The sequence below is a fragment of the Onychostoma macrolepis genome, chromosome 16, assembly GCF_012432095.1.
Source record: "Onychostoma macrolepis isolate SWU-2019 chromosome 16, ASM1243209v1, whole genome shotgun sequence".
NCBI classification, from domain to species: Eukaryota; Metazoa; Chordata; class Actinopteri; order Cypriniformes; family Cyprinidae; genus Onychostoma; species Onychostoma macrolepis.
Window position 1 is genome coordinate 21,520,851 of NC_081170.1, and position 222,367 is coordinate 21,743,217.

The 222,367-nt window shown below is 36.7% G+C and overlaps 9 protein-coding genes across 20 annotated transcripts; 1 reads left to right on the forward strand and 8 right to left on the reverse strand.

Moving 5' to 3' along the window:
* Window positions 1-27,512: 27,512 nt before the first annotated feature.
* Window positions 27,513-54,866, reverse strand: ankib1b (ankyrin repeat and IBR domain containing 1b). Its single transcript, XM_058746900.1, has 20 exons — window positions 54,677-54,866; window positions 51,255-51,519; window positions 48,846-49,146; window positions 47,723-47,905; window positions 47,414-47,531; window positions 45,433-45,641; window positions 43,647-43,735; window positions 43,395-43,539; window positions 40,824-40,990; window positions 39,859-39,947; window positions 39,605-39,735; window positions 38,416-38,550; window positions 38,191-38,277; window positions 37,830-37,896; window positions 37,437-37,582; window positions 37,176-37,354; window positions 36,103-36,154; window positions 33,779-33,890; window positions 30,761-30,804; window positions 27,513-30,668 (listed from the first exon to the last, which is right to left on the reverse strand). The coding sequence occupies exons 2-20, from the start codon at window positions 51,440-51,442 to the stop codon at window positions 29,898-29,900; spliced, it is 3,213 nt and encodes a 1,070-aa protein (XP_058602883.1). The 5' UTR covers window positions 51,443-51,519; window positions 54,677-54,866; the 3' UTR covers window positions 27,513-29,897.
* A 3,460-nt stretch (window positions 54,867-58,326) lies between these two features.
* On the reverse strand, window positions 58,327-59,978 carry fabp4b (fatty acid binding protein 4b). 2 transcript variants are annotated; one of them, XM_058746842.1, is made up of 5 exons: window positions 59,791-59,978; window positions 59,166-59,246; window positions 58,837-59,012; window positions 58,617-58,718; window positions 58,327-58,462 (listed from the first exon to the last, which is right to left on the reverse strand). In XM_058746842.1, exons 2-5 carry the CDS (start codon window positions 59,236-59,238, stop codon window positions 58,409-58,411), a joined length of 405 nt encoding a protein of 134 aa, XP_058602825.1. In that variant the 5' UTR covers window positions 59,239-59,246; window positions 59,791-59,978; the 3' UTR covers window positions 58,327-58,408. The 2 variants fall into 2 exon arrangements, with proteins under 2 accessions (XP_058602825.1, XP_058602824.1); XM_058746841.1 differs by lacking the exon at window positions 59,791-59,978 and having other exon boundaries at window positions 59,166-59,615.
* Window positions 59,979-62,666: 2,688 nt separating this feature from the next.
* stmn2a (stathmin 2a) lies at window positions 62,667-70,124 on the reverse strand. Its single transcript, XM_058746209.1, has 5 exons — window positions 69,933-70,124; window positions 67,666-67,761; window positions 66,416-66,591; window positions 66,031-66,222; window positions 62,667-64,141 (listed from the first exon to the last, which is right to left on the reverse strand). Exons 1-5 carry the CDS (start codon window positions 69,949-69,951, stop codon window positions 64,082-64,084), a joined length of 543 nt encoding a protein of 180 aa, XP_058602192.1. The 5' UTR covers window positions 69,952-70,124; the 3' UTR covers window positions 62,667-64,081.
* A 2,491-nt stretch (window positions 70,125-72,615) lies between these two features.
* Window positions 72,616-77,474, reverse strand: upp1 (uridine phosphorylase 1). The gene is made up of 8 exons (XM_058746208.1): window positions 77,308-77,474; window positions 77,096-77,146; window positions 76,610-76,721; window positions 76,361-76,519; window positions 75,461-75,575; window positions 75,104-75,313; window positions 74,870-75,016; window positions 72,616-74,623 (listed from the first exon to the last, which is right to left on the reverse strand). The coding sequence occupies exons 2-8, from the start codon at window positions 77,131-77,133 to the stop codon at window positions 74,475-74,477; spliced, it is 930 nt and encodes a 309-aa protein (XP_058602191.1). The 5' UTR covers window positions 77,134-77,146; window positions 77,308-77,474; the 3' UTR covers window positions 72,616-74,474.
* An 872-nt stretch (window positions 77,475-78,346) lies between these two features.
* Window positions 78,347-83,781, reverse strand: gra (granulito). Of its 5 annotated transcripts, XM_058746215.1 has the most exons (9): window positions 83,643-83,712; window positions 83,363-83,430; window positions 82,609-82,721; window positions 81,441-81,517; window positions 81,272-81,312; window positions 81,069-81,144; window positions 80,812-80,921; window positions 80,620-80,675; window positions 78,347-80,488 (listed from the first exon to the last, which is right to left on the reverse strand). In XM_058746215.1, exons 3-9 carry the CDS (start codon window positions 82,662-82,664, stop codon window positions 80,479-80,481), a joined length of 426 nt encoding a protein of 141 aa, XP_058602198.1. In that variant the 5' UTR covers window positions 82,665-82,721; window positions 83,363-83,430; window positions 83,643-83,712; the 3' UTR covers window positions 78,347-80,478. The 5 variants fall into 5 exon arrangements, with proteins under 5 accessions (XP_058602198.1, XP_058602197.1, XP_058602194.1 ...); XM_058746214.1 differs by lacking the exon at window positions 83,363-83,430 and having other exon boundaries at window positions 83,643-83,781; XM_058746211.1 differs by lacking the exon at window positions 83,363-83,430 and having other exon boundaries at window positions 82,609-82,741; window positions 83,643-83,768.
* On the reverse strand, window positions 82,609-89,748 carry rbm12bb (RNA binding motif protein 12Bb). 5 transcript variants are annotated; one of them, XR_009266303.1, is made up of 4 exons: window positions 89,731-89,748; window positions 83,643-86,500; window positions 83,363-83,408; window positions 82,609-82,741 (listed from the first exon to the last, which is right to left on the reverse strand). XR_009266303.1 is itself a non-coding variant. In XM_058746204.1 (2 exons), the coding sequence occupies exon 2, from the start codon at window positions 86,476-86,478 to the stop codon at window positions 84,571-84,573; it is 1,908 nt and encodes a 635-aa protein (XP_058602187.1). In that variant the 5' UTR covers window positions 86,479-86,500; window positions 89,731-89,748; the 3' UTR covers window positions 82,609-84,570. The 5 variants fall into 5 exon arrangements, 2 of the variants coding, with proteins under 2 accessions (XP_058602187.1, XP_058602189.1); XR_009266302.1 differs by having other exon boundaries at window positions 83,363-83,430; XR_009266301.1 differs by having other exon boundaries at window positions 83,363-86,500.
* Window positions 89,749-89,753: 5 nt separating this feature from the next.
* On the forward strand, window positions 89,754-122,962 carry setd2 (SET domain containing 2, histone lysine methyltransferase). The gene is made up of 22 exons (XM_058746203.1): window positions 89,754-92,363; window positions 94,629-94,760; window positions 96,008-96,029; window positions 96,118-100,082; window positions 100,236-100,367; window positions 101,281-101,409; window positions 101,490-101,613; window positions 101,732-101,809; window positions 102,208-102,305; window positions 102,413-102,557; window positions 103,148-103,282; window positions 103,376-103,504; window positions 103,748-104,911; window positions 105,788-105,836; window positions 105,937-106,219; window positions 108,861-109,608; window positions 111,288-111,413; window positions 115,123-115,259; window positions 115,466-115,577; window positions 117,763-117,837; window positions 117,949-118,050; window positions 122,439-122,962. The coding sequence occupies exons 2-22, from the start codon at window positions 94,723-94,725 to the stop codon at window positions 122,598-122,600; spliced, it is 7,953 nt and encodes a 2,650-aa protein (XP_058602186.1). The 5' UTR covers window positions 89,754-92,363; window positions 94,629-94,722; the 3' UTR covers window positions 122,601-122,962.
* Window positions 122,963-127,051: 4,089 nt separating this feature from the next.
* On the reverse strand, window positions 127,052-141,038 carry nradd (neurotrophin receptor associated death domain). Its single transcript, XM_058746207.1, has 6 exons — window positions 140,660-141,038; window positions 134,438-134,570; window positions 133,947-134,315; window positions 131,155-131,386; window positions 130,830-130,972; window positions 127,052-128,835 (listed from the first exon to the last, which is right to left on the reverse strand). The coding sequence occupies exons 1-6, from the start codon at window positions 140,702-140,704 to the stop codon at window positions 128,522-128,524; spliced, it is 1,236 nt and encodes a 411-aa protein (XP_058602190.1). The 5' UTR covers window positions 140,705-141,038; the 3' UTR covers window positions 127,052-128,521.
* Window positions 141,039-145,010: 3,972 nt separating this feature from the next.
* Window positions 145,011-221,162, reverse strand: nbeal2 (neurobeachin-like 2). 3 transcript variants are annotated; one of them, XM_058746200.1, is made up of 55 exons: window positions 220,744-221,162; window positions 199,577-199,665; window positions 198,669-198,830; window positions 198,386-198,467; window positions 197,756-197,868; window positions 196,241-196,323; window positions 194,533-194,618; window positions 194,086-194,398; window positions 191,937-192,043; window positions 190,348-190,434; window positions 187,282-187,365; window positions 186,226-186,324; window positions 184,270-184,901; window positions 183,429-183,561; window positions 182,696-182,815; window positions 182,268-182,610; window positions 182,084-182,166; window positions 180,174-180,266; window positions 179,803-179,974; window positions 178,465-178,598; window positions 176,681-176,840; window positions 176,407-176,509; window positions 176,147-176,297; window positions 174,839-174,997; window positions 174,555-174,714; window positions 174,382-174,470; window positions 172,380-173,069; window positions 170,922-171,097; window positions 170,117-170,273; window positions 168,932-169,078; window positions 164,654-164,971; window positions 163,013-163,162; window positions 162,628-162,785; window positions 161,641-161,765; window positions 161,309-161,426; window positions 160,016-160,176; window positions 159,124-159,257; window positions 158,887-158,994; window positions 158,589-158,684; window positions 157,926-158,050; window positions 157,588-157,728; window positions 156,880-157,010; window positions 156,679-156,788; window positions 155,587-155,704; window positions 155,403-155,500; window positions 154,873-154,986; window positions 154,644-154,730; window positions 153,656-153,765; window positions 153,062-153,234; window positions 152,367-152,461; window positions 151,359-151,475; window positions 151,091-151,252; window positions 150,705-150,853; window positions 149,354-149,489; window positions 145,011-148,377 (listed from the first exon to the last, which is right to left on the reverse strand). In XM_058746200.1, the coding sequence occupies exons 1-55, from the start codon at window positions 220,792-220,794 to the stop codon at window positions 148,270-148,272; spliced, it is 8,400 nt and encodes a 2,799-aa protein (XP_058602183.1). In that variant the 5' UTR covers window positions 220,795-221,162; the 3' UTR covers window positions 145,011-148,269. The 3 variants fall into 3 exon arrangements, with proteins under 3 accessions (XP_058602183.1, XP_058602184.1, XP_058602185.1); XM_058746201.1 differs by lacking the exon at window positions 220,744-221,162 and adding an exon at window positions 201,439-201,642; XM_058746202.1 differs by lacking the exon at window positions 190,348-190,434.
* Window positions 221,163-222,367: the final 1,205 nt, after the last annotated feature.

Here is a 222,367-nt window from a genome sequence, read left to right on the forward strand (position 1 = left end):
CCTCGCGACAGCCCCTCCCTGGCGAATTCCTCTGAGGAAAGATCTGCTTTCTCAGAGACGGGGCACCCTTTGGCACCCGCGTCCAGACCTCTGGAAACTCCATGTCTGGTCCCTGGACGGGACGCGGAGGTTCTAGGTGACTTACCCCCTGAGGTACTTAACACCATCGCTTCGGCACGTGCACCGTCTACGAGACGTGCTTACACCTTGAAGTGGAACCTGTTCGTCGAGTGGTGTGCTTCTCGCCGAGGAGACCCCCGAAGATGTTCGATCGGTGTCGTGCTTTCCTTCCTGCAGCAAGGGTTGGAGCGTAGGCTGTCTCCCTCCACCCTCAAAGTTCATGCTGCCGCTATTTCTGCATGCCACGTCTGTGGGTAAGCACGACCTGGTCGTCAGGTTACTTAGGGGGGCGAGACGGTTAAATCCTCCTCGACCTCCCTCCATACCCTCTTGGGACCTTGCTCTGGTGCTTCGAGCACTCCAAATTGCTCCCTTCGAGCCTTTGCAGTCAGCAGTCTTAAAGATTCTGTCTATGAAGACTTTGTTGCTGGTTGCATTGGCCTCCATCAAGAGGGTAGGGGACCTGCAGGCATTTTCGGTCAACGAATCGTGCCTAGAGTTCGGGCCGGGTGACAGCCACGTGGTACTCAGACCCCAGCCTGGCTATGTGCCCAAGGTTCCTACCACTCCCTTCAGGGATCAGGTAGTGAGCCTGCAAGCGCTGCCCCCGGAGGAGGCAGACCCAGCCCTGGCCTTGCTCTGTCCAGTTCGTGCCTTGCGACTGTACATAGACAGAACTCGAAGCCTCAGGGCCAGCAGAAGGGAAAGGCTGTCTCCAAGCAGAGGATGGCCCACTGGATAGTGGATGCCATCGCCTTGGCTTACCAAGCACAAGGCGTGCCCTGCCCGCTCAGGTTGCATGCCCACTCTACGAGAGGCGTGGTATCCTCCTGGGCACTGGCTCGTGGTGCCTCACTGACAGATATTTGTAGAGCTGCGGGCTGGGCGACATCTAACACGTTCGCTAGGTTTTATAGCCTTCGTGTCGAGCCGGTCTCCTCCCGTGTTCTCACCTCAGGTCAGAGGCACGGAGAGGTCCCGGCTTAGTGTCGGCGGCTTAGTGTCGGCTTGCTGCGTTACATAGGGATGGGCGATATGGCCTAAAAAATTTATCACGATAATTTCAGGTATTTATTGCGATAACGATACCAATGACGATAATATATATATACTAACTGGGGGAAAATCCGGTCCCGTTCCACTCCCGGAAGAATTACTCTCATTCCCTCCCACTCCCGTTTTTTTTTTAAATTAATAAATTTTTTTTAATTAATTTATTTTTGGCCGAAATCTGTCAGTTTCAGTAAAAATATAGTACAGATCACAGCGTGCCCACCTTAGTTGAATAAAAACCCAAAATGTAGTTTTTTTATTATATTGAACTGAAAGCCAGTTTATGCAAAGTGTAGGCTACGTTGCACACATTCAATTTTATGTAAATCATTCATGCTAACACACACGTTTTCTATTTGAATTTTGTTTTTTCATTTGAAAGTAGACATTTCACTCTCTATAGATATATTTTTCAAAGACGGAAGTTTCTCGCTCAGAGACCTAAAGCGCACCCTGTTTGCTTTAAAGCGCAATGTTTCGTTGTTATTCTTAGTGTACACAAATAAACGTAGAGTCTTTACAGATTCGAAAGATGTTTTAGGCTACTTTTATCTGTATGACCAAAAATTACAGATATTTTAAAAGCAAGTGAGCGCACCGGCGCCTGTCCTGCAGCGAGCGCGCTATTCAGCTTCCACTCTCCACACAAACACTTCAATAGCACACATTTCTCTAGGTTAACACCATATTGAGCGGCCATGTAAAGTTGCTACTACATACATCTTTCAGATGAAAAGCCATATTTGAGGTCGATGAACGATCGTGTGTATTACCACATAGACCAGCCGTTAACGATCTGTCCGTCACGGACTGCGTCATTCACGCAGCCACACCAAAGCAAACAGGAGGAGAGCGAGACAGGGCAACTAGTTCCGAATTAAAATATACAGTTTATAGTTTATTTATATAAAAGGTATATTTGTGTATAAAGTTGGGTATCATTACTATTCCCGGTCCCGCCCACTCCTGATGACATTTTTTCCTGTACCGTCCCAATCACGTGATTCGTAGCGATTTTGTTTCCCATCCCGCGGGATTCTCGTGACCCGTGGGATTCCCGACAAAATGTCAGCCTCTACTCCGCATCTGATTTTCTATAATCAAACCAGTTCCAAATTGTGGAGGTAGCTCAACAAGCTCCTCCTCAGCCTCACGTCCGCCTTCTGCCATGCTTGTTTTCACTCCGCTCGTGAACAGTGAATCGGTCGCGCACAAAACTACGTCATCAACTAGACTTATCGTTATTATCGCGAGGAGACAAATTTTTATCATGAGGAGAATTTTCAACGGTATATCGCAAACGATAAGATATCGCCCATTCCTAGCGTTACATACGCTTATTGCTCCAGAGAGTCCCTACAAGGCAGACCCTGTTGAGTCCTCCGATCACCCTTCGGCAGCCAGACATGGCGGAGCGTCTGGCGCCAGGCCTTTACTCCGTTGTATCCTTGAGAACCGGATTTAGGCTAGGTTCCATATGTGTGACCCTACGGGGATCCCATATGGGGTTTTCCACAGGTTACTTCTAAACAAACCCGTGTCTTTCCCTCTGGGAGAACCCACCTCTCGTCAGGTTGGAGTCACCCCAGTACTTCCATATGTAGTACAGCCCTACGGGGGTTAGTCCATATGCACTTCTCCACATAACTCCTTCTGGGAAGGATGTGGCTTCCGCAGCGTTCCTTTCCAGTGAAAGGGTACACTTTCCCAGTGTTATCCAAGGTCTCACTGAATGGGTTTTGGGGAACAGCAGTGATCGACACTCTCTGTGGTTGCCCTGTCTCACCGTCCTTAAGCAAGGGGTACAGGAGGCTTTCTACAGAGCGCTGGAAGGGGGCAGCTCCTGTGGCGCTTTGGTAGGGATTCCTATTCGTCGGTCAGTCCGACGTACGTCTCCGTTCCCTCCTTCAGGGAACGAGGGTTACCTATGTAACCGAGACGTTCTTAAAAGCTGATAAAAGCATCACAATAATCCAAATGACTCCAGTCAATCAAATAGCATCTCGTGAAGTGAAAAACTACATGTTTGTAAGAAACAAATCCTTCATTAAGGCATTTTAATTTTAAACCAAAATTCCAATCCAAAATCTATAATCCATAACAAATGCTTCCTCCAGTGAATAAAGTCCACCCCCTGTTGTCCTCTCACATCAAAATTCACTGGCAACTCTTTTGGACAGCATATTTCTCTCCTGATTCAGATGAGACTGAAATATTGATAGAGGGTTTGTATTTTAGACAGAAAGAACATTTGAAGCTAAAACGCATTAATGATGGATTTGTTTCTTTCAAACATCAGCTGTTTGGACTCTCATTCTGACGGCACCCATTCACTGCATAGGATCCATGTGTGCAAGTGATGTAATAATTAATGTAAATTTCTCCAAATCTGTTCTAATGAAAAAACAAACTCATCTACATTTTGGATGGCCTGAAGGTGAGCGAATTTTCAGCAGATTTTCTATTTTGGGTGAAAACTGTCCTTTACATTAATGTGTTCTTTATAACTCAGCCAAGAGGTCCTTATGCAACATTTATCCTCTATTGCTCATTTCTTTATGCAATACAAATTTACATTCAAAACATACAAAGTTGATCTTTGGTATACAGAGGAAGTCAAAACATCTTTGAGCTTGTGTTTATCCCACATCTGCATGCGTATGAATGAAAGTGAATGGAGAGCATACTCTTGAGTGAACGTGGCATAAGTATGGCTGTATGCCTGATTCTATGCACCTGTTAGTAATGGGTACAGTTGAAATATCCAAACTTGTTAATTAGAAGAAGGCTGTATTTGACTGTAAAATTCAGTGGTTAAAGAAATACATCTAAGTGCCACATTGCTCGGAAATTTTCATTCCAAATCCTGTCAAACTTCATCAAATATGTCATATTTATTCTCTCCTCATTCAGAGTTCATGGTGTACATTACCTTTCCACTGCTGCAGTTTTTGTTTTGGACCCCTCAGTCATCATGGGGAATAACCAGAGAGATGTTATAATTAAATGTTTACAACACCTCTCATTCCATCATAGTCACTTTATCTGTATGGTAAATGTTCTCGTATTTGTCGGTTTGTTGAAGCTGGAAATAATCCAGAGGTTATTTTGCTCTATATCATGCATTAGGTTTCTTCTGTTGTATTGTATACAGATGTTCCTCCATATGGAAAAACCACAAAGTGGCTTCTGGGAATTAATTGGAATCAAACTCCATATGTATATTTTCATTCTAAAGCAAGACGTATCAGATTACCTTTTCATTTTGAGAATCACAACATGTAAAAGTATTAAGGGATTGGGTCACACATGTAGCAGTTTAAGCATGTTAAAGGTCGAATGGCTAATGTTACATTTCATTAGTGCCACTAGTTGAAATATGCTTGAGACTAATAGTCACTTCCCGCTTAATTTTATGAGGCCTGCCAATTTACTCAGCAGTCACAAGAAGGTGAATGAAATGAGAATTAGGGAAAGTCTCATGAGTGAAAGTCTGAGGCGCACAGCCACGCTCGGCTCGTTGAGCAAGAGCAGCCACCGGTGGCTGAGAGGTGTAAGTGCAGGTGTGAAAGCCTCAGCCAGGTCATGAACACTGAGATTTTATCATTGTGTCGATGTGGCATCTGACTCACTGTGTAACGGTGTTCTTCACACTCTCCCTCTTTAAACCCGATGGGCTTCAGTTTTCCATTCTCACATTACACTTGTGTGCTGCTTTTATGAAGCGTGAAACAGATTTTTATTGACTACCTGTGCCAGGCGTGGAGGTCTGAAGTGGGGTTCACATTTCAGCTGCTCCGACTGATGTAGTGGCTCTGGTGCTGCCCCGTGTCACACTACTGTTGTTGCTCTATTTGAGTTTTTCTGTTTTTGACTAACAATAATACCTTTTTAATATGAATGAAACAATATTCATTTTATATACACGCACAAACACATCTGGTTCTTTGTCTATCTTTCTATCTATCTATCTATCTATCTATCTATGTATGTATCTATCTATCTATCTATCTATCTATCTGTCTGTCTGTCTGTCTGTCTGTCTGAATATTTCTCGTCTATTTATTTCTCATCTTTCTGTCTGTATTTCTATCTGTTTCTTGTCTGTCTGTCTGTCAGTTTCTCATCTGTCTGCCTATCTGTTTCATGTCTGTCAGTTTCTCGTCTGTCTGCCTGTCTGTTTCTTATCAATCTGTCTGTCTGTCTGTTTCTCATCTGTCCTGTCTGTCTGTCTGTCTGTCTGTCTGTCTGTTTCTCATCTGTCCTGTCTGTCTGTCTGTCTGTCTGTTTCTCATCTTCCTGTCTGCCTGTCTGTTTCTTATCAATCTGTCTGTCTATCTGTTTCTCATCTGTCTGTCTGTCTGTCTGTCTGTCTGTTTCTCATCTGTCTCTCTGTTTGCCTGTCTGTCTGCCTATCTATCTGTTCTTCGTTTGTCTCCGTCTTTTTATCTGTTTCTCATCTGTCTGTCTGTCTGTCTTTCTGTTTGTTTCATATCTTTCTGTCTGCCTGTCTGTTTCTCATTTGTCTGTATAGCAGGTGGTCTGTATTTTGTCTGTCTGTCTGTCTGTCTGAATGTTTCTCATCTCTGCTTCTCTGTCTGCCTGCCTGTCTGTCTAGTCTTTCTATCTTTTCTCTTCTTTCTGTCTGTTTCTCTTCTTTCTGTTGGTCTATCTGTTTCTCATCTGTCTGTCTGTCTGTCTGCCTGCCTGTCAGTCTGTCTACCTATCTATCTGTTTCTTGTCTGTCTGACTGTCCATTTCTTGTCTATTTATCTTTCTGCCTGTCTGTCAGTTTCTTGTTTGTCTGCCTGTCTGTTTCTCATCTGTCTGCCTGCCTATCTATGTGATTCTTGTCTGTCTGACTGTCCACTTCTTGTCTATTTATCTGTCTGTCTGTCTGTCTGTCTGTCTATTTGTTTCTCATTTGTCTGTTTTCAATTCAAGTTTATTTGTATAGCGCTTTTTACAATACAAATCGTTGCAAAGCAGCTTTACAGAAAATTAAGTCTCTACAATATATTTATATATTGTAGAAACTTAATATATTTAACTTATGGCAAAATTTGGTAATTCTGTATAATGTCTGAGGGGTTGGCATCATCTCTTCTCAGGTGTTTGGTCATCTCAGATCATTTAAGGGTTGGATCCAGACTGAAGCTTCTGTAATTCCTAGTCCATGGGATGTTAATCCCGTGGCAAAAACAGAGAAACAAACAGAGACATAATTAGCGTAGCTGCTGTTCCATCCAAGCAAAAATGATTTGTTCAACCCAAGCTAAAGAATAATAATGTGCATTTGAGCAGATATAACTGCAGTACAAGATTATATATTATGCATTATGTGAATGCTTGGCTAAAGAGATGTGTCTTTAATCTAGATTTAAACAGAGAGAGTGTGTCTGAACCCCGAACGTTATCAAGAAGGCTATTCCAGAGTTTGGGAGCCAAATGTGAAAAAGCTCTACCTCCTTTAGTGGACTTTGCTATCCTAGGTACTACCAAAAGTCCAGAGTTTTGCGACCATAGGGAGCGGGTTGGATTGTAGCTTGGTAGAAGACTAGTTAGGTACACAGGAGCTAAACCATTTAGGGCCTTATAGGCAAGTAATAATATTTTGTAACTGATACGGAACTTAATAGGGAGCCAGTGCAGAGACCGTAAAATTGGGGTAATATGATCATAGTTTCTTGACCTGGTAAGGACTCTAGCCGCTGCATTTTGGACTACCTGTAGCTTGTTTATTGAAGATGCAGGACAACCAGCTAGCAGTGCATTACAATAGTCCAGTCTAGAGGTCATGAATGCATGAATTAGCTTTTCTGCATCGGAAACAGGTAACATGTTTCATAGCTTGGCAAAGTTTCTAAGATGGAAGAATGCTGTTTTTGTAACATTGGAAATATGATTTTCAAAAGACAAGTTGCTGTCTAATATAACACCCAGATTTTTGACTGTAGAGGAAGTAACAGTACATCCGTCTAGTTGCAAATTGATTCTGTGTATTGTTTTTTGGTCTAATGAGTAATATCTCTGTCTTATCTGAATTTAATAGGAGAAAATTATTGGTCATCCAATCTTTTACATTTTTAACACACTCTGTTAGCTTAGATAATTTAGAAGTTTCATCTGGTCTTGTTGAAATATATAGTTGAGTATCATCAGTATAACAATGGAAACTAATCCCGTATTTTCTAATAATATTACCAAGGACAGATCCTTGTGGTACTCCATACTTTACTGGTGATAATTGAGATGACTCCCCTTTTAAATAAACAAAGTGGTAGCGATCTGACAGGTAGGATCTAAACCATTTTAAAGCCTGCCCTTGAATACCCGTATAGTTTTGTAATCGATCTATGAGTATGTCATGATCTATAGTGTCGAACACAGCACTAAGATCAAGTAAAACTAGCAATGAGATGCAGCCTTGGTCTGACGCAAGAAGCAAGTCATTTGTAATTTTAACAAGTGAATTGAATTTTTCAATTTGATGGAGGCAACAGCTTCTAATGTATTAGAGAAGATAGTGCCCATGTTGCTAGTCATTTCGTCTAGTTCATGTGTATTTATGGGTACACAGAGCAGCTGAGATAAATTAGGCAGGTTATTTGTGAATCTGTCTTTAGTGGTTGGAACAATAGTTCTGCCCAGACGATAACGCGGAGCCATATAGTTAATATCAATAATACGCAGCATGCACAATACAAGGAAATGGTCAGTAACATCATGACTTTGAGGTACGATATCTATATCAGTAAGATCAATTCCATGTGATATAATTAAATCTAGTGTATGATTAAAACGATGAGTGGGCCCGGTGACATTTTGCTTGATTCCAAAAGAGTTTATTAGGTCAATAAACACAAGTCCTAACGCATCAGTTGTATTATCAACGTCAATGTTAAAATCTCCGACAATTAGTGCTTTATCAACATTAACCAATAGGTCTGAGAGGAAATCAGCAAATTCTTTTAGAAAATCTGTATATGGCCCTGGCGGTCTATACACAGTAGCCAGAGCAAGAGATAGGACAGATTTCTTTTGCAAATCTGACAGTGTAACATTAAGCAGTAGTATTTCGAATGATTTAAACCTGTATCCTGTTTTCTGAGTAACATTGAGAATATCACTACATATTGTTGCAACACCGCCGCCACGACCAGTCTGACGGGGCTCATGCTTGTAACAGTAGCTTGGTGGAGTAGACTCATTTAGACCAATATAATCATTTGGTTTAAGCCAGGTTTCAGCAAAACAGAGTACATCAAAACTATTATCTGTGATCATTTCATTTACAAAAACTGCTTTGGGTGTGAGTGACCTAATGTTTAGGAGCCAAAGCTTTAAAAATAGTTTTTGATCATTTATTTTGCATTTTTCTGGTTTAATTACGATCAGATTTTTTCTAGATCCTGCATTAAACTTATATTTGGACCTCACTCTTCGGGGAACAGACACAGTCTTTATAGATTGGACAACGCAAGTACTTCTATCATTTAAGTGGGTAGAACAAAAGTCATCATAGCAGTTATTTGAGAATTTGCTTACTAGTCATGTGAAGCGTAGCATCCTGGAGATGTTGTCTGACAGGAGTTCCGCTCCGACTCTGCTGGGGTGCAGGTCATCAGCACAGAAAAGCCTAGGACGCTCCCAGAAAAGATTCCAATTATTAACAAAGAGCAGTTTCTGTTCTTTACACCATGACAATAACCATTCGTTTAAAGCAAAAAGTCTACTGAACCTTTTGTGTCCTCGTCGATACGTGGGAAGTGGTCCTGACACGATGATCGTCTTCACGGGCGATGTGCTGCGTACCGTCTCGATCAGGCTCCTGAAGTCTCTCTTCAGTGTCTCTGTCCACAGTTGTAAAGTTGCATGAAAAAATCCCTGGTCGCGGGTTGCGGTTTTTTGGGCTTATTTAAAAAAATATGGTTGCTTTTTACAGAAATCTGACAAGAAACTTTGTTTCTTTATTTATGTTCGCCGTATTCTCCAATGCATTGATTGACACTCTGTCTGCTCGCAGTTAATAGGCAACCAGTGCAATAATATAAGTGCCGTAGTGTAATTTGCCATATGTTCTGCCTCCTTATTGGATAAAAATCACATTCAAAAAGAAGGCGCGTGACGCTGTAATCCAAACGATGATAGAAGTAGACGCAGAGGAGTGGGATGGCTTTTTTTTTTTGGCCTAATTTTTACAATGTTTTTGTAATGTATTCATTATCACGGGCGTCGGGCTGTAATAAAAAACAAGTAGTCATAACCTAATACTAAGAGTAAATACATCTGGTTTGAATAGCCTGGTATGGCAAGATGTCTTAAAATGTAGGCCATTTCTTTTTTTTACATTTAAACTTAGACCACATTATTAAATTACCTTTTGACTTCATGAATACACATAAATGACAGCTTAACGATTTATCTTTTTTATAATATTTTTTAATAATATTATATAATATAATATTTTCTTTTTAATATAATATATATTATAATTTAATATATAATTTAATATAATATTTTTATGTATTTTTCTATCATATTTATTTGGCATTTAGTTTTTTATGTCATTTATTTGATAGTTATGTATACATTATTTTATTTTAAATGGTAAATGTTTTTGACCTCAAAATAAAGCTCTTTCCCTCTGTATATGGCTGTGGGGATGAATAGTTTTGTGGTGCTTGGAATTCTTTATAATTAATTACAAAACAAATATCGCCACATTGATGGCTCAAGAAGGTGTAATTGTTCAAATAACATATTGTTTCATTTTAAAATAAAATTTAAAAAAAAATTTTTTTTAAATTGTAACCAAGTGTTTTTCAAGTGTAATATTTCTGTAAAGGCTAGGGACAAAAAAAATGACATTTCCATAGAATGACCCCTATATATTTTAGGCTATAAATATGTGGCTATGTAACAGCTCCCCTTTGAAGCTCTTGTGTTTTTCTCCTTTTCCATCTCTCCAATCCTATTCTGCTCACAGGTGATCAGTAGCCCCTCACTGAAGAACAAAAGATCCAGCGGGCGGGGTTGGATCCACATCCAGGGGGTGGAGACTGGTAGGTTTAGGGAGATTAGCGGCAACCACGCTGGCGATGCTTAATAATAAGGAAATCAACATAAAACTAGTGATAACAATGCGCTCTGATTGTTTTTGTTGTAGAATGCGATAGGGGATATATTCACACGTTATAGAAACAAAAATGATGGTGTATAAAATTGATTTTAAGATAGAAAATAGACGATAAAGAATTACCTTGACAGAGCTCAAACTCAGAACACATCACTCAGCAACAAAAAAGTGTCTGTCTGTCTGTCAAGCTGGTGGTCTGTTTCTCGTCTCTGTCTGTTAATAGTCTATTTATATGTCTTTCTGCCTGCCTGTTTGTCTATTTGTTTCTTATCTGCCTGCCTGCCTGTCTGTCTAGTCTTTCTCTCTGTTTCTCTTCTTTCTGTCTATCTGTCTGTTTCTCCGTCTGTCTGTTTCTCATCTATTAACACCTTAACAACAGCATTCAGAACACTTTAGCAATATCTAACACATTAGCCGTCAACTAGCAACCACATAGCAAGGCATGCATAATTATAACCTACAAAAAGCGTATATGACCTGCAAACATTAAATGTCTCTTCAAACTGCTGAAGTACTCAAACTGCATTCCAACTTTCCTTGTCTAATTTCTAGTTCTTCAGAGGTTTTGAATTCATACAGTCAGACGGTAAAACAGAGCAATAATAGTTGGCCAGTGACACTGCAAATTTTGTGCTTTCTCATCGTTTAGTCTGAGACCACCCAAATCTTGTCTCGGAAATAAAGCACGTCTGAGGTTGCAGTTATTCGGAAATTAGGTCAACCTCCAGTTCAACCCTCTTACCAGTGTTTCCACAATACGCAATGCCCTGTCCAAACCTGAATTAGATATGAGTTATGGGCGTGAGAGATGTATGGTTGTCTCCTTCTGTTTTGCAATCAGATGCATCATGAAGCATGAATCAGGTGGCTACAGTTGGTTAGGTGAATTGTGAGTGTTATTATAAAGATAAATGTGATTGAGGAGGAGCGAGACGATTGCTAATGTGCAAAACTCACCAATGCATGGTCATAAAATACAATATTCCCACTGCCTGTTTCCTTTCAAATGTCCTGGATTTCATCACTCCTGTCTCTGATCATCTCTCCCTGATGGAGCAGAAACAAAGAGGGAGTGAAGGATCTCATCCATCCTGTGAAGGAGAAGATGACAGCCAAGCACCACAGGGGAGGTCACTTCTCAACCGCTCAAGGAAGAAATAAAAAGAAAACAGATGCCATAAGAAAGTTACAGATGGGCAATCAAGCACTTTAAAACTCTACATGAGAGCCAGCTTTCGAAGGAAAGTTTTTGTCAAGGCCCCATTGTTCTGTCAGACATAATTCAATGTCAGTTTACCATCACTCTCTGGACCTGCCATTAGACTACATATAAGTGAACGTTAATAATGCTTTAAAAATACATTTTAGAGCTTTTAGTTGATTAAAAATGTAAAAAGAAGAAGAAGAATTATATGTGTCAATTTCATATGCATGTATTTCTTTAGAAAAACCGCCAAATGAGAATAATTCAAATACATTATTTTGATCAATGGGTCAAAGTTTGGCTATTTAGTATGATACAGTTCACAGTATTTATATATATATATAACAAAAAAAATTCATAAATTTAATTAAAAATATTTTTGCATTATATTTCAAGTCTTTAGAAACAGTTAACTCTTTTAACATCTGTATCTGCCATCACACTCAAACAGTGCATCCTCTGCTTAGTAACTATAAACATTTTGCAAAATACATTTTTGAAACCAGTATGAAATGCTACTCAAGCAGTATTTAATAAGGTTTCAATAAATGTGGACATAGTCTTTCATTCCAGTCTCCATCTGTTCCATGACAACAATTACCGTTTGTTCATTTTTTCACATTTATGGTTTACTATTTTTGATCAAAGAAATTACATATTAGATGTTTACAGTATATTGTTTAGATTATATTGATTACAGTGCATGGTTATAGCTCATAACAAATAGAACAAATGTCAATGACTGCTCAAGGCTTGATTTGATTCCCATACAAACAGTAAGGTTTTGTTGAAGACATGGAACAGCAGCAGCTGAGCAGTTTTATTTGTTCTTACCAAATGGTTCTCCATCTGCTTTGATCACCAGGACAAAACAAAATAATAAGAATGTTTCCTGTCTTTCCTTTGTTGAACCACACATTTACAACCACACAGATTTACACTCCATTGTCATAAAAAGACAAAGGCAATGGCAGTGGTTTCTGACACCATGGGGCTTTTGTTCACATTAGGAAGGACCTACATCAGTGATTCCTAACTGCTGGTACATCAGTACTTTCAGCTCTATTAAAAGGAAATTATGACACACAAGACCGTTATCTTTTAGCTTATATGAAATTAATATTTAAAATACAAAACTGATTTATTCTCTTTTTATTCCTGATCTTTTCTAAGCATCTTCTTTCTCACTTCCTGACATTCACTAAGGTGTCAGTATTTCCACTGTAGCCACAGAAACCCGATCATGAGAAACCCCACTAAACCTGCACACAAAGACTTCAGTGATTTAAAGTTATTCGTTGTGGTGTACAACAAAGACCAGAGAACTATTTTTGTCTCAATATGAGTAAAAAGATTTTCTCACAGGCCATACTGAACAATCTGCTATCGGAAGTTCAACTTTGTCCCATCAGACACATAAATATGAAATATGATCTATTCTGAAATCAACATCTGTGAACAAGTTATTGAACAATCTTCTAGCTAACCATCTTATGGGTGAAAATGAAAAGAAATTTCCAAGAGATTAAAAAAAAGGATGCCTGTGGAATCACTCATAGTTCAGTCTTATAGGACTATTTCCCACATCAGTTTCACAAGCTTATAATGAATCACGTCAATGATTCATTACAGTACAGTGATTATTGTTGGCTCTGATGAAAAACTGCTTCAGATATTCCTCACTTGGATGGTCTTTTTAGATAAATGCATCAATTACATTATTAGGTGAGATAATAACACGGTAATAATACTTTTATAATAGTCTTATAAGAACACTTTTGTTAAACTCCATATAAAACTCTGAGCTAAAGCAAGTTATGTCCACTTTTAGACACAAAGAACAAGACTTTTGTATTCTGAGGGTTTAAGTCCAACTGTCATTAGGCATTTTATAGAAATTGAGGTGGATTTTGTGCTAAAACTAAGACTGGAGAGATTATATTTTTTCTCGTCATCATTCTCAGCCTGACCTGTGCAAAATGCTTCCTGTGTCCCATGATCCGCCCATCTCATAATCCATGTGGTGCGTCTCTGAAAGCTGACAGCTGACCGAAGGTCGAAGATAGGACAGAAGAGCCAATTTGAATTCATTTATTCAGCAAGTGTGTGCAGAGCTCCCTCTCTAGAGAAACTCATTGAACCGCTTAACGGAAACTGGAAGCTGCTGTTGGCCTGAATGAGATGATGACCACGACGTCAGGTGCTGCAGCTGTGAGAAAGTCCCAGAATTAGACCAGTGACTGATGAGTCTCACTAAATGCTTTACTTTCCTCGAAAACTCCCAGAAATCATCATCTTTTTTGTATTTGTGTGAATGCACATTTCACACACTGTAAAAAGTGATAAGTTGACTTAACTTAAAAAAAATTGAGGAAACCCGTTGCCTTAAATTTTTTAAGTAAACGATCATTTAAAAAATAAGTTAAGTGAATTATCAAGTTCGCTTAACTTTTTTTTATTATTATTATTATTATTTAATCATTTTAAGGCAACGGGTTTCCTAAATTTTTTTAAGTTAAGTCAACTTATCACTTTTTACAGTGCATGAATATCTAATCTAAAATGTTTATACACTGATCAGCCACAGCTACAAAACCACCTGCCTAATATTGCCAAAACAGCTCTGATGCATTGACTCCACAAGACCTCTGAAGGTGTTCTGTGGTATCTGGCACCAAGATATTAGCAGAAGATCCTGTTGAGCAGTTCTTGCAAGGTGGGGCCTCCATGGATCGGATTTGCACAATCAGTTTGAGATATGGGGAACTTGTTGATCAAGGAGAACTATTTGTCATGTTCCTTAACGCATTCCTTAATTTCTGAAGTGTGGCAGGATGCATTATCTTGCTGAGAGAGGCCACTGCCATCAGGGAACACGATGAAGAAATGTACCACAACAATCTTTAGGTAGGTGCTATGAGTTAATGGAACATCCAAATGAATGCCAGGACACCAAGGTTTTCCAGCAGAAGATTGTCCAGAGCATAACACTGGCTCCATCAGCCTGCCTTCTTCCCATAGTGCATCTTGCTGTCACCTCTTCCCCAGCTAAACAACGCGCACATACACACCCAGTCATCCACCATGCAAAATAATATCGCAAGATATTAATGTAATAACAATGTTTTTTGAAGAAGACTAAAAAAACAATTTGATTGTTTGAAATAATTCAATCAGTCAATAATGTTGGGGACTGATCTGCTTGAGTTGTGTGAGCTGAAGCTGAACAGTACTGAGGTGCTTTCCCAGCAAGGAACTCACTCAAACACATCACATACATATGGGATTAAACAGGTATACACCCAACATAAACATATTAATACAACCTACACTTGCACAAAATGACACAAATCACCACCTTGGAAATATATCTGCATTCTGAGCGGTTTTGAGATATTGAGCTTCAAAGTTTTTGCATTCAATATGGCAAAAATTATATGGGGAACAAGTCTCGTTCATACATAAAAATGACAGAGACCCTAAAAGTATTCTAAATGTATTGTATCAAAATCCTCTTAAATTTGTAAACGGGGATTTTTGGAACAGGTCAAATGCAGATAGAACCTTCTAATTCTTTAAAAGAAAAAGAAAAATCACTTTCCACTTGGACTTTCCTATCTTGCAAAACATTAATCGAAGCAATAATTTTCAAGAAACACAAACAGTTTACTTATCATTTGTTTTAAAACATCAAATTAGTGTTGTAACTGTGTCGACGTGTATATGAGAAAGCTAAATTCAATGCTTTCTATTACATTTATTTCATATTTTAGGATAAAAAAAGTTTCTTTGTTCAAACAAAGTGCTAAATATTTTGTCCAGTGCAGATATTAAGTTTAGATAGGAATATGGTGGGTGATGGAATATGGTGAGGAACCGTTAGTTTAAGTTTCCTTTGGTTTAGACAGAAAGCAGCTACTGTAATACATCTGACCAGGACTTTATTCCACAGAAAGTGGGACAGGTAAAATGGCTTTTTCTTTAGAGATCAATATGTCCGAAATAACATGCTAATGTTAATTGTTGTAATTAAGACCCCATCAATTAAATAGTTGACTATTTGAACTTTAAGGCATAATATTGTACAATTTAAGACATTGTAAAGGTCATTGTCCGTCCGAAATTTCTGCAAAAAAATAAATACGAGCTCACGTTGTGTCAATCACGTTTACACACTGCCTCCGAAACTTTCGTCCGTCATAAAAAAATTTGTATCAGGTTCGATTTTCTGCATTTTCGTATCCGTAGCATGTATTTCATAGGAAAGGATGAAGAATACGAAAATAAGAAAACAGAAAAACGCACGAGAAAATTTCGGACTCAGTGTGCAATGAACTGCTTAAGACTGTAAAAACTGCAAGAAAACAGACAGTGCTTCAGCAAGTTTAATAAACATTGAACGAAATTTTCACTGACTATATTTAATTTAAAAATATTTTATATTCAAATAGGCCTATTTCACATTTAATCTTTCCTGCTGTCACAGAGCAATGACAAGGAAAGCTGATCCTGATTGGTCCTTTTGTCTGCATTCGAAGTGCTGATTGGCTCCCCAATAGAACAAAGTTAGAGTTCGATATTGTAGATAAAACCTTTTTGTTTTCTAAATAAACAGCCTCAAAACTTCATATAATGTAATAACTTGTCATAGAATATGTGAATAACTCAATTTTAACAAAAATGTCAGCTAGAACCTTATAATATCAACGTGACAAAATTAGCAAGTCAATTAAACCTAAATTACGTACAATTTAAACTAAGTAACATTGTGAATCTGCTCTTTGCGAAACACTAAAACACAACGAATAACTTAAGCATAAAGAATTTCATGTTGTTTTTGTTTATGATTAAATGTTTATATGTGTTTCAATTAATAATTAACTATTTGAATTTTAAAAATGTATTATTTCTACAGAAACACAAAAGAAGATATAATGGACCACATTAACTTTAATTGCATGCACACACACACATACTTGCATTTGTGGTTTACATTTGGTTACACTTTATTTTAAGGTGGCCTTGTTATAGTGCAATTATACAATTATATACAAGTACTGACTACCGGTAATATTAATTAACAACATGTACATGGGTTGGGGTTAAGATTAGAGTTTGGTTGGGGTTAGTTGCTTGTAATTGTGCATAATGTACCGTTATTACTATAGTAAGCAACGTGTAAAAACACTCTAATAAAAAATAATGTACAAAAGCTGTCACTGGGCAGTAACAGTATTTTCTCAGTGACAGCATTTATACCTTTTATTCTGAGAATGAAGGACACTGTAAAATAAAGTGTCACACAGCATTTATTTATTTATTTTCAAAATATCTTTCACAAGAAAGAACGTCGTACAGGTTTGGAATGATATGAGGTTGAGTAAATGATAACCAAACTTTCATTTATTCCATTAAAACCTGGAGCCAGACTGGTGCATCAATGTGGTAAATGTGTATACATTGAAAGGGAAAGCACAAACCTTAAGTAGTTCCAACAAATTTTAAACATCTGTCAATTTAGTTCTCCTCCATCAAATTATCAAGCTTTCAGTGATGGACCCCCATGATCAGATCAGCAGCGCTTCCACCATGAAACTATATTCTCAGTGAGTCACAGAAGCATGTGGCCTCAACTTAATACATGGAGATCTCCTTCATATTACTCCAAACATGTGTGTTGATTTTTCTGTCCTCTCTGCATGTGGTCGCTGTAAGATTGGGCTGGTTTTGCCCATGTAACAGTCCTGCTCTGTGGTAACTGCTCTGAGAACGCATGGAGCAGGACTAACACTGCGTCCCTATCTAAACCACATGTGCTTGCCATTTCCCCATATGGCTGGTGTTAGAGAGCAGAAGGTATGACCCAGGTAGTTTACATACAGGATTTAGTTTTTCCCTGCAGAGAATGATCTCCTGGTACCTTCACAGGAGTCCAGGAGACATAAATCAGTTATTACACATTGCCCTTTGAAAAGCATTGTAATCTTTCAGCTCTAGACGCTATAGACATCAGTCATTTCAGATGTCTTTACAGTGATATTTCTTCAAAACGTCAAAGCTCTCCAAACAACTCTGTCAATCTCTGTTGATACAATAAGTGGTTTTTAAACTTTTTGATGCCAAATATTCTTTCACTTCCTAAAATAAAATGTTTAAAATTAGTACTTTTATTCACCAAGAATGCATTAAATTGATTTTAAAAAATGACAGCAAAACCATTTACAAAAGTTTCCTATTTAAAATAAATGATGTCATGGTGTACACAACTATTTTAAGCAGCACAACTGTTCTCAATAATAATAATAATAATAATAATAATACATTTCTTGAGCACCAGAACAGCGCATTTAAAATGATTTCTTAAGGAGCATATGACATGGGTGCTGAAAGTTATAAAATACATTTTAAAATCTATATTTAAACGGTTATTTAAATTGCAATAATAGTTCACAATATTACTGTTTTTACTGTATTTTTGATCAAATAAATGCAGCCTTTGTGTGCATAAGAGACTTTTTTTAAAAATCAGTTAAAATCTTCTCAAAATGTTTGGACAGCGGTGTATACAGGATAGATAGATAGATAGATAGATAGATAGATAGATAGATAGATAGATAGATAGATAGATAGATAGATAGATAGATAGATAGATAGATAGATAGATAGATAGATAGATAGATAGATAGATAGATAAAAACGTGCAAGGAAGTTGTTATTGTAAAATGTTACATTAAAAAGACAACAAAATTAATTGCTTCTGAAATTAAACAGCTGTCTTTATACTGCCCTTGTAAGAAATGTTTAAAAGTATTATCTGGAACTGTATACCTTTTTCATTTTTATTGCTAAAAATAAGTGCTTTCAATAGAATGCAATAATTATTATTGCAAATAATGATAATTATTTATCCATTTTAACCATATATTTATATATACATACATATATGTGTGTGTGTATATATATATATATATATATATATATATATATACACACACACACACATATATATACATATATATATATATATACACACATATATATGTGTGTGTGTGTGTGTGTGTGTATATATATATATACATACATACACATATATATATATATACATATATATACATACACATATATATATACACACACACACACACACACACACATATATATATATATATATACACACATACACACATATATATACACACATACATACATATACACACACATACATACACACACACATACATATATATATATATATATATATATATATATACACACTGCCTCTCAAAAGTTTGGGATCAGTAACATTTTTAATGTTTTTTAAGGGAGTCTCTTCTGCTCATCAAGGCTGTATTTTTTCAATCAAAACTACAGAAGAAAAAAAACAGTAATATTGTGAAATCTTATTGCAATTTCTAATATTGGTTTCCTATTTTAATATACTTTAAAATAGAATTTATTTCTATGACGCAGCGCTGAATTTTCAGCATCATTACTCCAGTCTTCAGTGTCACATGATTCTTCAGAAATCATTCTAATATGCTGTTTTATTATGAGTGTTGAAACAGTATTAATTTCTTTAAAAAAAAAAAAAAAAGAGAGAAAAAAAAATATTTTAAAGTATGTTAAAATAGAAAACTGTTATTTTAAATTGCAATAATATTTCACAAAATAAGTTTTTTTCATTTATTTACACACTTTTACACACACACACACACACATATATATATATATATATATATATATATATATATATATAGTGGTGTGAAGAAGTGTTGGCCCCCTTCCTGATTTTTTTTTTTTTTTGCATGTTTGTCACACTTTAATGTTTCAGATCATCAAACAAATGTAAATATTAATCAAAGATAACACAAGTAAACACAACATGCAGTTTTTAAATGAAATTTTTTATTATGATCGGAAAACAAAATCCAAACCCACATGGCCCTGTGTGAAAAACTGCTTGCCCCCTAAATCTAATAACTGGTTGTGCCGCCCTTAGCAGCAACAACTGCAATCAAGCATTTGCGATAACTGGCAGTGAGTCTTTCACATCGCTGTGGAGGAATTTTGGCCCACTCTTCTTTGCAGAATTGTTTTAATTCAGCCACATTGGAGGGTTTTCGAGCATGAACCGCCTTTTTAAGGTCATGCCACAGCATCTCAATAGGATTCAGGTCAGGACTTTGACTTGGCCACTCCAAAGTCTTCATTTTGTTTTTCTTCAGCCATTCAGAGGTGGATTTGCTGCTGTGTTTTGGATCATTGTCCTGCTGCAGAACCCAAGTTCGCTTCAGCTTGAGGTCACGAACTGATGGCCGGACATTCTCCTTCAGGACTTTCTGATAGAGTGCAGAATTCATGGTTCCATCAATTATGGCAAGTCATCCAGGTTCTGAAGCTGCAAAGCAGCACCACGTTTGACTGTTGGTATGATGTTCTTTTTATGAAATGCTGTGTTGGTTTTACGCCAGATGTAACGGGACACACACCTTCCAAAAAGTTCAAGTTTTGTCGCATCAGTCCACAGAATATTTGCCCAAAAGTCTTGGCAATACAATATATATATATATATATATATATATATATATATATATGTGTGTGTGTGTGTGTGTGTGTGTGTGTGTGTGTGTGTGTACTGGCTTTTGTGGTTTACGGGGACAAAATTTGTATAATGACATGGGTATGACAGAGGTATTACAATTTGAAGGTGGTTTATGAGGACACTGCCTATGTCCCCGTAAATCAAAAGGCTTAAAAAAACATACTAAATGGTGTTTTTTTGATAATCTAAAAATGCAGACAGTTTCCTGTAAGGGGTAGGTTTAGGTGTATGGTTGGTGTAGGACAATAGCACATACAGTTTGTACAGTATAAAAACCATTACGCCTATAGAGAGTCCCCACAAGGATAGCAAACCAGACATGAGTGTGAGTGTGTGTGTGTGTGTAGGTTTTTTGGGGGTTTTTCTCCTGGTGAATATCTTATGATCACATTTTATTTTAAGGTTCAAACTATTAACTGTGACTTTTTCCTCAGTGATCTCCTAATTTGCAGCTTATTAATAGCTAGTAAAGTAGTTGTTTAGGTATGGGGTAGCATTAAGGATCTAAAATATTGTCATGCAGAATAAGGCATTTATGTGTGCTTTATAAGTACTAAACAACGAATATGTTAGTGCACGCTAGTTAAAAGTAAGAATTGGTCCTTAAAATAAAGTGTTAATGTTATTACACATTTCTTAAGAATGTGTAATGACATAACATTCAGAAATAGATCCACTAACTATACTTTTGAAAAAGCATGTTTAGAGTTTTACTTTACCTGGTTCTTTTTTCCTCAGTGGATGAATTTGTGCGTGCTTTGCTGCAGGTTTCTCAATGTAACAAAGTCTGGCAGGTATAAGATATTCAGTTTCTTTGCCCAGGCACATCCATTGTGTGGTAATCGTGTTGTCACTATGACCAGTAATCCAACACTAACCATGATTCAGGACAACATCTTGAGCTCCATCTCCAGGGGCTTGGCATTACCTGTGGGCCTCTCAGTTGGTGTCTACAACACTTTTGCTTTTTCTTCCCACCAACTGTGCCACTTATTTTGGGTACCCTGTGAAATTTAAGAGTCAGGTAACCAAAATGGCATTCAAAGGAGTGTCCATAAATCATCCATTCTGCTCCAGACAACAAGTGGGTGTAATGATGGCAGAAGTCTGACCACTTCTTTTTCACATAGCTTGAAGATTGCGATAGAAGTGGAGCAAGAATTATGTTCCTCATTATGTTTCTCATTAACAAATCTGCTTTATTAAATGCATTGCATAAATCATTTTATTTATGATGACAACACAAGTCTTGTTCTCAGGACTGGGATTAATTATACAAACATTTAGTCTCTGGCCTTAATGGCGTCAGTACAGTCTTTGAAGAAAACAAATAAGTCCCTGGATATCAATGGACTTTTGAAAGAAATGTGCAATGCATTTATCACAATGTTTCAGCCTAGATTTGTCTTTGTCTTGTCATTTTTTCTACAACTCCAAAAGAGCAACTACTGAGACCTTATACCTGCGATGTAAACCACCTGTTCCCAGGCAGTCATTGAGGCGGATTTCACTGACATTCTGAACCCTGTCTCTGTGGATATTTCTATCCTCTATGGAGATTGAATTTTACCAGAGGCTGGTAGCAGTATAGTCATGGCTCCATTTGCAAAATCTATGGAAATGACTGCCTAAAGGGACACACAACAAAGACCCATTATATATTTTTCACAAATTGTTTTCAGTTTCTAATCCATTACGTCTGAAAAGTATAGTTCACACAAAAAATGAAAATACCACTGTCATGTTGTTCCAAACTTTCATCTCAATTTTAAGAAGTGTTTTCTCAAAATTTCAACATTGTAATACTACTGATAAACACATTCATTTTTATTTATCATTAATTGATTAATTATTTAATTAAATAGTTATTTAATCATTACTATGTCTTTGGAGGGCTTTTATCTTTCAAACACATTAAACTGCACAAATTCACATTATTTCTTATATTTACATGTAATGCAGTGTACCCAAATTGTTTTGTCAGCCAAACCTTTCACCTATAAATTTACTTGGAAAAAAACCCCTGAGATTTTAAGGTAATAAGTTAATAATTAAGTAACACCTTTGCATATTCATGGTTTGAAAGCAATCGAAAAGCAGTCTAATTATATTACCTTAAATATGTAATGGATTATGTTACTAAGTACAATTTTTGTCACATAATTTGGAGTCAGCAATGTAGTACAATTTGTAAGTTATCTACCCAGCAGATGTCTTCAGAAGGCCTAGTCACGTGGACCATTTTTACAGTGTTTTTGAATCCTTTTCAAACCTTAAAGCTTCGGACTTAATGATGTTGAAGCCTGCTTCCACCACAGAATAAAAAATAAACTGACTTTTTTCTCAGAATTGTAAAATGTTAAGTTATAAAGTTCTGAGAAATAAAGTCCTGCAGCCCAGTTCTAGAATAAATAGCCGCTTTTCCACTATCGGGCCGAACGGTTCTCTTTGCTTAACCGTTCCGTTCCGTTCCGTGCCAGTCAGCACGGATACGGTTTCGTTTTCCACTGCGGGGCTGATAACGGATCTCTTTGGAATGCAATTCAAATGCGTCAGTCGTTGCCATGGTAACACAAGTGTTTACATATGATATGAGGTGTAAATAACCACCGCGTTATGGAGGATGATCAGAAATGTCTTTAGATTTTATTATTAATTTGTGTTTACATTGCTCAAAATAGCGGCTTAGCAAGCAAAGGAGAAACTAGCAGCCAGGCAACAGACAAGTGACAGATCCCGAGTGGCGAGGTCACGCACACGCACTCTACCAGCACGGTTCAGCACGGTTGTCTAACCGGGCCGAGAACGGTTTGTAATCGTGCCGCGCCGTACCAGGCTCACGTGGAAAAACAACTGGAACCGTACCTGACCGTTCTTAGAACCGTTCGGCCGATAGTGGAAAAGCGGCTGACTTTTTTCTCAGAATTACATGATAAAAACTCGCATTTGTGAGTTATAAAGTCAATATTGCATGTTATAAACTTGTAATTGTGAGAAAAAAACTCAGAATTGAGAGTTTAAATCTCATAATTGTAACTTTTGTTCACAGAAGTGCAAGATATAAACTCGCAATTCTGAGAACACGTGAGTCTTTTTTCCCCTCAGAATTGGACTTTATAACTCGCAATTGCTAGTTTAAATCTGATAATTCTGAGAAAAAGGACGAAAAAAAAAAAGGCAGAATTGCGAGTTATCTCACAATTATCACTTCATTTCTCAGAATTGCGACTTTATTTCTCAGAATTTATCTTTCGCAATTCTTATATCAGTTTTTTCTCGCAATTGCGAATTTATATCACTCAGTTCTGAGAAAATTTTTTGTTAAATTGTAATCTCGCAATTGCAAGGAAAAAAGTCAGAATTGTGAGATAAAAGCTGCAATGGCCTTTTTTTATTATTATTCAGTGGCAGAAACGGACTTCCAAACCATGAAAGAGATCATGGAAAAACTGAAATAGAGAAGTATGCTAGTTACGGCCTTAAGTACTCAATGGTATCACAAAAAACAAAATTAATAAAATAAAATAAAATAAATTAATTTAAAAAAAAACAATAACCCAAAAACAAATGGCAAGTAAATACACACATTGTAACTGAAACTTAATGGAATAGGCCTGCTAAATTTGCCAACAACTTTATCTATCCTGACACACAATATGGAATATTTAGTACTCAACTAGTGTTCATTTTGTCAGCTATTTCAATTTTAGTCTTAGTCCCGTGTTAAAATGTCCTTGTTAATTTTTATCATATTTAGTCAACCTTATCCTATTTAGTTTTAGTCGACTAAAAGTCTCAACATTTTAGTCTAGTTTTAGTCAAAGAAAACCTGAAGTATTTTGGTCTAGTTTCAGTCAATGAAAACTTGACATTTTAGCAATAAGATTATTATTAATTAAGAGTACAGTATTAGTTTTGGCAGCCATTTTTAGTTTAATCTTAGTCTTACTCAAATGTACATTTTAGTTATCACATTTAGACAACCTTGTCCTGTTTTTGTTTAGTCAAATTTAAGTCAATGAAATGTATGAGTATTTTAGTCAGGTTTTAGTCAATGAAATCCTAGTCACATTTTCTCATTCTGTATAATGTTTAAACTGATGAAAAATGATGTTTGCTCAAGATTATAATCGTAATGATTGTTGTCATTTGAGAAATTTACTTTTGCATTTCAGGTATGATTTGTGAAATGTTTCACCAGTAAGCACAAATCCATAGGATGTGGACACATACATGGTGTATTTTACCTAATCTAGTGTACTGATTTATTAGGCTTTTTATTATATAAATTAATACCAAAGACTTATGCAATCTCTCTGTCTACAATATGAAAACAGCTAAAACTAACGATACAACAGTGAAATTCCTAGTAATTCCACTAAGTCCAAATTGCAATATAGCCTATTTCTCTATTAAAACAACAGCGGCTGAGTAAGTGCATTTATACACCAACCACAGTCGCAACAATGCAGTCGAGATCTCAGGCTGAGTCACACTTGATCGCTAAACTCATGCTTATTTGTCGGTGTTTTCAGATCATCGTCGGCGGCGCTCCCGCAATGAGGAGCGAGCGCGTGCGCACGGTTTGAGAGATATGGTTTGCCAGATTGCTTACAATAAGCAAAACACCTGGCAGAAAATGTATCCTTGTAACAGTGAAGCTCTGATTCGGGGATTTGAACTCTTATTATCTGGCAACCGCACTCATGAAAGCTCGCGCTGTACACAGCAAAATTTCCAGTGTTGTTAAGAGTTGTTTTTATGGTGTTAATTTTCCAGTGTTGAAAAGTGTTGATTCTGGTGTTGATTTGAACGACATGAACACTTGCAGTGTAAATCAGTATTCAGAGTCCGTGTTATTATAGCGAGTTGACATAATTGACACTGGCTCTATAGAGCAGTCAGCAATAAGATTTTGTCCCCTTTTTTTGACGAAAATAAAAAAAGGTTTTTGGTTTTTAGTTTTTTTGAATACATTTTAGTCTCGTCTTATTTCGTCGACTAAATTGCATGTTGTTATAGTCATAGTTATCGTTTATTGACCTCATTATCGTTTCATCTTAGTCTCGTTTTAGTCATAGGGAAAAAGCTGGTCAACGAACATTTCGTTAACGAAATGAACACTATACTCAATATTAGTCTCACAGGATGTGTAGTCATAAACCAGATAAGCTCTTTGGGATTTCGCTCAGACAAGTATTCATTCTTATTCATTTATCTGTCTGCTTTTCTGTTGTGTAATTAAATGATGCCTCACACTCACAGCCAGTAAAGTTTGGATAATCCTTACAATAACATCCTCCAGCGAGGTGCCTTGTCTGGGCTATCCGTTTAAACGTCATGAGGAGGACTCGGGGTCAACCACTCTATATCTCTCATATAACAGTGACCATTCAGATGGTCTGTAAAACTTCATTCTCGATTACTAATGGATCTCTTAGTAAGGGTCAGGCACTACACTTCTCAGTTCACTGTGGCTCTTTGAAGTTTAAAGATGTTCTTGAATCATATAGAGTCTCAAAATGAAATAATACTAGAAAGTAAACAAATAAATGAATCCAAACGCAAACCTTTTAATGAAAAAAATTTGGATGAGTGTTGCATGAATGACAACGGTTCAGCCCAGTTATAGAATCAAAGTGATTTTCATGGGAGAATTATTGTTTCTAGAATTTCAAAAGAGCGCAAAATCCTTCCTTTGGAATCAATTCCAGCTGAGCCAGTGAAAAGTCTTTGTGCTACACCGGAGACCAAAACAAACGACTGTCAAACGATTTTATAATCATACACCGTTATAAATAGCCCCATGCAAACATGAGGGATGCATCTCCATAAATACAGAAATACAATAGCAGCAATTTCATGTGCCTTTCAAAACTACATGATTTACCTTGAATTCGTTTTGACTGTGGGAATCTAATGCAGGATGTTCTGCTGACATGTTTTAATGGCCTCTTGAGGAACCTTTGAGTTCCTCCTCCTCCTCCTCTAAATGATGTCTTGAATTGCTTCCATGAGTCTGGGATGGAGAGTGCCAAAAATGCTTGCCAGTAACACAGTGCCAGAGCGATTCAAAGAAAAGAAACAAAACCTTCCCTCATTCTCTGGGAACTTACTACTCTCTACTGGACCGCTGGTGCATGACATCTATTATAGCGCTTGAAAGTACTTTCATCTGTCACTTTTCATCTGTTTTTGTCACTTTCACCTACAAAACAAAAACACTTATCTAATTTTATGAATAATTTGTAATATAATCAAAAGTAAATTTGATAATAAAGCATCTACTAAGCATAAATTGCAGAAATGGAGACCAATCTTGAAGACCAATAGTACATTTTATCACATATTTAATAAAACTTAGTGTGCAAAGGGAACACGGTTATTGATTATAGGCTAAAATAAAAGTTTTTGGACACCTAAGTAACAAATAACTATGTCAGAATGTAATTGCATAACAACACATTTTAGACCTTTTCTCAGAAGTAATTTCACTTTTCTGAGCCATTTTATTAGTTCTAACTGTTGTCAGTCTTTTAAGTGTTGTCAAGTTTTAAATGTTGATTATTTTAGTGGACGTCTGAATTCATTTCTCATCAAAATTCCTAGCAGTAGTTCAACACATCACAAATACTGTTTTATCATTTAAAATCTAACAACCTTTGCTTGAACATTGTGCATGCTTCTTTCTAAAAAACAATGCTTGGTTTATTACCGCATTATCTAAAATATCTTTAGTGATAATTCTTTCAATGCATGTTTAAATGTGGCTTACAGATCCAAATGTTTTTGAGATACTGTAGTATTGCCAGTGAGTAATGGAAAGTCCTAAATCGGACATTCAGATCACAAGATGACACAGCCTCCCTCATAAAACTGACCCCAGTTCAAACAGCAGTTTGCAAATATAGAAATTTCCTCCCATCTGACATTTAATTCAGCAAAGTCACTGTGCTTGTGACCTTCTGGCATTCCCCAAACTTTTTGACCCTTTGGCAAGTCAATAAATAGAGACTTCATTTATGCATTCTGCATATGCCTGATATAAAAGTACTACATAAACTGACCCCACATATTATATTAATAATATAACATTTCTTTACATAAACCTGCTGTTTTACTAGATTCACTTTATGAGAACTTGCAGTCAAAGAAATCAGGGATTAAAAATGTTTTGCCTGAAAGTGTCATTATATTTGCACCCACTAGAGGTGCTAATGCTCAAGACAAGATGACACTGTAAAACATTTCCACTTGAATTCCAATTAATCTTATTTGTAGCCTCACCTTGCCTTTACATAGTTTTTATTAAACACCTCATTATTATTATTATTATTATTATTATTATTGCACCTGGGATTTCAGTGTATGTTATGTTCAAAGAATACTACCACTTTTACAACTGAACTTGTCTTAGCAACTTTATTAAGATTCACACTCAAATCGGTCCAATTCATTGGCCAAACATCACACATTTGTATTTTCCATATAAATTGGGAATGTATCAAGTAAAGATTATGAAAGTGCAAATACCATTTCAAGGATTAGGTGCTTAACAATATAAAATCTGTAATGGGTTACAAAATGTGCTTTTCTCCCCCCAACAAACAATAGCCACCCAATACCCCAAACAATAGCCTTGACACTTAAACGGTCTTTTGTCAAGAAAACATGATCTAGTTTTATTTTAATTACTTAATGCACAGCATACTGTCACATACAGGACAACTTCTGTCATTCACTTTTTTTGTTTTTTGTTTTGTCATGTTTGGACAGATCTACCATATGCTTCATTTAAACAGACATTAGCTCCACCTCCACCTTTGGCGACATACATTAGTCTGAAGAAATACTGCGATTTAGTGAGCTTAACCCATTCTGATCACACATACAAACTGTACATACAGAAAAAAATTCATGTGTGCACTCCCCCAAACTTTGACGAATGGAATGATACCAAAATACCACTTAACGGTCAGGTTTGCCTTCATTTTCAGTTTATGCAGTGCAACACTGCATTCGAACATTAGGTCAGAATCAACACACATATGACATCAAGCCCACAGTAAAACATCAGGCGCCTGCTCACTCAAAATCGCCAATATAACGGCAAACCTATGAGCTAAACCGTGTTATTCCATAGCTGTAATTTTGTGCAAATTTTCTGAAGTGCTTAAAACTTAGTGCTGCTGTGATTTAGTGGTTTTAAGTTGGGCAGGTGTTCGCAATGAAAATCGAAGCAAATCAAAAACATTCTGTTAATTTGTTTAAATGGCTTTGAAGAATTATTTCAGCAGACATGTTTTAAGTAATAAGCAAATATTGAAAAGTGGCACTGTTATTACAGTTTGATATATACATAAAAATATATATTGGCATTCATCAATTTTTTTCGTCATCACCAACTTTACCTTCATCTTCATTCATTTTTAAGGACATTCAATTGTAAATAAATAGAAAATTTATTTCCATAATTTATTGTAGAGAAATACCACAGTTAAATTAATCGTAAAAAAATCTTAATTGTGGGTGAGTTCCACCATATGTAGAAATGTAAATCTGAAGCTAAAACAGCTTCTGGCCAACACAATGAAATGCCTTTTCCTCTACCGAAAGATATAGGGATCTTAGATATTCTTAGAGGAGAAAATGTGGTAATACATTTTTGAAAAAAAAAATAATAATAATTAGAAGTTTCTATTAGAGATGCACCAGGAAAACATCTACGGATTTTTACATTTTTAAATTTGAGAATTTGATTTTTACATGTGGCCATGTGGAAACCACATCTTAACACACAATGAATAGTATCTCATTAAATATAGATCAATTTAATCCGTAAATGTGTCCGAGTTCATTTAAATAACTGCTTTAAAAACAACCCGGTAGAAGGGGCCAGAGGCATGCTAAAGGACAACCAAACATGTATAAAAATGTCTTTTAAAAAACATTGAGCTCAGTTTGCTTAACCACCACCTGAAAGTACAAGTACGATGTGTATTGGATCTTCCCACACTCTGGGCTCTGAGCACAAGAGAGCGGCTATAAATAAAGAGAAGTTTCACAGAAAAGGCACTGTGATAAGTTGCAAAGACAAAACGTTTTCCACATCCGGCGCGGAGCTCCTGAACCGAGTTTAAACTCGCCGGTACTTTCCGTACTAATTAGCCAGTGACGGATTACAGTGATTACGTTTGACCAGAAAAAGAAAAGTCGACTGCAACTAGAATTACTGTTGTTTTAGTTTCTGTGATTATCAGCCCAGCTCTTCTGAGCGTGATGCTTTTGTGTACTTCTCTAATACTACAGGTCTAGTTTAAAGGAAGGATAGTGTACTCGATAAGGCGGCTAGGCCCTCAGCAGCAGGCACGATCAACACACCGTCCACTTGGCGAGTGCTAGCCAGTGTTTTTTGGCACCTACAGTATCTTTTACATCCTTTTTAATCAGGCAAACTCGCGCTGAATACCGTCCTGTTCTATACAGTAGATTTTTCGGACTACCTAACTTCCTGTCGCACCTTCATAGCTCTTTCTGGTTCGGTTGTTGACTCTTTTAAAAGTGTTTAACACTCCAGGAACGGAACGAGTTTTTTAGTGAGCAAACAACACATGCCTCGTAAGCACAAAGGCCTGAGCGAGTACTAAGCGAGTACTCAAAAACGGTTTCGATTTCTACATATCTGACAATACAAAGCTTCTCGTCATGATTAATCTTGTTCCTCGGGTTCAGCTACTTCATCAAAAAAAGTGCCTTAGCTAGTAAGTGAAGTCAGTATTTCATACAAGATGTACTTGACCCTCCCATTCAGAGGAGCTACTGCTAGGCTGGTCGGGGTCTGAGTCACATTTTGGGGTGTCGGAGTGACACGGGTTCAAACCACTCGGAGTTTCGCCCAACTCGACAGACAAAGCAGGAGGCACCGGACACATATCGAGACCTACCAGGTCTAACTGTGTCGGCCTGATGGGCTCACGCTCGATAGCGGAGTCGAACTCATGCTCTGCCTCTCTATCGCCCCCCGGTGTCCACTGTGGAACGGCACACTCGGTCGGCTCTGTTGTCATTCTCGCCGACTGAACGCCAAAATCACCTGCTGAAGGAACCAAACTTATATTCTGCGGATTCATGTCGTGAAACCAAGCCATGATGTTGCCTAGAAGGTTGGCGTTGTCTGAATTGAAATCAGAGGTTTCTGTATGTCCCAAAGGAGCTTGGAAGGGGCCCTCAGTGGACTCACAGGAAGGATTGTTGAGATTGTCATAACGCAGAGGGACATTCTGGCCACTGATATTACCGAGCTTCTTTAGGCTGTCACCCACCTCTAACAGCTCGGAGCTGCTCAGGGCAGCACGGGGCACGTCTATCCCGCACAGCACCGGGTCCAGCCGTGTGGGCAGGGATGTTCCGATGGCCCCCAGAGATGCTTCGTTTGCGAGGATCTCTTGAGCATCAACACCAGCACCGCCTGCAGTCAGCCCAGACTCCTGCAGAGAAAGCTGGATGGCCAACAAGATATTCGGATCATCCTCATCTAGAGAACTGTGAGGCTGAAGGGAATAAGACCAGACTCAGTTATACTCCCAGCTGAGGATTTGTGACTTTCCACCACAAAAACTCTGTTAAAAGGGTATCAACTCACCATGGGCAAACCTGGTCTCTGACCACCACCAATTTCTAGTGCGTCTGCAAGAGAAGAGAGAAATGGAAAATCTTTTGTTTAGTTGGATTACTTGTGCAGTTTTGCTTTTTTTATAGCAAGGAATATCTACTCACTGCAAAATCATTGATATCAATAGTGATGGTGTGAAAAACGCAAGGATTTGCAACCCACTGCAAGCCACACTGAGTATTTCCTTCAGCCATAAATTATACATTGGCAGCATGACCTTGAGTATTATTTGTTATCATTTGTTAAATACATCAGTTAAAATGAACTAACAATGAACAGCATTTCTTAACATTTATTAATACATTTTAAAATCAAAAGTTAAATCTGTTAACATTAATTAAAGCATGGGAACTAACATTAATATGAACATTTTTATTAAGTAACATTAACAAAGGTTAACAAATGCTGTAGAAATATATTGCTCATTGCTAAATCATGTTAGTTAAATTAGACCTTACTGCAAAGAGCTCCAGTCTGCATCTGTCTATCCAAATATACATGGCAAATATTTGATGTAATTGAGGGATTAAATACTCATCGTGTTGTATTTCGGAGCACAAGTGCACATGACTGAGGCCAACTGTAGGCTGATTATTGTGTATACATGATGGACAAACCTGAGCTACAACAGCATTATCTAGGTTCATTAGTCTGACTTCACAGAAATCAGACATAAGATTCAGTGTTTCCCATACACTGATTTATTTGTTGGTGGCCCACCACAGTATCAAGACTGGCCACCAAAAATAGATTTTCCAAAAGGCTTTAACTTCATTGAATAAACATGAGCACTGCACGTTTCAAAATCAAAACACGGCGTGGGCGTTTTAATATCACTGTATCTCTGAAGGAAACCGACTGTCTTCAGAAAATTTTCGATGTCATTTTCATTTCATCTTGCATGTAATGCCTGATAAAGCAGCGTTTGTGAGTGGAGAGCTGCTTTGTGTACAGCCGATACCGTGGAAACCACTATTTCTGCCACTTCAAAAGCGCCTCCTGCTGGCAGAGAATAAATTTGCATAATATATTTTTCCCTCCAGGGGAAGTGCCGCCACACATAGAGTGTAAGTCTGTGGGAAACACTGAGATTTCAGTCAAATTACCTTGAATGTATGAAATCAAACATGTAAATGTATTTATTTTGAACTATCTTTTATGAAAAAAATATGTGCATTTACCTGTACTGAATGCACACTTATAGTGTTATTCAAATCTTAAAAATATATTTTAAAAGTTGCACTGCAGTTATTATAATATAAATTAAATAAAAGACCATTTGAATGTACTTACTTTTTCATGACTGTTTCTTATCACACTTGCACTAATGTCGAATGAAATGTTTTATATTTGAAATCATTGTACTTGATTATAATTTTACCTATAGTGTTATTTTACATTTAAAGTTAAGGTAATTTAGTTGCTATTTAGTTGCTAATTAGCAAACCTCTTATTAACACTTTGGCTGTTTGTTTGTACTAATAAAGCACATATTCTGATAACATTCATGATAACACGCGCAGCACGTTTTGTTTCAATGGCGCAACATCTGAGTCCTTCCTTGTCAGCAGCGGAGTCAAAACAAGGTTGTGACCTCGCGCCGACGCTCTTCGGCATCTTCTCCATGCTCCTCCAGTACGCCTTTAAGGACTGCAGCGAGGCAGCGGCCATGACCAGACTGAACCAGATGGTCTGGAACAACACCAACCTCACAGTGAAGACCAAGCTGCACGTCTACAAGGCCTGCGCGCTTAGCACACTCCTCTATAGTAGTGAGACATGGACCATTCACGCGAGGCATGAGAAGAAACTCAACAGCTTTCATCTGAGGTGCCTGCGGAGTATTCTGCACATCCAGTGGCAGGACAAAGTACCTAACACAGAGGTTCTGGTATGCGCCAGCATGAGAAGCATGTCTGCCATACTTAGTGAGAAGCGCCTTCGTTGGCTCGGCCACATCAGGAGAATGGTCTCTGGCCGCATTCCCAGGGACCTATTGTATGGCGAACTGGCAGAGGGCTCACGACAAATTGGACGTCCACGACTGTGCTACAAAGATATCTGCAAGGAAGACATGAAGCTGTCCGATATCAACATCGGCACGTGGGAGAACTGTGCAGAAGATTGCTCCGCCTGGCATTTCACTGTCAGACAGGACGTACAGAAAGCCGAGGAAACCAGGAATAAAAAAAACCTTGCTGCAAAGACAGCCAAGAGGAAGGAAAAGCAACTGCAGCCTCAGCTGGCATCATCATCGTTTATCTGCAGAAAATGCAGCAGATTGCCATTCAAGAATTGGGCTTTATAGCCACTCGCGAAGGTGCAGATAGATGGAATTTCATCAAACTGGAAGCCACACCATCGTCTCCTGAAGACGGAAGGATGCCAACTGAATCCTACCCAATATCTAAACTTAACAATTACCTTAATAACTACTAATAAGCAGCATATTAGGAGTTTATTGAGGCAAAAGTCATAGTTAATGGTTTGTTAATAGTAAGAATTGGACCTTAAAATAAAGTGTGATCAAAGTTAATATATTTAAAATGTACTAAATAGCAACTTCATCAGTAAAAATGTGTAACTACAATTCTACTTAAACGTATACTTATCACACGTTTCAATAGAAAATACATTAAAGTATATTTTAGTTTTCATAAATGCTTGTCAGTACATTTGGCAGTACACTTCAGCCTACTCAAAGACAAAAGAAGTGTTTTGGATTTGGATTCAGTCAGAATTACAGACTTGCAAAGTGTTGGCCTGACAGACATCTTTTCTTAAACAATGAGGAAGAAATTCACCCCATTCATTTGTGGTTATAAATGGGTTTATGGTACAATTTCTGCTGACTCCAGTGTGCAGAGGACAGCAAAAAAAAAACTGAAACTTTACCTGCAGCTGCTTCAACTACGGAGCACCACAATGCATATATGTATATAGCAGCAAATATGGGCACCAAAATGAAAACACATTCACAAAACGTACCTAAAGTGCTGTGGCCTGGGTCATCAGGGTCGGGTGTGTTGCTGCGGAGGCTGGCCATGTCTCCTCTCCTGCGCTGCCTGTGTCTGCGTCTGTACTGGAACTCAGCATACGCCTACAACACAAAACCGCACACAACACCATTTCAAAGCTGCTTCAAGACAAGTACCAACATTCCCACTGGACCCTGTGAATAAAAGTCAGAATCTCAGAGGAACCCTACACCTCTCTACAGGAATTCTGCTGTGCGGCAGCATCAAAGTTCAGGGCTGTTGGCATCGTCATGTCAGAATAACAGACAGACGCTTTGAGTAAAGTCAAAAAGCCTTTTAAAGGAGTAGTTCAAAACAAAAATGAAAATTATGGCATTATTACTCACCTTGTCATTTAAAACTCTTAAGGATCATTTTTAATAATATATAAAAATCTCACAAGCCTACAATATGGCTTCAGAAGATGTAAATAATAGCTTGTATAATATAATATAATAATATGATATGACATGTTATTGGTGTTTTATGTCCTTAAAGCTCCAATCTCATTCATACTACACTGCCAGTCAAAAGTTTTTGAACAGTAAGATTTTCAATGTTTTTTAAATAAGTCACTTCTGCTTATCAAGCCTGCATTTATTTGATCCAAAGTACAGCAAAAACAACACAATTCTGAAATATGTTTACTATTTAAAATAACAGTTTTCTATTTGAATAGATTTTAAAATGTAATTTATTTCTGTGATTTCAAAGCTGAATTTTTAGCATCATTACTCCAGTTACATGATCCTTCAGAAATTATTCTAATATTCTGATTTGCTGCTCAAAAAACATTTATTATTATTATTTTCAAAACACCCGAGTACAATTTTTTCAGGTTTCTTTGATGAATAGAAAGTTCAGAAGAACAGCATTTATCTGAAAAAGAAATCTTTTGTAACTTTATTAATGTCTTTACCATCACTTTTGATCAATTTAAAGCATCCTTGCTACATAAAAGTATTAATTTCTATAGACGTTATGTAATGTTTAACCCACTTCATGTTGTCAATAACAACAAATTAAATATATTTTCTTTTTCTTTGCATCTACATATCAATATGATACAAGATTATCCTATTTAAATAAATGTGATAAACGAATTAGGTCAAAAGTAATCTAAAAGTAATCAAAAAGTAGTCTGATTATATAACCAACAAATGTGTAATGTAATGGATTAAGTTACTAATTACAGCTTTTGTTGTATCAACTTGTAATTTGGAATCAGTAACGGATTATAATTTAAGTAATCTACCCAGCTCTGTGTGTCAGTATGATCTTGATCTATTTAAGATTTAATTACCAATCATAACTATTCTGCACTTCTTCCAACTTTATTTTTCACCAAAGGTCGACAAACTCCCAAAAATAAAAAAAAGTCTTAAATTTAACCAAACCGAAGCTGCATGCAGTAAGCATGCAATAACAGCAGCAAACTCAAAGAAAATATACATTTAGGAAAAACATTCCATAGAAGTACCGCTCAAGCATCAATAATAAAAAAGTTGAATAAAGTGCATCACTATTATTCCTCTTTCTACAAGCCATAAATCCAGAGCAAAATGAAACTGTGCCATAGCCTGCATACATGATTTCAAAAGAAGAGCAGCGACTAGCAATACAGACTGAAGTGGTAGCCTGGTTCACCTTGGAACGTCTGCAAAAACGCATATTTCATGACCTTTCATGGAACAGTCAAAGCAAAAAGCAGGAAACTGCCTTTTGAAGTTACAACACCAAAGGCATCTTTTAGAAGACCATGTCGGGATACATTAACAGAAAAGAAAAAGATCTCGCTTTTCAGATGACGTTAAAACGACATCAGAATTCTTAATCTGGAGTGCACAGCAATCGTTTGAAATATATGAACAGCTGCAATAGAGTATGAACAGAAAAACTAAAACATGCAACCAAAAAAAAAGTGGACAATGACATTAGTGATGGAGTGTACATGATAGGTGCCATTCCACTGTTTATTTAGCCGTTCCTGAGATGGGATCTAATGAGGATTCTTTAATACCTGCGGATGGCTTCCTGTATACTGACAGTGCTCTCTCGGATCAATTCCTCCGAGAAAGGCATGATTCCTCTGGATCTTTAGATTAGAACAAAATAGCGGCACACTGTTTAACATTACAGGTCTTTACACATTCACAACTGCTGCAACAAGACTACATCTTGTTCTATAGGTCGATATGCACTGCCAAAACTTCAGGCACCATACACCAGCTAAGTAGATTTAACAAAGACACAAGCTATTCCCAAAGTCTCAAAACAAACCAAACAAACAGTTACCTCAGGAGAAGCGAAACCCAAGTACTCCCAGTCCCATGTTCCACCAGCAAAACTGCAAACGCAAACAAAAAAGTAGGTTCCATGTGATCTATACACTGTTAGACTGCAAAGGTGCAGTTGTGTTACAAATGAAAAGTCAGTTTTAGGAAATACAATACTATTGTTAAAATACAGTATTAAATCAAAACCCTATTGACCCTATTTACCTTAAAAGGAATAGTTCACCCAAAAATGAAAATTCTGTCAATTACTCACCATTATGTCATTCCAAACCCATAAGACCTTCGTATATTTTCGGAAGACAAATTATGATATTTTTGATGAAATCCAAGAGCTTTCTGACCCTCCATAGACGGCAACACAACTGAAACGTTCAAGGCCCAGAAAGGTATAAGGACATTGTTAAAATAGTCCATGTCACATCAGTGGTTCAACCGTAATGTTATAAAGCTACAAGAATAAATTTTTGTGCGCAAAGAGAATAAAAATAACGAATTTATTCAACAATTTCTCATCTTGCGTGTCAGTCTTCGTTCACGAGAGTACCACGTTTTGTTTTCAATCAGGAATGCACATGCATGCGTTGTACTCTCGTGAATGTGCGGTGGAGACTGACACGGAAGAGAAGACATTGTTAAATAAATTAATTATTTTTCTTTTCTTTGCACACAAAAAGTATTCTTATAGCTTTATAGCATTACGGTTGAACCACTGACTATTTTAACGATGTCCATGTGACATCAGTGGTGTGACATCATCCTACCTTTCGTCTCAGTTCCGTTGATGTATATAGAGGATCAGAAAGCTCTCAGATTTGCGGGTTTTGAACAACATGAGGGTGAGTAATTAAAGACATAATTTTCATTTTCAGGTGAACTATCCCTTTAACTTCATAGAAATGTGTTTTCTATGTCTTTGAAAAATATGGTTTAAAACTGGTTTCATATGGTTTTTAACAAAAGTTTAAATTTTCTAAAATTGTTTACTATGACCATCAAATATATTTTTCAAGGTTTCTATTTTGCTTTTCAGTCTATTTTTAAGCAGTCTGTAATTCAGGAAGAGACTCTTACCTGCGACGAGGGGCTTCGGGCGAATCATTGGGAGCCACACCTCTTGCCACGGAGGCCAGAAACTCCTGCCTCTTTTGCTGCACCAGGCAGGCAGCGCGGATTATCTTATGACGAGGCGTGCGGAGGTAAGGCCGGTTGACTTTCTGTGCAAGATCTTCAGTCACCATTTCCAAGTCAGTCTAACAAGAGGAATAAGAATATTAAGTCGTCGCTAACTCCACAGTAAGCATTTCCCATAACTACCATGTGTGTGTTACTAACCTGCATAAGTTCAAATATTTCCTTTTTTGTGCTTTTGGGCTCCAAAAAGAACCCATAAGGGTAAGAGCACTTGAGAATACGACGAGTCTTAAGTAGTTCATGCACTGCATCTTCAATGAAAGTAGTATCTGGAGGGCCGCCTTCTCCTGCAACAACACAGTAATACAATATAGGAGTTAAAATCTAATTTAAAAAAAAGTCTACAACAAGTATTAAACCTGGTCTACTGATAATGGAGAAGGAATCACTATGTGAATGGAAAAGCAAGTTAATTCTCTATAGAGTACTTCTACTCTGTAAATTTTACAGACTGATACAAGGTTGACCACACATTAACATAGCTTAGAAATAATTTATTAACATTGATTAAATGCTTGAGGTTTTGCATCTTACTTCCACTCAGAACTTTGCTAAGCTGTTCCATCTTGTCTTTGGCTGTCTTAAGCAGGCGTTCTTCCAGCTGCAGGAAAAGATAATACAGATAAAAACCATTTGAATCATCATGTCACAACTAATGTCAGTCCACAGAATGCCAAATGTCTGTTTACTGACCATATGATACATAAACGCCAGGTAAAAAAAACAAAAACGGTGGGTGGTTATTTGGTTTAAATTGTATCCAGATGATTTCTTCCAGTCAAGGTGGTTTTTGGCCAGACTAAGCTACATTTTGAACCAGACTTCATGGCATTTATTCAACGACTATTTGAAACTATTTCAAATCAGGCAGATCTTTGTAGACTTTTTTTTGTACCTGGTAGCTGTGCTCGTGATTCTTAAACCGTGTGTAATAGTGCATGAAGCGATCCAATTCCTGGAAGTTCTTGTGTTTCTTCTCAGCCTGCAAAATACAAAACAAACAAGCAAGCTCAGGCCCAACCATACTCAGTTGTGAGATCCTTTTCTTTCCTCATTATTGAAAACTCTATAACAACTCTTACAGACAAAACAGCATGAGCATGCATGTAGGAATATGTACCTCAACAGTCATCTCTTTAGACTGCTCCTCCACTTGCTGAATGACCTCATAGCGTGTGCAGCGGTAGTAACCTCCCGTAGAGGAACTGTGTTTTTTCCACTCTTCCAGACAGATCCAACAGAAATCATACTTGCACTGTACACAAATACATTCTTGATTAACAACACCTACATTAAAACTAACCATTGGTCTACTTTTATTATGTCACTAGCAAATGCATATAGCAGTCTAGCAGGCAGCACACTGGGAGTTGTGGGATTCTGACAGCAAGGATTAAGTGTGTTGCTAGGAAACAATCTCTCACTTTTTATTTTTGGAGTGCTAGTATTTGCAATGTCTTTCCCTGTTTAGTAACCTTGTTGCAGGATTAACAAGATTGAATTAACAGTAATGCATTCCTTCCTAAGGCACACACATTTCTTGTTCTTTAATCAAAGAGATTTATCAAGATTTTCTCATCAATTATTTTAAAAATGATTTAACATCCATCCACTGTTGCAGAGGCAGAACTTTAGAAACAAATTTTAATCTTAATAACATTCAACTATGATTGTCCTAACATAAAAAGCCATAACGACAAGCAGCAAAGCTTAAATTCAATGCTCTCATATAATCCTCACTGACCCTTCCAATCAGGTTTTCATCCAAAATTCCAGTTTTGACACTCTTGATTTACCCGTTTCAAGGCTCACAGCCATATTGGTACAATTACCTCTTGGTTTACTTTTTACTGGAAGATAATATTTCATTTCCTTTGAGAAACACAACTCTCACACTCAGGGAGTCCCCCAGGGTTCTGTTCTTGGCCCCTTCGCTTTCATAATCTACAAACTTTTATTTGTCATATCACCAACCATCACGGTCTCAGTTATCACTGCTTTGCTGAGATTTATTTTACCACCTCTTCTGATAAACACCCTCCCACTCATTTCAGTCAGTGGCACTGGGAATTGTCTTAAACTTAACACAAACAAAGGAGATTTAAAAGTAAGTGGGCCGAAACTCAGATTTGTGTATCGATTTTAAAGTTTTTGTCAATCCCTTTCAAACTTCCTTGGTATCATGTTTGACCCTTTGTTCACACAAACTCTCTTGTCAACCCTGCATTCTACAACTCTGAAAAACTCCATGACTCCACCCCATTCTTAACCTGGTATATACATAAATCTATTATTATAACACAAATAACCTTGGCACATTGCATGTGGTTACAGCCCTCATTCTTCTGAATGGGAGATTTGCAGTTGGCACAGGATTTGGAGTTGGTGAGTAACCACAGGCAGTTGGCAGCATCTTCATACGCCTCACTTACACCTGCCACTGAAATGGAAAAAGACAGAAATAAAGTTGCTTGAGGTCCAAAACCATTTTTGGACAGGTAGGAACATTACTTTAGGATATTTATCTTAGTAGTCACTGAGAAGTACAGCAAAACAAGCTCACATTCTTCTGGTTTCATATCAGTGACTTTCTGGAGCCACATCTTCCAAGTATGGCAGTCACATGGTTCATGGGCCTCTCCATGGCACTCCCTGTGGGGAAAAACACCAGTGTGACGTCAGGCCTAAGCATGAAGGAAATTCCATTTCTAGTGAATATTTTATTTCTATTCCATGCATTTTAGTTGTTGGTGGTGGAGTGGCTTGTGGGGATAAATGTGTGTGTCAAACATGAGTGAAAGATTAACTTATGCTAACATATGAACATGGCGTAACATAAATTTTTCGATCTGTTCCTTGTACCCTCCAGGTTCAGGAGTTTGAGATGTTCTGGTTTAACATTTAGCATTGGATTTTCCCAGATATCTACTACCCAATTAGGACAGAATGGTGACCTACCAGCTGAGAACCACTGAAATAAAACAATGCTGGCAGACTGTTGACCACAGAGGCCTTTTAAAATGGCAGCTTCTTACGTATTAGATTCAGTCCATATTTACTCAGACAGATTAAATGTGTTAGAGAGGGGAGGGTGTTTTGACTCAAATGTAATGCTCAGATCTGGCACAGGCAGTGATGAGATACGAGCCCACTGTGTGGGTGTGTGTATATGTCTATGTGTTTGTGTGTTGGGGACATAAGGACCAGAGCTGTGGGAAAGAGAAACTCAGCCAGCTGCATCACCAGAGACCACTGTGAGCAGAACATTCATACAAACACACATTCTTCCTTCATTTATATATGTATGTAACACGTGTGATCTTTTCGACAATGTCTCTAACATAATTTGCACTGCTAAAATAAATAAGTGCAGAATATGAGTCCATTACAAATATGATTAATATTATTTCAGTACTATTAATATCTGTCCTTTAAATCATGTTAAATCATGCAGTGAACTGGAGATTTCGTTCAGAATTATAAATGGTATAATGGCTTGAGAGATTTGCTTCAGTGACTGGCGCTGACCAACAAAAAAGATGGCCCTTGCCACAGTCCACCGCAGGGGCCTGGAGGTGAGGAAAACTGAGCGGGTCAGAGGTGCTGGCACCTGGCCCCTGTCCAGCCAATCGCACTGCTCTATCACAGCCAGCCCGCGGGCACCACCGGATGGCAGGATTATTCTCCACAAATGCCTGAGGAAGAACAAGAAAAAGAGTAAAGAGGAGGATGGAGAAAAATAGAGGAGAAAGCAAGCGAAGGGGCATTTAATACGCAAAACACCGCCTTATTCTTTTAATATGTGGCTCTCTGCAATTCTCTGATTCTGATGTGAAATTACTAAACTGCGTATTTGACCATTTTAGATGGCAACATGCAACATTCATGTCCTCTTTTGGACATGAACAACAAAAATTGGAATAGAATAGTGAATTCTTTACTTAATGGTTTCTGGCTCTAGTAAAATAGCCTTGAAGGACTTTAGTGCTAATTTTAAAATAATAAATTAAAGCAAGAAAACAGAATCACTGGTTATAAGAACAACAAACCAGCAAGAGATACAAAAAGCTAGATAAGGGGTAACCTAAAATAGAATAAAAAGTTAACTAGCTGCTGATTAACATTAAAAATATATAAACTTACATTGTTATATTATACTACTCTATAGTTCAACAATATTGTGAAAATATTACAATTTAAAATAACTGGTTTCTATTTTAATCTATTTTAAAATCTTCAGCATCACATGATCCTTCAGTAAACCAGTAAATTGCCTTCATTGCTTTCATCTCGCTTGTGATTTTTGAGAGTGTGCGGACTTTTTTCTAGTATTTTACATGATTCTTACATGAAATCATTCTAATATGCTGATTGGTGAATAATTTCTTATTATTTTCATGTTGAAGACAGTTGTGCTGCTGAATATTTCTGTGGAAACAATGATACATTTTAATCTGGATCCTTTGATGAATATAAAGTTAAAAATAACAGCATTTACCTGAAATGAAAATAATTTGCAATCAACTTTTAAATTACTTTTGATCAACTGAATTCATTCTTGCTGAATAAAAATAATAACACCTTTTTAAATAAATGTTATTGACCCCAAACTTCTGAATTGTAGTGTGTTAACACTGAAAATATTTTATTACCAAAGTCTCTCAAGACAAGTCATGTCACTCTGCGGCCATCTTTGAAACGCCTCTCGGGCATGCTAGCGCAGCTCCTATCTCTTTGAATGGGGAAACATCAAATTCTCCAAAACTGTTCACTAAGCTTATGATTCAATTTCATATTTGAAATCACCAAAGAAATCTGACAACAACTGTATCATAAAATGTTGTTTATTTTGCTCAAATGGCGTTATAAAAAGCTTATTTTTCAGGCTAGATCAGCCAGCCACATCTTGGGTATTCTTTAGTCTTTGCTATTACGGTAACACTTTACAATAAGGTTCATTAGTTAAACATTAGTTAATGTATTAACTAACATGAACTAACCATGAGCAATACATTTCTTACTATATTTACTAATCTTCGCTAACGTTAGTTAATAAAAATACAGATGTTGTTAGTTCATGTTAGTTCACAGTGCATTACCTAATGTTAACAAGATTTTAATAATGTATTATTAAATGTTGAAATTAACATTAACAAAGATTAATAAACGCTGTATAAGTGCAGTTCATTATTAGTTCATGTTAACTAATGTAGTTAACTAATGAACCTTATTGTAAAGTGTTACCGCTATTACCTTTAAGCTTAATATCAATAAAATTTGAACACAATAAAATAATTTTAACTTGTCAAAATTTCACATTTATATATTTATTTATATTTATTTGGTAAGTACATGTATGTAATAGGCAGGACAAAGTACAGTCCAGGTTTCCCAAGATTTATTCTGCAATAAAATGATCAACTGGCTGTACATTATTCCTTAAATATAATCATTGTCAGATGAAATTAAATGATTTATGAATTTCTGTCATGTAAAAGTTTGAGAATTTGCCATAAAACTTTGCTGGTTAAACAACTAATCAGCTAAACAACTAAATCAACTAAACTAAAAATATTTTGTCCTTTCCGGTTCATCTAATTTGCTGAGTCTTGTTATGATGCTGGGATCAGAGTTAATTTTTTACCAGAAGTCCGTTAGTACAGTCTGACCCTAAAAATGGCTACAACAGAGCTCAGACGCCCCTGTGGAAGATTCAACATCACCATGGCAACATAATGAAAGGCTTGGGACTCCACAGCGTGAGAAGCGTCATTCTCAGACATTCTCAGATGAGAGCCGCCATTGTTACAGTTACTTCAACCCTCTCAGCTCCCATTTCAATGCTCTACCGTTCTGGACTGACTTCACAATAACACTAAAAGCATAAACTCCGCTGAGAGGACTGATGTGTGTGACTGGAAAACCACCTATGAACGCAGAATCACAGGGTTTGAATCAAAACTGGGGCCTAACATCGACTGGCTGCTGAATTGCTTAATCTATCTTCCCGTTTAACTCACAATATCACTAAATAATACAATTACAACAGTATCTACGAACATAATTAAGACTAATGTGCATCTAATCATGTAATTATACCTTGATGTCAAACTGCAGATAACGTTTGTCCATCTCTCTGGACACAATGCTCTCAATGACCTCAACAGGAACCAGCTGGAAGCAGTCATAGGCTGGGCAGAAGATATTGTGGGCCTCCCCCTCCTGAATCTTCATATTCAGAAAACTGCCAAGGGCAAAGCACACATGATCGTTACAGCAGTAGTGAGAACTGACGGTGATTGTAATGTGACTAAAGTACTGAATCAAAGTCTCCAAAGAAAACACCCTCACCTTTCCCAACATCCTCTGCAGAACTCATGACCACATGGAATATCAACAGGCTCCTCAAACATGGAGGCTGCACACATACAAATGCCACACTGACAGAGGAGAACAAAACAACATTTGTGAGAAAATATCTACATAATATACCAAGCTATCAAATACATTCTATACATGAAGCAGTATAAAAAGCATCAGAATAATAAACGTTTGATAAAACGACCTTTGCCCATTTAATCTCATGACAAACTACACTATCCAAGAAATTTAGTCAAACTCCGCATGCCTATTCAATGATTTATCAAGTTAGTTTCTAGCATAGACTGTTACTTTATTGTGAAAGTGGTGATCATGCCCACGTTTGTCGACTACAGGGTCTTTTTATTGATACATGAAAGAACCGATTGTGTTACGACATACTGAGACTGATCGCTCATGAACCAAGCTCGCTTCACAAAGCAACAGGTCTCTTGGAAATTATAGTCAATACTGTGTGACATGTTGGTAAGTTTGTGTCCAAATCAACTATACTTGATTTTTAACTAATCTGTCATTTTAGATTACGCTCCAAAAGCACTTTTAGCACTCAGGGTTCGTACACATTTTTACCAATAAATTTCCATTATTTTTTTTCATGACTTTTGAGACCATATTCATGAACTAATGTTCCATTATTTTACAATAAGAATAAAAATGCATTCAAATTTATCATAGCATATGTTAACTAAAATAAATGACTATTAATGCTACCTGTTTGCTTTCTATTTGTTTTAATAATAAGAGCAAGCTGCAACTGCGCCAGACGTTATTCCACGTAGAGAACATATCACATCACATCACTGAATATTGTAATTTACTTAACCAATATTATCAGTTAAACCCAAGACCTGAATTTCGTTTTGAAAACTGTTTTGATCTAACAGCAGCTACAGTATTCAGGTACAAAAATCTAATAAACTGTAAATTAAAAACAGATTAAAGTTACAAAAGTTATTCAGTCAAGAGCAGTGAGTGATTTTCTGTCTTTTGTTGTTTGATGAACATTAATGACAGACAGCACAGCTTTATTAAGCTGCTGTCACACGACACAGCGAAATAACTCGTATGACACTTGCGAAGCGCACAGAAAACTGCCTTTTAAAAAGACTTTAAAAGATGCAAATGATACATCTTTGTGACAATGCAACAATGACACTATTAGGCAAGTGACAGTTGTCAACTGTCCTAAAACGTGAGTGAAAGTTTTGTATCGCAGTGTGTAGCAGCTCTTGTAATGCAGACGAGATGTGCCGATGTGAAGCAACTTCGAGAGAGTGAAAGAGAGAAGACGCTGTACAGCTGAATCACTCACGTGGTTTTCAAATTACTTGTTTAATCTGACAGTTTGTGTATATTTATTTAGTCATCTAACCTAAATATGCAAAATATGGAGAAAATGTTGTTAGAGCAACATTTTCATATGCAAAAAATATTTAGGATTATCTGTAGGTTAAAGTTCAACCTTGGTATGAATATGGATTTATAGATATGCACTGTGTAACAAGATTTTGAACAGAAACATTTATGTTTGGTATCCTTCGTACAATACTTATTAAGAGGTAGTAGTAGAGGTAAATGTATTTTCAGGGGCACAATGGTTGTGAATGACTGATACAGTTTATGAGATTTGAACCTCCAACCTATCAGTAGCCCAGATCAAACCCCATGGCTACACCATTAAGACTAACTATTGTATATCACTCTGCACAGAGGAGGCTGTACAATCACTAATAGAGGACCAAATCTGATCCCTCACCAAGGAGCGATCATCATCAGCAGGGGTCAGGCTGATCTCGTCCGGGGAGGTGATGGATGACCGAGTGGTGCGAGGCGTACGGGGCGAGGGCAGGGTGTCCCAGGTGTTGTAGCCTCTGGGCGGGGGAGTTGGCATCTGAACGCCTGAGCGCTGACAACAGTTTTCAGCATTAGACATCCAAGCTTCCAGGAGTTTCTCTCTGTCCCAGTCTAAATTTCAAAGGGAAACTTGGGTCAGTATGCATGGAGAGAGAGAAAAGAAAAAAAAAAAAAAAGCTGAGTTCAAGAGTTTCAACAAGACTGTTCTTCTGGGTAGGTTGTGTTCACACAGGATATGAGAGCACTTGATTGTCTTGATATGAAACCTGCCAGTCACGGCTGGTATACTCCCACATGGGAGGAAAAAAAGGAAGTGAAGTATGCTTTTAGCAATAATAAGTAACCATTAAAAATGCATGTTAAAACATTCAATACTTAAAAGGTGTAAAGACATTCACTTCTTTTTTAGGCTGCAGTTTCCTCTTCTTCTTGTTCAAGGGGTGGTGGCGACATATAAAAAGGACATATACTTTGATATCTTTGAATTAACATATCGGTCAACATCAATGAAGTGTGCTGGGGTAAGAAAAGATAAGAAATGGCACTTCCCAGAGGAAATCCTGGAGACAGATTCCAGATGCTGAAAGCCAGATAACAGTCTAAAGTCATAACAAAACACATAAACAAATAAAACTTTCTTCCAAAGAAAGAGGCAAGATTTTCCCAAATGTAACCTGCTAGCCAAATTGTTTGTGCTCTACCATCGTAGTTTCAGGAGTCAAGAGTGTGAATTTGGGTTTAAGATTAAAAGAAGGTGAAACTGCATATTTGAGCCTCAGCTGGCGGTCTCCAGAGAGGCCGTGGCAATAATAGCAGCGCACATGAATCAGAGCTCTGCCCTTTTCTCCCATGGGCTCTAGTCATCTGGAACAAGGCCTGCTAGACAGGCTGCTCACATAATTGGAGATTATTAAAGAAAGCACTGATCCAATTATGAATCTTGTGCCAGAGAGTTTAGCAGCTCTAAACATGAGTGCTCTTGTAAAATTAAGGGGAAGGAAACATCTAGGTCTGCTTTGTGAGCATGGATGCTTTTCAGATCTCTCCAAGGACAATACCATACCTGTTTCCTACAGCTGTTGTAAATGCACATGAGGCTATGTTCTTCATGAGTTAGAAACTGGAAGGATTGCGTCAGAACGAACCTAATAAGTAGGCCTGCACAGAATATATGCCCACAGATTTACAGAGAATTCAAATGGCCATCCCACACAAAGTTCTACAAATTGCCTGCCCCTTGAATGTTTGTTTGCTAAATAATAGTCGGAAGCATGATATCCATAATAGTCAGAAGCACTGTATCCGTTCAAACCAAATTACAAGCCTTATCGGGTTTTTGAATCAGGTGGATGTGGAATGAAACAAGAAAAATATGTTTGATGATTCTAGGTTAAAAAATAAAAGATAAAGTGTCGTAAGTAATTCATAGTAAGTAAGATGTTGTTGTAGTAGTTAAGTTTAGGCATGGGGTCAGGTTAAGGGATCTAGAATATGGTCATGCAGAATAAGGCATTAATATGTGCTTTTTAAGTACTAATAAACAGCCAATATGCTAGTAATATGCATGCTAATAAGCAACTTGTTAATAGTAAATAGTGTTCCCTATTCTAAAGTTGTTAAGTTTAGGTAATGGGTAGGATTAGGGATGTAGAATATGGTCATGCAGAATATGTGCTTTATAACTACTAATAAACAGCCAATATGTTAATAATAGGCATGCTAATAAGCAACTAGTTAATGAAAATTGGTCACTATACTAAAGTGTTACCAGCAAACCAAACCAAACCGAGTTTTCAGCTACCAACTCAACAAATTTTACAAAAATTCTATTTGAGCCAGCCAACAGCAGTGAATATATCTTTGAGTGTTTGACACAATCGTACCATGAGCTCGAAGAAGAGCCTCTGCAGTGAAGAGAGGAGCTTGCAACATATCTGCCGTCTCCACTATCAGCATGTCCTTTAGTCTCCTGAGGTCCTGCACTCGCAAACCTTCATAAAACTGAAACACAGTAACAAGGTTACGTGTTAAACATTGAATCATAGCCAAATCAGTATTCAGACATCAACATCAAACTCTATTATATATTTTGGTGTAAAAAATGCAGATTAAAATCTGACACATCTGGACACCAGGGCTTGAGGCAAATGTTAATGTCACAAGACATTCCAGAGTTTATTTGGAGAGCTCACCTCCCTGCGGTCTAAGGCTGCATACTCTGCCTCAATATCCTCTGCATGGGGGTCAGTGGAGAAGACCATCTGAGACTCCAGATTGAGCGCAAGCTCCTTATGGTGCTGCCTTTCTGCACAGTCACATGGGGTCTCCTTATTTTCATTCTCTGCAAACAGGTCTGCACCACGCTTCACCAGAAACTGCAGAAAGAGGGAAATACTGTTAATATACAGAGGAAAGATCGATAGATTAACGGGGTCATGACATGAGGAACCAAATTTTCCTGAATAAAAATTTCCTATGAAGATAGCATACAATACCTTTTGGAACATACGCAATTATACACAAATAGCAATACACAAACGAAATGTAGATGTGGAAGAATTGTCAAGTCAAAGTTTTTTTGTGTGTTTGAGTTCAGGTAAAGTATTGAAGATGCATTGCAGGAAGTTTCAAAACGTAAATCAGTTATATTTTACAATAAAATTTCTATATGTTAATGCAACAATCAACATGAAACAATTAATAAAAATGTTACAGCATTTATTTTTAACTTTTCAAGATGTATAAACTAGTTAACATTAGTTCACCTCACCTGTTATGAACATAAACTAACAATGAACAATAGTATATTTATTAGTAACAATTTATTTTAGGGTCTCTTAACTAGTTGCTTATTAGCATGCATATTACTACAATATTAGCCATTTATGTATTAATATTAGCATGCTGTTCAATGCATGCATGTATAATGTATTAACTTATGTTAACCTCATTGAACCTCATTATAAAGTGTTGCCCAATAAGCACTTTTTTAGAATAAAAACTTTTTAATCATTTCTATTGTCAAAACAAAGATCCCCAAATGTTCCTGATCAGCGATCTCAATTTCAAATCACCTTGTGTCAACTAGCCAGGTGGTCAAAAAAGGTAACCAAATGACTGGAGATAGGGGTGTGCAATATGATATTAACATGAACAATTAAAATGTCTCCAGAGATTGCTAGTGCTGCACCTATTCTGGTGTAGTCAGGTGCTGTGTCCAAAAACTGTTCCCTATTCTCTAGAGTTCACTATATGGAAAGAGTACTGTGAATCTGTGCATGTATCGACACTGTTATACAATTGTGCGATATGTACCTCCACACACATCTTCATCCCTGAGGCAGCAGCGTAGTGTAGTGGTGTGTTTTTCTTGTTATCGGTGGCACTGATATCAGCACTCTCATATTCACCACGGTCCAGTTTGGCGCCGGTCCACTTTAGGATCATCTGGAGGCACTCAGCCCGTCTGCGTTCATCTTCATAGGGACGGGCCAGTCGCGGCTGTAGCGCCCCTTCAGATAGCAAGATATTTGGCCCCATGCATAGCACATGCAGTGTGGTCTCATTGTGCATGTTACGTTTGTTGGGGTTCCCATCTTTGCTGAAGAGGAAGGACCTGTGAAATTATGGCATGGTGGATGACAAATGAAAGAAATTAGCAGTCATTGGTTCTCAACTGGTTTTGCTTTAAGAAACCAGATTTTAGGGATGTGTTGATAATGAAATTCTGACAATAAAAAAGTACCAATGATTATTTTTACAAAACCCCACCCCACCCCCATATAGAACATATAACTTTCCAAAAGAAAACTAACATGAGTCTCTTTCCAACAGCTATACATTTTGAGCAATACTGGCCTGCTGATTCAGACCCAGAATCTTCAGCACATTTGCAGTTGAAACAGCTGTTTTGCCTTAAAATAACTTTCAAAGACTGACCCCTAAAATTCCACACTTTTTAGGCCAAAGAGTTTCACACTGGGCAGGAAAAACAGCAGAATGTGATGATTTGTGTACATCACAAAACAGTTTGAAAGCAAGAACCAAGGAAATCTTGTATCATTTATAAAAGACTGTTTGGAGCCCGACAGATAGGCCTGTGTATGTGTGTCAGATTCAAATGTTTTGCGGGTCACTGACATAAAAGTGTCTGCAATAAGGAAATGGAATAATTTTGCTTAAAACCAAATTCTTCAAAATCTTCTCTCTGTAATCATGTTGGTTTCATCTGGCTTTGAAAATATATATACCATCTCCAAAAACGGTTATAGTTTAATGACTCTAAAAATGTCATGATTTATTAAATGCATAGTTCACCCAAAAATGCAAATTCTGTCATTAATTACTCACCCTCATGTCGTTCCAAACCCGTAAGACCTTTGTTCACCTTCAGAACACAAATTAAGATATTTTTGATGAAATTCGAGAGCTTTCTGACCCTGCATAGACAGCAACGTAACTGAAATGTTCCCAAGCCCAGAAATGTAGTAAGGACATCAGTAAAACAGTTCATGTGACATCAGTGGTTCAATCGTAATTTTACAAAGTTACGAGAATACTTTTTGTGCGCGAAGAAACAAAAATAAAGATTTTATTCACCAATTCTTCTCCATTTTGGTCTGTCACCATTTTGGAGAGTACCACGATGCATGCGCGTGTTTTAATCTGCATGTAAACAACAAACAATGCAAAAAAATGGCGGAAGACGGTAACTCAGGTGAGAAGAACTGATCAATAAAGTCATTACTTTTGTTTTCTTTAAGCACAAAAAGTATTCTTGTAGCTTTGTAAAATTACAGTTTAACCACTGCTGTCACATGGACTATTTTACCATTTCAGTTGTGTTGCCGTCTATTCAGGGTCAGAAAGCTCTCAGATTTCATCAAAAATATCTTAATTTGTGTTCTGAAGATGAACGAAGGTCTTACTGGTTTGAAACGACATGAGGGTGAGTAATTAATGACAGAATTTACATTTTTGGGTGAACTATCCCTTTAATCATCAAGTTAAAAAAATAATTTAATGGGGAGTCATAATCATTATATAAAAAATGTTTTTAAATATATTTACCCTATGAAAAAAAGTATGAATTCTAATGAATTCTTAATTCATAAATATCATTACATCTTCAGGTAGCTGCCCAACATCACATTTAACTAAAATTGTCATGAAAATGAAAATCGTTATGGTATAATTTCTTGTTTAATGTTTTCTTTTGCATTTTTTCAAGTTGGTTGGAACCCATGATTTGGCAGACAAATGTTTTTAACAATTCCTAAATTTACAGTAACATTTTAATAAGCAGTGAAGCAGAATATTTTTATAAGAAATAATATTAAACTACCTAATATGGTTTTCAGTCTATACCCAAAAATATCAAAAAGAATTTTCATTCAGAAATTTAAAATATTCTCATCATAGAAGGTTTATTCAAGATATTTTATGTTACTTGCATTTTTAATGTATTTTAATAAATTGACATGAGACAACAAAACAGTGTTATTAACCCATTAATCAAAGCTAAAGATAAATAAAAACTATGAAATACAAAAAAACTTTTGTTTTTTTATTTTTGAATGAATATTTGCATCAAAATAAGAAACCAAACCATAAAGTCAATCATTAAACGTCTGGAAATCAGAAAGCCTCTTGGTTATGATAGCTTAAATAAAAACTAAGTAGAATACCAAAATGCTAAATATTACTGGACAAGCTGTGTCTTACCTGAGTATGCGCGTCATGGCATGTCTGGCAGCATAATGGAGCGGGGTGTTATGTTGGTACGGTTCCCCATATGAGGTGTTAGGGTCCAAAGACTCTTTGAACTGAGGGTTGCCCTCGTAGAGCTGATAGGCCAGAACCTCATCTCCACTGATCAGTGCTTTACGGAACTTGGTGGCCGTGTTCCCCATCTCTCGCTTCCCAGCTCTCCAGAACGATCAGACCTCTTCAGCCTGTGGGTCCACAGATAGCCAGCATTGTGCGCTTCCTGGAATACAAGAATAAAGCAAAGAATGTGTCCACTGTACTTCATCAGATAGGAGTCAGCTACATCATATAGTAAACATCGGAAAAAAACTCCAACTCCACCACAAGGCATGTTAATAAGCAAAACTCAAGCCAAAGGAAAATAAATCCTATTTGAAGTTGTGATAAATGTATAACCTTTACAACCACGTGCAGTAAAAATATGCAGGAACAGGCCTGAAGTACTTATTAGAAGCAAACTGACTCCCCACCATTACCAAACAGCACTTACAAAACAAAATCACGTGTTTAACCACATGAGAGGCCTGACAGAAGCAGATGCTAAACATGTCCCACTTCACATGTGTGCCCTTTAGAAGACCTGCAAGAGCGTAGTCGCTTCTAAGAGCTGATCTAAAACAAGCGTATCTATGCCAATCCTTGTCAACCTTCCAGAGAGAAAAATTAAAACAGGTCTTGGATCAGAAGCAGACGGCTAATTGTCTCAACACACTGACTCATTCTCCACAGGAGCTTGCGAGGAACGAAACAGACTTCCTCCAGGAACACTAGGGGCTTCCGGCTCCCTTCGCCAACTGCTGTCAACCTACTGCGAGCAGGTTCTGTCGAGGGGCAGGATTCAGCAGGGCAAAAGTTATGTCCCCACAAATGCCATCTGTCAACATGGACACCTGAGGTGTCGGCTGTATTCATATTTACACCGACTTTGTGAATATAGTATCCCAACAGCAGAAAAAATAAATGGGGCCATTTACAAACACTGACTCAATTTCATCACAGACAGGCAACCTCATGGGTAAAACACAACTCGTCTGGCCTAGTTTCATGGTTAACCTCTTTTGGGTGGTCTTGCTTTGGTTTATATAGAACAATAAGTGTGAACTATATTTTAAAGAGGGGTGTCAAAATGTTAAAGGGATGGTCCATGCAAAAATTACAATTCTGTCACAATTTACTCATCTTGATGTTTTTTTCAAACCTGTTTGACTTTCTTCTGTGAAATACGTGGGGGGGGGTCAGAATTACAACTCTCTCCTGAGATTTGGAGACAGATTACAGGGGGTTAATAATGACTATATAAAGACGGCAGCATCATTATGTTATTTTTAGATCGGTAGGTCCATTAGTAAAATCTGTTGACTTTAGCAATCTTTGTTGCATTATATGCAACTGGTTACTGTTAAAAAAATGGGAAAAAGCACTTTTCAAGTTTTTTTTTGTCTCCAAAGTTTGCATGCCTGTACCTCAAGAAGACGTTTTAGATATCTTAATGACATTTTAGATTTTGGGTCTTAACAAACTTCATTTAAGGCTCTAACTGTTTTCACTCCAGCGATATTGGAATCTCAATTGTTAAATTGTACACACTGTCAATGGTCAAAAACAAAATGTGGGTCACTTTGCATTCAGCTTATACTTTTATCTTTTAAAGATTAATATCTGAAGAACAAATAATTTTGAAACTAGAAATGTATCTTGTTTCCCTGTATCAAAACAATTACATAGAACATACCTGTCTGAGAGCCATAAATATACTTTTTCCAAAGTTTGAGTGCCTGTAAATCAGGAAGTATTAAAAATATCTCTTAATAAACTTAGTAAAGTTCTTAGAATAAAGTTCTTAATAAACTTTTCTTTTGTAATCTCCATTTTTAAGGCCCTGTATGGTTCAATCCCAGAGACAAAGCCCAATGTGACTCAATGTTCAATTTGTGGAATTTTACCCATTTTCGATGTGTGGTCACTTTGTATATGGCTGATACACACTGAAAAGTGTTTTTTTCTCAATTTTGAACAGTCACAACTGGCAAAAAAAGCAACAAAGCTTGCTAAAATTGTAATTTTGACCCTGCAGGGCACTGTAATAGACTTGTCATGTTTAACCTTACAAAAACATATTGCCATGGTAACCATAGTTTCCACCATAAAATGAGAGTTATGTTATGAGTTTGAGAGTTAGTATTACATAAAACCACAATAATTTCAAAATCCCTCATAAAAAAAGTGCACTCACTAAGTTTTTGTTTATTAGATGCTTAGCACCAGCTGTACTTGTTGAATATGTGTAGTGCGAGATGTGAAATGGAGACTTGTTCGTTTTGCACACGTTCATATAATGTACATTTTTGGATTCAATTTCAATCATTTTTGTGTGCAAAATAAGCTTTTAATTATTATTGCCATCTCTGTCAATTGCATAAGGCTAGTCACGTGATGTAAGCATGGCAGCACCCACAAGTGGGCGACCCTCTCCATGTAGAATAAAACAGCTTTTTCTAGAAGCCCAAGTTATGTTGGGCCTTCGCCTTATGTGGATCATTTGAATAAAATTTCTCAAGTGTTTCTCTATGTGTAACTTTTTTTATTAGCATAAAAAGCGCAAAAGAGAGAGATCACAAAACACTTCTGTCACAGTTCGAAGCATACATCTATTACAGCTCTACGGTAGCAACAATAGCTGTAGTAACTATGGCATTTTGGCGCGGAAACTATGGTTACCATGGTAACTTTTGCAAGGGTATTATGATTCGTTAACGTTTAATTTCTCCAGTTGAGAGTGAAATGCTCAGCATGCAGGAAGTCAGCTGTTGTGTGTGTGCTGCTCCAGATTCTTTGCGCTGTTTATAGCCAAACGTCAATTTCCTAGAAGGGGCTGGGCGACGTGTTTACAGCGTCTATTTACACACACATTACATAGATTACACACTCGAATCACGAGAAAATAGCCACTGGACTGTGCGGTCATGTTTTGCAAAACATTATTATTTACGTTGACAAAAATAGTCACCGGGGCGTGTTTTCAGCTGAGTAGCTGGCCACTGTTTCTAATAGCTGGATGGTTTTATTTTCCGTGCATTCTTTAAGGGGCATCTGTTACTTGTAATTATAAAATCAATACAGGAGCTGTCCGCTTTTCTAGCTCGTTTATGCTCAGACCAGTCATGATAACTGAGTTAGCTTGGCAACATGACATTATCCAGATGTTACATCAGATACAGAGTGTTTATATGCATAACTATAACAAATAAATGCAATTTCATCGCTGCCAACCAGTCGTTTTGATGTTATGAGATATAAACGTATTAATAATAATGCATGTCGTTCCAAACAAGTCTTTTCTCCGATGAAGCACAATAAAATTTAGGTAACCAACTTACCCAATTAGCACGACGATAGCGGTCGTTATTCCTCTTTCTGACCCTGAATAATTTAGCGCTTATCTGACGAAACTGTGTTGACTCTAAATAAAAATCTGCCTCTCGCCTTTGTTGTGAACAGTCCTCGGCCGCCGTGAAGCGCTCCTCAATCACGCCGTTGCCTTCTCTGAAATTCAGTATTTCAAAATAAAAGCCCCATCCGTTGCGCTGCCGTTAGAAAAGTACCGAGCGCCGAAAAACAGGTAAAGGAAAGGTGGTCTTATTTTGAATTATGACTTTTCGGAACTTTAGGTACTTTTCCCCACACACAACAGACACTCGAACGTGTTGCTAAAAAGCGAAATATGTTCAAAGTTTACTGTTTATTCGTTTAATTTACGGTTGCACATATTTTAGTGTATATATATATACTAAAATATATATATTATTTTTATGACATCAGTTGCTAAAATAATTTATTACATTACATGACATATGCTAAGTTAGCATAGTTTTAATGAAAAGACAATAACTTTCATAACTATACTATTTTGGCCGAAATGTTTCTAAAAGAAAATAATCTTTAAGTAGGCTAACGTTACACACTTTGCTTTTGCTTTGCATATTAAAAAAATAATTAAATGTTAAATTAGATAAATAAACGTCAGTTAATGACTTCCACTGGAGTAACTTAACGTTTGGCCAGCTGCCCTATGCTATTTTATGAAATTAATTAATCATGTTGGAACAGTTAAAATCGCTGTAATAATTAAATTCCGTTTATGCGTTTAGCTAACAACTTGCAATATGCTGGTAATTAAGAAACAAACTCATCAAACTCACTTTGAATTTACATACTATTACTATTGCAAAAGTTCATTTTATTGTTCCCTTAGCAGTGAATGTGCAATGGTAATAGGGATTTGCTTTAAAGGGCCTCCTTTCATGTCTGTAGGTGCCATAAAAATGATTAAAAGTTAGGCTACATAAAAGTTAATGGTTTAAAAGTCATTTCAACTTTAATCCTTTAGGAACTATTTTAATAAATATCAGTGTTGCATCAAGTCTTAATTGTTATTTAGATATTTTTCATCTCATCTTCGCCTCAAATGTAAAGTATAGCATCACCAGAATTGCCCTTTAGACCAAAATTATGACGCAATTCAATAGACATAAAACTACATAGAATAATCGTTTTGTTTCGAAAATAAAAGACAAAAAAAATTGTGTTTAACTGTGTGCATATTCTACATAATAATTTCCGTAACTAAATTAAATGTTAAACCTAATGCAATAGAGATTATATTGAGAACATGATAATGTTGAAATTAAACACCAGATGGCAGTGTTGTAAGAACAAATGTATTCCTCATACATCCCGTTGTAAATATGTTTCAAGTTGAAAATACATCAAATGCAGTAATATTGTTTGATTTTGAGAACATTATAAATTGCTATGTATAGTTAACTGTGTAGCCTATCGTTTCTTTATTATTCTTTTCTTTATTATTAACTTAAGAGACTCCATACTTCACGCTGAAGGCGCAAAACAGCAATTTACCAGTCTCCTGTTTAATTAGGGTGAATGGAGAAATTTTGAACTTTCTTTTCACTGTCAAATTCTGAAGTTCACTGTGTACACATCAGATACACATTGCCTAGTGTCACAGATTCACATGGTCAATGCAGTAAAATAGCAAACATTTGCCTCTGAAACATTAAGCATAAGTTGTTGGTATTATATCAGTCAAGCTCTTATCTATGAGCCCTGTTTCAGTTTTAAGTTGCTCCCAACATCCTGCTGCAGTGTAATATTATCAAATTCCCTGAAATTTTAAGCTCATGGAAAAATTTAAGGACATTCTTAAAATGGTGTCCCTTACAAGTAAAGCCTAGGAAACAATGGACCTTTGAGAGAAAATGCCACAGAGAAAATTCAAGGCTTCACTTTCTCAGACTTAAATCTGTCTCATGACCCTATAAAGCTTGCATCATTTGATATATCACTGACTGAAGCCGTACAGAAATACAGCATTTTTGGAATTTATTCAAAGCAATTATTACAATAATAATAATAATAATTATTATTATTAAATTACACACACACACACACACACATATATATATATATATATATATATACAATATTTATATAATATCACGACTCTATAAAGCTTGCATTATTTGATATAACACTGAAGCTGTACAGAAATACAGTATTTTTGGAATTTATGCAAATTAATTATTTTTATTATTATTATTATTAATAATAATAAATAATAAAAAAACAATATCATGACCATATAAAGCATGCATCATTTGACATAACACTGAAGCTTTACAGAAATAAAGCATTTTTAGAATTTATGCAAAGGAATAATAATTATTATTATTATTCTTATTAAATAATATAAAAACAATCTATAATAACCTATATATGGTTACCTATATAAACTTGCATCATTTGATATATCAGATTATTATTATACAGAAATACTGCTATTTTGTAGGTTTTTATGCAATGTAATAATAATAATAATAATATAACATTGGTTCCCAGAAAGCTAATTAAAAGCATATCAATGCTGGTCCTGCTGAATGCATATTAATCCTTACAAATAAATCTAAATCCTCTTTCACACCACATGCTTTAATATAAATTGCATTATAAGACTCAGTAAGATTAGGATCACAAAAGAAGAATATATATTTTAGAAGCAGAGGTTTGCAAGGAGCACATGGTCAGCCACTCCAGCTGCTAAAGTAGTGCTAATCCTGGGGGTATTGAGGTTATTAGACTCAGGAAAGCATTGTGAACTGGACCGCTGAGGATTAACACATCACATGTTCACCGGGCACCAGGACCTGCTGATGAATGCTGCTCGGATCACATCTTTTTATGGTTGCTATTGGATGTCAAGCATCTTGCCATGGCAGCCATTGGAAGTTTCAATTTTAACGTTTAATAGTAAACGGTGTGGGCTGTTCTGCAGGCCTATAGGCAGCACATACCTGCATGGCAGTTGCAGTTTAATGGAAATTATATATGATATTTATTCTAGAGCTGTAATGTTGCATTGGCTGCACTGTAAAAGTGATAAGTTGACTTAACTTAAAAAAAATTGAGGAAACCCGTTGCCTTAAAATTATTAAGTAAATAATATTTTTTTAAAGTTAAGTGAACTTGACAATTCACTTAACTTATTTTTTTAATTATAATTGACTTAAAAATTTTAATGCAACGGGTTTCCTAAATTTTTGTAAGTTAAGTCAACTTATCACTTTTTACAGTGTGCCTTTGAACAAACTAAGGAGAGAATGAGAAATCTGCATTGACCTCTAAACTTGCATTGGAACTCACTCTAGTTCTTTCTTGTAAGCTTAGTGATTAGTATTTTACTGGGTCCAAATACAAATGAAAGTGTCTGCTATAGTATTATCTCATTATAATTATGTTATGCTGTGTTATGTAATAATGTTACTCAACTAGTAATTTCATGTCATAATTTTCCAATTCCTCAGCTCTTTGATAACACCTTTCATTCTTATATAGGAACAAAAATTGTTTATATCCAATAAATCATCAGTCAAATTAATAAAAACACATTTTTTAGTATTTTTTTATTTTGTTTTTAAAGCAAAAAATTGCAACAAAGCAATTCATTTTCCACATCAAATCAGTCAAATTCAACCATATTAAAATCTAATGAGGTCTTTAATCGGTCTTAAAGTCCAGAGTTTGTGCATCTTTCATCATGCATCTTTTTCATATGTCCTGATAGCGACCACGTCATCCATGATACATTTCTGAAGAGATCAAACGGAGGAATAGAGACAAAGACAGAGAGAGATTAGCAGCATGCTCAATAATGGATGCAACACTGAAAAACCTAATCAAAGCTGATGTATAAAAGGTCAAATGAATTTATCTTAATATTGTGCAGATGGCTTGTACACATACCGCTATCATTTTGGAGTCTTGAATCTCTCTTTCAATTATTGTGGTCTTCCCCTCCCAGGTCTGCTTCTGAATAAGTTTGCCATCTTCAAGGCTCATAGTAGTCTGAAGAGAATGAAAATAAAGGCACACAAATAGGCTCAAAAATAATAAACTACTTTCCACAAACACTTTTTAAAATAGAAGAGTCTATATTATATTATTATTATTTTTAAACCCTTACCCTGACTTTCCTGTCATCTGCTGTTGTCTCATCAAATTCTTCATCTAATTTGAATTTGATTTCCAGTGTCTTGAAGGTAGTGACAGCTTTCATAGAGAAGAACCCCTGCTCATCCACAGCAATCGACAGACTGGGTTTTGCTAGGTTAGCCATTTGCCTAGAAGCAAAACCAGCACCTGTGTACAAATACAGATTTGCTTGTAATACAGATAATGGCATTACTGGTATTACAACAGGTGGACTAATGCAGCTGGACAAAAAGCTGCCTCCTGACATAAGTAATATACATAATAATAAAACATAGTTACGTATGAATGAATGTATCTTACCTACAGCCTTCATGTATTCATCAAAATTGTCACTTGAAGTCATTTTCCATTTACCAACGAACTGCTCAACCATTGTTATTTCTATGTTCAGTATTGAATAAAAACAAAGAAATAACTGGAGGATTAAAACACAAGATTTTTTTTGTTTTTGTTTTTTGTTCAATGTGCATATAAAGTGTTGCAAAGGCTCAGTCCAGAACAGAGCGAAATTTAAAGAGTGCACGGATAAGAATCTCCGCTCACTGACCAATCAGTAAAATCGCTGTGATATTTGAGGATTTGATTGGTTAAAAGCTTTTGAAAGGCGAGGGTTTGATAGATCGATATTTGAATATTAGATTAGGTAAAAATTCAAACTATATAAAACAAAGTTATTTATAAATAGGTATAGTAAAATGTTGATTGTGCAAATAATAATAACAATATGTTTAACTTGACATCTTTAAACAAAAGTGGAGTTTTGTTGAAGTAGGAACGTCCATCAGTCTAGTTTTGAGATGACAGACACTTCAAATGCAAAACTGAATCTTTGTTCTTGATGGTTATTAACACTGAATTTATAGTTTGAATCTGCAGTTAATCAGTCCATGAATCGGTAGCATTTATCTAAGCACAACAAACCCACAGTAGTTGGACTGTTGAATGTAGGCTCCTTCTCGCTGTCCAAGTTTAGTTAAAAACAAAAACGGCGCCATCTGCTGATGATTAATAGTAAAGCAAATCTACAATATACAGAATTTCCAGCAGTTTTATAGTCCTGACATTAAAGAGCATGATACTCAGACATGAGGGCTATTAGTTGATTTCACATATGTCAAACAAAAATAATGTTCACATTTGGTATTTAGTCCTGTCCCTGCCATCACAAGCAACAACAATACAGATCCACATCAATCCCCTGCTGAAAAAACCAATAGAACCCTCCCAAAACACAATAGAAATTGTATTGGTTTTAATGGAAACTATAATGGTGTCTACTGGTATGTGATGGATTCTATTGGTGGGATGTTAAATCCTATTGGAAAAAATGCCCAAAACACACTACAAAAAGGAATTTTGTAATGGTTTATAATGATAATTTAATGGAAACCATTGGAATTTCTGTGATGGTTTCTATTGGGCTTCTATTGTTATTTTTTTTTAGCAGGGTCTTCAGTCATAACTCACAATCCTATAATCAATCTGAGAAATGGCTACTTTCAAATGTTATAATCAAATTAATTCAGCCATGTTATTGTAAAATTTTACCATAAAATCTACCGATTAAAGAGTTTGATTCACTATATCTGTGCTTTTGTGGGAGTAACTGAATTATTATTTGTCTTCCCAACAGCTAAAGTGCAACCGCTCTCAGCTCTAATGCAAATATTGAGGTTCTGTAGGCTAATTTAAATAAACATCCATAAATAAATAGGCCTATTGGAATTCAAATTCCTCCAGAGTCTTATTTCAGGTAGTCTAATATTATTATATTTTGATAATAATGATTCATTTAATTACATAGCTTTTTATTCATCTCCAAGACAACAATGGAAGTCTGGTGGTTATGTAAACTGAAGTGATTAGAATCCATTTAAGTTTATTGATTCTCTCAGCACATTTCATTAGCATACACTGTAAAAAGTGAAAGTTGACTTAACCCGTTGCCTTAAAATTATTAAGTACATAATAATTTTTTTTTTTTGAAAGTTAAGTGAACTTGACAATTCAATTAACTTATTTTTTTAAATTATCATTTACTTGTTGGCAATGGGTTTCCTCAATTTTTTTAAGTTAAGTCAACTTATGACTTTTTACAGTGTATGAAGAGTTCATTTGCAAAAACAGAAAAAATGTCATTGTGCATTCCAATTCATCTCAATCAAACTGCAGCTGGGTTATTTTGATTAGGTAAAAAATAACTAAAACCACTAGCTAACTAACACAATAAAAACATGATAGCATAATAAAAAACATGATTTTTGAAAGATTTTTGAAAATAGACTCTTCATATGGTGTCATGATTGCGTTGTATACTCATTAAAGCTCTCATTTCATGGTGAACCTAAACATGACATGTTATGTTTGGAGCGGAGGAGCACTGACATGGAGCTCAGTGGCAATTATTAATTCATTAAACACAGACATTACTTCCCCTTAATTAGTCATGTAAACACTGTTGTCCAGTTTCTGACCTACCAGATGACTCCATTTAATAATTAATTACAACCAAGCGTGGCTGTCTTTTGTATTGTAAATAGTCCTTAAAAAGGTGTTAGCATGTACAGCAAATAAGATTTGCTAGTGTTTATGTCTGTACTCCCTTCACAAGCAATTTGTTGTGCAGCACATGAAAAAAGGACAGAGACTTTAGGGGATGTTATATAGTGTACATACAAACAATTATGTGGTAAGATGTGACCGGAAATACAGAATGAAACCATAATTAAGTAGGCCTATGCGATATTGCACAAAGGTCTTTGAGTGCAAATATTTGCACTGAATGGAACAATAATTAGTTTAAAGAATCTGTAGAGAGGGGAAACAGAAGAAAAAAAAGAAGAAAATGTAGAGCACTAAGAGGCTTCTTGCAGAGGCTGATTGTTTTATTGCTTGTTCTGCTGCACTAGTAGAGCTGAATCAATTACTGCCGACCACATATTTTCCCACAGGCTGGAAGCTGCTGAGACAGCTGGTGCAGTTGGAAAAAAGAGAACATTCCTATCAAAAGGTTACTTATTTATCCCTCTAAAATGATGCATAATTAAAAAATAAATAATTATATAAAATAAGAAAAGAAAAAGATTATTTGCCAGAATGATTTGGGATAGAAATAGAATAACCTATCATACAAGGCAATGCAAAACAGATATACATCGATCTATCTTTATATTGTATTTCATTAAAGTAAGAATAATAGTCATCAAAATATACTGAGCAAGGAAAGAAAATAACAAAGCTAAAACTAAAAATAAAATATTTAATTTATTTAATGAATAAATTAAATTTAATTAAAAAATTATTATTTTTTGCTTCTGGCAACTTTGTTTTATGGTATTAATTTATTCTTTTCTCTGTATGCTGAGAGGAGATTTGAGTGGGTGATTTGGAATTCATTTCTTTGCTTTACACCAAATTAATAAATTAATAGTCTTCACTTTTAATAGCAAGCATATTTTTGTGGAAACTATTTTTTTAATAGAAATTATTCTTCACTGCAACTGGTGTAAGCTTATATATATATATATATATATATATATATATATATATATATGTGTGTGTGTGTGTGTGTGTGTGTATGTATATATGTTGTGTTGTTTGAAGGGAAAAGAAAATCAATGGTACATCACCATAACACCCAAATAATTAAATGAAACAAATAAATTAGAAGAAGAAATTCTGTTCTCAAGCATATTATGTTAATAAGCTTAGCCCATGTGTTATAATAGTTTTACTGTCATCTGCTGGTGAAGCGTTGTAATGACATTAACAGAAGCTTCATAAAAAGCAAACAACACAGTATAGCCTACCATGTTCACAGAACCCCAAACCTTTATTTTCACCAAAGTTAGCACACACAGAAATGAGAGGGGGGGAAAAGACAATTTTGGCAGCCGAAGACACTTCAAGCATATTTATAGAGGAGACAGTGATTTGAAAAACAAATCCAAATAATCATAATCAATCAGTGCATATTCCGCATCACTTCATTTCCAGAGAGAAAGGACACAAATGCTCGGTCAACCTAACGTGGACACACACACACTTACACACACTCACTCCCATCGCACAAAAATCAACCAAATAGAAAATAGTCACACGTCAAAGGCTGTAGTTGGGAGTATATGAGGATACATTCAGCTGGTAAAGATGTTACCTATTTTATCAAGCCAGACAGATGCCAGAACATTCAGAGATATACGACTCCCTTAATTACACCGCTGCACTAATGAAGATGTCTACTCCTGCTAGAGACAGATGACAAACATCAGCCTTGAGTGCCGAAGGCCTGAATCAATGTAGAGGAACGGGGCAGGTCAACGAAAAGAAAACCTCGCTCATAGGGAGCAACGGGGTAGGAACCAGCTTGTTATTATTTCCTTTTCTTTTGTAATATAACGCAGGCTATGTCAAGCTGTCTAGACTCTCGTCCAAAGGGTCCAGAAAGGGTGCAGTGTTTCCAAACATCAGCCAACAAAACAGTATGTTTGCAGAGGTCGACATGCAGATGTGCGTAACATTTCAAGAAAGTGATATTTCATTTCATGTAAGATAATAAGCAAAGAAACTAAAAACACATTTTGCTTACAAATGAAACACTATTAACATGTTTTTATTTGTCTCAGTACTCATATTTCAAGCTATTTGTTCAGGAAAATGTCTTGATCATGCTGTATATAAACGTAAGTGCACTATATATTCATGAGTCTGGGTAGGTTTGCGTTTCAAAATGGAAATCTGGGGCCTGAGCACTGAAGCTTTTTGCATTCTTCACAATTACACCAAACTTCACATCATTTAACACTGCAAACGTAAGCGGGCAGCTTACTCACAACATCAAAAACCTTTCACATGATCAAACCAGACGTGCCTCAACCAAAACAACTGAGAAATCGACAAATAATAATGAAAGAATCAACGTAATGTATCGTGGAGATTTGATACATTTGATTTGTTGTCATTCAATCTGATAGACAGAAAGATAGATAGAGAGAAAGAGTGAGAGATAAAAAAAAGATGTATTTACAAAATAATACTTGTGTCTTCCCATTACTCTATGAAATCAAGCAAGACCGTTCAAACAGTATACGAGTGTGATACTAGTTGTTCTGACTGGTGTTTACCAGTGGTTGTGTGTGAGTGTGTGTGTGTGTGTGTGTGAGCAGGATAGGATGACGGGTTGGCTGATGAAGGGTATGAGGAGGAGGAGGATAACTTCACGCTATTAGTTCTTCCCTCAGCTCCTTGTTCCTGCGGACAATTGCAGCATGTCGCTCCTGAAAGGGGCAAAACAAACATAGGATCACAATTCTGATTATTCATTTGAGACTGATATTTGAAAATAATTACTACCTACCCAAGTAACTAACTAATGGTGTTTCATTATTTAATGAATCCACGTTTTTGAATGAATCACTCGATTGAGTGATCAAAAGACAGTTGTTCCTGAATGAATCACCTGTTCAAACGAATCAGTTGACTGAATGACATTAAAGTGCCCCTATTATGGATTTTTGAAAATTACCTTTTATGAAAATATCCTGCAAAGTTTTAAATCTGAAAGTGCATCGTGTGTAAAGTTATTGTCTCTCAAAAGAAAGAGTCGACTCTGAACAATCGAAAGAGTCGTTTTTAAAACAAATCCCAAGCTGTTTCATATTGACATCAAAGTGAAACATTAGCATATTGCCCGCCCACTTGTTGGTCTTTTTGCTGTTGGTGTTTCGCAAATTCATTCTTTGCCACTAGGTGCTGCTTTTGGAGCTTTAAAAATAGCTGTTTCTCTGGTAACGCTGTACACAAAGCAGCACTGCGCTCACAAACACTGCTTTATCAGGCATTACAGGCATAATGAAATGAAAATGAGACCAATCGGACCAATCACCACAGATTACCGTCACGCAAAGGAAAGGTTTGGAAAAATGAATTGTTGAGCGAATCGTTTGGCAGTCGTTGAGCAAATAAGGTAAAAATAAATGCTTATTATAAGACAATGAAAGTGTTTTTTGACCTTGCATGCATGTCAACCTGTTGCTGGGGACTCCCAAAACCAAAATATGAACCTTTCATAATCCATAATAGGGGCACTTTGGCCATCCACGGCCACGCACCGCTCGCATTACGTAATTTCCGTCATCAGGAGGGCTCGCGGACAGCCGCGCACCCAGTACACGTGCAGACAATTTTTTGAGAACTCGCGGACGGTGCACGTACAACAATGCATGTGCAAGAAAAAGGCAGCAGAGATTGTACTGCACATGTGTCGAACTCGGCAATCCGTGATCATACGCAGATGAGTATGCAGTATGCTTTGAAAGCTGTGTGGACGCGACTGCATGCGAGACACATCCGGACACGAAACGTGAAGTATACCCGGGCCATGACAGCGACTTGATGCCACCTACTGGTGGTTTTACTTTTATATTTAAAGTAGCCTATTCGTTTCACAATTTAAAAAAAAAAAACATTAATATTTATCATTTTTTCAATGCCGAATCAAAGTACTGTATTTATTTCTAAAGCTATTGTTTGTCATGTCTACTTAACGCTTTTATCGATTGACTTATACATTGCTTTAATTTATTGGCACATCAGGTAATTGGATTAAAAAATTGGGTCCCACTTTATATTAGGTGTCCATAACTACTATGTACTTACATTTAAATGAATAATTTGGTACAATGCACTTTTTGTTTACATACATGTTTTTACATTGTACTTATATTTTAAAAATACCTGCATGTAATTACATTTGTAATTAATTTCTGAAATTGCATTTATAATTACACTGTTGAACACAATAAGTGCATTGTACTTTTTTTTTTTTATTTGATGCAAGTACATAGCAGTTAAGGCCACTTAATATAAAGTGGGACCAAAACCGTAATTGCTTGACAGCTCTAATATATGCAATAATGTTCTAAAAGTTAAACTCAATAAAGAAATATTAAATAATCTTATAAATAATGAAAAAAAAAAAAATATATATATATATATATATATATATATATATATATATATATATATATATATATATATATATATATATATATATATATATATATATATATATATATATATATATATATATATATATATATATATATATATATATATATATATATATATATATATATATATATGTTATATAAAGTGTTTTGCTCACCTTCTCTTGCAGGCGTTCCATCATGGCTGCCAGTTGGGCCTCACGATTTTCCTTGTTCTGCTCCATCTTCAGAATGAGCTTTTCCTCTGCCATCTTGCTGAAGTTGCTGTTTTCCTCCATGGCTTTGAGCAGCACATCCCTCTCGTGCTCACGTTTCTCAGCCAGAGCTTTGAGCACCTGAGCTTCCTGGGACTGTTGGGGAAATTCATTATATGCATGAGCATCCAAACATAAAGGCGTGGAAGGGCATACAGTTCCTCAAGGTTAAATGGATTCTAATGTGGTTGACCGGTATTTATTGATTCATGTACATTGGTCTGTGGTAATAAAATTGTAAGCTGCATAGTTACAGCTATTAAGCTTTGATGCATTCAGTCCCACTGACCCTCCTGCGGTTCTCAGCAGCCTCCAGCTTCTTCTGGATGTCCTCCAGTGACATATCCCTCTTCTTTGGAGGAGAGGTGATGCTGTGGGCCCCGTCTGACACCGGTGAGGGTGGTTTCAGAATCACCTCGAAGGCCTGGCCTGAGGCCCTTTTGTTTATTGGCTTTACTTCCATATCTACAAGACAACGACCAATTCCAAATGACCTTACTTAATAAAATGATTTAGTACATCATAATTATTGCATACAAAGTCATACTTATTAGATAAAGAATTAGATACTAAGTCATAATTATGAGAAAAAGGTCTCAATAATGACTTACTGATGACATGTCATAATTATGACTTCTTATGCCATTATTATGACTTGCTCGCATAATCTTACTGACTTAATCTGACATTTATCTCAATTATGACCCAGTATGTCATAATCTGACTTATGTTATAATTTAGAACTTTAATTATAGATTTTTTTTTTATCTCAATTTAAAATTTTGGTTTAATTTTGACTCTTAATTATAATTATAAAAATAATTATAAATATAATTATAATCATAATTATAGTTTACCAGATCATGATTTTTTCTTGTGTGGCGCAAAAATTGGGCTTTCATAGATTATTCATATTTCTAATTTCATAATTAATCAAGATTCTGCAGGAAATTATCAACATTTTAAATGTTTTTTGCGTTTATTGTCATAAAAAGTTGAAATTGACATAATATGTAAAAATTATGACATACTAAGTCAATTTTTATCATTATTATGACTTTTCATTTCATAATTTAGACTGCCATAATAGCAACTTTATCTCATAATTATGACTTAGTATGTTATCATTTTGACTTTAATTATGAATTATCATTTCACTATTTGACATTTTATGTCATAATTTCAGCTTTGTATATCATAATTTTATTTTATCTCAGTTATGATTTATTAAAGCATGAATTTGTTTTAGCAGATATGGGCTTCCAAAAATAATTCATGCTTTAGTTTAAAGAATCAACCTTTTCATAAATTTAAGAGCATAATCAATAATAAAAATAAATAAATAAAAACATCAAATGTCAAATGTTCTTTTGTTTAAGCCCTATTTATATTTATTATATAAAAATAATGTTATATTAATTTAATTTATTATGTAACATTATATTAATTAAGATAAAATATCAGTTACAGCACCTCTGTTTTTTTTTTTTTTATAGTTTTCTACTGCTTCAAACCAAACTGATTTGTTCTCTCACTTACCTTCAAACTCACAGACAAGGTTGTTGCGTGTCTGTGGGCTGAAGCAGGAGCAAATGAGCGAGAGCATGGACAGCTCCTTCATCTTCTCCTTGTATGCTGGAACAACACATAATTGGCCCCTTGTTAGTCGTACACACATCCACTACTCCAGCACAAATGTGCTGAAGTTTACAGGCCAGAGCATATTGCCTGGTCTCTACAGCTCTTCAGAGGATTCAACTGGGGCCTATAACATACCCTCCACTTCAGTTTATACTCTTTATCGCTGATTGTCTGTCTCTATGATGCTTCAACTGAGTGACTGATCAACTCTGCTACTTTAGCAACATTAGCTAATTTTTGAAAGGCTATGATTATCATTGCAGCGGTGAACAATGAAAAAAAAATGGATTTAAATAGTTGAATATAAGCAGGTATTAAGTGCACAAGATTAAAATGTGGGGAATTTCCCAACACTATCACAACACTGAATTTTTTAATTTTGAAACAATTATTACTCAGAACTTGCTATTACATTTCACACACACAAGGAATTTTAAAGCTGAAAGACTGAAATACTATTTTCTTGTAAAACATACTCCAAATCTTTTTCTTCCAACTTGGAAAAATCATTTTTACAGTGCATTTTTTTCCTCAGTGGATGATAAATTAAATGCATAACACAATAAACCAGCTGGAATACAGCTAGGCAAATCCCTGGAAAACTCATATTAGCATAAAAACTGGCACAAATGGAGTCTACGGAGAGACTTTTCTACATTCAAACAAATGGAGCTTGCAGACTCATGAAAAATGCAGGAAGCACACTAATGACACTTCCCATTTCCTGCCCTCTGTAGCGTTTTACAGATTACAATCACATCTAACAGCCCATTAGCTAAAAAATTACCGTCAGACACCATGCAGACTAGGACACACTAAACAAGTGTAACTAAATAAAAATAAAAATGATGCAAGTATGATAGTCATCAATTAGTTATATGCTAGTTATATACTTCCAATGTTCAAATCACACACAGGAACCTTTTTCTTGCCAGGGTCACCTACTGGTGCCCACACAGTGTCAATACTTGTGTGTCCGGTGCTGCAAAGGCCACCATGTGCAGCATCCCACTGCTGCAGGGCTGGCCGGTCTCCCAGTCTGCGTCCGTTTGGCCTCCTGCAACTCCTCTGCTATTCTTATCAATATCAACAACCAGGCCCACAGCTCGGGAGCCTTACACTGATCAATAAACCCTGACAGAACAAGCCCACGATAGATTCGGAATGATGACTTTAAAGCTTCAGTAATTTTGCAGGCTGGCTACGCAAAGTCCCAAAAAAATGTCAATTTTTTTTTTTTAAATAACAGTGAAATCCGCCCATGCCATCTGGTCATGAAATGACTCCACAACAAAATAAAGGTGGGTTTCACTATGGGGGAAAACCAGAATAGATCAGAAATTGTATTCTTAATCTATTTTAAATGACTCAAAGCACAATGTTTTATTGATGTTGTTATATTAAAACAGTACTATGCACGTGATGAATGAGCTAGGCCTGTGTGTTGTATCTCACATGAGCCTTATTAGTTGGTTTCTGAATGCATAAAAAGGTGAATTAAAAATAAAATGGAGTGTGAATAACAATCTGTCAGCTTGGTGTATCAGTAAAGCCAGCACTCAGACTTCGTGTCTATAAAACAAGGACGATGACATCCACAACAAAAGCTGCTCTAATTGTCTAATTATTACATATAAAGCAAGAATCGCTGGTTAAATATGAGTTTTTGAGGGAAATGCTCCATGAGGAGGTATTCGCGGGGGTTTTATGGCTAGATTGTCTGGGCTGTGTTTCTTGGGTGCGGTCTTTCTGCATTATGATGCGAGGCGGCAGAAGCAGGTGCGCCATCGCCAATCACACATACACACATACCTCTCACTACGGAGAATTTTTCCTATAATATTTATTCTAATTCATAATACGAATGACATTCACTTCGTTTAGGCTGTAAACTATATTAATAGGAAAAACTGCGAAATCTAAGGTTACCATCGTAGAGCGCCTCCAACAACGCAGATACTAGTCGTACTTGTATATATAGCCTACTGTACGCACAAATAGGCTATTAATAATATAAGAAACATATTAATATAGCATTGTATATATTTGTAAGCATCATACATCTTGACAATAACGCTTTGCACAGACAGACTCAGTCTCCATTAACACGTTTACAAATGCAACAATGGATTAAGATGGCAAGTGTAAAAATGCGCATCACCTACCGATAGCTGTTTTTGCCATGGTGTCCCTTCTTGAATCCGTATTAATTTCCACAATGGTCGAGGTTTGTGCCAGTGGCGTTGAGAGCGGATGATGCTTAAGGCACTGAGTCAGCAGAGCACAATGAGGAGCGCGGAGGGATGTGAGGAATGGGAGCGGCTGACTTATGATCCAGTCCGCGCAACAGCAGATTGGCCAGCGGCAGCACTTCACTTCACTGACGTGTGGAGGAGAAAAAATCTGGCCTGCATCTGATTTTAGTGTCGTATGCGGATTTAAATACTTAAGGCATATATGTTTGCATTGGTTTATTAACAATACCTGGAATTTCCTACGAATATGGTACAAAATAGACCCCTTTTTTTCTAATTCCGACAAATGAGCAGAGAAATTATGTTCTTGATTTTCTGAAAAGGTCCTCGAGAGGTCAAACTACACGTACATGATCTGTTTAATATACTAATTAGTTGCAATTTTTACAACACTGTTGCAATTGCTTGCAATTATGATGTGTCATTTTGTAATTTCCTAAATCTTAAATGAACATTAAATAGACCGTTTGTCATTAAAAACACCATGCCAGAATGGGTAACGGTTGCAGATTTAAAGGGATAGTTCACCCAAAAATTTTAAATCTGTTATCATTTACTCACCATCAAGTTGTTCCAGTATGAGTTTCTTTCTTCTGTTGAGCAAAAAAAAAAAAAAAAAAGAAGATATTCTGGAGAATGTTGGTAGCAGAACAGTTGATGGTAGCCATTGACTTCCATAGTTTGGAAAAAATACCATGGAAGTCAATGGCTATCATCAACTTGTTATTTTTTTTTAAATTATTATTAGGCTGTTACTGACTGTGTGGACAAGCCACTTCGGGACCAAATGTTGGTTTAAGAGAGATATGTGTGAGCAGTTTTTTTTTTTTTTTTACAATAATTTGAGTAACAGGCTTGACTAGATTACAGGTGCATCTCAAATTAGAATGTCGTGGAAAAGTTCATTTATTTCAGTAATTCAACTCAAATTGTGAAACTCGTGTATTAAATAAATTCAATGCACACAGACTGAAGTAGTTTAAGTCTTTGGTTCTGTTAATTGTGATGATTTTGGCTCACATTTAACAAAAACCACTAACTAAAATTCAACAATCTCAACAAATTAGAATACTTCATAAGACCAATAAAAAAAATTAAAAACATTTTTAGTGAATTGTTGGCCTTCTGGAAAGTATGTTCATTTACTGTATATGTACTCAATACTTGGTAGGGTCTCCTTTTGCTTTAATTACTGCCTCAATTCGGCGTGGCATGGAGGTGATCAGTTTGTGGCACTGCTGAGGTGGTATGGAAGCCCAGGTTTCTTTGACAGTGGCCTTCAGCTCATCTGCATTTTTTGGTCTCTTGTTTCTCATTTTCCTCTTGATAATACAGATTCTCTATGGGGTTCAGGTCTGGTGAGTTTGCTGGCCAGTCAAGCACACCAACACCATGGTCATTTAACCAATTTTTGGTGCTTTTGGCAGTGTAGGCAGGTGCCAAATCCTGCTGGAAAATTAAATCAGCATCTTTAAAAAGCTGGTCAGCAGAAGGAAGCATGAAGTGCTCCAAAATTTCTTGGTAAACGGGTGCAGTGACTTTTTCAAAAAACACAATGGACCAACACCAGCAGATGACATTGCACCTTAAATCATCACAGACTGAGGAAACTTAACACTGGACTTCAAGCAACTTGGGCTATGAGCTTCTCCACCCTTCCTCCAGACTCTAGGACCTTGGTTTCCAAATTAAATACAAAACTTGCTCTCATCTGAAAAGAGGACTTTGGACCACTGGGCAACAGTCCAGTTCTTCTTCTCCTTAGCCCAGGTAAGACGCCTCTGACGTTGTCTGTGGTTCAGAAGCGGCTTAACAAGAGGAATTCGACAACTGTAGCCAAATTCCTTGACACGTCTGTGTGTGGTGGCTCTTGATGCCTTGACCCCAGCCTCAGTCCATTCCTTGTGAAGTTCACCCAAATTCTTGAATCGATTTTGCTTGACAATCCTCATAAGGCTGTGGTTCTCTCGGTTGGTTCTGCATCTTTTTCTTCCACACTTTTTCCTTCCACTCAACTTTCTGTTAACATGCTTGGATACAGCACTCTGTGAACAGCCAGCTTCTCTGGCAATGAATGTTTGTGGCTTACCCTCCTTGTGAAGGGTGTCAATGATTGTCTTCTGGACAACTGTCAGATCAGCAGTCTTCTCCATGATTGTGTAGCCTAGTGAACCAAACTGAGAGACCATTTTGAAGGCTCGGGAAAACTTTGCAGGTGTTTTGAGTTGATTAGCTGATTGGCATGTCACCATATTCTAATTTGTTGAGATAGTGAATTGGTGGGTTTTTGTTAAATGTGAGCCAAAATCATCACAATTAAAAGAACCAAAGACTTAAACTACTTCAGTCTGTGTGCACTGAATTTATTTAATACATGAGTTTCACAATTTGAGTTGAATTACTGAAATAAATTAACTTTTCCATGACATTCTAATTTATTGAGATGAACCGGTAGATTGGTAAATGCAATCAATCAATATTACAATTTGTGTAAACACTGAGATGGAGGAATGAGATTATTTACTTGTTTTGTATGCTGTACAAAGGACACAAGGGGTTCAAATGATGTTATTTATTTGAATTTCACAAATTTAAGGAATGTTACATTTTTGTAATTGGGAAATCATGCAGCAGCAGGAAATATATTAAAATTATGACATTGTATGATTTGACGAAAATTGTTCAATACAATCATGAATATCAAAACCACCATTCAATTTAAAAACCAAAAAAGTGAGCAGCAAAATTTGTCACATGAATACTAAAATAAATGCTTTCGAGGCAACTCAGTAAGCTCTGAGACTCAGCCAGAAGTTTCTATTAAAGAAAATGAAAATATACTCACCTTCAAGATGAGTTTGTTTCTTAATGTGAATAGATTTGGAGAAATCTAGCATTGCACCACTAATGGACCCTCTGCAGTGAATGGGTGCCATCAGATTGAGAGTCCAAACAGCTTATAAAAACATCACAATAAACCAAACCACAAGTAATCCACACGACTCCAGTCCATCACTAAACGTCTTGTGAAGTGAAAAGCTTTGTGTTTGTAAGAAACAAATCATTAAGCCGTTTAACTTTAAATTGTAGTATCTGGCCAAAATACCAGTTCATAATTCATAACTTTTCCTCCAGTGGAAAAAGTACCTGCACTGTTGTCCTCTTACGTCAAAATCCACAGAAATATTTGTTTAGAACCGTTTTTTTTTTCTTCACTGCTTGTAAACAGTGCTTGATTCTGTGCATATTTCTCTCCTGATTCAGACGAGACGACTTTTTTTCTGGAGAAAGCAATACTATGGATAGAGGAATCATATTTTAGCCGAAAGCAACAGTTTGAGGTTAAAAACGTCTTAATAGTAGATTTGTTTATTACACTTGTGGATAACTTGCATTACTTGTGGATTATTGTGATGTTTTTATTTTTGATGTTTGTTTGGACTCTCATTCTAACAAAACCCATTCACTTTAGACTAGAGGATCCATTGGAGAGCAAATGATGTAACGTTAAATTTCTCTAAATGTTCAGATGAAGAAACAAACTCATCTCCATTTTGGATGGCATGAGGTTGAGTAAATTTTCATCGAATTTCCCCATTTTTTGGTTGAATTATTCCTTTAATATTCTTTATAACATCTGCTTATTTTAATATTCTAATGTTCTTAATAGACTTTGATATTGACTTTTGATATACTAATGTTGACACATTGTAAACACGTTTTACACAGTATTTTTTTGCATTTATTTAAGAAATTGGACTTCATACAACTTTCATTTATTAAATTATTTCATCTTTGTGTTTTATTTTTCAGAGTGTTGTATAACAAAACATTCAGTTAAAGGAATAAAATAATACTTTCCATGTTAAACATTTCAAACTTAAGGAAAAATATTATGGAATACTTAATTTAATTTTAAGACATTTGTGAACATTACAGTACAACTTTACAAACAAATAGTTTGAAACATAGACCAACAAACAGAGGTTTACCGTGTTTTTAAAATGCTCTATGAACCCTTTTAATGTAACTAGTGCTAAAACCGCTTAGTTCTCTCTCATTTTCATAAAATCTTTCCCTTTTACACAACTACTTCATCAGGTAGTAGTTTTAATACAGTGCCCTTTGAAACAATAATAAATATCTGGTATTTAAGACAAATCAAATCGTCTAGAACATAATGTGCTTATTACCAATTTAAAACAAAGAAATTAAAAGGTATTACATTCAAGGAATGAGTTTGCATGAGCATGTTAGTAACTGCAGTATTAAACAGTAGAAAAATTCAAAGGTATTTCTGTTATCTTGGTCATATTGGTCATAACTTATAAGAGCTGCTTTGCCATACAGTATATTCAAAAAATCATTGTCCTGTTCAAAACTTAACTATATTTTTTTCTTACCTTCACCTGGGACTGTTCTCAGAGTTTTATTGAAGAGCTTTCAAACTAACTACCTTTTCTTAGAGGCATTCAGCTTCTTTTTAATGTAATGTCCAACCAAGACCTGAGGTCGCTGCTGGTAGTTATTCAGCACATCATGAGAGCTGGTCAGCTGGTCTCCTTTCAGTCTGTCCAGCAGTGCTACACAAACAACCGCAGCTGAAGAAACAGGAAAAAATTCTTCAATATTATCCCATAACCTTAACCCATCAGCAGGTTTAATGTGTGACAAGAGGTAAAAATCACTCTGCTGAAACAAACTGCAATAAAAGATCATAAACCTCTAGCACCCCTTTCCCATGCATAAAAGCTTTTCAGTATTAACCAAAACAACCAATGAAATATCACAATTTTGTGCAAGTATTACTCAATAACTTAAAGAAATGGTGTATTAAATTGACATACCTCGAAGATTGCTCAGTTTGCACATGGCCGCAAACACCGATGACTCCATTTCAATGTTACGAACTCCAGCGGCATAGGCTTGGGCAAGATAGCTCTGTTTATCTTCTTCGCTGTATGAGCAGAAGGCCCCATCCAGCCGAGCTTGACCTTTACCAAGACAGAGCATTCAAATGCAGCAAAGCCCAACCATGCAAAAAAAACTGACTTTGCAGTTATAAAATTTGAAAATATTACCTTCATAGAAGTCAAGGGTGCACATTGTGTTACCAATGACAGTCTCAAACTCTGCAAGGTCTTTGCCACACTGAAGCAGCTCCTCTGCAAGTTCCCCATCCAGTTCTGTGCTCCTGACCACTGGTTTACCCAGGATGATCTGCTCAAGACGAGGCTGGAACACAGAATCCACTGACTGTTTGGTAACCACCACAGTCCCTGGCTTTAATCCTGACAAAAGACAGACAGAAAAAACAGCTCAGTCAGAAACTATATTACAAAATCCATGGTTTACAACATCAGGGCGAGGTTGGGGCTGATTTTGAAAGCATGGAAACACCCTTTTGATTAAGCAGTTCAATGGTGAGAGCAGTGTACCTATTCCACCGGACGTTCCAATGCGCACTACGGTGACATCAGTGCATCGGGAATGATACAGGAGCTTGATAAGCTCATGTAACATTATAGAGATAGATGGGATGCCCATGCCATGCTAGCACACAAGGAAAATTCAATGTTAGCATTCAGACAAACTTTACTTGCAATGATGCATTTAAAAATACAAAGGCACTGTAATTAAAGGTGTTTGATGGCCACTGATACACAAAAACGCTACAACACTATTCAAAAGTTTGAGGTCAGTAAGATTTATTCAATCAAAAACAGTTAAAACAGTAAACAGTCTTCTACTTGAATATACTTGAAAATGTAACTAACTCCTGTGATGGAAAAGCTGTTATTACTCCAGTATGTTTACATGCACCCACAATAATGTTTATAATTGATTGATGGCTCTATTGGACTAAAAGCCTTCATGCTTTAATCAATCTGACTGAGCTTGATCCGAATGAAATTTCGAACTGAAAGGGGTGATGCTGACCCAACATAATCTGAACAGAAAAAATGTGCGTATGTTTATTTACATCTCTGAATATATGCTTAAAAAGCTATTCTAACATACAGATTACAGATATGTTATGCGCTGAAGTTTTCTTTGCAAACATGTAGTGCACATGTAAACAAATATTAGAACCGTGATAGATTTCTTTAGGATTCTTTGAAGAAAAAAAATAAAGTTCAAAAGAAAAGCGTTTATTTGAATTAGACATCTTTTGTAATATTATAAGTGCCTTTATTGTCACCTTTAATCAATATAATGTACCCTGCTGAATAAAAATATTCATTTCTTATGGAGAAACCCCCCCCCAAAAAAAACACCTTACTGACCCCAAATGTTTGAATGGAAGTGTACATGTGAATGAGTTTGAGTTCACTCACGCTGACAGACAGCACAGGTCCAATTTTGTACATGGCATAGCGATCAGTTCCTGCACATATATTTGGGTATTCAGCATTAGGCTCTGATAGCCCCAGTTCTCTGGCAATGTATTCAATGAAAGACTTCATCCTCCATGGACTTCCTCCTACACACACAAACTGACACAAAACGTACAATCAAGTGAGTTAGACAGACCTGGATCATTCTAAAGGAGTAAGATTTTAGTATGGAAAAGAAATTAAGTTTACTTTGACGTCTCCAAACATGGCTGGTAAGTCGTGAGTGGATGTTCCCAGGTTAAAATGGTAAAGGATGTCATCTGTCATGGAGTCTAAATGGGGATTGTTCACATATATGGACCTGTGTAGGAAAAATATAAGTTGAGCAGTTATATAAAACAGGACAGCTGCTGGTTATTGTTTATACTTTTAGGAGAACTGTTTAAAGCAACACTTTAACCACACAATATAAAGTAATAACAGTCAGGACTATGTAACTCAGGGGTCGTGAGAAAGGCGCAGACAGGAACATGATTTCCGTTTTGTAGCGCTTCTCATAGAACTAAATGAAACTTTTCCTTATGGAACAACATTGGTGTCCAGCGAATGAATGCCATTTCTCCAGTGCTCAAGTAACAAATATAAAATCCTTACATAAATTACTGGATGACATATGAAACGGAAGGGCGTAAAGTCCACGCACATATAATGAAGACAAGATTGTTTAATTCGTACCTGTCTGAGGCTCCGTTCTTCTCTTCACCCAGCGGCATTTTCAGTTTTTTCCTGAGATGGACAACATATCAACAGACCGTCACTTTTCAACGTAAACAAAATCGTCTTGTTTAACAACTAACGTTAAACCTATCCAGAATAAACAACTTTGCCTCACAGTAACGGTATTCATTAAGGAATAGAGTATCTTAACAAAGCTCAATGTTCGTTACCGTGAGGTGGATGTTTATAACGCCTCCTGATGCACTGTCCGCCGGCAAGGTCACTTGATAAAACACCGTGGGTTTCGGTCAGTTGCTGCTGGTGTACGTGACGGTATCTCACGAGCATCGTGTGTTTTCTCTCTCAAGCCCCGCCTCCTGCGGCAGGATGGGCCACAGCAGGAGCAACGGATCGGGATAGAGGCGTGGCCTCGTGCCTTCAGGCTGGACGCTGCTGTGAGAGCACCACTGACGTCATTGACAAGCCACACTGACTACTTTTTGACTGATTGAGATGACTATCGCAAGTTTCTTAATTTACCTGAAATCACATCACATTAACTATAGCTATGTTCCACCAACTTTTTATTTGTTATATCTTATGCACTATAAATATAACAGTTGACAGTGATGCGGAAAACGTTTGCCACCATCCTGATTTGTTTCGTTTATATCTCATACTAAATTGTTGAATATACACATAATCTAAAACACAGGAATCTGAATAAACCCCAAACAGTTTTTAAATTATATATGTATATATATATATATATATATATATATTTATTGTCCTTTAGCACTCTTTTATCCAAAGCGAATTACAAGAATGTGTGTGTGTGTGTTTGTATATATATATATATATATATATAGCCTGCATACACAGACACACACACACACACATAGCATCTAAAATGAAAGTTGTTTACATGTGTGTGCTGTGTGTATTATGTAGGCCTATATCTAAATACACACGTACAGTATGTTTTGAAACTATTGACGCGTATATATTTATATTCATATAATTTATATTATATATATTTAATATATAAACATAACATACTTTTCTTAAATATAGACATGCATGTGTGTTTATATAGACATAATAAATATACACAGTACACACACACACACACATATATTATGTAAACAAAAACTTTTATTTTAGATGCGATTAATCCTTTGACAGCATTAATATATATTCAATATATATTCATACACACACATACATTTTATATATATATATATATATATATATATATATTGTATATAGAAACAAAATCGTTAGCTAATACCAACTGGCCCTGTGTGAACAAGTATTTGCCCATGTAGTTACAAATTCCCAAATTTGCATGCATATGGTTCAGCTGGACTACACACAATCAGGCTTAATTCCTACCAGCCCTGTTAAACTAAATTAGCACTTAAATACAACTTTTTCAACAGCATTAAGTTGATTAGAAGGTCTCACCCTGTAACACACTATGCTAAAGGTGAAAGAGATACTGAAAATGTCGAGGAAGGGGGTGATAGATGTATATCAATCTGTAAGGGTTACAAAGCTATTTTAAAGGTTCTTGGACTCCAAGGAGCCTTTATCTCAAAATGGAAAAACTTGGCACAGAAGCGAACCGTCCCAGAAGTGTCCTACCTTCCAAAATTCCTCCAAGACCACAGCAAAGACTTATACAGGAAGTCACAAAAGACCGAAGAAACAGCAGGCCTCTCTAGCATGGATAAAGGCCACTGTTCATGACTTCGTTATCAGAAAGACACTGGCCCAAAAACAGCATCCATGGAAGAGTGGCAAGGAAAAAGCACTGCTAAACCATTAAAGCGGATTTGAATTTTGTGGAAAATCTTCTGAATTTATCACATTAAAAGCATTATGGCAATGTACTGGTGTAGGGATGCTTCAGGGCCTGGAACACGTACAAATAATTGAGAGAAATCGGTCTTCAGTCTGTAAATTGAAGCTCATGCCCAACAGGATTACGCAGCAAGATGATCCAATGCATAAGAGTAATTTCACATCTGAATCACTCCAAAAAAAAAAAACCTTAAGTGTTGGGAGTGGCCTAGTCAAAATCCTGACTTGAACACAATTGAGAAGCAGGGTCTTAAACTGGCAGTTCATGCTCAAAAACCCACCAGTGTGGTTGAAATAAAGCAGTTCTTCAACACAGACAGGTGTTGGATTATTTTTTTTTCTTCAATATAAAAAACTGTATGCATTTAGCTCAAATGTACGCATGTAAAAAAAAACAAACAAAAAAAAAAAACAATTAAGCAGCATGTAAAATAAATGTTTCTTTACTGAGTGTATTTTGTGGAATAAATCCAATTTCAAGTTGAGACAATGAGTTGACAAATTACAGTGTGATACAAAATAAAAATATTGCCTCTGCCCAGATGTGCAAATCAGGGGAAATAAAATAAAAATTAAAAAAAATCTTTGCATATGATCCAGAGTGGTCGATTATTTTAACATTTTCTCTAATACCCTTTAATAAGATAATATTATAATACTGAAAAGGCTACAGTACTGTAACAAACACTTATTTGGTGCTCCAAACCACTTCACAGCAATGAGTGAAATAAATTTAAGACATTTGCATATAAACAAAGAAATCTATTTTCAAGTGCGATGCTTGCGAGTGAAAATAGCTTACTTTACTTTAAACAAAAAAAAAAAGCTTATTATTACCCATCCACAGGCTCAATAATTGTCAAATGATAATGAGTGTTTTGCTTGCCAGTCTCATTCTCTCTATAATGTCCAGTCTTAATACAGTTAAGGAAAGTGAAAACATTTCCAATCTGACTCTCTAGTAGTGCAAGTGTAACTCAGGCATATGAACTTGCCAGAAGTCAGTCTAAAATTTAAGGTGCACTTCAATCTTTAACACTTCAAGACCAAATATCCACAAAAACTGAATTTTAACACCACAGACCATGAATCCAGAACAACTGTTTTAGAGCACAACCTACATTAGGCAAGGATCAAAAGCCTGAGTTTGACATTACAAATGTTTGATAAGGTAAAAATTAAAGTGTATGATCAAGAACGGAGAATGAGTTTACCATTACAAATTACATTAGGATGTGGAATCTTTTGCAAGGCTCAAGGCATCAGTGCTGTCAGTATCATTTAACTCTCTGTACTGTGGACTGGTCAGGAACAAGCATTGCAACACCTGTTAGACATTTTTAGAATTTCTTAGCTGTATTAATGTTTGTCTTAACATCACTTCTGTTTTCATTGAAAAGCTTTAGATGAAATGTTTTTGTACCCTTCATAACCATAAAAGTTATCAATTTAACTTGTGATCCTTTCCACTTGGTCCCCATGCAGTGCAGTTTGAGGGCAATTTAAAAAAAAAAGACTGTAAGAAATTCCCCACATTAGGCAGCCCTATGAAAAGAAGTATAAATGGATAAACTGTTAATCATCCATTAGTATATACATTAATATGTAACATAAAATAATAATGTCATCTCAGGCTCCTGCACTGGTTGTGATATTAGTTTGATGAATACACTTACAAGTCCTCATTGTTGTTGTAGTTGTTGATGAAGTATTCAGGCACATCATTTGTTCTCTAGATTGGATGAAAAGATGAAAATTGGAAAAGTTCTGCAATGCATGTTCATTATCACACACCTATAGAAAATCCTCAAAAGGTGCTTAAAAAAATCAAAGTGAAAAAAATCCAATCAAATCTGTAGATAACTCACTCCATTCTCCAAAACGATTGGATGTTCTGGTAAAAACTCAGGTTTCTTCTTAGCCATTGGACAATTTGCCAACTTGATGAGGAAGTCCCGAGTGTAGCAAATTCTTTCGGCTACAACAAAACAGTATTATTATAACAAACAACAAAAAGTATTCTTTTATCTACTTTATATTAATCAGTGAATTGTTTTTCTTCAAATTCCAGGTATAATTATCTCCCTGATACTTTTAGGAAATGTATACTGAAACAGACGCTTGCCTTTCTTCTTTGGTTGGGTGCTGGTGCTTTGAAGATGCAGGATTTCATAGAAATGCTCCACTTTAATAACATTGTCCTGTTCACAGTAAAAAAAAAACAGTCACTGGACAAAAAAGACACTCAGAGGAAAAAGACAAGTAAAAAAAGAAGGCCAGCATGTGCAATTAAATTCCAAAGTATGAAAATATTAAAATTGGTCTTACTGGCTTTTCTACCGGCTTAATTTCAGCATAGCTTTGAGGCACTATAATTGAGATATCCAAAGAAGCACACCAACACACACAGAAAAACATAATCAAACTGACATCAACTGAAATATATTAATTTGCATTTTTAATGAACAAAACCAGTGTGAACATTCATGTTTTGTACCTTGATTTATGTTCAGACGGCGCAATGGTCTCGCTGGTTCCAGATTTCTAATGATCCTCTTTGACACATCCATTTTTCTGTTTAAGGACAAAGGTTTAAGCATATTATTGTGTGGCCAGCGTTCATAAAGTAATAAATGCATGTGTTTTCTTTTAGATTTTCAACTATTTAATTTTTTTTTTGGCAAGCAACAGGGCAATATCTGGCTCTATATGGAAAGACGCAATCCACTATAGTATCAGACACACAATTTATTTTCTAATTAAATCATTCCATGTCTAAAAGCCATAAAATTAGTGATAAAATTTTGAATATTTGCTTGAGCATTCAGAAGTCAGAGTTCCCTCCCCCAACATTTACTGCTCAGTTCTGAGTAAAAGTGAAAAAATAAAAATAAGCACATAAACTAGGTTGCAGAATAATATCAGAACATCATGATATCCTATCCATGACATTATGAAGTCAGGTATATCTGTTATCATTACTCATTTTGATTACATGCATTGCTGGATTACATTAACATCAATTTTTCAAGAGGCCATATTTAAGTTTAAGTAGATATTGGTCGTTTATAGCTCAGCAACAGGTGTTTCTGGAGCTCTCATCACAGTTTAACTGGATGGTGTACAATATTATCCTGTTTTACACTAACATCAAACATATAAAATGTACAATGCATTATAACAGGCAGATTGTCACCAATCTAAGGCAGGGGATGCACTCATGTTATTTTTATATTCAGAAATATAAGAGGAAAAACCCTGGAAATTTTATGATGATAGATATTGGCAGCTTCCCTAACACACATCCACACCATCAATCTCAGTGCAGTTTTAATATTTCACACGACGAATGAGTCAGGTAAATGTAAATGTACTTTGTGAAAACCATCAAACACGTCCTGTTGAACTGTAAAAACAAAGAACGGCACATACCAATGTTAAATACGTGTAAAATACTGGAAATAAAGGTGGCGTGAACTTTATTATCTGACTCGATCGGCATCAACGGTGCTAGCTGCTAGCCACTATGACTGCGAACTTTTCCCTTGATAATGTAGTTCTTACCACATAACATCTTCACTACAGACAAAAAATTAACTCAGAAGAATTGCACAACACAATTAGTCCACAAATAAACGCCAAATTATAATACAGTGGCAACTTACAAGTTCTCACTGATAAAGCGTCCAGCCTCAGTCACCGCGCTGTCTGTCTCCGACATTTCCAAAACACATTCATTCCGCCTGAGCTCGTGATCTCTTCTGTGCGTTCATTATCACTGTGGATGAACTCACACAGCTTCACATACACACAGAATGATATTTAAAACATAATTATCCACATCTTTCATTGTTAGCTAGTTTCTGAGGGAAAAATGTTTATTTAAAGTCAGATCTCCTAAATCCAACCAAAATTATCATTAAATGCATGAAATGCTCTGTAACCACCGATGTGATGAGTTTATCTTACTGTGGGGGGAAAAAAGTATAACAAATACATGTTTCCTCGTGCTTCATATATTAAAGGTTCATCAGGGAAAGGTTTTCAGTTATGATTTGGTCGTGAGATAAATCTAAGCATTTACTAAACATTTAAATGTTCATTATAGGTAGGCTACTGGTAGTTAAACTCTCCTGAAGTTAGGTGCTTTACTGATTCTTCACCTTGTTAAATCTATTAAGAATGGTATGTTAACAAAGGCACTAAATTTATTTAACTGAGTGCTAGTGTGTTTACTTGGAAGTCCTAGGCTTTGACTACCAACCTGCTGAAAAAAACTAACTAGTTTTGATGAACAAAGACTTATTGTTGCTCCTTTCTAAACTGCTGTGTACAACTTCTTACCCAAACCTTTGCTTTGGGTTTACTTGACTACACAAAACCTTTGAACTGGCCATTCTGACCTATGACCTCACTTACCTGCTGTTTGTTACAGCAACCTCATGTCCTGCCAACCTATCATTACCTGATGATAGTAAATCACATTGCTAAAAAGAAGAAAAACAAAATGTGCATACTAGCATGTTCTGTGCATGAAATTATTGAATCTCCCAGATTAACACCAACAATTTATCCCTTTTAGGCAATCTTGGCAGTATAACCATTTTCTTTGATGTAGTGCATTATTATTATTATTATTTTTGCTTCTTCTTCGGTGTGCCAAACTCCCCAGTTACATCTACATATTTACAATACTAACCTTCTCCCGGTCCTTTTTTTAAGTGTCAGGCCCACACTTCTACCAAGGCAGTAATTATTATGATTTTTTTCTTCTTGATCCTTTGTATTGCAGTGACCTCTAGTGGTTTCTTCTTTCTCAGTCGAGCACGTGATTGTTAAAAGCCGTTGTGGGTACGAGTGTATTTGACTGCGGTTAAATACTGTGGTTTGAATCACCTGGAAAATGATTCCATGACAATGAGCTGAACACATTGAAGAACAGTCCGTTAGGCAAAAACAAAAAGACCTGAATACTGATAAACTATCTACATCGAACAGCATGCTGTGGTTGACAATATGGAATAAGCATCAACTACATAATTTATAAAATCTACATAAAATATGCATTATGTAAGTATGCTATATATATATATACATCTCAATTATTAATACTGATTTGTTGAAAATGCGTCACAATATCATTATTGGATTGCAAATGAAACCGCATCAACTGGGCAAGAAACCGATTGTAAACCACTGCAAGAAAAAACCACTGTCAGAAAGAAATCAGAAGAACAAGCTGATGCCTTTAATAGCATTAAACATGAACTGACCATTTATCTGGTTGTAGAAAGAAATGTACAATTTCACAATGTTAAGAAGATTCTTTTAGATCTGATTTTATCTGAAAACAAAATATATTGGTGACGTATTTAGTGAAATCTCAAATTGTAGTCATTACTCTGGGGGAAACTTTCAACAGCACAAATAATACTGAGTCTAGATACTGTCACTGACATGCATACAAATGCATTAGTTTCAAACAGTCAAGATATAAGGTATGAATCTAAATTAATGCAGTGTTTCATCTGCAGATTTATGAAAAGCAAGCAAAAAAAGTCTTCACTTGTTAAATCAGTGAAAAAGCACATACAACTTTAAAAAAGGAAATAAAGTAAGAAAAACATCTACACAAACAAAATTTGAATTTTCCTGGTGCCAATTGGTCGTCCATTTAATTCTTGAAGAGCAGTGAGCGCCTCTCTGTGGGTTTCGAAAGCTACCGTTGCTGAACGTTTGGGAGCTCCATTTCTATCATACAGCAAGGAGGCAGAACCTGGAATCACTCTGTATCCATAGAAGAAGTCATAAATCTCATCGATCCTTATCTGAGAGGGTAGATTGACCAATTTAAGACAAGTCGGACCGTCAAGTTGTTGGTCAGGTGATCCGTAACACTGACGTCCATTACCATCCGGTCCTGGCCCAAATGCATCATTGCGGCCAAAATTAGGCTCAAAGCGATCATGACCTCCATAACCCTGGTGCAAATTAGGCGGCATCTCACAATCATCTCGGGGCATCTGGGTGTTCGAAAAACGAGGACCATCGTTGAAAACTTCGGCTCTCTGAAAGTTCCTTTCTTGTGGGCTATCCACCAACTGGTCATTGACGCCAAACTTCTGCATCTGGCCCATCGTTATGCACTTAAGCATGACTTCGGATCCAAGAAACCTCTGTCCGTTTAGGGACTGTGCCGTCATGGCCTCCTTCTCAGATTGGAAGATCACCAAAGCCTCCCCGAGCCCAGCTCCTCTTTCATCCCGCAATAAGACAACCCTATCCTCTGAGAGCGGAAATCCATGAAAGAAGTCCATGATCTCCACCTTACGAACGTCAAATGGGAGATTGCGCACGTAGAGACACCTCAACTGCGAGTCAGGATTGTTTCGTTGAGACTGGGGCGCTTCCGCTGAACGTTTCGCCCCTTTTCCCTCTTCTCTCGAGTCAACAGACGATTCCAACAAGGTGACCATTTTCTCCTTGGAGATGGGTGACACGTACACTACCTTGTTCATCAACATTTCCTTATTATGAGCCAAGCCAGCACAATAGTCTGTGAGACTTTTAAACACCACAACAGCCGATCTGGTCCTATCATCCTTTTTTTGGGCAAAGATAATAATCTGATCATCTTTTAAAGAAACCGGCTGAAGTAACACCCTCAAATCTCTCTTTTCAACCACGTAAGGCAAATTCTCAAACATGACGCAGTACTCTTCATGAGAGGGCGATCGTGATCCTGACTTGTAGGAAATAGGAGATCGAGATCTCGCTCGCTCTAAGGATGCTCTTTTCCGACTGTCCGGTTTAATGAGACCTCCTTCTGCCAGCCACTGCTCCTCAGAGCATCTTGTTACTTGGATATACCGCGGTCCCATGTATTCTCGATCCCTCTTCAGACCTTCAACTGCATCCTGTTTGGTATTAAAGCGCACAATACTCTGTCCATTGGGCATTCCTCGGGGGTTTCTCAAAAACATAATGTCTTCAATCTGTAACCCATCGAAAAAGTTATAGACGTTTTCCTTTGTCGCAGAGAACGGCATCCCTGTTAATTTCAGATAAACCTCATCTCTCTCTGACGCGCTCCCTTCTCTCTGGTGTCGTGTCTCATTGAATGAAGATAGAGAAGGCCTGTTCCTCATCTCTTGATGATCTGGCCTTCGTATGTCTGCTCTCGGGTCCTTATTGAATGGTAGAGAACCCCGTTCCGCAGAAGGACTTTTGACAACCTCCTTGTACATGCCCCTGCTTTTTAACTCAGACCTTCTAGTGCTTTCCTCGAGAACACTCTGCATTTCTGACTTGCTACTCAGGAGCAAGTTGACGGGAGATCCCTTAATGCAGCCCCCCGAGCGTGTCATCGCTCGTCTCGCATCTTCATCAGATGCAAATATTATGAAAGCTTCCTCAAGCTCCCCACCAACTATATGAACCCCACCATCAGGGATTCTGAGCCCAGTGAAGAAATTGCGAATGTCCTCAGAACCAGCCGTGATTCTGAGTCCCTGTAATCGGATGACCACAGCCATGATGGAGCACACACAACAGGACCTGCAGACAAAAGGGGCACATACAATAGCGTTATGGCTGACTCAACTATTGCCTCCGTATCACAATATTCAAAAGAGATCCCAACTTTCATTTTCAAACCAAGGTTAAACTGCAAAGTTAAGTGAAACTGACTTCTCACAGCCAAAAAAAAAGAGAAAAAAAGCTAACAACAATAACAGCCAGTCTGCAGCAAATAACAACGTCTTTGGATCCAGAAAGACAACTTTGTTTCAAAAGATTCAGAGTAACAGGAAAGGCTTGTTTTATAACCTTCAACATCATTCTTTCAGTTTCCGCATGCAAATGTGCAAGTAATATGAACTCCATTACAACTAAAACTTATCAGCTACCACACTATCAGAGAGAAAGTACGTATCAGTTTCAAGAATTTATAGATATCGCTACTAGCATCCGTACAGCCTAAAAGTCACATATTGCATCACATTAACTGTAAAATACTTTGTACTTTTAAGCTCTGTTCTTCATAGTTTTGTAATATCCAGTTTCCAATAGAAACTTATCAACAGCAGTCAATGGAGTACATCAACTCATGAAGTATTTAAAATAACAAGGCCCTTAACATGAAGCTCAACAGCCACTTACAAACTGCACAGCCATCAAACCGAATAAAACAACAGTTCAATACACCGAACACACAATTCCACCTCACTTCAGTGCAACATATGAACTATAAATGCTTTTAAATCAGTGGTTCTCAAGAAGGGGGCCTCAGCAAACTCAGTTTTGCAAAAGGATCAATTGTTATTTACATTTTTGCCCTTTTTAGGTAGCACAGTGAAGGATAGATACAGGAAAGAATGAGGAAAGTGAGCAGGGAACAAGACTGGCAAAAGATCACAAGCTGGGACTTCTAAAATAAACAATTAATCATACTTAACATTTTAATGAATCATATTTAATCATTCAAGTCATTACAGCAAAGTACTAAAAGAAATACATTCTCTTGGACAATATGGCCTTGGAGCAAAAAGTGTGGGAACCACTGCTTTAAATGCAAACAATGAGACTCAGAAATGCAGTTTACCCTCGAGCAAACTTTCCATTTTACTGCAAATAAACACACACAAAGCTCACACCAAATGTACAGCCGAACTGTCTAGAATTAAATAAATTACAACTAGTTTCTATGAACTTCTTTTGTAGAAATTTTAAAGTAAAAAATCTTGAGGGAAAAAAATAAAATAAATTCGACTGTCAAGTCCCAATGCCACAGAGACCATCCACTAGGAAAATTAAATGAGGCGTATTTTCAGTTGCAAAACACTTAGGAAGTAAAAGGAAGGAGTCTTCCATCGACTTAACAATGAAATATCCCATTTTGCGTCAGCAATGCACGGCTGAGCTCTCATCTCCACCCCACAGAAACTACGTCTTCCGCTTAATCAGTCGGAACATAATCCGTGCTGCACGTTTCACTTTTATTTCAAGCGGTTTAATCATAACACTGGCGACTATTACAAACTTGTTTTCGACATATACACATCTGTATTTTGCGGTGAACCGCGAGCTATCTGCTTTCTGAAGCAAAACTGCGCCAAAGCTAAGTTAGCATTCACAACCATCGTCAATTTTAGCCAAATCAGCAACCCACCAGTTTTAACCAGCACACCATACGCTGATACACGATGAACATACGGTAACGTTACTCGACTTAAAAACCACCGGCAAACTGCGCAATAGCTGAAAACATTAGTGAAAACAAAGAGTGCAGCCGTCTTCGGTAACGTTAGTATCAGTAATGCTAACGTAAACCTGAGGCCCAGAATGTGACGCGCACAGTATTGATCAAACTTACACAAAACAAAGGAGATAAATCCTTTCCAAATATAAAAGAATGAGAAATTAAATAGCGCTCTGCGGTGTCGTCTGTCCGATTCAGTGACCAAGCAACAATTTCGCAGTTATGATATCTGAAGCAAAGACGATTCGCAAGAAACTAGAGCATCCGCATCTCCTCCACCACCATCTGCAGAACTACGGAAACCCGGAGGCGCTGAACCATAGATATCTATGCGCTGAACACTGAAATTCAAATAACGCTTCAAACACACAATGGACGCCTGTGTCTGACCAGTCTCGTGCCGTTTCCTGTGAATAAAGTATACAATTAAAAATAGATATGTTTACAAAATACACTACACTTTAAATATCTTGATTTAACAGATCTAAACGTGTCACGTGGTGTAACCAAGGAAAAACGCTTAATGTGACCTGAACAAAACTGGTCAGAAGGTCAAAATATGTGATAGTGACCTTGATCTCTAATTTGGTTTTCTGGTTGCATAACAAAATGGCTTCATTCAAATTGGTTAAGCTACACCATCTTTAAAGACAGATTTTCAATGTAGATATAATTCTGAAACAAATTTGCTTCACATTTTTTAAAAGAAATAATAATGAAACATTATGCCACATCCTACTTAATAGCCTTTTTGAGATTCGTTTTCTGTCAAATCTCTGGACAGTTACACAAGCTAGGCATTTTTGACTATATTATTAATTCTATATTTTACTATATTATTACAATATTTTAAATTTTACATATTTTAAAAATCTGCTTTGATGTAAATGGAAATTCTCTTTTTAGTGTCATGTATGTTTACACAGATTCCTGCTTAGTAGACAATTACTACTTATTAACTAGTATTATTTATGTATTTACTTATTTATTGGAAATTTTAAAGGATTTGAGGGGGAAAAGAAAGAAGAACAGTAAAAATGACAAATTATTGTAAAGTAAACAATTCAAACTATTTGCAAATAATATACAGCTATAATTTCTTCTCTTAACCATGATGGCACAAAATCTAATCTCAAGACATTTAAAGAATGATTATGCTTTTTTAAATCTGAATTTCAACACTCATGAGTTTTTTTATTTGTATATATATTTATATATATGTATATACACATACACACAGCGAAAAGGTAAAATTAGGTCTAATTGGAGTAAGATTTCCACACAACAGAAAGACCCAAATGGTATGTTGCTAGTGTTAATTTAATACTTAATATAAGGCTAACTGTGAAATCATTTACAATACAGTAATCATAGGCATAAGAAAAAAATAAAATTCTTATAGTTTGTCTATATCAAATTATTGTAGGGGACTAGCCCCCCTCAATGGCTATGATGGTTACGGCCCTGCTTGTTTCACGGTTCGGGCAATAACAACCAAATGACACTCATTATCTAGCTATTTACAAACCTGATTTCAGAACGGTCCTGTGAGCAGATTCCTGTAGAACTGAGATACAACAAAAGGTTACTGATTCAGTGAACACAATGATGCCCTCATTTTAACCTCTGTGGGGCTTTAGACATGATAAAGGAGTTGTCCTGGTTACCATGGCTAGCTGCCCACACTGCCTAATAATTATACAGAGCAGAGTACTGAGGTACTATATTCACAAATAAAAGTTCAGAAAATCATGAAAAAAAGAAGCATAAATAAAATACATAAGAAGAAAGAAAATACAATAAATGCCCATAATGTATCCAAACATACAGGTCTGTCATTAGGTGGGACCTGTGGTGAATTTGGAAGAGTTCTCGCTGTAAACTCAAAACAAACCATGTTTAGACAGAAAAAGCCATTTGAAGATAGCAACACAACATCAGACCTGTGGAAGCGAGAAAATATAAATATCAAATGTGGGTCTCAAGGAAAGGAAGAGGTGCAGCTGTTAATATTTTTTGTAAAGGGCTCTGTCCACTGCGGGGCACCACCTGGAACTGTCGGGATGTTTCCTACTGGAAACTCATCACAAATTTCCTCATGAAGCTGAAAGCCAGGACCTGTCAACTGAACAGTGAGATAAAGATGAGCAATAACTGACACATCATACCCTGATCAACAAGGCTCAAGTACTTGTGCATCAACACCAAACAATGATTATAAAGTAAAAATACAGTTTTTTTTAAATATTTCAATCTTTTTAACAGCCCTAATTCAGCAGAAATTGGCAATAAAGTTGCTAAGTAAATCATTGTTTTTTTTTTGGGGGGGGTTTCTATAGGCTCACTCTCAACACACACTGTTGCAAGTTAACCATGTTGTGAAATGAATAGACCACAGAAGAGACAAAGTGCAGATCATTATAAGACATGTTTATATTAGAAAAGCCAATGACCATACCTGTGGCTTGAGATGTCTGTTAGTTATTCTAGTTAGAATACCTGCCATCAAGTATATGATTAGTAACTAAACAAATTGTCTGCATTGTCTACCACGGAAAACATCAAACACAACTGCCATCACGCAATTAGACATTCAGTTAAATATTACCTATATTTCAGTGGTATCTGTGGCATCACTGCGCAAAGCATTTAACAATTTATTGACATGAAATGTATTTTAAAATACTTTATATGAGCAATGAAAAACAATGCAGGTTTAACGGTTACCAAATTCATCGAAAGAGATGATAAAACTACACACATATTAGTATAAATTAAATCTAGCTTTTATTAAGATACTGCTGAACACAACAGATTGACAAATATCTGTTAATAATAATAGTATTATTGTTATTATTATTATTCAGAGAAAAGTCATCCAAAGCTTGCAACAGGTCATGATATGCATTTCAATCTCCACATAAACCGCAAGCTGTTTAACATTATTTCTTAAAAATTAACTAGTATTTTAATTTGATGTATTTTTAATTTATTGTTATTAGTATTTGTTACTAGCGCTTATTTTTAAATTACTAGTAATAAGTAATAGAATAGCAACTGGTACCCATTCAATTTTTCACTGTATTCATTAGAAACTAATAGTCCTTTGCTACTAATCAGTATGAAACAGATCTTCAAAACTACTGGAATAGTTACAAAGAGACAAGTACTATAGTAGCACCTAATAAATAATAGTTGCTATAAAGTGTCAGCAACATTTAATTCAATGGCAAAAATGTGCAGTTTGTTATTTATGATCAAAACTGAATAGTCATCGGTCACTATTGGGAAAGTGACTAGTAGCAAAAGCAATAAATATCTCATGAGTTTCTAGTGAAAAGAACAAATAGGCCTACTAGTTATTACTGGATTACTTAGCCTACTACTAAGACTAGTAACATTAAAGTAGATAGAAGTTAGTTTTATAGGAATAAATGTTAAAACGGCTTGCCATACACAAACTGCCCATTATCCGAATTCTTCCGACTTTCACATTTCCAGTTTAACCCCTGATAATAGTTGCGGATGCTGAACTGATTTCTCGGTGGGGATCCCGCACCATTGAAGGCCCATCCGGTTTCTATGTTGTCTGACCAAATGCGTTACAAAATAGCCTTTAGCTGCCTCCGTCGTGCGTTACCGTTGGAATTAAACAGTTTTACTCCGCGTTTTCTTGCTATGGAAGATTTCGTAGCATAACAAAGACCCCAAAACGGTCGGATCGTCATCAGTCCCTCTGGACAGTAGCGCGTGTCGACCTCCTTCTTCGCGGCATGAGTTGTGGCTCGCAGAGAGAGGAGGAGCCGCCGCAACCGGTGCATCGCATATCGACTTCACCAGATCATCTGAGGCTGCCCTACTACACCATGAAACAAAAAGGATGGTGCCTTCCACAGCCTGCTTCGTACTGCTAAAACAGTACAGAGGAGTCGTCTAATGACTATTTATTTGATCGCCGTGGACCGAGCATTAAATGCAAGCATTTGGATCTAGCTGTATGCTATCTAGCACCAGGCGAATTGTGTTTTCGAGAGCAGTTTGTTGCTCCGTGTGGATTTGACGTCTGTGTACTGCTGGATGTTTAGGAAAAATCAAGTGAAAGAGGTTGTCATCATTGTCCTACAAGATGGAGTGCTTAACCGAACTGGAGAAGTATAAGAAGTGAGTACTTTACAGTTGCTATCCGTTTGTTTTGGCACACAGAACATACCCAATGAGAATCTACATGCACTACAGATTTTAACCAGTTAGCCATTGAGCTACCTAGTTAGTCCTTTTGCTGCTAACTTGCTAACCCACCGTTTACAGTGACCCGTTTTCATGGTTTCAGAGCATAAATCACAAGTCAAATCGTGAAATTATGTTTTAGAGAAAAAGATATTGTAGATAACCAGTTTAGCTCAACAAAGAGGTTAGGATATGAAAAAATAAACAATCATAGACGTCTCAAAAGGTGACCAGAGCGACACTTCACTTTGCAGTTAGCCAACGAGCTGAGGGAACTACTACAAGCAGGGAGCCATCAATAAATGGAAATAGGGTTGATTTAAAGAAAATGTGCTATTCTTTGTTGTTAGAAAATCACAGTGTAACTAAAATATTATTGGACAACACTGTAATGTCAGTGTATATCGTGCTAGATGTTCTGGAAACACAAGTGAAAACAGATGCAGCGAGGCCTCCATGCAGGCCTCAAATCCACGAGGTAAATTTTTTTAGCTGCCCGCGGTTCAGGGTCAGAGGATCTACGCGTTGCCATTATGAACCAAGCAGTCAGTGTTGGAGCTACTGGTGACAAACCGAAGGCCAATACTGTTAGAGAACCTGAGATTTTGACGTTGTGTTGTTATTGTCATCCACGTCAATAACAACCGAGACAACTATAGAAAAAATAATGCTATGTTGTGCAAACAAATGTCACCCACATGCGCGTGATAGCTCATCTGCGGTGCTCAAGCATTTTATTCGTCCACTTTGCCAAACCATATCGATCTTAAACATAGTTTTATTATAAGATCAACGATCAAGCTTTTACTATTGAACATAATAGACTAGATAATCCAGTTTTACCCATTTATGTCAGAACACCAAGCGTGCTTATTGATATTATGTGTCCAGGGCACGCAGTTTACCTTTCGCATTTAAGACAAAAGGCAGTTTGTCCTGCTGAGCCAGATAAGTGCTCTTCCCTCCACTTTACTTCTGTATGTTGCTGTAAGTGTAATGTTACAGATAACCATTTCAACAAAATTGCCCTGTGGAAAAGCACAGTAAATGTAAGGCTTATGTTATTATCAGTACTAGTAGTAGTATTAACAAAATATTTTAAATTATAAAAAAAAACTAATATTTAAATGAATGAATATTGCCTTTAACTGTATAAGCCCAGTAAAATCCAAAATGATTAATATGATGTAAACTGAATATGAGCTGAATATCATTTTGTAAATGCGTAATATATACAATTTACCAGTCTGAAACATGGGGCAAATACTAGGGCAAATATTGTATTACTTTTAGACGTTAATTCAACCAACAGATGAATGTACAGCGGAATACTGTAAAGGTTGCTTTGACATCACCAGGACATGAAGTGTTTGCCTTTTAAAATGTTATAAGCTTATTTCTTTTATAGCCTCCATCATGCAAAATTATACAATTACTTGCATCTGAAAGTCAGCATGCAAATTCTTTATTTTCTAAATGCATACTACAGATCTTATTGTAAACAATTCATCCAATTTTTAGACTTCACAATTTTAATCGAAATGTTGCAACTGGATCTCTCTGGTGAAAATGACAGACTTCTCTTTGGTAGCATATGCAGGACTTCTCCAATCATTTGCTTTTAACCCACCCCTGAAAGCTTGCATTCATCTGCCTCCATTTTTCAGTGCAAAATCCAATCAACAATCAATTTATGGAACCAGGTTCCCCGCTTCATTATTTTTTTTCAATTATCTGTTACACTCAGACGTTGCAATATATGGGGACAAAATCGTCACTACCTCTGTTTCACTGCAACTTTAATATGGTCCTCGACCTGGGGTGTATTTCCCAAAATCATTGTTAGCTAACTAAGGTCATTAGTTCTATTGAACTCTATTGGTAATGACGGAACTTGCGACCATAGTTGTTTTTGGGAAACGCACCCCAGATCAAAACAAACTTGTGACCTGTTTTTGTGACCCACAAGTTGCGAGCCACTAGCCTAGACAGCAAAAACACAGTGACCTTCTTATGAGAATAAATTTAACACAGTTCCAGTGGTGTATCTGTCAGGTTGCACAAAGTTGTTACCTTTTAGCAACGAGAAACCAGAAGTCTTCATCTATAGACAAATAATTACAAAATAGAGTGGACAAATGTATTTGTGTCATGGAATCTACATTGCCTGAATGCAGTTATGCTGTCTCTTCTCCATAGGTGTGACACCGTATCAGAGAGCATACTACTCTGAGTTGGTTTGCCCCAGTGTTGCAGCTTCCTTCAAGCTGCTCAGCATCAGCTCTGCCTCAAAATGGATGCTCTGGATGCTCTGTTGAATCAAGAGCTCAGGTACTCTCCCAAGTGTGGCTATTGAGTGGAATATGGTGCAATAGCATTTGCTTAAACTGCCAACAGAATGTTAATTTAAACAACTTTCACTTTTGGCTGTTGTTGGAACAGAGTCTTTGCAGTAGTGTTCTTCATAACTTGAATTGCAGAATTCAATGTCCAAGTTTTCATGGGCCAATATATCTTTAGCTCTTTATGTCAACGGACAGTATGCAAGAATGTTAAGCCATGCTTCCCTGCAATACTAATCCTGCTTCTCCAGTCCCGGGCTAAATTTGGTTTTGCACTATTGAGGGATTTTAGATAACCAAGTGCTTGCATATATTATATGTAGGCTTAAAAGATTTAAAAACTTTTTGCATTTCACCTTGAACTCTGCAGCTTAAAGTTATTTTAAAACAAAACTGTGAGATACCACAGCATTTTATAACAATATAATTTGTTATTTGAGGAAAATTTGTATTCAGACCTGAATATTGTGGGCTAAGTTTTCAACCAAGATTCTGTGGTCAGAATAGACAGTTCTTTTGTTTATGCACGTTTATGTGCTGGACTTGCTTGAACTTGGGCAAATGCGTTTTTGACAAACTTACCTTTTATGCAGTGTTCAGTATTTGAGCCTTTGCATGAAATATTATTTCACATGCTTGTTATTTGAGTTTATTTTATGCTACTAGTGAGTGTCATTAGGGATATCATTGTAGTGATATCTTTGTTGCATTAGAATGGTTAAAGTGGGTCACACATCAAAATTCTATTATATACTTGAATCTTGATGGTGCCATGATTAAAAAAAATATTAAATAGGGTCATGGTAGATTAAAATATTGCCTATCTGACAGATATGAATGGCATGAGAATCCCTCCCATTACTACTACTATCATTGTAGGGTGACTCCATTATGAAGGTCACATGGAGAAAAGGAGTCTCAGAGGAACGTGTAACCTAGTTGTTGCTTGGTAGCTTCATTTAGGTTTTATGAGAACTGGAAAACAGTCTGCTTATTTGTTGTCGAAAGTGTAAATTGTTTATTATATTAAGTGACTTCAAAAATAGTAAGTGATTACAAACTAGGGCTACATTGTGTTTCATAGACTCTTTTTTTAACTATTAGTCCTTGGCTTTTGGATAAAAGAGGGGTGTTATTTTTCAAGGCAGGTTTTTAATTTTCCTTGTAATGAGATTTTAAATTGACTGGACTAATGTTCTCCTTTTTTTCTTTCCTGCTATTCTTTTATGACAACAGGGAAGATGTGAAAGATTGTTCGGTAGGTGTATAATTCAGATATTTTTCAATCTTTGTTTCAGTTAAATGTACATTAAAATACTCATTTTATTATTTTTTTATATCACTAGATCAAGGTTGAAAACCTCCCGAAGCAAGTCATATTCAAAGGCCTTGCACCTAGGGTCGTATTGACAAACCATCTCTTGCCTAAAGGAACCAAGGCGAAGGTAAACCTTGAGGAACAGGGTCGACAAAAGGTCTCCTTCAGCTTCGCACAGACAAAGAAACCACGTCAAAATGTATTTCTAGCCCCACTAAGTCCGGAGAAATCTGCATGTGAACATTCTGCACTGCAAGCTGGACCTGTACCTACTCCAGATCTAGCAGGACAGAGTGATGAAACCAAGAATGTGGATACAAATACTCCAGCAGTTGGGGAGACCCAGACAGCACCTGCCCCAGTACCCTTCCCTCTCAAATCAAAACCTGTTCTTGGAAAGATACATTTTAAGAAACAGATTCTCAGCGTTACTGTTGCTGAGGATAACTCCATTGTCAGCACCGCCTCAGCAGAGATTTCAGAGCCAGTAGTCCCATCTGAGTCAGACAAAATTAGGTCTTCAGCCAAGGTTGAAACTGAAACCTCATTGCAACAGTCTCACAAGAACTCTGTCATTGATAGTTCCTCTGAAAAAGTTCTCAAAGAGGAAAACCCTCAGGAGAAAGTAGACTCATGCCTTAAAGGTCCTGTTTCTTCCCATATTGGGAAGGGAGATAAGGATACTTCCATTATTTCTGAGCATGAGGAAAACAGAAAATCACAACCTCGATCAGATAGCACGCTTCCAGGTTCAGAATCTGATGGGGATTCAATTCGAACATCATCTAGCCAGAAGTCTAGTGACCGCAGAAATAAGATAAATTCTGAATGTCCGAGTAACGAAGCAAAAAGATCTTCTAATTCCAAAACTGAGGAATCCGAAAAATCCAGGCATGATAGGAAAGAAGATGAAAAGGGGTCAAGTCGTTCAAAATCTGAACGCGACTCCAGGCACACATTGTCAAGATCTTCTCGTTCTGACAGAGACAGAAGAAGGACCAAAAGTCGGTCACGGTCTAGATCTCGAGGCTGTCGAACTAGTTCCTATTCCAGGTCTGAAAGATCCAGGAGTGAGAGACAGTCAAGGTCAGATAGGTCACATTACCATGATTCTGAGCGGAGGTTTCATAGAAGTTCTCCTCATCGCGAAAGGAGAAGCTCACGTTCACGAACCGATGGCAGGTCTCGTGAAAGCTCTGACTCAGAAGATGACCACCGGCGGACAAGGACTCGAGGTAGTGACTCAAGTCGATCCTCCACTTACTCTAGCTCGCAAAAAGACTCAAAATCATCCACTCACTCCAGATCCCACAGGGACTCGAAACCCACAGATTGTTCTCGATCATCCGAGTCAGACAAAAGAACCCAGCATTCAAAGTCAGAGCGATCTCATTTAAAAGCTGGTGACTCTGAATCCAATAGAAAGAGCTCTCCTGACACAGAAGCAGTTCACAGGAAATCCAGTGCCCACTCAAAATCTGAGATTAATGCTAAAACCTCAAATTCTAACCCAGCTACCTCATCCCGAACATCTGAGAAAAAGGTCCATAAAAACAGCTCTGACTCCGATGAGGAGCACAGAAAAAAACGTCAGTCACAAGTATCAGACAGGTCATCTGTGTCTGGGACTTCATCTTCCAAAAAAACAGATTCAGCGGATCACAAGACTTTAAATAATGTTACTGGAACAGATAGACAATCAAAAGACAGATCAAGTAATAACACAAAGCAGTCACAGTTAGCCCCCAGCCCAGTTGCTCCTCAGAAGGAATGCAGCAAAATTGATGACAACTCTACTCCGCCTAAATCTAAATGCATTTCTCAACAGATTCATGAAGCTTCGCACAAAGTTAATTTGTTCAAAACAAATCAACAAACTGAGCAACAACCTCCAAACCAAGATCTTAGTAGTTTGGGAAAGTGCACAGATGTTCCTGAGAGTCACAAGACAACTGAAAGATTGAAGGAATCCTCTTCCACAAGTAGAAGTCTTGAAGTTAGAAGTTCCACTGATAAACCTGGAATGAAAAATGAGATTCCAATCCAAAGTAAAGCTCTGGCAGAAGGACCGACTGACTCATTTTGTGTAGGCCACACTCCCGATCAGGATTCAGTAGGATCACTGGCAGACCCTCTTTCTGTGAAAGAATTACCACCTGGAGGATGCTTGAATTTAAACACTAAATTAGATGGGCCATCGCACATCACACAGAGTGCTCAACTCTGTGAAAAAGATTCTGAGCAGCATTATGTGAATCCTGAACAACCCAGTATTGGGATTTTGAAAAAGGATTGTAGTGCTAAAAAATCCCGATGGGACATTGTTGGTCAAGCCACTTCAGAAAATGAAAGCCCTACGAAAATAGTGAATCCAGATGTGAAAAAGGTCATTTTGGTAAAAAGAATAGAGTTGAATGATGATACTACCCCTGACGAATCTTGTACACAGAAACAGGACTCTGAAGTACCATCTAAAAAATCTGTAGAAGAACAAATACGAGACACAACCTCAGCTGAATCTCATCAGAAAGTATGTTCTTGTGCATCTGACCTTGAAACCCAACATACTCATGGTGAACTTATAAAACAGCTTGTTGAAAATCCTCAATCAACAAGTGCGCTTGTTGTTAGTGATCTTCCCCTTAATTGCAGTTCTGGCAGTAAAGAGAAAATCAATGTAGACAAACCTAAGCCTGAAGCTCAAGACCCCGATTCCTTAAACCATGATGGTAAATGCCACAGTGAGGACAGTGAGAGTGAAGAATCGGACTCCGATTCAGATGATGGGCGTGTTTCCTTAAAGCGGTTGCACTCTGTGGTGGTTGTGCCAAAAAATTCAACCATTGCTCTTGAGACAAATGACTTGACTGAACCGTCTCCCGGGTCCTCTGTGTTTTCTGGACAGCAACAGACTGATACGCATGAAAGCATTAATAGGGAATTTGCTTATGGCTTTAACAATCAGTCAAAGCTCGAGGAATCATCAGCTGCACTTTTTAAGGCCAGTGCACAAGGTGCAATGCTAAATCCAGATATTAAACGTGTCTCCTACCAATCGCAGAGCAACATGGTTGACAGCACCAGCCATTTGGAGGCTACCAGTGCTCATGTGGACAAGAACTGGAGTGCCCAAGAAAGACCAAATAGTGTCCAGATAAACCAAGCATCACTTCAGGGTTTTGAAAAGACTCTGCGACCTGAATCGGATCACCATCAAAACCATGATAGACCAGATAGCTGGAATGGAAGGAAAGGAGGAAAGCAGCACTATGGGGAATCCACTGACTTCAACAGTGGGAAGGGTTATGGGTTAGCCTGGGACTTTAACCAGACAGAACAGCCCAGCAGCACATTTCAGCAACCGGACAGCAGTCATGGCGCTGAACGCCTGCCTCAGCCAGGAATTGCTCTGTTTGATAGCGGTCACAGACAAGGTCCGTGGACTCAGCCTGCCATCTCTAAAACCAACAGACCAGTAAACGCGCATGTGCCTTTTCCATATCACGATTTAGTTAACCAGATCCATCCAGACTCTTTGACCAATGATCACGATGACGACAGGGTAGTAGGGATCAAACAAGGATCTATCCTGTCTGCTGATCTTCCAGGATCATCCCCATTTGTTCAAGCCCATGAGATAAGCAGCAATTGCAGCTTCACCACAGAAATTCAGAACATCTCAGAAGCTCCTAGAGAAGACAACCAAAAGCCTCATCGAGGAAGGGGTCCACCTAAGAAGAGACGCCAAGAGTTTGAATCTGAATCGGATAATGAGGCAGAGGCTGGTCTGAGCAATAAAAGGGAGTGTTTGGATGAGGGCTCAAGGGTTGTGAAAGATGGTAAGGAATCTTTCCACCAAATTCAAGAGGTGGCGCGCCCACTGCTCAGTCGGAAAGATTTTGTGGATCCAGCTGTTTGGAGGGAAAAGGCAAAGCAGAAAAAAATGCCACCCTACTTTGACCTCATCGAAGAAAATTTATATCTGACAGAACGGTAAGTATATATTTTTCCCTTTTTATCCCTGGCAATTAAATTTATGTTCCTGGTGTTGGCAGCGCCATGCTCCACTGTTTGAATTAAATGTTTGTTTGTTCATTTAATTTGATCTTTCATAAAGCTCATAAAATCTGCTCTCTGTCCTTACAGCAAGAAAAATAAGTCTCATCGAGACATCAAGCGTATGCAGTGTGAGTGTGCTATCCTCTCAAGGGAAGAGCGTGCCCGAGGAATGATGGCTTGTGGGGAGGATTGCCTCAATCGCTTGCTAATGATTGAGTGGTAAATCATAATATTTGCTTTATAGTAGCGAGTATCTGTAGTGAGAGACTGTAATTAATATATCATGTTTATGTAGGGCTGCACGATAAATCGCAATGAAATTGCAATCGCGATTAGGCAAAAGTTGCGATTGTCATGTGCATCTTTTCAGTGTAGCACGGTTCTGTGATCAGTAGTAAATCTCCATTTGAAGGCCAGAGGGCACTCTCACGTGGAATCTTCAAATACGCCAGGAAATTCCCTGTAGCATTGCTGAATAAACAGATTTAAATGCTTTCATTGATTCAGCGTGACTAATAAACACAGGACTATGACAATATATGATTTATCTGAGTTCTTATTATAATTTTCATTATAATAAAGTATATAATAATGCAATGCTAATCGACATAGCCTTTAATCACTGTTTAGAATACTATGAAATATGTTGCGTGCGTTATTTTGTGTAAGAAGCCACATCATCTCACAGAACGATTTATTTCAAACATTTGACTGGTGTTATGAAGTGAGTTTGGAGTAAAAACATGTTATTAAATGTGGTATTTTCACGTGCTTTCAGATGGAGCAGCATTTACTACACAGAGCCGTAGTTCACTGAGAAGCTACGCAACCAGCTGTCATTATTGCGAACGATTTCTTACATTTCATAATCGTGCAATTATATTGTCTGTGAATTTAATTTTTTTTGCGTAGCTTGTCAGTGAACTACGGCTCTGTGTAGTAAATGCTGCTCCATCTGTAAGCACGTGATGGAGATTTACTACTGATTACAGAACCGACTTTACTGACAAGATGCACATAACAATCGAATTCTATTAATCGTGCAGTCCTATGTTTATGTTACTTGCTGATTTTATACTACTGGCAGATTGCGGTAATTGGCAATTTTTTCTCTTTTTCCTTTTCTTTCAAGCTCTTCTCGGTGTTTAAATGGGGCATACTGCTCCAACAGGCGCTTTCAAATGAAGCAGCATGCAGACTTTGAGGTAATTTTGACTGAGAGCAAAGGCTGGGGCTTACGAGCAGCCAAAGACCTACAGCCGTAAGTACTATTTGCTTCAGCTAACAAGTGCTGATTAGATATGTTATGTCTTTTATGTTAAGGTACCGCTTTTTTTGCAGGAATACCTTTGTTTTAGAGTACTGTGGAGAAGTTTTGGATCATCGGGAATTTAAGGCACGGGTGAAGGAGTATGCACGAAACAAGAACATTCACTATTATTTCATGGCTTTGAAAAATAATGAGGTGAGTCTGTGGAATTAGTGCAAAAATAAGAATTTGAAGTGTTTCTGACTTTCATAAATTGAGTTAGATTTAAAAAAAAAAAAACACGCATGATCCTATGTCTCTATTTTGTCTGCAGATTATTGATGCGACTTTGAAAGGAAACTGTTCCCGTTTCATGAATCACAGTTGTGAACCCAACTGTGAAACTCAGAAAGTAAGTGCATTCGATTTTCATTGTTGTCTCAGATTTTTGTACCCCCACATAAATCCTTCTCCTCCTCATTATCATAAGAGCTAGATCTGGATTGTTGTACAGTATATTTGCATAGTTCTTCCAGTTCCAGTATGTTTTTCAGAAAGGATGAGAAGCAGGATGTCAATAGAACATGTAAATGTGATTGTTAGTGTGATACTATCAAGGAGAGTGGGTCAAAATGGCAAACTCTTCTGTCTAGCAGCCAAACAGTCAACTACTTATGCAGTAAAAGCTTATTTAGCCACATCTCTATGCATTTGTTGCCTGTGTAGGAATAGGTGCTTCTGGAACTCCGAGCATTTGATTTCCATGTAAAATCTTTGTTTTGCATTTCTAATCCATCACACCCTTTGCAGTGGACTGTAAATGGCCAGCTCCGAGTTGGCTTCTTCACCACCAAAGCTGTGACGGCTGGGTCAGAGCTCACTTTTGATTATCAGTTCCAAAGATATGGGTAAAAGATCCAGTCATTTCCTTTCATGTATAGTTTTGTTTTTCTTAAAGTGATACTCAACGTACATGTTGGTAATAATATCATATCTTGCTTCTTTTGTCCACCAGTAAAGAGGCCCAGAAGTGTTTTTGTGGAGCTCCTAGCTGTCGAGGTTTAATTGGTGGAGAGACTCGAGTTAGTGTCCGAGCAGCAGGTGGGAAGAAACAGAAGGACCGCTCACGGAAGAAAGACACTGACAGTGCACTTACCACGGTGAGCAAGAGGACGCAATTATTGTGTTGCATCCAGCTATTGGAAATGACAAGAGAAAGGCAGAATAAACCCATGCACTGACGGGAAGTGTTTTACATGTCAAGTCCATGACTCTGATATCATGTTTCAGTGATTAAATTTAGCCAACATTTGCGCTCGAACAGTTGTGTGTTAACACTAGACACAAATAACACATGGCCTGCCAGATTTTCAAACTGTTGTAGTAAAGTGTTATCTTAAACCAGCAGTACCAAAGCAATGATCTTGTGGCTGAATTGGGTCAGCTTTGTTCTTGCTTGCATGTTAATTGCTCTGAGACTTTCAGAGCTTGTTCCAGTCTACAAATAACACGGCTAATACATTCTGCATGCATTCAAGCTAATTGCATTTTGAGGTTTTTATGGCTTTTTTGAACTAGCACTCTTCATCTCTGCCACAGACCTGCACTAAGAAAGCAAACAAAAGTTTAAAAAAATTAAGTGACTTGAAATTGGAAGTGAGCTTTTGCCATGGTCACAGTTTGAGCAAGATCAAAGAAAGATTTCTCCTGTGTTGCTGCTGCTGTCTAACTGGTTGAAATTGTTCTGCAGTTGGATGAAGAGCTGGAGGCTCTGCAGGAGAATGGAGAAGGCTTGTGCGGAGAGAAAGATGTGATCTCACTCTGCAGGCTCATGGTGCGAGTGGAGACAATGGAGCAGCGACTCACCTGCCTTAAACTCATTCAGGTATACATATGTGTTTGATTTAGTGCACAGCATAGTTTTGCGTTAGTCATTTAGACAACTGGTCTTACTGAGTTTTTTTGCATGTCTTTGCAGAATACCCAGAATCCCTTGTGCCTGAAGCAGTTTTTGGATCACCACGGCCTCTCGCTGCTGTGGATATTTATGGTTGAACTTTCTGAGGCTAAGAGCAACTCTTTAAACAACATTAAACTACAGCTGGAGGTAAGAGTTCAAAACACACATTTTGGGGGACTTTAAGAGCAGATCCCCAAACAAATTAGTGGGCTGCTAGCTATTTCTGCCATTTTCCTCAAGCAAAATCCAGAAATTCATAGTGGTCTGATATTTTAGTTAATGTAGCTTAATTATGGTAAGGCTGTATCTAGTTTTGAGCTACAATTTAGGGTGCTGTCTCCTAAAGCTAAATTTTTTTGTTTTGGTTTGGTTTTTTGGCAAAACTCATAGATAATGAAGGCTCTGGCAGTGCTTCCCATCTCAACGAAGAACATGCTGGAGGAGAGCCGAGTGCTGCAGTTTATCCAGCGCTGGGCTCAAAGCCGGCCACTCAGCCAACCAGCAGAACAGGACGGCTACTCCAGTGAGAGCACATCACGTGCCCAAACGCCCCTCAACACCCCTGATGGCCCACCAGCCAAGCTGGCTACTGAGCTGGATGGGGACACTCCCAAGCGAGCAGTCTACCGTAGGTTGAAGATCATCAGTGAAAACAGCCTGGACAGTGCCATGTCCGATGTTAGTAAAGCTTCAGATGGGAAAGAAGAGGAGGATGAGGAAGAGGAAGAAATGGAGGATGAGCCTTCACAGTTGGAAGCCACAATTGAAAGGGAGGTAAAAGTAGAAAACAGTGAAGCGCCTTCTGAGAGTCAAGCTGAGCTTGAGCCCGAATTGAAACAGGAGCCCCCTGAAACCGAAGAAGTCACACATTCAATGCCAGAGGCCACTGGCAGTGAGGGAGAGACACTTGAAACACAAGAACCTGAAGAAAAACCCATCATTAAGCCTGAAGAACAACTGGAGGATGAGAAGATTGTGGAGGAGACCAAGAGCGACGAGCCATCAGAGTCCCAGACGGAGTCAGTAACAGTTGAAGATGCCCCTTCAGTCATGGACACCACATCTGCAGCAGACATTAGTAATGATGTAGTTGCTGAAGTGGAAACTCCCACGACTGAAACACAGGTGGAAAATGCATCTTCTGAACAATGCAGCTCCGAAGGGAATGATAGTTGCACCACTGCAGAAATCACACCCACGCAACCGTCGGAAACTATAATGGAGAGCGTATCCTCTGAATCTACAGCTGTTGCCATAGAGAGCACACCCACAGAATCTCCAACTGCATCCGTGGAAACCACTCCACCTGAATCTACTGCTGTTTCTACTGAAAACGCATCATCAGAAGCTGCCGTAGCTGCCGGTTCTGCGGATGCGTCGGCCCTGGCTATTGTGGCTGTTCCAGCAGAGGGCGCTGCAGTGGGGACGCCCTCTCAAGATGAGGAGGAAGGTGTTTCTGATGTCGAGAGCGAGCGCAGTCAGGAGCCACAAGTTCGGGCTTCTGATATCAGTGACATGGCCGCCCGGCTGCTGGACAGTTGGAAAGACTTAAAGGCAAGACTAAGATTTGTTGAAAGTAGGGATGCACCAATACCTTTTTTAGAGGCCAAGTACTGATACTCCCAGATACCTGTGTTTTTAGTATTGCTCTAATTTGCAAGAACAGTACAGTGGGACTGATCATTTGTGACCATGGACCACAAAACCAGTCATAAGAGTCATGTTTTTGAAATCGAGATTTACACATAATCTGAAAGCTGAATAAATAAGCTTTCCATTGTTGTATGGTTTGTTAGGATATGACTATTTGACTGAGATACAACTATTTGAGGGTGCAAAAAAATCTAAATACTGAGAAAATCACCTTTAAAGTTGTCTAAATGAAGTTCTTAGCAATGCATATTACTAATCAAATATTAAGTTTTGGTATATTTACGGTAGGAAATTTACAAAATATCTTCATGGAACATGATCTTTACTTAATATCCTAATGATTTTTGACATCGATAATTTTGACCCATACAATGTATTGTTGGCTATTGCTACAAATTACTGCAACTTAAGACTGGTTTTGTGTTCCAGGGTCACATTTGAGATGGCGTGTTTAATCCAGAGTCGATACTAAGCCCAAAAAATATACTTCGTTTTTGTGTATGTTAGGGTATGCGTACATCTTTCAGATCATAATTTCAGAATAGAAATACCTCATACGCTGAAACTTTCTAATGCATATGTCGACCACCTGTTTTCACACAATTTATCAAATGGAGTATACTTGAAAGTCTATGCTAAGCATACGCATAAAAACCAGAGTATACTTTAGGCTTAACTAGATCTGTTTATCAGTTCTTAAAAATAATTGTGCACTTGACTGTGTACTTGATCATGTCGGATCACAAATAAACAAAGTGGGGTTTTTTTCTCTCTCAGGAAGTTTACAGGATACCAAAGAAGAGCCAGGTTGAAAAAGAGTCAAGTGGTATGTCAAGAATGCATCATACTTCGACCTAGTTTAATTTGAACTGCTTCATACATTTTTTGTAATAACCTCTAATCCATCCTTTGTTTTCCTCGAATAGATCGCAGTCGTGATCGAGAAGCCCTGATGACCCCTCGCACACCTTCGAGCAGTCGAGAGCGAGAGCGAGAAAGAGAGAAGGAGCGTGATCGGGATCGAGACCGAGACCGAGACCGAGACCGGGACAGAGACTGGGAGCGTGAACGGGACTGGGACCGTGAGCGGGACCGGGAGAGGGATGGAGAGAGGTCGTCTCTTCGCAGTGCAGATAGAAAAAGACGACGAGGCTCTACCTCCCCTCTACCTCCTTCAGCCTATGAGAGGGGCCGCAGAAATGATGACCGGTAATTTAAGATGCAATATTTTTTTTTTTTTGCCTTCATTGTAGGGGTGGGCGATATGGCAAAAATATAATATCACGATATTTTTAAGAAAAATCACGATTCACGATTTTATCACGATTCTTTGTCATGTTGGTTTTACTATTTTGCAAGTTGTCTGAGCATTACAGCCAAACTAATTTCCCTATTATAAAGACAAAACCTTTCGAGGTAACAAAAATATTAAAAAAGAATGGCGGATATTTAGGCCAAAGTGGGCGAAGATAAAAATCTTTGTCATTATTTTATCTTTGTTATTAAAAAATGAGAACAAAGATACACATTACAAATACACATACTATACAAATAAAACAGTGTTTTATTTTCAGGTACAATAGGTGTATTTAGCAGGAGCATTCGAGAAATTGAATCAACAAATATAAAAATAAAACACTATATAGATTGATTAATATTAAATCAACTGCATTAACGTTTTTCAGTCAAGAGTAATGAGTGATTTTTCTCTGTGTTTTGGTGTTTTATTAACATTGAAGGAATAATTAACCCCAAAATAAAAAGTTTTATATTTATACCATCATTTACTCACTCAAAAGTTTCTTTAAACCTGAATGAGTTTCTTCTGCTGAACATAAATGCTATTTTGAGGAACATGGAAAACCAAACAGTTGCTGGTCCCCAGTGACTTATTCCATAGTATTTTTTTTTTCCTTCTATCAAAAGTCAATGTGGACCAGATACTATTTGGTTACCCACATTCTTCAAAATATCTTCTTTTGTGTTCAGCACAAGAAAAAAATTAATACAGGTTTGGGACAACATGCGAGTTAGTAAATAATGACAGAAATAAAATTTTAAGGTGAACTATCCCTTTAATGACAGTCGGCAGCATGTTTAGTACTGCCCCTTTAAGACATGCACGCATCTAATATAAAGAGGCACCCATCCGTTTTCTCTCAGCTGTTTACTTACTCATTTTAGACATAAGCAACTGAGTCTATACATAAACCTTGTGTGTTTTGACAGTATTAGTGCACAAGATAACTTAGTTCAGTAATCAGGCGCTTTTTGACAGGCTTCAGCACGCGCGCTTCGGGTGTACGGGCTCAGAAAAAGCGCACTTCAGACCAACGCGTGAATAAAACATTTAACCTGCAAGGCTTTAAAGCAGATCCGAATAATGTACAGTATATTGAGACGGAGGAATAAGAACTGCAGCTGATAGAATGTGCGCTGTAGCACGATACTACGATATTTCTTCAAAAGCAGATCGTGGAGACATTTTTATCGTCCACGATCAAAAATCGTCATATCGCACACCCCTAGTTCATTGTGATAGGACAATGTAGAGACGACTGGACGTGAAGTGGGAGAGAGAGAGGGGGCGGGATCGGGAAAGGTCTTCTAGCCAGGATTTGAACTCGGGCTGCCCGTAGCACAACAATTTGAATACATACAATTCTGTAATTATTTAATCACTCATGTTGTTCTAAAATCATATGAGCTCAAAACTAGAGAAAGTGTTTGGAACAGCATGAACCAGTTTTCATTCATGGGCGACCTGTGCTTGCAAAATGAGTCACAATGATCAAATTTTCAATATGGAGTTATTTTTATTTTCTCTATTAAAAGACCTTCAAAATGAGATATGATTTCTTCACCCATTTGAAATCAGAAAAGTCACTTCTGACAAAAATCAAGTTGAAGTTTTATGAAGGTTCCTAAACAAAATCACCAAACAACATTACATTGTTTCCTCCCCTTCCTTTCTTAATATCAATTACTATATTAATAATCACAATATAGCCATTTTTTGATTTTATCTTTATTAAAAAAAAGAACAGATGCAAAAAAAAGCTGTAGAACAAATATAAGAGAAACAAATAGGCCTAGTGCACTACTTTTTTACACTACTTTTCTAAACAAAAGCATTCAAATAAGAAAAACAAATATACAAATGTAAAAATCAATAAATTGATTATTAAAACTACGAAAGCAATCAAGACCAGTGATCTTTTCTTTTATTGTTTAACATTGAGACATACGGGCTGTATAGTAAGTCCCGGGGCCTGTTTCATAAAACAAGTTTACCAAATAAGCCAGGTTTATTTCAGTTAGTCTGACTAATTGTCAGTTGATTTGGTTCAAAATAAGTCAGACTAAGTGAAATAAGCCTGGCTTGTTTGATAAACCGGTTTTATGTACTGCAGGGGTCTAATATAATGTTACACATCCGATGTTTTTCCACAAACGTTTACTCAAGACATAACAGATAATGTTTACGTGTATAGCCTACTTAAATATTGTAATTCTGTGTATACAATATATATTTATGGGGATCGCTCTCTAGCGGAAGCGGTCTTTATGTGCGTGATTCGTATGTCAGTCAGTGGCAGCGCAAATAAAGATCATTTTAGATGTTTAATTACTATTTGGAGCATTGGGATTGGTAGATGAGGACTTAATGAACTCATTTTTGTGAGAACCTGAAATTTGACCAAAATCGACATCTCTCACTTTTTTTGTGTGTGTACCTCAAAATTAGCCTGTGCCCATTCCAACTCATTTTGCCAGCACGGGTCACATAGATTTCCATGTTCAAAGTGTGGTTACTGACACCCAGATCTTCCTGCATTATTTTCTGTAGTTATGAGCAGTCCAGCAGCAAGAAGAAACTCCACACCAAAGAGTCTCGTAACAAGCTGTCTACTGAGGAACGACGAAAGCTCTTTGAGCAGGAAGTGGCTCAGCGGGAGGCACAGAAACAACAGCAGCAACAGCAACAACAACAGCAGCAGCAGCAATTACAGACTCTTGCATTTAACCCACTGGCCTACGCCTCCAGTCCAAACTACATGGCCTATCCACCTGGATACCCTATCCAGACCTACGTGGATCCCACCAATCCCAATGCAGGAAAAGTGCTTTTGCCCACACCTGCTGTAGAGCCTCTTTGTGTGACCCCAGCTCCTGGTACATTCGAACAAACACCTACTCAGCCTATCATATCAGATCTCAGTCTAGCTTCACCTTCTTCCACCACCACGCAGGCCGGACCTGCCTCCAGCTTGGCACATATCCCTGCCTCTCTGGAGCTTTCCTCCGGCACACAGACTCAGCAGTTTGTCCAGCCTGCTGTGCCAGCACAGGACCCAAACGTGGCCGTCCTGTCGGTGCCTGCGCAAACAGCCAGTCCACAGGTCCAGGGTCAGCAGGGTTACACCACACTCTGGGACCCCAACACACAGCAAGCGGTCACAGTGCAGACACAGCCAACCCAGCAGTATTCCACCACGGCACAGCCTCAGACTGCCATCTACTATCAGGGCCAGCCCTGCCAGACCATCTATAGCATTCCTGCAGGCTACCCACAAACCAACACTCCTGTCATACAGGTTGGACACCAATACTTTCCTTTCACTCCTCATTCTCACATAGTGGTCAACTGATAAAAGTTTTTGAGTGCAGATATGTAATTTGAGAGCAGATATATGAGAGCAGAGTGGTATATGTAAATCCAAAATATGATGCAATGCAGTTTCATAAAATAGAATGTTAATCAAACACTTTCTACCACAGTGCAATCTGGAATCACAGTGTGTTTCCACCAAAGAAAAGGCAGTTGGAAAAACTAGTTCTGCAAAAGGCCATCTGTTTTCTAAATCCATGCTGTTGATCTTACTGTGAAAAATTCATCCCCCCCCCAAAAAAAATAACCCAATCTTCTGGTGAAATAACATTTCTCTCTGGTGCCTTTTTGCCTGGACTTCTCCAATCATTTAGTCATTCTTGCCCCTTTCTTACAATAGACTCTTATTCAGCCTTAATTTCCAAGTGCAATGCCCACATCTCAAAATTCAATCAACAACTGATGGATATAACTAAGTTCCCATCCTACATACCTTTTTTTTTTTTTTTTTTTTTTTATATAAATAGTCCACTTTACTCACATATGCATCTGAAAACGGAAGAAAAGATCTGTTGGTGCATCTGCTTCATTGTGACCTTAAATATGCTGGTTTAGAACCACAAACCAAGCAGGATAATATCCTAAAAGTTCTCAAAACATTGGCTTCACTGAAAAAAAAAAAAAAAAGTAACACTTTTTAACATGACAAACAGAATGGATAACAACATAAAGAGTGGGTTACTACTTAATGATATAAGTGAACATTTTTTATGATGTGTGCTGGTGACCATGTGAAGTTAATGGAATTAGTTCTAGAAGAGTTAGAACAGTGGAATCAATAAATAAATTTAGGAGTAACTTATGTAAGGGATAATCAACGGCTAGCTGTGCATTAAACGATTTGATTGCACGACGTGGAGGCGAAGAACTGCCCGACGCGCAGCGGAGGGTGGTTGCCTCTGCGAAGTGCATTCAAATCGTTTAATGCACAGCTAGCCGTTGATTACCCCGTTTATGCCATGGTCATTTGCCAGCATTCACATATTAAAGATGTTAATAATATGTGCGCTGCAATATTTGACCGGAACGATAAAAATGACGGTTATTTTCATCTGTATTACTATTTAACTGTAACTGTATGTTACTATGGTTACCAATGTTTATAGAAAGCGCATTAATATAGAACGTGATTAAACTGACCTGGAACTACCTGTGCAGTTCAACAAATTTAATCAACACCTGCCAGCCAATCAGAATCGAGTATTCAGACAAACCATGGCATAATAAAACAAAACTGGGAAAAAAAAATGTATGACGAAACTGATATTGATAATGCATATGAAACATTCCTGATAATTTTAAAATCTTTATATGATAAAGTGGATAAAAGCATAAAAAGTGTTGATAAAAATATTTTTTCCTCCCATCCCGAATTTTGAGTGTCCCTTAAAGGGCTCCGTACAAATGGGACTAGTGCTGTGAGATATGAATGTAATAGCTGTCATACACTAGTGTAACTGGCTCTCAAGCAGCATCTTCACCCAATGATCGCTCAGTGCATAACCTCTTCATGTATTCAGTGTGGTGTGTTTGTTTTTTTAGTTTTTGTTTATTTGAGTGAACACTTCAATGTCTGCTTAGCATTACGCTTGTATTTGTGTGCAGACATACACTGAGCCAGCTGCCAGTTACCTGCATGGGCAGCAGGTGTACACGGGTCATCAGCAGGGTGTGGTTGTGCAGCAGGGAGGCACGGTCACCACCATTGTCACATCTCAGACAGTTCAGCAGGTATGTAACTCGGGCCTTTCACCAGATGAGGGTGCTGTTACTCTCTCTCTCCATCTTTTTTTAAGCATTCCTTCTGCTTGGTAATTGTTCATAAAGAAATGCTGGGACTTTGAATTTTTAAGCAGTTTTATTGTTGAATAGTGTATACATACACATAATCAATTAGTTAAATTTAATTAAATTAAAAAAAATAATAATTTGTTAAATGTATACTAAAAGGTTTCCCTCCATGTTTTATTACCAAAAACAAAATAAGCTGACTTTAACAAGCTGTGCATTTCTAATGAAGAATGAATGAATGAATCAATCAAGCAATCAATCAATGAAAAGATTTAAAAATTAGGTCTGTTTGCACAAACACACGATAACTATAACAATAAAGATATTGTTTTAAAAATCATTCTAAATGTAAAAGAATAGCAGAGTCCACACCACATCCATAATGACAATGACACGATAGCTTTGGAATCACTATCAGGTGATTTGATTTATTTTTTCCAGCTTATGACTGATAAAAACATTAAAGGGATAGTTCACCCAAATATGAAACTTTGATGTTTATCTGCTTACCCCAAGGGCATCCAAGATGTAGGTGACTTTGTTTATTCAGTAGAACACAAATGAAGATTTTTAATTCAAACCATTGCAGTCTGTCAGTCATATAATGGCAGTCAATGGGACTCACGGCTTTGGGAGAGAAAAAAAACATACACAGACAAAACCAAATTAAACCCTGCGACTTGTGACGATACATTGAGGTTTAAAGACATGAAATGATCGGTCTGTGCAAGAAACTGAACAGTATTTATATTGTTTTTTTTACCTCTGATCCACCGCACTGTCCAACAGCCGGCACGTGGCGTGTTGTCTTCTTCTTGCTTTATGGCGGATCTGTTGTGAACGCGCTCAGGACAGTTGGACAGTGCGGTGGATCAGAGGTAAAAAACGATATAAATACTGTTCAGTTTCTTGCACAGACCGATCATTTCATGTCTTTAAACCTCAATGTATCGTCACGAGTCGCAGGGTTTAATTTAGTTTTGTCTGTATGTTTTTTTTTTTTTTCTCTCAAAGCCGTGAGTCCCATTGACTGCCATTATATGACTGACAGACTGCAACGGTTTGAGTTAATCTTCGTTTGTGTTCTACTGAAGAAACAAAGTCACCTACATCTTGGATGCCCTGGGGGTAAGCAGATAAACATCAAATTTTCATTTTTGGGTGAACTATCCCTTTAATAGCCAATCAGAATTCATTCTTCTTTAAAGAGTGCAGGTATTTAAAGTGGCAGATGACATAACTGCACACACAACCGCACTTATTGTGCATTGGTGTGATTGGGCCTTTGCTCGAGCACAAACCTAGTAGAAAGACAGGAACAAAATTTAATTAGGTTGTAAACTGTTTCAGGTTTGATGCACTTTCAGTGTGATGCACATAAATCTGATGCAGCAACTATGTTATTAATTGGTATAGTTAATATGGTCACATGTACGGTGGCCGAGAGAGCTCAACGTGCTGCAAATAGAAAAAAACACCTGCAAATTAAGAAAACAACTTCATCAATTTGACAACACACGCGCTGCAAATGCTCACAACACAACCAAATAAAGAAACACACTGCAAATGCTCACAACACAACCAAACAGAAACACGCTTCAAATAAAATTCTTTATTTGTTTGCATTGAGAGCATTTGCACCACCTGCTGTCAAACTGATGAAGATGTTTTCTTGATTTGCTGGTGCTTTTTCTATTTGCATGTGTTTTCTGAAGTTGCAGACGTTGGTTTGTAAAGGAACTGCAGGGGGGTTGTGAGTTTAATGAAAAGATGACAATTAAATCATAAATTAAAATGAAAATAAATCATTTTAAAACAAACTCCCTTTTGAGGAAAGTCGGCCATATTTGCAATGCCTCCAGGATGCTCGTACCTATCTTAATGAATGGGGGAATCCTGAAATCTCAAAAACTGCTTGCTGAACTCACAATTAAATTCCATATGTCACATCAGCAACAAAAATCAGAAATTAGTTGCCCCATGAATGTTGTTTCTTATGCTCAAATAGTGTTTAAAAAGCTTATTTTTCAGGCTATACCAGCCAATGTGCATGCGGAGTCATAACATGCTTATTACTGCGCATGTGCATTGACTGGACTAGTCAGGGCTGCGTTCAGCCCCGACAAAACATTGCAAAACATTTTTTCAATGGAAACTGTGGTGCGTTGAACACCCTGTTCTGATGATGCAAGAGTTGCAATTATGGCAGCTGAGAAGGCCATTCTTTGTGTTCTTTTTGAAGAATTTTTGGAGCCTGATGAAATCTGTATAAATACATGTTTAATACTGCAAAATATGCTCAATGTTACAGTCACTGCCCTTGCCATCCATTCGTATGTAAAGCACTTAATTACCATTGTGTATGAAATTTGGTATATAAATAAACTTGCCTTGCAATGAAGCTAAAAATATAAACAACTACATCATCATGTTGATATGTTATATTGTTACTATCAAACTCTTATGACAAACATGTCTTCTAATATCTTAAATTGTTGCGTATACCGAGCTGCAGCGGACACATTTGTAAACGACTTGGACTCATTGTGCGAGCTTCCTCTTTAATACGGCGTGGTTTATATACATGATGTTGCTGATGAGAAAACATCTCAAACCCCGTTGCACACCATTTCCAGGAAACATTTTGTTCAACCCGGAAACCATAGCAAAACGTTACGCACCGCTTTGAGCTTGAACGTTCCCCCCGGTTTCTATGGGAAATATGGCTCTTTCATTTAGAAGGTGGAACTATTCCTCCATATTACAGTTTCTCCCATTCATAAATATAGGAGTGAACCATCTTTGTATTTCTATAGACTTTGTTTTAAATAAAACACTTACTAAAAATGATGAAATATTTTTATTAACCTGCATGCCATGTGATCATTAATCAACATCAAAGAAACTGTGAACATGCAAATGTGATACTTAATTATTGAAATTTATCTTAAAATCTGAGGGGTACTTATATATGCAAATATATTTGGTGAATAAGGTTTAGAAGAAAAAAAAAAAGTTTTGTAATGCCTGCATTACATGTAACTAAGAAATAATGTGAATATGTGAATTTAAATTAGTTATAATTAATAATACATGGTTAAAAAACCTACAGAGCAATAATTCAAAAATGAATTTGTTCATCAGTAGTTGATGCAATGTTGAAACCTTCTTAAAACTGAAATGATTTTTGTGAATCCAGTGGTCAAATGCAGTTGCCACCTGACTGACTGATCTTTGTGTGAATGTCCAAAAAACTGGACTATATATACACATATAATATGTATATAATCGGTAGGCTATTTTAGAAAGGAAAATTTAAAAGATGAAAAAGAGAAATTATGGAGAATCAATGAATTATGAATAATTTATTGCTATTGTGTGAATAATATGTAATCTTGTAATCCATAAAACAGTAACTGTAGTCTGATTACGAGTGTTTTAAAATGTAACTTACTCTAATTACAAGTACTTAATTTTTGGAATCTGATTACGTAATCCAGATTACATGTAATCAGTTACTACCCAGCTCTGCCTATACTGTAGTATAAAGTTCTTGCTAGACTGCTTGTAATTAGTATTTTATAGACAACAGGGTTCCAGTAACCCTAAACATGCTGACTTACCTCTCCTGAACTGTGATTCACCACAGGAAATGATCGTACCCAACAGCATCATTGATCTGCCGCCCCCTTCCCCTCCCAAACCTAAAACCATTATCCTGCCTCCCAGTTGGAAAGTGGCGCGAGACCCAGAGGGCAGAATCTATTACTACCACATCATCACCAGGTATGAATGGTCCTTATTAAACAAGCAATCTGTATATCATTAAAACAGAAGGGGGGGCCAGAATTAAACCTTATTTTAATAAATTAAGCTTGATGACATCAGCATGGATTGATCTGATGAAGACATTGCCGCCAGACCACGTCTGCCTTTATCCTATTGTAATGGCTTCACTATGAGTACATGATGAAATGCAATTTCTCTTTCAGGCAAACACAGTGGGATCCTCCCAGCTGGGATGGGACTACAGAGGAAGCCAGTGTAGAACACGAGGCTGAGATGGACCTCGGGACGCCCACATATGATGAAAATCCTTCAAAGGTATTAAACAATTCCTTATGCTTAAGGGAATATCGTAGGATTTTCATCATTCTTTGAAGTACTGTAGGAGTACTTCTTAAATAAAACACAGCTTCAACCCTGGTCCACCCAGACCATTTATGAAAATCAAAGAAATAACGGGTAATTCAGAAATTGTCACAGTGTTGACGGCGCCACCTTAAGCATATTAACGTATGCTTGCCCACGATTACATTTTGGGACATTTGTTACTCATTTTACATGCAAAGAAGTTAAAGGGATAGTTCACCCAAAAATGAAAATTCTGTCATTAATTACTCACCCTCATGTCGTTCAAAGACCGTAAGAATAAAGTCATTATTTTTGTTTTCTTAGCGCAAAAAAGTATTCTCATAGTTTCATAAAATAAAGGTTGAACCACTTATGTCACATTACTACCTTTCTATCTTTCTGGGCCTTGAATGTGGTAGTTGTGTTGTTGTCTATGCAGGGTCAGAAATCTCACGGATTTCATCCAAAATATTTCATTTGTTTTCCGAAGATGAATGAAGGTGTTTAGGGTTTGGAATGACATGAGGGTAATTAATGACAGAATTTTTGGGTGAACTATCACTTTAAGCACAGAGATCATTTGAATATTTTAAAGGTACAGTAACAAAAAAAAAGTTCACACACAAGGATTACTGAATGTTTTTAAGATATGAAATATCACTCCTTTTTCCCCCTGAAGTTCACAATGTTAAATAATACTAATGTGTGGAATGAAGGCTCTTCTTAATTTTAAATAATATTTATTATATTCATATAAAAAAGGCAAATAAAGAAAACAAAAAGTCAGTAGTAAGAAACAAATAAATAAATTAGATTTTTTTTTAAAAAGCAATGGGTTTTTTTTAGAGGATAGATAGGTGGGATAGTTTTTTTTTTTTTTTTTTTTTGGACAATAATGCTGTTATAGACACATTCCTGTTTACTTTCCTATTACAAAACCCAGCTGTATTTACATTAATGCCTTACCAAGACTGATATTTTGACCAAGACATGCATTTACCCATTCTTGCATGCAGCAAAATTACCGTGAGGCACAAGTGACCTTTGCAGCACATGTGTGAGCGTTTGAAGCAGCCTTTCAGACAGTGTTGGTACCATATTAAGTACCAAATAATGTGAAAAAAAAATTATTTTTATGTTTTTGATTGATTTTAGTATTGAATAAGTATCAAAGCACTGGTAATTTTAACAATCCCTGTTCTAGAGTTCACTTTGGTACACACATGTAGGGCCTGAGACTGTCCCAGCCTCTCTGGGTAATTGAAGATGTTGTTCCAGCCATCTACGATGGAATGGTTCACAGCTGGTGCTCATCCACAGAGAAAAGCTTTTTGGAGTTCAGAGGAAAACACTTTTTAAATTTGCCTCAGTGTTTAAAAGGCATCGGCTTTTAAGATGCATCATATGATGCAGATACATAAGAGGTCTGACTGGGCCAATCCAAACTGAAACATGAAGTCAAGAGCAAGTCACAATAAACATTGTTTTAAAATCATGTCATTTCACAGGTCATAACCATCTTGATCTGTCTTTCACTGCTGTCCTCCCTCCCCCATCACCCACTCCGCCTTTCTTTCTTTCTCTGCCTCATTCTCTCTCTCTCAGGGTTTTGCTGGTGTTTTCTCTGGCTCTCTTTGATGCTAATCAGACCCAGCTGTTGAAACTGTATTCATTTATATGTGGTTTCTCGTTTGGAAGTCGAACTGTGCAGAATCTCTTTTGTCTTTTCAACAATCGCCCTTTCGTATTAGACTTCAAAATATCTTAACTATTAAACTTTTAACAGATTTTGTTACCAAATGGTTTTATTGTCTGTTGTCAGTATGTTAGCATTTCCTCTGATGTGCACTGGTTTGGCCTTTGGGTTTCTTTCTGGGACCTTTTGACAATGAGTTTTGACAGTCTTGGCATTGATTCAACAAAGTCTCGTTCATGTCATATCGGCTGCCTAAGGGGACTCTGGGAGTTGCAGTGTTTAATGTTATTCGTTGTAGAATTTAGACTCCCAATATATTTTGGAAAAGAATGTTTAAACAATGTCTAGATTATATACTCTTACATGAGTAATGCGTCAAATAAACTGTCTGTATTCTCAGTATGTAATTTCATGTGTTGTATTTATTTATTATTATTTTTGTTTAACCTCTTTGCACAGTTCTCTACTAAGACCGCCGAGGCAGACACGTCCAGTGAGCTGGCCAAAAAAAGCAAAGAAGTCTTCCGTAAGGAGGTGAGCTTTAGATTCTCTTGGGTTTATTTTTTTTTTACCAAATAATTATAGCGGTAGCTCATGTGTGTCCGACTCGTCTAACTTTTCAATTTCTCCTGTTTATCTTTTCAGATGTCACAGTTTATTGTGCAATGCCTTAATCCGTACCGCAAGCCAGACTGCAAGCTGGGCCGTATCAGCAACACAGAAGACTTTAAACATCTTGCTAGAAAGGTAACGTGTGTTCCTGTATGCTTTTTAAAAATGGACAAAGAGCATTTTTATGTTATTGTTTTATATAATCTTGTTGAATGCTCAGCTATATAGATATACAGCTATAGGCCATTAAAGCACCTACAACCATATGCAACCAGACAGACATCTTTGGATCACGCACTTTTTCTTTTTCCCCCTTGTCTTTTAAAACTATATAACAGGAGCAGAGACAGGTCTTTTCTTCCATATCGTGATGTACATCCAAGTGAAATGGATTAACAAAACGAAAAGAAAAGAAAAAAAATGTAGGATGGGGTCTTGGTTCAATCCATCGATCTTGGTTCAATCCACCTTGCATTATATGTATTAGTGTTAATTTTGTCAGCCATTTTTTATTTAGTCTTAGGCTTGGTTTCACAGACGGGGTTAAGACTTAAGCCAGGATTAGGCCATAGTTCAATTAGGACTTTTAAGTAATTTTTATACACTGAACAAAATTATAAACGCAACACTTTTGTTTTTGCCCCCATTTTTCATGAGCTGAACTCAAAGGTCTAAGACTTTTTCTATGTACACAAAAGGCCTAATTCTCTCAAATATTGTTCACAAATCTGTCTAAATCTGTGTTAGTGAGCACTTCTCCTTTGCCGAGATACTCCATCCACCTCACAGGTGTGGCATATCAAGATGCTGATTAGACAGCATGATTATTGCACAGGTGTGCCTTAGGCTGGCCACAATAAAAGGCCACTCAAAAATGTGCAGTTTTATCCCACAGCACAATGCCACAGATGTCGCAAGTTTTGAGGGAGCGTGCAATTGGCATGCTGACTGCAGGAATGTCCACCAGAGCTGTTGCCCATGAATTGAATGTTCATTTCTCTACCATAAGCCGTCTCCAATGGCATTTCAGAGAATTTGGCAGTACATCCAACCGGCCTCACAACCGCAGACCATGTGTAACCACACCAGCCCACAACCTCCACATCCAGCATCTTCACCTCCAAGATCGTCTGAGACCAGCCACCCGGACAGCTGCTGCAACAATCGGTTTGCATAACCAAAGAATTTCTGCACAAACTGTCAGAAACCGTCTCAGGGAAGCTCATCTGCATGCTCGTTGTCCTCATCGGGGTCTCGACCCGACTGCAGTTTGTCGTCGTAACTGACTTGAGTGGGCAAATGCTCACATTCGATGGCATCTGGCACTTTGGAGAGGTGCCTTGTAGAGGTCTCTTCACGGATGAATCCCGGTTTTCACTGTACAGGGCAGATGCAGACAGCATGTATGGCGTTGTGTGGGTGAGCGGTTTGCTGATGTCAACGTTGTGGATAGAGTGGCCTATGGTGGCGGTGGGGTTATGGTATGGGCAGGCGTATGTTATGGACAATAAACACGGGTGCATTTTATTGATGGCATTTTGAATACACAGAGATACCGTGACGAGATCCTGAGGCCCATTGTTGTGCCATTCATCCACGACCATCACCTCTTATGCCATGGTCTGTCTGAATACTCGATTGGATACTCTGATTGGCTGGCAGGTGTCGATTAAATTCGTCAGTTTAATCACGTTCTATATTAATGCGCTTCCTATAAACATTGGTAACCATAGTAACATACAGTTACAGTTGAATAGTAATACAGACTAAAATAACCATCATTTTTATCGTTCGGGCAAATATTGCAGCACAAATATTATTAACATCTTTAATATGTGAATGCTGGGAAATGACCATGTCATAAACGGGATAATCAACAGCTAGCTGTGCGTTAAACAATTTGAATGCACTTCACGGAGGCAACCACCCTCTGCTGCGCGTCGGGCAGTTCTTCGCCTCCACGTCGTGCATTCAAATTGTTTAATGCACAGCTAGACGTTGATTATCCCTTACATGTTGCAGCATGATAATGCACGGCCCCATGTTGCAAGGATCTGTACACAATTCCTGGAAGCTGAAAACATCCCAGTTCTTGCATGGCCAGCATACTCACCGGACATGTCACCCATTGAGCATCTTTGGGATGCTCTGGATCAGCGTATACGACAGCGTGTTCCAGTTCCTGCCAATATCCAGCAACTTCGCACAGCCATTGAAGAGGAGTGGACCAATATTCCACAGGCCACAATCAACAACCTGATCAACTCTATGCGAAGGAAATGTGTTGCACTGCGTGAGGCAAATGGTGGTTACACCAGATACTGACTGGTTTTCGGACCCCCCCCCAATACAGTAAAACTGCACATTTTAGAGTGGCCTTTTATTGTGGCCAGCCTAAGGTGCACCTGTGCATTAATCATGCTGTCTAATCAGCATCTTGATATGCCACACCTGTGAGGTGGATGGAGTATCTTGGCAAAGGAGAAGTGCTCACTAACACAGATTTGTGAACAATATTTGAGAGAAATAGGCCTTTTGTGTACATGGAAAACGTCTTAGATCTTTGAGTTCAGCTCATGAAAAATGGGGTCAAAAACAAAAGTGTTGCGTTTATAATTTTGTTCAGTGTAAATGTGCCTTAGAGAAAACATTACTGGTGTGCATCTTGAGACAAAACAAAGGCAAAACAAAGTTTCTTTCAGTTGAAACAGCTCAGACTTTAGGAGCTAGTTTTCTAACCTACGTTTGAGTTTTGATTCTTATCACCTGACGTCTGCGATTTTCATGTACCAATTCGGACAGGACTAACATCTCTGTGTTTGTTACAGAGGTGGGAGGGTCTGTTTTGTACATCTGGCCGTCACAGAGATCACGCGCATTGCGTATAGTCATTCGGATTGATTTACCGTTAGTAATAATAATCACACAAATACCATGGTGAGGCTAAATGGCTAGTATAGCAAAACCATGTTATTTGCAGTAAACCCATGTTTAATTTTCATAAAGGTACATATGTAATTGAGTGCAGAAATGAACGAGTAATTTTACCTGACGCTGACATTACATTTGATTACATTCTGATATTTTTTTTCCCGGGAGGCAAATATATCAAATGTGTGCGCGGTAAGAGCGTCTACGGTAATTCACATTGGCCAAAACACACAAGGAAACGCGTTGTGAAAAAAAATAATAATAAATCACCGGCAATCACAGACATCGCATTCGGACTGGATTCGTTTTCTCAGAGGATCACTGAGTTTGCTGTAAAACAGTAGCTAATTTGCGAGAAAAACACAGACGTGGCCGATTTGGACGGGATTAAAATCACCAAGTACCTCTGTGAAACACACATTTTTGTCATGCTGTATAGTTAAATTGATTTAAAAAAATAAAATAATATTGCTCAAATTAAAATCTCAATGATTGTTGTCATTTGAGAAATATATGTTTACTAGTGCTGTCAAACGATTAATCGCATCCAAAATAAAAGTTTTTGTTTACATAATATGTGTGTGTGTACTAGGGCTGCACAATTAATCAAGCTTCTAATCGCAATTACAATTATGGATGCCACAATTACATAATCGTTCAAAAAGGCAATAATCGTTCAAAGTCCACTTATGTTATTCTAAGTTTTTTTCTTTCTACAGGTTATCTTAAGGGTTCTTCCATTATTTTGATTATAGTTTTAGTTTAACATTATAATACCATGCATATTTTTTTTTATAATTTAAAGAAGAAACCAATCCAATGAATAGTTGACATTTGAGGCTTAATACTATAGAAATGTAATAAAAGTTTTTCCGTTTAAATGTTTTCAGCTTATTTTCATATAAAAATATGACATGCAGTTGCTTCAAACATTGGTATAAACATCATTCAGTGTAAATTGTGTTAATCGTAATTATTAATCGCAATTATAATTAAGCAAATAATCGACAATTGATTTTTGTTATAATCGTGCAGCCCTAGTGTGTACTGTATATGTATCATGTATATATAAATAGACACACATGCATGTGTATATATTTAAGAAAAATGTTACGTTTGTATATTAAATATATTTATATGAATATATAGACTTAAATGTTTTCAAAATATATACTGTATGTGTGTTTCTTTATACAAACATAATATATGTGTGTACTGTGTATATTTATTATGTAAACAAAAACAGAAAAGGTTTCCTTTTAACAGAGAAGCTCTGATTTGGGGATTTTAACTCTTGATATCTGGCAACCACACACAAGCTGGCATAGTAGAGCACAGCGTGTACAGCAGGCTGCAATAATATTTTGTCTATTTTTAAAAATTATTTTTAAATATATTTTTGTATCATCGTTTATCGTCAACGATACTGCATGTTGATATAGTCACAGTTATCATTTTATGTCATAGTTTTCGTTAAGGAAAATAACACTAATCTGTATCCCTTTAAACTGGAGAAATCTTTATTTTTGAAATGCACTTTCATTGCTGCATCTCTAAACCTTTGGTATGCGTGTCTGTCTATCGCTTCACAGCTGACTCATGGGGTGATGAACAAGGAACTGAAGTCTTGCAAGAACCCTGAAGACCTTGAATGCAATGAGAACGTCAAACACAAGACCAAGGAGTACATCAAGAAGTACATGCAGAAGTTTGGCTCCGTGTACCGGCCCAAGGAAGACACAGAGCTGGACTAGCTAGCCTGAAGCAAACCCAGGAACCTCCTGGCAGCTCTTTCCAACCGAACACCTCTGGCCTGAACAGTTTTGGTGCGTCAGAACAGGGCAGCTCAAGCTCGAGTCCTGTTGTTTTGTTCCACTGACCTTCTAACCATGTCCTAAATGCTGCTCTGGGAGGGGGCGTTGCCTGAGCTGTCCCGCACAGGGGACGGTTTTGTGACGAGATAAACTGCTACGGTGTGAAGCGTGGAGGACGCAAACCAAGGGTGCTACACAGACTCTTTCCAAGATCTTTTTAGTCTTCTCAAAATTATCTCTAAGGCTCAAGTCTCATCACTTGGGAGAAGAGGATCATCTTAAACTCTGTACTAAATGGGGAGGAGGGGAAGAATAAGTGGACCATTAAAATCCTTTTCCCTTGCCACCCCACTCCATTACTGTAGTTGTTACCAAGGGCTTTTGTTAGCTTGCCTGCTCTGCTAAAGGTCCAATCCCTCAATGATAGTAGTCGAGAAAGACAGACGCTAAGAATTATATCTCAGATAAAATACCCACAGAACATTGTTTTTATGGATTTTAGACTTTCAAATAGAAGTGTGCAGGTCTGTGATCTAACCCCATTTGCCCTGGTCTTGTTTCTCCTCTCGACTGGGTGGAAGGTTATGTAGCAATGATATTTTATCAAGGTCTTTCACTGTTTTTACATTAACATTTTTTATTCATGTCGCAAAGGCAAATGTGAAGCCCTCCAGGCAGTTTGTAGCCTTTTTTTTTTTTGTGGCCGTCATGTAAGGATCGATCAGGTTTACTATCCCATAAGCTCTGGCCATTAATCAACTCACCCCACCTTATTAACCTGCATTAAATCTCTATCCAAACATGTATTATATTGCTTTATATGTGAATATATTGAGAGTTAGTTTTTGAGACCATTAGCAGAGACTTTGTAAAATGACTGTGGGGGTCCACAATGTCTTGTGTAAATATGTCTAATTATGGCAGACTGGTAAAATGGGATTAGAAGGATACGACTAGATCCGAGTCCTCCGTCCTGTCGGTGTGATTTTGGTGTCCCTACATCAAGCAGAATTCCGCACTCTCCCACGGCTCCGCATGTTGGGTTGGGTTTTAAAGGTGGGGGTGTCGTTTCTTTTTCCTTTGCTTTCTCTGTGGAAAGACTTTGGATCTTTTTTTATGTACAAATAGGAGTCTCGCCCCACTCCACTGTAAGTACTGTGCAAGCACATTGTCATACTGAGTGTAAAAACATTTTAAGATAAAATAAACTGTTTTCTTAAAATAAGCCTTGGTTGTCTTGTCGCCTAATGCCTGTGTGTGGCGTAATCTACAGTCTTTAATCCTGGATGACTGAGATTAAATGTGCTGGTGTTGAACACATGTGAACAAATGTGTTGGTGCTGAACGCACAAAACCAAAATGAAGGTCATCAGGGTTCACCCTTTGTTTTTAGAGAGGATGCATTAACTGCTACAGTAGCCTAAAAGTAGGGTTTTTTTTAAACTGGGGTCCACAAAGGGGGTCTGTGGAAGTAAAAACAGTAAAAAAAAAAAAAAAAAGAGTAAGCTGATTAAAATTAAGTAATTTCCGTAGCAACAGTTCATCCCTACTGTGATGCACATTTGAATAAAAAAAAAGTTTTATTTCTATCCATTGGTTGTTGATTGGAAATACTGTTCAAAAGTTTGGTATCGGCAAGATTTTTAATGTTTTTTTTTTATCTTTTGCTCATCAAGACTATTTATTTGATCAAAAATAGAGTGAATAATATTGTGAAAAATTATTACAATTTAAAACAAGAGTTTTCTATTTTATTATGCTTTAAAATATAATTTATTCCTGTGATGCAAAGCTGAATTTTCATCAGCCATTACTCTAGTCTTCAGTGTCACATGATCCTTCAGAAATCATTCTGATTTATTATCAATATGCTGATTTATCAATGTTGGAAACAGTTGTGCTGCTTAATATTTTTATGGAACCTTTGATACTTTTTTCAGGATTCTTTGATGAATAAAAAGTTAAAAAGAACCGCATATTCAAAATGGAAATCTTTTCAAACAATATGTCTTTACTATCACTTATCAGTTTAACACATCCTTGCTGAATAAAAGTATTAATTTCTTTAAATTCTTAAAAAAATCTCAAACTTTTGAATGGCAAGATATATACTTTTACATAATACATCAATCACTTCTTTTGGCTGTTTAATGTAAAAAAGCCAAATTATCGTTTTATGTCACACTCATAAATGCTAAAACACCTTTATGTTGTTGGCTTCAGTACAACAACAATATAAAAGTCCATTTAACATTTTTATATCATGCTATTTTTCATGAAAGATAGTTGCCCTTATATTTTAGGAAGTGGTTCCCTCACAAATTTATCATCATATTTGGTAGTCCTAGGTCAAGTCAGCCAAAAAGGAATGTCGTTTCAGAGGCAGGGCAAGTTATTAGCATTTCAACATATTACATTTTACGATTATGTAACAGAATTTTTTTTCTTTGAAATAATGTGCCCTGATGGATTATGCGCAATATAACTAAGAAAGTACATTAAAGTAAATACATGTTGACTTTAAACCCTTTTAAACCCTATGGAGTGACTGCCACCGCAGCACAGATCTGGCTCTATTAAATCATAGAATCAAAGTGGTGCAGTGCTTTCATTAGAGGCTCTTCCAGGGCTCAGACTCTGCCTACATGGTTCCGAAACCATCTGAGCAGAGCTGGTTTTCCCCTCCCCTCTGCAGAGCCCTCCTCCCAGGGCCAGGGCATTCCGCTGGGCTGCTCCAGACCGCAGTTAAGCAGCTCCGTCTGGAGTACGTGACGGCATGCAGAGCCGCCCAAGTCCCTGCAAACCCTCTGCTCTCACTTACCAGAGCAGTCATAGAAATCATTAACAGAGGTATTTCAGCGAGATGTGAACAGAGAGAGCGCTAGGAAATCCACACTCCTGAGCTGCAAAACGTTGTACAGTGACAGCAGGGCCAATTGTCCTTTCTGCCCACATTCATAAGTGCCTTTCAGAAGCAGTTTATCCCTGATTGCTAGTAGGCTTTGCTTTGTCGGTGTCAACTAAGGTGACCAGATTTCCGAAATGGAAACCAGGAACATTTCTCAATTCAATAGTCAAAGAATATTACTTCAAATCTCACTTATCTATGAAAAAAACAAATATTTTGTATGTTTGTTTTTTAATTGATTTGGGGTTCCACACTGTAAAAAAGAAAAAGAAAAGTAGAGCCAACTTACAATTTTAAGGCAACCAGCTTCAGCAGATTTTTGAGTTTGCTCAACTTATTTTTGTGGGAGATTCTCAAATTTTTGTTGTATAAACTTAAAACGACAAGTTGAGTAAACTCAAAATAGTAAATTGGCTCAACTTTTTTTTTTTTACAGTGCATTAGATCAAAATAGCCCTTGTTTAATACAATTAACTAAAAACATTAATCAAATTAAATTAAATTAAATAATAAACATTAATTAAAACACATTAAACACATTACAAACAATTTACTAAATATCAGAATGTCATAAAAAACTAATTGTGAATATACTGCAATTATAACTTTTTTTTTTTACATTTTCAAATGTTATTTTGTGTTTGTGCCTTTTTGAAAATGCATCTTTACTGGCTTAAAACTTTTCATTTTAGTCTAATTTTGAAAGTATGTGTTTTCTGCAAATGTAATTGTTAGAAGTGTAGGTTAATTGCTTCAGCGGTGCGTGTCCCAAACGCAGCTACGGTCACAAGTTCCGTCGTTACCAATAGAGTTCAATGGAATTAACGACCATAGTTAGCTAACGATGCATTTGGGAAATGCACCATAGATCGTTTATTTTAATTAGGGTGTACTTACGTTTAAAATTGTGTGCAAAACAATTCTGTTATATAGTGCATACAAACAGAATTACTATAGTGTAACATGAATAGTTAGTGTGAATACCTGGTGTCTCTCTTGCTAAATGATGATAATAGCGTGTACGTCTGTTTGCGTAAAGTTTCTGGCCTGAATGGTAAGTTCTCAAATAAGCATGATTCTTAGTTTTGTCTTTTTAAAGTCATAGGGTTGAAAATTTAAAAATGTATCTATTGTATAATGTATAACATTTGTGAAATATGGTAACCAGCAGCTGTTAACGTTATCTTAAAAGAGCTATTTCTATTTTTATCTCGTAAATATTTGGTTTTGTTGGTATAAATTAATGTATTTCTTCAACGACATTTAATATTTTTTAATATTTAAAAACCAATTTTTTCAGTGCGTGTTTTTAGGAACGTGCAAAAAACATCTTATAGGATTTTATATATGCGTTCTTTTTAAATCATTCCTACACTTCTGAATGTTGTCATAACCACAGGAAGAAGTACAGGCGAGAATGTTTATTGTGTAAACAAAGCACGCTATTGTGATCGCTTGTCATTACATCAGAAAATTCTGACTGCCAAGAAACTGCTGTTTTTGGTTGGGTGTCGAGTTGGCATGAACACAACATTATTTTTTGCTCTCAAACAGATTTACATTTCTCACAGCTCTTTTTTTGCCCAGTTGAGCAATTAGCCCAAAAACCCACAACAGTTTCACCTTTTTCCATGGTTTTAAAGTAAAACACACACTATTTTTCAGAGCATGTTGATTAAATGTACAGGAAGGGAAAAGAGATGTGTGTATTATTATGAGTAAATCAAAAGAATGAATCAACAACAAGAGCATAATCAGACCCAGCAGCTCAGATTTGACTGTTTGTGTTAATGGTGCAGAAAAGGCCTTTGAAATGCAAGATATTTCCTGTAATTCCAAGTTCAGATCTTGTTTTCATTGTAGCATTGCACAATTATACATCCTCAGGGTCATAAAATACTACTTCTTTGCTCACACTATGTATTATTTATTTTTTTTAAAAATACAAAGAGACCTATAAACATCAATATTGCATTATTAAAAAGGACAAACATAAGTGATAGATACATAACATGAATGTTTATATGAAAAGCATCTCAGTACAGAAACCATCAAGTCTCACCCAGAACTCAGCACTAACATACAGAATGACCTTAAAATACATACATGGGTAGAGTAAACCAGCAAAGCACAAACCTGAGCGTTCAAAGTAAAGGCACTAGAGAGTTTTCCTCATAAAACTCACCAAAACATAACATTGCTTTTAGGTTGCATTGTTGGTTAAAGTGCAAACCAAGCACTAGTGTGAATGAAACACGGAGAATCATTCGCTCAGGCAACTTGACCGTGCATCTGTATATTTCCAAATATACATCTCCCTCATGCAGCCCATTTAGTGGTTTTCCTCTCTGGAAACCATAAAACACCTCACAGTGTTACGTTGGCCTTGACAAGCCACAGGATAAAAGCTGAACACTCCATCCAGTTTCGGTGTTGACTATTGTTCAAACGGCAGAAGCGCTGAAATATAAATACAAAAGTATGATTGAATCGCATGCATGATGCTCTCTCTGGCGCTACGATACATTCCTCACAAATGGAAAACTGTCATTCACGAGGCCGCAGAAATGTTCACGAAATGTCCGTTTCTTTGATACCAACCGCAGCTGAAACCACAACCACCCAAAACATTGAGAATGAATGTGTCTCGGCGAAAACAGAGTTTGTTTCGACACTACAAAGAGGACAGTATAAAGCATAAACATCTCATGAATACTGGAGGAAACATCTGTCTTGAGCAGAAAATGTTCTGAGGTGGCGGAACATCTCAAGCTGTTGAAACTAAATTCATAAGTGAAACATTATGTTGAATAAAAACCTTATTATTTTCAGTCCTGCTCTTCAAAGTCTTAGTGCAAGCAAGGCATTCGAAAATGAGTCGGCTGAAGCAATTCCTCAATGATTTTAGTGTCTCTTTCACTTTCATGAAGACGTGAGGAACATATTCAAGTATTCAGACCACTGACACTCCTTGAGAGGGGGCGGTGAGGGCGCTGATGATATCTGGCCGTTCAATGCGTGCGAGAGCGGAGCAGAGCAGGCCCAACGTGGAGCCTTCCTGTTGAGCCCAATCAGTTAAGAGAGTGTGGACGGGGTCTTGGCCCCGTCCGAAGACGTCCACGCGGTCCTGTTCGTAACCGAGTGTGGCTGCCAGCTGCCTCCAGCTCCGACTGCCCCCCTCGGCGAGAAGACCCTCTACCTCCTCCTGCCTGTTAGGAGGCAGGTTCACATAAAGTCTTGTGTCCTGTTTGCTATCTCGTTTACTGCCTGTGGAAAGTGTGAGAAAGGGAACAAATAATTACTAATCAGACATTTACACTTTTAGTGAAAGCAACCTACAGTACACTACAAGTGACAATACTTCCAATGTAACCAGTTTAGTCCAATTCACAAACAAATGAATCTTATGAACCAATTCTTTGTGAATCAAAAGAATACAGTTCAACCAATGTAGCCAGATTCCTGAATTGAATGACTTACGAACAACTTCTTTTTCGTGAATCAAAAACAATGTGACTAATGTTGCCCATTTCCCAAATTAATGTCTTATATGAACTAATTCTTTTTGATGAACCAAACAACATACAGCACAACCAATGTAACCTGATACCCAAAAGGAAATGAGTCTTATGAGACTTTTCTTTTAATGAACAATTAAAAAACAAACGAATGATTAAAACAAATGACTCTTATGAGCCCATTCTTTTAATGAACAGTTGAAAAAGGCAAATTAATAATACAAATTACTCTTATGATTCTGTTCTTTTAACAATTGGTTCAAAAAGACGAATAAATAGAACAAATCACTCTTATGAGGCAGTTTTTTTAATGAATAGCTAAATAAGATGAATGAATAGTAAAAATGGCACTTATGAGTTGGTTCTTTTAATGAACAGTTCAAAAAGATGAATGAACAGAACAAATTACTCTCAAGTCGATACTTTTAATGAACAGTTCAAAAAGATGAATGAACAGAACAAATTACTCTTCAGTCGATACTTTTAATGAACAGTTCAAAAAGATGAATGGACAGCACAAATTACTCTTCCGAGTCGATACTTTTAATGAACAGTTCAAAAAGATGAATGGACAGCACAAATTACTCGTACGAGTCGATACTTTTAATGAACAGTTCAAAAAGATGAATGAACAGCACAAATTACTGCAGTCGATACTTTTAATGAACAGTTCAAAAGATGAATGAACAGCACAAATTACTCTTCGGTCGATACTTTTAATGAACAGTTCAAAAGATGAATGGACAGCACAAATTACTCAAATGCAGTCGATACTTTTAATGAACAGTTCAAAAGATGAATGAACAGCACAAATTACTCTGCAGTCGATACTTTTAATGAACAGTTCAAAAAGATGAATTAATAGAACAAGTGACTCTTAGGAGCCAGTTTTTTAATGAACAGTTAAAAAAGACGAATGGATAGTACAAATTATGCTTACGAGTTGGTTCTGTCAGGACCACTATTGTCGAAGATGACTGACATTTAGCATATAGTTTGGATTAGCGGTAAGGTTCTGTTCTGGGCAAGAACTCCCTGCGCATCCATGCAGCCTAGCCATGGATAAGAGCAGGGAAAGCAGCAATAACCCCCCAGTGTAACAGAACAGAACCAACATAAATGTATTGCAAAGATCATAACAGTTCAAAAATTTAATGAAACATTTTATTAACATTAGTCTGACGAGACTGACGAGAGGAGGAGTTGGGGATGGAGGAGGGTAATTAGCTATTGAGTAACGCAAAAGCTGCTGATAATACTGAAGGATCTTATATATGGGTGCTGTGATAGGTGTCACATCCCTATAGGTCAGGATACTCAAATCTGGCTCGCGAGATCCACTTTCCTGCAGAGTTTATCTCTAACCCTAATCAAACACACCTGAGCATGCTAATCAATGTCTTCAGGATCAATAGAATATCACAGGTAGGTGAGTTTGATTAGGGTTGGAGCTAAACTCTGCAGGAAAGTGGATCTCACGAGCCAGATTTGAGGATCACTGCTATAGGTAGACATGGATCAGCTGAGAGTCAGCTGATGCGAGGTTGACTAATATGACCTGCCAGAACTAACGCTACGCTTGATTTCTTCAAATGAATGGTTAAAAAAGACAAATGAATAGTACAAATGACTTATGAGCTAGTTCTTTAAATGAACTGTTAAAAAAGACGAATAACAAGCAGAAATTATGATCAGCAAACATGGATTGCCAACCCTATCTCTGTTTAAGCCGTTCTCTCATACCTTTGCTAGGCTGGCTTTCCTGAAGGCTGTGAGAGTCCAGAAACACGCCACTGTCGCTGTGTAATTTCTCTCCTTCCCCGACATTATTCAACTCGCCAACCCGTGCTTTCACCAGAGCCTGTTTCTGCTGACATGACTTCCAGCTGGACACACACCAAATCACACGTTTATCATCAAGTAAAAACAAGAAGAATAATATTTCACTTCACAGACACGTTATGGTATTCTAAATCTTACATATACAAGAAGAATGAATTTCTGTGTAAATCATGTGCATAACCTTGCCAAGTGTATTTTTCTTCTTTAAATTGCTGCATGACCTCACCATTTGTAGGCGACGTAGAGCAGGAGGCCGAGCACCACCGCAGCCAGTACAGACACGTAGACCAAGATATTGTTGTTGTTGCCCCCTTGGTCCTGTGGAGTGAGTCGAGGGGATCCAGACCCTGGTGCTGGGCTGCTCCTGTTCTCCATTTCCTCATTCAGAGTCGGCTTTCGGGGGTATTCACGCGGACCATCAGAACCAGATGGACGGGACAGGATGTTAAGATCTTTTACTGGAAAAAAACCCACACATATGGTCATTTTGAACTGCCTTTATAAACATTATATATGTATATTAGTGCTGTCAAAATTAGCGTGTTAACACAGGCGATTAATTTTTCCAGTTTAACGGCGTTAAAAATATTTAACGCAGTTAACACAGGGGCGGAGCTGGGGTTGGCCACCCCACTCACAACTGCTGTTTCTGTCTCTTTTTTTCTTGGCAAGAATTGTGTTTATTTAGACGCAGAACGTCTTTATGAGCACATCAAACAGGAGACTTTTCAGACGCGCGCTCCCACTACACCTCAGCGACAGGAGCTAGTCAAACGAGCGCGGAAAAGCTTCAGTAGAATAACAGTGAACTGTGGTCAGATGAGATGTTGTCATATGGCAATATGTCAGTAAAAACATCTTCCTGTCCTGTAAGCCGTTATACTGGGCTTGTAGCGTGTGCTCTTAAATTTCACGCACAAATATAGCGGTGCGCGCTGTGGCCTGTATCATTTCATATTAAAGCGCGAACGAAACTACGAGCATGTGTGTCAGATCCACGTCACGTTCAGCAGTGGCAGCTCTTAAAGTGATAGCAGTCAAATAACCTAATAATCCATTTGCTGTGATGTCTGTTAATCAAAGAACAAAAGAAAAAGAGGAAATCAATCACTTTTGTAGCTTTAATGATTCATCAATATTTAATTTAGATTTTAGTGCTTGACAAATGTATTCAATTTATATATATATATATATATATATATATATATATATGAATCTGAAAATGAATACTAGTAGTTGTGCTATCTTTATAAATTCACATTAGTTCTGACTAGACATTTGAAACACTGAAGTACACCCTGAAGCACTTAAACACCTAGACTGCAAAAAAAGGAAATGCTCTTTTTAGCCTTCACTTGAAACCAACATCTGACACACATCTGCTGTGAGTCTGATTAACACATCATCAGTGGGCGCAGCACAGCTGACAGACTAAATGCCAGATCGAAATGTTGAACAGTGTGGAATGGTCAAGAGGATTCATGCCCCCCACCCTCCATCCTGAAATAGATCATGCAGGCCACCCCGCACACACACTATCACACAGATGCGTGCATTCTTTTGTCCACTCGCTCTCTCACACACCCCACAGGCTGCCTGTGTGGATCAAACAATCGGTGTGGCTGCCCTGACCTCGGCAGGTCGAGTGCTCTAACTGGTGACTCCACCCTACAGAGAACAGAAGGCAACGTGGGATGCGACCCACTGACCAGCTGGTTAACCTCCAAGCCCATTTAACACACCTCAGGGCAAAGTTTAAGATGTAGCACTTTTTAAATGACAGTTTACACTAAAAACAGTTTTAAAAATGATACATTTGATTGTTTAGAGATCAGACAAAAGTGTTTATCTTCTTAATCTGATCATGACTGGATTGTTGCTAAGCTCGCTGAAGAATGAGAAGAACATTTGAAGTCAAAGTGAGAGCTGTATTTTCCCAAAAGCTTCTCTCTGACTGAACACAGGTGTCTGCCACATGTTAACAATCTAACCATACACACACACACACACACAGACACACACAGACACACACGCATGCATAAATGTTATTATATATAGCTTGGCACAATCTTCATCCAAGACACACATGCATCTCGGGTTACGTTCACACAGTCAGTGTTTGGAATTGACAACCGTATTTACTAACAGGTGTGTCAAATCAATGACAAGTAAAAGGGCCCAAGATACAGAAAAGAAAATTACTTTTAAATTTCTTTCAAAACCTAGTTCAACAAGCATGGGCCAATTTCTTAGAAATAAATTCATGCTTTTTATTCATATTGTTTTCATATGGGTTTTAAAACATTTATACCAGTTTTAATAAGCTTAATTTATTGAATGAAAAATAATGACAATTTCACTTTACACCTTGAGTGCACACATAATTATTTTCAAAAATCTTTTAAAATCAATCAAATTTAAACTAAACTATATAGTATACTAAATATAATAAACTATATATTATTCATATTGCTCTCTCTCTCTCTCTCTCGCTCTCTCTCTCTATATATATATACATATATAATCATAACCATCTTTTTCATGTAATAAAAAGTTAAAGTGATCTAAAAAATGTTTTCCATGTGTTGGTTGAACCACATGACTTTGCTGGTCACATGCCATGACATTCATTTGACAGATAAACTTTTTAAATATTTCAAATTCAACTGTTTCACTGTTTCACTGTTTTTTCTTTTCTTTTTTTCATAAGAAAAAAAAGATAAAGCCGAATTACTAAGCTTTTTTATTTTATCCTTTTAATAATGCTTTTGTCAAATTATTACTAAATAATAATAATAATAATAATAATAGTAATGATTGTTGTTATTATTTAAAATTATTATTATTATTGTTAGTATTACTGAATAAAACTATTAAACAAAATAAGAAATATTACTATTATTTAGGAAACATGCAGCAAACACATTTATTCACTTAAATTGCAGGCTTATTGCAATTAATAAGCCTGCAATTATATTACATAAATGCACACTAGAATATAATGATCACTGCACTCACCCATACAGACGGTGTCAGAGTCCGGCTGGCAGGGTCTGATCTCCACCTCGTCATCAGTACAGCGTGAGCAGGGCACGCAGGGTTTCCTGTCACTCTGCTCCTTTGAGTAAGTCCCTGGTTTACACCGCTCACATACAGTATTTCCCAGCGGCCCACAGGCCCGAACCACTCCGCTTCCATGCCCACACATGGAGCAGGCCGCGCACAGCCCACTTGTGCTGTTACCATCTCGCCACAGGAAGAAACGCTCACCGCAATCACACTGGGTATCCTGAGTGGGCGTGCAGCGTGCCAATTCAGGAACGCCGGCGGGGCAGCGGGCGCACAGACGACAGGCTGACAGACCCTCAGAGTCTGAGAACGACACACCTGGGAGAGATTTAAAGTCATTTTATCAATAATACAGAAATAAACATTGGCAAAACAACAATATTCACATCTAGGCATTTACTCAAATTCAAATTAAAAATGTATGTTTTGAAAACACTCACCATCTTGACACGGCTGACACTTGGTGTCTTCCTGACCACAGCTGCTCACCAAACCAGTGCCCGCAGCACACAAGCTGCAACATTCGCCTGTTTTTGTAAACTGCTCAGTGATACAGACCTTACCAAACACAACCTGTAAAACACACAAGCACAGTTCAAATTAACGTTAATAATTACATGCATTTTGTAGCATCATTTTGATCTTAGTAACCTAAAAGACAATTTTATGTGTTTTCAAGTCTCACTAGCTGGAGAATTATGTTCAAATATTTTGTGGAATATGTTCAAAACCCTAAAAACTATATAAATGGTAATTATAAAGATAACAAGCTTTGAACATTTTTTTTTATAAATCAGCTGATTTGCAAAATAGGCCTAATATTATGTAATTTGATGATTGAATTCAAAAGTATTAAAACTTTCAATCTGAAAATAAAGATTTGAATGAAGATTTTTTAAATTATCTATCTATTTATATAATTTTAAAAATCTACATTTATATATAGATATATAGATAGATAAGATAGATATAGATCTAGTATAATACACTATATAATAAGATAACAAAAAATCAAAAATCAAAAGTTTGTCTTTTAATGGCAAAAAAGACTTTTAACAAAAAAGTATTAAAAATGTATAATTTAACTTACAGTTTACAAAGGAGTCAAATAAATATGTTCAAATATTCCATGTAATGTCAACAAATGTTACATAAACAGATTTATAAATAAGCTTTTTCTTTTTTATATACAAAATCAATTATTTTCTCTTGCTGTCTTGATGTAGTAAAACACCTACAGATGTCGCAGAAAACATCTTGCCTGGATCATGTTTACATTTTCTTGTCATTGGCATAATTCTAACCTTGAAATCAGGATCAGACATAAAATAATTTCATACATGTAAAAATAGGCTAAGAATTGAAGAAACAGTTGTAACCCGGCTCAGAGAAAGATAAGAATCATGTCAGTTTTATCTGGTGATTAAGGAATAATACAAGATTTCTTCACCGCAAAAATGGTTGTCAAAAGCAAAAATGCTGTAAAATGCATATCATATTTTGTATGATGTGCTAAAGCAAAACAGATACTATTTTTGAAATCAGCACCCCAAAATTAATTAGAAGCAAGTATTGGATTTCATGATGCAGGGCGGTGTTAAAAATGATAAAATTCTAAAAAAGTCTGATACACATTCAAGCAACTTCTTAAAACCACAGCCTTTAATTTGGAGGAAAACTTGCCATTTCATGTAGCCCACAAACTGACATATGTGGGACACTGTTCTCTCTAACACACACACAAGCACACACTTCTCTGTGATTTTGCATTACATGGGGTTTAGGCATTTTAATTGCACAGTGTTTCCTGTGAGAGCCTGAAGTGGGTTTCAATAGTCCTTGTGACTTTAACACTCCAATTTGAGTGTAAATAGTGTAACAACACACCCTTTCACACATTTATAACAAAACAATATCAAAAATGAGTGCAACAGAGCATCATTAAGGGATGTTCGCTCATGGAAATATAACATTATGTGTATAAGCACCCATGTCAAACAGACGCATCAGCAGTGGGGACACCGGTGCAGCTTGGGACCTCAGGGAAGGGTGTGATGTGTGTGTGTGAGTGTGTGTGTGCGTCTGTTTGGGTAACAGAAGACTTTGATGTCCCCCTCAGCTCTGCAGGTGTGATAGAGAAGGTCAGTTCTGCGGCATGCATATGTTTAGGAAAATTACCCCTCACACACCCCCTCCGCTTCACAACTGCCCCCTGGGGCTCTGACAAGAGCCAACAGATGCCTAACATGTAAAGTTCCTCCAAAGAGGGAAAGCAAAACCCACACAGCCTCTCTGATGTCTCTCTCTTCTCCTCTCTGATCTCTGTTGGGACAAGTGCGTGTGTAAACCTGTTGAACGAGCACACACGCTCATAATCTCATAGAAACACTAATTCACATTTGTACACAGCTGCCCACAGGGCAACAACCTTCACTTTGTAAGTAAAAAGAGCAGCTTCTTTCTACATTTAAATCACACCAGCTTGCTTTGATACACCTTTTCATGGTTTATAAAGAGATATTCAATATTGAAAGAGACCAAATTTAAACATTTAAGAATCTGCCATGCAAAAAGCCAAAACCACAAACTTGAATACTGGGAAGTCCATGGAAGTTACAGTAGTAAATAAACAAGTCAATAAATTATACATATTACCAATCAAAAGTCAGTTTTCAGTAAGACTGTTATTTTGAAAGAAATAAATACTTTTATTCAGCAAGGATGCATTAAATTAACCTAAAGTTACAATAAATACATTCAGAATGTTACAAAAAGCTCTTCTTTTGAACTTTCTATTTATCAAAGAATCCTAAAATCAATGGTTTCCTACAAAGATATTAAGCAACACAACTGTTTTCAACATGGATAATGATAAGAATTTTTTTCTTGAGCATCAAATCAGCATATTAGAATGATTTCTGAAGGATCACAAGACTGGAGTAATGATGCTGAAAATTCAGCTTTCCCATCACAGGAAGAGATTACATTTTTAAAATATATTAAAACGTTAAAAAAAAAGAAAAGAAAAAAAAAAGGTGCTGGGCTATGATTAATCGCGATTAATCCGATCCAAAATTAAATTTTTTGTTTATATAAAATATATATATAATATATTTTTCTTAAATATATACATGCATGTGTGTGTATTTATATATACATAATAAATATACACACTACACACACATATATATTATGTACACAAAAACTTTTATTTTGGATGTGATTAATTGCTGCCCAGCACTAAAAAACTTATTTAAATTGTATGTATCTTAATAATATTTCACAATATGACTTTTTAATATATGACAAATAATTTGATGTAATTTTAAATCAATATTAATATATATACATACACATATATGAACAATACATATAAAAATACAAATTAAGCATAAAACAAAAATACATTTTTTCTCAGAAAGGAAGGGAAGGCACAGATAAACAGAGAGAAATTTCTGAGCAGTATCATTGGAATTTGATCAAACAGTAAGCTGAAGGGGGATCTTAACATCCTCCATAACAATATATCACCATATAATTTGTACCTAAGTCTAGCTAAATAGAACGTACAAAGTGCAAACAAATGATGTATCACCTATAAACATTTGGGCAGAGGCAGGAATGTAGAGCTCAGAGGAGGGGAGGGCGGGGGGCATAAACACTACAGACACTTCCAGCCTAAGTGCTGATTCCACATAATGCAGAGAGATAATGCATTTGAATGATGCCACTTCACACAAAACGTCTTTGATCTACCCAAACATCTCGTTCCCTCCTCTGAGGGACAATGTCAGTCTGGATGCCACATTTACTGTTGACTGGCTCCCAAAATGTAGGTCAAACACACCCCACACACACGCTTGCTGAATGATGTACTTATAACTTTCTTTTGCAGAACACAAAAGAAGATGTTTTGAAGAATGTCTGAACGGTTTTTGTTCAAGTCAAAAGTGTCCAAAACCATTTCAAAATATGTCTTGTGTGTTTCACAGAAGAAACAAAGTTAGGTTTGGAACGACATGAAAGTGAGTAAATGATCACAGAATTTCCATTTTGGGTAAACTATGCTTTTAAGGCAAGACACTTTAGACAAAAAAACATTGTTTTTTCATTCTCTTGTCAGTTTTGAAATTTCGGCACATTTTGCTTTTATACCACATCACAGTAGAAGAAAGAAAACATACAAATAATTGTATCGCACTTTATCTATTCGCATCTATAGATTTCAATTACAATACATATTTTAAAGGCAAAATGAATACATATTAATTTGTGCATATATGATTTGCATGATTTTATTCCATAATGGTGGCTGGTAACAATATTTTTCTGATTTATGGAGTGATAAAACAACATATCCAAAATCCTGACTGTAACAACTCTAATATGTCAACAAAACAAGAATTTTGAACCTGCCTTTATTCAATCTTCAGGTTTCTGTTCCAGAAAAAATTATGAAAATCAGTACATATTTAATTATACAATGATATAAACTTAAAACAATTTTTGCAATTATTAATGTTATCAATCAACTGGGTGATATCTATTAGTTTTGTGTTTTTTTTCTTCACCTGGGTTGTCTTGCCTTAAGTCCAGCGCTGTAGAGTATAATATATGAGCACATGTGTGCTGCCCATGAGTTTGGAAAGAGAATGATGAGAACATGAAAGGATCCATGAGCCCCAGGCAACAGTGATTGACCCCTCACCCCGACCAACCAAACATACAACCATGGCCATCCACTGAGACTGAGCTAGAGACTGACCGCTATCTTATCTCACTGCAGCCAACAGTAGCAGAAGCTACATTTCAGAAAAGAGTCAGAACACATTAAACGGCAGGCTAAACATGGCCTCGGGCCTGTAGAACTTCAAGACCATTTATAAAAGTGTCAGTCTGCTGCCAGAGACAGTGGGCTTCTCTGTCAAAATAAGCCGGGAACAAGAGAGAAGGAAGAAAAAAACCGAGGTTGTGAGTTCAAGAGGAAACCGCGATTCTGCCCCCACCGAAAGAAGTAAAGTGATGTGGCTAAATGGAAAGTCAAATTACTGAGCTGCAAATTCTACCCCCTCGCTCTCCACAGACCAAGAGAAAATGATGATAATTACAATGCTCCGGATATCCCGGGCCCCAGCAGTACTTAAGCTGTGGTTGCCTATCAACCAACAGACGGGGGGTGGGGGTCTGCTGCTATCCCTGGCTCCCCCACAGACTGTTTGAACACACCAGGAGACATGGATCTGGATCAGGCCAGTAGCTACCACTGACCTGAAAAGAGTGCAGAATCATCAAGCAAAAATGTTCATCGTTTGCATTTTGTGTAACAAGTGGCAGAACAGACAAACCAGTTGTTTTGTGATTAACTGTTTTAATTTGGAGTGACAAAGCAGCCTTTTATTTTGGTGTTCGGTTTAACGAGAATAAATCACACGGCCATTTGGCTCTGCGTTGACATCTGCAGGGCGTATTTCTTGGAGCATAATTTGTCATTTGGAAAACATGATGAGATATCTTTCCATTTGGATGGTAAATATTGAACATTTTATACTCACTGTGAACAAAATCAGGATATTACACTGAATCAGTGCGATAAAAAGCACAGAAGCTGTGCTATGCACGTCCTAAGAGACAAAGGGTGTTACTTTCCTGTACTTGACCACTTTACTTTTGTGCCAGGCAATACACAGTGTAAAAACGAATCACATAAAGGAACATATTATCCACACAAGTACCGAAAAATATCATTCTGCGTAATACAACGTGTTTGCAAAAAACATATAATCAATCATATATCCGGAATCCCTGACAGACTAATATGCTAGTTAAAACACATTCTAGGGGAGAATGCGGGGTGTTGTAAGTAACGCAGTTGAGTTGTAACATCTTCAGTTTAACAAATTAGAAACAAGCTATTTTAAGGTAAAAAATAAACTTAAATGTCAGACTTGTTGATTTTTTTTTTTAATATGTTAAAGAATGCTAAATGAAAGAGGTGTCATCTGAATCAGATTCTCCTGATTAATGTGATACTATAACATTAATTGTAACACTTGTAACACTATCCAATGTATTTCTATATGCTACACTTGCCAAAATAAAGTCTCGGTCTGTTAGTTTTAGAGACATTAACTTATTATTAGCTTCTTTTTTTTGCCTCAGAATTTATTTACATTTTTAATTTATTTAGAATTAAAATGTCCTACATGTTTCAATAAAATAGTTTAAAATGAAATAGGAGTGGGTGTAGTTTAATTAAGTACATTTAATTACCACAATAGACTTTATTAGTGTTACAAAGAGTAGGTTGTAACAACAGCACACTTTTCTGAACTTTACATCAACTGACATTAAATTCATAAGTTGTGGATTTCTAAAGTATTTCAGTTCGAAGCAGACATGGAAAAACTATAGCCTATCAAAATGAGATACATAGCGAAAGAAACACACTTCACAGACGTTACAGGCGTGAAACACAAAGTGTTACAACGCGCTCCTGTAGGCTAATTAAAAAGCAACTGGAAAGACCTAGTAACGTTGGAAAATATGAGCAGTGAAAACTATGTGTTTACAGCCACCCGAACTCAAATAAAAAAGTAAACGAACTGGTACGAGTTTAAATGTCATATTTAAAATACTGTAAAGCAGAATAACGAATAACTCACCTTTACAGCCAAGATCCACAAACAGAGTTGAAGTGCTGCCTTCATCTTAAGGAGTTTTCCTCAGTGTTTGGGATATAATACAACGAGTCTCTTGTGCTCAAAACCCACTAATGTTCATAACCACAAAGCATAAACATAAGACATCTACAGTCCCTGTTCAAAGTGTTTGGCGCTCTCTTCCAAAGATATGAAGTCTTCTTCTCACACAAGTTTTCTCGTCGAGACTTCCAGTGTGAAACTGTATGCTGTAACAGTAAATACGGATAATCCTCCTATGAAGTTTCAAAACATTAATACATCATCTCTTTTTCGGTCTCCACAGTGAAATCTGCTATTTAGTGCTGATCCTTCGCTCAACTGCTGCTCTGGTCACGGTCAGCTGTTGACTAAATAGCTTTTGCTGAAGGGGATGGACATAAACCCCCAGATGCACGCAGCGCCTCACAGGAGCTCTGTGATTGGACAGACTGGAGCCCGATGGAGAAAAATTGATAGTCTCCTTTCTTGTGGGAAAATAATTCTAGTGCTCATTTATTACATGGCCATATCAGCAGTGCAACAGACCAGTGTCACACAAATATTTAGAAATATGTTATTGGCATTTTTGTATTTTTCTATTATTAGTTCTCTTGTTTTCTTTTTGTTATTTTCTGCTAAAATATAACTGCAGTAACACTGAAATTCTGGACGAATAGGCCTGCTGTGGTTACCATGGTTTATTTCTGGACTAAAAATAGCTAATAGAACAGATTAAAAGCCCATTTTGCCCGGTCGAGGTTTCAGTTGGGGATTTGAGATAAAAAGAGACACAACAGTGGCTTAAGTTTTCAGATCTGAGGGGTTTTTGTGTAACGTCGTAAAACTCAGCATGGGGTCTCCAGACTTCAGAGAGAAACAAATGGAGACTTCCCTCGCATACAATGATCACAGCGCTTCAAAAAAATGACCGCGAAGAAACGGGATAAAGTAAAGAAGAGATTGTGTTCCTTTAATTCGTCGCCGATTCGTTTCGCTTTTTCCTGTCGTTCATGGTGTCAAGCCCTTAATGACTGAAACAGAGTAGCGAGCTGCTAGAGTAGCCTTGGCTATATAACGCGTCTCTTTACTGAAGATGCCCTGTCAGTTATTACTTTTTCATGTTCCTTCTATCTTTGCTTACAGTTTGTTAAAATTTGCTAGTGTGGACTTGAAGTATACAGGCCTATTAGCTAAACCTCAGAAAGAATTTTTGACAGATTAACCAGGCAACCAGTTTCCCCTAAAATAGCGCAATTTTGTTTTTGTTTGATCTAAGCTATTTGATACGTTTAATAAACATGATAAAATTATCTAACATAAAATTAAAGTAGATGTACACATTAAAGGGTGTGTTTCACTTGTAGGCTTATTTTTTTTTAATTAACTCTAGTAGGTCATACAACTTACAACTTAAATGTTGTAATATATATTGTATTTATAGAACTAGGAACAAACAAATGGTAACTAAATTAAAAAGGGAACTAAATATATATTATTCATTAATAATAAAAAAAAACAAGATTTTACATTTGTCATACTACTTCCCCATATTGACCTTAGTCAGGTCTATAGTAAGCTAATATAAAGTGCCATATTTAATTTTTGACAGGAATGAAAATGAGGCTGCGGGGAGAGAAGTGCATTGTGTGTTCAATGGATTGTACATTGTTTAACAGATTGTTCAGGTGACAAAACGTCTTTCTGGTGGTGGGGGGGGGGGGCATTAAAAAAGAAAGACAAATTTTGGTTGACTAGAGCACTCATAAAACAATTTTGAAATTTGTGAGTTGTAAAGATTATGTGATCTATGACCTTTATACAGTGTGTGCCATTGTAAAAAGCTAAGTCTATCCCCTACAGCCTCGTTTTCATCTGCGTTAAACTTAATGTGGTATCTAAATTGACTAAAGTTAGAAAGTAGTAAGCAAAATCATATGAATTTATTTATAAAACAGTATGAGAAAAGTACTCGGAGGGCCTATTATGCCTCAGAGATTTCAAAGTGGGAATCTGGTGGGCACTTTACTATCCCATGAGGCCATGCAAAAAAAAAAAAAATAATAAATAAATAAAATAAACTGTTAACCAAAATAGACTAGTCATCACCACAACTACAATGGTAACAATACAGAGGAGCGATGTTGTTGGAATCGTTTCAGAGCAATTTTTCCAGCTGATGAATGATAAAAACATGGACAGCCCATCAGAATCTCTCCAACTTTAAAGAGCTCAAGCAATTAAAGAGATTGACACACATAATTAAGCGATGGAACGTTATTGTATAATGAAGTGGATGCTAATACAGTTATCGTTACAGTTACCTTCTTTTAGTTATCGAACGGGCCTCAACAAGTCAAAAATAGGACCACACTTAACGTCAATTAACATTGAGGCTGATGACTATAAAGTTTTAACTATTGTTTGAATTTTATGAGAATAGTGAAGTCCACCCCACAGCTACAGACAAACAATTTAAATGGAATCACTTTCAGAATGATTTTTTTTCCAACTAATGAATTATAAAAACATTGCCAGCCAATCAGAATCCAGAAGAGCCTGAGCATTTAATATGCCAAAAGACCCAACAAAACCGCAATGCGCGTAATTATAATAAACAGAACATTACTGTTATTGGTGTGGGCACTATAGTAATGTCTAATAGATATTATAGTTATCGCTACAGTTATCGTTCTTAGTGTGAACTGTTTTTGATGAATTAAACATGCCAACACCCCTGTCAGTGGGTCTTGTGTCATTAACAATGTCTTTAACAAGTTTTTACAGTTTGCAATCTCTGGTTCGTGGTCAACAGAAAACTGCAGGGACAAAACTATAAACCCTCCAGAGATGCAAAGACTTTGGCAAGCTGTTACCAAAGTGTGAATTTGAAGATCACAGCAAAGAAATAATAAAACTTTGATGGAAGATGATTCCACGGCCTGACAACGCAGAGACGGGATAAGGGGGTTGGGGGAGACTGGGGGCTTTGTGGTTGTTTGCAGGTTGTTGTGGTTCAGGAACTACCCAGACAACAAGTGATTGTCAGGACGTTTTAACCCCTGTCCCTCCCCCCCGTCTCTTCTTTTTGGGGGTGGGGGAGATGCCTGGTTTTACTAAGAGCAAGGTGTCAAGCCCTCCTCCCATTGTTAGCCAAACAGATCAGAGCCGAATTGCCACCATAACCAGCTCGTCCCATCTCCTCTCTGCCCCGCTGCATGTAGTGACTGGAAGAGGCGCATTCCATCCCTCCATGCCAGAGCCGACCCCCCCTCCCACGGTCGTCCACTCAAACGTACCCCTTGGGGTGTTTATGGGTCAACCAACAGGATGTTCAGCCCATTGGGAGATCAAAGGATTCCCGGCTCAGATAAATGTGGTATAACTGTGACCTCTTCAACTCTAATAGGGTTTAACACGTCAGGACAGGAGGAGGGAATAAAAGGCTGAGACGTCAGAGAGAAACACAGACTTGATTTGAGAAAGGAAAAGACATATACAACCTACATTTAAGCATCTTGGAGTCAAATCAAAGAGGGAATAAAACAATGTAAGATTAATTATGACAAATGTTTAGGTTTCCTTTTTTTTGTGAAAAAAAAAGCTAATTAAAATAAAAAGATTATTACAATATTTAGATTATTGGAGGAAAAGCAGGGTTAACTAAAACCATAAAAATATGTTTGTAAATATTTCAGCTAGCTGCAAAGACAACAGTTTTTATTTTCCATTTAGTTTAACTTGATGTGCTAAAATAACATTAAAATGAATAAAAACTATATACAGGGTTTCTGCAGGTTTTATGAAGGTACTGTACATTTAAGACTTCTTAGGACTCAGTAAAAATATTTAAAAAATAAATTGAATGGAACACAATATGTCAGTATGATCTCTAAACATAAATGTCTTCAAAGTTGGAAAATACAACTTCTCAGAAAAATAATTCAAAGGGAAAACAAGTTTTCATTCCCTAATGACATACTGTATATGTTTGTTCTTGTGTTAAGCATAAATTAACTTAATTATGCTCAATAAACAGGGCTTTGTTACATTTGAAACTCATATCTTGAAACATATCTTGACTTAAGGATGTTTAGATTTTTGTATTGGAAAACAAAAATACAGAGAGGAAGATATTTTTGTCAGTACATATAATGCCATGAAGTTCTGCTTAAATTTAAGACCTAGGCCTTCATTTGTGAAAGGGAGAATTAAGACTTTAAGACCTTTTAGTACCCACGTTTTAAAAACAGACATATATTAAAAAAATGTAAATAACAGTATCTCAATGAAACTAAAATAACACGGATGAAAAGTCACAACTCAAGTCAATTGATATAGACTAATATATTTAATTAAAAGAAACCATATACATTTACACAATCACATCACTCACTCAAACAAGAAGGCTGTGAAACAGAAATGCGTTCAACAGAGAATGGCTGTTTAGATCTCTTTTGAAGCCATTATTTGTTCGAACAGACATGAGGCTTAACATAATTCATCCTGTTAGACAAAATCATAGTTGCTGCATAACAAGAATCGTGGAGTGGTTTAGTCGAAAGCATTTCATAAAAACAGGACTTAATCTCTTATGGCTTCAGCTTCCCAACACAAATTAAATTCTATTGTTGGATCTTCAAGACTAAACTCAAACAAGAGTGTGTGTGTGTGTGTGTGTGTGTGTGTGCAAGGGTTTGTGCGTGTGTAGCAATGAAACATACGCACATTTTTAAAAAATCCCTTAAGCTATCTTACAGTAATAATTTCAGTGGCAGTGTTTGAACTTTGAGTGAACGTGATACAGAGGACAATGTTGTATTTAAGGAATAATTCACTGAAGAAAATTAAAACCGTCATCATTTACTCCCCATCATGTCGGTCCAAACCGGTATGACTTTTTTCTTTTATGGAACACAAAAAGAGGATTTAGAAGATTCGTTCTGGTTGTTCTCATTCATGTAATTAAAATGAATGTTGACAAAAGCTTCAAAAGAACCATATAAAAAGTGATCTATACTATATATTTCCCTTCTGAACTCATATGGTAGCTTTGAGTGCGGAATTTTAAGTCATTATTCATGAACGTGAACAAATCCTTCTTTTGAGTTTCAGTGAATGATCCAGTTCACAAAGCCTGAATGATTCTTCATGAATCAAACTGACTCAGTGTTCCGGTCACAGCAGTTAACAGCTCACCTGAGGGGACAACTTTTTAGCAAATAACACCATTTATTACTCACACAAACAACTTCAGAAAACTTAACATGCAAGTTGTATGGATAAATTTTATGCTGATTTTCCGTCTAAAAGACCCAGTGTTCATTCATTGTAGTTCAGCACTCAGCACAATTACTTGTGTTCAACAGAAGAAAGAAAGTCATATGAGTTTAAAACAACACAAAGGTGAGTAAATACTGGGAAAAATATTAGTGTTGGGCAATGATTAATCACATCGAAAAAATACAAGCTTTTGTGTACTGTGTATATTTATTATGTATATATAAAAACACACACACATGCATGTATGTATTTAAGAAAAATATGTTTATATATTAAATGCATTTCTATATTATATAAATATATACATACATGTAAATATTTTCAAAATATATACTGTATATGTGTCTTTATATATACACACAATAAATACACACAGTACACACACATATATGATATAAACAAAAACTTTTATTTTAGATGCGATTAATCGTTGCCCAGCACTAAAAATGCATATTTTCCAGGTGAACTATCCCTTTAAACAGTGCATAACTGCTGGCCGTTGTGCTCGGTGCTTCAGTGTCTCTGCTGGCTTTGCTATCCAGCGCAGAGCAGCAGAATTAACGCAACCATCCCAGAGAAGCCAACAAGATGTGTCCTCTGCTCTCTCCCCTGAAATACCCATGTGTTGTACAGACACTACTCACACAGCACAGCCTTCAAAGCATTCAGTGCGTCAAGAGAAAAAAAAAAACATCTAGACAAAAAATTCCAATGGTAACATACACAGAATTGTGGCCCCAGCCAACAAACACATTCACAGGACAATTAAGACTAGCTGGTGTATGGTTCACATATTACAAATAGTTTCATAATTACAGCGAAGAACACAGTTGAGGCACTTTGCGGAGTTAAAAATGGATAAGATTCCTGTTAAGATTTAGATTTTCTGTAAATGGATTTGTAAGCACAGCACGTTAAGCGGCATGTGAGGATGTGCTGAAACCGTATCGCAATTATTATATGAAAAGAAGCCAAAAGTGCTATTATATCAAGCGGAATTTACACCCATTTTAGAAAGCGCACTGCCCTACAGTGGAAGAACACACACGTAAGTGCACTCATTGTCGTATTCATGTTTAAGAGGATTTTTGTGACGGCTGTGCAAATCCATGACAGGAAAGGCACTTCCTTTTTATAATATATAACAGGATATGAAAGATTTACACAGTGTGTGCCAATATTGAAAAAAGCTATTTTTAATCAGCAGAACCTAATTAAGTAAATAGATAGCTCACCCCAAAATTAAGATTATGTGATCATTTCCTCACCGACATGTAGTTCCTAAACCTTTATGTCTTTTTTTTGTTGCTTTTTTTAAATCATAAAGCAAGATTTTTTATTTTATTTTTTTTAATCTCTCAGCGTTTCACTAACCATAAAAAGTATAAAAATGTCTTTTTTTTTTTTGGAGAAAATCAGTCATACAGGTTTGGATCACCATGAGGGTGAGTCAATGATGACAAAACTTTCATTTTCAGGTGAACTTCCCCTTTAATATATTTCATGTCATAATCAATCATAATTATGGACATTTCTATTGTTTACCTGTTTTAAGGCACCAGAGGTACTGAATCAAGTCTCAAGACTTAGTAGGGCTCAAAGCGCTTCACATCATTAAACAAGAGTGAAAGGATCTTGTTCTAATTTAGGCGTCACATTAATTATTGCGTTATACAAAGCGTCTGCATGTAACAGTGCAAAGCAATACAAACACCCACACCTACATACTGTACATACACAGAGCTAAAATGTCTCTGTTGGTGCCTGTCCCATGGAAAAATCTGGCGTCATAGATGACACTGTTTAATATAAGAAGGTTTTCAAGTGTCAGATGGAGTACCAGTGCTGCTGTGCTGAACGTGATCAGCAAAGCAAAAGCAAAAATCAGCATAAGAAGACCTACTATACTATAAAACGGCTCAGGTGATGACGGTTTGTCACCCAGTGACAGAGACTAAGTCCATCACGCTGAGCTACAGTGCCTCGTGCTTCAGCCAGTGAGAAGAACATACTGCTTTTAAAAAGTTCAGTCTTAGCCGTCAACACTTAAAAAGTTTGCAGGCGACTGCCTGATTCGCCTGATCAAAAATCTTTGGAATGTTTGTCTGTTAAAAGCAGTATAAATCATTGCATTTTCAAGAAGAATGTTCTTTTCCCATTTTGTATAAAAGTGCACGTTTAGATGTTCACCACTTGTGTTCCCTTTACTCTTGTTCCCAGGCTCTCTCAAGTTTTAGAAGGGCAGGAAAGCGGACGAGTGGTGCAGGAGCATCTCTTGTGGATGCACAGGTTTTGCAGAAGGCACGTGGGGCTCATTTAGCAGGAGGCTCGACAGGGTTGTATTCGGTCTCTCCTGCGGACACCTGGGAGATTCTGCGTGTGGAGCCCCACAGTCGGCGGGAAAACTGCCCAGACCGTACCTGAATTAAGACAAATGTTTAAATATTGAATTCTTTAGTCCTTGAGAAAAGAAACTGCTGACTCAAGTAAAAAAATTCAACACATAAGTTACACATAAATTAACATCTTCAACAAAGGGAAGGTGACCTCTTTTTTTTGGTAACATGATACAGTAGTTTATGGAAGGTAATTGCGACTTTTTATCTCACAATAGCAAGTTTACAACTCGCAATTCTGATATTGTGATAACCTCACAATTACAAGTTATAAAGTCCAGTTCTGAGGGGGAAAAAAAGACTAAATTTTCTCAGAATTGCGAGTTTATATCTCACAATTCTGACGTAATAACTTGCAATTCTGAGAAAAAAATTGGAATTGCGAGTTTATAACAACAGACAATAATTTTAAAAATATTTTTTAGCATTTATTAATCTTGGTTAATATTAATTTCTTCATGCACATTTTAAAAACACATTTTAACAATACATTAATTATGAACTAACAATAAATAATAGTATATTTTAGAGATAATTGTATATTTTGAATATTTCAAATAATATTCACTATGGAAGCTTGTTTCCACCACTGAATGAAAACGAAAAAAGGAATTGCAACATTTTATCTCACGATTCTGACTTTTTTATTTCTCAGAATTGCGTGACAGAAACACACAATTGTGTGTTACAAAGTCAGAACGGTGAGATATAAATTCACAATTATCAGACATAAAGTCAGAATTGCGAGATAAACTCTCAATTCTGACTTTATAACAATGGCATATAGGCCTAAATGTGCCTCAATTTCCTCAATATTTAGTACATATGCCATTATTTTCTTAATTCTAACACTTATAATGTAAAAGTAAACGGTTTTAAAAATCAGTACTTTTTAGTGGTGTAAATTGTGCCTATCAGCATTATGATGTACTAATAACAATTCAGCAGCATGCAATTTATTTCAGGCAGTAAAAACCTAATGGCAACCCCTCCACCTCACCTCTTCCGGTTTTCCTGCTCCCACCACAATGAGTTTGCCATCCTCCAGGCCCACCAGAATATGACTGCTCTCTTTCGTGACAGACACACAGCGCACAGGGACCTTCAGGGCCAAGGGCGCAACAGCCAGATTCAAACTACACACACACACAAAGAAAAAGAGACTTGGGAATGAGAAGCAAATATGGACCCAGCTGCTGAAGATTTACTGTGATGACACAAAGGATTTATTAAGAATGCATCTACTACAATGGGAAAAAATATCAAAGAATATGATCAAACAGGTCGTGCTAAGCTGAGCAGCTGTACGCCTACACTACTGAAGTCTCTTATGTTCACCAAGACTGCATCTGTCTAATCAAAAATACAGTAAGAATGGTAATATCTTTAATTATTATTGCAATTTAAAATGACTGTTTTCTATTTTCTATTCAAGTGTAATTTATTTCTTTAATGGCAAAATTGAATTTTCAGCAGCCATTTCTTCAGTCTTCAGTGTCACATGATCCTTCAGAAATCATTCTGATATGCTGCTAAAGAAACATTTCTTATTATTATGAATGTTCAAAACAGCTGATTTTTTTTTTTTTTGAGACATATACAACTCAAAACAAAAGCATTTATTTTTAAAAGGCTTTACTGTAATTTTGGTCAAATCTACGGAAGCACGTTTCTGGCTTCTGGCAATTGCAAGTTTAGATCTCGCAATTAGGACTTTTTTTTTTATTTCGTTTTTTTTTTTTTTTTTTTTACAGAATTGCGTGATATAAACTCTCAATTTGACTTTTTCACTCAGAACTGTGAGATAATTTCGCAATGGCAAGTTATAAAGTCAGTATTGTGTGATATAAAATCGCAACTTTCGAGTTGCGAGTTTATATCTCACAATGCTGAGAAAAAAAGTCAGAATTACGAGAAAAAAAGCCAGAATTGCGAGATATAAATTCGGAATTGTGAGAAAAAAAAGTCATAATTGGAAGAAAAATTTCAGAATTGCAGGTGTTTATGTCGCAATTCTGACTTTATTTCTCAAAATTGCGAGTTTATATCTCACAATTCTGAGAAAAAAGTCAGAATTGTGAGTTTGTATCACGCAATTCTGAAAAAAATCAGAACTGCTAGATGTAAACTCACAATTGCGAGATAAAAAGTCACAATTACCTTTTTATTTTTTATTCAGTGCCAGAAACGGGCTTTCATACAAATAAAAATGTCCACGCTAAATAAAATTATAATTATAATAAAATATTTCTTTCTTTCCCAAAATACATAAAAATGTAAAAAATAAAAATACTGACTACAAACTTTTAAACAAGGTGTACATTTAAAATGACCATTAGAGGTGTGTTTACCTGTACAAGTCTCGAATGTGAAGGTTCCCCTGTTGTGTGCCTACAATGAGGTAGTCAGGCACCAGATGCAAAGCTGAAATCTTCTCGTCCAAGGTCTCAGATGCTAAGAGAGTGCCATTCACAGAGTACACATGAAGTGCATACTTCTCCTACAGGCACAAAAAAAAATTATAAAAATGATAATAATAAAAAAATCAAATACCCCCCCATTAAAAAAAAAACAGGTGTGCAGGCCAGATTTGAGAAGCATTGCACTAGTGGTCCTACATAAAGCATTTTTTTGGTTTACAATTTTTATTTATTTAATATTTAATTTTTTGTTCATTTCCATTCTCACAATAACTCAAAAACACTTGTTTCTTTTGACAAACATTGTCAACCAACACCTTTCCAGCAGAGCGGCCCTCCAAAACAGACTGTGCCACTATGTGCCCTTCCATGCCGACCTCCAGGTGTGCCACAGGGGCAGAAAGGCAGCTCTCACAAGGGGGTCTCAGGGTGCGGAGATACTGTCCACGACGCACACTGTGCATGATTATTGTGCCATCCTGAGCAAGAAAAGCAAGTGAGAGAAAACTCATCAATTCGTGAACCCTAATGGCAATACATTAACTCCTGAAAGGACAATTAAGAAGTGGTCTGATCTAAACTGACCTTTGACCCTGAGATCGCCATATCCAACTCAGTGCTGATGGCGACACACGAGACCTCTTGATCATGTCCACAGAGCACCTGCACAGGCCGTGGAGACAGACCGCTAGAGAAACCACCCTACAAAAAAATACACTCTGATTCAGTCACTAGTTATAATACATAAACATGCTAACTATTTTTTCTTTAATTCAACATACTATCATATAACTCATAATAGCAACATAAAGACTAATCACAATAGCAATAGTTGTCGCAATAGCTAAATTACTGTGTATCAGCAAAACAACACCAATCTTGATAACAGCAAAAAAGTACCTGAGCACACTTTAATTTAAAAACTTAAAATAAAAATAAATATTAACAAATTAATAACAACACTACAATGCAAGCTTCAAGTAATTGTCAGTTAAATAAATACTGATTTAAGTTAATAACTCTTAATAACACATAATAGCACATAATGTGAGAAAACACCCTGATATTAAAGCACAAATTTGATATTTTGACACATCTGATTTCTATTGCTGGCTATTTACACTACCATTCAAAAATGTTGGGGCCTGTACAATTTTTTTTATGTTTTTGAAAGTCTCTTATGCTCAACAAGGCTGCATTGATTTGGTGAAAAATTACAGTAAAAAGAGCAGTATTGTGAAATATTAGTACAATTTAAAAAAAAAAAAAAAAACTTTCTATTTTTAAAATGTTTTTAAATGTCATTTATTCCTGTGCTGGCAAATCTGAATTTTCAGCATCACTACTCCAGTCTTCAGTGTCACATGATCCTTCAGAAATCATTCCAATATGCTGATTTACTGTTACTTTTGATACATTACTTTGTGCCCTTGCATAATAAAAGTAATAACATTAAAAAAAAAAAAAACAATATTGTAAGTGTACATTCTGTCCCAATTTAAATGACTGCTCATGGGTGCAGATGTACCCTTCACACCCTTTTATTTTTGTATTAACTTGTTATCTAAGCACAAGTGTTTTGTGTGAGCAAACCTGCTGTAGGACCTGCCACACCATGCAGGTGGTGTCTCGTGAGCCAGAGATGAGGTAGATACCACAGAGATCCAAAGCCAGGCATGTGACCACATCTATACCCCACAAAAAAGCACATTATTTAGCCATCAGGACATTTGCTCATAATCAAATGAATTATAACAATTATAACAATAACAATTAACAACAATTTGCACCATACATCATCTGAGGAGTTGAAATCAAGAGGGAGCTGTCAAATTTCTAAGGCTTCTAAATTATCAACATGATCAAAGCTCTGCTGAAAACTTGTTGCACACAATCTACTACATGCCTTCTGCCCTTTATACTTTTTAGAAAGTAAAATACCTTTTAGTATAACTCTAAATTTGTCTAATATTTACTGATTTTTATTAAGTAAACTTTACACTGTTTTACACTGTTAGCAACATTTCAAGATGAACACTTACTGGACTGAAGGAACTTTGGTTTACTTGATTTTCTATACTTTTTATTTATTTTTTAGAAAAACCCTGATAAAATGTGAATATCAAATATTATACATCAGGCCTACATTTTATCATATTTCAGTCTTTACAGGGTTAATTTTATTTAGGATTCAGCTCAACAGCTCCATCAAGCTCATTCCAATGCCTACAGCTGCGTCTTGGCTTTGTACTATTTGGGTAAGTCTGTGTCGGTCAGACGGCTCTCACCTATGTGACGGCAGTGCCTGCCCACCAGCTTGGCCTTGCCTAACATAGTGACCCTAATGCTGCAGTCCCAGTGCCCCCCGCTGAACAGCAGACGCCCGTCAGTGGACACCACCAGCACCTGGGACCCGATTTCCACCCCTGGGGAGAACGGCCCGCTGAGGAACCGCTGGGTCCTAAAAACAGATCAAACAAAAGGTTAGCACCAACAAATGGGACTAAACTTGTCAGCGGGAGAACATTCGAAATAGATCAATGTTGTGTTTAAGCATCAGATTTGACACATGTTAGCAGAACACTCAAAAACAACAAGAAAGACTTGGCAAAACAAATTAGCTTTTACTACAAAGGACACAATTTGACTGAAGAACATTCATAGAGACCAAAGCAGCCAAACCACCAGAGCTTAACGTCAAAGAGCTGCTATTTATATGCTGCTATAAAGCTTTTGATCATTTGTCCAAAGCCCAATGTTGTCACTATAAAAATAACTTTGTGCCTAATCAAAACCTCTCGTCTTCAAAACTATATGACATCACTAAGTCTCTGAACATGATTATATAATGTGTTTAGACATGTGTACATGTTCAAACTCACTTTGGGTTGCTCACAGTGGGGTCTCTGGTGAAGGTGAAATAATTAGCTATGTTCTTGTCGTAGGGAAGCCAGCTATGAGTGCCTATCATTCCATTAGCACTCACTGTCACCTGAAACAGGACAAATGCCATTCAACAAATACATCAACTAATGTATTGATCAGGGACCCTTAAATATGATCTGTGAAGGACCCACTTCCTAAAATATATGCTGAGAGAAAACATTATAAAGAGCGAGATGTTTCCCAAAAATAATTAAATTACATTTAAGTAGTTTTATACTGTTTTATAGTTTTATTATATTTTGTGTTCCGAATTTTCCTTTTTGGGTGAACTATCCCTTTAAGTCAACTATTACAGTAATGTTTCATGTAACAGTTTTAATTCAATCCAAATGTATTTGTACAGTGCTTTCCCAATAAATATCATTCCAAAGCAGTTTTACAGTTTGTTATTGCATAAAATAATCTCATGATTCCTGAAGTTCAAGCACTAAAATGACTAACCAAACTACAACCGAGATTCATTCATTCACTGTAAAAAATCCAACTTTCAAAAAGTTCTACTAACAAATGTAAGACACACACACAAATTTTTTTAGTAGGAGAAGTCAGTTTAATTTTTAGTTTGAACCAAACAAAAATACTCTAAACATGTTGCTAGCAAAAGCTGTTTTGTTTACGTTACTTAGATACCCAGGTGTTTGTTAACAACATATCCAAATGTTTTATTCATTATATGAACTAAAGTTATTAAGTTAATAAGTCGAGTGTGATAGGTTGCCTTATTTTTTTTAAATGGTTGTTTTGTCTTATTTTACAACATTTTAATTCATCTTAAGGCTCTCTTGGATGTTTGCTGAGGCCCCCCTAGTGGCCCCTGGCCCCATGGTTGAGAACCACTGCCCTCTTCCACAGACCCTCTTGTTCCTCAAGATTGGTTCTGATCTTATTCAAATATTAGTACACGACAAGTGAACATAATCTTACCAGTATGTCAGAACCAGGGATGATAAAGGAGCGGGTTTGATTTCTGGGCACCACGGCTTGGACTAAAGGCAGACCATCACTCACCACCTACATGAACCAACATCAAAAACAACACAAATCACAGTTTCACAGTAACTCCTTAAATCAAACCATTGGCACACGGTGCTCAAAAAGTTGCATTTTAGCATATTATTCAGTTCAAATTAAATACTGATCAATTGGGGCTCACCTCTTTAAAAGATCGGAGTTTAGTGAGCTGATCAAAAAGGTTGGGGGGCAGAATGTCCAGACGGGCCTGCCGCCTGAATGCGTTTTCTGCTGACATACGGGGAGGATGGGGCTCCTGAATTACACAGAGAGGTTACACTTGTGCCATATTACCCACAATACATTACACAAATGCTTTCAGAACCAAGGTTTTTAGCATGAACTAAAACTAAAAATGCATTTTTGTTAACTGAAATAAAGCTGAAATGAAAAACTTGCCTGGGCAACTAACTGAAATAATTGACATAAATCTTGACATAAATCAAAACTAAAACTGAAATAAAAATAAATAGTAATATAAAAAAAAATAATAATAATAAATTACAAAAGCACATAAGATTACTGAAATGAAAACAAAAATAAAAATAAAAGCAAATTCTAAATATTACTAATTACTATTATACTATATAAACAACACTCTTCAGACCTGGAAGCTCATATAAAAGGAAGCTTATGCTGACTAGAGATGGAAACATCTGTCTGATGTCCCACCTTGAGAAGCTGACAGGGCGTCTGGCCAAAGTTGCTGATGATGCCTTCCAGGGCCTTGCGCTCGGTCTCATTAGCTACGGCATCCAGATCCACTGCACCTGACAGCCAAAACACACAGCGATCAGTCATATTTTCCATGCAGGAACATGTTTAAACTAATACAAACTCATAAGAGCTTTCTTACCCTCATATGTGCAGTAGTAGAAGACATTGAGAGCTTCCACCGCTTCAGGTCCTCGCTGCTTATACCCGAATATGAGATCGATCCACTCGTGCAGGTGAGCAGAGACATGCTCACTCTCCTTTAAACACAGATGCACAAAAAGATCGTGTCAGTTTTCTTTGCTGAATGCATCCAAAAAACATTGCACAAATGTTGTCCGATTAACAAACTAATTACTTTTTGAGCCGATTCTTTTTAAAGGAACAGTTTACCCAAATATGATCTCCAAACAGTTGATAAAAACATCAACAATCCACAAGAAATCCACACAACTCTTGTGAAAAGCTGCATGTTTGTAATAAATAAATTCATCAATAAGACGTTTTTAACTTTAAACTGTTGCTTTTGGCTAAAATACAAGTCCTCTATCCATAGTATTGCTTTCTCCAGTGAAAAAGTCATCTCTTCTGAATCAGGAGAGAAATATGCACAGATCAAGCACCATTTACAAACATAAACAGTCCAAAACAGGAAGTGTTTTTATGGATTATAGACTGGTACTTTGGCCCGATTTAAAGTTAAAACACCTTAATTAGTGGATTAGTTTACTTACAAAAATGCAGCTTTTCACTTTACAAGATTAAGTTAAGTTAATTAATGGACTGGAGTCATGACGATTATGATGATATTTTTATCAGAAGTTTGGTCTCTCATTCTGACGGCACCCATTCACTTGCAGAGATTTACTGGTGAGCAAGTGATGTAATGCTAGATTTCTAAAAATCTTTTCAGATGCAAAAACAAACTCATCTATATCTTGGATGGCCTGAGGATGAGTAAATTTTCAGAAAATACTAATTTTTATTATTCCTTCCACAAATCATTCAAAAATTTTTAAATCAGTCTAACAAATCCCTTGAATTTGTTTGAGCAGTTAACTAAAACATCTGACTCACTCACTGGACTTATAAGACTATAGTAAATGGTATTTTAATAGTATTTTGTATTTTACAAAACCTATTTACAAAATAAAGGTTACAAAAATAATTGTGTGTGTTGTTTAGTATATTTGTTTTGAAATCAGTGCATTGTGCATTGTATCGGTTTCCACACCAAAGCTTTGCGGTGTTTTCTGATGAAGTCTTCAGGCGAAGACGCCCAGGGGGGAAGCAACACATCATTGACCTTCTCCTGACTGATTTGCAAGCAGCCCAGATCAAAACCTGCACACATGACATAATCCGATTCAAAATATATATATTTCAGTACCAGTGTAGTTTTCATCACTGAGAAGCTTCAGAGAGGCACACTGACTGTTCTTGTTCTGCAGGAACTCTGGGAAGTAGAAGAACTCTGGGATGAGCTCCTTTACATCAACTGGACTCTCCATTCGTGCCTGCCATGCTGCTGCTACTGAATGAAACTGCCTATCGGCACAATCAAACCTGAGTACACACGCAAACACTCTTGTAAGTGCAGCCCAAACATAGGACAATACATGATTACTTGAAAACCATCAGGTAAACAACACTGCAACCTAGTGGTCAATACTATGGAGTGCCAACAAATTAACATTTTATTTACAATATTTAAAATATTATTAATATTCAGAATATTCATAATTTGATGTTGGTGATCTACATGATACTTCATGTTTTTTGGAGAATTAAAACCTTTAAACTAACTTAGAGTCAAATTTCCAGTTGTACTTCAGGTACTGTTGGAATGAATAAACAAGTACAACTTTTGTGTACAAATGCCTTCAGTAGGACAAATAAAAAACCCATGAGCAGGGGTGACCAATGCTGCTCCTGAAGGGTTAACATTCAGCAGAGTTTAGTTCTGACCTGCCCCAACACACCTTTCTATAAGTTTCTAGTAATCCTGAAGACCTTGAATAGCTGGTTCAGGTGTGTTTGAACTAAAGGTGGCCCTCAAGGAGCAAGATTGGACACCCCTGGCTTTAGCTTGCAGTATTGCCGCAGTGGTGTATGAGTGTGTGTGTGTGTGCGTGTGTCTTACTTGCCGCTCTGGAGCTGTATATGTAATGAGGTGAAGGGCTCTGTGCGGATCATGTAGTGCATGACGCCGGCAGCATTAGAGTAGTGTGTGCCATAGTGGAACTTATCGATAGTGCCTGTTGGATCCTCAAAACTCTCATATCTAATCAAACAACAAGACATTTAGAAAATCAGATGAAATACTCAAAAGATTCTTCATTACACTGCTTTATCTTATTATAGAACATACTGTTATTATTTACAAATTTAAATATATTTATAAATCATGTAGATATCAGCTTGTGGTACATCTTCTTTGATACTGAGAATTCTGCAAAAAGGACTGTAACACCGTCTCACTTTTCCCTGACGTTCTGTGCATGTCTAGGGTTGACGACACCAATGGGTTTGGACAAATCTCTGAAAACAGCTGGGTCCTCCAGATCCAATTCAGCAGACGTGTAGTCACACAGCACCCAGGGGAACTGAGAATACAGACATGCACATGAAGAAAAAAGAAGATATGTGACCCATATAATATCCACCAACACCAGAAATGTCAGTCATGCACTTTTTTTTTTTCCCAGCGAAATGGATATTAAATGCATATTAATCACCCAATTTAAATAAATTAAATGAAATCTTGGTTTACAAAAAAACAAAACCTTTTTTAATGAAATTTAAAGACTGAAAAACTAAAAATAAAATACATAAATTCAGTCCGAGATGTTGGGTAGGCTATAGCATCCTTGCAATACTGCATAGGACAAGCGGTGTGGAAAACAAAAGCAAAAAAACAAAACAAAACAAAAACAAACAATACAAAAACAAAAACTAAAAACAAGACAAACAGAACAGAATAGAACTAAACAGAACAAAACAAAACAAAAGAAAAAAAACAAACCAATCAAAAGGAAACAAAACAAAAAAACAAAACAAACAGAACAGAACAGATAAAAAAAAAAACGGCAAACAAAAATTACAAAACAAAACCAAATCAAAGCTAGCTCTGTGACAACTCACCACTGGATACTGGGATAAATCATTGTATGTGCGACCAGCAATGGTGTTGAGCTGCATCAGATATTCAAAATTGGAGATCTCTCTGCAAACCCATCTCTGCAATAGAAACAAAAATCTAAATAAACAAGTTCAATTTGGATATTTTGGGAGGGGTGGGGCTTTTTGACAGCATTTGTTGGCAGATGCAGTACAGAGGGCATAGGAAACTATGGGGAGAAAGGGAGGAAGTGGATTGGGAGAGAGCAAGAATGAGTCCAACCAGCAACAATGAAAAATACTGGCATCGCATCAGACATACGTGAGTCAGGTTGGAGGCTTTCAGGAGTTCCTGAGGAGAGCGAGAACCAAAGTAGAAGAGATTGGGTGGTCTGAGACCCAGGATCCTAGAGTAGACTTTGTTACGGACCTGTTGGAGAACCAAAAAAATATAAAAACACAGAAACCTCAAATGCCACCAATGCTTGTGGCCATCTACTATGAATCCTGTTCCACTGTAGTTTCTCCTGCAGTATAGCAGTTAATGTGTCTAGCTCACCCCCTTCCTGAAGTTGATGAAGTAGTGTGCCTGGTCAATGAAGAACAGCTCTAGTGCCGATCTCCGCAGGTTGTAGCGCCTCAGGTGGACCTCCCTTAGCTGTGACAACGGCCTCTTGAAATCAAACCCAATGCCTGCAAAGATGGGCAGTCCAGAGCATTCACATTATAATCATTCATTATATCTTATCCCATAAACTACAAGTCAAAAGTCTGGAATAATTAAGATTTTTTAAATGTTTTTGAAAGAAGTTTCTTATGCTCACCAAGGCTGCAATTATTTAATGAAATATTTTAATGCTGTGAAATATTATTACAATTTAAAATAAAGTTTTCTATTTTAATATACTTAAAAATGCATTATTCTTTTTATGACAAAACTGATTTTTTAGCAGCGTACTCCAGTCAGATTCAGAAGTACTCCAGTCTTCAGTGTCACATGATTCCTCAGAAATCACTCTAATATGCTGATTTGCTACTCAAACATTTCTTCTTATTATACTGAAAACAGTTTTTGCTATTTCATATAAAGGCTGTTCTTTTGAGCTTTCTATTCATCAAAAATATGAATCAGCAAAAGCGGTTTTCAGCATTGACAATAATAAAAATAAAAATCAAATCACAGTAATAAATTATAGTTCAAAATGCATTCAATTAAAAATAATTTGAAATGACATTTTACAATATTACTGTTTTTACTGTATTTGTGATTGAATAAATGAAGCTCTGGTGAGCATAAGAGACTTAAAAAAATATTAATGATTTCAAACTATTGACTGGTAGTGTACAGACATTCGTTCATGTGAACAATGAATGGAGGCTTATCAGTGAGACAAACAAAACTGGCTGGGCGGTATGACAGGATGTACTACGCAATACAAGCTGTTACTAACCTTCCTCGGTCTCCTCTTTCTCACTGCTGCCATCGTAGAAGTATAGGTGGTGCGTTGTGACCTCCAGACGACCTGGTACCACGGCAACAATAGTGATGAGCTCACACTCCTCTGAGAGCACCAGCTTTTCCTTCTGGCTCTCCTCCTCGCCTTCCTCTGCCCTGAGGAATGACACACACAACCACACCCTGCTGAACATACACTCGATCACACTAAACACATCTCAAAAGCTGTACACACAAAGCATTTGCAGGTGTCAAAAAGGCTGAATCGTTACTCAAATGATTCATTCAGGAACAAAACACCACTATTGTGCGTTCCCTGGAATATGTAACAGTTGATTCTGCTTTGACTTCAGTGAGGAATTATTAACTCTTAAAAAATGTGTTTGGTAATTGAAATACAGCTAAAATTAAATAAACTATAAATGTCACATGAAAAACTTAGATTAGAAAAATTTGAAATGTTGCTTTGGCGACTAACTGAAATAAGTTAAATTAAAACTGAAATTAAAATGAAAAAATAAAAATAATAAACATTACAAAAGCATGTAACAAAATTACTAAAACTTTAAGTATAATTAAAATGAAAACTGAACATATAAATATAAATCTAATTCAAAATATTAATAAATACTGTAACTTCATATAAATAAATGTAAAATAACACTGGTAAGTTACTCAATGTTAACTTGTTGTTTATTAAACTTGTAAACTTTAGAACAACCTACACTAGTCTACATTTGAAGTGGATCAAAACCTTTCATCAAAGTTGTCTTAAAACCTAAAACCAAAATGCGTTCTTGTCTTAGGACAACTTTGATGAACTTTTTTGATCCACTTCAAATGTAGACTACTATACTACACATTTGAAGCCATCATAAATCGCAGAAAAATGCACATTATATGAATGTGATATGTTCTTATTATTTGATGGAAGAATTGTTTGTTCTTCTTCTTCTTATTATTATTATAATATCAACTTTTTTTTTTAAATAGGTATTATATTGCTATTATTGATGTTTGTAAAAGTAATAAGCCACTCAAGGAATATTTGAGACAAAAATGGTTTTACATAATATCTATTTTAGGCTATTAATTATATTATTAAAATATAATCATAAATATTTTATTATTTTGCAATTCTATTTTATTAACATACCTAGCTTTTATTAACATGCCTAGTTTTCTTTTTGGGCACATATTTATCGTCTTTTTCAAGTTTGAAATCTCTTGGTTTAGATAACTTACTTTACAAAGCAAATGTGTCTCAGAGTTACATTAAAACACTTACTCATCAATGAAGACAAAATCTTCATCCTCTAGTTTGTCATCCTCCATGTCACTAACTTTGGCTTCCTTTGCAACAGCAAGAGGGATGGGCTCGGCTGAGCTGCGAGGGCTGTCGGCTCCTGCAGAAAAAACACCAAAACACTCCAATATATAAATATTAACAGTGAAATAACAGGGAGTTCAAGAGGACAGAGATTATTTAAAAATATCTGGACAAAGCAAAATGATTTTACCAACAGTCATTCTGAGGTCTTTTACTCACTATTGATTTTCTTAAATATCATTAGTATTCATTTAACAGATTACACAGACATTTTCCAGAGTGATACTGACCCATGTTATCTCTCAGTGCGCTGGCATCACGGTGGGAGTCAAAGCTGTAATTTGGCACCACCTTCAGACGCATCTTAGAGTACGTCTCTGCGCTCGACAGTTTCCAGTTCACCTCTGGCTGAACCCTGAAACACAAACACTTCCACTCAGTCCATCATCACACACACCGCAATATAATACCTTAATATACAGCATCAGTGTATACAACTCAACCTCACACAGTGAGCTAAAGCAGTCAGACAAAGGCTGAATGCTTCTATTTGGGATTTTATATACTTAATTTAATATATTTTAGTGACCCAAAATTAGTGAAAAATCCTAAATAAATATTAAGTAAAGCTTTATATATTTTTTAAATCCCCCAAAATCCCCATGTCTATATTTCCAGGTTTAAATTAAAATTTAAAATCCCAGATTTCCAATGTAGTCTCAGGTTTTTGGACATCACTTAAATCTTATTTATCTGAAAGGGATAGTTCACCCCAAAAATGAACATTTGCTGTTAATCTGCTCACCCGCAGGCCATCCAAGTTCAAAGTGACTTTTCCTCAGCAGAACAGTAAAGAAGATTTTTAGCTTAAACCACAGTCTTTGCTGATTCACTTTGAGATGAATACCCGTAGCTCCTGATGATATAATGTTCATAATGTTCACTGTCTTGCACAGACCAGTCATTTCTTTTCATAAGACCTTAATATATATTCAGGAGCCAAAGGCATTAATTTTGTGTTGCTTGTGTTACTTTTTGACTCTCAAAATGCCGGTAGCCATTGACTTGCACTTTATGAATCACCAAGGACAACTAAAATTATTTTTTACTGTACTGAAGAAAAAAGTCACCTACATCTTGGATGGCCTGAGGATGAGTAAATTAACAGCAGATTTTCATTTTTGGGTGAACTATCCCTTTAAATCGCTCTCTCTATATAAAAAATACATCAATGCATAATATTCGCTAAGAATCAAAACATTTTAATGCATGCAGACCTGAGTCCCCAGGCTCTTCTTTCACTGCTCAGTAACCTGCGCAGTGATTTCCAGTGCCTCCACACCACCCCCTGCTGGCTGTTAATCATCTTCTGCACGCTGTGGTATCGGCTGTTCTCTGTGCGCATTCGTTTCAGGTACGGGTCAATGATGAGCTCCTGTAAAGAGAGGAACACAAATTATTAACTCATCCATGTTATTAACTCATCTGTCACAAAAATATGTATGGTTTGGTTGGCGTTTCAGATGTGCAATGAATAATCAATCCCAGTTTTCCAAGCGGTAGAAACTCATGGTCTGCTCAGTGTGGGGATTGAACACTGATCTTTTGTTCACTAGCCCAACATATTCCCTCTGTGTTTGAATAAATGGGGTTAACAGACACCTGAAACTTGGCTTTGCAGTCGGAGCGGCCCTTGTCTCTCCTCTGTGCAGTGCTCATGAGGTCATCAAAGCAGGAATTCCAAAAGTTGGACATCAGGTCATGACTCTTCCCAAACGTGTCTAGCTCATACTGCTGCATTGTGGGCTCCACCTACAGGCATACATTATGAAAACCATTTCATTATAAAAAAAGAAAAGGTATGCAATAACATTTGATTGAATGAGACATGTTTGAAGTTACTGTAAAGCAGCCAATATCGATGACCACACATCAGAAATATATATTAATGTGCCAATTAATATATATTAATGTGTTTGTACAAATCAAATGTAAATAGTTAACAGTTAGGATAAATCAACCTTTTTTTTTTTTTTTTTTTTTAGAATTGTTTGAAATATAATATAATATAATAATATAATAAATTGCATAAATCAAAGTGTAAAATAATTATCTGAATTATATTATGAATGTAAACAAACTATTTACAATTATTAAAATTGTTCAAATGAAAAATAATAGAGCAATAGTGCATTAAATAATTTAAACAGAACAATATTTGAATAATTTTATAAAATGTATTTTAATTTATTAATTTATAAAAAGTAAAAATAATATAATATAATTACATGAATTAATGCATACAACAATTTGCATTAAATAAATATTTGAATGATATTATAAATGTATACAATTTACAACTATTAAAATAATTCATACTTTAAAATACATTGTATACATTTATAGTAATATTAAAATAGGACTACTGATGTGTCTGATCATATTGCTGTTGTTGACATTTTGCTGCTTTCATTTACACTGAAAATATAGCTTCAGTACTCTATCAACCTTTTACAAAGTTAGTACATGTTATATTGTAATGCTGAACATTTTTTTTTTCTTTCTCTTCACCTCCCTGCACCCAGATAAATGCTTGGGCATCGTGTAAAACCTGGTTTACTTCCCGATTCAAGGCTAATATACCGTGTGATTTGTATATACGAACAGTCAAAACATGTTAGATTTATAAGCACACGCTGTCACACGCCAGCCTTCATAAATCATCTCCAGGTCACTCTGCCATGATGTCTGTTTAATTTAAACGCATGGCTTGTTTTGGATTTGTGAGATGAGGGGAATAAATCAGCATTTTTCTGTCTTGTTTTGGCACTGGATGAACAAAAGAGTCCAAATAGAGTTCATCACTACAATGGAAGTGGATTAACAGTCAAAGTGCCTTCACGCTAAAACAAACACACGTCCACTGAGTTTTAGAGAGAGAAGACTACAGCTCTGATGCTGGACCATTGCTGAAATCAGCTTTAGCTAAACTTACATGAATCCAAGATTATTATACAGTATATAGTATGCTACAGATGGGTTGTTTCAAAGAAAAATGTGTATAATCCTTCAGGATTGAGCTTTGTTTGAAATGATGAGCTTATCTCATGTTTGACTGAGAATGAGCACTGAGAGACTTATTCTGACATTCTGCATCCAAAAAAGGTAAAACAAAACAGGTTTGTGGTAACATATACTGACAACTGCAGCGGAGAAGCCGCCAGCTTATCGTAAGGTAAACAGTCTAACTGGGTGTCTGCTAAGTGAAGCGTGTGTGAGAGAGGGGGATCGCGCTGTACTGACATGATTCTGGTAGAATTGCTGCCACTCAGCGGTGTTGCAGTAGTTCTGGAGATCCTGGGCGAAGGAGGGGCTGCCGTTGGTGGCGGGTAGCTTGGGGAGCATCTTCTGAAGCGTGGTGCGATCCGCATGCTGGTCCAGAAGCGCTCGGATGATGGGCACCAGCGGGCTCAGCAAAGCCTCAGCGCCTGGGTCTGAGCCACAGTTTGCAGGCCAAAGTGGTACTCCAAGACGACCCAGAAGAAAACACACTTCCTCCCAGGACAGACATAAAACAGTTTGCAGCAGGCTATGAAGCTTTAAACATGCCATCTCACACACCTGAGAGAAAAAAAACACACACAAAAAAAAACAGCAGATATTACTTGTTGCTGTCATGGTTTTTGTGTTATTTGTGTTTATCTTGTTTTTTTGTTTATACTAGACTTTTATTTTGATATGTGTATTGATATTTGAATGTGTTTAGAATAGCATACAATCATATTATGTATTACTGTATTCATGCAGTATATACTATACTTTACCAATGGATTGCTAGCTTATTACATATTGCCCATAATGTTTGTGTGATATATACAAAATACTATAGTACAGTATATATATCACACTGAAAAATTACTCTGAAACAATTTTCACTCAGAAACAGTTAGTAAATTTCGCAAACAATTAAAATTTTATTTTCTTGTAAAACATACTCTAATAATCTTTAATTATAACTTAAAAAACATTTCAAAGTGTTCATACAATGTTTTTAATGTGAAGATGTACAGACATAGTACAGAAATTATAATTAAATTAAATTAAATTCCGTATGCGTTGTTTTGGTTTTGGTTTTTTTCTGTATCCGTCATTCTTTCCTGTCAAAATGCTTGCTACGGATGTGAAAAAGCAGAAAATCTAACCTGATCTAAATTTTAAATTTTTTTTAATGACAGACGAAAGTTTTGGAGGCAGTGTGTAAACGTGATTGACACAACGTGAGGTCGTGTTTATTTTTTAACGTGCAAAAATTTCGGACTCAAGCGTGCAATGACCTTTATACCATATTATATATACTGTAAGTATTAGTATAGTATACTAATTGAATAATAGCTTAATGTTGACTACATAATGCACAGTAAATAATAAAAACATTTTAATAGATACAGTATGTACTATACTTACAGTTTATAGTCTACATTTTTCATGTGATACATCAGTGTTATTTTAGTATTATATATTACAGAAATATACTATCATAGTACTTATTAATTATGTGCTTTTGTCAATTTTATTTTTATTTTTGTAGAATTCTTTTAAATTCTTTTAAATTAAATTTTATTTCTGTTTTAGATGGAGTAATTTTAGTATTTCTAAATTATTTTACTTCAGTTAGTTGTTAAGGCAACATTTCTAATTTCCGGTTAAGTTTGTTTTTAACTAATATTAAAATTTTATTTTGTTTCAGCTATATTTAAATAAACAAAAGCTATTTTAATAGTTTTACCCGATGCAGTATAAAATATACTATAAAATATACTACATTAATAGAAAAATAGGCTAACTACTATTTTTTTTACTTTTTATATAGTGCACAGGATGCAGTATGCTATTATTCCTTTGAATACACAGTGTTCAAAATCATGTTAAAAAAAGGTTTTCTCCTATTGGTCATGCACACCTGTGTCATGTCCCCTTGTTAGTCTTGTTCATCTACTCCTGTCTGCCTCTTGTCTTTGTTAGGGCTATTTCTGAAACACGGCTTTCACTTTGAGTGGCACTTGTTTGTTCATGCTTATTATAGAGTTCCTGTGAGCACAGCAGCTCGTTTTTACGAGCTCACTATTATTTATGGTTTTAAGGATGCATTTACAGTATCTCACAGAAGTGAGTACACCCCTCACATTTTTGTAAATATTTTATTATATCTTTTCATGTGACAACACTGAAGAAATTACACTTTGCTACAATGTAAAGTAGTGAGTGTATAGCTTGTATAACAGTGTAAATTTGCTGTCCCCTCAAAATAAGTCATCACACAGCCATTAATGTCTAAACCGCTGGCCACAAAGTGAGTACACCCCTAAGTGAAAATGTCCAAATTGGGCCCAATTAGCCATTTTCTCTCCCCGGTGTCATGTGACTTGTTAGTGTTACAAGGTCTCAGGTGTGAATGGGGAGCAGGTGTGTTAAATTTGGTGTTATCGCTCTCACTCTCTCATACTGGTCACTGGAAGTTCAACATGGCACCTCATGGCAAAGAACTCTCTGAGGATCTGAAAAGAAGAATTGTTGCTCTACATAAAGATGGTGTAGGCTAGGGCTGTCGCGATAACCGCAATATCGCAATACCGCGCTATTGACGAGCATAACCGCAGAGGAATGCAACAACCGCGATATTTCAGCGTTTTCTTTTTCGTAAGGTTACGCCCTTCTTGTTTTACACTTCGTGCATGTGTACTGAATATTAGCAATGATAACAATGTGTTCCATGCTGATTTGCACAGAGGCTCAGTTAATTTGCACTTAACATGCCTAAACAGACAGCGAATGAGAGAGAGATCGACTGATCGCGTGTGATTACCTGCGTCTGTCCTTCAGGCCGAGTCATGTATATTTGTGAAAACAGGTTGTCATGTCCAAGGAAAGCAAATCTGTCTTAGCATCGACGCTCTGCTGGTCAGCTGAGACTTTAAAAGTGGCGCTCAAAGTAAAAATGATTTAAACAGTGTTTCATTACAAATCTCTGAATGAATCAGCGCTTTTGAACGTGTAGTTGAATGAAGACTCACTCAAAGACAGTCCCTTAACACCACCTTGTGGCGAAACAATGAAGCTGCACTGACTGACAGCCGTCTAGAACACGCAGGTGAAATATCAACAGAAAACGTATCTTGTCAGTCAGATTCGAGGATCAGAACTAACTGTTATATATATAGGCTAACAATATACTAATGATCTTATTGTCAGGTTTATGTTTTGTTATGTGGACCGTTATTTTGTCATTCACTTCTGTTTACTTTACTTCCTGTTTCAACGCGATTTAGTTTCGGTTTCATATATATGCGGTAATACCGCATACCGCGCTATTGAGCCACTCAAAATTACCGCAAGGGAAATTCCTTAACCGTGACAGCCCTAGTGTAGGCTATAAGAAGATTGCCAAGACCCTGAAACTGAGTTGCAGCACGGTGGCCAAGACCATACAGCGGTTTAACAGGATAGGTTCCACTCAGAACAGGCCTCGCCATGGTCGACCAAAGAATTTTAGGCTGGAAAATAATGGTGGCCACACAAAATATTGACACTTTGGGCCCAATTTGGACATTTTCACTTAGGGGTGTACTCACTTTTGTGGCCAGCGGTTTACACATTAATGGCTGTGTGTTGAGTTATTTTGAGGGGACAGCAAATTTACACTGTTGCACAAGCTGTACACTCACTACTTTACATTGTAGCAAAGTGTCATTTCTTCAGTGTTGTCACATGAAAAGATATAATAAAATATTTACAAAAATGTGAGGGGTGTACTCACTTCTGTGAGATACAGTAGGTTAATTATTTGATCCAATTTCATGTTATGTCAAGCCTTATGGTCAAAATTAGCACTTGCTTACCCGATGCATGTATGTATTAGCTAAACAATTCATTTTTTAAATTAACATGCATAGAAAAGTCCAGTGGCCAGTAAGAAATATTTATGTCAGATAACTGTTTGTAATTTAAGAGTCTTTTTTTCCAAACTACAATTGAACTTTACAGCACTTTATACTAAAGAATATAATTACAAGCTTAGTACTGTATAGACAGACAACCTTCCTATAGGAAACAAACATGCTTATGAACAACACAGTGTAATGAGTCTTGAGGCAGGCGCATGTTTTCCCAGACTGCCTCACAGTAAGTCAGTTCTTCAGTCAGTTGATATGATCTAATTTGAGTGTGGGATGGGTTTGAGTGAGTCTGGAGGAGAACGATAAAAATCCCCACATATACCCATATATGGACATCTGCTCTCCAATGGAATGAACTGAAGCAGTTTATAGCTCTTTATAGCCCAAAGGCATATCTAATAATCCTGAACATAACTGTGTGTGTATTTTCAACACTCCACCTGTAGAAGGGAGTATACCTAGTGTCCAATTTCAACACCATGAGTGATTTTTAGTTTTGACACTGTCATAATAATTGTTCAATTCATCCCACATAATCAGCGAATAAAAACACATTTGTAAATGTCAAAGAGCAAGAATTTTAAAACACAACCCTGGAATTCCTAATAAATCATGTATGTGTGTGTACCTGTGAGTTCTGCTGCTGCTGAATGTATCCAGTGATGATACGCAGGCCAATCAGAGACATCTCTTTGAGCTCAGTGGCCCCCGCTGACCCAGGGGTCGTGTGCCATGCCTGTAGCTTGTCCAGTAGATTCACCACCCCCTCAAAAATCTGCCACAGATACAGACACACTCTTATACTCATTCACAAATAAACATTGTATACAATAAAACATCAGAATAAAGTTTCCCTAAATAATAATTTGCATACTTATTATAACCAATATTACATGTATGTATAAACAGTACATTTCAGTTTATATGTTTGAGAGACTTATCCTTATAATTATGAATTTGTATGTTATATACTACTGTACAATGTAGTAATTTATAACTTAATACTTTTATTCAGCAAGGATTCATTAAATTGATCAAATGTGACAGTAAATACATTTATAATATTACAAAAGGTTTAAAATTACCATGGTTTCTGAACAAAAACCAAACAAAAAAATGAACATCACAACTATGTTCATCAATGATAATAATAAGAATGTTTCTTGAGCACCAAATAAGCATATTATAATGTTTTCTGAAGGATCATGTGACTAACTCACATGATGACAATTCAGCATTGCCATGACAGGATTAAATTACATTTAATAAATATTCAAATAGAAAGCAGTTATTTCAAATTGTAATAATATTTCACAACATTACTGTATACACTGTATTTTTATCAAATAAACTCACCTTGGTGAGCATAAGAGACTTCTTTCAAAAATATGAACAATCTAACCAACCCCAAACATTTCAACAGTAATTTTTCAACAAAAATTTTACGTTTAGTTTTCCCTAAACAACAACAACAGAACCAAACCTAATCCATATTTGATTTAAGTATGATTAAAATCATATTTTGTTTTGATTCTGCACCTGAGGTCTCAAGAGTCAGATCAGATTTCATGTCGGGTTTATTTATTTATTTATTAATTTCATCATTTGGGATGTGGTGTGTAACATCATACAACGTGTGCAATATTTCCTAGGTCTGTTTCCAAAAACAAAAAAAATCTAATTGCATTTGCATGCACAGCCTAATATCCTAAATGTGGATTTCTTTCAGCTTCCTATTTCAAACTCTTCTGGCTTTGAAATAGAGTCTGTGAGTTATAATATCAGAGTAAGAACATATCCATCCATTCCCCACCTTCTCACTCCATAGTGTTTGATTGTCAGTGCCCTCGGCGAACAGGAAGTCCTGAAGCAGTCTGAGGAGGCGGAGCAAAGAAGGCACATGGGGCAGAGACACACCCTGAGAGTCCCTCAAATCTGATAGAGACGACTCCAGCATCATCTCCAGCAAACTACAACATACACATAATGCATCTGTAACACTCCCACCAGCTTATAATATTTGTTCGCAGAAGCAAAACAAACAGAATACAATGTCTTGAACAAGTCATCAGACAGACACACCCTAAGACTTAAAGAAAAAACAAGTTCTATGGTGATGCAATGCTGGAGCCACACCAAAGAAAAGCAACAGCCCAGTAGTGCAAAGAACGTCTGCCCTCCAGAGATCCCCACCCTGCCCTCATCTGAACCAAAGGAATCCAGAGAACACTCCCTTTGGTCTCAGCTCACTGATCTCTACTAGATTTCAAACGCAATAGGTTTTCTCATAATGGAGGTCATTTACAACTTAGAAGAAAATGGCCATCTTTTTATTTTGTGCCCCGTAAAGCTTCTTTTATTTCATTTAAATTTTAAAGTCACTAGCACTTCTCCTACGCATTTAAATACTTCAGGAGAGTTAGGTGACTGTTCAAGGTTCATCCAGTTCCAAAAAGTTCTTCTTCAAAGTTCAATCAGTCTGAAAAGATGTCAGTTTTCATTTTATCTCTCTGGGACAGAGGAATTGTTAATGCAGTGCCTTCTTTCTCAATTTTTTATGAGCTGTCATTATATCTGAATCAGTAAGTTTTAAAGCATTAAAGTTTTAAGCTTCTGACCTGCGTTTGATGTCATCAGGTGGCCGCACCAGCTGACAGGATGAGCCAAGCTTGGTGAGGACAGAGAACACCTGACCCCTTTCTCTCCATATCACATCCTCAGACCCCTCAGTGCCGCTCCACAGCACAGAGAATACGATGTTTGTCAGCAAATTACACAACTCCTCCTCAGGAGCCTAATGGGGGAGATAGAGAGACAAGTTTTCAGCTAACAAAGTTATTAAAGTAATGCACAATTTTTGAGGGCCCCTTTTCCAGCTGTTTGCGATTTACTAGATAAGGATTTTTTTTTTTATTCAAAAAAATATGTATTTACAATTTCTGCCCAATAACATATTTTATGGTTTGGCATACGTAGAGGAATGTATATTCTTTATAAAACTGCCCATAGAACTTATTAGATTATATTTTATTAATTTACTTAATTTTATTAATTTACTTTGACCTTGCTTCTCATTTTGTCTTTAATTATACCATCAGTTTGCTGTGTCTGTAGTTATCTTGTCTCAGGAGCTGCATTCTGCAATCACCCCCTCAACCTTTATTCACTATTCCCTACATTACTTTACTAATACAATCCACTGAATGAGTGAGTGACAACAAGTAAGCAACTGTTCAGCACGATTAACCGGTAGAAATGTGTCACTATTGTCTATTCTCTATTGTCTCTATCGCGGTTACATGCTCACGTGACATTGCTGTGCTACGTGGTCATGAAAACTTGCACATGTTTTTAAGCCTTGAAACGCAATCAGCAGCGAAAGAGAACTCATTACGCTATATACGTGTGCTGTCTGAGAAGCGTGCACACGTGAAGACGGTGCGCAATGTGCAAAAGGGTATTGAACATTATTCATATTTAATTTTGCTGCTTATAGGACTTATATGGTTTAATACACACATTTATATGTGTCAATATGCCGTCTTTGCAAGTATCCTCGTAAACAGTAATTTTGAAGCAAACAGCTGAGAAAGAAAACACCTGTATATTGGATCTGGGCAGCTCTTAATGTGACAGCAGCAGTCTGTCATTCATGTTAATCAAACAACAAAAGAGAAAAAAATCTCTCACTGCTCTTGACTTTATCACTTTTGTAACTTTAATAAGAAGAAATATATATTTAATTTACACAGCAAAGAATATGTAGTATTTTATACATTTGATTACTTTATACAATGTACGTAGCATTTCTGCAATTAGTTACATATTCTTATTTAATCGCTGACTGTTTACTTGTCTTCAGTGAGCTTGAGTTTTTTTTTTATTATTTAGGCTAGTATTATTTTTTTGTGAAATTAACACTAGTGACAAGAATTAGAACATTTCTATGGAATCAAATATTTTGATATCATACAGACCTTATTTAAAGCAAAAATAAATAGTTACCGTGAAATAAAATTACTCATATCATGATATAAAATTTTGGTCATATCGCCCACCCCCAGTTCAGCATGTACCTGTGGGTTGGATGTGTTGGAGATGGTGTCTGTAGGAGGTTCGGTGCTGTAGCTTGTGTCGTCCAGAACGTTGGACAGACTGGAGCTCTTGCGTGGCCTCATGCCTGGGAAGCTCTTACTGTGCTCCAGAGGAGAAGGGGTCTCTGGCTGGCTACCCACAGGTGTCTGGGATCCTTTTTGAAGGCTTATTTCCAGCTCAAAGGGTGAGCTGAAGGGTGAGAGTGGCTGATACACGCTTTCCTCTTCTTCCAGCAGACGGGACGACGATGGAATGTCCACTGTGTTGGAAAAGGTAGACGAATGACTGCTTTGTTCTCCGGAGTCAAATGGCTTGAAGTGCAAGGAATCGCTCTTGAGTTGTCCAGTTGACGGGGGAGACTGGGAGAGGTCAGAGTAGCCCTCAGATGCATCCTGAGCTTCTTCCTCCTCGTACTCCTCTTCATGGCAGGCAGTGAGGGAAATGTAGACGTTCTGCCGAGTGTCCTCCATTACGCTGTCCTCACGACGGAAGACGGGTCTGGAAAGAACGGGGTCCAGCGAGTTGATGGGGCTGGACAAAGAATTGGATTGGCTGAGAACGCGAGACTCGTACGATTCTTTGATGTAGAGTTTGGTGAGAACATCCTGCCAGCCTGACTGACGAGCGAGCTGCTTCACATACTCTTCATTGGAGTAGATCAAGTGGAAGAGCTGCAGGGATGAAAGAGGGAGAGAGAAATGTTAATTTACTAATTAATAATTATTTAGCCAAGAACATACCATTCACAACATGTACGCTTAGAAATGGGTAAATCATTGTGTTGCATTTTGCAAGTGAATGTCAGATGGACTGTATTTTGAGGTAAAGCAAGTGAAACTTGTGATGTCAAATGGGTAGAATGGGTCAAATGAGAGATTGGCTTTTGGTTGGACATGTGAACCTGATATGATTTGAACCATGAGTAAGTCAGCTGCTGAATCAGTAAAGACTCTTTAAAAATGACAGATGCAGTGATTCATTAGTGAAGGATTAGTTTATAAGATAAAGATAAAGATCTGTAACCCGTAAGTGAATTGTTCGTTTAGTGAGTAATTAATCTATATTATAGGTCAGGGTTTCCGCTAAATTGACTCATCCCTATCCAACATCACAATTAGATAACTTGCTTTTTCCAATCATAAGTATGATTCATGTACTCGTCGTAATTATATCACATCACTGACTCTACCTAAAGGCACAGTCAGCGCTATGCTAAGGCAGTATGCTAAACTGTTAGCAAGCTTGCTAGCCATAGGCTAACTGAAAACACAATCTTACCCCTTGTATACATTTGTAATGCATGATCAAAAACATAGCCTGTTATCTTGATATCTTAGCTATACAAAAATTCCAACCAGTTAGCACTACGTTAGCTCTTAGCAAGTTTGATAACAAAAGTCTAACTGAAAAAACTGTTTTCAAAGTCCAACTGAAAAGCTACAACACCCCATGAAATAAGCTTATCATTAATACTGGTTGAAGCTGGTTGGTTAGTCTTAGCTGGTTTAAGCTGGATCTGGTTTAACCTGATCAAGCTGGTATTCAGCTGGTTTTAGCTGGTCTCACAGCCTGACCAGCTAAGAACAGCCTTACCAGATAAACAAGCAGTCAAAACCCTGCTGAAAAAAACAATAGAACCCTGCCCAAAACACAATAGAAAATCTAATGGTTTTAATGGTTATAATGGCAATTGTATTGGTTTTAATGGAAACTATAATGGTGTCTACTGGTATGTGATGTATTCTATTGGTGGGATGTTAAATCCTATTGGAAAAATGCCCAAAACACACTACAAAATGGAATTTTGTAATGGTTTCACTGGAAAAAGCTAATGGTTTATAATGGTATTTTAATGGAAACCATTAGAATTTCTGTGATGGTTTCTATTGGGCTTCTATTGTTTTTTTTTACCTGGCTGGAAGACCAGGTAAGACCAGCCAACCATCTTAGGCTGGTTTTAACTGTTTTTCATCAGTCACTCACCTTACGACAGATATCTAGTCGGACGCTGAGGTCTGCGCGATGGGACAGGTATGCCACTGCCAACAGGTCTCTAAAATTAGGAGTGGGATCTGCACCAAATAAACAACAAAACAGACCAATCAACAACTGAAGTGTAAAGTTGATAACTGCCATCCACCTTTTCTTCAGTTTACCTGTGGCGAGCACCTGCTCATACAGACAGCGTACAGTTGCCATTGTGATGGGGACATCTCCAAAGGAGCAGACCAGCCCAAGGTAGCCAGAGTCCTTGAGTTTGATGCGCATTTTACTGCGCTCAGGTATACGTTCACTCTTCAGGACTTTATACAAGACCTGCAGCAGAACATGTGTTCATATCACTCTGAAAGATACTGATCTAATCATTTTGGTTTGAAAAGGTCATCTCAATACATGCCTTACTGCAATGCCAACATTTAAAGTACAAGCTTATTCTCACCCTGAAAACTCTCTCACGAGCCTCGTCTCCATAGTTGGTTTTAAGCAGCAGACAGTAGAGCTGCTCCACCCCTCGCTCCAGAAGAACCGTCACAGCTTGCTCACGTGGAGATGGAGAACTCCTCAATACAGTGTGTAACACATCCAGAATACTGATCACCTACAGAGAAGGAGAACATACGGTCAGCATTTAGCGAGCTCTAGCCCATCCAGAATATCACCATAATAAGAAACAACACATGGACTGAAAAAGGTTCCTTCAAAGAAATAGTATCCGTTTTTTATCTTTACATTTCAGTATAATAAAATCAAATCGATCAGATCACAAGTAGACAATGGAGACACATTCCCATTTACACCTGCTGTTTTAATCTCTCTTTTGCCCACTTTCCTGATTTCTATGACTGTGTGTATGTATGGGCCTCTTCTGATCTTTCGATCTAATACTGTGAAATATGCTTGTGCAATTTATATTAGAACATGAAAAAAAAAAAACTGAAATGATATGGAGAGCCGCAACTTTCATTTTTGTTCTAATAGCTGTAAAACTTCGCTGAACACTGTGGGTTTGTGTTAGAATCAGGAATGGTAAGAAAGCAGGCTGAAAGTTTTCACCTTCAAACCCAACTTACAATTTCAAATCCCATCTAGTTAGCACACTTCAACAACACATCCCATAATGTTTAAGAATTAGGGCAGTATTCAGAGAGGAGGTGGTCTTTAGTGGACGTTTGAATGCATTTGACCACATGAGTGTCTACATTAAAGAAAAAAAATCCAATCAAATAAGTTTTCAACTACCTCTGGAAGTGCTCAAGCTCAAAACATTTCATATTCCAACACACAATATGAAACTGACATGAAAGTGACAAACGAAATTGTTGTGTAATCCATGGCATGCCAAGCTATTAATTAATTATTTTTATAATTTACAAAACGTATGACAAACAAATACCGTTCTGAGTCAAAATTTCACCGAAAATGCATGCGTGGTCTTTTTTTTTATGAAGCCATAAAATTATGAAATTGGCATTACTACATTCAATATTTATGAGCAATACATAGAATAACAATTAAATGCAAACAGGTAGTTCCACCCCAAAATAACACCAGTAGTTGAGTCAATGTGTCTGACTGGTTGGGATACTCAAAGAAACACTGATCTGACACAATAAGACCCACTGTTTACTCTATTCAGGAATGCAACCTACCAGTGTCTTATCACCGATAGCTATCTGCATTAACTTTCTGTCTCAGAAGGAACACACTAGGTTTTGGAACAGAGCAAGTTTGTGTTTGTGTGGGTCACCTGCTGCTCGTCCTGCACTATAGCAGCGTAGGCTAGTACACAGTGCAGCTCCTCAGCAGTGGGAGATTTCAGAAGGTCCTTCAGCAGAGCAAAAAGAGCGATCTGCACTGTCTGCCTCTCATCAGACAGAGGACTGCCATCCTTCTCCACACTGTGGACAGAAAAAGAACACTTACAAAAATCTTTCATCCACGCTAAATATTTCATTTTCTTAGATCTCCAAGCAAAATCATAATAGTACTTCTCAGTTCTGAACGTACCTGTAGTGTGTCCGAATCGAGTCCAGGATGTACTGAATACCATACCTCTTACGAGTCTTCAGCTTGCCTTCATTGATGACGGTGGTTAGGTACTGCACATGACCTACAAACCAACATAAGTACAGGCATACAGATAAAAGGGTTTGGAATGAAATTTGTCCTTTTAGGCTAAACTACTCCTTTAGGACCTGATTATTATTTGCATTTAATGTAAGTGAGTTGAATAACAAAAAAGCTATGGCTAATGCTGTTGTGATGTGTTTTGGTTGTTTACCCAGGCAGACTGCAAAGTGGCTGTGGCTCCAGATTCTGAAGTCAAAGAGCAGGTACTGGTACAGCTGTGATAGGAGGGCGTTGTTGCCCTCGTTGGACACCTGCTTGAGCAGGAACTGACAGGCCATCAGTACACTCATGTCCATCATACTGCTGGGAACCTAAGGGAGAAAAAGAATGTGAGACAGGAGATGAAGTGTTTTGCCATCAATCAATTAAAATACATAATCAAATTATTTACATGATATGACGATCAAATTCACATGTGCTGACAAATATCCCTTGCAACAGAGATATATATATATATATATATATATATATATATATATATATATATATATATATATATATATATATATATATATATACACACACACACACATTATATATATTACACACATTATATAATATATATATATATATAATTTTAATGTATTATTTATATTTAAATGAAACGGACAAACATTTTGGTTGCTCAGTGTCTTAATTCAAGCTTGAATTGTTCTAATAGGCAAACTCCCTTTTACCTAATTTAGATCAGGAGGCTCGATTGTTGTTTTTTCATTAACATACATTTTATTAATATACAAATTGATATATATATATATATATATATATATATATATAAAACATATAAAGTAGTTATATACCAAAGTTTGAGGTCAACAAGTTTTTTTTTCTCCAAGAAATTCATATTTTTATTCAGCAAGGATGCATTAAATTGATCAAAAGTGGCAGTATAGACTTTTACACTGATACAAATTTTTTTTTTTAAATATACAACATTTCTATTCATAAAGCCATTCTGAAAAAAAAAACCCACAAATCATTTTAAATCGTTTAAAATAAAAAAGTGACTTTAGATTGTGATAATGCTTTACAATATGACTTTTGCTGTATTTTTAATCAAATAAATGCAGCCTTTGTGAGCATGTGCTCTTATTAGATCTTATTGACCCCAAATCTTTAAACAATAGTGTAAATATTAATAAACATTCTTATAAATATGAATAAAAACAATTATTATACATATAATAGCACACTAGTATGTATTTTAATTTAAGTAAATGTGATACTTGTCCTACATCAATGAATTTAATTGACAGCCCATGTTTTAAGCCTGAGGATGGTATACTTATGTAACTGTGTGTGTGTACTTATCAACTCTCAAACCCGAGAAACTCTCTTCAAAGGACTTTACAAGCCTGTCAAGTCACAGTACATCAAAAGCAAATCAGATATGACTTTAATTGTTCTGGAACAATAAAGGCCACTGCTGAGCCTAATGATCTTATAACAGATCAGAAATATATCAGCATCTGTTTCTATGAACTTCAGCTGCTGTAACAGAGACGCCCATAGATATCATTTTTTCTTATCAAATTATCTGCTTAATATCACATGCCTAGTATCTGATCTAATTGCTAATGTAATGACAAGTATGCAGCTTCTATTTGAAACTTTCATATTGAATATGTGTTAAATGTCACAGATGTTGAAACATGCTGTTGTGATAAACGTGTGAATTCATGATTTGAATGAGTTCACGTCAGACACTCAAACCTCGCTTATTAATTTCTTTAAAGATTCCTGGCATCAGATAAAACCTTAAAGCATGACAAACTGTGTTGTGTGTGTATTGTGCAATATCATGGGATTGATAACACAAGTGTTTCCTAACAGGATGCTACGCCTTGAAGTCACATACACCAATATGTCCCGTTAAACGTCCAGACGCCCTCGCTATTCACCAGTGTGTGTGTGTGTTTGTGTGTGTGCGCATACCTTGCCGAGCATGGTTCCGATGATGGGCGGCCCGTGGCACTGAAGCAGACTCTCCTGATTGGCCGGATGGTTGCGCAGCATGTTCTTAATCATCAGCAAAAACGCTGCTACACTGTTCTTCTCTAAACGGCCCTCTAACACACATATACACACACACACAAAGCAGCAATCAGTTTCACATTAGCAAAGTGTAACATTGACAAATTGCTGCAATGGCATTACATGGGAAATCAACAGCCAAAGGTAATATAAAGTTCAACTGCAGAACACGAAAAACATAAACTCGCCAGCAGCCTCTCACACAGGCATATACAAACACATGTAGAATCACTTAAACACAACTTTATGAATCACTACCTCACAGCAAAATCAAACAGCGTGCTCAGAAAACATCTATGGTGACTCATACTGCAATTACAGAAGAATTTATAATCATAAATGTGCAAAGCAGCTCTAAAAAGCCACATAACAAGCTGTTACTGTTAACATAACTGTGAAAAAAAAACTATCCTAAAAAAAGAAAAAATATTGAAACTATATTTTGCAGTGCTGTTTTAGTCTACACTCGAAAATCTCTCTCTCTCTCTCTCTCTCTCTATATATATATATATATATATATATATATATATATATATATATATATATATATATATATATATATATATATATATATATATATATACACACACATATATACATACTAGCTAACTATCACAATAAAACACTACAAAAACATAAAACTCCTTCATATATATATATATATATATATGATAAATTAATTGATACAAAGCAACGTACATACATGTTTTTAAATTGTACTTAAAGATATCTTCCTGTAATTATATATTTTAAAAAGAAATACCTTATGTTTATTTAAAATATCAGAACTCGATCTTCTGGTGAAAATGTCAGACTTCCTTTTGGAAGATGTATGCAGGACACCAATCATTCGGCCCATTAAACCTGCCCCTCCACAATCAACCGCAAGCTGACATAGATTTTCGAGTGTAACTCTGAAATCTCAAAATCCAGGCACCAACTGCTGGCTGCAACCAAGTCCCCACCCTATATTATGGTATTTCATGATACAGAAGAAAAGATCTGCCACCACTCCTTTTTTATCATGACTTTAATGGCCATACAAATTGGTTTTGGAGTGAAACATGACTCAAACTTGACAGTTTTGTGAGATTCACTTGTACATTCAATCCACAGAAACTACAGCAGAATCTGTTTATACTTTTAAGCTAATGCTTTTTATTTGATGCATATATGGACATGAATTATGGGAAGAGAGAGAGAGGGATTGGAATCAGACATGGCTGACAGACTACTGACCAGAAGACTTCCCCAGTGGCAGCAGCATGCCGGCAGGGCCCCTGGAGGACGTGAGCTCTGGCCCGAGAAGGTCTGAAGTCTCCTGACCTACAGTCTCACCCCGATCCAGTAAACACACCTGCTCCAGCAGGGGCAGGAGAGCTCCCATCCCACCTACTGAGCTCAGAACATCCTACACGCCAGACAAGATAATAAAACATAATTAGCAGTTCTATGAGCAGGATGTATGAGATTATGAGCTTTGTTCGAGAAGTATGTGTTGAATTCACATATTTCCCAGCACTGGAAAACACAAAAGGCTGTGCTGATGTCAGAACAAGATGACTCATTCTGATCTTAAAAGACAATGAAGCTCAGTGACGGATACAGACCTTGACGTCCCAGTTCACCACCCTGTGACCTGTCAGCCTGCCATCGTAAAGATGGTTGGGGGACAAATCCAAACAGATCTGGCTCTTAAAGGCCTACAAGACAAAAGAATGTGGATAATGTGCACAATTATCATCACATTATCTTTAAATTAACCATTTGATACAATGTACTTATTGGAAGCCCCGGCTCCAGAATCAAATCGCTGAGGGTGCTTCTTAAATTGGTGAGGGTGCTCTAACCTTAATATAGCCTATAAAGGTTTTAGAGCCCTCCATTGCTATGGCGCAAAGAGTGCTCCGTTTATAATCACTAAAAATCTGTCACTCATCTGTTCATCGCAATCTCACAAAGTTACATTTTAATCAATGAAGTTCACTACGCAGCACAATGAATCTCTTATTTACATTGCGTCTTGTTATAATCTGAGATGATTCGTGCTGAACACAAAACCTGAACAAAAACTCCGGCGATTAGAGTGGTGAGTGGATTATAATTTAAATGCCTCTGATTGGCTGTTGCGTTCAGGAAATCAACAGATATGTCTGTGACTGGCTACATTGCTCAACGCTGCAAAAACACATTGAAATAGAAACCGATCTCCAGAGTGCAAACCATAACACACTGGATAGTATGCCGAATTTGCAATGAAATGTCATTATTACAGCTTTAACTGAGGGTGCTATTGATTTTGTTTGAGGGTGCCTCGCACCCTCTAGCACCAGCATAGAACTGGGCCTGACTTATTGTCTACATACCTGCGTTTACATTGTAATTGTTTGTACATTTAAAAATACCTTCCTGTAAGTTTATCTGTAATTAATTTCTGTAGTCACATCTATAATTAGACTGTCGTCCCTATTCCGACCCCTTAACCCACCTTTAAACCTGTCCTTATCCTTAACCGTATCCCAATAGCAGGTAAAGAAAAACAAAATCAATATTTTAAAATATTTTTTTATGCACATACATTAAAGACACCTAATGTAAAGTGGGACCAAATATTTTAAATTAAATAAAATATAGAAAATATTTCACACTTGTATCATTGATCATGTGAACTCCTTTTGTTCAAAATGTCAGATTTTTCAGGTTTTGCATAATAAATATTGGTGTGTGGTGGTGTTCTGAAATGAGGAGGCAAAGTCCTTTTTTTTTTTTTTTATCAAAACTAAATTCATGTCCCACCTCTACAACTTACATTAACAATGTAATCAATATTCTATTTATTAAATCCAAGTATGAATCTCATCAAGTTAGTGTTTTACATTTATTCCAAAATAACTCAAGGCAGTTGCAGTTTAAACAATATATTTTATTTGTGATCTTATGTTCAGCTATTCTTTTTAATAGTTAACTTCTAACTATTTGTTAGAATAATATTATTAGAATAATATTGAATTTTTCAGATCATCAGTCATCAAAGTTCAGTAAATACTGGTCACAGACGTGGAGATTTACTTTAAATTTCACCAAGCTGATTACTCACTAAAAACCCCTACAGATCATGTTTTCATGCCATTTTAAGTCTTACTTTGACGTAACAAAGTGGTTATATCTAAGTGTGTGAGTTTACTCACTGTTACTTTTAAATTAGCCCATTAATGCCATTATATTGTTTATTCAGAGTGATTCGCGAACACAGAATGCACAAGAGGTGGGATTTATTGCATGATCCAATCACAGCCGATCATAACCAGTCATATCCAATCACATCACGATGGAGGCACTGCCTCCTCTCATGTGTATTTCCCCATTCATTCTCAATTACCACCCACCAAACCCACTGCATGATTTAGGGGGTCTGTTAAAAGTCAATGGGCTCAGGGGAGGTGAGAGACGCCGACTCCAGCTGTAACTTGTGTGTGTGTGTATGTGTATGTATCAGATGGATCACTGGGAAGATAATTACCTGTGGGGTGTAGTATAACACTAGTTTACTGTTAACTTCTGAAGGTTCACCATCAGCTTTGAATAGAGAAACATTATTGGGACCTGCCAAGCGAAACAGAGATAGACATTCTTTAACGCTTGTTTCTTTTTGGTTGAATATGTGAATTTCTGCATTATGAATGCGGTGGATGTCTCATTTATACCTGCAGTGAACAGGGCTCGTGCCTGAGCAGGCTGCAGAGCTTCATGGCAGATGAACACCGTGGCTAAAAGGCCGCCCAGTGATGAAGGAGAGCCCCACGCAGTGTCCTGTAGCCCTGCCGGGATGGTGTGAACTGGACTGTCCCGACTCAAACCTGGCCGCCCCCCTGTGGCTGCTGCAAAGGATGCAGGGAAGGACTGGGAACGTGCAAGGGTGGGTGGCCCAGCATGTGCTGCAAATGCCATCTCGGAGGGCGAGTGGGACTGGTTGGGCAGGGTCGGAGAGGTAGTCATGGTGGTAGTGGTACGGTGACCAGCTGATCCAATGCAGCAAGAAGTGAAAGGCTGAAATGTTGATAGTCAAACATACCAATGAAACAAAACATGTTCATAATAAATCAAATTCCTGCAGACTATAACATTTACTTACCTCATTCAGAGAAGGAAAGCGCAGCGGTGCTGTTTTACGCTGCACTCCGTCCACATAAACAGTGACCACATTCTGTCCAAAGGGACGACGGCCAGGAACGTGAACAATGTCTACTGAGTGCTAGAAGGGTAAGAATAAGACTTTGAATACAGAAATAAAACCTTATAAAGATATCATTAGTGTAATCAGATTACTTTCTCAAGTAACTAGTAAAGTAGCACATTACTTTTAAATTTACAACAAAATATCTGAGTTACTTTTTCATATAAGTAACAAAATAACATAAATACAACTTTTTTTGTTATTAAAAACAAATAAGCAGGCTCAGCCCAGGTGACAAAGTAATGCAAAAGTAACGTAATGCATTACTTTCCATAAAAAGTAACTAAGTAACGCAGTTAGATACTTTTTAATGGAGTAACGCAATATTGTAATGCATTACTTTTAGTAACTTTATCTAACACTGGATATCATAAAGTAATTAACTTCTTTAGTTGAAATCATGCTAAAGAGGCTAATCAAGCTAAAGGTAATTCTGCAGTAAAACAAAAATACATGTGATGCTTCTATTAAAAAGGTAACTGTCTTTTTGTAAACAGAAAGGGGGGTCTTTCCAACCACTGCCATTTTGAGCAATATCTTTCTAATATTTATTTTCATACAAGTGTTCTGTCTTCTCTTCCATAAATTGTCTATGTTAATGTGTGTGTGAGTTGTCTGTAAGGTCACTAACCCAGGCGCAATCATTAAATGGGTGTTCTGGCAGGGAAACGGCCATGTATTCCTTTTTAGTACATACTGCCACCACCAGAACTTCTTCTGTGGTGAAAAAAGCTTCAAAGCCAGTTCCGCTTGCTGTGAAAAAACTACACACAGGACACAATACAGCTTTTGAAGGAATAAGCACACACAAAACAAGTACTCTTGATCACCAGTACAGCATGCTGTCAATATTGCTATTTCTAGACTACTCTAAGTGTACTAGACTTACAATATGTACAAGCATTTTGTTACAAGTAGGCCTGGACAATATATTGAATATTCACCACTTACTCACTATGATTTTATCTGCAATATAAAATTAATCAACAATTGTAAATATTGCTATGATTTTAATCAGCGTTTTGCAATTCTTCTACGTTTAACTGCAGTCATGAGTGCTAAGGTGTATATTTTAATCTCATATCTGAATCAAACATAAGTATTAAAATTGTTAACGTTAAGTTTGTAAGTTGTAATTACTGATTACAGATAAATGAAAATGATCACATACTGCAGATGCACAATTTGCATATTTACACACACTATTACATAATTAAATAATGGCTTTACAGAAAAATCAGTTAAAATTGATTTTAAAAATAATAATAATTTAAAAATATAATTTAGTAAAATTAATACTTAAATGGTTCCATTTTCAACTATGATAATAAAAATAAATGTTTCCTAAGCACCAAATAGCATATTACAATGATTTCTAAAGGATCATGTGGCACTGAAGAATGTATATCAAAAAGTAGTAATACATTAGATGATGAATTTTGCATTATAACACCCATCTATCTTGAGAATACCTGTAAAGCTGTTTCCTGCGTGGTCCCTTAGCCATTCGAACCATATTATCTAGGTTTGTCAGGTGAGATTCTGAGTAGTGGTGCTGGGGTGGAGGAAAGTCTGTGTTGAGGCATAGCCAAGCATGAAAAGCAAATGCGCTTCCTGGCCAGCGTTGTATAGCTGGCACCATAATACCCGCCATAGGGGGCATAAGATCAAAATACTGCAAGGCGCTGCACACACCCTCTCCGCGAGCGGCCATGGCAGAAAGCACCCTTACCACACGCCCGCAGTATGGGTGAGGGGGTGCACCGGGCTCAGTCCGCAAGAGCTTCAGCAGACTCTTCAGTTCACAGGGCCGTAGAGAAAGAGATCCCAAGTCTTGAAGCAAGCCCAAGAGTGCATCCGCACACTGCCGGTCGAGCCGCTCCGGGGCTTCGGACAGCACCTCCAGCAGAGCGCCTACTAAGCCCGCCTCGACGGCTACGGTGCGGCAGGACAGAGTTCCTCGACACACGGCCGCCAGCCACTGGGACACCAGCAGCTGCAGAGAGCGAGAGCCCAGATCAGGCAACCACTGCAGCAGCAGGAGCAAAGGCTGTTCGTTACTGATGCCCAGCTGCATGGCCTGGGAATGCTCTCCTTCAACAGCCTGACAGAAACAACAAGGAACCAGGGGAAGGACAAAGCAAAAAGTTTTTTTAAGCATGGCGATTCTCAGTCATTATCCTGAAAAACTTACCGCATTTAATGAAGAAGCATGCATGTGTGTAGCTCTCCAGTATTATAGTATTTATTCATTTCAAATTCATTTTTATTTTTATATTTTACATTTTCATTTTAATCTTAAGTTAGTTATCTTTTTTTAGTAATTTTTATTGTGCATTTTTCTCGTTTTTTTAATGTGTCTATTTATTTTTTAATAATTTTTTATTTTAGTTTTTAGTTATTTTAGTCATTTTAGTATATCAACTTCAATTAATTATATTAAAAAGTTATCCTGGCAACTGACTAAATTCGTTATGGCTTCGGTACAGCGGGGGCAAAAACTAAACATAGAATTGCTTCTTTTTTTTTATTATTAAACAGTGGTTTCAAAAAATGCTCTTTCTTTAAATAAATTTAATAACAATACATTTTTTCTTAAGGATAAAAATCTACCTCAGCTTATGCTCTAAAGTACTATAGGGAGTCCCTTTACATTAACAACGGAGCCCAAACTTAAATTTAATTACTATTTATTTTTAAATATAACATTCAACATTCAGTTTAAAAATTTGCATGCAGACATGTAAACTGCACATAATGCTGTTTTTAAAATAACGTCAAAAAAAAAAAAAAAATTCTATTTGTTGTTGAAATATATTCATTTATATTCACTTAAGTAAAATATAATGAGTATATAGCCTAATATTTTACAAAATGCTGTGGACCCAGATGACTTGCCTGAGGTAAATGAAATGCTATGTGACATTTTGTTTACAAGCTGTTTTATTGACGCTTTCTGTGGTTGAAACACGGAGCGATTTCATGAGATTAAAACTAGTAGTAAAGAGGAAGCAACGATCACTCTCATTCGTGCTCTGCGCTGCCGTTTGAACTGTGGCATTTATACAGCACTTTGTCACGCCACAGCAAAGAGCGTCACAACGGCATTTTATTGTTAAAATTTCCTGAAAAAAATTATACTTTCAGTTTTGTTTTTGTTATTTTGGTACTTCAACATTAGTTTAGAAATGTCCGCCCCCATGAAGCGACCCTCTCTCTATGTAAAATGAACCCACTTTTAATAGGCTACTGATTGGAGACTCACGTGAAAGTGTGTCAGTTTAATTATTTGGTTATAAAGTACTATTTATTACTTTATGGGTAAATAAAATAATGAGTATACATTTCTGACTAAATGTCAAAAAGGAAGGAAATGTAGGTCACACCATCTGTGATAGTAGTTACACTTACAGTTTCTTCTCACTCACCATGTTCATCAGCTCCTGCAGGAGTCTTTTGGTGGGCTGTCCTTGACTTTTCAACACATCAAACAACTGTGAGTAGCCAATCCGCTCCTTGAAGACCTCCTGGGAAGAAAAACCACAGTTACATTACAATTGAACAAGCATACAACAACTGTTTTTACCACCCTGTTCCCCAAAATAAACCAAAAAACAAAAGGTATTATACAAAGCAGAAACGTTTTCACATGAAATTAGGATATTAAAGGGGTATATCATGAAAAACACACTGTAAAAAGTGATAAGTTGACTTAAATTTAAAAAATTGAGGAAACCCATTGCCTTAAAATGATTAAGTAAATAATAATTAAAAAAACAAAGTTAAGTGAACTTGACAATTCAGGATTTTACTTCAAATTTAAGTTAAATTAGAAAGTCTACTATGTAAATAGCTTTCACAATGCAAAGCCACCCAGATTATTTATTGAAACTGCCCTGCAAAAACAGAGAAAACATAACCATAAATCTTCATAGTTGTGCCACAGTACAATGTTTACTTTGCAAAGAGGGTGTTATTGAAGAACAGGGCGGCACAAACTATATTTGACCCAACAGCAAAGAGGTTAGCCAATAAAAACAAGGACATTTACACAAAGAAGTAGCTGTAAAAAAAAAAAAAGTGTCTTTCATTCTGAGGAGGAGAAAAACTCAACAATGTCATGAAATCTATATCATGACATTGCATTTTGGTACAAGAAACCTAAATACACTAATAATAAACAAAAACACGATATGGGATTATGATACTTTTGGACCAGACAAATAACTCAGTAAGTGCCATAAAATAAAGGAGGAAGCGCATGTCGTAATGTCAGCATGGGTGACCTGGTTCTGCAGAACCACATCAAATGTGCTGATAAGATTAACCACACACGCATAGGGGGCATATTTATCATACGCAAGCACTTTGACTTATCACGCTGATAAGATGAGAGACGTCTGCATGCTGACCTTTCAGAGACTTTAGGAGAAACATACATAAGGAACGAGTGGTGTAAGAAATGAGTCGATGACATGTAATACCTTGGCAGAGGGCGAGTTGCTCATTATGGCAGTGAGAACTCGAATGGCGTGTACTGTGATGCAGTCAGAGCCCTTTTCCCAGACCTACACACACATATGCAAAATAAACACATCATTTAGTTCATATTCACATTCTAATGTATTAAATTAGTTCACCCAAGAATATGTATTTCCAAGCCCATAGGAGAATTTTTTGAAAAAACAATGATTTTAACATGGACAATGACAAATGTTTTTTTTTGGTCCCACTTTATATTAGGTGGCCTTAACTACTATGTACTTACATTTAAATTAATAATTTGGTACAATGCACCTATTGTGTACATACATGTACTTATACTTTTAAAAATACCTATATGTACTTACATCTGTAATTCATTTCTGTAATTACTTTTATAATTACACTGTTGACCCATCCCTTACACCTTAACCCACCCTTAAACCTACCCATACCACCAAACCTGTCCTTAACCTCACCCGTATCCCACCTCAATAGCAGCAATAGTGTTTTGCAATACAATATGAACACAATAAGTACATTGTACTTATTTTTTGATGTAAGTACATAGTAGTTAAGGCCAGCTAATATAAAGTGAGACCGTTTTTTTTTGTTATCCTACAGCTTCAGAAAACTTGTTTGACACACATAGCCACTATAAATGTTGTAAGAGCTGAAAAAAAAAAAAAAAAAATCTTCAGAATTTCTTCCCCCTTCTTTTTTTTTTTTTTTTTTACACAGACAATAACACCAAAATATGGGTTTGGAATGACATTAAGGTGAGTAAATAATGACGCTGCCATTCAAAAGTTTGGTGTCAGTAAGATTTTTAAGAAATTAACACATAATATTCAGCAGGGATGCATTTAATTGATCAAAAGTGACAGACTTTTATATTACCAAAATAAAAAATAAAAATATATATTAAAAAAAAATTAAGCAGCATAAGCCTTTTCCTTACAACAGGCTAATCAGAAATGTTTATTGAACACCAACTCAGCAGATTAGAATGATTTCTGAAAGGTCATATGACACTTAAGATTGTAGTAATGGCTGCTGAAAATAAAGCATTGCTACCAAAGGAATAAATTACACACATATATATATATATATATATATATATATGTAATGTAATTAGAAATGTAGTACATGTATTTTAGCTGTGTACTGGTGGGTTAAATCAAACCAAGGTGCAACTGGATAAGGTGTACTGTATACACATCTATAGTACTATAGGTCTATTACGTTATTATTATGTGTATCAATAGCTGCCTATTACATCTACATAATCACAAACTGTAATTACAGGCTGTTCCATAACTTAGTTACATGGTAAGTGCATTTTGTTTCATGCAAGTACAACGGCTACTACTAAGTACTTAACTAGGTAATTACTCTGTAATTCTCCATGGTACTCTGGCTTACCAATATTTTAATGCTTTCAAAATATTTGTAAAAATCTTTCCGACCCCAAACCTTTGATCAGTAGCGTAAACAGTTTTGTGTGAAATATTCCTTTTAATTGAACAGTTTCAGAGAGAAGCATGCAGATATGAATTCTGAACATTTCTCCTTGAAGCACAAGATTCTGTTAAAAACAAACTGAATACAAATTAATGTTATGAATTAAATTAAAGAGATTAAAACATGCAACAGTAAAGCAGATTTCTCACTTTTAACCTCTCAAAATATTTACCACCACTATCCCACCAAAGACCACCAAATGAAACACACACCAAATCTTACACCCACAGCACCACAGCTACACTAGACATGCTAAAAATCTAGAAACACTCCGCACACTGCAAGACAACATGCAAGGCGACACGGCCTTGCAAGTACATCTAATGAACTTCACACATACACACACACACACACACACTAAACCACAACCAGCAGGATCCTCACCCTCCAACTCTGTGTACTGACACTGCACTAATCTTTAGAAATGTACTGATGTGGTACCATGGTATCAAATGTTAATTTCATGGTACTATGTGATCTCCATATTTATTTACAACAGTGTTGCTATATAAGAAACACACATACACATATACATATATATATATAATTAGATTAAAAACAGACTATCGAAAATTAGAAATGCTGCCTTGGCAACTAACTGGACAACGTTTAAGTGAAGTACTAAAATTATTAACTGAAATCAAACAAACTAAAATTTAAATAAAAATAAATGAAAACTATTTTTAGAAATATAAAAAATAAAATAAAAAAAACAATACAATGACAAAAGCACATAAAACTCAAAATTAAAACGAAAACTGTACATATAAATATAATTCAAAATATTAATAAAATCTATGTTTTCACTACTACCCAATGGTGTTGATATTGAATAATTTGGGGAAAATTGTTATACTCCAGCTAAAACGATTTTTAAAAGCATTTTGCAAATTATTGAAAAATTGTATGCATTCTGCTTTTATAAAATCATGTAATGTAATGTAATGTAATATGTGTAGGTTTAATACTACTACTACTAATAATAATATCTTAAACACAAAAATATTTAATATTGAATTTTTTAGATTTAAAATTAAATTATGCATGCATTCATGACTTAAAAATAAACACATTATCTTTGACATTCATATATGCATGCACAAACACATTTTTAAGCAAAAATAAATAAATAAATAATTAATTTGGTAAAGAAAGTTCTCAAAAATCTTACAAATTTATTCTAGATAATTTTACATGACATTCCCCTAAAATATTGATGTTATCTATCAGCTACATTAGAACACAAATAGTACCATCATGTCATATCTAAGTACCATGGTACAATAATAGCATCATAATGTTTTGAGGTTTCATATTTTTCGTTGCATTTAAGTCAACTCTGACATTAACCGGCACACGCAGATGTTTTGCGGCTGTATATTCACCTAGACAACATTGCACGCTGTTTATACGGAATCTAATGTTGCTCAGTCAGCAGTTGTGCATCTGTGTATTCGTCTGCGTGTCTGTGTTTGTGTCAGTCAAGTGAAGGGTGGGTTTCCTGCTGACGAACGCCACACTGATCAGCGGTGAAGGGAAAGTACCTGCTCCACTTCAGCCTCTGTGAGCAAACGTGTAGTGAGGTCACATTGGCCCTCACACTCCACCTTAAATCTGTTACTCTGATAAAGCTGCAGGACAGACACACATTCATACACACCGCGTCACAAACACATGAACACAAGTGAGTCAGAGATAAAACAAGCAAGCAGAAGTTGAACTTACTGACAGATCAAGCAAAAAGAAATGAAAAGGTAATAGACGAAAAAGAGAAGCTCTACGAAATCCTCATTACACAACGTAATGCCTAGTTACAACACACTCGAAAACCACCCAGCTTACCTAAACCCACTGTGATCACATACAAACATATGACGCAGAACCTATATTTCATCACAGGATGGAAACACAGGCTGTGCTACAAATAATTACTGGTCGTCACTTTGATGCACTGGGTTGTAAATCGTCTGTCATGGTTTATTTTTATCTGTCAGTAAAATATGAGATCAGTAATATATTGGCTTAATGGGTAAATGACAAATAAAAGTGTTCAATCTTTGAAAAAAAAAAAAAAAACTACTTTAAAATAGATTTTCACAAGTTCTTAGAATTGCAATATTAGTATTCATGTTGGTTTCGAAACATTTTTATATCATCTTCAAAGAAAGTTTCAATTGAACTCGTCAAGTAGTATATTATTAATTTAAATATTCTTTTAATACAATTATAATTCAATAAATAAATATCATTACATTTTAGTGAGCGACAAAACATGATTTTTAATCCCTGAAATGAACTAACCTTGTCCTGTCAAAGGTCAAACTATCTGATATTTCTGATAAACGTTTTTATTATGATATCTCTGTCAGCAGGGATCCTCTCTATGATATCATTTCCTGTTTTTTATACTTGTTCTGTTTGGCAGACACATGTTTTTTCATTTCCAAATTACTTTTGATGTTAGGACAGTAGTCGCATGACTATGACTGTAGGACTTTTTTTTTGTATGTGAAAGAACTGCTTCATATGCTAATTGAAATAAATCTGAAATACAATATAAATATTAGCTAAATAATTAAATGAAAATTAGAAATGTTGCATTGGTAATTGAAATATGTTTAGGTGAAGTACTAAAATCACTGAATGAAATTAGTATAAATATAGATATATAAAAAATAACATAAAAATAAAAACAAAAACTAAATAATAAATAGTTAAGACAGCTGGTACTACCCTGACAGCTTTTACATTTTAGTTTTTTTCTGATGAAATGTATTTAAAAGAAATGCTTCAAATCCCTACTAACATCCTTCAGTGGAAATGTTTCCTGAGTAGAGAAAACCAATAGATCTTATGTAAAAATAATTGTAATTATTTTAAAATACTGTATCAGTCACTACTTTTAAATTTGATAAATGACAAACACATTTTAGTTTAAAGCAACCTCTGGATTGAACCCTGGCAAATCTGTGGTTGAGAAGTCAACTCTCGTTCAGTACTTTGTCAGAACAAACATCAGCAGACCGCCACATTTCCATTGTCTGCCATGAGACTCATTTTTCAATCCTCAGGGTTGGAAATGTGAAGCGCTGCTGCAGATATCTCAGCGGGTTTAGGAAGGTAGCATTCTGACCTTGCTGTTCTGGATGAGGCGGAGGATGTGCTCGAAACAGTTGTTATTAAGAAAGATAGCCTGCAAAACCGGCCGGTCTGAACACTGCAGGATCTCTGGGATAGCATCTGCAAGGCAAAAACACAAGAACATTCAGTCTTTTTGACTTGTGCCTTCTGGAGAGATAGAACTGTGCCAGTTTTAAAGCACTTAAATAAACAGTGCTGGGGCAGCTGCATTACTCATGGAGAAGAAATGAAATGCAACCAAATAGCTGTTTTGTGACCTTTTGCAACTTCTCGATTCAAATTGGTTCCAGAGAACTGGCTACAATTACTCTGAGCTTCTGCTAAAGGGGTTGAAGTTCACTACAAAAACATTTTAAATGTTTAAAAACAAAATCAAACATAATCACACACAGTGATCTGGGTTAAATATCTAGAATTAGAAGCACTACAATTCACTGTTGTGTTGATATTCAGTCTTAAGGTTTTGTTTGATTTATTTATTGCAAAAGACCAACATCATGACATAATATCATATTACATGCCCATTACATGAAATACTTCTGGGAAGTTGATAGATGCATATATGCATATTCCTGCTTGTTTTATAATTATAATGCATGCAGTTTATTATCTTATATTAACTGAGAGGCCTGAAAAACGATTGTCACACTACAGGACCATTTAATGTAAATTATAACTGAATTAGTGAAGGCAAAAAGTGTTTAAAATAGTGAAAAGGAAATGGTGACCATACATTTCCCCTATACATTCATATCAATTTCAACCTAAAATTTAATTCAATATTGACTACCCTAACAAACACAGAAACCTAGAGAGGGTAACAAAGTTGTAGAGGCATCACGAAAGCTACTAAACACACAAACAGACTTTGGGAACCTAATAGACACAAATAGACAGAGCAAATATAATGCAAACCTTCAACAAAACAAACAAGCAAGTACAAACACAACAATGAATTATATATAATGATTTGCTTAATAAAACTGGTGTATTCAAATATCTACAGTCCTGTAATGCTGTACACTCTAGGTTTGACGTATGGTGTCAAGAGGATTGCAAGGGAAGGGTTCTTACTACTGTATTCACAATACAACAATTACTGGTTGCTGTTCAGTGAGGTTCAGTGAGTGCCAACAGGGTGATCCTTAATGTTTAGAGATTAGGATATATTGTAATGTACAGACACATAAGCTTCGTTCCAAAACTGCTGCTTTCTGAGGCAGCATCCTAACAGTCATGGAACCTCAGTACTCTCTTTTATGTTCCATAGAAACAAGTACTACCAGTCTGGGAGAACATGAGGGTGAGTAAATAATGATAGAATGTTCATTTTTGGGTGAACTATCCCTTTAATGGGAGCCACAATAGAATACTGGATGAAAAGATACCAAACTTGAAACTCAAAGACTAACAAAAACTAACCAATTGATGAGTTTTTTCTACTTAATGAATCTGCAAGAAAGTATTAATAAACAACGAAACAAAACAGAACAAAATGCTAAATACTGAAATAAATAAAAAACAAAACAAACAAAAAGATCAAACGAAACTATCCTAACAGCCATAGAATCTCAAAAGTGAGTGATTTGAAACACTTTACAAAGGTAGCTACTGAACACAAATAGCATTCTGCATAGGAGACTAAACTCAAAGCCTGACATTAACATGTTTCTAAGCTAGTAGCATGATAACCAAATAAACACAAAAATAAACAATTATTGGTTAAAATAATTAATTTACTCAAAATCACTAATTCGGCCATCTTGGATAAATCTTTTCACTGGGCTTGTTGCAAGGCATTTTGGGCTTTCTCTACAAAGGATCCATGCAATGCAGTCTTAGTTTAAATTAGGCTGAAATCAGGCCTCTTATAAGGCAGAATAATTCAATTAGGGAATATTGGTGTATTCAAAGGATAGTTCACCTAAAAATTTTAATTCTGGCATCATATACTCAATACCATTACAAACCTGTATGACTTTATTTGTTCTGCAGAACACAAAAGAAGATTTTTGTAGAATAATATATATATATATATAACATGGGGTGCAATGCTGAGACATTTTTGAAAAAATCTTCAATTGTGTTCCACAGAAGAAAATCAAAATGGGGTTAAAAAGTGATGGCAAATATTCTCTTACTCAGCATATGTTCGAGAAGGGTAATGAGGTTATCCTCCCAGGTCTGCATATCTCGCTGCTCACTGTCTGGTGGCCGGTTCCAGTTGAGCAGCTGGAAGTAACTATCCAGTACTGTCCGGATCTCCACCTGCCCCTCGGCTGGGCTGCTGGAGTGCAGAAGGTGGATCATTGCAGTCAGGCACCGCAGGGTCATTTTGAGCAGCCGAGGTTCCTTGGGCTCTTGCGGGGATGAGGCAGGAGTGAGACACCAGGAACGCAGCACAGACATGAGGTCCTTCACAGCCTGGGGGGTGATGGAGAGAAGGCCGTTCTTCTGAAACACACACAAACAGCAGCACATTACACACTGATATAATGAGGTATGTGGTTGCAAAACCAGAGATCCCTCTGAAATCCCTCATGCGTTAATACATGTTAATGTAAACAGGACCAGAGAGTCTCATTTACCTTGCATCCACTGATTACAGCTCCCTGTAGATGCACCAGTCTCACCACGAGCGGCTCTGGGATTAGTTCGCTCTCTTGTAGGTAGTCTGTGGGTGTAACCAGTCATTTAGTCTCAAGAATATTAAAGCTGAGCATCATTTGTGCAATTGTCATTATTTTAAGGCACAAAAACATATTTTTGATGGAGAGAAAGTTCATTCAAATGAAAACTCTGTCATCGTTTACTCACTTCCAAATATGTGCATTTATTTATTTTCTAGAACACTGAAGACAATTTTCTGAATTTTTTCATACAAATAAAGTCAATGTGGTCCAATGAGGTTTGACAGAATTCTCATCTTTGGGTGAACTATCCCTTAAAAAGCAACTGTCATGAAATGGAAACCACCTATCATACAAAAACTCTGATGCTTCAAATGAACACAGATCCTCAAATTTAAAACACAAAGACTAGTCAAAATTAACCAATTCAGGGCTTAAAGGCTTTTGTTGTTCTGTTTACTGAAACTATAAGAAAGAAATAATAAACACTGAAACAAAAAAACAATGCAAAGCAAAGCAAAACTAAACTAAACAACAACACAAAAAAACTAAAAGAAACAAAACTAAACAAAAAGATCAAAAAGAACAAAAGCAAAACAAAACACCAAAATGTGAACCTGGGTGCGGTTTCATAAAACAAGTTTACCAAATAAGACGGGCTTATTTCAGTTAGTCTGACTTATTGTCACTTGATGTGGTTCAAAATAAATCAGACTAACTGAAATAAGCCTGGATTATTTGGTAAACTTGTTTTATGAAACAGCCCCTGGAGAGGTTTTGAGTTTTAAGTTCCTCCACAGTGTGTACCTGAGATTTCATTTTAGGGGGATTTGCCGTGCCACTCACATAAACACAAAATTCTGTTCCAAAACCCTGAAGTGTGTGCTCATATGGTCACCCAACCTTTGAATTTAGGACATGCTGAGTAGATGAGAAAATCGAACAAACCTCATACAAACAAGTTTACCATTACATCATGAATACGATGTGGAGAAACCTTTTGGTGAAAAACAACTTTTCAGCACAAGAAGCTAGTTTACCTCACCTCACGACCACAGGCAACCTGGACCCACTGCAGCTTGCCTACTAACTACATATAGATGTGGAAGTTGCTCCACAGAGCTTATAATCACTTGAACAAAGCTTGCATCATTATCAGGATTATGTTATTTGTTTTAGTCATTGCCTGCAGGCTGCAACAGTCCTGCTTCTCAGATTTGTTAAGTTGGGTGCTTATAAAGAGCTCATGTTCAAATCCCATTCCTCACTCTTTCCTGCCTCAACTGTCCTATACATCACATTATCTCAATAATCTATAAATAAAATGCAGATCTCTCCCTACATATCCATGCAGAAGGTTGCTTCTACAGAATGTCCAGACAGAGCTTGACACAACAGAAGAAACAAGTCATAACCATCTATCACTTAAAAAAGGACAACTCCACTGATTAAAGGTGATTTACATGAAGCACATTTAAAGGTAAATAACATGACACAGCAGAGCCCTTAATCACTATGGATTAATACTATAGGGATCAGATCGCCATTTCTTTACGAACAACATTTTGTCTCCTAGGAGGCGGGATGTGCGATATCTCCCAGGATGTGAAGATGGGAGTAAATGGAGGTTAAAGATTGTGTCAGAAGGCAGGAGTGGGTGACATACCGTGGAAAAGCAAAGGAAGCTCCTCTGGTAGAACAAGAGGGGAGAATTTATACTTGCTTCTCTCCAGCATACTGACCTCCTCCCTGAAAAACACACAAATCAAAGCTCTTTATGGAAATACTTACTTAGTTCTTAATTACTAAATTATTACTAAAGCAATAAGCTACAGGACACTGCAGTAAATCATCTTCTAAACCTATAGTCAAGAATATATCTTGAATTTTCATGTTTTAAGCATAAATCTATCAAAGAGTTAAAAATAGTATTTGATAATAATGAAAAACAGCAATATAGGGGCTATATACAGAGCTGGGAAGTTACTTAAAACCAAATTATATATAAAAAAATTTAGTTAGTGTTGTAATTCATTACATTGCACATTTTAGGTAATATAATCAGACTATTTTTGATTACTTCTGACCGAACTTGTTTATCACATTGATTTAAATAGTTAAATCTTGTACCATGTTGATATAAAAATACAAAGAGAAAGAAAACGTACTCCATTCATTGTTATTAACAACATGAAATGCATTAATCATTACGTTATGTCAAGGTTTCCCAAACTGGGGTTCGTAAAAGGAACTGCAGGGGGTTTGTGAGTTTAATGAAAAGCTAATAATAATGAATTAAATCATTAAAAAAAAAATGTAAAATTAAAATAAATCATTTTAAAATAACATAAATAAATAAGAACACTTACTAAAAATTAAATATTGTTTTTGTTTACCTCCATGTCATGTGTAGGTTATTAAAAAAAAACAAAAAACATTTAAAAGATGAAACACAGGAATTAGGGAAAATCTAATTATAAAAAAATGTATTGTTCTTATGTAAATTAACTAATAATATTAATTATGGCAGTACAATTATGTTATCAGGTTGAAATATCATGGTACAAGTTGATTAATCAATTCATACACCATGGTGTTTATTTTTCTTACCCACTGGCAAATTTTTTCTTGTTTTAAGCATAAATGTTCAAAAAAACAACAACATAAGTATAAAATGGTATCACTACGTTTTAATACATAGGCTATACCAAATATATCTCAAGTTATATTACTGTACAACATGATTAATCTACTAGACACCATTACGCTGACATGATATCCCAAGCTACTACAAAGAATGTTTCCATAAAAACATTGTAACACTGTAACATTAATATAGTACAATGGACTACTCGGTTTGCAAGCAATTAGCAAGTTCAATAGTCTATTTGTAGGCTGTTTACAGGGGCCAAGAAAGGTGGACTGTTTCATAATACATCTCAGTTCATAACCTGCACATTAGTGGATGGGCAGAACAGTGCTCCTTGCTTCCCACATGCTGTGGGAAGTTTGCGCTGTGTGTAGCTCAGACAGCTGAGCATAAGAAGGCTTGAGAGCTGAGAGGTGAGGACTGGTTATTAACTGCTAGAGTGGAGCTGAAACAGAGCTAGCTGCTCTTAATGGCTCCTACGCATTCTTGTTGTGGTTTAACACCCTGCCCAACTCACAGACACACACTCACCCTGCCTGCCGTCTCCTCCATGTCTGATAAGGGTCAAAGAGATTTTCGCACAGCAACAGGCCATGTTGTACCACCGACTGTAAAGTGCTCTGATCATCTGGCTGCTTCTTCAGCTGTAACACACATACATAAACGCACTCGACTGAGTCTTACACAATACACAAACCTATCTGTTTTTGGCTTGTTAACACATAAACATTCCTTTCAATAAAGCAGAGGTCTTCCACCCAAAGCTTTCTGATTCAACCTGTTCTGTTAGTTCAGAAACCTACAATAACACCAAAAGCACATGCATAGTAATATACAATTAAGAAATGAAAGTTTCATTGGCATGTTTAGAATAAACAAACATTCAACAACTTTGAACTAGCTTTAAAAAAATACCAGAGTAAAACTAGAAAAATAATCATGAATATAACAGTTTTACTTAGTCTTTTTTATGGCTTCCTGATATTGATAGAATAATGGAGAGGTGACAAGAAAAAATAAGATGATGAAGGGGAACTGGATTATGAAATGATGCAACCTAGACTCAAACTTGCATTTCCAATATGAGCACCATGACTCAGTGTATCAGCAGAGGTGCAAGCCGCTATGAAACGGTTTCATAGATTTTTTTTGACTTCTTACCTGAGTCAAACAGAAGTTTAGGAGCTTGATTGTCTCAAACACAAACCCCGGGGTCTTTTCAGAGTCTATATTCTCCATATTCCTGCAAGCAGAGATTCACATCAGAAATGGTATTATTGCACACTCAGGGAAGATCCACATCAGCTATGCAATTCAGCATAAACTGCTGGCTTGTATTATCCCTGCTGTTTGAAGATAGAAGCTTATCAACAGGGGTTTGAGTCACTGGGGCATTATCGCAAAGACGATGATGGTATTCACTATGTGCTCAGTGGGCACTGACCTGCAGATGATGATGAAGAACTTGATGAGGAGCAGTGGGTGTGGAGCAGTGCTGCTTTGATCCTGCCCTGACATGTGGAGGGCACTGTGCCACAGCTGGGTGCTGAGGAACACCAACACCTCCTTGGGGATGAGGGGGATATCGGCGCTCCATTCCTCCAGCCTGCAGACAAAAAGAAGGTTGTTTTGTTTGCTTTTTGTTTGTTTATGTTTTGCTTTTTGTTTGTTTTGTTTTAAGTTTTGCTTGCTTTTTAAAGTTTGTTTTGTTTTCATTTTTGCATGTTTTTGTTTTGCTTCCATTTTTTGCTTGTTTTTTGTTTTGCTTTTGTTTTGATTCATTTTGTTTTGATGAAGAACTGATAAATAGACATTAAAAAAGTCAAAACACTATTTTCAGTTATTGAACGTTCGTCTTGGACATACACCTTGGCGTTGTCCAAACAGTGCACAAATTAATGTTTCGTCTGCTCAATTTTTTTTAAGATGGTGCATGTCTTCGGCCATTGAATCACATTTTGCTGTTTTGATGTTATTCAAAATCTTTTCCAGAAAGCCTCAAGTTATTTTTATATAACTGATCTTTTTCTAAATTTTAAATAGGCAACCCTAGCTAAACCACAACATTGGGCTGCAATTGATCTTTCATCTCCAACATAGTATATGTGCTAATCTTTAGATCTGGTGTGCACTACATTAGCAAATATCAAGACTCAGTAAATCAGATCTGGAGGATGAGATGAAAGTATTCAAATGATGGATTTTTCAAACTCACCACCCGTTAAATGAGCAATTAAACAAATATAGGCCTTAAAATACCATCATAGTTAGAGTTCCATCTGGACCTGACCACCTACAGATCAACTCCCTGTGCCTGTGACATTTTGATAGGCCAGCATGTAACTGACTCACCGTCGAGGCTCCGTTGACTGCACATCAATGACCTTCTCAAAAGACGCCACAAATGCCTCCAACCATTGCTGCAGGTAAACGACATCTTTCTGAAAGACAGAGAGAGATAAAAGGAAAAAGTAAGAGGCTGTAAAACATTTTTGACAGGACAGCCCCAAGGTTACCCTGCTGAAAAAAACAATAGAACCCTGCCCAAAACACAATAGAAAATGTAATAGTTTTAATGCTTATAATGGGAATTTGTATTGGTTTTAATGGAAACTATAATGGTGTCTACTGGTATGTGATGGATTCTATTGGTGGGATGTTAAATCCTATTGGAAAAATGCCCAAAACACACTACAAAAAGGAATTTTGTAATAGTTTTACTGGAAAAAGCTAATGATTTATAATGGTATTTTAATGGAAACTATTGGAATTTCTGTGATGGTTTCTATTGGGCTTCTATTGTTTTTTTTAGCAGGGTAGAGAGGTCTAGGTTACAAACTCACACTTATGATTATTGCTGATTAACTGCTGATCTCTGTGTCTATGGGTACTCCTTTTGCATCTAAATTGAAAAGTTGTACTTTTAAAACCACATCCATTGTGCCCAGTCCAGTTGTTTTTGAACACATCATTTGTGAAAGCCCCTTGAGAAACGCATCTTATCGGGGGCAAATAGACCCGAAGCCAGACTATTCTGAACTTCCTTAATATCAGTTAAGGTTGGAAATTATTTAATTTTGCACATGCGTAGAAAATCTTTACACCATGAGCATGACTGGGTGCTATCTCCAAAATCAGAGCATGCACACATTTGTGTTAACACAACAGGAAACTACAGGGTATGCAAAATTGCGCAGTGTAAGAGTGGATACTGTGAATTCATATTGCATTAAAAGCAGTGACAATGGTTTTGTCTATGAGACAAAAACAAGTACCACTTGCCCAATCCATAATGTCTTGCATTAAACTGTTTGTGCAAATATAAAAGAAGGTACAAATATGCACCTTTTAGTAAAAACCAGTTGAACACCTAATGTACACATTTTTTTTCTGACAGTATACATTATAATATATGCCAACAATTATCAGTAGCTGTATTAGTTTCTTTGATAAACAGATCTTAAAATCGCTACCATTGCAACCTAATCTACAAGAAATTCCCATTGTTAGAAATCCCTTTTTTCTGTGCTGTGAAGCATGAAATTCTGTCATCTTTCCACTAGTCGAGAATGAGCTGGAACAAAGAAAGCTGGTCTTGGATGAGCGTGAAGGAACAACTTGATGAACATAACTGAAACAGAAGGCCTAGTTAAACAGATCACATATCCTTTATGGGTAATTTAATACGATAAAGTCTTTGTAGAAGCTTCATGTAGCAATGCACAGTCATAGAAGAAAGAAAACTGAAACTGATCAAATGTAGACCTTGAATGCAATGTAAGCAGATTGCAGTAGAATCATAATTCCGCTGATGATGATCGAAAAAATAGAAGTCAATGAATAAAAGGAACTACTGATATAATTCAACTTTGATGGAGAGATCACAATAACATTTACTGTAAAGTTCTGTCAAGAATGAGTCACATGTGTACAATCAAGAACAAAACCTCGCATGTGACTGTCATTGGAAAGCGGCTGGTGGAAAACATTTCAAAGAGCGAGGAGCTATGCTTAGCTTAAATGATGCGGCTTGATCCGCCTACTCATAAGGGAAGTTGGGCTGTCAGCAGCTTCATAAAACACTCTCTGATATGTACACACACTGATAGCAAAATACAGAGGGCTTCTGGCATACCAAAACAATGTGCACTACAGCAGAAAGCAACCGTAAAATAAGACTAAACCTGCTCAAGGTGGAAAGAAACAAACTTTACCAATTGTTGTTCATTTAGGGGCCAGTCCATGTCTCATGGCAGGTGATGTGAGGTGGAGGGGCTCTTGTTACCCCGTTCTCTGCTGAGCCCCCACCAAGTTGCTTCTAAAAGGTCCAGAATGTGTCTGCCTGTAAGCCTCAGAATCATGCAGAATCCATCGTGATGCATCCGCTGATTTATTTCTCTGCTCTTTTCTGCTCTCTTGCTGTCTGTACTTCTGACAAGCAACCAGGAAATGGCAAGTCACTTTAACTGAGCCATATTTCCTGTCTCCTCTGAGCTGGGCTCATCGTCACCATGTTCTCTTCCTCCTTTGCCACTACCACAGCTTTATTGGTAGAGTATGTTCAACTTGCTACAAACTAAAACCGGTAAGCTACGGTAAGCTTACCTGATGCAACCTTTCTTTATTTATTTATTCACTTTCATGTTGTTTTATACTTTATTCACTTTCATGTCATTTAAACTATGACTTTCTTACATTTGAGGAACATAAAAAGAGAAATTTTGAATAATGTACTGGCTGCACTTCTCCACGCGGCTACGTGCTTTCAAGCTTAAAAAGGACTATAAAAGTCTCATAATAGTGATGTATACAACTTGTGTATTATAATCTGAGCCTTTGAGTCACAAACATTTCAGAATTTAAGTCATTACACACACTGCTAATCTTCATGTCCAGCGAGCTGTTAACGTCTCTGACTGAATTAAATTTGAGAACAGGGTCATTCTGATTGTTGAGCAAATCATTCAGATCAGTTCTGTTAAATGGATCAGTTGAATCCTTGAACGAAATCTGACTCATGAAAAATGTTTAATTCTGTCATCATTTACTCACACTTGTGTCATTTTAAACCCTTAAAACAAATCCCATATGTACAGATGGGTTTAATCAAAGTCTTCTCAAGACACTTGATCTCGTTGTATGATGAACATATTGAATTTAGGCTTTTACTCACATATAAACACTGATCAACGCACATACATCAATTATGTTAAATGATAGCTCAAACTACTTGCTCGAAGCAATGAGATTTGATCTTACATGTCAAGCAAGTATGATTTAGCAATGTTTGAATATGTGAATAGAAGCCTAAATTAAATCTGTACATCATAAAAAACAAGCACGATTTATATGGACTTCTTTTAGGATAATTTTCAATGAATGGACGAATTGTGTTTCGAAGATGAACTACTGTCTTACTGGTTTGGTTTGGTTTTTGATATTTGGGTGAACCATCCATCCTTCACATTTCAACCGGTTTCTCACACGAGTCATATGACTTACAATGATTTGTTATAGCCTACAGCCCATTACGTCATTTTGAAGCTGGACAAACCCAGTTCTCAATCACTTTCAATAAACTGAAAAACAACAACTGCTTTGTAAACCATCACACTACCTAAGGCTGACTGACAAAAATGTGATGATGCTGTAATTGAACTGAATTCTTTCTAAAGACCCTGACAGAGTTGAAAGCCCAGTTGTGCAACAGAGAATCCTCTCATTTTGGTACACACACCATGGTGGAGAGCATTGTAAAAGCTTGCTTTTATCCCACAAAAAGATTTGGTGTGGCTCTCAAGTAATAGCTGGAGGGAAACCTGAAGACTGAGCATTCAGTCATCGGTATGAATCAGCAGTCTGATGGAAGTGACATGCCCTGACCTGACCAGATGCATGAAAAAACACTTTTTACAACCGTATGGGGGATGAACCCTAAATTTAAACTCATAAAGCAATGACACGGAACTGAAGTTGAGCTGGTATTGAGTCACTTTGCCGATTGATCACTTGATCCTAACTGAGTGCTGAGCTTAACAGGAGGAAATGCCAACAGTGTGTCTCTATGGGCCCAGTGTTGCCTACTGTTTATATCATCACCCTTAATGAGTTTTCCATTTTAAGCTCTGGCACAGCTGAATCCAGTAAATTAGATTTTGAACTTGACACAGATTTCATTTATTGAGACTATACCAGATTTACGAGACAGCTATGGCAATCATGTTCTATTCTGGACGCTTTTCTAAAGAAACACAAACATTTATTTACATATAAAATATGTATATAATCGTACTTTGTACGTACTACATAGAGGGTGGGCAGTCTTGTAACCTCTCTTACACCACTGGATGATCTGTCAGGGGTTGCTTCATTTCAACAGAATTATAAATTGCACTTCCTCAAACAAACAGTCAAAAATAACAGCAACAGCCAACATGCTAAATTTCTTTAATTGACAATAGGAAATGAAAAAGTTTTAGGCAGATCTAAGAACTGAAACAGATATTGTGAAACCGTCGTTATTTTTTGTGTTCACATCCAGATGTGACAAACATGCATGTGCAACAGTAAATACTTCCTGATTCTTACCATGAATAAGGTACAAAACAGGGCTTGAAACTTGAATAAATCAGTCAAAATTTGGACAATATTAGAAAATAATATGAAATTATTATTTTTGGTAATTAACAATAAATAAAAACATTGCATATAGTTAAGTTATTGGACTTTGCCTATATTTAAATTATATTCAAATATCTTTTTCATACCATAATTTTGGTCATAGAAAGGAATGGTTAAAATGGGTACATCTTTTAAAAGTAGAATGAGATTATTTATGTCTTTCTGTCCATAATACTTAATGTACATTTATGTAATTTGATGATTATGGTTGAAATTATGACATTGTTGTGCGATATCATTGTTTGATATAGTCAAGAAAGTCCAAATCTCTGATGTGGAACGGGCCAAAATCCCCATTTTAAGGGGGGGATGGAGACATTTGATGCGTTTAAAATGAACTACATTTCATGATAGATTCATTTCATGGTAGACGATATTTTATCAAATTCATTTCTCTAATGAGACACCAATTTGTAGCCTACTCATGGAAACTAATTGCTGTTCATTTCCCTTTTCTGTTAATATGATAATTGTCTTGTGATGATAAAGTAGAGTTAGTTCAATTCAGGTCAGTTCTTGAATGCTATTTGACTCCAGTGGTGTTCTGTGAAGATGGCAAATCACAGATGAGCCATTCTGTTTGAGATTCCTGGCGGCTCTGAGAGCTCGCAGCTGCTCAGTGGACACAAAGAGAGTTTTTCTCTGGGTTTCTATTAATTATTCTCAATGTCAGTAAACACAGGCCTCAGGATACATGTGAAAATCCTCAAATATTCTTCAGGAGGCAACACGCATTCAAAATGCTTTAAGACTTCCCCGATTATTTAAGACAAATGAACTTTATACACACCTAGCCAAATAAAAAAGGCCCACCCAGTTGCCATACAAACAGCCCGTATCTCCACCAACGGCTACTAGCCTCACCCACTACACAAGCAAACAGAATAATGTCCTTGAAGCATCAATGTAAAAGAAGGAAATTATAACTTCCTCTTAATTAGGCCACAGACTGACTGGGGGATCAAAATTATAATAAAATAAATAGTAGCTTCATGACATACCATTGAACAAAGTAGTAAATTACTGCTCCTGATTAGCCTTCTTCCAGATGATTGAAGCTGCTAAATGAGTCAAAGAGGGCTAAATATAGTTAAACAGTCCCACGGGTAAGTCTCGGAAAGTACTGGAGCTCCTTGACAGCAGTGGCCTGGACTTATCCCTCCACCTGGGGATTTTTTTTTACAGTTTTTCTCAAAAAATCTGTGTGGATTTCCCTGCAGCATTGAAAACGTTAAAGCACCTCTTGCTACCTGGTTTTTAACAGGTCTGCCATTTACTTAATAAAAATGTAATCATTTTTGTGAAAAACTGAAGAAACCAATGTTCAACTTAAATGGTGCATTGCCCATATTAAAATCTTTTAAGTTAAATACAAATGTAAGATACATGAATACAATACTATACACATCAATGGCAGAAAAACAACAACAATTGTTACATCTCGTTAACCACAAAGGAATTGGTTTCAGTTAGGTAAGAGAATAGTTGTAGTATCACTTCCAAAACCAAAATCATATTACCTTCCAAATGCTAGGACATTATACTATATGCTAGAGCTGCCCAATCAAACTAAATAAAACCAAAATCATGATATGGCTTAGTATGATTATCAAATATTATATACACTGTTTTCCATCAAAATTGTAGTTAATTGAGTTAATGTTTGGGGTTATTTCTGTAAACACATTGTTGGGTTAATTGTGCTGGGTCAACATTCTGGGTTGTTTGAGGTAGCCTACTGTAAACACATAGTTGGGTTGTTCATGCTGGGTCAAATGGACTGCAAGGGGTTCTTTAACCACTGAACACCTGGGTTGGGTTATTTTGACCCAACCGGTTTGTTTATTTTTCCTCTTCATCGAGTTTTCTGGATTCTTCACTCGTCTCGTCGTTAGACGGTCAAGCAACTCGTAGCAAGCAGGATTATAAGGTAAATTAATATGATATAATTATTTACCTCTATTTTTAATAAGCTGTGGTAAGAGCACACTTGTTTCATGGTTAATGTGATATTTGATCTGTCGCTGTGCGGGTTAAAGTTAGCGTTATTCTGTGAATGAAGTAGCCGCCTACATTTTTTTGTTGACAATCTCTTTATAGTTATATAAAAGTTATGCATTTATGTATGTGTGTGTGTGTGTGTGTGTGCACGTGCACGTGCACGCCTCATGGAAAAGGTATGAACTATCTTTAGGTCAGAAATACAGGGTTAAGTTCAGTTAACTTACTGTCTGTGTAACGTTTCTGTATGGCTTCGTAATGTTTTGTCAGAATTAGATCATTTCGTACTAAAATTGATCTTTTAAGGTCTTTTTTTTTTCCAAGTTAATGTCTGCCAAGTGCCGAATCCAACAATAACTTCCATTTTCGTGCTCTTTTTCCCTCAGGTAATGTTAACCTTTAACGTTAAATCACGATATTACTGGTATGTAATATTATTCTTAAATATTGTTACTTAAATGTAATGTTGTCTTAGCTACAGTATGTAAAGTTAGACTTAATATCTCATGGTGTATGAGGTCCTTTTACTCTTCCTCTGTTTTAGTGAATGCTTATGTTGCTTTAATCAGGACACAAGAGGTTTATCCAGATTAACAGTCAGTTAGAGAGTCCATGTAAAGTATTCTTTATATGTTACTGTTAGAAATAATAGTTTGTATTTGAGATTGATGAATAATAGGCAGATCACTGGATATCCAGGCTGGCATACTGTATGGTTTTGCTAGCTTTTAACCCAGTTTTTCATCCTTATTTTACAGAATCTGTTTTGCCTCCCAAAAAAATTTGAAAAATGGTGGATTCGCAGTAATGGGTCTACAAGCATCCCAGAAATCTTTAAGGAGTTCCCCAGGCTTCTAGGAAAACTTGGCATGGTAAGAAATAATTTAGATTTTATGGTTTCGTTTACAGAAATTTGAAATGGTTAAATTGTTAGTGGGGTTGTGCAGATAGACGATAGTATAGTGTATTGACCATAGTCAGAGATACCGCCGAGAGCTGATGTCTTTGTCGATAGTCAAGGTGATATTACAGGGGCTGCCCCACATCTTTAAAATTTGAGCACATTGCTTTCTGTGAGTGTACACAGCAGCAGCACCTCTGCCAGAATGTCACTAACATCTACATACAGGTGCATCTCAATAAATTAGAATGTCGTGGAAAAATTCATTTATTTCAGTAATTCAACTCAAACTGTGAAACTCGTGTATTAAATAAATTCAATGCACACAGACTGAAGTAGTTTTAAGTCTTTGGTTCTTTTAATTGTGATGATTTTGGCTCACATTTAACAAAAACCCACCAATTCACTATCTCAACAAATTAGAATACTTCATAAAACATTTTTAGTGAATTGTTGGCCTTCTGGAAAGTATGTTAATTTACTGTATATTTACTCAATACTTGGTAGGGGCTCCTTTTGCTTTAATTACTGCCTCAATTCGGCGTGGCATGGAGGTGATCAGTTTGTGGCACTGCTGAGGTGGTATGGAAGCCCAGGTTTCTTTGACAGTGGCCTTCAGCTCATCTGCATTTTTTGGTCTCTTGTTTCTCATTTTCCTCTTGACAATACAGATTCTCTATGGGGTTCAGGTCTGGTGAGTTTGCTGGCCAGTCAAGCACACCAACATCATGGTCATTTAACCAACTTTTGGTGCTTTTGCCAGTGTAGGCAGGTGCCAAATCCTGCTGGAAAATGAAATCAGCATCTTTAAAAAGCTGGTCAGCAGAAGGAAGCATGAAGTGCTCCAACATTTCTTGGTAAACGGGTGCAGTGACTTTTTCAAAAAACACAATGGACCAACACCAGCAGATGACATTGCACCCCAAATCATCACAGACTGAGGAAACTTAACACTGGACTTCAAGCAACTTGGGCTATGAGCTTCTCCACCCTTCCTCCAGACTCTAGGACCTTGGTTTCCAAATGAAATACAAAACTTGCTCTCATCTGAAAAGAGGACTTTGGACCACTGGGCAACAGTCCAGTTCTTCTTCTCCTTAGCCCAGGTAAGATGCCTCTGACGTTGTCTGTGGTTCAGGAGTGGCTTAACAAGACGAATACGACAACTGTAGCCAAATTCCTTGACACCTCTGTGTGTGGTGGCTCTTGATGCCTTGACCCCAGCCTCAGTCCATTCCTTGTGAAGTTCACCCAAATTCTTGAATCGATTTTGCTTGACAATCCTCATAAGGTTGCGGTTCTCTCGGTTGGTTGTGCATCTTTTTCTTCCACACTTTTTCCTTCCACTCAACTTTCTGTTAACATGCTTGGATACAGCACTCTGTGAACAGCCAGCTTCTCTGGCAATGAATGTTTTTGGCTTACTCTCCTTGTGAAGGGTGTCAATGATTGTCTTCTGGACAACTGTCAGATCAGCAGTCTTCCCCATGATTGTGTAGCCTAATGAACCAAACTGAGAGACCATTTTGAAGGCTCAGGAAACCTTTGCAGGTGTTTTGAGTTGATTAGCTGATTGGCATGTCACCATATTCTAATTTGTTGAGATAGTGAATTGGTGGGTGAATTGGTGGGCAATAGTTATGCCGGTGAAGGTCTTAACTTCAGTCATACAGAAAGTGAAAGTAAAAAAACTGACGGAGTTTTCTAATGCTGCATTAACAGCACATATTATCTCAGAGACAAGAGACGAGTCTACTTCAATATGTGCTGATATAGTATAAATGAATAGAGCTGTTTTAAAGACCCTATCCACAACCACAACGGTTTGAAATTTTTTTCAAACCGTAACCTGTCCACGGTGTAAAAAAGGTTGGGGACCCCTGGACTAAGTCACACTTCAGCCATGCCATTGTCACATGGTCTGCCTGTGTCATTTGTTTCTGATCCAATCTATTTAAATCCAATCCAATCTGATCCAAGCTATTTAAAGGAATGAAGACATTTTCACAGGAAAAGTATTTCAATGTGTCGTTTTGATTGTAAGATCAGTTTCACAGTTTGCACTGTATTATTCTTATGGTTTAGATGCTAAAAGGGAGAGTGCTTTCAAAGTCCTGCCCACTCTGCTTCCCCAATCAATATACAAGAACGGAGGAAAGGTCTTCAGACCCACAACCAGAATCCTGGAAGTCATTCATTTGACATACAACCTGTAAGTTTCTTTTTTACTTTTTCTACTCTATACACAGTACTGTGCAAAAGTTTTAGGCCACTAGTATTTTCACCAGTTAAAAAATGGTTTTACGTCAGTTATTTCTATCTTTTGCTGTAGTGTGTCAGTAGGAAATGTCAGTTTGCATTTCCAAACATTCATATTGCCATTAATTGTAATAATCCAGTGAATGTCTGACAACAGCCAGTGCTCCACACAGATTTGATCTGATCATCATCCAGTCTTATCTGATGCTTCAAGAAACCTACCTGCAAAGCTACAGTACTGTTAAAAGTTTTAGACACTTGTAAAAAAAATGCTGTAAAATGAGGATGCTGTCAAAAATAATGCCATAAATTGATTTCCTTTATCAATTAACTTCTATTAACTAAATTAAATCAACATTTGGTGTGAGCATCCTTTGCATTTAAAGCAGCGTTTGCCCTCAGTGCACTTGTGCATAGTTTTTCAGGAAGCTTTACAGGAAGGTTTCTTGAAGCATTTTGGAGACGTTGCCACAGTTCTTCTGGATTTAGTCTGTCTCAGTTTGTTCTGTTTCTTCATGTCATTCCACACTGTAAAACCCGATAAGTTAAGAATACTTAAAACATTTGAAGAAACTTACTGCCTCAAAACATTTGAGTAAACAAACTAAATTTATTTAAGTTAGTAGAGCTTAAAATTTTTATGACAAGTGGGGCAGGGCTGAGAGCCATGGGAGCCAATCCAAGCCTCACTTCCATGATCCCACCCCACTCATCACAATGATAACTATATACAACTTGCTTCCGTAAACAGCACATTCATTCAGATCTCCCACATAGCAATTTTTCCCACATAGCAAATCAGCTTTTGCTTGGCCCACATACCGCAATGACTTACGGTCCTAGTGTGTACCAAGTCTGGATTCCAGACAAGGGCCACACATGGGCCATAACTGGCCCAAGTCTCAGCCAAGTTAATTACCCATAACTGGCCCTGAATTGGGCCAGTTCTGGCCCATGTGTAGCCCTTGTCTGGAATCCAGACCTGGTACACACTAGGACCGTAAGTCATTGCGGTATGTGGGCCAAGCAAAAGCTGATTGTGTGGGCCAGAGCTGGGCCAGAGAAAAATTGCTATGTGGGATCTGTATGACCATAGCTGGCCCTGTTCTGGTCCTATACGCTGGACCAGATGGGTTCCACATGTCAGCCTCAACAAAACCATAACCAAGCCACTTGATACACACCCCTCCCAGATAAATAGTCACAACAATGACAATATTCTGAACAAATATTTAATCATGTTTAATCAGCAAACCAAGTTGAATGAATCTCACACCTAACATACAGCATTGTCAGTTCACACTTTCACAAAAACTATAAAAACATGCTTATTTGTTTTGCTTGGTAAGTGTGTTCACCCTGTTGGAGTATGGTAGCGTGAATTGGCTTTTAGGTGCTTTGGGATACAAAACAAAAAACAGTAAAATAAATATATATTTGTTTAATGTTCACACAATTAACACAAAATTCTTAAATTTGGTAGTTTCTCTATTTTTGCAGTATTCAAGTGTTCATGTCCCTGAATAATATCTGCATGAACCTAAGTCTGAAGAGTACACATATCTAGTAGACAGCAATCCTTGTGCCTGCGCTGTTATCTCCGCCTACTTGAAACTTTGTCAGGCTTCTGATTGGCCAACATGGCCTAAAACACATCAAAGTTACGCATTTACATAAATAGTACAAAAGTCAAATAAAATGTCCTGAAACTTCATCATGTATTGTTTAGTAGGCCTACATCAAACTGTAAATTGAATGAGAATATGAAAGCAGTGAATGCAAAACATTGTTTGAAGTCAGTTGTATATAAAAACAACAGGATATACTATTCTATAATATAACATATAATATAATATCATATGAGGCATGAATATAATTTCACATGTAAACACAATTAAACACACAATATGAGCTTCATGTTATGCATTTTAAAAATATATTTGTTAAATATATTGAAATACATTTTGAAGTGTTTTTACATATATGTGAATATATTAACTTTCTGTATGGGAAAACATTGGGATTTTAGTCAAAAATATTTGAAATGGATTTTAAATGTGGGTCAAGATCGGCAATACTTATGTGGCCCACATATCTATATTTGACTTCTGGCCCATGTCTTGCGTGCCGTCTTAAACCCGGTACCACCTCTGCCAAACTCGGGCCATGTTTGGCCCACATGCTGTATGCCAGTGCCGGATGAATATATGAATATATATATAAAACAACAGAATATATTATTCTATAATATACTATATAATATTATATATTATATAATATCATGAGGCATGAATATAATTGTGCATACAAACACATAATAACACACAGTATGAGCTTTATGTTATGCATTTTAAAAATATATTTAACAGTTTCACATTTATGTGAATATATTACCTTTCTGTATGGGAAAACATTGGCATTTTACTCAAAAATATTTGAAATGGATTTTAAATGTGGGTCAAGATCGGCAATACTTATGTGGCCCACATATCTATATTTGACATCTGGGCCAAATACTGCATCTGACATCTGGCCCATGTCTTGTGTGCCGTCTTAAACCCGGTACCATCTCTGCCAAACTCAGGCCATGTTTGGCCCACATGCTGTATGCCAGTGCCGGATGAATGCCAGCTGTGCCGGATGCATGCCAAATCTGGGCCAAATTTGTTTGCTGACTGGGTTATAATTAAGTGCTAGTTTGCAACAGCACACTGGCACGCTAATGTAGTTATCTAACAAGACTCACGACACACTTGCATGTAAATAGTCAATCAACATGCAGTATATATATAGTCTTTAAGTTTTGCTATCCATCCTCAACCTAACCACAGGTTCTACTCTTCACCACAATGGTAACACTACAAAACCAACATAACAGAAACCTATGTAAATCTTAACATAACACAACATTTAAGTACTAACTTGTGTCTCTCTATGTTAATCTTGTGCAAAAACACACAAAATAACACTTTATTTCTGCATTTATTGTTCTTGTTGTCTGATGCTAAGCATGCTGGGAACTAGAAAACGCAATCATTTTAAGTTCACCTTACTACAACAACATTTTGAGTTTATAGAACTTATTTCAATTAAGTCTAATGAACTTTCATTATTATTTGAGTGAAATTAACTAATTTCATTTAATTAATTTCACTGTTCGATTTTACAGTGCAGACAGACTGGATGATGATCAGATCAGATCTCTGTGTGGAGCACTGGCTGTTTTCAGACTCTTTGTGCAAACAAAAATCTCACTGGATTATTACAATTAATGGCAAAATGAATGTTTGGAAATGTAACCTGATATTTCCTACAGACACATTACAGCAAAAGATCGATATAACTGACTTAAATCCTTTTTTTATTTTAGCTGGCTAAAATACTAGTTGCCTAAAACTTTTGCACAGTACTGTATATATATATTGGGGGCTTTAAATACCCCATAATTTATGCCATGTTGGTTGGATGAAATTTAGGTAGACAACCAAGAAGTGCCAGTAAGCAGAAAGAAACCTAAATCAGTAACACAATAAATATTTAGTTTAAGCAACCTTTACCAGACCCAGTTCACAGGAAAACCCTGATGGTTTGGCTGATTTCCATAAAATACAATTAAACGTTATTTAAGTCAAATTAAAATGTTACAACTTGTAAAAATGTAAGTTATGTTGCAAGACTAAGTGTCGTGTAATTAACAGGTGGGGACCAACACGGTGATGCATTCCTGCACATTTTGTGCCTTGGTGACGAGACAACGACATCCCACACCTTCGCCATTGTTTCAGGCCATGCCATTGAAACGGACTTGTTGCTTGAGGCTGTTCATCTTTTTCAAGTTTTTTTTGTACTTGATGTTAGCTACACTAACATCTTCCTTCAAGGGAATTTCTCCAGCATGCAGTATATCATATTGATGGACATGAGTCTTCATGTGTGAAGTATTTGAGGGCAACATTTTTTTCTGGCCACTTGTAACGTTTTAATTTTTTGTCACATGTATTGTCTGTTGTAGGTCTCTTTGTTTGGCTTAGTTTTAATGGCACAATGTTTGGACTGATTCTCATGTGGCAATAATCACTTTTGTAATGTTATGATGCTGCAATGTTGACAAAGAATAGGAATCTACAGTACCTAGTTTACAAAGTTTTGTGTTTTAAAGAAACTGATCTACAAAAACCGTTGTTTTATTTGTGTCTGTAGGGGTTGGATGTAATGTGTATCAGTAGCACCCATTCAAAAATTGTTTTAAAAAGAAATGTGAAAACTCGTTAAATTGATATTTACAGTTGCATTTTTTGTGTTGTGTAACTGTATTACAGAAAAATTATAATTTTACATTCCTTTGTGATTATTTATTATTATTGATAATATTGGTAAATATAAAGGTAGCAAGGCAATGAGACAACAAATAAACCAATGTTTGGGTAATGTTTAACCCAGCAACACAGTTACCACTGGTTGGGTTAAATAAACAACCCAGCATTCTGGGTCAAATGGTTAAACCCAGCACTTGGGTCAAAACAACCCAGCGCGTGTTCTGTCCCATAGTTACCCAGCAGCTGGGTTAAGGTTGGGTTATTTTTTAACCCAGCCTTTTTAGAGTGTAAATATTAGTTTAATGTAATGTAAAATTAAATTGCTATTATTATTATTATTAATTGTATTATTAATTGTATTTTCTTAAATATGTGATTTTGTTACATTACAATGATATATTAAAATAGTAGTATTTATTCTGTTTTTAGTCATTTGTTTATTTTTTTTTTATGTAGTAGTACTAATATTGGATTTTAATTTGGCCAAAAGTTTGTGATGTATATATCAATTATTATTATTATTATTACTAATTGTATTATTTTTCTTAAATACGTGATTTTGTTACATTATAATGATATATTAAAATAGAGTATTTCTTATTTTGTTCATGTAGTATTAATGATATTTTATTCTAATTTGGCCAAAGGTTTGTGATGTATATATCAATTATTATTATTTGGATTTATTTATTTGGATATTATTTATTTTTATATACTGGATTTTTGACTTTCATGAGCTGTAAGCTCTAATCATCAAAATTAAAACAAAAAACCTTTGAAATGTTTCACTTTACATGTAATGAATCTAGAATATATGAAAGTTTCACTTTTTGAAATAAGTTACAAAAAAAAAAAATTGTGCAGCCCTACAAATCAAGCACAGCAAACCTAACATTTTTTAATTACATTTTAAATCGCAGCCACAATTTTCATTCCCAAATCGTGCAGCCCTACATAATGAATTCTGAGATTACCTTAGATTTCGGTCAAAAGCGGCCTATTAACCCAAATAAAATGGTATCGAGGTAGGTTACTAGGCATTGGAACAGAACTATGAATGGGAACTCTCCTGTTTGATATTTTGCTGAAGACAATTATAAGCAAACAAGTAGATAAAATCTAGATTCACAGATTCACAAAACCAGAATGAGCTCTATGTGGTCTTCAGAAAAACATGCAGTTGAGTAACACAGAACATCTTGCAACATAAAACAAAGCCATTGTACAAAAACAATAAGATCGGCACATCAATGCAAGTCAAAGCATAGATCATAGCCTTCTGGTTTATCCAGACAGTCTGTTTGCGTGCACACATCCTCTGCCTGTTCAAGCAGGTGATGAAGTCAGCAGCTGCGTCAATGACTCAAACAAAATATGTGATAGTCATAAAATGCATTACAAAATCAGGAAGTAGCCAACTTTTTTTGTATCTTTTTGATTAATCTGCTGTTCAAAGTACATGTTTTAGCTCTTTGGGTTTGACAGCGCAGATTCATTCTCATGTCTGCCTAATACTCAGATCATTTAGGTGGTCTATCATGGACTGTAATGGGTTCTTGTTTCTGCTGATAAAACATTACTATTACGTAGCGAGAGCGGATTTAGGCCGATAAGCATTGGTAACTGCCATGTATACGTTCTACTTATGTAGATGTTTCATTCTTCAAAATTGGGCAGTAAGTGACCTTAGGCCTCAGCAAAGTGATAAGTATGCAATACAAGTTTGTAAACACCCAAAGGTTTAGTCAACTGTTTGCAAGCTTAATCAAGTGAAGACAAAAATCTATTTAAAAGCTTAGGAGGTAATGAATATTTAATCAAATAAATAAATAAATATTGTAGATATTTTTTCTCTAAATATTATGTTTAGATAAATAATCATCCAGTGCTAAAACATGGTGTAGCATATGTCAAAGAGGGCACATATCAGAGATTCCTATAAAGAAAACACAGGCAATGCAATAAATCAGCTGACTCTACAAAGTTTAGACATTGAACTGTTAGAATAATCAATCAGATGTCTCTGGATAAATGGACTGCAAACATTTCATTAGACTGCCACACAATACTCTTAAAAAAGCAGCAAAAGTGGTATTCACTGCAGAGCCAAATGGGTCAAATGGGTGGAGCTTGATCTAGTCTAGCTCCACCCCTGTGGACCTAATGCGTGGAGCTTGATCTAGTGTTGAGGGTGTTTAGGAATAGGGTTATTGTTTGGGGTTAGGGTGTGGTTGGACCGCCAAGTTTTACCCATTACGTCCAGAGAAGGCGAGCTGGACATCAAGCTATGCCCACTTGCTCTACAGCAAGCACCTTCTCTCCAAAAGGTGGATTTTGACAATGATGCCAAAGAACCTTCTTAAAAGAACCATTCTCTCTAGTGTGAAGAACATTTTAATAAAATACCTTTTGTGCAATGGTAAGGTTCCATGGATGTTAAAGGTTTTTCATGGAGCCATCAATGCCAAATAACTTTTATATTTAAATGTGAATGTTAAATTAGTTTTTCCAACTTCTCTGACAATGAACAAGTGCTGAACAAAGCAAAGCCCTGTTGAATACTTTAAAGTATCTATTAAAGTATTGAACTATCCAGCACAAAGATGCCACCCTCTAAGAGGGGAAGATAAAACAAGAGCTGAAAATGCGTTTAAGAACCTCACATGCGAAACGTTGGTATTCACACCAGATTAAGGTCAAATAAAGGCACCTGTATGCAAACATTTGTCTTAAACGTGACGTAAATCTTAAAAACTTGATTTACAGGTACATGACGAAGGTACACAATGGCAGTTCGGAGAACTGAGGTGGGTGATGTCTTTTCACGGCTGCCAGGACTCAGCCCATTGTGACAATATACTAAAATCTATTCAGATGTACAAGCAGGTTTATCATCTGTAAAAACATACACACCTGCCAAGTTAGTCTCCTCCTAGGAGGAGCACGTGCGAGGGGCAACAAACAACCGAAAAATAGTTGTAATATAACGTAATATGCATGATTGCGTAACCATAAGGGCATCCAGCAGGTCTGTCACCTCACGTTGTTGACGATTTCTTAAAATTGTGAAAGATTCTATGATGTTCTGTTAATGTTGTTATACTCATCCTAATCTCAACTTCAGTGATGCTTGTTTTTATAGGAGTTTTGCAGTATGAATGAATCACCATTAACTTTCCTCATCAGCTAGAAGCTCCAGAACCTCATTTTGTTTTTCATGGAAAAAATTATGACACTGAGGTACATAAATGACAATATTTTTGTCATCGTTGGGTGGACTGTTTCTTTCATTGTAGAAAGCTATTTCAAATACAGATCTAGATAACTAGCTCAAATTTATTTGTAGATCATCCTGCATGAAGATCCTCCACAGAATATAGAGCGTCAACCCTCAAACTCACAAAAATCACAACAAACACAAACTTGTTATTTTCCAAAACCTCTTCCTCAATTGGTCTTCAGCTGAATTGGGGTGATGATGTGTACCATATGTTTGTCAACTCACAAACAGGTTGTTCAGGGAGGTTACAAATGGTAGCAACCATGACAGGAAGTGGTTTTTATCACATCAATGTTGTCCTCTGAACAACACACTCAAGAGGAAGTGGTCTGACAGACGCAGTGTTGCTCTCGCAGCCAAAAGAAAAAATAGCTGGCACATTATTACAAATACAGCAAAATCACCGGAATAACATGACGCTAAACTTTGCTGTTTTTCTGCGATTGTGTACAGCTGCCTCTGATGGGGACAAAGCATTCAGCCACATGCAGTCTAATAGCACTGAAATATTAAACGCTTGCTTAACAGTGAGCTCTTCTGTACAGAAGTTTTACACTTAAAGAAATGAATGAAAAATGTTTAAAGTCATGTAGACTCGCAGGTGATGAAGACTCCTGCCATAACTTAATAAAAAGTAGTTCTATTCTACATGGAGAGGGTCACCTTATGGGGGCAGCCATCTTAAGATCACATGACCAGCCAAATACTATTCACTCTGTCTTGGTAGGCTTACCCCTAACTGAGCACATTTCCTCACAGAATACATTAATCGTGTCTGACTGCAAATGATTCATTTCTATAATGGCAAACATTTGTTTTTGTGCAATGCTACATCCACACCACTAGGTGTCAATAAGTTCAAGATGATTAAAATCTAAAATATTACTGAATACTGAATACATCAGTTTTTTTGTCTTCTGTAAAGTAGAAATGTGCAAGACTAGTCGACTAGCTGACTAAACAGAACTGCAGCTGCTAGTAGACATCGGAAATACTAGTTGACTAGTCGAAATGTAGTTATTAATGCTACATTTTAGAAATAATACATTATTTTGAAAAGTGAATATCTGGAGCAGAAAACAAAATCATTTCATTTCACCTCACACACGGTTTTTTTTTTCATTGCGTCACTCACTGTGGGCTCAGAGAAACGTTCACTAGGAAGATGAGCAAAGTTTGGGAGCGTATTTACTGGTATTTACATAATGAATGAAAGTGAACTGACTTTCTTCAGAAAAGTTTTGTTGACATTTTCTTTCATGTTATCTCTGTATAATGCCTAGGAAAATAGTGTTTATAAGCGCAGCACTGCTTTGTTTACAGGGGCCACAGAAACCACTGTATTTCTGCTTGTCCAAAAGAGCCACCTAATGTCAGAGAGTGAATTTGCATTGTCATTCAGCCCATCTGCTGTTTTTGTTGTCAGTGTTGAAAATTTTAACTGTTTGATAGAATATAAGATCAATTTGGATAATAACATATCTTATTATATTTGACACTTTGAAGAAAAAGCGTAATAAATGACAAAACGTCCTACATACGTCACCAAAGAGAGGTGTGTAATTTTTTGATTAAAAGTTATGTTGTCAAACATTTCTTAAAAATGACATGTACAATGAATTAATCATTTACAATAAGATCATTAAGATGTATTTTAAAAATATACAGGGTGAATTTTAAGCTTACTTTATGCTAAATAATATATTATGCTAATCTTGAGCAAATATTTTATGCCTGCAACCAGACAAAATAACACGTAAAATAAAACATATAAAATAAAACATAAAATAAAGCTTAATGAAGGACGACATACATTGTGTCAGTCCAAATTTACAAGCTTCCCATGAGACCTCATTACATTGGGAGGACATAGGACTCATTCTACGGTCAAATGACTTGCATAATAGGTGAGGACAGCTTTAAATGGGTTTAAAATAGAGCAAGCCCTCATGAGCCCAGAGAAAAACAAGCAAATTTTCAAACTTATCTTGTTTAAATTGCAGCAGACAGTAGTTAGCAGAGGCATTTAAAATGGGTGTTTCAAACCAGATTCAAAACATTGGAAAGCATTGTGCGGTCAACCATGCAGGGGAAACTAACTCAAATATGGGTGTGCAAAAATCACATACGCCTTTTATCCTTGTTTCACTAAAAAAAATCACATCTATATCAGTGTAACTGCGGAAAAAGGCAGACCCATTTGCCTGCTGCAACAAGTCAGAGGAACCAGTCCATCTACTTTGCATATCTGGTATGGATCCCTGTTAGCTGTATGTGTGAAGTTATTAATAAAAGGGAATGAAATGACAAAGAGTTGCTTTTTAGATTATAAAATGAATGAGATCTAGAGAAACACTCCCAGCTATCTAGAGAACTTTGTGCCAAGACCAGACTGGAACACTATTGCATAATTTATAAAGCTTCTTTTCCATGCAATCTGCTAACTATACAATATTTTTTTAAAGAGTGTCAAATTAAAACAGTGATCTGCAAGTAGACATTTCTCTGTGGTGACCCCTGGTGCTGCTTGTATCCTGCACCTGCTGTTTTGGTTACCATGGTAGCCATTCATAAAGAACACTTGCTATAGTGAGCCGATACAGCTGACTTCATCTGCTGACCAGTAAAGTGGCCATCATGACAGAGTTTCAGAAGGAATACATGGTCGCCCAACTATTGTTTTAATAATATAATTGCTCTCAAAAATGTGCAAAAGGTGCAGTGTGGTCTTTGTATGCACTACTCCGCCAGAGGGTGTTGTCAACATAACCATTCTTAATGTGGCATGTCCATTTCTTATTCGTAGTGAAGGGAAGCCCGACTCATTTCTGTAAATCAGGTTATTCCAGAATAGTTTCTTTCAACTGGCAAAAGAAATGATTCAGGGATTCTTTTAAGTCATGACATAATCACATGGCCCCTGACATCCTTTAATGGCATATTACATGTTCTAAATGTCTCAGAAAATAAATAAATAAATAAAATCAATGGGTACACACATATTGATTATTATTATGCCAGGACATTATCCATTAACACAAATCAAAACACTAGTAAAACACCTGTGAAAAATCAATATGGAAAATTCATTTGGATATTTTCTTTCTTTCATTCATTCATTCTTTCCTTTTTTGAATAAGCTTTATTATAAACGGTTTGCATTGTAATTCCATAGGCCCCACAGTTCACTTTGTTACAACCACGATTCAGCTCATAAAAACAAAGTCATAAAACTGCTGATAAAACTGTCAACTCTCAAACTATAAACATACAATTCTCTATTCAACGAGTCAGTAAACTGCTGACGAGAACTGCTCGGATCGATTCGTGAACTATCGTTCTTTCGTGAACAAAATCGATAGGAGCCGGTTCAACTGATTCACTAAAAAGATCCGTCTCAAAAGAACGATTCGTTCGCGAATCGGACATAGCTAATTCGTGAGTAAATATAAAGCATTTCAGCAATAATACATACAATTTATATTTTAAATAAACTATAAACAATTCAAGCATGTAGTTAAAGTTCCCCGGTATTGTGATTAAAGATTTAAAATGAAACATTATTGTATTCTCTGTATTGCCGTTGATTAATTTCAAATAAAAGAACTTGCAAACCACGTTGTCTATGAATTAGAGGCTATCTGCATAATGCAAAGAAAAAGAGAAGTGAGCAGGAAGAGGCATTACCTGACTCACAGGTAAACCCTAACTACACAGAATAACTGTAAACATTAAATTGACCTGTTGTTATGAACCATAGCGTTATGCTCAGCGAAAATACCATTAGTCCTTGTCATCACAATTGTCAGTCGCTTCATAACAACATTAAATATTAAGCGAGAGTCAAATGTTTTCACTGTGTACGTGCACGCGCAACCTTCCCAAAAAATAACCACGGACGCACTTCCTGAAACTGTTTCTACACAAAGGGACAAGGAATTATGGCGAGAATGCTTGCCTTTTAACTATATGCAGAATGCGACATGATATGAAATGGCAGTGGCAAGTTTGCGACAGCATAAACTCCGAAGCCAACAGGTGTCGAGTGGCTCGCGCGATCGCCTGCTCGTGCGTGACTCACCTTAGTGTAATATAACATCCACAGCTCGTACAGTCGCTCTTTCGAAGCCATTCTCCCTCGCCCTTCTGCGTATTCCCTCCACTTAGGCGTCAATCAAACCATCTGAATATACATCCACAAACGAAGTGGCCATGGATTGACTCAGCGAAGATCCAGGGAATACTGTTTGCTAGAAACGGCATGCTGCTGTACAGCTGTCCACTACCTGGTTGCCAAGCTCTTCCAAAGTTGCATGTCTTTTAGATGGAGGGTGGGTCAAAATGACAATTCCGGAAAAAAAGGAACTAGAGAATGTAGAGGGCAACATTTGAGAAATCTCGCAGGTTAGGCGTTGGATAAACGCACATCTCTGCTGGAGGAATTCTAGAGGAGTTGAACGCACTTGTCTGTGCACGCATTCATTACCCTGTTCGCACTCACTCCCCTCCTCTCGAGCGTTTCAGCGGCAGTAGAGAGCAAAGCAAGAAATAGCCGGGAGGAGTTCAGCCTCAAAGCTGCACAAGATGAAGGAAAACCATTGAGCATCATAGTGTCACAGATGATTGTGAGAATTAGCAGGGATGGAATGGCACTCGAGAGCAGGAACTTCTCCTGGTAACTTGGTTCTTAGAAAGGAAATTTACATTAAATAATAAATACTACAAGATCAGAATCAAAATCAGATGCATTTATTTATTTGTGTAGCTTCAAGTGCACAGAAACATAGATAGATAGATAGATAGATAGATAGATAGATAGATAGATAGATAGATAGATAGATAGATAGATAGATAGAAAAATTCTCTCTCTCTCTTTCTCCACACACAAACAATATAGACAAGACAAGATGTATGTACAAAATCTATATACAGATATGTGACCCTGGACCACAAAACCAGTCGCAATATTTGTAGGTATATTGTAGCAATAGCCAACAATACATTGTATGGGTCAAAATTATAGATTTTTCTTTTATGCCAAAAATCATTAGGATATTAAGTAAAGATCATGTTCCATGAAGATATTTTGTAAATTGCATACTGTAAATATATAAAAACTTAAATTTTGATTAGTAATATGCCTTTTTAAAAACTTAATTTGGACAAACTTTAAAGGCGATTTTCTCAATATTTTGATTATTATTATTATTATTATTTTTTTTTTTTTTTTGCACCCTCAGATTCTATTTATTCAAATTATGTATAAATCAGTTAAAAAAAAAAGAACACTTATGACTGGTTTTGTGTCCAGGCCTCCAGGGTCACATATAATTATGGAAGAGAATGTTATTTATTTATCAAATTTATTTATAATATATTAAAATTTTATTTTGTTTAATTGAATTGAATTTATTTATTATAATTTTTATTTATTTATTTATTCATTCATTCATTCATTTATTTATGAAAGTTAATTACAAAGATTTGGAAGTTCTGACATCCTATTTAAAGGTATATATAGTTCACTAAAAATGAAAGAAAAACAATAATCAAATGAAGCCTCACTAACAATGCAATGCATAAGAAAGTTGTTTATGTACAGTTAACGCTGCCTGAATATTTGATGTTACCATCTTGATTGAAATGTGCACATTAGGACATTGGCTCTGATTCATTGTATCTCAGGGTTTAGCTGTGATTTTTGG

Bases quoted from the DNA above. Each gene is read 5' to 3' on its own strand.
- ankib1b (XM_058746900.1), bottom strand. From the start codon at position 51,442: ATGGGGAACACGGCCACCAAGTTCCGTAAAGCACTGATCAGTGGAGAT. The intron at 47,906-48,845 runs GTACATATCGCA...CTCTTTCTGCAG, and splicing joins GGATGAAGATGTGTGTGGAG to TTTCTGGTGAAGCGTGGTGC. The intron at 30,669-30,760 runs GTGAGTTGATAC...TATTCCCTTCAG, and splicing joins AGAGACCAGGTTTGCCCATG to CCTCACAGTTCTCTAGATGA.
- fabp4b (XM_058746842.1), bottom strand. From the start codon at position 59,238: ATGGTTGAGCAGTTCGTTGGTAAATGGAAAATGACTTCAAGTGACAAT. The intron at 59,013-59,165 runs GTAAGATACATT...ATTTGTACACAG, and splicing joins TGAATACATGAAGGCTGTAG to GTGCTGGTTTTGCTTCTAGG. The intron at 58,719-58,836 runs GTAAGGGTTTAA...CATTCTCTTCAG, and splicing joins CAGATGACAGGAAAGTCAGG to ACTACTATGAGCCTTGAAGA.
- stmn2a (XM_058746209.1), bottom strand. The intron at 66,592-67,665 runs GTAAGTGAGAGA...GTTGTCTTGTAG, and splicing joins CCTTGTCTGTGAGTTTGAAG to ATATGGAAGTAAAGCCAATA. The intron at 66,223-66,415 runs GTCAGTGGGACT...TTTCCCCAACAG, and splicing joins CTGCTGAGAACCGCAGGAGG to TCCCAGGAAGCTCAGGTGCT.
- upp1 (XM_058746208.1), bottom strand. From the start codon at position 77,133: ATGCCGCTGGGTGAAGAGAAGAACGGAGCCTCAGACAG. The intron at 75,576-76,360 runs GTGAGTGAACTC...CTTGTGTGCTAG, and splicing joins GACCTGTGCTGTCTGTCAGC to CATGGCATGGGCATCCCATC. The intron at 75,314-75,460 runs GTACACTGCTCT...GTCTTTTGTCAG, and splicing joins TGGAACGTCCGGTGGAATAG to GATTAAAGCCAGGGACTGTG.
- gra (XM_058746214.1), bottom strand. From the start codon at position 82,664: ATGTCGGAGACAGACAGCGCGGTGACTGAGGCTGGACGCTTTATCAGT. The intron at 81,518-82,608 runs GTAAGTTGCCAC...GTCCTTAAACAG, and splicing joins CGCTTTATCAGTGAGAACTT to AAAAATGGATGTGTCAAAGA. The intron at 81,313-81,440 runs GTACAAAACATG...TCTCAATTATAG, and splicing joins CCGTCTGAACATAAATCAAG to TGCCTCAAAGCTATGCTGAA.
- rbm12bb (XM_058746204.1), bottom strand. From the start codon at position 86,478: ATGGCTGTGGTCATCCGATTACAGGGACTCAGAATCACGGCTGGTTCT.
- setd2 (XM_058746203.1), top strand. From the start codon at position 94,723: ATGGATGCTCTGGATGCTCTGTTGAATCAAGAGCTCAG. The intron at 102,306-102,412 runs GTAAAAGATCCA...TTTGTCCACCAG, and splicing joins TATCAGTTCCAAAGATATGG to TAAAGAGGCCCAGAAGTGTT. The intron at 117,838-117,948 runs GTGAGCTTTAGA...TTATCTTTTCAG, and splicing joins AAGAAGTCTTCCGTAAGGAG to ATGTCACAGTTTATTGTGCA.
- nradd (XM_058746207.1), bottom strand. From the start codon at position 140,704: ATGAAGGCAGCACTTCAACTCTGTTTGTGGATCTTGGCTGTAAAG. The intron at 134,316-134,437 runs GTGAGTGTTTTC...AATCTCTCCCAG, and splicing joins GTGTCAGCCGTGTCAAGATG to GTGTGTCGTTCTCAGACTCT. The intron at 130,973-131,154 runs GTGAGGTCATGC...GTGTGTGTCCAG, and splicing joins CTCTACGTCGCCTACAAATG to CTGGAAGTCATGTCAGCAGA.
- nbeal2 (XM_058746200.1), bottom strand. From the start codon at position 220,794: ATGGCTTCGAAAGAGCGACTGTACGAGCTGTGGATGTTATATTACACT. The intron at 174,715-174,838 runs GTGAGAATAAGC...GTTCTGCTGCAG, and splicing joins CTCGTGAGAGAGTTTTCAGG to GTCTTGTATAAAGTCCTGAA. The intron at 173,070-174,381 runs GTGAGTGACTGA...TCATCCCTGCAG, and splicing joins GACTAGATATCTGTCGTAAG to CTCTTCCACTTGATCTACTC.